We start from the raw sequence: 273,582 nt of genomic DNA, 5'->3' as shown, positions 1-273,582 counted from the left end.
GATGACATGATGACTTAGATTTTAAAAGATTGAGGCGGGAGGCGAATTAGTGACGTCGGCCCTCTCTCGACAACTTAGTGTCTCAAGTAGCTTAGTTGAATGACCGATGCATTTAGTGATTTTAGAGCTTATCATTAGCACAGATAACCAAAAAAGGATTTCACCTTGAACACAATAGGTGGAGTATGACGATAAACAGTACATACGTATATTCAACACGAGGTGGGCATTTCAAGGTCATCTACAGGTAAACAGACCTGTGAAGATCCGGGGTAGACTAGCTGTTCAGCATCCCATGCTTACCGTAGAAGCCGACTATGCTTGTCGTAGGAGGCAACGGACTGGATCGGGTGGTCAGGCTCGCTGACTTGGTTGATGCATGTCATCGTATCCCAATTGCGTGGATCGATGCTCATGATATCAGTCACTGGAATGTCTGGTCCAGACTCGATTTTTGACAGACCGCCGTCATATAGCTGGAATATTGTTGAGTGCGGCGTTAAACAATAAATATACAAACAAATACTTGGCAATCACCAAATTGGGTGTAAATTTTAAAATGGTCTCACTATTTGTCCATAGAAGTGCTGGACAAATTCAGTCATGAAATTAAATATACTGAACAACAAAAGTTCCTGTGACATTGAATAAGATTTAATGCAAAGTAATATTTTTATCCAAATCTGAAACAATTTCGGTTTGCAACAGACACAATACTCATGAAGTGTTTAAATGGTTTAATTTGCCATACTGACTTCAGAAAATGCGTGATTTCATAAAAAAAACCATGAACATGCCAAAATGTCAATTTACAAATCAATAGCGTGTGTGTCCACCTCTGGTTGCGATGCAAGCAACACATCTTCGTCTAATGGAATGGACCAGGCGTCGCACAAAGTCCTGTGGGATATCTGTCCATATCTGCTGGAGCATGTTTCGAAGTTTCTGGAGTGTCTGTGGAACACGTGGTTGACGTCGAAGGCGCCGATCCATCTCATCCCACATGTGCTCGATTGGTGAGAGATCAGGGGAGCGAGCCGGCCAGGGGATGACATTCACGTTGTTTTGTCGAGCAATATGAGGCCGGGCGTATATTGTCATGTTGAAAGGTAATGCCTGGGCCATGACGACGCAAAAACGGTAGAACAACAGGGCCGATGATCTCGTTGCGGTAGCACTGTCCATTGAGATTTCACTCTACCACTATCAAACGGGTCCTCTGTCTTGCTGTAATCCCTCCCCATACCATAACGCTGCCGCCGCCGAAACGATCTTCTTCCATGACGCAATGATTGACGTAACGTTCACCTCGACGTCGGTACACTCGAATCCGTCCATCGCTGTGGCTGAGGTGAAAACGAGACTCGTCAGTGAATAGAACTTGTACCCACTGTATGGCCGTCCAGCGTAGACGCTGTCGTAATGTTGAATAATTGCGTAATTTTGTTGTTTTTCTGAGTGGTGATGCTAATCAATGCATATGGAATCCCGTTAATGCACATGTTTTTATAGCCATTCTTGGAGAGTGAAATGCATGGGGCTTGCATAAAAGTCAACTTTTGCATGGAATGCATGCTTTTCTGTAGCAGTTGCGTTTTTGTCACTTGATTCCATACATGTACTACAATATTAAAAACCAAACTTTACTTGTTTGAAAAATACACTAAAATATTGGTGTCACAGGAACTTTTGTTGTTGAGTATAGTTTCTTCATCTGATTTTATTTCCTTTTTGTAAGAATTAACAATTTGCAAATAGAAGATGAACAGCTGAGAATAAATTTTTGAATTGCTTGCCAAATAGAAATTTGTATAAAATTGAGTAGAATAAAAGTTGTCGTTCTTGTTTGAATCGGTTCTCGTGTTCATATGCCAATTTGGAAACCTTCGAGAGGTGCACGAGTTTCCATCGGCCTTGTCCCGGAATGGCACGAGTTGGTAAAAAAATGATGTGGACATACGGCTGCTATCTCTCCCACGATGACACACATATTAGCATGCCCCACCACCTGTATTTACTCTCGGGAATGTAGGCTGTTTGATAGTACTTCAGAACAGCTTATCTACAAAACAAATTCAGAGCGCCAAGGTGCTCGTGACTTTGGTATCATGTGAGTGTAGCGTGCGTTGACCTCTGTATCGCTTGTCCGAGCATGACGTATCAGGCTTGGTATAAATGCATGCCGGCGTCACTAGTGAACGGCATATCTTTGACGAGATTCGTCACAGCAGGAACATGGCTTGCTTCCCCGTCATACTTTTTTTCGTCTCTGTGGTGGTGACTTTAGAATCGTGTAAGTAAGCATGCATCTATGTATTTTGTTGTACTCCCAACGATCCGTTAAGATCCGGGGTAGAATAGGTCTTCAGCAACCCATGCTTGCCGTAAAAGGCGAGTATGCTTGTCTTAAGAGGCAACTAACGAATTCGGGTGGTCAGACTCGCTGACTTGGTTGATGCATGTTATCACATCCCAATTGCTTGGATCGATGCTCATGACATCAATCACTGGATTGTATGGTTCAGACTCGATTATTTACAGACCGCCGTCTTGTAGCTGGAATATTGCTGATTGTGGCGTTTAACAACAAACAAACAAACAAATTGCTCTCCCAACTTAGTTCTGATAGTGTTAATAACGTGCCTGTATCGCTGACTTCTTCACACTGTGTTGGACAGTTTGGGCATTATGTTATTGTCATCGTGTTGCTCTTTGTCTGTAGATCTGGTGTAGTCAAGGTATTTAAAATATGAAATCCTGAAATGCTAATGTTCAAATACACACACACACACACACACACACACACACACACACACACGTTGAATTTTATTGAAAGGAAACTATGTCCACGTTTGTTCAAAATGTTTGTTTGTTTGTTTGTTGTTTAACGCCGCACTCAGCAATATTCCAGCTATATGACGGCGGTCTGTAAATAATCGAGTCTGGAACAGACAATCCAGTGATTGATATCATTAGCATCGATCCACGCAATTTGGATCGATGACATGTATGAACCAAGTCAGCGAGCCTGACCAACCGATCCCGTTAGTCGCCTTTTACGACAAGCATAGTCGCCTTTTACGGCAAGCATGGGTTGCTGAAGACCTATTCTTCCCCGGATCTTCATGGGTCGTTCAAAATGTGAACATGATCGATGTGTTCTTGCATATGTGTGTGTTCTAAATACTGAAGGGTTATAGATAGTGGCAGGATCAACGGATGATTTGCAGTTGGGATCAAAATGTCCCCAAAATACACACACAAGCGCAAGCAAACGCTCGCATACGCATATTTCCTTTAAGCTGAATATTGCCAAGGACATGAAACAATATTTATTCACTTTTCCTCTCTCACCCACTTCAACTCTCATGTTCTCTCTCATTAATCTGGCCCAGTCGTCAAAGGCGCCGCGATTCGCTGTACAGAGTTGCGTCCCTTGGGCACGCCAGAAACCTATGATTGTGCGTTCGAATCCCGGTTCGCCCCGAATATGTTTCTAGGTTTGTCAGCACCATAGCCGTGCTAGTGGGTTTCAGCGAAGTGGTAAACGTCTGAGACCTGCATCACTTCGGGCTTTCCTCCCACATTAAGCTGACACGCCATGATATAACTGGAATAATGTTAAAAGCGGCGTTAAACCCAACTCACTCACTCCTTCTCATCAATCTCTAATTCTCTCTCTTTCATTTTCTCATACGATTAACCCCAACAAAGTGCAGTGCTATTCATGTCAACAGTTCAAATATGAAGTGTATAATTTAGCCATGCTCAGCTTTAGCCGACGGGTAGTATACCTGTCACTGTCGTTGTAGCATTTGCCGAGACCACGTGTCAAAGCCTGGGGGGCACCTGCAAAGGTCCGCTCTGGTCAAACGTCCAATGTGAGGGCCAGTCCAGGTTTCCAATGGCCGGATGTGGTGGGACCATTGTATGCTGCCTTCCGAAGCAAACCGTCCCACAAGGTAACAGTGAAAACATTTCTGTACACCTTGTAAAATAATCAATCGCTGCTTACAATACAGTTTCAATAGCTGGGCTTTTTTCAAGTGTATTCTGTATCGTTTTTCAAACGGAACACATTTCAAATTAGCATCGTGATACTGAGATACAGACGCCGAAATAAAATGTCTGTGTAACTGATACTTGACAATTTTTGTCTACCTGTTTGGTGCTTCCCCTGCTTCTTGGGGCGGTGGGTTAGTCTAGTGGTTAAAGCGTTCGTTCGTCACGCCGAAGGCCCGGGTTCGATTCCCAACATGGATACAATTTGTTAAGCTCGCCCCGCCGTGATATTGCTGGATATTGCTCAAAGCGGCATAAAACATGAAGCATTTTCAGCGAACTTTTTTGTCTGGATGTAGTCGGCCCCTCAGTTTTTATATCTGTTCCATTGTCAGGGAAAACGTGTTCTGCCTCGTGTGGAACCTGCCAGACCCTCTGCACTGGTTTCAAGGTCACCGGCACCACCGACTGCAACGAAATCTGCTGTGTCCCGTACTGGGCGGGTCCATGTAAGAATTAATTACCTCTTCATTTCTGGGAATTTGTAATGTATGAGGGGCGGTCGGGTAGCCTAGTGGTTAAAGCGTTAGCTCGTCACGCCGAAGACCCGGGTTCGATTCCCGACATGGTTACAATGTGTGAAGCCCATTTCTGGTGACCCCCGCCGTGATATTGCTGGAATATTGCTAAAAGCGGCGTAAAATCAGACTCACTCACTCACTGTAATGTATGAAATCTATCTTGCAAAACAGAATTCCAAAGATAACACCCATTTAACACGCTGGAGTTGTCTCCCTTAGGCGTAGCAGGATACCCTGCTCTTGGGTTCGAGTCCAAGATTCACCCATATTATAATGGTTGGTTTGTCAGCAACATGCCCCTTTTCATGGGTTTCACGGGGTTAACGTCTCTAAGACGTTCATCAAGGGGTGAGAGGGGGGTCAGTCGTCTAAGGCGCCGTGATTCGCTGTACAGAGTTGCGGCCCTTGGGCACGCCAGGAACCTATGATTGTGGGTTCGAATCCCGGTTCGCCCCAACTATGTTTCTAGGTTTGTCAGCACCACACCCGTGCTCGTGGGTTTCACCGAAGTGGTAAACGTTTGAGACCTGCATCACTTCGGGCTTTCCTCCCACATTAAGCTGACACGCCGCGATATAACTGGAATACTGTTAAAAGCGGCGTTAAACCCAACTCACTCACTAATTAAGGGCTTTCCTCCTCTATTATGTTTCTGTGCTTGGAAATGGCTGAAAAACTGTCTGTGTGCGGCTAAACCAAACTCATTCACTGTGCTGTGATGTAATGACTCTCAGGGATACCTTTATTAATACATCCTCATATTGCTTGCAAATTGTCCATTGGTGTTGCATAACACTATCAGTCTTGTTTCTTTATAATTATAGGTCCTTCCGGGAAATGAAGATGAGGATGGTCAATGGGGCCACATGTATCGTAGTAAATAAAATTTCCATTCCGATTGAGTTTTGTTTGTGTGTTTTTTTTTGTTTTTTTGTTATTGTTATTTTGTTTTTTTTGTTAAAATGATGTCCACATAGAGGTAATCATCACCCGCCCTCGCCCCCAACGAAACCTTCAACTCCCCACTCAACATCCTAACTTCCACACATATCAGAGATCTCCCCACTATTTACACAGGGAATTGTAGACTGTTTGATAGTACTTCAGACCAGCTTACTTACAGATAATCTTCTGAGCGCCAAGGTGCTCGTGACGTGGTGTCACATGGGCGTAGCCTGCATTGACCCCCATGTTTGCCTCCCTACCAGCAGGACGTCCCAGACATGTAGTGAATGAATAGCGGTGTCACTGACTTCTTCAGAATATTAATAACATACTGCGTCGTTCTTAGTGTTTATTCTGCCTGCGACCAGAAACAATGGGAAATATTTGCCCAATACTACTATGTCCTAAATAAATGTAACTTTACATATTGGACATCTTCCCGAGGCAAGGGCATTAACTGACTGTAAAAGTCCAGTTTCCACCCTTGCCGAACTCGGCTGGACAGTCTGGGCTCGATCGTAGCGCCATCAGTGGTTATTTTGTTAGTTTTTTGTTTAACGCCGCACTCAGCAATATTCCAGCTATATGACGGCGGTTTGTAAATAATCGAGTCTGGGCCAGGCTACAAACAAACAAAAAAACAAACATCTGTTTCATTGTTGACAAATCTACACATTTTGATCAACACCTGTCATAGAATGGTTAACTTTCATGGATTATATATCCTAACATGTGAAGAACTCTTTCCATTGGCGTAATTATTCTTCAAGTACATTGGTTGTACGGCTCCAAGTGCTGTCATCGAAGCCCTACAGAGAGCTAGCGATAAGTCACTTTGATGTGTAAAGATATATTGTCATGCACCTCGCTGTCGCAGTTGTAGTAGTATTTCTATATAATTATGCAAAACAATATGTAAAGCACACTGAAAGGCTTGCATATAAAGGCCAGTATGTTCTGATTTCAGAATAAGCGTGTTTATTTACTAACAAAAGACAAGTCAATCCGCGTGCCACTTAACCTGCGGCAGTGGTATAATACTAAGATATCACTGCGCTGGAGTGTGAGCGATAATATTGCGTGAAGCTCATGGTCGAGTCTAATATTCTGAGTGGGTTGTCGATCTGAATTAAGGAGTGAGTGATAGAGTATGGTTTTACGCCGCTTTTAGCAATATTCCACTACTATCACGGCGGGGGACACCAGAAATGGGCTTCACACATTGCACCCATGTCGGGAATCGAACCCGGGTTTTCGGCGTGACGAGCGAACGCTTTAACCACTAGGCTATCCAACCTCACTCTGAATTACGGAAACATCCATAGTAGCCTTAAACAAAGTATATTGTTGTACATATCCAGTTCCTGTTTTCACACCAATGTACTTTCATCTTGTATACGACAGGCATTGAAAGAGTATAGAACAACAACTTTATATGGAAGCATGACGCGATCACCCCTGCAGATAAAAAGCGAGCTACGAAAAATTCAGAATCTACACCGCACGTCACTCTTATGACGTCATGTTGCATAATGTGACGCAAAGATATGACGTATCAGGTCGGATTTATAGAAAAGCTCCAAATGTTAAGTTTTCCCTGTTGTCCCCCGTATCAAAAACTTAGATAAAAAAACTTGACCAAGAGAAAAAAAGTTTTCTTGGTCCAAGTTGGCCTGTTTACACACATCAAAGTTTTTGACAGGCCGTCAAAGTTTTGGCGGGAATTATCTAGCCAAGATGGATGCTTCTGACGAAGAATGTTTTGCTGTTGTCGTATGTATTTTGTGTATTGCCATGTTGAAAAGACGGAGTCGGGATAGGCAAAGGCATATTTGGTGACGAGAATGACTTCTCGTTATTGAACCAAACTGATTAATTCTTCCAACATCTCGTCAGTCCAAAATAGTTTGCTCATTTTAATCGTGTTTTCTGCCCCTTATTTGACGCTGCACATGCTTTGAGAAATTGTTGTAACCGCAACTAATGTCCTTGTTTTAAGATGATTACCGAAAATACTTGAGAAAGATGTACCAAGTACTTCCCTATAAATATCAGAGCGGCTGTGAAATCAGCTGTTCCAATAAGAGGGGGATTACAAACCTCTGATTCATCCAATCAGAATCAAGTATTTTTCAAATTCATTCTAGAATCCGTGAAAGGTGACTATGCTTGTCTTAAAAGGCGACAAACGGGATCGGGTGGTCAGGCTCGCTGACCTGGTTGATACATGTCATCGATCCAAATTGCGTGGATCGATGCTCATGGTGTCAATCACTGGATTGTGTGGTCCAGATTCGATTATTTACAGACCGCCGTCATATAGCTGGAATATTGCTGAGTGTGGCGTTAAAAAACCAACAAAACAAAACAAAAATCATTCTAGAATCCAGAATCAGAAATCTTTCAAATTCATCGTAGATTGGGTAATCAGAGGTTTCAAATTCACACAACCGCTGTTTTAACAGTTTCATATATAATAATAACTATTGACAAATATTACCGACGATGTCGTTGTAGCGCCTGCGCAGTCGACATGTCAAGATAAGGGAGGCACGTGCAAGGGCCCTATTTGGTCCGGCGTCCAATGTGATGGTCCGCTGGAGTATGGCATCCCCGGATGTGCAGCCAACGAGTGGTGTTGCGAGCCGGGGCCAGAACCGACCACTCCACAACCAAAAACGACCACCACAAAAGGTATGTTTCCTCGTCGTGAACATTTCACAATAGAGAATATCACTCCAGTGCAATCCGATGTATTATTTACTTCAGTGTGAAAGACTGAGTTTTCTGAAGTTGAGAAAAGTGATATTTTTAATGCAGTGAACATAACACTTGATATTTCACTGCAGTGAACATAACACTTGATAATTCACAGCAGTGAACATAATACTTTGAGGGAACTTTTGGCATACACGAGTTACCTCCCCTTCAATTGTCTTCCTTTATCGCCTAGCCCGTACGCAAACTGTAGACATCATTTTTACGTTGGGTCCCCATTGACAAGGCAAAATGATAACAGATTGTCATTTATTGAGTTAACATTGCTTCTTGCCGTTTGTTATTCTCTCGAAAATGTTTTCGTTATAAGCTGTAAATTTCTCATTTAACTCGTCAATCGAGATTGTTCGTTTCGCAAAGCGCCATTTTTGTTAGTTGAACAGCGTGTGTGTATTTTTCGCTTCCAACAGCAGTCTCCTAGTTTTCAAGAATTTTTTATTTTGTATATAATCATATCTAATGTATGATAAAAAAAATATTCGTGACCCTAGTACAGCTTCAGTGGCAAGGGGCATTAGTGATGTCATTTGATTGTGACGTCATAGTAACCGATGACGTCACAATTGCCTGCAAAGCATTGTGATGTGATTTTATTGTAGTGATATCTTCTTGGAGGTATAGCTGAATCTCACCAAAGTGATATCACCTGTGAAAGCCAGTTTTACGTAAATAAATACATGTTTATCATCCAAAACTGGCTCCCACAGGAGATATCGCTTGGAAGAGATCAAGCGATATCTACACTGTAGATATCGCTGCAATGACATTACATCACAATGCTTTGCAGACCATTGTGATGTCACTGGTTACCATGACGTCACAATCAAATGACATCACTAATGGCTCTGCTACTGAAGCTGTTTGCAGTTCATTTTACTCTGAAGACACTGCTAATTAATGTCTACAAATTGAAAAAGTTGAAAGAATGATGTTGGATGGCAAGCCTCGGAATTTTTCCACTTTTATCAACTCGTGTTGATATATTTGATATCAAAAGACACGAAGGTGAGATTCTCTATTTATTGTCCTGCAATTTGCTAAATGGGTTTAGACACCCGGACATCTTCTAGACTTTTCTCAAATTTGAAAACAACGCCGCACCTAGCATGGTGACAATAATACCTGATCCATGCGTTTGATTAAAGCTAAGTCTTTTAAATAAACTCCTCTATTCAGTTCTAATTTTCCTTGCATACTGCCAACAGTTGTCGTTGTCATTTTTTATGACGTAATGGTATTCCAGACTGACGTCATCTATGTCTCGGGCGGTCGGGTAGCCTAGTGGTTAAAGCGTTAGCTCGTCACGCCGAAGACCCGGGTTCGAATCCCGACATGGGTACAATGTGTGAAGCCCATTTGTGGTGTCCCCCGCCGTGATATTGCTGGAATATTGCTAAGAGCGGCGTAAAACCAAACTCACTCACTCATCTATGTCTCACAGTTGTATGAGTACGCGAAGAAAAGAGTGCGGACAATTATCGAACACCTAGTAACATCCGCAAATCTTCAAATACATTATGTTATCTTGTTATTTTAATTATAATTATTATTTATAAGGGCGGCAACGCGACAGTGTCCCTCCTAGGCTTCCATAGGTGTCTGTGTTACAGCTAGAAATGCTAGAATTGGTTGGTTTGTTGTTTAACGCCGCACTCAGCAATATTACAGCTATATGACGGCGGTCTGTAAATAATTGAGTCTGGACCACACAATCCAGTGATTGACATCATGAGCATCGATCCACGCATTTGGGATCGATGACATGCATCAACCAAGTCAGCGAGCCTGACCACCCGATCCCGTTAGTCGCCTCTTACGACAAGCAAAGTCGCCTTTTAGGGCAAGCATGGGTTGCTGACGACCTATTCTACCCCGGATATTCACGGATCGTTATAGCTAGAAATGCTTATATACCATAAAAATGTTCTGTCGGCAGAGAAAACGTGTGCCTCTGTCTGTGGGTCGTGCCAGAGCATCAAGATGGGTTGCCAGGGATACGGTGTGCCGGACACAACAGACTGTAACCTGCCTTCCCAGCGATGCTGTGTTCGAGCCTGGATTGGGCCGTGTAAGGGACACAATTAGACGTTGTTTCTAATTGTACACAGGTTTTCACAGGCCAATATATAAAGAAGAAAAATAAACTATTGATATTTTTCGTTTTCATTTATACAATATCCTTTTAAAAAATAGAGTCGTGGCGTCTGATATTCCAAAACCAACATGGATCATAATCATTGTGAATCTTGGATCCAGAACCACGACCCACGAATCCTGACACTGCAAAGGGGCGCAACCCTGCACAGCGCGTTACGGCGCCTAATATCACTGGGCTACCAAGGGATAATGTGTTTAACAATACCAAGTACTAAAGCGTTTTCTACTGCATACATTTTGTAATTGCCGTGTGTTTTAAAATTACAGGTCCTGGGAAATAGGGCGACAACATCAGAATTGTAACAGACGCTGAAGAGGACTGTGTATCTTTCGATAATGCATAATAAGAATCTTTTTCAATCATTTTATGTTTTGGTGATTTCTGGCATCGGTTACTTCTGTCTGACTTTGAATAAGATGGATAATTTTTATGCATCTAGACATGGCGGTACCCATATAACAGTGAAGATATGAAATGGCACCACTCCAGTGCTGACGGATTAACCCGAGGGGGTCTGAGTGGTTCCGAGAAACGCTAGTCAAGCCACAAGAAGCGATGTGCGCATGTCCGACCGTATCTTAAAAGGTCAAAAAGGTGACATGTGTCCTCCTAACAAAAGGGTGAAGCCAGTATTATAAAAAAAAGGATTATGATTGATTGGAGTTCATACATGTCATCGTATCCCAATTGCCTGGGTCGATGCTCATGATCTCAATCACTGGATTGTCTGGTCCAGACACGATTATTTATAGACCGCCGTCATATAGCTGGAATATTGCTGAGAGCGGCGTTAAACAACTAACAAACAAACAAACTAATCCCTATGACCTTACGTGCAGCGTTATAGAACAAACAAACAAAAAACGATAAAAGAAATGTATGTATGTATGTATGTATGTATGTATTGTTGTATGTATGGAGTATAGAGTATGGATGGATGGATGGATGGATGAATTCAAAGAAGCGCAAGTAAAATCCACCGTTCCTGCTTAACATTTACTTTGCTTTTAGCATCTTAGTTTTTTATTACGGTTCTTGGTTCTCTGATCCGCCGACTCCCCTATCGGGAATGTGGGGGAAATAAAGTTTGAAGTGGTGCGTCACAACTGGATCTGTAACAGGAGAGACTAGGGCTGGGACGAGTCCAAATTTACTACCCGGGTACCTAACCCCCTATTACCCGACCCTACCGGGGTACCCGCTGTAGGTCTTCAAGAGATAGGTACAAAATGTCCGATTGGGAAACGTTTGACCGTACTCCTGTCAAAATGTATTTAGATACAGGTATGAAATGATCTGGTCATGCATACACTGAAGTTGACTGAAGTTTTATCTTTAAACAAACACATAAAGTCAGAAGGAATGTGTGCATGGTGGGAAAGAAATGTGATCATTTGTCACTTATAGTGTCACCATAGCGTTCTAGATATTTTTGTGCCATTAAACAATATAATCACGTGACTAACCACGGTTCCGGGTAGTCCTGTGGGTACCCGGGTCCTACTCAGTACCCACCCGACCCGAGTACCCGAGTTACCCGTCCCAGCCCTACGAGAAGCCGACTCATATGAAGTGGTGTCATTATTTTTAGTAATTCATTAACATTTGTTAAGGTTAGTGCGCGATTAATAATGGTGCAACATTAGACAAATTACACCTGCACAATCAGGAGAATGTTGGAATCTAAGGACTAATTTATTAGTTAGATAGGGCTGTCAATTTCGCTATATTTCTTTTCTTATGAAGTACGATTTCATCATTTATTATGTTTTGGGTTTTTTTTTATACTTCAACGTATACAGTTTCAATATCGATATTTGTGTTGGGATTGTTGGTTCCTCGTGAACAAAACACCACGAAAATATATTGTCCTTATCCACAGCTAGTTCTCACCAAGTGACCCGAGTTAAAGTAAACTAGTGCTAAGCATACCGGAGTTATGCCCCCTTTTCTCTGTACGTGTGTAACCTCTCAGTCGCCTTTTGGCGTCATAGAGGAAAAACAGTTTTCGCCATTTACGGCAGGCTATTTTTTTTGCAATGAATGTGTATCGTTATACATACGCATATAACTCCATTTGATATATATTTATGTTGTTCAGATATAAGGCAGTATTGTGTTTGCTCATAGTTTCGGTAAAGCTTCTAAATAAAAAAAAAACGTCGCACAGTACTTTTATGGGTGTACGATAAAAAGCGGAGACTTTCCTGTTTTTCAACGCAGAATAAATTCTCGGACAACACTTATCAGCATCTATTTTTTCAAAAGGTTTAATATTTCCAGTTAGATTTTGACCATCAGTTAGGAATTTTAACATTCTACACCTCTACGTAATTTTATAGCCGGAGGTACATCCAGGGTCGCGTGAGCGCAATTCTCGCGCAACTTCACTTTTCAGATGTTAGGAAAATCTGCCTCAGAAAAAAATATGGCGCTGTATATGCTTGTGAAGTTTGCTCACAGCCTAAAACATCACTCGAACATATGACAGGCATTGAAAGCAAATAAGAATGGCATATAGAGGTGGGCACCCCTGAAGGAAACTAAGCCTGTTTTGCAAAGCTTTCGTTCTACACCGAACGTCACCATTATTATAAGGGTAACGCTATTTTTCAGGGCATTATCATTTGCAGAAGCCCGAGGTCTTCCATTAACTGCCCGACGAAGGAGGGCAGTTGAAAAGACCGAGGGCTTCTGCAAATGATAATGCCCAGAAATATAGCGTTACCGTTATTATAGCTAAAATGGATGGAATTTTTTAACAAATAAAAAGAAACAACAATATCGTGTTTGAAACATTTACTGCAATCAACATGAATGTCACTTACCCACTTTTATTACCCACGTGGTGAAGATACAGGTGGTAAGATACGAAATCCGTACGTCACACGTGTGTCGTACAAGGTTGACCTTGTTTTATTCGTTTTGATTGGATAACCGTGACCTCTGTCACACCGGGACTACTTTTTTCATTCATAAAAAATCGCGAGACGTCATTCATTTTGCGATTACAAGGCAGAACTGAAGAAATTCATGAGAACGAGAGATATTTACAAACACTTTATTAAACCAAACAAGATAGTCACACGCATCAAATTCGGTTTGCATTCAATATAAGTTATGCATAGAGCTCCTACAGACGTATAATCGAGCTAGATCTATAAATCGATTTACAATGTACGACTGCCGATCGAGCGCGTCCCTTGAGCGTGACGCACCCGACCATTTTCGCAACTTTCAATTTGATTTAACGTAAAAGGGTAAGCGTGGTGAAATGAAGTCTGTTTAAACTATCTGGACAGATATCTAGACTTACTTGGGATGATCCGGTTGTGCCATCGGTGTCCCCTTTGAAGCGTATTTTGTGGCGCTGTTTCGGTAGGTGTTGTTCATGAATGAACGAACACGACAGCACAACCACTTAAACTCGTGAACTTTCTATGGTATCTGACCTCGCTTTCGCTCGGTCAGATACCATAGAAAGTCCACTCGTTTCGTAAAAATGGTATCTAACGAGAATGAGTGTAGTATTCTCTATTTACTATATGGAAACGTCATAGAACTAATTAGATGACGTCACTATTGAACGTGACGTCACCGATCCTATCACTTGACGTCACCTAACAACGGGCGAGATAATGGCTCGTCGTCAAGTAATATGAGGGCATTATCAAGTTACAGTGGCCTGCTCATTTCTGATAACATGCGGGCGGTTTAATGATAATTCTATCCGTTTTAGCTATAAGATGTCATATCGCTCATTGTGACGCAAAAGATATGACGTCACAGACGTATTTCTAAAAGCGCCAAGTGACAAGGGGCGCGTTGCAAGCCATGAATCGCTTAGAGAAAGCAAATTCATCGCTCAACCCGGGGTCTGCAACAGTTCGAAGCGCTTGCGCACTCTTCCAAAATAGCGGCACAACTACCGCTTGGTTGCCTTGACGTTTGTTTGTTTGTTGTTAAACGCCGCACTCAGCAATCTTCCAGCTGTATGACGGGGGTTTGTAAATAATCGAGTATGGACAAGACAATCCAGTGATTGACATCATGAGCATCTATCCACGTAATTGGGATACGATGACATGCATCAACCATGTCAGCGAGCCTGACCATCCGCGTAATGAAGAACGTAAAAGAAGAGGCTCGATGACGAGCTGATGAAATTTATGACTACTTTGAAGATGTTGAGCAGACTGAGGATGATGGGGTGTCAGCTACCTTTGCTCATTTTCTCGTTGATCCAGTGAAGAATTCCTTGTTCCGCTGTCAAAGTAAGCCGCCATTTTGGTTTGAGAACGAAGCAACCTCAGTCAGCGATTGTTTCGCTTGCAAGCGGCTGAAAGTTAGCGCACTGTTGTAAGGCGAATCGCTGTACGTCTCTTACAAGCGATTGGCGCTTTGCAACGCACCCAAGCTCTCTGTTGTCTTTCAAAGTTAAGAGACATCCTCTTTGTAGATTTCTATCGTATTTTCCACAGATCCTTTGAATATTGTAGTAATATTTTTATTCAAGTATCTCTCATTCAAAATACCAGTGTACAGTAATTTGTACACATAAAATGTTACGTAAGATCATAAGGATTAGTTTGTTTGTTTGTTGTTTAACGTCGCACTCAGCAATAATCCAGCTATATGGAATGTCCGAACAATGATTCTATTTCTTATTCTATAAACTTACAGTTTCAATTTAATCATCCCAACATCCATATCCCTTTGTGTCCAATGGGGATTATTTGCGTCCATTCATAATTGTTATGCGTTCATGGCGCAATATTTGTCCCTGGTAAAACCCTGGTATATCTACAAATTTTGAGACCAGAATTCTGATCCGATTCCAAACACGGTTGCCATGTAAACCATACAGAACATTACATTATTTACTGTGACTTATTTTAGATTTTTTACTAATTATGTTTTAATGGATCATTATGACCTCAGAGTTTTTGCTTATAATACCAGTGTGGTTTCTCTGGAATATGCATGCTGTTTTGTTGTATTGAAACTTCTGTTAACAGGTTTTGCAGTTTCATGGTAATAATGTTTATAAATAGTTATATTATTTTGAAAATATTCCAGAAAAACAGATGAGCTACAGAGCTTTGTGCATGGGGCAGTATATTTGCATAGATCATTATAAAACTGAATATTAATCCTAGCACCTTTCCCTAATGTCAGCTTGTTTCCCCTTTTCGCCATATCTACTGAGTGAATTCGGTTTTACGCCGCTTTTAACAATATTCCAGCAATATCACGGCGCCAGACAGCAGAAATGGGCTTCAGACATTATACCCATGTGGGTTTGTTTGTTTGTTTGTTTGTTGTTTAACGCTGTACACAGCAATAGTCAGGTCGACTTACAGACAACATTGTATATGTCAGTTAAGTGAGGGAGTTGGTTTTAACGCCGCTTGAACAGTATTACGGTTATATCACGGCGTGTCAGCTTAGTGGAGGGATGAAAGCCCAAAGTGATGCAGGTCTCATACATTTACCACATTGGTAAAACCCACGTGCAGGGCGCTGAGAAACACCGGTCGGTGCGAAGAACCCACGATCATAGGTTTCTGGCATGCCTAAGGAACTCTGCGCAGCTAATTGCGGTGCCTTAGATGACTGGGCAATCCATGACCCTGTATGTGATAAAGATTGTTTGTTTGTTTGTTTGTTTAACGCCGCACCCCGCAATATTCCAGCTATATGACGGCTGTCTGTAAATTATCGAGTCTGAACCAGACAATCCAGTGATTGACATCATGAACATCGATCTACGCAATGGGGATACGATGACATGCAAACGCTTTAACCACCGCAAGGCTACCTAACCAACACACACACACACACCCTTATCCTCAATAGGATACTTGTAACTGAACTTGAATATAGCGATGAACCCAGCAATTTGGTCTCTTTAAAATTGGCTCACACTACATACTTTCTAAAGGACCGACTAAATAAATTTCGTTGATGGGTATCTTTGATATCTTATCTTGATAAGAAATTTGCCCAATATATTTTACACAAAATTACCCAGCCATAGATTACTTTTCACAAACTGTTGCAGGAATGAGTGATGGTGAAATAGACATAATCAAATTAAACAACAGTTCTTTCAATAATTTTCCATTACATAAAAAAAGCTCGGTATACTTTCCGTTGACCCTCAGTTTATACCCTTTTGGCTCTTGTGGTACTTTATACATATTGTTCACAATTCTTTGATAAGTTTTTATTCATAATCATTATTATGATGAAAATATATTAAAATGTTAAGACACTCGGCAACTCATGCTCAACTATCCATTGTATTATATCTCCATTCTGTTATGATAAATACCGCTACAAATTACCATTTATTACAAAATGCATGTGCGAAATTTGGAACTAACAAAAATCGGCTCTACATGGTGTACGAGTAAACTGGTGTGACGAGTCAACGCTTGAAGCCCATTTCTGGTGTCCCCCGCCGTGGTATTGCTGGAATATTGCTAAAAACGGCGTAAAACCATACTCACTCTCTCACTCACTTTCACCTCGCTGGACAAACCCCACCGCCTATGGCTTTGTCGGTTAAGATCGTCTATATAAACAAATGTCAAATCAGGTCAGAAGTGTTGTATATTTCATGCAGGTGTTCACCAGAATCGTCACGTGATGTCATGGTTACGAGTTTAGCCAATCGGGAAACACTTCCTTTGCACGAGTTTTTCATGCGCGTAATCCAGACTCAGTGGATCGAAGCAGACGGCGTTTACTTTATCAAATGCCCTGGTGCATGTGAAATTAATTTTCACAAGCTGTTAAGAATTCATTTAAAATCGAGATTACAATGGCCCCTGTTTCACATGTTTATATTATTCACGCGCTACATTCAACGCTGCTTTTTAAACTTTGGGATGTCATGTGCATTATGAAGACTTTTCACGAAGGAACAATTTACAGCGTGATTTCCTTGCCCTGTTTTCACTCTGGAGAGGACGTTGAACAAAACGAAAAGGTATGTGCAGCAATATGTAATTAAACAATCTGGTGAACATATAATTATGTAAAAGTATAATCGCTATGGCTGTAACGATTCAGAGATGATGTGATGTAATATTTGATACAAAAAGAGTGTACCATGTCGTCAATGAATTGAAAGCGTACAGCATGTACGTAAAACATATTGATTCTAAAATGTTATTGGCCAATATGTGGTGGAAGCGTCGGACAACATTCTCCTTGTGAAAATTTTTTGAAATTGAAAATTGGGCTGTGTGTGTGTGTGCGCGCGCGCAGGCACGCTATCACTAATTATCAAAGATGCGAATGGAACTGTATCCGAAATTAGGATTTTCATTATATTGATCTTACCCCAAAGAAACTGATAAATGATATACGACGTGTTCGTACGGGTGGATTTTAGAAATGGTATACTAACATTGCATAATTGTGTTGAGGAAGCACGAAACTGTTTTCTGTTGTTTACATCGCTGGTCTTGTTTTGAGAAACCATGTTAAATAGAAAATCTGGGTCCTGTACCCCGATTGGGTAAAATGTGTGAAACCCAACCTTGGGCTTCCCGTCGTAATGCGGCTGAAATATAATTATAATTGTGTAATTGGTTAAGTTGAAAACACCAACGACATAGGTGTAAAAACATAAATGGCCGTTTTAACCATTCACTGACGCTCTATCTTGTCCAGCTCCGCTATGACAGGTGTAATAACATCAATACATGTTGTTTTCTTTGTGAAACCTGCAAACTGTTAGTTTAATATCCATAAAACGTAGTATTAAATGCAATAGAAACGAGTTTTAGCTCCGCCGATTCAGCGGTCTTACTACGACGAGGGTAGTTGTTTGGTCCGCTGTAAGCAACCGCAAACTTCTTACCAGTGTCTAAATAGGGAGGGGTGAGGTTAGGTGTCACTTTTCCTTCGGAATTTTTTATCAACAAATCTTCACAAGGTGAGACTTTTCTAAACCCCTGCACCCATTGACCGACATCTACATTCATACAAAGGTTTTAGAAACCGTATTTATATTCAATTTATATATGGCAATTGGTTTGTTTGGAATTTTGTTTAATCAAAGATCAATCTAAAATGTTTGCTGTATATTATAACGAAATTTGCAATTGCCGGTTTATGGCCTCAGTAGTAAAGCTAGATTGTTTTCATATTTTGATGTAGCGCTCGGACAGAGGTTTGTTGGTGATCATGATATAAAGGACGTTTGTCAAGGTCCTCGCCATTGTTTTGCAGTTTGTACATTGATCATTATGGTGTTTAGTTGCAGAGTTTAGATCTGCAATGGCTCTCTAAATTCTTGAACTTATTTTGTCAAAATGGGTCGAGTTAGAAAAAATTGTGCCATTTAGAAATACTTTTTGTGTGAAGGGATTTATGTCCATATAGATTTACATTTTGGAATATAAATTTTGAAATTAGATGCTATTGTATATTAATGCTTTGATCATCATTCTAAGTTTAAGAGTTTTAGAGTTGGCGATGGCAGATAATAGGTCAGATAATATAAGTAATGTGTTGAGGGAGGTTCCAGTTCTTGCCCTCACGGCTACCTTTAGATATTACTTAAGAATGGACTTTCACTTTGTGTGAGTTCATTGAAGTATGAACCGTCATAGAGTGTGGTCCAAAATGAATGAACGTCGGGGCTCGACTGGCGCCAGCAATGGCAGCGAGTATGGTGGCTGCATGGGGTATGTTCCCGTGTTGTTTCAGGTGAACAATTAACTTGCCTTTGCATGTGTTTGTGACGGGTGCCACCTGTGGTGCAGGATACGCTCTCCTTTTAGCGAACACCTGGTATCGTCACTATTCTCGAATGATTCATAAACACATGCTCATGACATAGTCGGAATCGTACAATCGACTCTGCTTTAGCAGAGATTTCTATTGAATGTGGTAAGGGTTTTGTCGCTTTTATTTATTTGAAGAAGAATGGGGCAGAACTTTGTTGGGTTGTCGTAGGGTCTGAGGCTCTAGATGGAAACTTTAGTGGTGGAGGTTGAAAGCTGTTGGCGAGTCGGAAGTTTTGCTTATGTTGATGACGGTATATGTTACTGTCGCTGATAGTACATGCTACGGCTGATTATACCATGAAATAATGTGAATGAACGAATCATAATGAGTGCATCCTTCAATGTTTTGGCCCCAGCTCAGATGCGCGAAACCCTATCATGATCAGTTCGTGTCGTATGTTTTAGCTTCAGTTGTATTCCACTTCCTAAAATAACGAGTTAGACTTTTAATGTATTAGTACCTTTTATTAAAATGAGTTGTACTTTTAATGTTTTAGCTCAAGTTGAGATTCAATTTTATGGTTATTGAAATTAATTGGTCTTTTAATGTGTCAGTATCAGTTGAGGCGCCCCATTCTTTCTTTAGATGAGTGTATCTTTTTCAGCTCCTAAAATTATCGTAAAGGTATCATAAGGAAATCGTAGGCTATCGTAGCCTATTTTCGAAACTATCGTAGCCCTAAGATATAGTAAGATTGTCATAAATCTAAGATAGCTCCATACCTGTCGTATGTTTTGGTTATCTTCATCAAAGATGGCGGCATACTTTGCCATAGATAATCTGCTTTACGTTCAAACATTGACATTTCATTTTGCTAAACTGTGTGATTCAAACTGACACTTAAAAAAAACACGTTTTCACGTCAGAAATGTTCTTGATCGCGACAGCGATCCGCATGACTATGGAGTCGATAGCTTACGATATAGTTCTATCCGTGTCCATGCTGAAGAAGTGTGAAACAACTTACTTTGTCGATAATTTGAGTAGGATACCAGAAATGGGCTCCACACATTGTACCCATGTCGGGAATTGAATCCGGGTCTTCGGCGTGACGAGCGAACGCTTTAACCACTAGGCTACCCGACCGCCCCTCATACTCACATGAGTAATTTTGCACATGTGTAACTATAGATACGTGTGTATATGTAAAAGTTCTATGAGTTCACATGAAAATCAGCTTAGGTGTGTAAAAAAAGTATGTAAATGGTGTAAGGCGCACATATTCATGAGTTTTTTCACCATTTTAAACATAAAACAGGATCTATATCAATCAAAGTTGAATGAGAAAGAGTTACTTTACCGAAATCTTCACATGAAGCAACATGTATTTGATTTAATTTGTACACAAAGTTTTGAAACCCAAAGAAAACACCGTCCACCCGGGTCTGGATGTCCACTGAATAGCCTCAACTTCAGAATACAGAATTGTTGACAATTTGTTTGGTGTTGGCAAATCAACAGATATATTAATTAGATCATCCTCTGACGTTAGCATAAACGTTCACATTACAACATATATACATAGTGCAAATTTACATTTACATTTGCACCTGCTCCAGACATGAAGTAAAGGTGCTCCTGGAGTAAATATACACTCATGAGTAAACGCGTTCACATGACAAATATACCCACGTATGTATATTTACACATATATGCAAATATACAAACATATGTATAGAGGTGCATGTGAACGGGGTATATATTACTGAAAGACAAATGTTTGACAAGTGATGAAATATTGTCTATTGAATATCTGCATTCTTTAAAAACAAGCAATTAACGACATAGATGTATTCCATTAGATGTAGCAATTTATTGATATTTGAGAATGGCGATTTGAAAAATCAAGTAAAATATGGGTTCACATGCTCATTTGGGTTTAAAATGTCGTTGAAAAGTAATATATTTTGAACATTGTCCAAAATTCACATTCCAATATATTTTCGCAGAAAATAATTATTGAATGAAATTTACTGATCAGACATTTTCACCACAATAATCTTTGAATTTTGCATTCAGTGGACCGATTTTAAAATATTAATTGATGTTGGCCGTAATTTAAGTGTACATTTATCCGTCTTATATTAACAAAATATAGGTACTTGAGACCATTCAAACAATAATATCATTGTAAAGGATAGGGTCATCGGACAAATACTATTAATTGACCCCCAGCAATGCCGTTAGACAATCCAAGCTCATCGAACGGGAATAGACTTCACTCATTAACAATGTAGATATTTCGCTCCTCAGCCAGATTTAAATCAAATCAGACAAATCAGCTTATTAGCTCTACTTAATTTCAAAGGATAGAAAAGGACTACATAATATGTATGTTCACGTTAACTTGTGGCTGTTCCATGAGACAACATAACTTGACAATTCCTAAATTATCTCCCTTTGTGAACGAAAGTGTCACTTTCAAATTTTGATCAGAATTATGGATCTAGATTAAGAAAAAATACACATCAAAATACAAATAGCTTGATATTGTATTTGAGTCCTTTGTTTATTCGTCAAATATATTGCATGTGTAAATAACGAAAGAAACTTACATTGTCATTATATCTCGCTCGTGGGTGCGCTGCGTCCTCAACATTTTTTGTTTCGAGTGTTTCCAGGTATAATGTTGGCGATTTCTCTATAAACTTGACTTTTAACATAAACACAAAAACAAGCAGTATTGTGAAACTGATCTAGTATACATCACGTAACATCAGACCTGAACACGCATCTTAAATATGAACGCCTGCTATTCGATCATAGGTGTCGTCATTGTCATTTAGAATAACGTCTCTTAATTACTTTGGTGTGCGATGTGTTTACATAAAGCTCTGCTTTCTTGAGAGAGGATCATCAGAAGGGAAAATAGTAAAGTTTCTTTTTGCACATTATTTCAATTCTAATAACTATAATGTGGTAACACTACACTTATTGATTATAACATTTATTAGGTTTGAAAAATGCCTTTGCATGGCACACGAATGCTATTTGTGTTAGTAGTCATGGTAGTCGTGGTATCATTTATCATAAGAACAAAACGTCTGCATATAGGACATATGCAGCATTGAACGGACTGTCACTCAAAAAGTTGTGTGTTAGACAGTTTGACCTGACAATGTGATCATTAATTCCGTGTCCCTTCTCCATGTTGTTGTTATTGTCAGCAGCTGGGACATACCCGTGACATCACTGGAAAACACCCCGCTTTTTCAATCTCTAACACAAATGAGTTCTCTGATAGGGATCGTAACTGTATACGCTCTGCGACATATTTAAGATAGTTTCGAAAATGTATCTGATATTAAACTTGAGATATCTTTGAACGTAAGTTGTTAAGATTAATCGTATCTAAGATCGCTTCGAAAATCTCTAATGTTTCAGCTCCTGTGGTGACGCCTCACTTCATATAATGTAATTTGGCAATATTTAGCTAAATGGTGTTATTGGCCCGCCTGATAAATCTACCTTAACTTATGATCTTAATTTTAATTCCAAGCATATCAAAGTATCCTTTGTACATCATGTGTTCACTTTCATCCATTCATACACACACAGGCATTCAACTTTACATAGTCACGCTAAGCTACAATCATAATATTAATCATGCACTCTGTGACTAATAATTGAACACCCTTAACTTTATGATACGCAACAAACATAACAACACGTGGCCTTGTTGTCAAACAAATTCTTCGCTTGTTATCGTCTTTGTTTTGTTTCTCAGACCGCCTCTGTGGTCTAATGGTAGAGCGTCCGCTGGTCGGACTTGTCGGCACGGAGTCGGTATACCGTGTCCGAGTGGGGTATTCATGTTTAACTGCGGCATGGTATCTCAGTGTGCTAGCACTATAAATCGGCATCAGTCCGAACTAGTACAAGCAGCCACACACACACATACACGTGCATGCACGTCGCTATATAAGTGTAATAATCTTGGACGCGACGTTAAACCCCATTTCACCTCACCTGTTTTGTTTCTCAAGTGAAGTCATATATATTTTACGTCATTTCAGAAACACATTCCTGACCTACTCATGTTATTTCGGGACAAGCCGAATAAGTGTCCGTCACCTATATATTCGACCCTTTTCGTTCAGTTCCGTAACGTCGTAGGCATGACTGGGAAATTTGCACTTCGTTTCACAGTGTGGACGTAGCTCAGTTGGTTAGATGTCGGGCTAACAATTTACGAAGGTTACGGGTAGGCATGGTGTCTACGGACACTTACGAATGATCCCGATGCCATTTGGCACACTCGTCCCATTAAAAGGCGACTATGCTTGTCATAAAAGGCGACTAACACGGGATCGTGTGGTCAGGCTCGCTCACTTGGTTGATGCGTGTCATCGATCCCAATTGCGTGGATCGATGCTCATGATGTCAATCACTGGATTGTCAGGTCCAGATTCTATTATTTAAAGACCGCCGCTGGAATATTGCTGAGTGCGGCGTTAAACAACAAACAAACAAATCTTACGACCAGCATAGTCGCCTTTTACGGCAAGCTTGGGTTGCTGAAGACCTATTCTACCCCGGATCTTCACGGGTCCTGTGGTAAGTATCCATCTAGGTTGTTTCATATTTAATCCTTACCTAAAATTGTGTAATATGTCGGCGATAAAATCATGCTGATCACATACGAAGTAAAATCTGCCCTATGCGAAACGCATAACATAATCAGCATGCATCGAAATCAGCAGAGTAGTGTAAGTATGTAATGAACAAAAAGAACTAAACCTACACAGGACATGCTTTTTGCTATTTCATGTGAAATAGTTTGGAGAAACAGTCTCACTTTGTTGTTTTTATTCCCCGCCCCAACGAAGTGGGCAGGGGATATAGAAATAGGTTCCGTCCGTGTGTGTGTGCGTGTGTGTGTGTATGCGTGTGTGCGTCCCGAAATCGTTTCCGGAGCATAACGCAGAAACCGTTAAATATTTCTCTACGAAACTTTGCATGTCTATCAGACTCATGCTCTACTGGCGCCTTTTGCTATTTAGGAATTTAAATTTTTTTTATTTTTTACGTTTCCATGGCAACAAGTTGGACTTAGGTTCTATAAGGGTGGTGTTCGTTTCCGGAGCGTAACTCAAAAACCGTTAAATAATTTCTTACAAAACTTTGCATGTTTACCAGACACATACTGAACTGGTGCCTTTTGCTATTTAGGAGTTTTATAATTTTTTATGTTTTACGTTTCCATGGCAACAAGTTGGACTTAAGTTCTATAGGGTAGAGTTTGTTTCCGGAGCATAACTCAAAACCCATTCAATACTTTCCAACAAAAACTGTGCATGTTTACCAGACACATACTGAACTGGTGCCTCTTGCTATTAAGGAATTTTATAAATTTTTATTTTTCACGTTTCCATGGCAATAAGCTGGACTTAAGTTCTACAGGGGTGGTGTTCGTTTCCAGAGTGTAACTCAAAAACCGTTAAATACTTTCTTACAAAACTTTGCATGTCTACCAGGCACATACTGAACTGGTGCCTTTTGATATATAGCACTTTTAGAATTTTTTATTGTTTATGTTTTCATGACAACAAGTTGGATTTAAGTTTTGATATAGGCTTGGTTTACTTAAGTAGTATAACAAATAAACTGTTAAATATTTCCTTGCCAAACATTGCATGTCTATATATAAAGCGCATACTGAACTAGTGCCATTTGATATTAAGGAGTTTTAGAAATGTTTATTTTAGAATTTCCATTGCAGCTATTTTGACATGTGATAAGAGAAATGTTGGGTCAGTTACCTGGTTTGGGACCATAACGTGTTAAAATGGGCGGGGTATATAGATGACTTTGTCAACTAGACGCTTGTTTGTTTCTATAACAGGGTTCTTGGCAGATAATCAGTTCAATGGAAATTATTGAACACAGCCTACGTCTACGCAATCACTGGATTGTCTGGTCCAGACTCGATTATTTACCCCCGTCATATAGCAGGAATATTGCTGAGTGCGGCGTTAAACAACAAAACCAAAAACCAACCCTGTTACGAACATCGTCCTTGCGGAGATTTACCCACTAGAAAAATCTGCGAAGTATATGCTCTCAATGAAAACATGAAATTTAAGTATGGATCGGCTGCTTCACAATGCTATACGACAGCTTGCAATGTTTCATGAAGAACTCTGACACACATATTTATGTGACTTGAATATCCACATGATCATGACAAATAAAGATAATAAAGAATTCATGGTAACCGTTCTGAGTTTCGTCCTTGTGATTTTATGCAAGAGAATGTGTGCATGGGTGTGTGGCTATGGTTTGAATTCTACCCCTTGAAACCCATGGTTATTCGACACGCACGATGATTTGTCATTTCAGTACTGTGGAAGTGTCTGAGAAGCTGTAGAGTTCTGAATCTCGGTCAAACACACTTTACATGCGTTCTAACAGTGTTACATCGTCAGAACACGTTGAAACGTTTCTGTTCTGTTATGAGAACATCAACGTTCAGAATATTTTCAAAACACATGGACGCGTTTTAATAGTCTTACATCCATGTGATCTGTCTAGCGTAAGTAGAACACTTAGGTTTATATAGCACAGGACATGGTGCCCGTACCTGCACTTCTTTTTGCCCAAGACAGTCAGCAGACAGCCAAGTAAACGGCAGCAGAAACAATGCAACGCCAGGTAAGAACACTAGCAAACCTTCCAATAAAGTTTGGAAATATCTTACTTTGGCTCAAGCGTTACTCTTTTTCTCACCCAAAACTTACTCATCGATCCCAATTGCGTGGATCGATGCCCATGATGTCGATCACTGGATTGTCTGGTCCAGACTCGCTTATTTACAGACCGCCGTTATATAGCTGAAATATTGCTGAGTGACGCGTTTAACAACAAACAAACAAACACTTCATATGATGAGTTGGTCTCATATGTTTCAGACCCAGTTGTGATGCACCACTTCATAAAATGTATTGTTCTCTAATGTTTCAGCTACAATTGTGATGTGCCACTTCATATAATGAGATGGTGTCTTGTGTTTCATCTGCAGTTGTGATGCACCATTTCATATAATTAGTTGGTCTCTAAAGTTTCAGTTACATTTGCGAGCACAACTTCATATAATGAGTTGGTCTCTAATGTTTCACGTCTAGGTGTGACGTGCCACTTCATATCATGAGGTGGTCTCTAGTGTTTCAGCTCCTGTTGTGACGTGCCACTTCATATGAGTTGGTCTCTAATGTTTCAGCTACAGTTGTGATGTGCCATTCATATTATGAGTTGGTATCTTATGTTTCAGTTAGTTGTGATACACCATTTCATATAATGTATTGGTCTCTAATCCAGTTAGGACATCCCACTTCATATAATGAGTTGGTGTCATATGTTTCAGATCCAGTTCAGACACGTCACTTAGACGAAGCAGATTTTTTCCACACAGAATAAGTTTTTCAATATTTTGGTTTAAACTCGGCGCTACTTTAACTCCAAATTGTATCTATAGTCACAGTAACTTTTATTGAATGTAAACATGTCCTTCCACAATTGTAGGTTATACCCAGACGACCAAGGTGCCTGGACATGGGTTACACACTGCAACTGTCCGTGGTCACGTGGGCTCCATTCTGAGAAAGTCATGCTATGCTGGACTTTCTCTGTGAAGAATGTGGTCAGTAGATATAGGGGTGTATTTTGCTGGTCCGAATGTTCCGAGTAGTGGAGAAAGTATAACCTTCCGCATTCATGGTGAAGTGTAAGAATGAGTTGCGGGTGCTGTCCACACCCAATGATACCCCAGTTACCGTAGAAAGGCAGTTGTAGTGTCAGCTGAGGTCGTCTGGAAGTCTGATCTCTAGAGCACATATACTGATAGATATTAAAAAGCTCCAAGCTGCAGGTTAAAATGAAGAGATACGCTGTTTAACACAATAGTCAGTGCACAGATTTGGAGTTACAGACCTCTGTGGTGTGTATCTTTTGTAGAGGTTTATAACGATTTGCATATCACTACCAAAGGACCATTGTGAAAACAAAATCAAGACTCTATAGTCTATATTGAAATGTACCACCTCCAGTAACGATGATTTAGTCTTTTAATGTTTTAGATCCAGTTCAGACGTGCAAAATCCTATTTGAATGAGTTGGTCTTTCAATGTTTCAGCTCCAATTGTGACGCGCCACTTCATATAATGAGATGGTTTCAAGTGTTTCAGCTACAGTTGTGACGTGCCACTTCATATAATGAGATGGTTTCAAGTGTTTCAGTTACATTTGTGAGCACAACTTCATATAATGAGTTGGTTTCAGCTACAGTTGTGACGTGCCACTTCATATAATGTATTGGTCTCTAATGTTTCAGCTACAGTTGTGACATGCCAGTACATTTAATCAATTGGTCTCTAATGTTTCAGCTACAGTTGTGACGTGCCACTTCATATAATGAGTTAAACTCTAATGTTTCAGCTACAGTTGTGACGCGCCACTTCATATAATGTATTGGTCTCTAATGTTTCAGCTACAGTTGTGACGTGCCAGTACATTTAATCAATTGGTCTCTAATGTTTCAGCTACAGTTGTGACGTGCCACTTAATATAATGTATTGGTCTCTAATGTTTCAGCTACAGTTGTGACGTGCCAGTACATTTAATCAATTGGTCTCTAATGTTTCAGCTACAGTTGTGACGTGCCACTTCATTTAATGTATTGGTCTCTAATGTTTCAGCTACAGTTGTGATGTGCCACTTCATATAATGAGTTCATCTCTAATGTTTCAGCTACAGTTGTGACGTGCCACTTCATATAATGAGATGGTTTCAAGCGTTTCAGTTACATTTGTGAGCACAACTTCATATAATGAGTTGGTTTCAGCTACAGTTGTGACGTGCCACTTCATATAATGTATTGGTCTCAAATGTTTCAGCTACAGTTGTGACATGCCAGTACATTTAATCAATTGGTCTCTAATGTTTCAGCTACAGTTGTGACGTGCCACTTCATATAATGTATTGGTCTCTAATGTTTCAGCTACAGTTGTGACATGCCAGTACATTTAATCAATTGGTCTCTAATGTTTCAGCTACAGTTGTGACGTGCCACTTCATATAATGTATTGGTCTCTAATGTTTCAGCTACAGTTGTGACGCGCCACTTCATATAATGTATTGGTCTCTAATGTTTCAGCTACAGTTGTGACGTGCCACTTCGTATAATGAGATGGTTTCAAGTGTTTCAGCTACAGTTGTGATGTGCCACTTCATATAATGAGTTCATCTCTAATGTTTCAGCTACAGTTGTGACGTGCCACTTCATATAATGAGATGGTTTCAAGTGTTTCAGTTACATTTGTGAGCACAACTTCATATAATGAGTTGGTTTCAGCTACAGTTGTGACGTGCCACTTCATATAATGTATTGGTCTCTAATGTTTCAGCTACAGTTGTGACATGCCAGTACATTTAATCAATTGGTCTCTAATGTTTCAGCTACAGTTGTGACGTGCCACTTCATATAATGAGTTAAACTCTAATGTTTCAGCTACAGTTGTGACGCGCCACTTCATATAATGTATTGGTCTCTAATGTTTCAGCTACAGTTGTGACGTGCCAGTACATTTAATCAATTGGTCTCTAATGTTTCAGCTACATTTGTGACGTGCCACTTCATATAATGTATTGGTCTCTAATGTTTCAGCTACAGTTGTGACGTGCCAGTACATTTAATCAATTGGTCTCTAATGTTTCAGCTACAGTTGTGACGTGCCACTTCATTTAATGTATTGGTCTCTAATGTTTCAGCTACAGTTGTGATGTGCCACTTCATATAATGAGTTCATCTCTAATGTTTCAGCTACAGTTGTGACGTGCCACTTCATATAATGAGATGGTTTCAAGCGTTTCAGTTACATTTGTGAGCACAACTTCATATAATGAGTTGGTTTCAGCTACAGTTGTGACGTGCCACTTCATATAATGTATTGGTCTCTAATGTTTCAGCTACAGTTGTGACATGCCAGTACATTTAATCAATTGGTCTCTAATGTTTCAGCTACAGTTGTGACGTGCCACTTCATATAATGTATTGGTCTCTAATGTTTCAGCTACAGTTGTGACGCGCCACTTCATATAATGTATTGGTCTCTAATGTTTCAGCTACAGTTGTGACGTGCCACTTCGTATAATGAGATGGTTTCAAGTGTTTCAGCTACAGTTGTGATGTGCCACTTCATATAATGAGTTCATCTCTAATGTTTCAGCTACAGTTGTGACGTGCCACTTCATATAATGAGATGGTTTCAAGTGTTTCAGCTACAGTTGTGACGTGCCACTTCATTTAATCAGTTGGTCTCTAATGTTTCAGTTAGTTGTGATACACCATTTCATATAATGTATTGGTCTCTAATGTTTCAGATCCAGTTAGGACACCCCACTTCATATAATGAGTTGGTGTCATATGTTTCAGATCCAGTTCAGACACGTCACTTAGACGAAGCAGATTTTTTCCACACAGAATAAGTTTTTCAATATTATAGTTTAAACTCGGCGCTACTTTAACTTCAAATTGTTTCTATAGTCACAGTAACTTTTATTGAATGTAAACATGTCCTTCCACAATTGTAGGTTATACCCAGACGACCAAGGTGCCTGGACATGGGTTACACACTGCAACTGTCCGTGGTCACGTGGGCTCCATTCTGAGAAAGTCATGCTATGCTGGACTTTCTCTGTGAAGAATGTGGTCAGTAGATATAGGGGTGTATTTTGCTGGTCCGAATGTTCCGAGTAGTGGAGAAAGTATAACCTTCCGCATTCATGGTGAAGTGTAAGAATGAGTTGCGGGTGCTGTCCACACCCAATGATACCCCAGTTACCGTAGAAAGGCAGTTGTAGTGTCAGCTGAGGTCGTCTGGAAGTCTGATCTCTAGAGCACATATACTGATAGATATTAAAAAGCTCCAAGCTGCAGGTTAAAATGAAGAGATACGCTGTTTAGCACAATAGTCAGTGCACAGATTTGGAGTTACAGACCTCTGTGGTGTGTATCTTTTGTAGAGGTGTATAACGATTTGCGTATCACTACCAAAGGATCATTGTGAAAACAAAATCAAGACTCTATAGTCTATATTGAAATGTACCACCTCCAGTAACGATGATTTAGCCTTTTAATGTTTTAGATCCAGTTCAGACGTGCAAAATCCTATTTGAATGAGTTGGTCTTTCAATGTTTCAGCTCCAATTGTGACGCGCCACTTCATATAATGAGATGGTTTCAAGTGTTTCAGCTACAGTTGTGACGTGCCACTTCATATAATGAGATGGTTTCAAGCGTTTCAGTTACATTTGTGAGCACAACTTCATATAATGAGTTGGTTTCAGCTACAGTTGTGACGTGCCACTACATATAATTAGTTGGTCTCTTATGTTTCAGTTACAGTTGTGATGCACCACTTCATATAATGTATTGGTCTCTAATGTTTCAGCTACAGTTGTGACGTGCCAGTACATTTAATCAATTGGTCTCTAATGTTTCAGCTACAGTTGTGACGTGCCACTTCATTTAATGTTTTGGTCTCTAATGTTTCAGCTACAGTTGAGATGCACCACTTCATATAATGAGTTGGTCTCTTATGTTTCAGTTACAGTTGAGATGCACCACTTCATATAATGTATTGGTCTCTAATGTTTCAGCTCCAATTGTGACGCGCCAGTTCATATAATGAGATGGTTTCAAGCGTTTCAGTTACATTTGTGAGCACAACTTCATATAATGAGTTGGTTTCAGCTACAGTTGTGACGTGCCACTACATATAATTAGTTGGTCTCTTATGTTTCAGTTACAGTTGTGATGCACCACTTCATATAATGTATTGGTCTCTAATGTTTCAGCTACAGTTGTGATGCACCACTTCATATAATGAGTTGGTGTCATATGTTTCAGATCCAGTTAAGATGCGTCAATTAGACGAAGCAGATTTTTTCAACACAGAATAATTTGTTCAATATTATAGTTTAAACTCGGCGCTACTTTAACTTCAAATTGTTTCTATAGTCACAGTAACTTTTATTGAATGTAAACATGTCCTTCCACAATTGTAGGTTATACCCAGACGACCAAGGTGCCTGGACATGGGTTACACACTGCAACTGTCCGTGGTCACGTGGGCTCCATTCTGAGAAAGTCATGCTATGCTGGACTTTCTCTGTGAAGAATGTGGTCAGTAGATATAGAGGTGTATTTTGCTGGTCCGAATGTTCCGAGTAGTGGAGAAAGTATAACCTTCCGCATTCATGGTGAAGTGTAAGAATGAGTTGCGGGTGCTGTCCACACCCAATGATACCCCAGTTACCGTAGAAAGGCAGTTGTAGTGTCAGCTGAGGTCGTCTGGAAGTCTGATCTCTAGAGCACATATACTGATAGATATTAAAAAGCTCTAAGCTGCAGGTTAAAATGAAGAGATATGCTGTTTAGCACAATAGTCAGTGCACAGATTTGGAGTTACAGACCTCTGTGGTGTGTATCTTTTGTAGAGGTTTATAACGATTTGCGTATCACTACCAAAGGATCATTGTGAAAACAAAATCAAGACTCTATAGTCTATATTGAAATGTACCACCTCCAGTAACGATGATTTAGTCTTTTAATGTTTTAGATCCAGTTCAGACGTGCAAAATCCTATTTGAATGAGCTGGTCTTTCAATGTTTCAGCTCCAATTGTGACGCGCCACTTCATATAATGAGATGGTTTCAAGTGTTTCAGCTACAGTTGTGACGTGCCACTTCATATAATGAGATGGTTTCAAGCGTTTCAGTTACATTTGTGAGCACAACTTCATATAATGTTTTGGTTTCAGCTACAGTTGTGACGTGCCACTACATATAATTAGTTGGTCACTTATGTTTCAGCTACAGTTGTGATGCACCACTTCATATAATGTATTGGTCTCTAATGTTTCAGCTACAGTTGTGACGTGCCAGTACATTTAATCAATTGGTCTCTAATGTTTCAGCTACAGTTGTGACGTGCCACTTCATTAATGTATTGGTCTCTAATGTTTCAGCTACAGTTGTGATGCACCACTTCATATAATGAGTTGGTCTCATATGTTTCAGATCCAGTTCAGATGCGTCACTTAGACGAAGCAGATTTTTTCCACACGGAATAATTTGTTCAGTATTATAGTTTAAACTCGGCGCTACTTTAACTCCAAATTGTTTCTATAGTCACAGTAACTTTTATTGAATGTAAACATGTCCTTCTACAATTGTAGGTTATACCCAGACGACCAAGGTGCCTGGACATGGGTTACACACTGCAACTGTCCGTGGTCACGTGGGCTCCATTCTGAGAAAGTCATGCTATGCTGGACTTTCTCTGTGAAGAATGTGGTCAGTAGATATAGGGGTGTATTTTGCTGGTCCGAATGTTCCGAGTAGTGGAGAAAGTATAACCTTCCGCATTCATGGTGAAGTGTAAGAATGAGTTGCGGGTGCTGTCCACACCCAATGATACCCCAGTTACCGTAGAAAGGCAGGTGTAGTGTCAGCTGAGGTCGTCTGGAAGTCTGATCTCTAGAGCACATATACTGATAGATATTAAAAAGCTCTAAGCTGCAGGTTAAAATGAAGAGATATGCTGTTTAGCACAATAGTCAGTGCACAGATTTGGAGTTACAGACCTCTGTGGTGTGTAACTTTTGTAGAGGTTTATAACGATTTGCGTATCACTACCAAAGGATCATTGTGAAAACAAAATCAAGACTCTATAGTCTATATTGAAATGCACCTCCTCCAGTAACGATTATTTAGTCTTTTAATGTTTTAGATCCAGTTCAGACGTGTAAAATCCTATCTTAATGAGCTGGTCTTTCAATGTTTCAGCTCCAATTGTGACGCGCCATTTCATATAATGAGATGGTTTCAAGTGTTTCAGCTACAGTTGTAATGCACCACTTCATATGAGTTGGTGTCTTATGTTTCAGGTCCAGTTGTGACGTGCCATTTCATGTGATGAGTTGGTCTCTATTGTTTCAGGTCCAGTTGTGACGTGCCACTTCATGTGATGAGTTGGTCTCTAATGTTTCAGGTCCAGTTGTGACGTGCCACTTCATGTGATGAGTTGGTCTCGAATGTTTCAGGTCCAGTTGTGACGTGCCACTTCATGTGATGAGTTGGTCTCTAATGTTTCAGGTCCAGTTGTGACGTGCCACTTCATGTGATGAGTTGGTCTCGAATGTTTCAGGCCCAGTTGTGACGTGCCACTTCATGTGATGAGTTGGTCTCTAATGTTTCAGGTCCAGTTGTGATGTGCCACTTCATGTGATGAGATCGTGTCTAGTGTTTTCGCTACAATTGTGACGCGCCACTTCATATAATGAGTTCATCTCTAATGTTTCAGCTACAGTTGTGACGAGCCACTTCATGTGATGAGTTGGTCTCTTATGTTTCAGGTCCAGTTGTAACGTGTAACTTCATATAATGAGATTGTGTCTAGTGTTTCAGCTACAGTTGTGATGCACCATTTCATTTAATTAGTTGGTCTCAAGTGTTTAATCTCCAGTTGTAACGCACCACTTCATTGCCATAAAAGGGGACTATGCTTGTCGTAAGAGGCGACTAACGGGATCGGGTGGTCAAGCTAGGTGGCTTGGTTGATGCATGCCATCGATCCCAACAGCGCCGGACCTCTGAAGATTCCGGGGTAGAATAGGTCTTCAGCAACCCATGCTTGCCGTAAAAGGTGACTATGCTTGTCGTAAGAGGCGACTAACGGGATCGGGTGGTCACGCTCGCTGACTTGGTTGATGCATGTCATCGATCCCAATGACGTGGATCGATACTCATGATATTAATCACTGGATTGTCTGGTCCTGACTTGATTATTTACAGACCGCCGTCATATAGTTGAAATATTGCTGAGTGCGGCGTTAAACAACAAACCAAACCAAACCAATTGCGAGGATCGATGGTCATGATGTCAATCAGTGGATTGTCTGGTCAAGACTCGATTATTTACAGACCGCCGTCATATAGCTGGAATATTGCTGAGTGAGGTGTTAAACAACAAACATAACAATTTAAAAAGAACTACCCAAAGATCAAACTACTTATCATGGGAATCATAGTAGGAGAGAAGGCTTCTGGAATTTACATTTCATTACATTTTTGGTAACTTTTGTTTTGAGTGTATCTGTACAAAATAATATTGTCGTTTAGTTTTCAGGTTTTGATTGTGGGAACATCGACGCGAACATACATAATATTCCAGGATAGGCTTCCACTATAGCTAGATCAAATAATAGTTAACGTGTAAATATCTTATTTAAGATGGCCCAGAGTGGAGAAGTGAAATAAAAACGCATAACTGAATTCAATAGAAAGCACTGGGACATGTATGCTTAAACAGAAAAGGGTACTTTAAATATAGGTGTCGAGAGGGGGTTGTGGTGGGGAAATTACAAGAAAATAATTCAGGAGTTCGGGCCTGTTTGGAGAAGATTTGAAAAGAGTTCAATTTAACTATAACCCCCACTGAAAAGACTTTCTTGGCCTTACCGTAAGGTTCACTTTCGAAACAACAGTATTATATGAATGGACATGGTGATATATACCAGCTAGTGTGTGCTAGACAAATAATATAACATGTGAATAAGTATAAAATTTGTGAATAAGTTCAATAATGAGAAAAAAAAAAATGTTGCCAATGCTTTGGGAAAAAGCCTGTGTAAGTCTATGTCTCCTGACCCTAGATTCTATCAGATAAAGGACAGTCTCGCCACAACACAGCTGCTGCTGAAAGGGGATATGAACAACAACACAGTGATGTGGATCAGCTCACTGACACTTTTAACGGGGGCGGTCGGGTAGCCTAGTGGTTAAAGCGTTCGCTCGTCACACCGAAGACCCGGGTTCGATTCCCGACATGGGTACAATGTGTGAAGCCCATTTCTGGTGTCCCCCGCCGTGATATTGCTGGAATATTGCTAAAAGCGGCTTAAAGCATACTGACTGACTCACTCACTAAAATCCGTTTCCTCGTTAGATAATGTATATATCTTAGTTAACATATGGCCATCTCATTGGTACCGCCTCCGTGGTCTAGTGGTAGAGTGTCCGCGCGGAGAGCAGAAGGTCCGGGTTTAGATACCCGGCTGCGTCATACCGAAAGACGTTAAAAGATGATACTTGTTGTTACCCTGTCTGTCTGTCTCACTCACTCACTCACTCACACTTTTAACGACACGTGTGGCGATCAGTGGTACGAGCCTACCCTATATGCTGGACAGTCGATAGCAGTAACGCAGTTTCACTTTCCAGTGTGGGTACAAGTGAACCAATAGTGCTCCTGTGCCATTTATCTATGATATGACAAAAGCGGAGTAAACCAACACTGATTTAAATAATCAATAGAGAGTGCAGTGACAAAACTATAGGAGGCTTAAACTATAGATGGCAACAGCGGAGTAAATCAACACCGATTTACATAATCAATAGTGAGTGCGGTGACAAAACTATAGGAGGCTTAAACTATAGATGGCAACAGCGGAGTAAACAAACACCGATTTACATAATCAATAGTGAGTGTGGTGACAAAACTATAGGAGGCTTAAACTATAGATGGAAACAGCGGAGTAAACCAACACCGATTTACATAATCAATAGTGAGTGCGGTGACAAAACTATAGGAGGCTTAAACTATAGATGGCAACAGCGGAGTAAACCAACACTGATTTACATAATCAATAGTGAGTGCTGTGACAAAACTATAGGAGGCTTAAACTATAGATGGAAACAGCGGAGTAAACAAACACCGATTTACATAATCAATAGTGAGTGCGGTGACAAAACTATAGGAGGCTTAAACTATAGATGGCAACAGCGGAGTAAATCAACACCGATTTACATAATCAATAGTGAGTGCGGTGACAAAACTATAGGAGACTTAAACTATAGATGGCAACAGCGGAGTAAACAAACACCGATTTACATAATCAATAGTGAGTGCGGTGACAAAACTATAGGAGACTTAAACTATAGATGGCAACAGCGGAGTAAATCAACACCGATTTACATAATCAATAGTGAGTGCTGTGACAAAACTATAGGAGGCTTAAACTATAGATGGAAACAGCGGAGTAAACAAACACCGATTTACATAATCAATAGTGAGTGCTGTGACAAAACTATAGGAGGCTTAAACTATAGATGGAAACAGCGGAGTAAACAAACACCGATTTACATAATCAATAGTGAGTGCGGTGACAAAACTATAGGAGGCTTAAACTATAGATGGCAACAGCGGAGTAAATCAACACCGATTTACATAATCAATAGTGAGTGCGGTGACAAAACTATAGGAGACTTAAACTATAGATGGCAACAGCGGAGTAAATCAACACCGATTTACATAATCAATAGTGAGTGCGGTGACAAAACTATAGGAGGCTTAAACTATAGATGGAAACAGCGGAGTAAACCAACACTGATTTACATAATCAATAGAGAGTGCGGTGACAAAACTATAGGAGACTTAAACTATAGATGGAAACAGCGGAGTAAACCAACACTGATTTACATAATCAATAGAGAGTGCTGTGACAAAACTATAGGAGGCTTAAACTATAGATGGAAACAGCGGAGTAAACCAACACCGATTTACATAATCAATAGTGAGTGCTGTGACAAAACTATAGGAGACTTAAACTATAGATGGAAACAGCGGAGTAAACCAACACCGATTTACATAATCAATAGTGAGTGCGGTGACAAAACTATAGGAGACTTAAACTATAGATGGCAACAGCGGAGTAAACCAACACTGATTTACATAATCAATAGAGAGTGCAGTTTGTTCAATGCTGATTTGAACAGTATTCCAGTTATATCAGGTGTGTCAACATAAAGTGGGTGAAAAGCCTGAAGTGATGCACGTCTCAGACGTTTACCACGTTGGTGAAACCAACGAGCACGGGTATGGTGCTGTCAAACACAAAAACATGAGCAGAATAAATCTGAGATTTGAATCCATGGTCATAGGGCTCTTGCCAAGCTCCTTCCCAGCGCGTGACACCTTCGTTACACTCTCGGTAACATCGCTGCCATCATGGGCGCGGCTATTACAAGAATCTTGAAATTTGCCCTCTTACCCCTAACGTAGTAACGTTGATACTTTTGTTTATGTCTTTGGGAATGCCATCATATTTCATTTTGAAAAAGTTTACGACTGACCATGTTTTCCAGATAAATTTACTTTGTTGTTTTAATAATTAGATTGGTTCGAGATTGCAGACTAACGGAAAATCAACCAAGTTCTCCCTTACATTCTTACTATATCAATAACACGATATTTTTAATGAAACGGAAATTCAAATTGACAAACGGAGAAAGTAATTTAGCAGCGAAAATTGTGTTCGGAGTCACGACAATCGTCGCTTGTTTGTAAACATAACGGTCTTTCGGTTGCGAGTTCAACTCCAAGCATGGTTGTGGCCACCTATCACAGTGGGGAGTTATGATAGTTTAGAGAGATAGTATAGAGAGCTCCGGGAACGTGCTATCGCTGTGAGGAGCTTGGGCTCTTGCACGCAGACGGGACGCAATTCTGCCTTAGACGACTGTGCCACCCGGGCCCTAGGTCCATGAATAAAACCTTATTACATTACATTTTTCTTTTAAAAGGAAAGCGTAGCCACACAGAGGTGCCAGTAAGCGTGAACCCAGGGGAGAGTTAAGTTACATAGACTGGCGGCAAGTCTCCCTCGCCAGATCCCTTATTACGAGGCTGTAGAAATACGGGACGCCCCCAGCTCACCATCTGTCTCCAGAACTCTCACGCCGACTTCTTGAGACTTTTTCAATGTTCTGTACTTTTTAATATCAAAATACATTCAGTGTTTGTCAGAAGAGTTAGTTACATACTTAATCAATTCTAAGTCGATTAAATGGTTTGTGTACGGTAGACGAAATTACATGACCATAGTGTCATTGCCAAACCCTTTAGTTCAATTCTAATTGATCCAGACTGCACAATATCGGGGGAAATCATCATTACATCTCTAGTTTTTTGGTACCGTTAACGAAGGCGAAAATATTGCATTAGTGTCTCACATCATGTATGACGAACAATACCCAATACATTACTAAAAATACAACATCTGGCCGATTCAAATGACGGGGATTGCTAATTGTAACAACCTGTAAATACCTCCTATGGTCGTTGAGACGCCAATTATGCATTTCAGATCGAAGTGCGGCGAGGGGGTTAAGAACAGTAGAACTTGACATTAAATTAATGTACAAGCTTTTCAACTACTACGTATATAAAATTAGATCTAGGGAAGCTACATCTTTCCCAAAATCTAAGACCATAGTAAGATTGAAAATGAACTTCATCTTCAACAGTACCACAATAACAGAATTTACAAAAATCGTTTTTTAAGTGGACATTTTAATGATATTTTTGTTTAAGTATTTTTAACAATCCTATTTCGTAAAAATGATTTCTTAGCTATGCTTTTTTTAAACCTACATTTGTAGGTTTCAATGGGTAGGTAGGCTGTCAGATGAAGACAGTGCCTTCTCACGTGAGCAAATTCCGACCCTCTTTGATGTTATTGTTAGACATCGGGGAATTCGTAATTCGAATTGATAACGCAATCACGCGGCATACGGACGTTCATTAGGAAATGAAGGACTATTGGCTTGGTGGTGTTCATACAGGGGTGGTCACCCGCTACTAACAATATTAACCCGTGAAGCGCCGTGTTAGAATTGGTCGTCAGCAACCCATGCAAGTCGTAAAAGGCGACTAACGGGATCGGGTTTTCGGCTCGCTGACTTAGTTGATGCATGTCATCGTATCCCAATTGTGCAGATCGATTCTCATGATGTTAATCACTGGATTGTCTGGTGCAGGTTCGATTATTTACAGACGCCGTCATATAGCTAGAATACTGGTGAGTCTGGCGTTAATCAACAAACAAACAAAATAATGTAGATCTCCAATCATTTGGTGTAGCCTACCGTGAGGACGAGCGCAGAATTCTCTGGAATGCAGAGAACACCGCAATCTATAAGTACAAAGCTTTGAAATTCATTTTGCCTCCAACATTTGAGAGATTACCCTATCGCATCCGCATTGCGCATTCATGCAAGGGGCTCTTGACGTTCATTGTGTATTGTGTAGTACAGTGGAATATCTGCTTTAGACTTCATTAAGTCATTGTTTTGACATCCAGGCGAAATGAACGTTTTACTTTTTGTGGGGTCAAAAGTTAGTCTGATTTAGACATAGGTCCGTATTAGGAATATTATAACAGATGAAAACACATATGCATGTAAATGGAAACAAAGTTCAAAGAAGTGTTATTATTAATCGGAGTACATTCGGCACAACTGATATCGCCTTGTATTTCAATGCTGATTAGTTAAAGTCCTGTCTCGACAGATTCCAGTGTGCGCGGTAATATTTGTAAATGTAATATGTGTGAAGAAAATATGTCCATATTAGCGATAAGGTAGCTCAGTGTCTCAATCAAGTTTTGGCACGTCACGCCGAAACTGCCAAGCTGGATTCCTTTCATCGGGGTAATGTTTCGAATGAAGCCCATTCCTGCAGCCACCCGACGCCGTGATATAGCCGTTGAAGCGTATAACACCATACACGTGTATTAAGTGCACTTACAAACTGATTTGAAAAAATATTTTCACCTTCCTTAACTATTTAGGCATAAAATAACGTAAAAGGAATCGCTCTGTACCCCGTTTGGATAACTATATACCTTCCCTCAACTCCGGGGAGCTGTCTATGCAACCGTCTCTATTGAAAAAGCCTGAAAACTTTGTGGCACATCTGGGAGCCTCGCATTTTTCGCATCAAAATAGTTTAAAATACGGGTTTGAAATACTATTTTCTCCTTCCTTAACTATTTCGGTATAAAATGAGGTAAAATGAGTCGCTCAGTACCCCCTTTGGAGAACTATACAGCTTCCCTCTAACACCGGGGGGTGTCTATGCAAACGTCCCTATGGAAAAAGCCTGAAAACTTAGTGGCACATCTGGGAGCCTCGCATTTTTCGCATCAAATTACTTTAAAATACGGATTTGAAATATTATTTTCTCCTTCCTTGACTGTTTATGTATAACATAACGTAAAAGGAGTCGTTCTTTACCCCCGTTTTTTACACGGGGGAGGTGATCTATACAACATACCTTTGGAAATAGCCTGAAAACTTAGTGGCACATCGGGGAGCATGGAAAGAGTTTAAAATATGGGTATGAAACATTATCTCCTCCCTTCCATAAGATAATTTAATGACATCAGATAACATAACATAGCATGAGAAAATGTAATATTCAAATAAATTATTATTTATAACTTATCTTAACCTACAATGATGTATTTTACATACAAAGAACAATAGATACTCATTTCCACTGCGCATATGATAAAGACTAAACCGAAACGCCCTTCACCCCACCGTCATTCAGTACGTATTGTCCCCGACATTAAAGATACGTGGAGTACTCTTCTTTATGAAATTTTAATATTTTCCGTTTCCCATTTGAGCACATACTAATCGAAAACCATTTGAAACCCATTTTAAACAAAACCCTGGACACATTATATCCTCGAACATGACGAAAAGAAACGCCTCTATTTTAATAAATTACTACAAACTATCACGTGACAATGTACATGTTTCCCAAAGTGGCCTTTTGAAAGCAAATCCTGCTTCCTATCAACTTTGCACGAAAATATAAAAAATAGTACGTACCTTGCAAGAAATATCTTTTTGGACATAATCTAGTCTTGAAAGTTACATAGCCCTGTTTGTGAGTTCACAGCGCTCTGTAAATACCTGAGTCTTATTGAGAGTCTATTGTGATATGCCCTGAGTATGTAGAAGTTGGACGATATCACAACATTATCAAAGATCTTAGATACTGTGATTATTGTCAAGCTAGAAGTGTTAACGTACTTGAAGATGAATATCATTTTCTATTAATATGTCCCAAATATAAAGATATCAGAGTAAAATATATACATAAATACTATTGGGAAAGGCCATCTGAATTAAAACTAGTTAGCCTGCTACAAACAAGTTGTAAAACACAGCTGTTATACATTTCTAAATATATTAAATCCTTCTTACAGTAAGTATGAAATCGTGTCCTGCCTCCATTGTCAATATATATATTTTTGTTGTATCTGTTAGACGAGGGGCTGAAGTCCAAGTCATTTTCATGAATAAATATATGGTCTGTTCTGTTAAAGGCTGACCACTGTCTAAGTTTCCAACATCTGTAGCTAGCTGGTGTTAGCACTCTTATCATGCAGCAGGATGCTCCTTGTTTATAGTATCAGTTAGCCCTGTCAACTCCAGGAACTTCACTCTTACATAATGTCTACTGCTGGCCCCATTCCGGGTTTCAGGTAGTATAGTACCAGGCCAAATGCAAGAAATGTGCTTATCTTTTAGGATCTCACAGAAGCACTAAATGTGTCATCCAGTTATTGTTGTGACATCTCTAACTCCCTGGAAACTCCTCTAGGATCTGGAACTTGCCACGGAAAGTATCGTGTTACAATAAACAAACAAGTCCCCTAACAGACCCTATAAAGAAAGGGTCTAAAAAGTCTAGACTTTTTGTTTCTAAAAATGAAGATATTCATTCTGGATTAAGAAAGGGCTACCGAACATCAAGTAATGTATTTGTTCATAAAATATTTATTTAATAGTTTCAACAAAAAGTAAAAAGAAAAAAGTAAACACTTGCTTTGTAGACTTTCAAAAGGCCTTTGATTCAGTTGACAGAGCACTACCCCTAACAAGTCTATTTCAAATAAAAAGTCAGGAAATAGCTCTTATAAAGTGAAAATTGACGGGGGCATTTCACAATCCTTTAAATCCAACATCGGCATAAGACATGGGTGAATTTTGTCTTCCACATTATTTAATATATTCCACAATGATCGTCCACCACATATCAAACAGGAAAATAAAAAAATAACACTTAATGTTTTAAACATTTGTCATTTGTTGTTTGCCGATGACTTCGTACTATTTGCCACTTCCAAAAAATCTGCACGAGTTATTTGATGGTCTAAGAGTATTTCGTGTAACAAATAACCAAAAGATTAAAGGTGAAAAAACAAATGTTGCAGTTAGAGCGACTGTTTTGAAGGTATTGTATGCCTAATTGGTTCAGGAAAGAGATAATTATAATAATATTTCAAACCCGTATTTTAAACTATTTCCATGCGAAAATGCGAGGCTCCCAGATGTGCTACTAAGTTTTCAGGCTATTTCCATAGGGACGCTTATATAGACAACCCCCTGTGGTAAAGGGAACCGATATAGTTTCCAAAAGGGGATATAGAGCGACTGTTTTAAAGTTATTGTATGCCTAAATGGTTCAGGAAAGAGATAATACTATTTCAAACCCGTATTTTCAACTATTTCCATGCGAAACATGCGAGGCTCCCAGATGTGCCACTAAGTTTTCAAGCTATTTCCATAGGGACGTTTGCATACAAAGCCTCCCGTGTTTGAGGGAAGCTTTATAGTTTCCAGGAGGGGGTATAGAGCGACTCCTTGTAAGTAATATGCCCAAATGGTTAAGGAATGAGATAATAATATTTCAAACCCGTATTTTAAACTATTTCCATTCTAAAAATGCGAGGCTCCCAGATGTGCCACAAAGCTTTCAGGCTTTTTCCATAGGGACGTTTGTAAAGACGACCCCCTGTGTTAAAGGGAAGCTATTTAGTTTCCGAGACAGGATATAGAGCTACACCTTTTACTTCATTTTATGCCTAAATGGTTAAGTAAAGAGATAATAATATTTCAAACACGTATTTTAAGTAAAATCAATGTGAAAAATGATGGGGCTCCCAGATGTGCCACTAAGTTTTAGCCTATTTCCATAGGGACGTTTGTATAGATATCCTCCCGTGTTTGAGGGAAGCTATATAATTTCCAAGAGGGGGTATAGAGGGACTCCTTTTAAGTAATGTTATGCCTAAACGGTTAAGTAAAGAGATAATAATATTTCAAACACGTATTTTAAACTATTTCCATGCGAAACATGCGAGGCTCCCAGATGTGCCACTAAGTTTTCAAGCTATTTCCATTCGGACGTTTGCATGCACAATCCCCCGTGTTAAAGGGAAGCTATATAGTTTCCATTAGCGACTGTTTTAAAGTTATTTTATGCCTAAATGGTTGAGGAAAGAAATAATAATATTTCAAACCCGTATTTTAAACTATTTCCGTGCGAAACATGCGAGGCTCCCAGATGTGCCACTAAGTTTTCAGGCTATTTCCATAGGCACGTTTGTTTAGATAACCTCCGGTGTTTGAGGGAAGCTATATAGTTTCCAAAATGGGGTATAGAGCGACTGTTTTAAGGTTGTTTTATGCCTAAATGGTTCAGGAAAGAGATCATAATATTTCAAACCCGTATTTTCAACTATTTCCATGCGAAAAATGCGAGGCTCCCAGATGTGCCACTAAGTTTTCAGGCTATTTCCATTCGGACGTTTGCATAGACAACCTCCCGTGTTAAAGGGAAGCTATATAGTTTCCAAAACGGAGTAAAGAGAGACTATTTTAAAGTTATTGTATGCCTAAATGGTTCAGGAAAGAGATAACAATATTTCAAACCCGTATTTTAAACTATTTCCATGCGAAACATGCGAGGCTCCCAGATGTGCCACAGGCTATTTTCAGGCTATTTCCATAGTGACGTTTGGATAGAGAAAACCCCGTGTTAAAGGAAAGACATATAGTTTCCGAGAGAGGTTATAGATCGAAATGATTAACAACATGCTGATCAATTTTACAGTTTGGGAGTTATGCAGATGAAGCATATGACGTGACTAATTGTAACTGTAGAAGTAACTGTAAGATAATCGTGTTTACCCTTGGAAATATATTTCTTTACCACTGTATTGTATTTAACTTAGATTTTATGGTAATGTTGCAACCATGTTTCATGTGTTGTTTCCAATGAAACTTTGATGATTGGTCACATTACATAACATTTGTAAAAGAACTACACAAAGGTCAAACTACTGATCCTTTAAATCCTATAGTAGCTTCACACGATGTTATGCTCAGTTGGTTTATAAGATTATTTGATGAGAAACAAATTCATTATAACACAAGAACACACTGATATATATCTTTACTATCTATATGGCTACTTTACCTGTTTCATTTGGCACGCTTGGTGATATAATAGGTGGAACTAATTGAAGATCATATTGTATAATGTAAATGCATTCCCAGTCGGAAGTAAAGAAAGTAAAGACAGCTTCCAGATTAATTATCCTGCTGTCCTTGTCTTAATGAGTTAGGAGGTGGGAGATTTGTTCATGTGGACTTTCACTGAAGGAATTTCTTCTTCTTACAGACCCTGATACAAATATATATCAAATACAGCCCATGCAAGTCTATAATGTTTGGCAAGTCTAGATCACTGCAGTATCAGGGCCTGTACAAATCTGCTGAATTCACAAGCGAGCACAGAACTTGTAATTCTCAGTCAATCTCTAGCTGTCATTAGGGTTTAGTATTAGGATGTGGCGAACCTCACCCCCCACTCCCCAAGACCCCACACTGAGACAAGACCTCTCGCTCCCGCTCCGGCCCTGCCAACTCACTCTGGCTAGAGAACCTGTGGGATTATATTGGAGACTTAGTGACATATATAAATTCTAGTTTCTTAACTTGTTTCATTGTTACCCTGGTGCGGAGAGAGAGGAGGATTTCTAAAGGTTTCACATTGCTGTGTAAGAATTGCTTTTATTCTTTTCTGCTTTTAAGAATGAATAGGAACATGGATGAGCTTATTGCTTCATCACTGATGAAACCAAACAGAGCATACATCCAAATCAAAAGACAGTCATTGAAGGTATGTACATGGTAAAGATGTGTTGTTTAGCTCTCCAACCGGGAGTGGTAAATCGTTGACATTTGAACTTTCTCCCTATTTATACAAGGCAGTAGAAAACACAAGCCATGCTACTGTCATTGTTGTGTCACTCTTGATCCCACTTGTGAAGTAACAAACTGAGAAATGTGTGTCAAAAGGACTCATACTGTGTACCTGAATGATGTCGCACAGAAGGCAACACTGACGAATGATGACAGTCTGGTATCTACCATAGAGAAATTGACTGTCGATGACATACGGGATGGATAAGGTCAAGTTGTTTAGCCATGGGAATCACACTAAATGCTGCCCCTAAGCTGGTACCCAAGCTTGCTCTCAAAATAGATTTCTGGACATTTGATACTCACTGCCCCCTAAACTGACCCCCTGCTTCCACTGGGAGGGTTGTGTGTTTGGGGGCAATAAAATTTCCTGTCACACACACTTTCAATGGCACGCCAGTGATGGGTGATAGGATCATTTACACGTGTCGTAAAATTCCAAGAAATTATAGCTCTACAGATTTGTTTAGTCACTGAAAATGAAGAGAGTCACTGGGCTCCTTTTTATTATATTTTTATTAAGATAATTGAACCACTTTTTTGTGTACGATATGTTCATTTCAGAGACTATATGTTAGTCTAGTTCCGGGACCGCGCTGCAGTTTATTTGGAGATGTGGTATCAGATTACAAAAGTGCTGTCATCATTTGGCCTTGACGTGTCGACGGGAGACTGGCGTTGAACAGCCGGCGGGGGTAGGGGTGGTGTGTGTGTGTGTGTGTGTGTGTGTGTGACCCAGAGGGAAGAAATAAAATAAAAACGCATAATTGAATTCAAAAGAAAAACACTGGAACATGCATGCTGAAACAGAGCAGTGAACTAAAATGTAAAACTCTAGGTGTCTAGAGGGGTTGGTGGTGGGGAAATTAAAGGAAACATTATTCAGGAGCTCTCAACTGTTTGGAGAATATTTTTAAAAGAGTTCAATTTAACTATATACCCTATATATATTCTATTTATAGGATTTCTTTGTCAAACCCCTCTCACGGCAGCATTAGAAATTGGCACTAGTCCTATAGTCCTTGCTAAATTGCCCAATGGTAAAGGTATCATAAGGACTAGTAGAAGTTGGCCTTTTTAAGGGTTTTGTTATATGCTATCATCATAAGGACTAGTGGAGGAAAACTGATAGTTTCTAACCATGCACGGTATTTACTTTCGAAACAAGAATATTATATGAACAGGGTGTTATATACTACCTAAATAATGTAACATATGAATAAGTATAATATATGTGAATAAGTATTATAATAAGACACAAAAATGTTATCAATGCTTTGGGAAAAGCCTGTGTAAGTCTATGTCTCCTGACCCTAGGTTCTATCAGATAAAGGACAGTCTCGCCACAACACAGCTGTTGCTGAAAGGGGATATGAACAACAACACAGTGATGTGGGTCAGCTCACTGGCACTTTTTACTGGCACATGTGCCGATCAGTGGCATGAGCCTTCCCCATATGGTATATGGGTAGGATTTGGTTTCCTGTGGGAAGAACATTTCCAGGTTAACACTACGCCACAGAAACTCGATGATAACGTGTATAGCATTATATATTCGAATAGAAAAACGTTCCTGTGGACTACGCATCAAACAAACGTGAATATCCTGCCGACGCTGTGGAAGAATATTAATGGGATGCAATAATTCACTGCACAGCCTATCCGTGGTATGCATTTATATATAAATTAATTGTTAGCATTCTTCTCATACGGTTAGCAGAATATTCATGACTTACGCTCGTGACTTGTTTTGTGAACGCACAACTCATGCCTGGCACACATGTGAGCCCAGTTTGAAAAGGGGGCTGTGGGGTAGCCTAGTGGTTAAAGCGTTCGCTCTTCACGCCGAAGACCCGGGTTCGAATCCCGCCATGAGTACGATGTATGAAGCCCATTTGTGGTGTCCCACGCCGTGTAATTGCTGGAATATTGCTTAAAGCGGCGTGAAACCATTCTCACTCACTCACTCTAAAATTAAGTTGCTTTTGAAGAAGTCTGGATTTGGGTGTTTTTGAGAAAGTGAGGGCCGATTTACCTCAATTATATATTTCTGAATTTGTAACACATTTGAAATCGATCTACTAGCAGAACCAGAATTAAGCTAATATTAGTAGCACTAAGATGCATCATAATGTTGTTGTTTTTAAATCCAATTGCGCTGTTGATTATTATTTATCAGTTGTAAATTCAGATACATTTAACTACGTTTATAACGAATACGCTTATAACGAACTGACTGATATAACGAACATATTTTTAGTCCCGGGCATTTATTGTATATATGCTGTGTATATGCTTATAAAGAACTACGGTTATTACGAACTAAAATTAGTGGTCCCTTTGAGTTCGTTATAACCGTAGTTTACTGTACATTACGCCATTCCGCGGTAGTTCACATTCTTTACGTATGGAAACAGATCGATACGAAAATACTCCCAGAGACTAGAGGTTTTGTAAAATATGTGGAGGAAAAATTCAAATAATACCTCGTTACACTGTAATTTGTAACGCATATGGTAAACGTTTTGGATCATAGCTTCTGGTTTATTGCAGAAGCAACGTTTCGATGTAGATTCTTACACCGTTATCAAGCTGAAGTGATAACAGTGAGTGAGTATGATTTACGCCGCTTTTAGCAATATTCCAGCAATATCAAAGCCGGGGACACCAGAAATGGGCTTCACACATTGTACCCATGTCGGGAATCGAACCCGGGTCTTCGGCGTGACGAGCGAACGCTTTAACCACTAGGCTACCCGACCGCCCCGAAGTGATAACAACCAACGGATGGGAGGTATACATGCATGACATGTTGTGATAAGCAGCACACTGACATTGACAACAGGTATTAGATAACAAGTAGCATGCAGATAATTGGATGAAGCCAAATGTACAGTAAGAAAAACAAATAACACACCTGCATATGAAACTTTTCGTTTACTATCCCATCAACGCAAATATATAGTGACTGGAATTATCATAAATATACGTCAACTATAATAACTTCACAGATTGCTTACATTACAAAAACCTGTCGACAACAGTACGAAACAGACATCAAATTCTGTCAGCGCAATGATTAGCCCCGCCCATTCTGTTTTCAGCCAATCAGGATAGTTTGTTGTACCTATTGTATGCAAAAACAAATTGTTTGGTTAGCAAATCGAATGCCAGCGAATCACATGCAATTGATTTATTTATTATTAATAAACACCATTTATTTGAGTTACGAGTCGGGAAACCGGACCCCTTTTCCCCGTCATGTTTACCGGTTCATATTTTTCAACAAAATACAGTCAAGACGAAATTTCTGTTTTACTTCAAGGTAAATGTTTGGGGCCAATCGGGGTATAAAAGTATCAACGATGTTCTGTTATTTGCCTTGTGACTTGTGAAGGCTGCTGCAAAATCAGCATTGGACTTAAGTAGATCGTTCTGAATGCGTGAATCGTAGCTATCTATTAATTACTATTAAAACTTAGTGATCGTGGATGTCGGATAACTTCGGACCGATACAAATCACGGTGGACCATAAGGGACATGGAGTCTGCTTTTCAATATTTTGATATTTCCCTTACTTTCATCGTAACCTTTTGCAAATTAACACAATTTGTCATACAAATATGTGATAAATCATGTATATAAACAACCGAAAACATGGAAAATGTACTTTCAAGTAGCTATTGAATCGCTGAAATGTGAAGCGAAAATGTCAAAAACTAAAATGAAAATGTCAAAAACAAAAACGAAAAGGTCAAAAACAAAAGCGAAAAGGTCAAAAACTAAGATGAAAATACAGAAAACTATTTCCACCGCGGTGGAAATAGTGAAATATTGAAAAACAGAATCGTGCATGTCCCTTATGGGCCACCGTAACAAATAAGCCAATCTTATGGCCCGGTCCACAGTATTTTCATACTGTAAAATGAAACTTTAAACTGCTTGTTTATCGTTTATCTCTATGTAGTGAAACGCGATACCTCAAACTCGAAGTTGCTGATTGTGAAATGACAGAAGAATTTAGAGTTATGTCCCTTTGAAATAAGTACACGTGCACTGTGTAATCTGGAAACTGAAGAAACATAGCAGATCGCCAGGTTCGTATTTTTATTTCTCGTATTTATTTGAAACAACCCTTGAACACCTATGTGCTACTCTTGTAACTATCTTTAACCATCACGATGTGTCACCGGTAGATTTTACAGACGCTTCAGTTCATACCACCATTTATTACCCACGTGGTGAAATACAGCTGATAAGACACACGAGTGTCGTACAAGGTTGGTCTGGTTTTATTCGTTTTGATAAGATAACCATGATCTCTGTCACATCGTGACTACTTTTTTCATTCATAAAAAAATCGCGAGACGTCATCCAATTTTACAACTACAAGGCAGAGCTGAAGAAATCTCACGAAACCGAGAGACGTTTACACACACTTTATTAAACCAAACAATTCAATAATAAACAATATATAAAATACCACACTTTTGCTCGGTCAGATAACATAGAAAGTCCACTCGCTTCGTGAAAATGGTATCTGACGAGAATGAGTGTAGTATTCTCTATGTGCGAAGGTTTGTTTGTCAATCGTCACGTGACTTGGTCGATTATTAACTCTTTCTTTCTACCGTTTGACATTGGAAAACACAGGTGTTGAAGGATGATAGACCGCGGATTGTTTATTGCTCATTCTTTGGACACTCACTGTTTGTTTGACCCAGTCTCGTCACGCGGGTCACGCTGACATGACACAGGGGGGGTTATCTTGACCTGAACAATCTCTCAAGTGTTGACTCCATGAAAATATGTCCTTGAATCAGGAAAGGGTTGATTATGCCCTATTCATCCCTGGCTGCATATAAAGTACGAGTTTGTTACTTTTCGGTTATATATTTAAGGAGTCAGTAACTAAAGAAAACATTTATGTAATTTATTATTTAAGTAACTATCGATTGTGGAGACTTGAAATCGATCAACCTGGAGTTGAGTTGGAGGCAGGTTTGAGGTCAGCGCTACAAAACATTCATAGTTTTCTTTGAAAGGAAACAAACTATTATTTTACGAACGAACCAGTTATGTTTCAGGGCATCCAACCTGACCAATGAACGGTATTTGTTCACGAATTATTGTACTGTAGAGCTGTCATGAGACAGCGAAAGTACTATGTATGAAACTGATATAAAGAAGATGATGGACTAACGTGGACTTTATTATTGTATTATATATTACATGTACACCGAGTGAACATTTACCTCATTTTTGTATATATATATATATATATATTTATTTATTTATTTATATATTTTATTTTTGTAACTGATATATAATACCTCGATTTAAAATGTATACCCCACTCAGATACAGTACACTGACTCCGAGCTTGACGAATAACTCCATTTACGTTGAAATGGAGATCCAGTGAGATGGGAGATTGAACCTGAGGAACCTAGACTTGCTTCATTTAAGGCTTTTGCTTTACGGAAAGGGCTGGGAAGAAGGGGAAGTAATATGGTTCAAGGACTGTGATACAGACACACTTAGAGCCGACCAGTCCTTGTTATATCCCCTTAATGTGCCCCATCTTTTTACGTCGTTTGGCTTGACGCGGTCGGAGATCGAACCGTCGTCCTTCCGCTCTTGGTCAGACGCTCTGTCCACTAGACAACGAAGGCAGTGTTAGAAATGTGAACATGCATGTACACGGATGACCATGGGTTGCTAATATAGTCGGGTATAAATAATGCATTTAATAAGAAGTTAATAATAATAATGAATGAATGTTTTATACAATGAGATACAATCGGAGGTATGGAATCAATGTCTTATACAATGTGTTGATGTATAATTTAGTGTTTATGTATGATTTAGTGTCTTAACGTATAATTTATAGTGCTAATGTATAATTTAGTGTTTATGTATAAGTAGTGTGTTAATGTATACTTTAAGTAAGTTAATATATACTATAGTATGTTAGGGGACGGTGGGGTAGCCTAGTGGTTGAAGCGTCGGCTCGTCACGCTGAATACCCGGTTCGACTCCCCACATGGATACAATGTGTGAAGCCTATTTTCCGGTGTGTAATATTGCTGGAATATTGAAAAAAAAACCCGGGGTAAAACCATACTCACCCACTCACTCACTATAGTGTGTTATGTGTAGTGGTCGTAAGACATATGTGTGCCTTGTAATTATGGGACGACCATTTAATAGACGGAATATGTCGTAGGTCACTGCATCAGGGAATGATTTGTTTTCTTAGTGCATGGACACCGAGTGATTGAGTTCCAGGCCGCTGTCAACAAACAAACAAAATCACATTTACCACTGACACTGAAATGAACGACGTTGCTGAAGTAGCACTCTTTTCTCCACCACAGTGAATGCCATTTAACCCGTAAACAGACTTAATGGAAAATTCCTCCATTAAACAGAAGTAGAAGACACGAAACACGTACCACGAAATACGGGTTTGGTGTGGTATGCGTTACGACATAGTCCTTTACATTGCAGAATACGTGAATAGCAATCAATAACCTTAGCAACAAGACCACGTGCCAATAAACAATATAATGAGTGGGGGAAGGCTCCTATGTGCCGTGTGCCGGGAGCCACACAGAGGTGCCAGTAAGCGTGAACCCAGGGGAGAGTTAAGTTACATAGACTGGCGGCAAGTCTCCCTCGCCAGATCCCTTATTACGAGGCTGTGGAAATACGGGACGCCCCCAGCTCACCATCTGTATCCAGAACTCTCACGCCGACTTCTTGAGACTTTTTCAATGTTCTGTACTTTTTAATATCAAAATACATTTAGTGTTTGTCAGAAGAGTTAATCAATTCTAAGTCGATTAAATGGTTTGTTTACGGTAGACGAAATTACATGACCATAGTGTCATTGCCAAACCCTTCAGTTCAATTCTAATTGATCCAGACTGCACAATATCGGGGGAAATCATCATTACATCTCTAGTTTTTTGGTACCGTTAACGAAGGCGAAAATATTGCATTAGTGTGTCACATCATGTATGACGAACAATACCCAATACATTACTTAAAATACAACATCTGGCCGATTCAAATGACGGGGATTGCTAATTGTAACAACCTGTAAATACCTCCCATGGTCGATGAGACGCCTATTATGCATTTCAGATCGAAGTGCGGCGAGGGGGTTAAGAAAAGTAGAACTTGACATTAAATTAATGTACAAGCTTTTCAACTACTACGTATATAAAATTAGATCTAGGGAAAGTAAATCTTTCCCAAAATCTAAGACCATAGTAAGATTGAAAATGAACTTCATCTTCGACAGTATCACAATAACAGAATTTACAAAAATCGTTTTTTAAGTGGACATTTTAATGATATTTTTGTTTAAGTATTTTTGACAATCCTATTTCGTAAAAATGATTTCTTAGCTATGCTTTGTTAAAACCTACATTTGTAGGTTTCAATGGGTAGGTAGGCTGCCTGATGAAGACAGTGCCTTCTCACGTGAGCAAATTCCGACCTTCTTTGATGTTATTGTTAGACATCGGGGAATTCGTAATTCGAATTGATAACGCAATCACGCGGCATACGGACGTTCATCTGGAAATGAAGGACTATTGGCTTGGTGGTGTTCATACAGGCGTGGTCACCCGCTACTAACAATATTAACCCGTGAAGCGCCGTGTTAGAATTGGTCGTCAGCAACCCATGCATGTCGTAAAAGGCGACTAACGGGATCGGGTTTTCGGCTCGCTGACTTAGTTGATGTATGTCATCGTATCCCAATTGTGCAGATCGATTCTCATGATGTTAATCACTGGATTGTCTGGTGCAGGTTGGATTATTTACAGACGCCGTCATATAGCTAGAATACTGGTGAGTCTGGCGTTAAACAACAAACACACAAATGTAGATCTCCAGTCATTTGGTGTAGCCTACCGTGAGGACGAGCGCAGAATTCTCTGGAATGCAGAGAACATCGCAATCAATAAGTACAAAGCCTTGAAATTCATTTTGCCTCCCACATTTGAGAGATTTACCCTATCGCATCTGCATTGCGCATTCATGCAAGGGGCTCTTGACGTTCATTGTGTATTGTGTAGTGCAGTGGAATATCTGCTTTAGACTTCATTAAGTCATTGTTTTGACATCCAGGCGAAATGAACGTTTTACTTTTTGTGGGGTCAAAAGTTAGTCTGATTTAGACATAGGTCCGTATTAGGAATAGTATTACAGATGATAACACATGTAAATGGAAACAAAGTTCAAAGAAGTGTTATTATTAATCGGAGTACATTCGGCACAACTAATATCGCCTTGTATTACTATGCTGATTAGTTAAAGTCCTGACTCGACAGATTCCAGTGTGCGCGGTAATATTTGTAAATGTAATATGTGTGAAGAAAATATGTCCATATTAGCGATAAAGTAGCTCAGTGTCTCATTCAAGTCTTGGCACGTCACGCCCAAACTGCCAAGCTCGATTCCTTTCATCGGGGTAATGTTTCTAATGAAGCCCATTCCTGCAGCCACCCGACGCCGTGATAAAGCCGTTGAAGCGTATAACACCATACACCTGTATTAAGTGCACTTATAAACTGATTTGAAAAAAATATTTTCACATTCCTTAACTATTTACTCACAAAATAACGTTTAAAGGAATCGCTCTGTACCCCGTTTGGATAACTTTATAGCTTCCCTTTAAGACGGAGAGCTGTCTATGCAAACGTCTCTATGGAAAAAGCTTGAAAACTTTGTGGCACATCTGGGAGCCGCGCATTTTTCGCATCAAAATACTTTTAAATACGGATTTGAAATACTATTTTCTCCTTCCTTAATTATTTCGGTATAAAATGAGGTAAAATGAGTCGCTCAGTACCCCCTTTGCTGAACTATACAGCTTCCCTCTAACACCGGTGGGTGTCTATGCAACTGGGAGCCTCGCATTTTCGAATCAAATTACTTCAAAATACGGATTTGAAATACTATTTTCTCCTTCCTTAACTGTTTATGTGTAACATAACGGAAAAGGAATCGCTCTATACCCCCGTTTGAACACTATACAGCTTCCCTTTAACACGTACGCGGATCTATACAAGCGTCCTTCTGGAAATAGCCTGAAAACGTAGTGGCACATCTGGGAGCCTCGCATTTTTCGCATTCAAATACTTTAAAATATGGGTTTGAAATACTATGTTCACATTCCTTAACTATTTAGGTATAACATAACGTAAAAAGAGTCGCTCAATACCCCCAATGGAGAACTATACAGCTTCCCTTTAACACGCGGGGTTATCTATACAAACGTCCCTATGGAAATAGCCTGAAAACTTAGTGGCACATCTGGGAGCCTCGCATTTTCCGCATGGGAATAGTTTAAATACAGGTTCGAAATATTATTTGCTCCTTCCTTAACTCTTGAGGTATAACATAACGTAAACAGAATCGTTCTGTAATCCGTTTGGATAACTATATAGCTTCCCTTTAATTTAAGACGGGGGGCTGTCTATGGAAACGTTCCTGTGGAAATAGCCTGAAAACTAAGTGGCACATCTGGGAGCCCCGCATTTTCCTCATCAAAATACTTTAAAATACGGGTTTGAAATACCATTTTCTCCTTCCTTAACTAGTAAGGCATGAAATAAAATAAAAGGAATCTACCTCTGCCCCGTTTTGAAAACTAAAAAGCTTCCCTGTAAGACGGGGGCTGTCTATGCAAACGTTCCTGTGGAAATAGCCTGAAAACTTAATGGCACATCTGGGAGCCTCGCATTTTTCGCATGGAAATAGATTAAAATACGTGTTTGAAATATTATTATCTCTTTCCTGATCCATTTAGGCATATAATAACTCTAAAACAGACCCCCTATATCCCCTTTTGGAAACTCTATCGCTCCCCTTTAACACAGGGGGTTGTCAATGCAAAAGTCCCTATGGAAAATAGCCTAAAAATTTGGTGGCACATCTGGGAGCCTCGCATTTTTCGCATGGAAATAGTTTAATATACGGGTTTAAAATGTTATTATATCTTTACTTAACCATTTAGGCATAAAATGAAATAAAAGGTGTACCTCTAGATCCTGTCTCGCAAACTATATAGCTTCCCTTTAACACGAGTCGTCTATACAAACGTCCTTATGGAAAAAGCTTGAAAACTTAGTGGCACATCTGGGAGCCTCGCATGTTTCTCATGGAAATAGAGTAAAATACGTGTTTGAAATATTATTATCTCTTTCCTGAACCATTTAGGCATACAATAACTTTAAAACAGTCGCTCTATATCCCCATTTGGAAACTATACAGCTTCCCTTTACCACAGGGGGTTGTCTATGCAAACGTCCCTATGGAAATAGCCTGAAAACTTAGTGGCACATCTGGGAGCCTCGCATTTTTCGCATGGAAATAGTGTAATATACGTGTTTGAAATATTATTATATTTTTACTTAACCGTTTCGGCATAAAACGAAGTAAAAGGTGTAGCTCTATATCCTGTCTCGGAAACTATATAGCTTCCCTTTAACACAGGGGGTCGTCTATACAAACGTCCCTATGGAAAAAGCCTGAAAACTTAGTGGCACATCTGGGAGCCTCGCATGTTTCGCATGGAAATAGTTTGAAATACGGGTTTGAAATATTATTATCTCTTTCCTGAACCATTTAGGCATACAATAACTTTAAAACAGTCGCTCTATATCCTTTCTTGGAAACTATATCGGTTCCCTTTACTACAGAGGGTTGTCTATACAAAAGTCCCCATGGAAATAGCCTGAAAACTTAGTGGCACATCTGGGAGCCTGGCATTTTTCGCATGGAAATAGTTTAATATACGGGTTTACAATATTATTATATCTTTACTTAACCATTTAGGCATAAAATGAAGTAAAAGGTGTAGCTCTATATCCTGTCTAGGAAACTATATAGCTTCCCTTTAACACAGGGGTCGTCTATACAAACGTCCCTATGGAAAAAGGTTGAAAACTTAGTGGCACATCTCGGAGCCTCGCATGTTTCGCATGGAAATAGTTTAAAATTCGTTTTTGAAATATTATTATCTCTTTCCTGAACCATTTAGTCATACAATAACTTTAAAACAGTCGCTCTATATCCCCTTTCGAAAACTATATAGCTTCCCTTTAACACAGGGGTCGTCTATACAAATGTCCCTATGGAAAAAGCCTGAAAACTCAGTGGCACATCTGGGAGCCTTGCATGTTTCGCATGGAAATAGTTTAAAATACGTGTTTGAAACATTATTATCTCTTTCCTGAACCATTTAGGCATACAATAACTTTAAAACAGTCGCTCTATATCCTTTCTTGGAAACTATATCGCTTCCCTTTACTACAGGGGGTTGTCTATACAAACGTCCCTATGGAAATAGCCTGAAAACTTAGTGGCACATCTGGGAGCCTCGTATTTTCGCATGGAAATAGTTTAATATACGGGTTTACAATATTATTATATCTTTACTTAACCATTTAGGCATAAAATGAAATAAAAGGTGTACCTCTAGATCCTGTCTCGCAAACTATATAGCTTCCCTTTAACACGAGTCGTCTATACAAACGTCCTTATGGAAAAAGCTTGAAAACTTAGTGGCACATCTGGGAGCCTCGCATGTTTCTCATGGAAATAGAGTAAAATACGTGTTTGAAATATTATTATCTCTTTCCTGAACCATTTAGGCATACAATAACTTTAAAACAGTCGCTCTATATCCCCATTTGGAAACTATACAGCTTCCCTTTACCACAGGGGGTTGTCTATGCAAACGTCCCTATGGAAATAGCCTGAAAACTTAGTGGCACATCTGGGAGCCTGGCATTTTTCGCATGGAAATAGTGTAATATACGTGTTTGAAATATTATTATATTTTTACTTAACCGTTTCGGCATAAAACGAAGTAAAAGGTGTAGCTCTATATCCTGTCTCGGAAACTATATTGCTTCCCTTTAACACAGGGGGTCGTCTATACAAACGTCCCTATGGAAAAAGCCTGAAAACTTAGTGGCACATCTGGGAGCCTCGCATGTTTCGCATGGAAATAGTTTGAAATACATGTTTGAAATATTATTATCTCTCTCCTGAACCATTTAGGCATACAATAACTTTAAAACAGTCGCTCTATATCCTTTCTTGGAAACTATATCGCTTCCCTTTACTACAGAGGGTTGTCTATACAAAAGTCCCCATGGAAATAGCCTGAAAACTTAGTGGCACATCTGGGAGCCTGGCATTTTTCGCATAGAAATAGTTTAATATACGGGTTTACAATATTATTATATCTTTACTTAACCATTTAGGCATAAAATAAAGTAAAAGGTGTAGCTCTATATCCTGTCTAGGAAACTATATAGCTTCCCTTTAACACAGGGGTCGTCTATACAAACGTCCCTATGGAAAAAGGTTGAAAACTTAGTGGCACATCTGGGAGCCTCGCATGTTTCGCATGGAAATAGTTTAAAATTCGTTTTTGAAATATTATTATCTCTTTCCTGAACCATTTAGTCATACAATAACTTTAAAACAGTCGCTCTATATCCCCTTTCGGAAACTATATAGCTTCCCTTTAACACAGGGGTCGTCTATACAAACGTCCCTATGGAAAAAGCCTGAAAACTCAGTGGCACATCTGGGAGCCTTGCATGTTTCGCATGGAAATAGTTTAAAATACGTGTTTGAAACATTATTATCTCTTTCCTGAACCATTTAGGCATACAATAACTTTAAAACAGTCGCTCTATATCCTTTCTTGGAAACTATATCGCTTCCCTTTACTACAGGGGGTTGTCTATACAAACGTCCCTATGGAAATAGCCTGAAAACTTAGTGGCACATCTGGGAGCCTGGCAATTTTCGCATAGAAATAGTTTAATATACGTGTTTACAATATTATTATATCTTTACTTAACCATTTAGGCATAAAACGAAGTAAAAGGTGTAGCTTTATATCCTGTCTAGGAAACTATATAGCTTCCCTTTAACACAGGGGTCGTCTATACAAACGTCCCTATGGAAAAAGGTTGAAAACTTAGTGGCACATCTGGGAGCCTCGCATGTTTCGCATGGAAATAGTTTAAAATTCGTTTTTGAAATATCATTATCTCTTTCCTGAACCATTTAGGCATACAATAACTTTAAAACAGTCGCTCTATATCCTTTCTTGGAAACTATATCGCTTCCCTTTACTACAGGGGGTTGTCTATACAAACGTCCCTATGGAAATAGCCTGAAAACTTAGTGGCACATCTGGGAGCCAGGTATTTTCGCATGGAAATAGTTTAATATACGGGTTTACAATATTATTATATCTTTACTTAACCATTTAGGCATAAAATGAAGTAAAAGGTGTAGCTCTATATCCTGTCTCGGAAACTATATAGCTTCCCTTTACCACAAGGGGTCGTCTATACAAACGTCCCTTTGGAAAAAGGTTGAAAACTTAGTGGCACATCTGGGAGCCTCGCATGTTTCGCATGGAAATAGTTTGAAATACGGGTTTGAAATATTATTTTCTCTTTCCGAAACCACTGAGGCATAAAATAACTGTAAAACAGACCCTCTATATCCCCATTTGGAAACAATATTGCTTCCCTTTAACACAAGCTGTTGTCTATGCAAACGTCCCTATGGAAATAGGCTAAAAACTTAGTGGCACATCTGGGAGCCTCGCATTTTTCGCATGGAAATAGAGTAAAGTACATTTTTGAAATATTATTATCTCTTTCCTGAACCATTTAGGCATACAATAACTTTAAAACAGTCGCTCTATATCCCCTTTTGGAAACTTTATAGCTTCCCTTTAACACAGGGGTCGTCTATACAAACGTCCCTATGGAAAAAGCCTGAAAAACTTAGTGGCACATCTGGGAGCCTCGCATTTTCGCATCAAATTACTTTAAAATACGGATTTGAAATACTATTTTCTCCTTCCTTAACTGTTTATGTGTAACATAACGGAAAAGGAATCGCTCTATACCCCCGTTTGAGCACTATACAGCTTCCCTTTAATACGTACGCGGAAATAGCCTGAAAACTTAGTGGCACATCTAGTGCTCGCAGTTTTCGCATCCAAATACTTTAAAATATGGGTTTGAAATACTATGTTCACATTCCTTAACTATTTAGGTATAACATAACGTAAAAGGAGTCGCTCAATACCCCCTTTGGAGAACTATACAGCTTCCCTTTAATTTAACACGGGGGGTATCTGTACAAACGTCCCTGTGGAAATAGCCTATAAACTTAGTGGCACATCTGGGAGCCTCGCATTTTTCGCATCCAAATACTTTAAAATATGGGTTTAAAATACTATGTTCACCTTCCTTAACTATTTAGGTATAACATAATGTAAAAGGAGTCGCTCAATACCCCAAATGGAGAACTATACAGCTTCCCTTTAACACGGGGGGTTATCTATACAAACGTCCCTATGGAAATAACCTGAAAACTTAGTGGCACATCTGGGAGCCTCGCATTTTCGCATGGAAATAGTTTAATATACATGTTTGAAATATTATTTTCTCTTTCCTGAACCATTTAGGCATACAATAACTTTAAAACAGTCGCTCGATATCCTCTTTTGGATTTTTTATAGTTTCCCTTTAACACAGAGGGTCGTCTATACAAACGTCCCTATGGAAATAACCTGAAAACTTAGTGGCACATCTGGGAGCCTCGCATTTTTCGCATGGAAATAGTTTAATATACGGGTTTAAAATATTATTATATCTTTACTTAACCATTTAGACATAAAATGAAGTAAAAGTAGTAGCTCTATATCCTGTCTCGGAAACTATATAGCTTCCCTTTACCACAGGGGGTCGTCTATACAAACGTCCCTTTGGAAAAAGCCTGAAAACTTAGTGGCACATCTGGGAGCCTCGCATTTTTCGCATGGAAATAGTTTGAAATACGGGTTTGAAATATTATATATCTGAGTCTTATTGAGAGTATATTGTGATATGCCCTGAGTATGTAGAAGTTGGACGATATCACAACATTATGAAAGATCTTAGATACTGTGATTATTGTCAAGCTAGAAGTGTTAACATACTTGAAGATGAATATCATTTTCTATTAATATGTCCCAAATATAAAGATATCAGAGTAAAATGTATACATAAATACTATTGGGAAAGGCCGTCTGAATTAAAACTAGTTAGCCTGCTACAAACAAGTTGTAAAACACAACTGTTATACATTTCTAAATATATTAAATCCTTCTTACAGTAAATATGAAATCGTGTCCTTCCTCCATTGTCAATATATATTTTTGTTGTATCTGTTATACGAGTGGCTGAAGTCCAAGTCATTTTCATGAATAAATACATGGTCTGTTCTGTTAAAGGCTGACCACTGTCTAAGTTTCCAACATATGTAGCTAGCTGGTGTTAGCACTCTTATCATGCAGCAGGATGCTCCTTGTTTATACGTATCAGTTAGCCCTGTCAACTCCAGGAACTTCACTCTAACATAAGGTCAACTGCTGGCCCCATTCCGGGTTTCAGGTAGTATAGTACCAGGCCAAATGCAAGAAATGTGCTTATCGTTTGGGATCTCACAGAAGCACTAAATGTGTCATCCAGTTATTGCTATGACATCTCTAACTCCCTGGAAACTCCTCTAGGATCTGGAACTTGCCACGGAAAGTATCATGTTACAATAAACAAACAAGTCCCCTAACAGACCCTATCAAGAAAGGGTCTAGAAAGTCTAGACTTTTTGTTTCTAAAAATGAAGAAATTCATTCTGGATTAAGAAAGGGCTACCGAACATCAAGTAATGTATTTGTTCATAAAATATTTATTTAATAGTTTCAACAAAAAGTAAAAAGAAAAAAGTATACACTTGCTTTGTAGACTTTCAAAAGGCCTTTGATTCAGTTGACAGAGCACTACCCCTAACAAGTCTATTTCAAATAAAAAGTCAGGAAATAGCTCCTAAAAAGTGAAAATTGACGAGGGCATTTCACAATCCTTTAAATCCAACATCGGCATAAAACATGGGTGAATTTTGTCTTCCACATTATTTGATATATTCCTCAATGATCGTCCACCACATATCAAACAGGAAAATAAAAAAATAACACTTAATGTTTTAAACATTTGTCATTTGTTGTTTGCCGATGACTTCATACTATTTGCCACTTCCAAAAAATCTGCATGAGTTATTTGATGGTCTAAGAGTATTTCGTGTAACAAATAACCAAAAGATTAAAGGTGAAAAAACAAATGTTGCAGTGTTTGGCAAATCAAGTAAAATAGAAGAAACGAATACTTGGACCGTGGTTGGTGCAAAAATTCTAGTTATGGATAGATATAATTATTCATGAATAACATTTGAAGCAAATGGTAAACAAAATAATAGCGCCAAACATACCTTGGAAGAGGGCCTAGGTCCTACCATAAGCTTCAGTCTACCAATAAACTACTCTGGGGTATACAAGCAATCCCCCTAGTCTGAACAACTTTGATTAATTAATCCCCGAGAAACTGCTGCGCATATGTTGTAAATCCATGTTAGGTGTCAACAAAACAACACACAATTGGGTAAGGCGAGCAGAACTAGGATTCTATACTCTTATGTACACAGTACTAATATAAATTACGAAATGATATCACTATGTTGGTTCTTCAACATAGTGAAATTCTGGTTCTGGGATGGGAATACCAACTCAATCTATTCTCAGAAAAACAAAATATGTAAGTCTTTCAAAGAGACAATAAAGTCTAAATTCCACTCCCTCTTCAAGTGAGTTGGGTTCCACGCCGCTTTGAACAATATTCCAGTTATATCACGGTGTGTCAGTTCCATGTGAGAGTGAGTGAGTATGGTTTTACGCCGCTTTTAGTAATATTCCAGCAATATCACGGTGGGGGACACCAGAAATCGGCTTCACACATTGTGCCCATGTCGGGATTCGAACTAGGGTCTTCGGCGTGACGAACTAAGGCTTTAAAGACTAGGCTACCCGACCGCCTCGTTCGTTGTGAGAGGAAAGCCCGAAGTGATGCAGGTGTCAGACGTCAACCACTTCGGTGAAACCCACGAGCACAGTTGTCGTACTGACAAAATCTAGAAACATAATCGGGGCGAACCGGGATTCGAACCCACGATCATAGATTTCTGGCGTGCCCAAGGGACGCTCATTCCGGCACAGCGAATTGCTGCGCCTCGGACGACTCAGCCAACCATGCCCCAAAAGGCGCAAGAAAAAACTCAGGACATTCAGGACAGTTAAAAATGAAATAAAATTAGAATCCTATTTCAGTCACTGTAAAATAAGAAAATATCGAGTGCACTTTTCTAAACTAAGAGTAAGTAACCATAAATTAACTACAGAACTTGGAAGACATACAAAGCCACCCTACCCACAACATCAGAAACTTTGCCGTACATGTTCAACCATTGATGAGGAAAAACACTACCTACTTTATTGTACCAAACACACAAAAGAAAGAAATATACTATTTGGAAAAGTATCCACACAAAATGTAAATGTCCACAATAATGAAAACATATTATTTCACCACATCCTCTCAAATATTGAGCCATCAACATCAATTTCATATGTTTCAAATGGATGATGTCAAGCAATAGATTCCTGTTGATGAACCTATGACATTTTATGTATAATATCATCAAATCTGTACTGTTGATATTTTCTATACATTAAATCATTTCTTTGTGTTTTCAGGTATGTATGTCTGTCTGTATATGCGTATGTATGAATTATGATGTGTGTTTTTTTCGGGAAAGGAATGTTTTCTGCAATGAATATCCTTTCAGATACAAATAAATCAGATCATGAAACAAATATATCCATTACAGTCCCTTCCAAGTCTATGGTATTTAGCAAGTCTAGATTGCTGCAGTATCAGGGTTTGTACAAATCTGCTGAATTCACAGGCCTTGTAATCATCAGTTAATCTCCAGCTGGTATTAGTGACACCACACCAAGACCTCCTGCTCTTCCCCCTGCCACTCGAGCACTGGCCAGACATGTGTGATTTTGGAGACCTGGTGACATATACGATCTTTGTATTTTCTTTACTTTTTTAATTGGTTGGCATTTCCGGTTAAAATTAATAGGAACATTGATGACTTAATTGCTTTATCACCAAAGAAAGCAAATATACAGAGCAATCCGTCTTCGGTTCCATTTGATTGATATAAAAAAATAACAGTCTTTTCAAATGACTTCACAAGTTGGCTTAAAATATTGTCCACTCAGGTTGCCTCGCATAGACATGTTCGACACACGTTATGTGAAGAACATTCTCGATGTACTGCTCTTTGAAAACTTTGCAGTCAGAAGAAATGTCTCTGTCTTAGAACTTCCAATAAAAACGTATATTCTGTTCGATGCTACATCAATCAAACTGCCATACAACAATCAAGTCCCGTTAATCCGACAATCGGCTTAATCCGACACTAATGATGGGAACCGATTAAATCAGTGCTATTTAGACCCGTTAATCCGACAGTCTCGCATTCCGACTCCGACACACCTAATTTGCAACGAATCACCGAAATCACTCATTAATCAGTCTCGTTAATGCGACACAGTGATCAGCTTACTCCGTGGTCATCTGCCCTTTACTTCTATTTTAAGTGAAAGAATTAATAATTATCTAGAAAATAATAATTTGTTATCAGAATCACAAGGAGGATTACGATACGGATATTCTACTGTTGATAACATGTTCGTATTGCACTCCCTCATTGAATACCTCAGGACACACAAAAAGAAACTGTATTGTACATTTATAGATTTCTCTAAGGCCTTCGATAACGTTTGGTGCTTTGGACTCTGGCAAAAATTAATAAAAACAAATGTACAAGGTAAACGTTTCGAGATCATATTTAACATGTATCAAGACATAAAGTCGTATGAAAATTCATCGTTTTTCTCTAGTAATATCGGAGTTAGACAGGGGGAAAATCCATCGCCAATTCTCTTTGCCCTGTACCTAAATGACCTTGAAGAATATCTAAAACAGAAAATATGTAAAGGTATTGATGTCATATCGGAAGATGAAGTAGTTAGATGATACTATTATACTTGCAGATAACCCCTGTGACCTTAGAGAAAAATAATCAGAATGGTTTTTTTATGAATATTGAAAACAATGGAAGTTGAATATTAATAAAACTAAGGTGGTTGTATTCTGATCAAGAAAGAACAATAATGTGTTTAGGATAGGCGATAATGTTGTTGTAGTAGTAGATAAATATAAGTACTTGGGTCTGGTTTTTAAACGAAATGGAAATTTCCTAGCATCCAAAATGTCGTTAGTGGCTCAAGCTAGAAAAGCTATGCACTTATTATATATTAGAATACGTAATCTTGACTTGCCAATCGACTGCCAGCTATTATTATTTGATCAAACAATCGTACCTATATTAACATATGGTTCCGAAATTTGGGGATTTGGTAAACTAGATATGATAGAAAAGGTTCACACAGATTTCTTAATATATATACTAAGGGTAAAAAAAGCACACCCCACTATTTTTTATATGGTGAGCTGGGAATAACCCCTATAACTGATTTGATTAAACAAAGAATGGTGACACATTGGTCTATGATAACTTAGATAATAAACCAACGAAATTGTGTACTGTTATGTATAATGTATTATTTGCAGACTCCTGTAACCATAAATAAAGACTATTCGATGGATTAGGCCTTAGCTTTACACGGACCCAACAATTCATGCCAAATATAAACGGATTAAAATATGCTATTAAACAACTATCTTTGATCAGATTAGCCAGACGTGGACAAGTTATGTAAACGACTCTCCCAAGGCAGTATTTTACCGAATATTTAAACATAAACTCCAGTTAGAAAATCATCTGCTGTCGCTACCCTGAAGACTCAGTATCCCGATTACTAAAATAAGATCCACAAACCATAGATTACCAATAGAAAAGGGGCGATGGGAAAATATACCGCGGGAAGAATTTGTAGTCACTGTAATAAACATGACTTAGGTGACGAATATCACTATCTACTAATATGTCCTTTTCTGCATAACTTGCGTTAGTTATATCTTCAAAAGAAGTATTTTACAAGACCTAGTGCGATACTACTTGATATGTTACTCAATACTGAAAGTTTATCAGATCAAAGAAAACAAGCACAGTTTGTAAAAGAAATCCTCAAGATGCTTAATTAAATGTATGAGTGTGTTGCAGTTAAACGTAAAGTCCCTTGCCTCGTGTCACCATACATCTCCATTTGTACCTTCAATATGTCATAGCTATGACCTTGAAGCGAAATATACGTTTGTTGCTTGTTATTGTGTTGTTGTTGCCCCCGAGTACACAGCCTTGTGTTTTGATGCGAGACGAGTCCGCGAGTAGCTGCATATTTCAACGGCTGCAGAGATAAACTTGCTCAACAATAAACAATTACTGCTTTAAATAAACAAAACAGGATTAATCACATACCTAGATTACCTCAATCTCATAAAATCTGATACAAGTTCTCGCTACCACTGAGGACATCCCATTACAAGTATATATAGTGCAAACCGTAAATAACTTTGAAATCGTTGTCGGATTTTTCGAGAGATTTCTGGACATTAGACACTTAGCCTCTCTCAAACTGCCCACGACTGACAGTGAGAGTGTGTGTGTTTGGGGAGAGGCAGTAGCGTCAGTAAATATTCCTGTCAGACACACTTTCAGTGGCCTGTCAGTTATGGGTGATAGCATTCTTTACGTGTGTTTTGAATTTCCAGGCAATTATAGCTCTACAGATTTGTTTAGTCTCTGAAAATGAAGAGAGTATTTGTTATTAATATATTTCATAACTAATATTTAACAACTGGTTTTATCTATAAAATATGTTAATTTCAGAGACAAGATGTTCGTCTAAGACATGGCATGTCGTCATTGTTACGGTTTGTGGCTGCTTTAGTTTTGAGGCACACTCACCAAGAAAGGGTGATGACCAACAGTAACACCCCCCGAGACACCAACCAATTCCAGATGGGAAACGCAGAGATTGTATAAGAAGATATGAAGATAATATGGAGTAAAAGATATAGCAGAATCGCTGCAAACCCCCCTTCCCCACTCCTCACCCCAACCCCCCACGAGAGGGAAGCTATATAGTTTCCACCAGGTGGTATAAAGCGACTCCTTTTACGTTAATTTAAGCATGAATGGTTAAGGAATTAGAAAATATTATTTCCAAAACGTATTTCAAACTATTTCCATGCGAAACATGCGAGGCTCCCATATGTGCCACTAAGTTTTCAGGCTTTTTCCATAGGGACGTTTGCATAGACAACCCCATGTGTTAAAGGGAAGCTTTATAGTTTCCGAGACAGGATATAGAGCTACACCTTTTACTTCATTTTATGCCTAAATGGTTAAGTAAAGAGATGATAATATTTCAAACCCGTATTTTAAACTATTTTCATGCGAAAAATGCGAGGCTCCGAGATGTGCCACTAAGTTTTCAGGCTATTTCCATAGGGACATTTGCTTAGACAACCCCCTGTGTTAAAGGGAAGCTTTATAGTTTCCAGGAGGGGGTATAGAGCGACTCCTTGTAAGTAATGATATGCCTAAATGGTTCAGGAATGAGATGATGATATTTCAAACCCGTATTTTAAACTATTTCCATGCGAAAAATGCGAGGCTCCCAGATGTGCCACTAAGTTTTCAGGTTATTTCCATAGGGACGTTTGTATAGACAACACTCTGTGGTAAAGGGAAGCAATATAGTGTCCAAAAAAGGATATAGAGCGACTGTTTTAAAGTTATTGTATGCCTAAATGGTTCAGGAAAGAGATAATAATATTTCAAACACGTATTTTAAACTATTTCCATGCGAAACATGCGAGGCTCCGAGATGTGCCACTAAGTTTTCAGGCTATTTCCATAGGGACGTTTGCATAGACAACACCCTGTGTTAAAGGGAAGCGATATAGTTTCCAAAAGGGGATATAAAGGTTCTGTTATAGAGTTATTTTATGCCTCAGTGGTTCAGGAAAGAGAAAATAATATTTCAAACCCGTATTTCTAACTATTTCCATGCGAAAAATGCCAGGCTCCCAGATGTGCCACTAAGTTTTCAAGCTTTTTCCATAGGGACGTTTGCATAGACAACCCCATGTGTTAAAGGGAAGCTAAATAGTTTCCTAGACAGGATATAGAGCTACACCTTTTACTTCATTTTATGCCTAAATGGTTAAGTAAAGAGATGATAATATTTCAAACATGTATTTTAATCTATTTCCATGCGAAAAATGCGAGGCTCCCAGATGTGCCACTACGTTTTCAGGCTATTTCCATAGGGACGTTTGCATAGACAACCCCATGTGTTAAAGTGAAGCTTTATAGTTTCCAGGACGGGGTATAGAGCGACTCCTTGTAAGTAATGATATGCCTAAATGGTTAAGGAATGAGATAATAATATTTCAAACCCGTATTTTAAACTATTTTCATGCGAAAAATGCGAAGCTCCCAGATGTGCCACTAAGTTTTCAGGCTATTTCCATAGGGACGTTTGTATAGACGACCCCCTGTGTTAAAGGGAAGCAATATTGTTTCCAAATGGGGGTATAGAGGGTCTGTTAAAGAGTTATTTTATGCCTCAGTGGTTCAGGAAAGAGAAAATAATATTTCAAACCCGTATTTCAAACTATTTCCATGCGAAACATGCGAGGCTCCCAGATGTGCCACTAAGTTTTAAGGCTTTTTCCATAGGGACGTTTGTATGACAACCCCCTGTAGTAAAGGGAAGCGATATAGTTTCCAAATAGGGATATAGAGCGACTGTTTTAAAGTTATTGTATGCCTAAATGGTTCAGGAAAGAGATAATGATATTCCAAACATGTATTTTAATCTATTTCCATGCGAAACATGCGAGGCTCCCAGATGTGCCACTAAGTTTTCAAGCTTTTTCCAAAGGGACGTTTGTATAGACGACCCCCTGTGTTAAGGGGAAGCTATATAGTTTCCTAGACAGGATATAAAGCTACACCTTTTACTTCATTTTATGCCTAAATGGTAAAGTAAAGATATAATAATATTTTAAATCCGTATATTAAACTATTTCCATGCGAAAAATGCGAGGCTCCCAGATGTGCCACTAAGTTTTAAGGCTTTTTCCATAGGGACGTTTGTATAGACAACCCTCTGTAGTAAAGGGAAGCGATATAGTTTCCAAGAAAGGATATAGAGCGACTGTTTTAAAGTTATTGTATGCCTAAATGGTTCAGGAAAGAGATAATGATATTTCAAACACGTATTTTACTCTATTTCCATGCGAAAAATGCGAGGCTCCCAGATGTGCCACTAAGTTTTCAAGCTATTTCCAAAGGGACGTTTGTATAGACGACCCCTGTGTTAAAGGGAAGCTATATAGTTTGCGAGACAGGATCTAGAGGTACACCTTTTATTTCATTTTATGCCTAAATGGTTAAATAAAGATATAATATTATTTTAAACCCGTATATTAAACTATTTCCATGCGAAAAATGCGAGGCTCCCAGATGTGCCACCAAGTCTTTAGACTATTTCCCATAGGGACGTTTGCATAGACAACCCCCTGTGTTAAAGGGGAGCGATATAGTTTCCAAGAGGGGATATAGAGGGTCTGTTTTAGAGTTATTATATGCCTAAATGGTTCAGGAAAGTTATAATAATATTTCAAACACGTATTTTCATCTATTTCCATGAGAAAAATGCGAAGCTCGTTTGTTTAGATAACCTCCCGTGTTTGAGGGAAGCTATATAGTTTCCAAGAAGGTGTATAGAGCGACTCCTTTTAAGTAATGTTATGCCTAAATGGTTAAGGAATGCTATAATAATATTTCAAACCCGTATATTAAAATATTTCCATGCGAAAAATGCGAAGCTCCCAGATGTGCCACTAAGTTTCCAGGCTATTTCCATTCGGATGTTTGCACAGACAACCTCCCGTGTTAAAGGGAAGCTATATAGTTTCCAAAACGGAGTAAAGAGAGACTATTTTAAAGTTATTGTATGCCTAAATGGTTCAGGAAAGAGATAACAATATTTCAAACCCGTATTTTAAACTATTTCCATGCGAAACATGCGAGGCTCCCAGATGTGCTACGATGTTTTCAGGCTATTTCCATAGTGACGTTTGGATAGAGAAAACCCCGTGTTAAAGGAAAGACATATAGTTTCCGAGAGAGGTTATAGATCGAAATGAATAACAACATGCAGATCAATTTTACAGGTTGGGAGTTATGCAGATGAAGCATATGACGTGACTGTAATTGTAACTGTAGACGTAACTGTAAGATAATCGTGTTTACCCTTGGAAATATATTTTTTTACCACTGTGTTGTATTTAACTTAGATTTTATGGTAATGTTGCAACCATGTTTCATGTGTTGTTTCCAATGAAACTTTGATGATTGGTCACATTACATAACATTTGTAAAAGACGGGCATACAAAAGAACTACACAAAGGTCAAACTACTGATCCTTTAAATCCTATAGTAGCTTCACGCGATGTTATGCTCAGTTGGTTTATAAGATTATTTGATGAGAAACAAATTCATTATAACACAAGAACACACTGATATATATCTTTACTATCTATATGGCTACTTTACCTGTTTCATTTGGCACGCTTGGTGATATAATAGGTGGAACTAATTGAAGATCATATTGTATAATGTAAATGCATTCCCAGTCGGAAGTAAAGAAAGTAAAGACAGCTTCCAGATTAATTATCCTGCCGTCCTTGTCTTAATGAGTTAGGAGGTGGGAGATTTGTTCATGTGGACCTTCACTGCAGGAATTTCTTCTTCTTACTGACCCTGATACAAATATATATCAAATACAGCCCATGCAAGTCTATAATGTTTGGCAAGTCTAGATCACTGCAGTATCAGGGCCTGTACAAATCTGCTGAATTCACAAGCGAGCACAGAACTTGTAATTCTCAGTCAATCTCTAGCTGTCATTAGTGTTTAGTATTAGGATGTGGCGAACCTTCCCCCCCCCCCCCCTCACACACACACATACACACACACACACACACACTCCCCAAGACCACACACTGAAACAAGACCTCTCGCTCCCGCTCCGGCCCTGCCAACTCACTCTGGCTAGAGAACCTGTGGGATTATATTGGAGACTTAGTGACATATATAAATTCTAGTTTCTTAACTTGTTTCATTGTTACCCTGGTGTGTAGAGAGGAGGATTTCTAAAGGTTTTACATTGCTGTGTAAGAATTGCTTTTATTCTTTTCTGCTTGTAAGAATGAATAGGAACATGGATGAGCTTATTGCTTCATCACTGATGAAACCAAACAGAGCATACATCCAAATCAAAAGACAGTCATTGAAGGTATTAACATGGTAAAGATGTGTTGTTTAGCTCTCCAACCGGGAGTGGTAAATCGTTGACATTTGAACTTTCTCCCTATTTATACAAGGCAGTAGAAAACACAAGCCATGCTACTGTCATTGTTGTGTCACTCTTGATCGCACTTGTGAAGTAACAAACTGAGAAATGTGTGTCAAAAGGACTCATACTGTGTACCTGAATGATGTCGCACAGAAGGCAACACTGACGAATGATGACAGTCTTGTATCTACCATAGAGAAATTGACTGTCGATGACATAAGGGATGGATAAGGTCAAGTTGTTTAGCCATGGGAATCACACTAAATACTGCCCCTAAGCTGGTACCTAAGCTTGCTCTCAAAATAGATTTCTGAACATTTGATACTTTCTGCCCTCAAAACTGACCCCCTGCTTCCACTGGGAGGGTGTGTGTTGGGGGAGAGGTGGTGGGGGCAAAAAATTTTCCTGTCACACACACTTTCAATGGCATGCCAGTGATGGGTGATAGGATCCTTTACACTTGTTGTAAAATTCCAAGAAATTATAGCTCTACAGATTTGTCTAGTCACTGAAAATGAAGAGGGTCAATGGGCTCCTTTTTATTATATTTTTATTAAGATAATTGAACCACTTTTTTGTGTACGATATGCTCATTTCAGAGAGTATATGTTAGTCTAGTTCAGGGACCGCGCTGCAGTTTATTTGGAGATGTGGTATCAGATTACAAAAGTGCTGTCATCATTTGGCTTTGACGTGTCGACGGGAGACTGGCGTTGAGCAGCCGGCAGGGGTGGGGGTTGGGGTGGGGTGTGTGTGTGTGTGTGTGTGTGTGTGTGTGTGTGTGTGTGTGTGTGTGTGTGTGTGTGTGTGTGTGTGTGTGTGTGTGTGTGTGTGTGACCCAGAGGGGAGAAATAGAATAAAAACGCACAATAATTGAATTCAAAAGAAAAACACTGGAACATGCATGCTGAAACAGAGCAGTGAACTAAAATGTAAAACTCTAGGTGGCTAGAGGGGTTGGTGGTGGGGAAATTAAAGGAAACATTATTCAGGAGCTCTCAACTGTTTGGAGAATATTTTTAAAAGAGTTCAATTTAACTATATTGTCAAACTCCTCTCACGGCAGCATTAGAAATTGGCACTAGTCCTATAGTCCTTGCTAAATTGCCCAATGGTAAAGGTATCATAAGGACTAGTAGAAGTTGGCCTTTTTAAGGGTTTTGTTATATGCTATCATCATAAGACTAGTGGAGGAAAACTGATAGTTTCTAACCATGCACGGTATTTACTTTCGAAACAAGAATATTATATGAACAGGGTGTTATATACTACCTAAATAATGTAACATATGAATAAGTATAATATATGGGAATAAGTACTATAATAAGACACAAAAAATGTTATCAATGCTTTGGGAAAAGCCTGTGTAAGTCTATGTCTCCTGACCGCCGGTTCAATCACATAAGGGACAGTCTCGCCACAACACAGCTGTTGCTGAAAGGGGATATAAACAATAACACAGAGATGTGGGTCAGCTCACTGGCACTTTTTACTGGCACATGTGCCGATCAGTGGCATGAGCCTTCCCCATATGAATATAATTGCAATTATATCACGGGCCATATTCATGCAAGCGAGCAGTTTACGTGATTTAACAGGCGTACGGAAGGCTGAATAAGTATTTCCGCACCCAATAAGGGGTGGGGGTAGTATATTTGTAAAGAGGGATGTAAACATCTACAGTTTCGCTTATATCCGTTCTAAAATCGACAACATAGCATGCAGGCGAAACCGCACGTAGGATTCCCCATAATTACAAGGACGTTGTGACCTTGTGACGTCAGTGGGTGAACACAGCCAATCAGAGGTCAGGGAATTCCCCACGCAACCTCGTTTTAACATTGCAGCACAGCCTGTGTGGTATATATCATATTGCCTATGTAGTCCGGCATATTTCCTCTAAGGCAGTGTTTGGAACATACAAGCAGGACAAAGACGATCAAAATGACGGAAAAGCCGAAGATATATGTAACAAGAAGGGTTCCTTCCCCTGGGATTGAGCTTCTAGAGACTGAATGCAAGTTGACATTTTGGGACAGCGACGATGCTATTCCTAGGGAGGAATTACTGAAGAATATAACTGGAGGATACGACGCTTTGTTCTGTATGCTTACAGATATTATAGACAAGGAAGTTCTCGAGGCTGCAGGTGAGCTAATATTTTCTTCACTTTGAATATAATTTTAATTAATTAATTTGTTCCGATATATGATTTAAAGATATTATATTAATTTAGTTTTAAGAATGTCCGTGTTATAATCTTTTAATAATGGATATAAGTCAAAATGTTCATTTCATACAAAGACAGTATTTTTTATACTTAATACCGTATCATCTTTACATATAAAAGCACTTCGAAAATGACTTTTTATGTTGAACTGCTGTTTGCTTTGCAATATGCTGAATATGCATTCCAGGGCAATCTTGAATATGACAATTGGTGTCTTTGCATGGACGATAATGTGTTTATGCAATACATATATGCATACTTTTGCGTGACCTATAGGTCAATTCAAGGTTGCATGACGAAGGTTTTTTTCAATTCAATGGTTTTTGTCAGTGTGTCGTGAAGCCGACTCGAGTCGTTGAGCAACAATGAGAACGCTTTCTGGAGGACCGTGTATATATCAATGTCAGTTGTCATTTTGTACCTATCCTATATTTTTTAATATGGTTGACTGGCGTAGAGAGACACCACAGCATGTCTCTAAAAAACCTCTTGAGCGATTGAACTTCCATGTGCGTTTTGAAGAACATTTTACGTGTAGGTTTTCCAACATTGGTGCACATGTACTTACCCAACCCACTTTACCCCGACCTCAATAATGTGGACACTGCTGATGGAGATATAAAACATATGCATCCTGTGTGATCCATGTTTCCTTTCTCGAGAAACTCAAGGACGATTTGAAACTGCATAGTCCGGTATAACGGGGTTGCATTGTTCTGAGACCTAAAAATACCCACTACTCGTTTCAACCGTAACGTTTCAGCTCTGAGAATTTGCTAGAGTACTCTAGCCACCTCTTATTCTAAATGGGCGACAGTAAAATCCTTTGTTAGGCTATTTGTTAACAGGTCATTCGTTTATTTGGAGTAGGTGGTAAACGGTTGATAAGACCGCGTTCATAAATCAGAATATGAAGTCCCAGGACGATCTCTGTGCAGCGAGGTCAAGGCAGATAATTCACCAAACAGAAAATTCACCTTGAAGCAACGCAAGGTTACATTCAGGCATTGCAAGGACGGTCTTAATTATCCTTGGTTGGGGCCTATAGGAAAATCGATAAAGCCCGCAGCGCGCACGATTCATCGTGACATTTTTCACGCGGTTCAAGCATGTTTCGCTTCGCGTGTTCCTTCCTCAGTGTCAGACGAGATTAGACAGACACGATATAAGTGATCTTAAATACTGTCTCCGTGTTGTAACTTTCATCTGTAACAGCAGACCTACCTAAAAATTATTCATAACGAGTAAATTCAGACGCGGACTCAAAAAGTAGCGAGGTCATTGCTGCTACTCGCCGGCAAGTCAAATTTCAATCGATCATGCAGGGTTAGTTTGAACGTGTCAACATATAACGATCTGTATGTAGCCCCCTCACCCAATATTTATATTATGGAAGCCATCGAAGGCATATAAATAATATGAACATAACAACTTTCGGGAGGGAATACACACACTGAAATCAGTATTTATGCAAAATGCGATTCACGGTGAGAACTAGCCTTGCTCCCAGGCTGTACCATATTAAAAGACTATGGATGTGTAGTAGTTCTATCCTCCTAATATGCAAGTCTAGCTATAGGGACAACTTGTTCTTATTATTTACATAATCTAGAAATTATGATTAAAATAATATTTTATGCCTTAGAGACATGTGCAAGTCTAGGGGAGAACGTGTATATGCTCATACCGACTGTTATGGTAATTGTGTAGTTTCCTCAGTGTGAACCTGTGTATTATTATTAAACATATTTCATTGTCCAAAAAGACAAAGGGATTGGGCACAAGTTCAGCACTTATTACCGCCTTCTCCCTATATACATAATATTTCATAATGAAAATGAACAATTTACAGTTGAAGCTTCACATTGTGGAAACATAGTGCGCAATATATATACAGTGTTCAGATGAAGGATATGTACAATGTGCTGGAAAGTGAAGACAGTGTGCATCTCATGCATATCCTAATATTATGCATTTTAGTGTTGTATATAGATTTAACAATATTAATGATTAACAGTTTGGAAACAATAATATGCGAGCTACTGAATCTGTTACTCGTTTCTATAAATTTGTGTACAGGCAAGAATATTTTTGTATTCAGGAAAACATCTAAGTTTGGATCACCAAAAAGAATACTATGTAGAGTTTTTTGTCCTCCAAGATTATCGATAGCTGTCAGTAACGTCTCCCTAAACTCATCATATAAGGTACATTCGAAGAAGAAATGGAATGAATTTTCAGAAGGAGCTCTGCATTTACAGGAAATAGTATCAGATAAATTAACACGAAACAGGTCGGAATTTAGTGTGCTACAATTGTGTCTCAATCTAGTGTGCAATATGTTTGTAGATCTCTTACCGCACTTATAGTGCATAGGTGGTGATGTAGGCTGCTCAGATGCGACATCTTTAAAATAAGATATTGACGGACTATCCCTGATTCCTGATGATAGATTATTCCAAGGCCTAATGTATCTATAACATAAAACCTTTTAAAGGTAGTTGTCCGTGCAAATGGAACTACAAAATCATGGCGGTTTCTGAGATTATAATTGACGTTCTGTGACACAGCAGGTGGTATAGGATCAGTTACATATGAAGGACATTGCTTATTTATTATTTTACACATAGTTACAAGTTTGTTGACGTTTCTTCTATACGCTAAAGGCTGCCATCCAGATTCGTGATACAGGCTGCGACGGGAGGAAAATTTAGTTAATCCTGTTACTATTCAAGCTGCCTCAAGTTGTAGTAGTTCTAATTTATTAGCATTATACTACGAGCAACTGTCCCAAGCAACTGAGGCATATTCTAAAGTCGGTCTGATAAGAACTAGATATATTCTAGCCAAGTTTGATCTACTTAACCGATATTTAAGTTTTCTCATCGATGAAACCATTTTTGATGCACATGAAAGAATATTATTGATATGATCGTTCCATTTTTGGTCTTGTGATAATGTAACACCAAGGTGCTTGTGACAGTCTACCCTTTCTATACATGTGTTATTAAATTAAAGACTATTGATGGTATTTCATCTGGGATTTTATGCGCGAATAATATATACTTGGTTTTGTTGGGATTGAATTTTACTGACCACTTTTGTGCCCAGTTATGTGAGTGAGTTATAATTTTACATCGCATCGGCAATATTGCAGCCATATCGCGATCCCCAGTTATGTAGTTTGCATAGATCTTTATTTATGGAGTTTTCAATATGCTTAATATCTGGAGAAGAGATAACAGTGCTAGTATCATCTGCGAACAAACGTGTCATATTTCTCAATCATTACATATATTATTAATATAAATTAACAATATTAGTGGGCCAAGATCCACTTATGTACAAATAATACCCTCACCGCAGTGCTTGTCAAATTTTTGGATGACCCTCCCCATGTCCTTGTCCACGTTTATCATGACCCTCCCGGAAAAGACAAAATTCAAAATAACTATATATTTTATAATAAAATGTCTAATTTTTTAATTTGGCTTCCTAATTATTTGTGTGACGACTCTCCCCTAGAGACCTTCAGATTGTTTGGTGACCCTCCCGTTACCAGACACACACACACACACACACGCACGCACGCACACACACACACACACACACACACACACACACAAAATAATAAATTCTAAGCATCACGCCATATATCTTTTGTTTGTTTGTTGTTTAACGCCGCACTCATCAGTATTCCAGCTATATGACGGCGGTCTGTAAATAATCGAGTCTGGACCAGACAATCCAGTGATTTACATTATGAGCATCGATCTACGCATTTGGGATACCATGACATGCATCAACCAAGTCAGCGAGCCTGACCACCCGTTAGTCGCCTCTTACAAACAAGCATATAGTCGCCTTTTACGGCAGTCATGGGTTGCTGAAGACCTATTCTACCCCCCACATATCTGACACACTGTGTTTGACATATCGCCATACAACCATAGATCTACATACGCATGACCTCATTATTATTCTCGCCAGATAACTAAAACAACATGTTTGACATGTGTCTTTAATAAACATCCTTGTGTGTACAAAGTTTGGAGATATTACCGTGTTTCCTGTAATAACAAATGCGTGAGATAAGATTGGTTGTATTCATTATACTAGTATATGTTCTCCTTATTGGGTGATTCACCTTATGCACCCCATGCTTAGTGCATCCGCTTCATATTTCTAGGGATTTAATTGGCAGGAAGTAACACTGAATGTCAAGGTCACTGATAATGAAATAAACCTGACCATGTTTGTCGTCGCCATTTCCTGAATGCATGTAAGACAAATTGGACCGAACGTGACACACGTGATCTCGAGCGTTGCGTCTAAGTCAAGTAATTATGAATAATCTTGTTAGCTTTCGTCTGATGTATAGGTCATCAAAGATCAAATGAAATCGGGCGCAAACCCCAGGAATATTCGATTGTATTCCTTTGAAATATTTTTTTTCAATCAGTGATAATAAACCGTAAACACCTTCATCAATACCGATCAAATACCAAGATTTTGTCACATGTCAAGGTAAATATTTTTTATTGTAATAGGTTCATTGGCCGTATTTTTTTAGGCCTCGTACATGCAACAGGCAAAATGCCTCCTACTGTACATATTCCCGTGTATAATTCGTTTGACATGAAGGTCAAGGTCGGGTCACTCGGCGTTTCCTATAAACGTAGATACGTAAATAGGCTGCTATCGTCCAATTAGAATCGAGTATTCTTCAAAGTGAGGACTCTGATTACTTCTTCATCTTCTTTTTGGACAACTTTTTTTATCTCTCATTTTAACATTCTTTTCCTGATCGACATTTATTGTAAAGCGAGTCACTTAACATTTTCTCGTTATACATACAGGCTCTACCCTGAAGGTCGTAGCAACGATGTCCGTAGGCTACGAGCACATCGACCTGGACGAGTGTCGCCGCCGTGACATCGTCGTTGCCAACACCCCCAACGTCTCCACAGACAGCGTTGCCGAGCTGACAGTGTCCCTGCTTCTCTTGACGTCCCGTAGATTGTTAGAAGGTGAGCACTGCCAGAATATTACCACAGACCTGTACAATCACTAACGCATGCAAAATCAAGGAGACAAGGTAGGATGCTACAAAGGAATGCTGTGCTAGGCTGTACGACTGCATCTATTTCTGACTCAGGAACTAATCTGTTTTAAGCCTGTCAGTGTCATCTGTGCAGGTTGGGTGTAGAGATAACCCTTTAGAGAGTAGCGTGTAAGATATATTCTGGGGTTTTCTTTCAAGACAACTATTATTTTTGCCATATCTCCTGTACCTTTTTTATTCCTATATTAATCAGACTAGCTTTTTCCATAATACTGTGCAAATCGGGTTTAAAGAAGGAAGCCCGTTATTTTTTTTAAAGTGGATTAAACAAATTCATCCGTTATAAGGCAGAATTCGTTTTTATGAAATCCAGGACTCCCATATTTTGGTTCTCATGGGTTTTGTTAGTTTATCCCCAGTGGGTATTCCTGGTTTGATGGAATATGCTTCCAGCAACCTCTGCTTGTCATCCAAGGTCACGTCGTGGATAAGGGATCAGGATTCGTGACGTGGAGGATAGCTTTTCAACGTAGCCCGACGTCGTGGAGCGTTGTTCATAATATCAACCACTGGTGTATTTGATCCAGTCATGATTACTTACATACCGCCTTCATATACGTATAGATGGAATATTGTCGAGTGCGGTTGGTTTGTTGGTATATTTATTGTTTAACGCCGCAATCAGCATTACGGGTCTGTAAATGATCTGACAAGACAATCTAGTGATTGACATCATGAGCATTGACCTACACAATTTCGATACGATGATATGCATCAGCCACGTCAGCGAGCCTGACCACCAGATACCGTTAGTCGCCGCTTACAAGCATAGACGCCTTTTACTGCGAGCATGGGTTGCTGAAGACCTATTCTAAACGGGATCTTCACTGGTGTTGGTTGGTTGGTTGGTTGGTTGTTTAACGCCGCACTCAGCAATATTCCAGCTATATGACGGCGGTCTGTAAATAATCGAATCTGGACCAGACAATCCAGTGATTAATACCATGAGCATCGATCCACGCAATTGGGATCGATGACATGCATCAACCAAGTCAGCGAGCCTGACCACCCGATCCCGTTAGTCGCCTTTTATGACAAGCATAGTCGCCCTCTGGTGACCGAGTGCGGTATAAGTGTTAAACAACAAAGAAACATTGGTCAGTTATAGTGGACTGGTCGTTGTTTCAGGTATCCAGGCGGTCAAGTCGGGGGAATGGGGGCCCTGGAAACCCATGTGGCTATGTGGCACCGAGATGACCAATAAGACAATCGGGATCTATGGCCTTGGAAGAATAGGATACGGAGTCGCCCGACGTCTGAAACCATTCGGAGGCAAGAAAATCATCTACAATGACGTCGTAAAGGTGAGCTATGCCGACGACATCGGCGCTGAATACGTGTCCTTTGAAACCCTTTTGGAGGAAGCGGACTGTATCTGCATCTGCTGTAATCTGACGCCTCAGACCAAACACAAGTTCAACGCCGCCGCGTTCAAGAAGATGAAGCAGACGGCCATATTGGTCAATTCCGGAAGAGGTGGAGTTATCCAACACGACGACTTATATGACGCACTCGTCAACAAAGACATCACTGCTGCCGGCCTTGACGTCACAGAACCGGAACCTCTACCATCCAATCATAAGTTGGTATCCCTTAACAACTGCATAATTCTGCCGCACATGGGAAGTAATACATGGGAGTCGAGGAATAGCATGTCTCTGACGACCGCTAAAAATATTTTATCGGTGTTTCACAAAGAGAAGGTTTTTGGGGAGGTTTCGAATAAGTAATCAAACTGGTCGCCTGTCCCTTTTCAATCTGGCGTTGCGCAACAGTCAAGGCGTGCCAGTTTACTAAACAAATGATTTTTGTCTCACGCTCAAAATGGAGAAATGAATCTTTAAATCGTTAGTTTGATTTTCAATCTATTAACTCTCCTTGTATACTCTTATCGTGCAATGTTTATCTTCAGTGAAGCTGTTTGTTTTGCAAGTCTCAATCAAATCGAATCCTTTCTCCGTCTGTATAAAGTGAAGCCGAATCGTTTCAGAAAGCTGACATTTGATTGGCTACAAAAGTCCCATTTTTCATTTTAAATGGGCGTTCACTCATGGGTCACCTGAAGGAGAGTTTGTCAGTTTTTGACAGAGATACCCAATCGGAGCAAAGAACTGATTTTAATGAGATTGTTTGTTTTCGATGCTTCTGTTTGCATTTAGTGTGTGTATAAGTAAAGTATCATTACTTGCCATGGACAGAAATATTTATCAGCATCTTGTCTGTACGCAATGTTTCAATATTCGCTCAAATGTTCAGTGGATTGCCAGTGACGAACACCATGTTACGATCCGGTGACTCGAAGTACTGAGTACTGTATATATATCCTGGTGCTGTCTCATGTATTCTGCTATTCACAACAGCCAAGAGCAACACATTAAACGTGCGCTTTCACTCAAATTACTGTATGACTCTATTGACCTTGGAATTACTATTGCCGGATATTCCAGTAAGATCAGTTCCTTAGTCAAGCTGTCAAACAGGAACGAACTGTTGAATTACTATTAGAATGATTTCAAAATCAAGGTTGAGGGGATGATATTTGCAATATGCGACTTGTTACCTGCACGATTAACGCTATTATCCTTTATCAGGAAAACCGCCAATGTTCAAGGCCGATGAGGTCAAGAAATTTGATTTGATGTGTCACGGAATAACCCGAGTGGTCATGAATGATACGTAAACGTCTGTTTACGTCCAAATGAGTGTTATTTCCGCACATAATGTCAGTATTTGAAAGGGAATATTTATATGACCACTAGTTCGAATCTGAAGTTTTTGAAATGAGAAATCAGGAAGTGGTGTAGTGAGAATCTATAGTACGTTACTATGTTTGCAGATGTTTTCAGTTCACGACACCTATTAACATTCTCAATATGTTATTCCGGTGCAGTCTCCAAGTCGTTGTCTGTTTTCAGTATCTTACCCGCTGCCAAAGATGTTTATTATCGTTCACGAATATTTAGCCGGTAATAATTTGTTTCAACCGGTCCTCAAATGTCTATTTTTACGATTCTCCTATAAGCCTGTTATTGTCTGTGATAATCTCACCGAGTTACCCGACACTAAGTCAGAGAAATTGAAGGAAGTCCGGTTGGAAACAACCTCTGTTATTAAAGAAGGGGGCATTCAACTTCCAGGTAGTAATTTGATAACAAATAGTCCGACTATTTAACATTTTGCCAACAATTCCTGCCAGGTTCTTGTGTACACACGTCGCGAAGTACAAGGTCAACCAGCTTTCAGTCACTTAACTCCCTTGCGTCGGGAAGATTAAGGACAGCTTGACACATACAGGTAGACTAAATCTTCGAGTTTAAGTCAAGTTATATATTTTCGAAGAAAACTACTTGACTGTATCCGACTGTCGTTTACCGTATCATATGTAAAGAATGCAACACTGTTGACAGTTGTTGTGTCTGTTTCATAATTGTTAATGTTAAATTTCCAAAATATTTAAAACATGTGTTCCCTCCATATTAATGTATCCGAAATACATTGTGTAGATATGAATTATTATTACTAATTGTTATTTTTGTTGTTTATTTGTGTTACATTGACAATGAAACCCGGTTTAATTTTTAACTTTGGGAAATAGTAACCTGTGTATTTGATAGTTGTTTTTTGTTATCCAGACATTCCTGATCTTGTTTGGGAGGGGTGGGGAGGTATAGTGGTCAAAGCGTTAGCTCGTCAGGCCGAAGACCCCGGTTCGGTGACCAAGACTGGTACAATATGCGAGACCAAGTTTGGGTTTTCCCACGTTGAATTGTGACATTAAGCCCAAATCATTCGTTCACTGAATTTAGTTGTCCGACTGTCCGAAAGTTTATCTAAGGTTTTGGTGGACAAATATTTAGATTAGAAAATACAATCCCATTTGCGAAATTGATACCACGTTGATTTGACATGATTAGACAGGAAAGCTTTAAAACAAGGATTTTTGTAGTTTGGGATTTAGCTGTGTATTGTGAAAAAAGGGATTCATGAAACATTTTGTTTCAAAATAGTAACCTTGTTAGCCCAGTAACACGCTCATTTTATGATGAGGAAGTCCATTTCCGTGTCACGATATATTAATACGATTTAGATATCTGTACTTTCACATGTCTTATTTGTGTGTTATTCACGTTTGATTGTATTTAATGTGCCATATAGACTAGTCATTTCGTTGTAAAATAAAGTCTTAAAATAATATACAAGTAGTTTGTTTTGTTAAAGACTTCAAGTGTTTGTTTGCCGAGTTTGTAAATATTGTGGCCAATTTAGCTCACCTGGGCACCGTCGTCCGTCAGCCTCCAAGTTGAGATCTTTTACTCCAAAACGATACTTCTTTGCGTGGATATCTTGGGACACCTACACATCGAGGTATCTTATCGGAGTGACAGATCTGGTTAATGAGATTGGTCAGCGTCTGGAAGCTATATTTCTCAAGAAACAGTGTACCAATGAAGAGTATTGCACCAAATGACAACTTAATTTGAGTTCGAATCCCATTTTCAATATGGCCGCCATTTCTGCTGTTATTACATTCAAAACAGCCGGTTTGTCTGGCCCAGACTTGGTTATAGGATTTGTTTGTTTATTTGTTGTTTAACGCCGCACTCAGTAATATACCAGCTATATGACGGCGGTCTGTAAAAAAACGAGTCTGGACCAGACCATCCAGTGATTGACATCATGAGCATCGATCCACACAATTGGGATAGATGGCATGCATCAACCAAGTCACCAAGCCTGACCACCCGATCCCGTTAGTCGCCTCTTACGACAGGCATAGTCACCTTTTACGGCAAGCCTGGGATGCTGAAGACCTATTCTACCCCGGATCGTCACGGGGAGACAAGCATGGGTTGCTGAAAATCTATTCTACCCCGGATCTTCACGGGGAGACAAGCATGGATTGCTATAGATCTATTCTACCCCGGATCTTCACGGGGAGACAAGCATGGGTTGCTGAAGATCTCATCTACCCCGGATCGTCACGGGGAGACAAGCATGGGTTGCTGAAGATCTATTCTACCCCGGATCTTCACGGGGAGACAAGCATGGGTTGCTATAGATCTATTCTACCCCGGATCTTCACGGGGAGACAAGCATGGGTTGCTGAAGATTTCATCTACCCCGGATCTTCACGGGGAGACAAGCATGGGTTGCTGAAGATTTCATCTACCCCGGATCGTCACGGGAAGACAAGCATGGGTTGCTGAATATACATTCTACCCCAGATCTTCACGGGTCTGGTTATAAGAGCTGTGATGTGTCTACAAATGCGGCGTCAAGCATCATTCACTCACTCACAGCATGAACAAAATGAACATTTTATTCTCAAGAACCACAAGGCTTAGAAGGCTTAAATTTTAAAGGAATGATAACGGCTAGCTGCAGCTTGAAGTATGCACAAGGTATCAATGCGATATTCATTTTTTTCTACCATCTGTTACAGGTCAGTTCTGCCGTTCATGACGGTTATTTCGAAAAGTGGATGTTTTATTAATTTGCAGCTACAAACTAAGTAAGTATTCCTTCCATGCTGTGACTTGGAAGATGTGGCATTTTTAGGTTCTAGGTAAGGTCAAGGTCACATGACTCCTGAAAACGTCCTGTATACTACCTACCCATAAGGAGTTAAGAAACACCCGACTATTGTTAATCTGTCATGGCATGATTAACTTGATTGAGTATTATCTATATCATAATGTCACTGTGTAAGTCACACGCCACATTAGACCGCCTCCGTGGCCTAGAGGTAGAGCGTCCGCCCGGAGTGCGGAAGGTCCGGGGTTCGATCCCCGGCCGCGTCATACCAAAAGACGTTAAAAGATGGTACTTGTTGTTACCCTGTCTGGCGCTCGGCATTAAGGGGCTAAAACAAGGACTGGTCGGCTCGGAGTCAGTATACTGTGTCTGAGTGGGGTATTCATGTTAAACTGCGGCATGGTATCTCAGTGGGCTAGCACTATAAATCGGCATTAGTCCAAACTAGTACAAGCAGCCACACACACCTACACACGTGCATGCACGTCGCTAAATAAGTGCAATAATCTTGGATGCGACGTTAAACCCTATTTCACCTCACCTCACCTCACACGTCACATTACCAATAGCTTGTATCTGCAATATTCCAGCTATATATGACGGCGGTCTGTAAATAATCGGGTCTGGACCAGACAATCCAGTGCTTGACATCATGGGCATCGATCCACGCAGTTGGGATCAATGACATGCATCAACCAAGTCAGCGAGCCTGACCATCCTATCCCGAATAGCTTGTAAACTCTCGAGTTCGATGTTTGTGATCGTCATGCTTGATTGTTTGAATGTTCGTGGACGCCTCCGCTAGCCAGGCCTATTCCAGCTGTACCCTGGCGCTATCTAAAGTACACTCAGGCTAACGCTTGGTCGATAGTATGAGCAACGAGCCACGCCGTCGGTGTAAGATGAAACAAAACCAGCCAGGTCACATGGCCAGGACCAGGGCCCACTTGCACAAAGCGATCTTAGCGATAAGACTATCGTAAGCCTATGTTAAAGAATGGGAGTTACGATCATCTTAGTGCTAAGATCGCTTTGTGCAAGCGGGCCCAGGTCCAAACATACTGCCACGAGTAAGAGTGACTGAGTTTGGTTTAGCGCCGCTTTTAACAATTTTCCAGTTATATCACAGCGTGTCTGGTTATTGTGGGAGAAAAGCCCGAAGTGATGCAGGTCTTAGACGTTTACTACCTTGGTGAAACCCAGGAGCACTGGTATGATGCTGGCAAACCTAGAAACATAATCGGGGCGAACCGGGATTCGAACCACAATCATAGGGTTCTGGCGTAGCCAAGGGACGCAACTCTGCACAGCGAATTGCAGCGCCTTAGACGACTGCCCCCGCCACGGGTAAGAACAAATATTATAGTAAAATAAAAAGACTAATGAAACTACAATTTCATTAAAATCAGATCTGAGTTCTTCAGATTGAATGAAACTATTACTAACTAATGTTTTAAAAGGATGTGAAATGGGATTTAACACCACATAAATATATCGACGTGTATGGGTGCTTGCGTGCGTGCGTGCGTGCGTGCGTGCGTATCTGCTTGTACCCAAATCAAGACAATGCTGGTATTATAGGGCTAGCCTGTCATCATTTCAAGGACTATCCAATTTGTCATAACCCGCCTTGGCAAACCTTAATTCCCTCCCCCAAGGGCGTTGTCATGTTGGAGATGTTGACTTTTTGAGAAAAAAACCAATTAGGAATCACATGTTTATACAACAGCGCCTTATACGTTGTTTACTTTAGCTGACAACAGACAGATGTAGGCAAGGAGGTTACAGTTGCCGTATTTCAAACACAGGGTCAAGGCGTGGCATTCGCAGGACGACGACCGCCGGTACGGCTTTGATGTGTGGTATAGTTTTAGGAGGGGATTAACTCCTTGGTTAGTGTCAAAAACTGAAATATGTACACGAAAATTGAAATGTGTACACGAAAACTGAAATATGTACACGGAAACTGAAATATGTACACGGAAACTGAAATATGTTCACTGATTAGAATTCTAGGGGCTGAACAGCAGAAGACAGAGTGTAATCTGCTACAGTACCAGGCCGGCCAGCGTCTCCCACCAAAAAAGAAGAAGTTCTGTGATATACAACGCAGAATCGATCAACTGAAGACCAGACTGATCCAGAATGAAGTCAGCGTAATTTTCTTTGCTGACTCAGTTCCCATCTTCTCAAACTGTCTTAATTGCCCATGACTTTTGTGAATCTTATATGTACGTCATCTTGTATATATACATTCAAATTATTTGTAAATAAATCCATATTCCACCCTTATTGTCTTTCTTTCGTTCGTTTCAAATCCAGTTCCATTTTTTTACTTGCTCGAGTTGTTAAAATAACACTCGATACCCATTGTTTAACTAGATTGGCGGATTCAATTATTCGCAGGACGACGACCTCACTTTTTGCTAGTTTGTTTTCATACGACACAGGGGGTCGTCGTCCTGAGAATGAACCGTCAAGGCGACCCTATGTGAGGGTCAAAGTGACCTTAATGTCACTGACCCACTCTTGTACTGTTATCATGCATGTGACAAAATAAGGGGTGAACTTCTAGAATATCCAAATGGTAGATACAAATAAACACAAATGATGAAATGACTTCTTTGAGTGGCATTTAGAAGTTGGAATAGTAACTAAGACAAAATTGTTATGGATGAGCAACTTCTTTATTACAATTGGGCGACGTTTCGGTGTAGATTCTAACACCGTTATCATTTGCTTGATAACGCTGTTAGAATGGTGTCCTCCCATTAGTTAGACGTCCCAACACTTTAAACGGTTGAGTGCACACAGTAATCCTTACGCTTGTTACCTCAGACTTTGAAATGGAATAGTCCAGATAAGATCTGACAAACAAAGCAAAGCAGCTTTAAATAGATACTTTAATATTATACTTAACATTTAATGACACTTTACATTTGATAAATTTTATACAGTTTGTAACAACACTTTGTGACAGTTTTTGGTAATGTACACTTTACATTTAATAACTTTTACAGTATATTTATCCCAGACGAAGCAAGTTTGCTAGGTGACAGAGGTCTGTTGAGTCGCTCTTGAACTTCTGTCTTCAGTTGTCGAAAAAGCCAGCCATAGGTTGTTGCTTGGCGATCTGGCAAAAGGGCGAACACTATAGGGAAGGTGTTTGGACCAACTCTGACATGAATGATGTATACTTGATCCCATAAACCTGGACATGCTGTGAAGGTACCATCCACGTAAAGGGTGTCAGCTTCCTGGAGGGCTTGTATCTGTTCTGCAGTGGAGAAAGCCAGGATCTTGTCATCGTCGCCGTCGCTGAACAGTAGAAATGGACGTCAATCTGTTGTCTCTGACTATTTGTCTTCAATGTCTACTGCTGACCGCGACCTGGGTAACGCTGGAATGTAACGCCTGAACAAGAGCAAAGGAACAGTTACACATATGTTACATGAAATAATGATAATGATTTCATTAACTTGAAATGTTTAAGGGCAAAACAAGATATGTGGGACCTAAAAAAAGAGAGTAAATTCTAACCAAGTCAAAAATACGGGATGATATTTACCTGTAAAGTGCACTTTTCAAGCTCTGAAATGATGGCATCGCTGGCATGTTGGCTTCATCTACTTGAGTGACTTGCTCCGCGTACAATGCCTGCATCTGTGTGGTTTCTTCTCGCGCTTTTTTACGAAGATTCCTGACAAAGTTCACTCTGGTTTCATCTTCAGGCGGATGGTTATGTTCCGACTGATTGCGAAGAAAGTCACCGACAGTCGTACATATCCCATTGCACGTCTTGACGACACATCTCCAATGTGTGCAGGTTTGCCTCTCGCGGTTTCTGTTGTAAATATATCCATCTAATATCAACTGCTCACTTCCACGCCGAGAGGTGAGGTACTCTACTTTCCTTAAACCAGCCATATCGATACTGATAATGATACGTACCCCATGATCATTTTTATTTGTTTGATGAGTACGTAATCTAAACTCAACTCCTTCAACTGATCATACAGTAAGACAATTAAGCCACTCCATAGTTTACATAGGAAATCCCATGCCTATTGAACCTGTGCTGAGAGTAAGGTAATTTAGGTTAATTAAACGAAATTGTAACATATATACTCCCTAAACTGTGAGTCCCCTATCCCTACCCAGTACTTTAATCTAATTAGGACCGATCCATTACACCTGTAGGTAGATTCTATCTTTGCCCAAATAAACATGTCTAACAATTGGGACGTCTAACTAATGGGACGTCTAACTAATGGGATATAACCGTTAGAATCTACACCGAAACATCGCCCTAATGTAATAAAGAAGTTGCTCATCTATAACAATTTTGTCTTAGATATGAAATGATGTAGAATATCCGACTTAACAAAATACGCGACTAGACAATAACTTATTTTGGTTTTAGTCTTTGGAGCCCGAAACTATATTATGCTATTTTTTAAGGTGCTTGGCCGGTTGGTTGGTTGGTTTGTTGTTTAACGCCGCGCTCAGCAATATTCCAGCTATATGACGGCGGTCAGTAAATAATCGAGTCTGGACCAGACAATCCAGTGATTGACATCATGAGCATCGATCCAAGCAATTGGGATCGATGACATGCATCAACCAAGTCAGCGAGCCTGACCACCCGATCCCGTTAGTCGCCTTTTACAACAAGAATAGTCGCCTTTTAGGGCATGTATGGGTTGCTGAAGACCTATTCTACCCCGGATCTTCACGGGTAAGGTGATTGGCCGGATCGTGTCCCAGGAAACTTAGGTATTATTTTAATATTTATTTATAACCTATATAAATGTATGCGCAAATGTAAACATATAGACATTTCCATGCTCATCTGGACTATTTTTAATCATTGACAGAAGCAGAAGAGTCAATCATAATGGCCAAATTCCAGTACATTATTAACACCCCGGGCAAAGGATCAGTGAGCACTTGATTTTTCAGATCCCCGGGGAGTATACAACCCAAGCTGCCTCTGAGGCGCTAGAGGGTTAACAGCCACATCCTACCGGGTACCCATTCACTGCTGAGTGAACATATGCTTCAGTGTGGGGCAGGACCAAAGCCCTGAAAATTCTAAGGAGTCGAGCCATCCAACTGCTCTCCGCCACCACCGGGCTGTGCACCGGACCAGTGCTACCACATTATGACACACAGGAAGGTTCCGATTGCATGCATTCAGAACAAATGGTCTGTGTCGCCGTGGGGATGATCCTGATAACCAACGTCTTAAAAAGAAGGAAATAGTTTATTATAAAATATCTTTATTACCCTGTACGTGAGAAATAAAACAGTGAAAGGTGAAGGATGGAAATAATCCTGTCCCGTGAACAGCTCAATATCCGTCGGGAACCGACTTGTCATGGGTTCCCAGTGTTAAGGCTTGGACGCATGTCTTGAGATCTCGGATAGCAATGTCAATGTCACTTTTGGAGGTCTCCCTCCCAACCGAGAAACGTAAAGCATTTCTGGCAATGTCCTCCGGGATACCAATCGCCAGAAGAATAGGGGAGGCCCTGAAATAGAATTGGATGTGATCATTTCATGAATATGTAGCGGCCATAAAAGTTCCGAGTCCCGTGATGGGATTCGAACCACGGACCTTCTGATCCGAGATCGGACGTCTTGTCCACATGACCAAAGAGGTTAACCCCACCAGCAAGCTGACAAGGTAAGGATGTCATCTGTGGGACGACTCCACGCCCTGCTACAAGTAGGAACTATCTTGTTAGCTGTGATGGATCGACAGATGTCGAATATATTTCGAAGCTGTTCACAATTACTGAATATCAATTGACCAGTCTCATACTGGGCTTTTCCGCACAGTCATTAACCGATGTTATAGGCTCAGACTTAGATTTCATAATTAGCTCAGGTATGGAATATATTTGTGTAAAGGGAAGGGCTTGGATATTGTTTAAGACAGAATATATTTTCAGTCAAAGTTTCAACAACAAAAACATTTCTGAATAGTGCTGGTGTCCCAACGCGTTGTTTCAGAAGATCCTTCTGTCCAATCAACGATTTATTTACTTTTTAAGACCTGAGGACATTTTCTTGAACCCCCATCCTCAGAAAATGGAGGACAGAAAAGACAGAGAAATACACGGCAAATACATGGCCGCTATGCGTATCTAGTTCGGGCTGTATTGCAGTACTATCAAGTTATAATGAGGTTACTGAGACAACACCGCTTGCTCAAGTTTATCAAAATCAGTCTGTCTCATGACCCTAATTGACACAATGCTCCCCCCACCCACCCACCCCCCCCCCTCCCCCCGAGTGTCATACAGAGCGTCCATAACAGTGTCGAGACTAACGCTGACATAACCTCTGACCTTGGTACACCTCGCGGTAAGATAAACAACCTCATATTTCAGAGACACACTGATATTCTCAAACTGACATGGTATTCATTCCAAAACAGCTCTGAATAAATGAACAGAGAGAAATGGGATAGATCTTTGACTCAACTCATTATCAGCTTCATATAGAGTGTATTTCAATCAAATATTTCTTTTTCGATTTTCACAGCTGACCGAAAAAAGGACAACTAAAGTCAACATGGTAAAAAAAATTTACATCTCACAGATGTCACGCAAAATCCAAAACTATTGAATTTTATAAATATTGATGAAACTGAGGTTTCTGATAAAGAAAATATAATTGAGAATTTTCTTGATTCTTCTTGAAATAAGACAGTAGATCGAAGTATGCACTGGTGCTTATTTTTCATAGTGGTAACTGTCCGTGAAAGTTTGGTTACCCTGTCGGTATCATTTAGAATTGCATATGAAAAGATATACCATGGTTACGAATAGAAGGAATGCTATCAAGTTGGCTCACTGCAAGTGAACCACGCGTATAGATTGATGAAGGGAAGCTTGAACAGTTTCTTTATTTGTTGTTTAACGCCGCAATGTTCCAGCTATATGACGGCGGTCTGTAAATAATAAAGTCTGGACCAGACAATCCAGTTATTGATTGTCGTAATTCTGTGTTAAAGTATGGGAGTTGCGATCAGCTTAGCACTATGACTGTCGTAATTCTATGTTAAAGTATAGGAGTTGCGATCAGCTTAGCACTATGACTGTCGTAAGTCTACGTTAAATTATGGGAGTTGCGATCAGCTTAGCACTATCACTGTCGTAATTCTATGTTAAAGTATGGGTGTTGCGATCAGCTTAGCACTATGACTGTCGTAAGTCTATGTTAAAGTATGGGAGTTACGATCAGCTTAGCACTATGACTGTCTTAAGTCTACGTTAAAGTATGGGAGTTGCGATCAGCTTAGCACTATGACTGTCGTAATTCTATGTTAAAGTATGGGAGTTGCGATCAGCTTAGCACTATCACTGTCGTAAGTCTATGTTAAAGTATGGGAGTTACGATCAGCTTAGCACTATGACTGTCGTAAGTCTACGTTAAAGTATGGGAGTTGCGATCAGCTTAGCACTATGACTGTCGTAATTCTATGTTAAAGTATGGGAGTTGCGATCAGCTTAGCACTATGACTGTCGTAAGTCTATGTTAAAGAATGGGAGTTACGATCAGCTTAGCGCTACGATCGCCTTGTGGAACGGGGCCTGACACTATTATTTACAAGTGTCATATTCTGATACATAGGCTGGAATATTGCTCAGTTAAACAACGAACACACAACACATCACCCACCACATTATTGACCACAACACAACGCACACAACAACCAATAACATTAATTAATGGGCCATACTACAGGCGATACAGCTGCTATGGTAATGTGCTGCCAGCAACTCTATACTTGCCTGTTCTGAGCGTGACATGCTGCCCCAACACTGGCCTGAATACAGGAAGCCTTGTTCAGCACCTTGTGACCTTAAACACAAAATTGCAACATGGTGGAAAGGGCAGATCAACTCTTGACTCATCTTTATTTATGTTCAAGCCAAGTGTACCTTGTGACACCTGTTTGAGACATTTGGTTGGGAAACCTGTTTGGGACATCTGGTTGAGACACCTACCTGGAGTCCTACTTGGGGCCCCTGATGAGACATCTGGTTGAGACACCTACTTGGGGCACCTGTTGAGACACCTACTTGGGGCACCTGTTGAGACACTTGGCTGAGACACCTACTTGTGACACCTGCCTTGACACCTGTTTGAGACATTTGGTTGGGAAACCTACTTGGGGCACCTGTTGAGACACTTGGCTGAGACACCTACTTAGGGCACCTGTTGAGACATCTGGCTGAGACTCCTACTTGGGGCACCTGTTGAGACACTTGGCTGAGACCCCTACTTGGGGCACCTGTTGAGACATCTGGCTGAGACATCTACTAGAGACACCTAGTTGAGACACCTACGTTGACACCTGGGGTCCGTTCCACAATCGATCTTAGCCCAAGATGACTGTAACTACAAAGCGTACTTTAAGTGAGTGAGTGAGTTTGGTTTTACGCAGCTTTTATCAATATTCCAGCAATATCTCAGGAGGGACACCAGAACTGGGCTTCACACCCATACGTTAACTTTACAGAGCGCTTAGATCATGTTGTGGAACGGAGCCCGGTTCAGACACCTGGGTACACCTGCTATGTGGGAATTGTGACATTTTGAAAATAGCATCATAAAGCTTGAATATTTCTTATACTTGCTTCAAGACAGCAAAATGAATCTAAGTGGGAGCAAAACAATTAGTCAGAATAAATCCGAGACCTTGTAAAATTGTGTACTTTTGTAAAATCCATAAAAAACATACATCTTTTGTGTCTTAAAGGGGTATTAGCGGTAGGAACTAACGCACTCTGAGTGGGCACAGATTATATGAGTGATCTGACAGGTCAATATGATGTCATGATAACACACAAATTTCATTGGTTAATGCATAAACAGGTGACGACACGTAAACACCCACCAACGTGGGTCGTTTGACAACAAGGTCATAAGGCTTAATCATGTTTAATGGTAATAAATATCCATCAAACGATTCAAGATTCAAGACTTTTCAATAAACTCCTCTCAACACTTAGTTTTGTTTACACTGTCAGTCATGTATGAAACTGAAACGCCGCCACCTTGCAGACTGTTTATAGTCGGGGGGGGGGGGGGGGGGCTTTGAATTCGAAACACAGGCCTAATGATGTTTAAATGTTAGTGGAAAATCTTTTTCACATGATTACATTGGCTGAATGAAATACAGTCTTAATCATCACAGAAATGTAACCTTCACTTTATACACTGAAGCATACAGGAGTTATGTCCCTTTACTACCAGTTCTGTAGTTTGAATAAAAAATGCTTTGTCGAAAATTTTATAGGGTAGACAATTTAAACAATGAAATATTACCCATTGTCATATCACTGACCTCGGCCTGTTATTTAACTGGCCATTTTTCTGTCACTGCTTCAAACATGCAATTATATATAAGTAGGAGCCAAACAATTGTGAAGGAGACAATTTATGGATAACAACTTATTTATTTACTGTCAAAGGCGACATTTCAGTTTCGTTGATTGAGTAAGTGGGTATGGTTTATTGAGTGGGTATGATTGATTGAGTGAGTGGGTATGGTTGATTGAGTGGGTATGATTGATTAATTGAGTGGGTATGGTTGATTGAGTGGGTATGGTTGATTGAGTGAGTGGGTATGATTGAATGGGTGAGTGGGTATGGTTGATTGAGTGAGTGGGTATGGTTGATTGAGTGGGTATGATTGAATAATTGAGTGGGTATGGTTGATTGAGTGGGTATGGTTGATTGAGTGAGTGGGTATGATTGATTGGGTGAGTGGGTATGGTTGATTGAGTGAGTGGGTATGGTTGATTGAGTGGGTATGATTGATTAATTGAGTGGGTATGGTTGATTGAGTGGGTATGGTTGATTGAGTGGGTATGGTTGATTGAGTGGGTATGATTGATTGAGTGATTGGGTATGGTTGATTAAATGGGTATGGTTGATTGAGTGGGTATGATTGATTGAGTGAGTGGGTATGGTTGATTGGGTGAGTGGGTATGGTTGATTGGGTGAGTGGGTATGGTTGATTGAGTGGGTATGATTGATTGAGTGAGTGGGTATGGTTGATTGGGTAGGTATGTTGATTGAGTGAGTGGGTATGGTTGATTGGGTAGGTATGTCGATTGAGTGGGTATGATTGATTGCGTGAGTGGGTATGATTGATTGATTGAGTGGGTATGATTGATTGATTGAGTGGGTATGGTTGAGTGAGTGAGTGAGTGAGTGGGTATGATTGATTGAGTGAGTGGGTATGATTGATTGAGTGAGTGGGTATGGTTGAGTGAGTGAGTTGGTATGATTGATTGAGTGAATGGGTATGACTGATTAATTGAGTGGGTAAGGTTGATTGAGTGAGTGGGTATGATTGATTGAGTGAATGGGTATGATTGATTAATTGAGTGGGTATGGTTGAGTGAGTGAGTGGGTATGATTGATTGAGGGAATGGGTATGATTGATTGATTGATTGAGTGGGTATGATTGATTGAGTGAGTGGGTATGATTGATTGAGTGAATGGGTATGATTGATTGAGTGGGTATGATTGATTGATTGAGGGGGTATGATTGATTGAGTGAGTGGGTATGGCTGATTGAGTTAATCCTTATGGTTGACTGAATGTGTATGGTTGAGTGAGTGGGAATGACTGATTGAGAGAGTGTGCTTAAACATATAATAAAATGCCTTGGTGGTGTAATAGGTTTACACTTGGAAACCTGGTCCCCTATCAAACATACAAATATATAAATATTTAGCTTGCTTGAAATGGGTGAGGGTGTGAGGGTGGGGTACACCCCTTTAGTCTCCCTCTGGATCTACGTATGTCAGTCAGTAACAGGCGACTACGCTTGTCGTAAGAGGCAACTACGCTTGTCGTAAGAGGCGACTAAAAGGATCGGGTGGTCACACTTGCTGACTTGGTTGATGCATGTCATCACATCCTAATTGCATGGATCAATGTTCATGATATCAATGGCTGGAGTGTGGCCTTAAACAACAAACATTGCAGTGTTAAGCCCCACTCATTCACTCACTCACTCACTTACTCACTCACTCACCAGTGATGACTACAGTTACATTGCTTGACTGCTTGACTGCTAGCTGTGCTGATAATGCATGATTTTGTTTTTGCAAATAGTGGGTTTTTGCAAATGGACTCGATTATTTACAGACCGCCATCATATAGCTGGAATATTGCTGAGTGCTGCATTAAACAAACAAACAAACAAACAAACAAACAAACAAACAAACAAACAAACAAACAAACAAACAGTGTTATAAGGCCCCATCAGGGTTCATCTCTCACCTTCCAGACCTTTACCTTTGAAAGAAAAGTTGCAAGTGTTTGGAAGTCTCTGGCTAGTCTTGAATTTACCATTGATGTGGATCATGTCTCCAAATTCTCTCTGCAAACAATGTCAAAGTGTAGCTGGCAACAAGCGAGGTGTTTGTGAGTAACCTCAGTTAAAGAGAAACACGCTGTTATCAACACTGAACATATTGTTAAGCACCGCCAACTACAAAACACCAAGGGAGTTTCTAACTGCCACAACCTTTCCTGTAGGTTTTCTGGCTTCACCTATGATTGTGAAGATTATTATTTCAAGAGACAAAAATTAACAATAAAAAATGTGAGCTGTTATTTATTGAGTTAAACTGTCAAAAACCCTGAAAACATCATTCTGTAGGAAGATCCAGGGTAGAATAGGTCTTCAGCAACCCATGCTTGCTCGAAAAGATGACTGTGCTTGTCATAAGAGGCGACTTTGCTTGTAGTAAGAGGCGACTAACGGGATCAGGGGATCAGACTCGATGACTTGGTTGATGCATGTCATCGTATCAACAGTGCGTGGATCGTTGTTCATAATGTCAATCACTGGATTGTCTGGTCCAGACACGATTATTTACAGACAGCTGTCATTTAGCTGGAATATTGCTGAGTGTGGCATTAAACAACAAACAAACAAAACTGTAGGATGGAAACCTTGCAGCACTGGTTCATTGTAGTTCTACTGTCTCATGACTCCCTACACAAATATAGTACATTGCATGACTGTCATTACACAACAGACACCAGGTTAATCAGGAAAAGGTAATCCTTACAGATGTAGCGTTGCGTACCACTAGATAGTGAATCTTTCCATAAACCCCAATTTCTTCTCCAGATAACAGTCAAAATTTAAGGTACAAGATTAATATATTTAGAAATAAAGGAAAGATAATTCTTGCAGGTGTTAAGTTACTTACCACTAAAAAATTCAATCTTCCCACATACCTCTAACTCCTCCTCTAGGTAATCCCGGACATCCCTAAGGTGTTTCTCATAGGCGTCAATATTCCTCACCACTAGCTCTGCTGCCTGAAAGGAATAAACTTAAATGAGGAATAAACAGATAAAATACCTTGCTACAATAAAATATATCGCAAGTTCAATTATCGTAAATAATCTAAGTTTCATGTTTAGGGAATAGCCAATGAGCTATAGGGCATTTAATCTGTCAGAATGATGAGATCTGATTTGTTCACAGGATCTCATTAATTACTATGTATCCCACCTGGGAGGAAAATAAATTCTGAGCAGGAGAACAAATCCCTTGTACCCCGCCATGAAGAAGACACACTGCACATGGAGCGGGGAGCAGGGGAATAAATCCCTTAGCTTCAAAGCAAAAGCTGTGGGGTTTTTCCTAGTAAAACAAGTAAAACATGTCAGTAAGATAAATTCGGCATAGCAGTATCACTCGGGGTACACATATATGGTTTTATCCATCCCTTGTTCGGTTTTATACCAATCGCTTGTAAGTCTCAAGCTATAGATGTATGTTTGGGGAGGGACTTACAGTATTCATTCCCAAGGGAAGGAGAATCAATCATCGTAAGAGAATATTATTCTATAATAATAGCTACAATGGATAGAATTATCATTAAACCGCCTGCATGTTATCAGAAATGAGCGGGCCACTGTAACTTGATAATGCCCTCATTTCACTTTTCAAAACATTTCAGTTACAGCTTATTAGTGATGTGAAAAGAAGGAGTGAGTGAGTGAGTATGGTTTTATGCCTCTTTTAACAATATTTCATCAATATCACGGCAGGGGACACCAGAAATAGGCTTCACACGTTGTCCCCATGATGTAAACAGAGGATTTGCTAATGTCCTGCAAGTTTAGCAGGGCGTTGTGTCATTCCACTGTCATTGTGTCACCTCTTTTTAACCTCTTTTTAACCTCTTTTTTGGTCATGTGTACGAGATATCCAATCTCGGATCAAATCCAGTCACTGTACGGACATTTTCTGACCGTTACATTGACACACAATGTGGGGATAAGTATGTTCAAATTAAATTTCAGCAAAATAAATCTCATTACCTATTATGTGGCCTGGGACGTGCCTTCTGTTGACAGGGGGTATGTGGCAGGGCGTGGAGTCATCTTATAGATGACATCCTTACCTTGTCAGCTTGCTCTTGGTCATGTGGACAAGGTGTCCGACCTCGGATCAAAAGGTCCCTGGTTCGATTCCCAGGGGGGCACAGAAATGTTATGGCAGCTACACATGTCTAACGATTTCCTGTGTTCACACCTCCATTACAAAGAGGAGACACAGCGTCTGTCCCTTACCTTGCCAAGACCAGCAATCATGCCACCATTTTCTGTCCTAAAACAAAACAACAGGATTATACCAATGTATTAGATCATTCATCAACTTAATTTTAATTTTAAGTGAGTGAGTGAGTGAGTTTAACAGCACTCCAGTTATATCACAGCGTGTCAGCTTAATGTGGGAGGAAAGCTAGAAGTGATGCAGATCTAAGACGTTTACCACTTCGGTGAAACCCACGAGCACGGGTATGACAAACTCATGACGTATGACGTGCTGACAAACCTAGAAACATAATCGGGGCAAACCGGAATTCGAACCAACAATCATAGGTTTCTGGTGTGCCCAAGGGACGCAACTCTGCATAGTGAATTGCAGCACCAAAGACAACAGGGCCATCCATGCCCCCTTTAATTTTAAGTTATTTTGTATTTGCCCTGAAAATTCCTATGGACATATATAACAGGAGCTAACAAAGGGATCATTAATAGATTGTAATCAGAGATAAAATAAAAAAGACATTTTCAGCCTGTAGGAAGATACTTATCATTTCATCTACTTTGAATATGACTCATCATCCATATTTCAAAATGCTATTTGACTTATGATGGATGAAAGGGCATGGCAGAAACCTATGATTGTGAACTTGACTTCTGGTTCGACCTATGTTTCCAGGTTTTTCAGCACCAAACTCATTCTCATGGGCTTCACCAAAGTGGTAAATGTCTGACTGACATCTCTTTGGGCCTTCCTCCGACATGAAGCTGACACATCCTAATATAACTGGAATACTGTTGAATACATTAAATGTTCCAGGTTAGAATAAGTCTTCATGCTTGCCATAAAAGGCAGGTATGCTTGTCGTAAGAGGCGACTAATGGGATCGGGCGGTCAGACTCGCTGACTTGGTTGATGCATGTCATCGTATACCAATTGCATGGATCAATGCTCCTGATGTCAATCACTGGATTGTCTGGTCAAGACTTGATTATTTACAGACCGCTGTCATATAGCTGGAATATTGCTGAGTGCGGCGTTAAACAACAAACAAACAAACATTGTAGTGTTAAGCCTAACTCACTCGCTCGCTCACTCACTCACTCACTCACCCACTCACTCACCAGTGATGACTACAGTTACATTGCTTGACTGCTAGCTGTGCTGATAATGCATAATTTTGTTTTTGCAAATATTGGGGCAGGCTTAAACTGAAACACTGCATGGTCTGCAGAGTCTATGCATTATACGCACCCTGGTCGGAAATTCCTCTCCTGTCCTCCACCAAAGAATAAAGGGTAGAGTGGTGTCCCCTTGTCTATATCACGTACATAGATGGCGCCAACTCTTGGAGCATAGAACTGCATGAAATATAACAAGGTGTCAAACTAGAGGTATTTGTAAGTAGTTGCACAAACAGCCCCTTAACTGCCATTATCTCAAAGCTCCCCAAATCCAGTTCCACGCTGAAAACATCCATACCAGACAGCTGCCTACATTCGCTATTTTAAAGATGCAACAACTGCCAAGTGAAGACAGATTGACTCCTGTGTGTTTCTGGGGCTTCGGTCCTGCCCCACTCTGATGCACATGTAGCGCACATGGTGTCTGCCTGGGTAAGTGACTTTGTTCACCGAAGGGGGCACGGGTGGCCCAGTTGTCTAAGGCGCCGCGATTCGCTGAGCAGAGTTCTTTGGCACGCCAGAAACCTATGATTGTGGGTTTGAATCCCGGTTCGCCCTGATTATGTTTCAAGGTTTGTCAGCACCATACCCCCGCTCGTGGGTTTCACCGAAGTGGTAAACGTCTAAGACCTGCATAACTTCGGGCTTTCCTCCCACCCGTGCCCCTGGATGTCTTAGACGTTTACCACTTCGGTGAAACCCACGAGCACTGCTATGGTGCTGACAAACCTTGAAACATAATCGGGGCAAACCGGGATTCGAACCCACAATCATAGGTTTCTGGCGTACCCAAGGGACGCAACTCTGCACAGCGAAATGCAGCGCCTTAGACAACTGGGTCACTAGATCTAGATCTGAGACAATCTCATTAAAATTCAAATCTTAGTTCTATCTATGGCTTGACAAAGATCTGAGGACATCCCAGAACGACCTTTCATTCGACCAATCAAAGCGTCGCTTACCAGATCATGAAAGTGACAGTCGGAATGTGTTTTCTAATCATGCAACCTTGAAACTGTTAACACAGGGTATTCCGAACAACAGTTACAGACCTTAAGACTGATTTCGTCAAAATTATGGTCTATCTCTCGCTTCTGTGGGATAAACATTTCAACGGAGGAGGCTTTGCACAGTACGTGGGAGGCACTGCCATACAATTGCAACCATATATTAGACATTCCAGAATGTTCGTTTGTTCAGTTTTCAATATTTTAATCGAGAACTGTGTCAACATATTTTTCAAGCGTAGTCAAGCGAGTGCCATAAAGCTCAAGAAAGCTGCTTTCTAATTGGCTGATGTTGACTTCTTGTTATTCGTTTCAGTGGTCGATCAAAGTTTGCAAAACGTCGTTCTGACGTGTCCCATAATAGGATGTCCTCAGATCTTTGTTTAGCGGCAGTGAGAACTTAGATCTGATTTTAATGAGATTGGATCTGAGACAAAACAAATCTTAAATATGCACAGGGTCTTCAAATAGTCCCGAATTCATAAAATAAATTACAATCATCACTTTTTATCAACTGTATATGCTACAATATATGTATTAATGAATAGTAATATTTTTTATAGAACAACAATAGAACTAGTCTTAAAAAAAACTGATTAATTCTAAGGCAGACCATATGTTCAAAATAATCATTTACACAAGGATTACCTTCTGAACTCAGAATTGAAATGTGGTTGAGGCAATGGTTACCAAATGCATTCCAAATGGTAACATGGTCAAGACAAGGGTTACCATATGTTCGACAACAATAAGATAGTTTAATCAAGGGTTACCATGGTTACCTTATGCCCCACAATAGTAAGGTAGTCCACATGAATGTCACTGACATCGACCTTGACCTTGCCTAAAGCCTGTGCAGCATCAGTATGGAGCAGGATCTTCGAGGTCTCACCGGTCTGGCGCTTGAGACTCCGCACTTGAGAAAATATCTCTGAGATTGGCTGCAAAGAAGCAGTGAGGTGTAACCATGGTAACAGTGATGATGATTTTTACCAGATTGAAACATTTAATACTTGGACAATGTCACCTATGTGAGCTGAATTTAAAATTCATTGTGTGATAACTATCATGTTTAAAAAATACATATTGGACGTGTATGACAACCGGTTATTAATATCGCAACAACATGGATATGGATGGCAATCTCATTCAAATCAGATCTTAGTTCTCGTTATCACTAAACAAAGATCTGGGGACATCCCATTACGGTTCATGTCAGAACGACCTTTCATCCGAACAATCAATGCATCGCTTACCAGACGATCGGAATGTGTTTTCTAATCATGCAACCTCGTAAACGTTAAAACGGGGATTCCGAACGACAGTTACGTCCTGTACGACTGATTCCTTCAAAATTATGGTCTATCTCACGCTTCCGTGGAATAAACATTTGAACGAAGAAGGTGTTACACAGTACGTGGGAAGCACTGCCATACAATCGCAACCATATATTAGACATTCCAGAATGTTCATTTGTTCAGTTTTCAAAATTTTAATCGAGAACTGAGTCAACATATTTTTCAAGCGTAGTCTGAAATGGAAGTAGCCAAGTTGAAACAAGTGCCAAGAAAGCTCGAGAAAGCTACTTTCTCATTGGCTGATATCGACTTCTTGTTATTTGTTTCAGTGGTCAGTCCAAGTTCGCGATAGGTCGTTCTGACTTGACCTTTAATGGGATGTCCTCAGATCTTTGTTTAGCGGCAGTGAGTACTTAGATCTGATCTTAATGAGACTGTATGGATGGGAGACGATATTTGGGTAATATGTCACCTGTATGATACCTGTCTCGTCACAACTGTCACCATGATGGTGTGGGGATGCACCCCTAAAAGTCCAGTTTCCACCCTTGTCCAACTGGGTTGAAATTTCCAGGCTCAATCGTAGTACCACGAGTGTCAATTACAAGTTATGTTCCTTCTATGTCACTCCTATTGACCAATCAGATTCCATCTCTCATATCACTTGCATTTGCTTCAAACAAAATGGCAGTGCCCAGTCAAGACAATCTGATCGATCATCAAGATCAATATTGTAATAAAACGTGTCTTACTTCGTGAAGTGCCTCAAATCACGTGAGCACCTCAATTAGAAACATAAAAGGTTTTGGAAAATATCTGTTGATGCCGAGTTTGTGGTACACATGCTTTACAAATTGACCGAATATCTGCACGGCAGTTGGCGACCTGGATATTGATTACGTTACGCGATTTTGACTGGACGATGCATAGACTAGTCCAGCCAAAATATAACTCCATAATTCCAGCCTAGTTTGGTAAGGGTGGAAACTGGACTTATAAAGCCAGTTAGCTCCCTTGATCGGGAAGATGGGGCGCACAGCACTCAGGATATCCCTCGGATGATGGTCAACAGGGCTGACACCTGTATAACACCTGTCTCGTTGTTGACCAACATGACTGACTTACCTGTATAACACCTGTCTCGTTGTTGACCAACATGACTGACTTACCTGTATAACACCTGTCTCGTTGTTGACCAACGTTACTGACTTACCTGTATATCACCTGTCTTGTTGTTGGCCAACATGACTGACTTACCTGTATAACACCTGTCTCGTTATTGGCCAACATGACTGACTTACCTGTATAACACCTGTCTCGCTGTTGGCCAACATGACTGACTTACCTGTATAACACCTGTCTTGTTGTTGGCCAGCATGACTGACTTACCTGTATAACACCTGTCTTGTTGTTGGCCAACATGACTGACTTACCTGTATAACACCTGTCTTGTTGTTGGCCAACATGACTGACTTACCTGTATAACACCTGTCTCGCTATTGGCCAACATGACTGACTTACCTGTATAACACCTGTCTCGTTGTTGGCCAACATGACTGACTTACCTGTATAACACCTGTCTCATTGTTGGCCAACACAACTGACTTACCTGTATAACACCTGTCTCGTTGTTGACCAACATGACTGACTTACCTGTATAACACCTGTCTCGTTATTGGCCAACATAACTGACTTACCTGTATAACACCTGTCTCGTTATTGGCCAACATAACTGACTTACCTGTATAACACCTGTCTCGTTGTTGGCCAGCATGACTGTCACCATGACAGTGTTTGGGCGCACTGCACTCAGAACATCCTCGACCTCAACTCGCCCGCTCAGCTCTGAGGCCGACACAAAGGTACACTCTATAACACAGGAATAAACCCAAAATAAAACTTCAATGGAAACTTTCATCTGCCAAACCAAATTAAACATGATGAACGATACCCAACTTCAGTGAGTGCCAATATTCTCTTAGAGCTTGTATATTTTGGCTATCATTAAGATCCAAACATCCATTTTCATGTTATTCAGATTAAAAAGAAAAGACTTAGAGAAATATCATTCAGGATTAGAATCATAATTCTGGAACAGAAATGATTTATTTTACTTCCCTGTCGTTTTAACATGGACAATATACAGCTACATTCGTGCGTGCGTGCGTGCGTGCGGTGCGATGCGATGCGATGCGGTGTGGTGCGGTGCGGTCGGTGCGGTGCGGTGCAAACACTTCATCCACTTGGCTGCAGTGCCACCATGATATATTACAGAGTGGCAACAAGTACGGGGGCTTCAGATTCGCTCAAAATACCAGTACTCTCACACGTTCACATGAGTGTTTCTGAAGTTTTCTCATACATACAGGTAAGAAAAAGATATATTATTCATCTTCCCAAGGCAAGGGCGTTAACTGACCATAAAAGTCTAGACCATACAAGGCTGGACTTCCGGAGTTACATTTCTGCTGGGCTAACGAGTCTATGCATAGTCCAATCAAAATGGCGTAACAAACTAGACATCTGGTTCGTAAACAGCATTGATTTCAATGTGCAGACTTTGGTCGACTGAAGCATTTGCAAAGCATGTGTATCGTCGTCTGGGCTGTGACAAATCTTTTCATGTTTTTAACCAAGGTGCTCAAGTGATTTCATGCACTTTGCGAGGTAAGACATCTTTTATTACAATATAGATCTTGATTAGCGATCAGATCGTCTGTAGTGGGAGCCACCATTTTGTTTGACGCAATGCAAGTGATATGAGAGATGGAATCTGATTGTATAATGAGACTGGAGCTAAATTAAAGTTCTGCACCTAACTGCATATATATGAATGTATGTCTGTATGATTAGTTGAGTGATTAGAATATATATTTTAGAGTTATTGTATATACCTAAGGATGTAAACATATTGATGTAATATGTTACACTGTGATTATGTTATATATATATATTTATGTTCAGGTGTATCCCGGCAAGTCAAATGATGTCTGATGTTGTGACATCACAGGGAACAGTGCCATACACCTGGTGAGGATATATATATTTTGTATGTATTTATGGTGATATGTACTGAAATTGTGTGTTATGTATTAATGTATTTATCACCATTCTCCCATTATTGATAAGCTATGTTTGTCAATTTATTATATGATAAATCCCCTTTAATATTTAGAGCAATATAAGATAAAACTAATTATGACTGATCATAGCAATGTATATAAGATTCTAATATTTGTTAATAAGTTATAATGTAATGTTTTATTTGTATGTGTAGATATTGTGCATATTTTAACTCTGTGTATTTATTTTTACAGGGCCTCTTATTATTATGCCTCCAATTATACTACTGTATTAAACAACTGGCATCTACAAATCAACCTGCATTTGCGTGATTTACATGTCACATGTGACATCATAGATCCATGACTTGAGATGTACCAGTTGTCTCGTGCAGGATTAGTGTGTAAGGTTTCCAAATCACGTGCAGCATATCGTGATAAGAATAAAGACACTGTGGTAACAGTTGACTGCTGGCTAGTTTTGTCATTAAGTGGTTCACATTGGAACATCTCTTCTTAACGTACACACTTTTCTGTTTCTGGGGCAGTCGGGTAGCCTAGTGGTTAAAGCGATTGCTCGTCACACCAAAGACCCAGGCTCAATTCCCGACATGGGTACAATGTGTGAAGCCCATTTCTGGTGTCCCCCGACATGATATTGCTGGAATATTGCTTAAAAAGGTAAAACCATACTCACTCACTCACTCTATATGTTTCTATGGTTCATGTTTCTTTTGGCAGTGAGTATATATTTTAAATCATGGTAACATACTGTAATCTTGACACAACATAACTCCACTGGACACACCTGCTACACCTGCAGCCACCATGCTATGCCTGCAGCAGTGAGTGTATATTTTATTACTTGCCCGTGAAGAGATCACCTGTTTAATAAACATACAGCTGTATTACACATTGTGTAATACCAAAACGTACTTATGTACTCTCGGAACACGTTTCACGATCAAATATTGAAAGCTCTCAACATCCCTTGGCTTATTCAACGACATTGCGTGTGGAGTTGATAGATCGCTGAGAGGAGCTTATGCACACTCGATGACCCCAGCAACCTTGTTGCTAGGCTGACGTCACATGGCATTGTTTCGCCAATGGATCTTGCAACAAAATTCCACAAATGACGTCATCGGGTATTGTGACGTTATTGTAAACTTTGAGGTGCAAGGCCCGTTCCACAAGGCGATCGTATTGTAGCACAAAAGTCGTTAGTCTAAGTTAAAGTATGTGAGTTGCGATAGTCTTAGCCCTACAATAATTTTGTGAATTCTAAAGGTGGACCGTTGTATGGTATTAAATTCATACGTTTCAACTTTTGACACGTTTGAAGTATTACTCTGTTAAACTCAATTGGTCTATGCCGTGGATTGTGTAGGTGTCAGCCTATTCATGCTCAACAGTATAATTCTAAAAACGTTATAAATGGCAAGTAATAGATAAAATACTAAACTCGCTCCTGTGTAAAACCAATTTTATGAAACTCGTGAATAGATGTGGTATCTGACTCGCTTTCGCTCGTCAGATACCACAACTATTCACTCGTTTCATAAAATTGGTATTACACGGGAGCTCGTTTAGTATTCTATACTTAAATCATGGTAATATAGAGAAATCTTGACACAACATAACTCCACTGGACACACCTGCTACGCCTGCAGCCACCATGTGTTCCAGCACCAGTTTAATGGAGTCGTGTTCCAGGTTGGATGTGATGAAGTGTGGCAGCTGCTTCTTGGGGTCCCCTGTGTTTCCTTTACAATCTTGACTCCCGTCATCGTGGAAAAACTTGACGGCAGTGTCCAGGATCCAGTTATTACCCTTATTTAATAGAAATCAGTGTTCCCGTTTACCCGTTATTACCAGTTTTTTACCACCAAAATTAGGCTATATACTGGTAATTCATGTGACAGCCAGTCCCTGTGAACCAGCAAATAAAGTACCTTATACATCTTTTTCTTGAACAAAACATCCGCGATATTCATATAAGTATATTTTTCAAATAAAGACAGTAATAAGACGTGTAGATCTAACCAAGTTACTTCAGAGATGTCATTGCATTGAACCTGATGTTAAAAGAGTTAAAACCAGGTAATTTTTACGGTAACAATGTTTACAAGGGTGTCTTTCTCCAAGCACTGAAAACATAACTTTTAGCAAAAACGGGTATCCTAGGTAACTGCCTGGCTCACAAAATCTTAGTAAGCTAGTGTGTGCTTGCCTGCACAGCTTTATTTTATTGCATGTAGAACTTACTGATTATGTTCGTTTTCAAGACACAGAAATGAAATGAGTTTGTTTGATGAATGCTTTGCTCACTCATACAGAGAATTCAGAAGCTGATTGTCACTGAGAAGAAAGTTCACCTGACGCAACCTACGATGGAAGTCCGTCCTCACATCTCCAAAGTGAGAAGTATTGTATCCGAGATGTTAATGAGATTGTGAAGTCAATAAACTTGTTTGAATGCAACTAGTTGTTTCTTTGTTTGTTGCTTAACGCTGCACTCGTCTATATTCTAGCGATATGTAAATAATCAAGTCTGGACCTGACAATCCTGCGATACGTCAACATGAATTCAAGCCATCAGGGGACGATAATACACACTCAACCAAGTCACCAAGCCTGACCACCTGATACATTGAGTCACCTCTTACAAGCATAGGTTGCTGGGGATCAATTCTAACTCGGAATCCCTATAGCGGTTGAACTCAGGTAAGTGCCATTGTGAAGGAAACAGGTTGGTGTTCTCCTAACCGTTTGCCAACTTCTGTTTGGCACAAATATGTGTAGTTGTTGCTTAGTTCCTCTTCAGTCCTTTAATATGCCAACGCCTTTTCATAGCAGATGTTTCAGTCCTTTAATATGCCAACGCCTTTTCATAGCAGATGTTTCAGTCCTTTAATATGCCAACACCTTTCCATAGCAGATGTTTCAGTCCTTTAATATGCCAATGCCTTTTCATAGCAGATGTTTCAGTCCTTTAATATGAAAATGCCTTTTCATAGCAGATGTTTCAGTCCTTTAATATGAAAATGCCTTTTCATAGCAGATGTTTCAGTCCTTTAATATGAAAACGCCTTTTCATAGCAGATGTTTCAGTCCTTTAATATGCCAACGCCTTTTCATAGCAGATGTTTCAGTCCTTCAATATGCCAACGCCTTTTTCATAGCAGATGTTTCAGTCCTTTAATATGAAAACGCCTTTCTGTAGTAGATGTTTCAGTCCTTCAATATGCCAACGCATTTTCGTAGCAGATGTTTCGGTCCTTTAATATGTTAACGCCTTTTTGTAGCAGATGTTTCGGTCCTTTAATATGTCAACGCCTTTTTGTAGCAGATGTATCAGTCCTTTAATATGCCAACGCCTTTTTGTAGCAGATGTATCAGTCCCTTAATATGCCAACGCCTTTTCGTAGCAGATGTTTCAGTCCTTTAATATGCCAACGCCTTTTTGTAGCAGATGTTTCAGTCCTTTAATATGCCAACGCCTTTTTGTAGCAGATGTTTCAGTCCTTTAATATGCCAACACCTTTCAGTAGCAGATATTTCAGTCCTTAATATGCCAACGCCTTTTCATAGCAGATGTTAGTTAAAAGTATGTGATATCTACGCAGTTTCTGATTTGATGAAAGCGACCAACATATATTTGACAACCATTTACACATCAAATTCGAGTTTGAAAACATTACAATGTAGGCCAAAATATTCCTGAAAATAGTGACTAATTTTATTTTCAGTTTGGAAAAACAATTTGCAAACTGGTTTGGAAACATTAATCAGCAAACTTACCTCTGTCCCTCCTGATGTGAAGATGATGTCTGAAAGACAAATTAAACCTGATCAGCCACACAGTGTTGCCATGGTAATGTTTCAGTGATATCACTGGCTGTGGAAACTAGGGCTGGGACGAGTCCAGATTTAATACCCGGGTTCCCACCCCCTTATTACCCGTTCCTACCCAGGTACCCGCTGTAGGTCTCAAGAGATAGAACACACTGTCTGATTAGGAAAAGTGTGACTGTAGCCCATAAAAAAGTATTTAGATACATGTATAAAACAATCTGGTCACGCATACCCTAAAGTTAACTGCATGAAGTTGTGGCAGCCAATGATTGAAGTGACAGGAAACTTTTGAGTGTGGTCGCCGACAGCAAGGAAATTAGAATTATCCGCCCCTGATTGTTTACAAACATGACAGGTTTGACGGTTCAAGAAACACTTCCTTTTCTGACATAGTTGCAAAATGTGGAATAACAGACAAAAGATTACATTTGACAACTTACAAACATGACAGGTTTGATCATTCAAGAAACACTTGAAAGACACCACAAGAGCAACAAATTTAGGCAAAATTAGCCTCAATACCCTACAATGTGGCGGGACTCACAGGACTTGGAAATTTTACGGCCGCTACATATGCATCAGTTTCCGTATTCCATGCAGTTTTCACTGACAATTTCTACTGGGCAAGGGGGGTCACTCTACACAGTCTGGCATTGCAACATGTCTTTCTAAATCTGGCGCTGTCTTGTGAACCATTATCAATCTCATTAAAACCAGATCTTAGTTCTCGCTACCGCTATTTCAAATTGGCGACTACGCTTAGAAATATATTTTGACAAATTCTCAATGACAAATTTGAAACCTGAACAAAAATATATTCTGGAAGGCTAATAGATGGTCTAGATTGTAAGGATTCAGTCGTTAAACCCGTAACTATCGTTCGGAAAACCCCATGTTAAAGTTTTCGAGATTGCATGATTAGAAATAACATTCCGACTGTCAATTTCATAATCTGGTAAGCGACGCACTGATTGGTCGGATGAAAGGTCGTTCTGACCTGACCCCTAATGTCTACAAATCTTTGTTTTGTGGTAGCGAGAACTAAGGTCTGATTTTAATGAGATTGGAACCATTATGTACATTCAATGTTCTCTTCGCTTTCTACTTGTCCAAGTCACTAAAGCACCATTGCATCATGTTTCATAAAACATGTAGAAATAAATTAAATAAATATTAACAAATTTGGATAGATAATAATCGAGTCTGGACCAAACGATCCAGTCATTGACATCATGTGCATCTATCCATGCAGTTGGGATATGATGACATGCATCAACCAAGTCAGTGAGTCTCATCATCCGATCCTATTAGTCGTCTCTTACGACAAGCACTTTCCCCCTTTTTGGCAAACATGGGTTGCTGAAGACCTATTCTACCCCGGATCTTCACGGGGAGACAAACATGGGTTGCTGAAGACCAATTCTATCCTGGATCTTCACGGGGAGACAAACATGGGTTGCTGAAGACCTATTCTACCCCGGATCTTCACGGGGAGACAAACATGGGTTGCTGAAGACCTAATCTACCCCGGATCTTCAAGGGGAGACAAACATGGGTTGCTGAAGACCTATTCTACCCCGGATCTTCACGGGGAGACAAACATGGGTTGCTGAAGACCTAATCTACCCCGGATCTTCACGGGGAGACAAGCATGGGTTGCTGAAGACCTATTCTACCCCGGATCTTCACGGGGAGACAAACATGGGTTGCTGAAGCCCTATTCTACCCCGGATCTTCATGGGGAGACAAGCATGGGTTGCTGAAGACCTATTCTACCCCGGATCTTCACGGGGAGACAAACATGGGTTGCTGAAGCCCTATTCTACCCCGGATCTTCATGGGGAGACAAGCATGGGTTGCTGAAGACCTATTCTAACCCGGATCTTCAGGGGTAACTGCCATTGAGACAGATGAACATGTGCAGCACATTTTGAAGATGTTGAATACGAACCTGAAGGCTTTGCTCCGATCATGGATGCCACGTTTCCCCTGGCTTCATGAATTATGGCCTTAGCCCTCTGTCCTGTAACAATAAGAGTGAGTGAGTGAGTGAGTGAGTGTGTGAGTGTGTGAGTGAGTGAGTGAATGACTGAGTGAGTGTGTGAGTGAGTGAGTGAGTGAGTGAGTGAGTGAGTGAGTGAGTGAGTATGGTTCACCGCTTTTAGCAATATTCCAGCAATATCACGGCGGGGGACACCAGTAATGGGCTTCACACACTGTTCCCATGTGGGCAATCGAACCCGGGTCTTCGGCGTGACGAGCAAACGCTGTAACCACTAGGCTACCCCGCTGCCCTGGAAAAACTAGTAAGGTATACTACAGTGTATACAGTCTTCATTAATACAAGTGAATTTTGAAATATTAATAAATGTGAATGAAATCAGTAGATTCTCAATAACGCCTTTAAGACTTTAACTCAACTCCTCCAAATTAGTGAGTCAGCAATATTCCAGTAATTACTTGATAGGGGACACAGAGAATTGAAGCCCCTGAGCATGACTTGTGAACTATTCAATCACTTAGGCTGAACAAAATAAGTCTTGGTTCTCAGGCACTGCCCGCATCATCATAACGTCTGCCGTATGTTAAGTTTTTATTTCCATTTAAAAAAAAAAAATTAAATCCTGACACTTAAAAACAATGTGATCAAGTTAGCATGCAGTTACTTCCCTTTACGTGTGCACTGCTTTACTTCACATCTCTAGTTATGGTCATGGCGGCAATAGGAGATTGTATGTTTGTTTATGTAGGGAGGCCCTTTCCCAGGTTGATGATACGACTGTTTATTTGTTTACATACTAGTTTGAACAAGCAAAAAACAAAAAACAACCGCCTGCCCGCACTTTATTTTCATAGGTCATTGCCTGAGAACCAATTTATTTATTTTTTTTAGCCCTTAAATGCCTGTTTGTTGTTTGTTTGTTTAACGCTGCACTCAGCAATATTCAATCCATGAACAGTCAATCCAGTGACTGCCATCAGACAAATCAATTCACACCATTGGAATATGACGACAACCAATCGACCAAGTCACTGAGCCTGACAACCTGATCCATTTAGTGACCTCTTACTGCAGGCATAGGTTACTGGAGATTGTCACTAAGGTACCACACTGCTCCCTTCAAAAACACATGGGTCACAAAAGCAGGTGAAACTAAGCTTCATGACATGCCGTGTCTTCTCCGGCAACTGACTTTGTTCGAAATGTGCCTCTGTTCATCCAGCAGGATGAGAGAGCAGTGTGGCTGTTCACCTTCTTGCGCCTAACTGGCAGCTTAGGTTGTATACTCCCCAGGGAGCTGAGAATGATTGTCAAGTGCACACTGATCCAGTGGCCGGGGTAATAATAGAGCTTTGTGCATGCCTCTGTGTGGTATGGAAATATGTGCAACATAAATGGCCCATTATTATCATCATCATCATTATTATCATTATAATCATTATTATTATCATTATCCACCTTGTGTGTATGAGCTTGAAGGGTTCCCCCATGCATCACGCAGGGTGTCGTGGATAGCTGTCAACACGTCCGGCTCCAGGGGAGTTGTGGCATTGTAGTCAAGGTACACACTATATCATAGACAGTGACAAGAATGTATGCAAGAGTTGATATTCAATAATAGTTTTGAAATAAGAATATATCTGCAATAATAAGGTTACTGAAATAATTTCACATTAGGAAGAGCAAGGAGATTTATACAGCAGGGTACGAATAACAAAAGGAAATACAAATTGGAAAACTGAATAAAATTCAATTTTCTGGCTAAGCATGTTCAGCCACTACTCTGAATTGTCAAGTCAAGTAAATTTCTTTCTGTCTTGTAAACTAGATTTGCTCATAATAGCTCATATATTATTTTTTTAAAAAGGTTGTCATTAAATGTGTTTTTGCGTACACTCCTGAAATAGTTTCTTAAAGGGTGATATTTTAACCATCAACCATTATGGACATCTTGATAGCCTCAGTGCTTGTATCACAACAGCACCTTAATTGTTATACCAACACCTCCAGATTACTTAATTGAATCCTCTCCTGTTAACCCCATTGGCTTCGCCATTGTATTGTTATCTTTGTACATTCGTCCCACCTTGTGTTGTGTAAACACCAAAAGTGTCATGTATTCATTTCAAATTGTCATTGGTGAATTCATATTTTCAAAATAAGTTATATTCGGAAAATTTACAGAATCTGTTTTAACATCGATAACCTACCTGGCCTTACTTGTCATGATTTACGTCCCTCTGTCGTTATCTTCACACATGCACTTCTAATTATATATTCCTTAATAAACACTACAGAACACCCAGTCACGTTTTGCCACGACATTTACTCGTCTAATAGCTATTTCGCTTCACAACCCATTCCATATTTTATATTTTCTGATAATCTTTTAAACCTAACAACATTAAACGAATTCTTTATTTTTGTTTGATTTTGTCGCACTTGAAACTTTGCAAAAACTTCGTTGAAACAAAAATTAATTGTGTAAATGTTTCAGTATTTTCGCTTGAGACCCCATGACCATTGGCCCGGAAGTTAGGACCGACGGTGTGTGCGCATGCCCAAGCAGGTGCTTGTTTTGTTTACTTCGTCAGCTGGCAGAAGGATGACGCCTTAAGAACAAGTCTGTACTTTCGGTTTGTTGTCATTAAGTGAAAAACAGAGCGTCGATGACAGTTTAGTTCCCGTTTGTTCTCTCTATAATAAGGTAAACTATTAACTGAATTCAGCTTTATTTGAAAATGAAAATCGGTTGGTGTGTTTTGTCGGGACAGTTGCCATCAGCTGGTCATGTTTGTGGCACTGTCAGTTGTGAGAGTCTGTAAGCGATTTGCTCGCCGTCATTGTCTATTCTGATAAAATTAATTCAGTCATAAAGGCAATACAAACTTATAATGATCACACCCTTCTGTGTCTCATAATCATATTCATAATATACGCAAAATATGTACGTGTACGTGTTCAATTAAGAATTGACTTTCACTTTGTGTGAGTTCATTGGAGTATGAACCTTCATCATGTTCATAGAGGGAGGGCCAAACTTGACAGAACTTGTGTATTCGTGGGGAATTCCCAGGGGTTTCTGCAGGAATGTGGAACTGTAAGATGTCTGTCAGTGTTTGTAAACATCATTTCAAGAACACGGTCTTGTGAAAAACGTATGAACGTCAAATTGTGTCATTTATACACTTATGAACGACAATTTTGCGGTCATGTGACCAACCACTTGTCCAATAGAAAAGCTGTATATCGTGTAAACTTCAAGTTAAACAATTACCACATATAAATTATTTACATAGTATGTAGTGTTGTATGAACCATACCAATCACAACCAGAATACAATTCTTCCAATTTACCATGAGTTACCTAACATATTAAGTAATCATGACGATATGTATTGAAAGTTTTCATGCCTTTTCCAAAATATTTCATTGCCCCGACATCTTGTTTCCATAATCTGCAATGTCTAAATGAGTAAGGATAAGGTATATGGATGAACAACTTCTTTATTACAATTAAGCGCAACGTTACTGTGTTGGTTCTAACACTGTTATCAAGCAAGTGATGTACAGAGTATGGTTGACAAGTATATATACAGGTAGGAGGCAGTGTTTACAGTTAAGTAGATTGGGATGTAGTTTCACTGGAGTGGAGAAGCCTGTTATGTACACAGAAGAGGTGATATACGGTAATCATCTTAACAGGTATATGCCCTGTAGATGCCCTCACTGTAACCAAATAGAAACACCGGAACACGCACTATTACACGGCACACACCACCAACAACACAGAAGGGGTGATATAAGCATGATAAGGTGAGCATATTAACAGATATATACAGTAGAACATGGATATAATGAACTACAAGATCCGGAGAAATCAGTTCGTTGTATACGTTTTGCTCGGAAACAGCTGTCATCTTGGCTAAAACAAGACAAAATACACATACACGTTTATACACGTTTCCTCTCGCATCTACGTGATTCCATTAAAAAGTACCCAATGATGCAATAGTCCGAAGAAATTGTGTGTGAAATTATTACTTTTTATAGCTAAAATGGATAGAATTATCATTAAACCGACCGCATGTTATCAGAAATGAGCAGGCCACTGTAACTTGATACAGCATATTGCTTGACAACGGGCCATTATCACGCCTGTTGTTAGGTGAAGTCACAGGGATAGGGGAAGGTGATGTCATGTTCAATAGTGACGTTCTCTGGCTTGTTCTATGACGTTTCCATTAACGCAAAAGTGGGTCAGTGAAATTTGTGTTGATTGCAGTAAATGTTTCAAAACCGATATTATTGTTTTAATTTTTAGTTGATAACAAATTCTATCCATTTTAGCTATAATAAGGGTAACGCTATTTTTCAGGGCATTATCATTTGCAGAAGTCTGAGGTCTTTTCAACTGCCCTCCTTCGTTGGGCAGTTAATGGAAGACCTCGGGCTTCTGCAAATTATAATGCCCTGAAAAATAGCGTTACCCTTATAATCAGGATAATAATATAGAATGATTAGCTGATAATGTTTTTTGAGATGGGGAAGAAATCATGTCATTGGAAATCTTAGGTTTATTAAAAATGTAAGTAAATTTTGGGAGCCATGCTTTACGGCATTGCCTTGTATAAGCAATGTTTGTTTTACAGAGAAGATTAATCCAATTACATGGACAGGAATGATTAACAAGTTTAACAAGGTTGAATCGGCACCACTGATTGTGTTGATTCGCTGCTGATTGCATACAGCCAATTGTCAGTGACATTTGACACTGAGCGAGATTTCTCATTTCGCTATACACATCACTAACTAGTGGTATTTGGGCTTGTCGGGAATCAGATATCCATTCGCTATATACGTTAGTTCGCTATAGAGAGTTTGTTATGTACGTAAATTTTATATGATGGTATATAGGAGATAAATTGGGGATTTTTTAACAGTTTGTTGTATCCGTTTGTTCTCTCTGTTCGTTATATCCGTGTTCTACTCTATCATGTGTATACTACTTCGCTCCTAGTTGTAATAAAGAAGTTGTTTATTCATATATCTTATCCTTACTTAGTACTCCAAGTAAGGATAAGATATTTGGATGAACAACTTCTTTATTACAATTAGGAGCGACGTTTTGGTGTAGGTTCTAACACCGTTATCCAGCAAGTGACGATATTAGAACCTACACCGAAACGCCGCTCCTAATTGTAATAAAGAAGTTGTTCATCCATATATCTTATCCTTACTTAGTACTCCAACTTCTAAATGTATCTCAAAAAAGTTATTAGCACTCCAACTTATCAATGCCTCTGAAAGAACTCTTTAACAAATGTTTGTTGTTGTTGTTTATGATGTGAATGACATGTTTATTGATTTCTCCTAGGTTTCTTGTGGCAAACAGTCATAATGGGTCAGCAAACATCTCGACAGGAACTTATCAGCCAGGAGCTTGATGATCAGCGAACACGAGACTGGTTTACTCTGAATGTTGCTCTGCGAGAAGCTACTAAGGCTTTGGCTATCAGTCTCCATCACAAGATATCAGTGATCCACAAGAATGTCAAAACATCGTGCAGAGGTTTGGGGCAATGTAACGAAAACTGCAGTGCCACAAAAACAAACTCAACTCAGTGGTGTCGACCATGCTCCTTGTGGCAGAATGAGATTCTTTCTTTGTGTGAACCGGCATATCAACACAAAATATCCTGGGAAAGATATCACTCTGCTCAATGGCCTTCTAATCCTTACGAGTTTGCTCGAGTTTTCATCCCTCGTGCTCACAGATTCTACTATAAGTCAAATGAATTTCATGAAGATATTAGGTATACCTTGAGCTTCATTGAAAACTGTGTTGAATTTGAGGTTCCTAGAGAAACGATCCAAAAGGCTTGGGTTGTCAGGAACAGTTTCAAAAGGAAAGGAAAAATGAGGGTGCGAAAGAATTATCTCCATGATGCAATGACTGTTTTGCTGGCGTTGTTGGAGTCACCAAGCATTTCAGATCATGGAGCGATTACACCTGCTGTGAAGAAACTAAGGGCTCTTAATGGAGAGCTTGAAGAGAGCAGTTGTTGTATTTCATAGAACTAGGACAAATGTTTGGTGCTCTTGAATCAATGAACCTTCACTTTTTTACATATGCCTATGAATAAATAGCTGGTATTACGTATGCCAATGAATAAATAGTTGGTATAACATATGCCAATAAATAGATTGTTGGTATAACATATGCCGATGAATAAATAGTTGGTATAACATATGCCGATGAATAAATAGTTGGTATAACATATGCCGATGAATGAATAGTTGGTATAACATATGCCAATGAATAAATAGTTGGTATTGATAAGTAACCATGGTGACCATGACAAGAAATTCATGAGCCAATGTTTAATCATGATTGATCATCATTTTTCCACTCAATCATTTGGCAGCAAATGTTGTTTGTTTTTTGTTGAAGAATTTGATAATTCAAACTGTTGTACAGTAGATATATGGTTAAATACCAGTGTATACATCATGTACAGGGTACACTGTTGAACAGTTTACTTGAAATATTGTTTGTCATTTGCTTTGTGATGGTAGTTCCTGATCTTCTTTGATTTCAGTTGATTTGTTTATGACTTGTGTCGCTGCTTGTCCAATTATGTATGTAGTTTACAGATTACTGTTCATCTTGAAATTAATGCGTCTCCAAATTAATACGACTGCTGACCCCTAGCAGAAATGCGACCCCAAATCAATGCGACTCACTCCCCCCATCCCCAGTGGAATGATACATATCCTTACCTTAATCCAATCAAACACAAATAGCACTGCTTATTAGCACTGAGTAAAACACTTCTGTAATATCAATAAACAGTGTTTTCCTAAAATCAACACACAGTTTATATGTTTATTCTGTTGACTGGCATTGAGGAAGTTCAAAGGCAATAAAATAATTGAACCAACAACAGTTCACTGATTGAAGTGGTCAATGATGCCTAAATTGAAACGAGTGGGTGGAACTCTTGACCCCAGCAGTGATAACTCACCGGATGCCCATTGTGTAATTCCTATTCTTTAAATGACACTGAGGCTGTCTTATTGTTCATAATCATTTTGGAGACATAAATGCGAAGTTTCATTAATGCGAACTAAGACCACTCACATTTTTCGCATTTAATTCACACTCGCGTTAATTTCAAGATTTACAGTATCTTGGGTTAAGATGCAGGAGGCAACTGCTTAGCATGCAACCTGTATGGATTTGATTTTGATTAGGGATAACTTGCTTTATAGCCATTGGCTACCTTCAACCAATCAGACTGCATGTTTCTTGAGTCAATTGCTGAATAGCAGTCGGCGGCTGTGTCTATTCGCACGATATCATGTACATAAAGGGTACATATTCCACAATGTACACGATATCGTGTAAATAACAGACAATTTATCACAATATGCACGATATCGTGTAAATAACAGACAATTTATCACAATATGCACGACATCGTGTAAATAACAGACAATTTATCACAATATGCACGATATCGTGTAAATAACAGACAATTTATCACAATGTACACGATATCGTGTAAATAACAGACAATTTATCACAATATGCACGATATCGTGTAAATAACAGACAATTTATCACAATATGCACGACATCGTGTAAATAACAGACAATTTATCACAATATGCACGGCACAGTTTGACCAGAAGATCAAAAATCAAGTTGATTTCATACATTTTGATAGTTCACTTTCCCATTTCTACTTACATTATGTCAAGGTCTTTAGTGTAACAATTGTTGAAGACATGTGAGGATCCAGGGTAGAATAGGTCTTCAGCATCCCATGCTTGCTGTAAAAGGCCACTATGCTTGTCGTAAGAGGCGACTAACGGGATCGGGTGGTCAGGCTCGCTGACGTGGTTGATGCATGTCATTGTATCCCTATTTCGTGGACCAATGCTCATATCAATCACTGGATTGTCTGGTCCAGACTCGATTATTTACAGACCCCTGTTATATGGCTGGAATATTGCGGCCACAATTGTGGCAGGTCCTTCAACCTTGTCAAAGAGTACAACTGCCATGACTGACGATAACTCTGTAGGCCACCTGTCTCACTGTGCTATCGACAAAGCGAACATCAACAATGTTCGGATAATAATAGTTTCTGTATCTAAAGAAAACCATGAACCATCTTACTTGAAACATAAACATGTGATAAACATGAATTTTTACTTAATTCCTTCACACCATGCCAGAAACATGGTCATGGATTCCAATCCTGTTCACTGTTGTTTTTAGGTTTGTCTGTACCATACCTGTGCTCGTGGGTTTCACCGAAGTGGTAAACGTCTGAGACCTGCATCACTTCGGGCTTTCCTCCCACATTAAGCTGACACGCTGTGATATAACTGGAATACTGTTAAAAGCGGCGTTAAACCCAACTCATTCATTCATTCAGAAATTATATCGGGGCGAACCAGGATTCGAATCCATAATCATACATTTGTGGCATGCCAAAAGTAATTGAAGAAAGGAAAGGAATGTATATTTATACATATTATCAGTGTCAGTTTTTCAGGTTCCGTGATTTGTTTGTTTTTTAAAACAAGTAGATGTTTCTTGTAGAGTTTAGCTTGGTGAAGACATATGTTGTGTTTTATTGTTTTCTTTTGTTGATTAAGTTTGTCGTGTTTGTTGTTTTATTAGTGATAAGGATGTCTGCTGCAGTTGTGCCTCATTTGCATATGGTAGGAGCACTCCTTATATGGACTGTTGTTCGTTACCCTCAGACATGTTATAGAATTCCATACACAGGAGTACAATTGTTTGACCGATCCACGTTGTGTTTTGTATGTCAGAAGACCTTTGAGTATAGTTTAAAAGTTAAATACCGTATTCGACGTAATAAGCGCCCCGCTCTAATAAGCGCCCACGGTGATATTTCCTAATATATTGGCTAGTGAACAATTCCAATCAGCACCCCTTCCGATTGATCAATGTACAAAAGACTTGTTTATTCGCGTATAATACACACTCATGTGTTAAATGCATACTTATTTATGGGCAATTAAATTCTGGAAAAATATATATGTCGTATATAAACATTTCAGACTGTCAGCATAAACCACGAAATTTATCTTTCAACTCTTTTATTTTCACCAATATATTATTCTAATAAGAGCCCCCTACTTCTAATTTTTAGAGCACCCTGGGCGCTTATTACGTCGAATACAGTACCATTAATTTAACTTTTATGCAAGACACTGAGTGTCTGCATTGTGAATAGGGCTGGGATGGGCAACTTGGGTACTCAGGCATTCAGGTCGGGTGGGTACTGATTAGGACCCGTGTACCCACAGGACTACCCAGACCCGTGGTTAGTCACGTGATATATTGTTTAATGACAAAAACTCACTTTAGCTCAGTGGTTACACTACAAGTCGCTAATGTTCGCAATTCTTTCTGAAAATGCACACATTTCTTTACTTGTATATGTTTGAATAAAGATAAAGCTTCAGTCAGCTTCAGTGTGTGCCTGATCTGATCATTTAATACATGTATCTAAATACTTTTGCCAGGGCTATGGTAAAACAATACCGAATCAGTCATCTTGTTCCCAATGTTTAAGACCTTCAGTGGGTACCCGGGCAGGGTCGGGTGATAGGGGGTGGATACCCGGTAGTAAATTTGGACTCGTCCCAGTCCTAATAGTAAAGTATAAATATGTCACAGTAGTTGATAGCTCAATAGAATTAGCCTTTTTTGATTGGAAAATTAAATTACTACATCTAGATTTTAAAAATACTTATTCTCTCAGTTCAAACCAGCGGACTTCCTCAACATGAAGTGAAGTTTTCTGTTCAGTCATCATATTAACAAAAGGCAGCAAATCAACTTGATGAATGCATTTAAGCAATGTCAACGTCACTTCTTGTGTGGATGCTGGTTTGATACAGAACTGAGGAAAGTTCCCTCCTTTCCTAATATCATGTATCCCTGATGCGTTACCATGGTAACTGTTATCAATATATAATTATTTATAACCATTATTTACTGGGATTATGCAAGTGTTCGTTGTTGCCTTGTTTGTTTTCTTATTCCTTTTGTTTGCTTGTTTCATGTGTATGACGTAGAATATTTTATAATATCAAATTTCACATTAACATGATTAACTCATTTGTCGATAAAAAATAATTCATAATATTCACTGAAAGTATTTAAGTGTCCAAGTGGAAATGCTGAAATCACTGTAACCATGGTAACAGGATTAACATAGTTGTTTGGGGACATGGCCTTAATGGCGGTGAATCAGTTCTTGACAGATGTTTCCTTAGGTTGATTTATAGACTTGGTTGCAGTCGCTATCTACAATATCTATCTGGTGATACTTAGCAGCTATACAAATACACCTGGAGGCAGTCAATCAATAGTAGATCTAAAAGAGCATGTAGATGTCAGTAACTACCTTTTTAGGACGAACATCCTGTTTGAGTACACTAGACCAGCCCACAACGAATGCCTGTCAGGGATTAATCCCCTGAGTAGAAATCTGAAGACATTGTCGTTGTTGTCCTGTTAAGGCATAATTTGTGGACATGGTAGTCAAACGGATGTGTGAGTGAGTGAGTGAGTGAGTTTGGTTTTACGCCGCTTGTGGCAATATTCCAGCAATATCATGGCGAGGGACATCAGGAAATGGGCTTCACACATTGTACCCATGCCGGGAATCGAACCGGCATGTCAAGTGAATGCTTTAACCACAAGGCTACCCGACCGCCATCTAATAAGTGAGAAGACCGAAAATAACCTGCAGCTAACTATTTGTCGTGCAGTCACCTGCAGCAGAGACCACATATGGAGTGTCTATATAAAGTCTCTGCCTCGACTGAATTTTCGTTTCAGCCTTTGAAATTGATAGACAGGACTAAATTGAAAATTATTCTTATTTATGTTCTGCTTTCTATGTTTTGAATACAATGTTTGCATTAATGATGTTACGATCTCACCAATTCTGCAAACTTGGCCCAACCTATAATACATGAACTTTATGTAATACCTCCATTGCAGAAAGTATCTGGTTTTTATTGTCCCCTGTTTGTTGAGATGATATTTTGTTTATATTAGAAGTCAAGTTTCTGTTGGCGTGTACATGAGCTTCTTTTCATGATCTTTTACCTTCCAAATAATTTGTGGTGTTCGAACTGCTCCCAGGGCGGGTATAATGTATGAAACCCATTTCTGTGTGATATTGCAGGAATATTGCTAAAAGCGGCATAAAAACATACTCACTTTCAATGTTCTCTCTCTAATTGGAGTGAGCGAGCGGGTATGGTTTTAGGCCGCTTTTAGCAATATTCCAGCAATATCACGGCGGGGACACGAGAAATGGGCTTCACACATTGTACCCATGTCGGGAATCGAACCCGGGTCTTTGGCATGACAGCTTAACGCTTTAACCACTGGGCTACATGTGGTAAAAGAATATATTTTTTCCCCTACTAATTCTAACAAACTATTTTTTGACTCAGCACCATCAAATAATCCAATCATGCTAATCATTTCTATTTTTAACACAACAAACTAAAATTGATAATCCAGACAATTAATTATCATCACCACCCCCATCAAACTATTCAGTTTGGACATGTTTGTGATGAAGCTATCCTTCTAATAAATCTCCATCTCTTCCAATCAAATAGATGCACCCTTTAATGTAATGAAGTTCTCACAACTATCACCAAATGAAGTTTTATTGAACATTTTTGTAGTTTCTGAATGTTTCTGAATGAATTCATCTGGTCGCCTGTGTAATTTTAATTTTGCTAAATCCATGTGAATTTCAAATTTTAATTATATGCTCAAAAGTAACCTAATTTTACAATGTTTTTCACTTGAAATCATAAATCTTTGAAAATATCGGTCTATTTCTCGTAAAAAGTTTAAAATCAGGTACAGAAGGTCCAAAAAGATTTCGTTTAGAAATTTCACTTTCTGATATACATTTATTAAATAAATCAATCAAAATAAATACAACAGGAATTTTACATAAAAAAAGACGTGCATGTACTTAGGTTCCTGATACTGTCATTTTTTTTACATGATGCACCATTTTTTTGTTTTCGTGCCTGTTTGATAATCTTTTTTCCAATAGTCCTGTAACTATAAACACGATTCTGTTGATGGACTCTGGCAACTGATCCTGCTACTAAGTGACTGAGACAAGGGAACGCGGATATATTTTTTTCTTAGATCTCTAGGGGCAATAACTATTTGTGAGGCGGGGTGTCTGGTATTGAGGCGATTGTGGATGAAAATTTAAAAATTACGTTATCATTGCCTTATTTCATGATGCCACAGTTATTTTATATATTTTTTAACAGTTTCATGTATACCATCTCCGTGTTTTTTACTTCAACCTATCCTGTTATTATGTATGAATACCATCCACGTGTTGGATTGAACAAACCAAAATATTTTATCATCTGGTTTGAATAAATGTTTTCAGATTTATTTTTGTTTAGTTTTATTGGATGTGTGTTTGTTTGTTTGTTGTTTAACGCTGCACTTAGCAGTATTCCAGCTATGTGATGGTGGTCTGTAAATAATCAAGTCTGGAACAGACAATCCAGTGATAGACAGCATGAGCATTGATCTACGCAATTGGGATCGATGACATGCATCAACCAATTCAGCAAGCCTGACCACCCGATCCCGTGCCTCTTACGACAAGCATAGTCACCTTTTACAGCAAGCATGGGTTAATATGTTAACGCCCTTGCCTCAAGAAGATGGGCGGCTTGTAGACGTTTACCACTGATGGGCATGGTGCTGACAAACCAAGCATCAGAACCAGTGTCAGTTTGGGTCATCGATTTCATGGCATATGCTGGATGTCAATGTGTTTGTTGTTTAACTTCACACTCAGCAGTATTCCAGCTGTTTGACAGTGACCTGTAAACAATAAAGTCTGGACTAGACAATCCAGTGATTGATATTATGAACAACAGTGTCAGAGAAAATTGTTTTACAAGTACATGAAAATACAAGTACAAGAAAATTGTTTTATCAGTCCAGTATGTGATCTGATTGTTTTGGATTGTTTGCCTGGCTCAGACCTGATTGCCGTAAGGTAATTGGCACTCATGAAGATCGGGGGTAGAATAGGTCTTCATCAACCCATGCTTGCTGTAAAAGGCGACTATACTATACTTATGGGATTGGGTGGTCAGACTCGCTGACTTGGTTGATGCATGTCATCATATCCCAATTGCGTGTATCAATGCTTGTGATGTCAATCAATGGATTGTCTGGTCCAGACTCGACTTATTTACAGATTGCCGTTGGATAGCTTGAATATTGCAGAGGGCAGCGTTAAACAACAAACAAACAAACAAACAAGCTGATTATTTACATAGTCATGCCCACGTGAAGATTTTGGTTAAAACTGGTCATCAGCCACCCGTGCTTGTCGTAAGAGGCGACTAATGGGATCAGTTGGTCAAGCTCGCTAATTTGGTTGAATCATGTCATCATATCCCAATTGTGTTTACCAATGATCATGATCTCAATCACTGGATTGTCTTGTCCAGACTCGACTATTTACAGACCATCGTCATTTAGCTGGGATATTGTCGAGTCCAGCGTTACACAATGAGAGAGTGAGTATGGTTTTACGCCGCTTTAAGCAGTATTCCGGCAATATCACGAGGGGGGGTGGCGGCGGGGGACACCAGAAATAGGCTTCACACATTGTACCCTTGTCGGGAATCGAACCCGGGTCTTCGGCGTGACAAACGAACGCTTAAACCACTAGGCTACCCGACTGCCCTGTTAAACAATCAACAAACATACTGCCATGGCAGCTGGAGTATTGCTGACATCAGCATTAAACAACATTCAATCTCTCACACCGAGAAGAGTTCTCATGCTCCACAAAAACAAAGCCACATGTTTATTTCATCTTGTTTATTCCTTATCCTACAACAATAGAAACATGTTCTTCAATAGATACATATATATATTTTCTCGTCCTATCTACATGCACTGGTTAAATGTTGAGATCTTTGCTACCAAGCGACAGACTTTCCACAAACCAGTGGAAAGGACAAACATGGTACATGTGCTTCCATGGACCAACTTGAGGACACAATCAAGATTGAATCAGTGTCAAATAATATGTGGCAATATGGCCAATTATTGCTGCATAACAATTACTTACAGCTCATGTCATTAAATATATAATCATTATTATATTGTGCATAATCTTTTAATTAATGTGCAATGGATAGCATTTTAATAAAACCATGCTCTTTTGAGTAAGATAGATATTGCTGTAGATTAAAAGCTTCTAAGTTGACTTCTCAGAGTCCTATTTTCTATTCCACACACTTGTTTGCTACAAAATTCAAAAAGAATAATCTAAAAATGTCATTTAGACATAAGATTCCTCTGTCCTTCTTGTTTCAGGAATGATAATTAAACACTCCTGAATTTAAATAGATAGTAAAAATAATTAAATTTGAAGAATATTTCACTTATTTTATTGCATCATTTCACATGAAAATGTTTCAATAAATGTTAGATTGTGTCTCAAAATTGAAACAGTAATATTAGAATAAATATCCATAAAAATATTGTTAAAAAGGAATTGCTGTACAGGTAAAAAAGCTGAAATTAAAAGTAACAGATAAAGTATATTCTATTTACAACTCTTACTATGTACTACATGTGAATATAGTAACTAATCACCATAATTATAACAAATAAATTAACGGTATACATACTATAACATGGTCAAGTCATTGTACAGTTTATACACTATATTATAAAGGCACTTGTTACCTAGAATGCACTTGAGATGTCTGCTTCAGATCTATAACAATTATTAAATGAAAATAAAACACAAAGAGATATTATTTGATGCCATGAGAGAGATTTTCTGCAGTGGAGCAGTATTGGAGTGTCATCTACTGTAAGCAACAGGCTCTTTGTAGTCATTTTATTTGTGGACTAAACTCTTGTGCTTAAAACTATTTTTGCAACTAAATAAACACACAAAGCAATTCTAGCTTACATCTGAACTCTTTTTGCAGTCTAATATCACAGATTAAGAATATCAAACTAATGACTATTTGAAATGTTACATCACATGAATACGTAATATGAAACAAATGTGTCTCAAAATATTGTCCATATATGTACTTTATGTTTGTGAAACCATAACACAAAAGACCAAATATGGCATCAAAGTTTGACATTAAAGGGTTCTAAAGATCTCAAATACTAATGATCCATCTTTTTACATTGTGACAACTTTGAAATTGTTTTCGTATTCAGATCAGCACTTCCTGGCATATGCAAGGGACACAACTCTGTGTAACAAATTGTAGTGCACTGACCGTTTCAATCGGTTTGAACCTTAATTGGACTCAGAACAGCACATCCTGGCCCATTTAAGGGACACAACTCTGTATAACAGCTTGTTGTATATTCGGGACAAAGACGTATAATGACTTGTCTCATGATGTCATTCCCAGGATGTCATGTACACATGGCGTCATGCCCGCTTTGATGTCATGCTGACATGACATCATGGGGTTCTGCCCATCAATTGTTGCAGAAATGATGACATCACATCAACATGACATCGTTCCCGCTATGACGTCATGCTGACATGACATCATGGGGTTCTGCCCATCTATTGTTGCAGAAATGATGACATCACATCAACATGACATCGTTCCCGCTACGACGTCATGCTGACATGACATCATGGGGTTCTGCCCATAAATTGTTGCAGAAATGATGACATCACATCAACATGACATCGTTCCCGCTACGACGTCATGATGATGTGATGACATCAAGACATGCTGTCTGTTTTGTTTCATTGTTCATCCTTGCTTCCAGTCTAACACTGACTGGAAATATGCCACAAATCTGAGAAAAATATGATCAAAATCTGTCATGTGGCCACGCCAAAGTAAGAATCTACCATAGGTAGGGAAAATATAATCTGAAAATCCACTTAAGGAGTTATTTTGTTATATATCATATATTTTGAAATTTGAAATATGAACAGTTTCAGGGACCATCTCTCCTGGAGGATAAGAATTTGGTTTGTCTTGATATTCCCAGAAGACTCCATCACACACAGTTGACTGCAAACGCGTAACTTGAAAATGATATGTAGTTCATATCCAAAATGGATAGCTCATGTTAATTATACAATTCTAAGAATCTTCTCAACTGTGTTACATTTTGACAATACAAATTAAGAAAAAACAAGCATTTACTCTTTGTTGTCGTTTACAATAATGCTGTAGATTGGACTGGTATGTGTAAGAGTTGTGTGTTATGGTGTCAGTGTATTCGAAACTGAAGTCAGCAGAATGAGAAATGTTGGATGATAGTAAGGCATACTTATCTCTTATAACATCACAAATGTAGAAGAAAATTCAACAATAATCTTATTTTATGCAACTGAATCCATAGACTGATTTCAAAGTGGATCAGTATGGGAAGGGAGACAACTCTGTGTTGAAACCCCCACAGTTCTATTAATTTCACAAGACTTATTTAAATCTGGATCTAATTTCATTACAATTCCTTTTCAGGTTAAATTAAATACTTAAAAAGGACTTAAAAGAAATAAAAAAATAATTTCATTTTCATAGAACATCTAGAAGTGATATTTCTATTGATATGTACCCAGATAATTAAAAAAGGACTTCAATGAAAAGAAAAAAATAATTCCATTTTCATAGAACATCTAGAAGTGATATTTCTAATGATATATATTTTATGATAATATTTTCAGTGATGTCAGTTACAGGTCATTCACTGTGGAGTACCCTTATCCACAGCTGTTGATTCCATGTTGTCAACATCCTACAATTAACATCCCATTCAGACTGACGAAGTAATGCACTACACTGGTGTAGGATGACATCAATCAGTGGATGCAATCTGTCACTTCAACTGGACTCTCAATTCCCTGTGAAACAAACATACAATGTTATAATAAATGTTATATTTAGCATGTTTAGTGAACGAAAAATGGTTGTTTTTTTCAAGAAACTTTTACTATTACAACAGACTGCAACTTAACTAAATGGTGAGTCAAGTGTAAAAACTACAGCTTCATCAGTTATGATGTGTCGTGTTCAATGAAAATGCATAAACAAAACAGATCTGAGTTAGTAAATCAAATCCATGGCTTCTCTCACTCCAAGCTTCTAACAGTAACTACTAAAGTTCCTCTTTTCTCAGCAAGACGCTGTAGACGCCTATTTCGGTTGTCTGTTTTAAGACAAGATGCTGATTCTCTCTATGTTTGAAAATGTCAGTAATAAATGTGGGAATTTTGGTTCATTCGTCCATGTATAACGAAGCTTCGACTGTTTGAAAGCACCCATCCTCTTTAGAGCGCCATATGCTAGAATTAGTGAGTGAGTATGGCTTTACGCCACTTTTGGGAATATTCCAGCAATATCACGGCGGGGGACACCAGAAATGGGCTTCACACATTGTACCCATGTCGGGAATCGAACCCGGGTCTTCGGCACACCCTGAGTGAGTGAGTGAGTGAGTGAGTGAGTGAGTGGGTAGAGTGAGTGAGTGAGTGAGTGAGTGGAGTGAGTGGAGTGGGTAGAGTGAGTGAGTGAGTGAGTGAGTGAGTGGAGTGAGTGGAGTGGGTAGAGTGAGTGAGTGAGTGAGTGAGTGGAGTGAGTGGAGTGGGTAGAGTGAGTGAGTGAGTGAGTGAGTGAGTGAGTGAAGACACACGCTCAAGGTTAAGCCACAACCCACCAGACTTGATTCTATAGAGTACATCCGCCTGTCTTTCTCCACCATCTCTCGGTCCTTGTGGTTTAGTTCTTGCTTTAACATGGAGATCTCGTAGTTCTTGCGATGAAGGAGATCTTTCTGGGCTCGTTTTCGAACCTGAGCCTGAAAAAAATATAAGGATGTACCTCCACATGACAAGAAGTGTTTGTTGTTTTCTTGTTTAACGCCGCACTCAGCATGTTCCAGCTATATGACGGCGGTCTGTAAATAATCGAGTCTGGACCAGACAATCCAGTGATTGACATCATGAGCATAGATCCACGCAATTGGGTTCAATGACATGCATCAACAAAGTTAGTGAACCTGACCACCCGATCCCGTTAGTCGCCTCTTATGACAAGCAGGGGTTATTGAAGACCTATTCTACCCAGGATCTTCACGGGTCGACAAGAAGTGAATGTATTTGAACACTAATACTGTTATATCCTGTATGAGACTTTGAATAACGTAGGAAAGACTAAAGTCACGCAGGTCACAGACAAGTATAACTTCGTAAACCCCACACAGACCAAGGAAATAACTAGCAGCACATATGGGGGAATAAAACCCACGAAAAGCGGATCCTGATACTGTCAAGGGACGCAACTCCCACATGACAATACTTGGCAATACTGCATGTTATAACAAGAGGGTCATGAGTGGCCCAGTCGTCTAAGGCTGAGCAGAGTTGCCTCCCTTGGATATGCCAGGAACCTGTGATTTCAATTCCGATATTTGAATAGCTGTGAGTGAGTATGGTTTTATGCCGCTTTTAGCAATATTCCAGCAATATCACGGCGGGGGACACCAGAAATGGGCTTCACACTTTGTACCCATGTCGGGAATCGATCCCGGGTCTTTGGCGTGACGAGCGAAGAATAGCTAGGAAGGGATGCTCACCCGTTGCAACTTAAAACAAGCATCAGGCCCTTTGGGTCTTCCCCTGAATCCCTACCACCTGGGTCAGTATCAAACGGTAAACATTTACCAGCACCTCCAAAAACCAGAAGCTGACAATCCGTTTCAAGGGTAAATATTTACCTTGTGATCCTCCGTTTTCCTCGCTGAGCCGGGCCGAGGCATGAGGTGGGCCCTCTCATTCTCCAGATGGAATGTCTGGAACATTAATCAGTTTTCACTTTAGTGAAATACTTCAAGTCAAACTTATTATATTTTTTTTAAATCAACTGATCTACCTTTCCTCAAACATTCCTTGTTATTCAACCTCAATCATCATCAATACTTTCAGTTTTGTTCCTCCATCACCTGGAAGATACGGCCACTCTGCAGTATCGCTGCCATTTGTACCCAACAACTCAAGCCACAGCCTGGTTCCAGCAAGTTCAATGTATGTCAGCAATAGTCTGTGTCTGTGTGTTTGTGTGTGTCTGTGTCTGTTTCTGTGTGTTTGTGTTTGTGTGTGTCTGTGTGTGTGTGTCTGTGTGTGTGTCTGTCTGTGTGTGTCTGTGTGTGTGTGTCTCTGTGTCTGTGTGTGTGTCTGTTTCTGTGTGTATGTGTGTCTGTGTGTGTGTTTCTCTGTGTATGTGTGTGTGTCTGTTTCTGTGTGTCTGTGTGTGTGTGTGTCTGTGTCTGTCTGTTTCTGTGTGTATGTGTGTGTGTGTCTCTGTGTATGTGTGTGTGTCTGTTTCTGTGTGTGTGTGTGTGTGTCTGTGTGTGTGTCTGTTTGTGTGTGTCTGTGTCTGTGTGTCTGTGTGTGTGTCTGTTTCTGTGTGTTTGGGTCTGTGTGTGTGTCCGTTTCTGTGTGTCTCTGTGACTGTGTGTGTGTCTGTGTCTGTGTCTGTGTGTGTGTCTGTTTCTGTGTGTGTCTGTTTCTGTGTGTCTGTTTCTCTGTGTGTGTGTGTGTGTGTGTGTGTGTGTGTGTGTGTGTGTGTGTGTGTGTGTGTGTGTGTGTGAGTGTCTGTCTGTTTCTGTGTGTGTGGCGTGTGTGTGTGTGTTTGTGTGTGCGCACGCGCATGCGTGTCTGTGTGTGTCTCCGTGTCTGTCTGTTTCTGTGTGTGTGTGTCTGTCCGTGTGTCTGTGTGTGCTTGTATTAGTCACACTTTAACATCAAAACCCCACTCAGACACATAAGATCGACCAGTCCTTGTTGTATTCCCTTACAGCTGAACATCAGGCAGGGTAACAACAAGTACATCTATTGACATCTTTTGGTATGACGTGGCCGGGGATTGAACCAAGACCTGCTGTTATCTATGCACATGCTGTATCCACTCGACCACAGACTACGCTCTAAGGCCATGCAGGGGTAATGAGACCCATTCTGCCAATTTAACGTCACATGTTTTAATTAAAAGGAATAGTTTTCAATAATATAAACAGGTTTCAATGTTGGTGTTTTTTGTGAAAATACCTTTTTCTGTTTTATAGCTGTATTCAGTCGTTTTTCTTGGTTGAGTCTGTCTCGTGTTCGATTGAGAGACTCACGTAGTAGCTCGGATTCCTGGGAGTGCATTCGCATATCATTCTGAAAAATGACATAGCATTTGAAAAATATTAATTACATAGCTGAGTTTAAATAGAAGCATGACTCAGCATGTTTTAAGTGTTTGTTATGTTGTTTACACCATACTCAAATATATTATTAGAGTCTTTTAAATAATCTATTCTGGACCACAAACCACAATCTCATTAAAATCAGATCTTAGTTCTTGTTATCGCTAAACAAAGATCTGAGGACATCCCATTACGTGTCATGTCAGAACGACCTTTCATCCGACCAATCAAAGTGTCGCTTACCAGATCATGAAAGTGATAGTCGAAAGGTGTTTTCCAATCATGCAACCTCGAAAACCTTAACACGCTGTATTCCGACGACAGTAACGGTCTGTATGACTGATTCCGTCAAAATCATCATCTATCTCTCGCTTCCGTGAGATAAACATTTGAACAGAAGAGGCATTGCACAGAAGGTGGGAAGCACTGCTATACAATATCAACCATATATAAGACATTCCGAAACGTTTATTTGTTCTGTTTTCAAAATTTTAATAGAGAACTGTATCAACATATTTCTCAAGCGTAGTCTGAAGTTGCCAGGTTGAAATGAGTGTCATAACACTCGAGAAAGCAGCTCTCTAATTGGCTGATGTCGACTTCTTGTTGGTCATTTCATTGGTCGGTCAAAGTTCGTGAAAGGTCATTCTGACGTGACCTGTAATGGGATGTCCTCAGATATTTGTTTAGCGGCAGCGAGAACTTAGATCTGATTTTAATGAGATTGAGACAAACCAGTGATTGACATTACGAGCAAGAATCCAGGACATCACGGTACAATGACACACAATCAACCAAGTCTGACCACCTGCTTGTCTGTTGTCGATTAGAAGGAGGGGGGCATCCTGTGACAAAATAGTTTTTCAAGCAATTTCTGGAAAACAAAACCACAGACTCTCTATTAAAAGAGTTCTGTTTGGGATGATGACGGTGTACATTTAACATTCGACCGTGAGGTAGGGCTGTGATGAGTCCACATTTACTACCCGGTACCCACCCTCCTATTAGCCGACCCTACCCGGTACCCACCCTCCTATTAGCCGACCCTACCCGGTACCCACCCTCCTATTAGCCAACCCTACCCGGTACCCACCCCCCTATTAGCCAACCCTACCCGGTACCCACCCTCCTATTAGCCGACCCTACCCGGTACCCACCCTCCTATTAGCCGACCCTACCCGGTACCCACCCCCCTATTAGCCGACCCTACCCGGTACCCACCCCCCTATTAGCCAACCCTACCCGGTACCCACCCTCCTATTAGCCAACCCTACCCGGTACCCACCCCCCTATTAGCCGACCCTACCCGGTACCCACCCCCCTATTAGCCAACCCTAGCCGGTACCCACCCCCCTATTAGCCAACCCTACCCGGTACCCACCCTCCTATTAGCCGACCCTACCCGGTACCCACCCTCCTATTAGCCGACCCTACCCGGTACCCACCCTCCTATTAGCCAACCCTACCCGGTACCCACCCCCCTATTAGCCGACCCTACCCGGTACCCACCCCCCTATTAGCCAACCCTACCCGGTACCCACCCCCCTATTAGCCAACCCTACCCGGTACCCACCCCCCTATTAGCCGACCCTACCCGGTACCCACCCCCCTATTAGCCGACCCTACCCGGTACCCACCCTCCTATTAGCCGACCCTACCCGGTACCCACCCCCCTATTAGCCAACCCTACCCGGTACCCACCCCCCTATTAGCCAACCCTACCCGGTACCCACCCCCCTATTAGCCGACCCTACCCGGTACCCACCCTCCTATTAGCCGACCCTACCCGGTACCCACCCCCCTATTAGCCAACCCTACCCGGTACCCACCCTCCTATTAGCCAACCCTACCCGGTACCCACCCTCCTATTAGCCGACCCTACCCGGTACCCACCCCCCTATTAGCCGACCCTACCCGGTACCCACCCTCCTATTAGCCAACCCTACCCGGTACCCACCCTCCTATTAGCCGACCCTACCCGGTACCCACCCTCCTATTAGCCGACCCTACCCGGTACCCACCCTCCTATTAGCCGACCCTACCCGGTACCCACCCTCCTATTAGCCAACCCTACCCGGTACCCACCCTCCTATTAGCCAACCCTACCCGGTACCCACCCCCCTATTAGCCAACCCTACCCGGTACCCACCCTCCTATTAGCCAACCCTACCCGGTACCCACCCTCCTATTAGCTGACCCTACCCGGTACCCACCCTCCTATTAGCCAACCCTACCCGGTACCCACCCTCCTATTAGCCGACCCTACCCGGTACCCACCCTCCTATTAGCCAACCCTACCTGGTACCCACCCTCCTATTAGCCAACCCTACCCGGTACCCACCCCCCTATTAGCCAACCCTACCCGGTACCCACCCTCCTATTAGCCAACCCTACCCGGTACCCACCCTCCTATTAGCCAACCCTACCCGGTACCCACCCTCCTATTAGCCGACCCTACCCGGTACCCACCCCCCTATTACCCGACCCTACCCAGATACCTGCTGTAGGTCTCAATGGTAGATACAAACTGTCCGATTGAGAAAAGTTTGACCATAGCTCTGGTAAAATGTGTTTAGATACATGTATGAAGCCATCTGGTGTATACACTGAAGTTTACTGGTTTTATTTTTATTCAAACATATAAAAGTCAGAAGGAATGGGCGTAGTAGTCAGAAAGAAATTCGTGACTTATAGTGTAACCATAGAGTTCTAGATAATTGCTGTCTTTTAAAACTATATCATATGACTAACCACGGGTACGGGTAGTCCTGTGGGTACCCGGGTCCTACTCAGTACCCACCCGACCCGAGTTCCTGAGTACCCGAGCTACCCGTCCCAGCCCTACCATGAGGTACCTGAGTGAGTGAGTGAGTATGGTTTTACGCCGCTTTTAGCAATACACTAGCAATATCACGGCGGGGGACACCAGAAATGGGCTTCACACATTGTACCCATGTCAGGAATCGAACCCGGGTCTTCGGCGTGAAGAGCAAACGCTTTAACCACAAGGCTACCTGACTGCCCTCAGGTACCTGAATGTGAAGTTATGGCATATGGTTTACCCTTCAGTTACTACCCAGCAACCCCTACCCAGGGAGCAGCTTGGAAGGGAGCAATCATTAGTACACCACACATGGCAGCAAAATTAAATATCAAACAAACCACTCACCTCCATTGCATGTACTTGCTGGGTCTTTTTGGAGGCTGTTTCCTGAGCTTGCCTGGAAAAATAAGAAAATGCTTAAAAAATTCTTGTTATTTCATTCATTTAGTTGTGTCAATATTGTTAAGATCCATGGTAACAGTAATATTATGATGACAGTGTATTCATTGAATGATACACCATTTTCCAAGATGGGAGTTGATTACTTGATGGGACAAACCTGACTACATACAGACAGGCAAGACTTTTCATGCTATCCGTTTTGCTCCAAATGAGAATGATGAATCGCAAAACCAAAGTGAACTTAACAAAAGTCTGATTAACTCGTTTTGCACGTGCCATGTCATACTTTTGTTTTCTCTGCGAAGCAAGATGCGTTCCAGCTATCTGTTCCAGCTTACCATGTCTTAAAGCCAAGGAGGAACAGCACAAACACGCACTGCACATGCCATATAGAACAGTCTTGTTGACTGAAAAGCTGAAGTGAAACAGTTGATGTTTAAAGTGTATGATTTCTTTCAGCGTGAAGAAATCAATGTGAAGTTATGAACATCATCAGTGAATGTCGACAATCCCACCCACCTGAGTTTGGCGAGGTCTCGCTCGTAACCTTGCAGGAGGTCGTCCTTCCGAGCTGTCCTTTCCTTCAAGAGATTTATTTTCTGTGCCAGGATCTCACAGGACGACTCCCGCTGCATCGTCAGACGTTCGCGTTCATCCCTCGGGATGTGCGCCATCGGCCGGAGGCCGTCGATGGCTTCCATCTCCAGACAGCTCGCCATCGCCCTCAGCAACGTCATGTACTGCAACAGTGGAGTCAACACTGTTGTAATATCCAAGAGTCCTGGGCCCACTTGCACAAAGCCATCTTAGTGTTAAGATTATCTTAAGCCTATGTTAAAGTATAGGAGTTACGATCATGGGTCCTGGGCCCACTTGCACAAAGCCATCTTAGTGTTAAGATTATCCTAAGCCTATGTTAAAGTATGGGAGTTACGATCATCTTAGCACTAAGATCTCTTTGTGCAAATTGGCCCAGAAGGGCGGGCCAAAACTAAGGCAGTAGTCGGTAATATTTGGGGTTTTTAGTCAGAAGGGATTTATTTTCAGGTTAGTCACTAAAAAATTATGCAAAAAGAGGGCAAGCTGTCAGTTTGAATCTAAAATGCGAAATCATCAGTATGCATGGATGCAAATGTGGATCTTCAGTCTGTAGGGGAAAAATGGGAACACCTAGTTCCGCTTTTGTTTCATAACTGCAATCGTGTTTTGCAAATACCAAACACTGACTCTTTTCGTTGTCACAAGATCTAGTCATATACGACTTTTTCAAGATTTTAGCATGATTACGATAAACAGGTAAGTTTTTGTAATTATGACAAGCATTTTTGTAATGGACATTTTACATAAATCTTTTACGGTATAATTTCACCCATTTATGTTTACGATACTGTTTTTGGTTGTTATACGCTAAACTGTATGTCCCATCAGGGCCCTCATTCAAGGCATATCACACTGGGGAACACCTGAATTGAGGAACACCCAAATTGAGGAACACCCCACCAAAATCAGGATTCAAACTCATGCCAATTTAAGCCATCATTTTAACCACTGAGCCATGAGCCTCACACTAAAGAGTGAGTGAGTGAGTATGGTTTTACGACGCCTTTAGCAATATTCCAGCAATATCACGGCTTGGGGCACCAGAAATGGGCTTCACACATTGTACCCATGTCGGGTATCGAACCCGGGTCTTCGGCGTGACGAGCGAACGCTTTAACCACTAGGCTACCCGGCCCCCCTCACACTAAAGAAGCTACATATCTAACAACTTACTGTCGTCTCACTGCACTCCAGAGCATCCATGGTCTCCCTGTGGGCACTTCTCTCCATATCTGCCTCAACGTTGGCAGGGGTGATGAGACCCCGAGCCTTGCCGATCTCGCGGTCCAGTGAGGTCACGCTCTGCAAGACACGGTCCTCGGATATTGCCTGGTTGACCCTCATCTCGGCCAACTCCTTCTTGAGTGAGATGACTTGTTGGAGAGCCTGGTCCTGGGAAGGCACTGGACAAACACACAACACCAGCTCTTACACTTGTCCAGCTCAAGGAGTGAGGAACAAAATTTAGACAGACCTTCATTTTTTATTCATAACTGAATTTACATGGATGCCATTTTTTGTATGAAATAAATCTCATTTGAATGTTCCTGTCAATCTCATTAAAATCAGATCGTGTTTCTTGCTATTACTAAACAAAGATTTGAGGATATCCAATTACGGTCACGTCAGAACGACCTTTCATCCGACCAATGAAAGCGTGGCTTACCAGATCATGAAAGTGACAGTCGGAATGTGTTTTCTAATCATGCAACCTCGAAAATGTTAACACAGGGTATTCTGAACAACAGTTATGGCCCGTACGGCTGATTCAGTTAAAATTATGGTCTACCTCTCGCTTCCGTGGGATAAACATTTGAACGGAGAAGGTGTTGCACAGTACGCACGAAGCACTGCCATACAATCTCAACAATATATTAGACATTCAAGAATGTTCGTTTGTTCAGATTTCAAAATTTTTATCGAGAACTGTGTCTACATATCTTTCAAGCGTAGTCTGAAATGGAAGTCGCCAGATTGAAACGAATGCCGTAAAAGTCGAGAAAGATGTTTTCTAATAGGGTGATGTCGACTTCTTGTTAGTCATATCAGTGATCGGTTAAAGTTCGCAAAAGGTCGTTCGACGTGACCCTTAAGGGGATGTCATCAGATCTCGGTAGCGAGAACTTAGATCTGATTTTAATGAGATTGATGTTCCTGATTGATGTTCCTGTTAAACTAACATTGAGTCTCTGAAATAAAAATATTTTGTTCAAGATTTGTTTAAATTGTCTATTAAAATAATATAAAGAAGCCTAGTGAGTGAGTGAGTGAGTTTGATTTTACACCGCTCTTAGCAATATTCCAGTAATATCATATTTGGAGCCATGCTTTACCCAAACCATACCCGAGGTAGCACTATATTGAAGCGCGCAATAGCGAGGAAACACTGTAACTTGTTTCTTTCTCTATTCCTCCTACTTTCATACTTTCATTTTACTTAATATTTTGAGGAAAAAGAGAGACAGGAATTTTTATTTATTTCACCGATCGATGTCAATAATCTGGCCCAAATTTTGAACAGAAAACCTAATTCAGGCCTAAGTCTGGCAAACCATTGGTTGATAGCGTAAACAGTGAGTGAGAGAGTGAGTGAGTGAGTTGGGTTTAACGCCGCCTTTAACAGCATTCCAGTCATATTGCCGCGTGTCAGCTTAATTTCGGAGGAAAGCCCCAAGTGATGCAGGTCTCAGACGTTTACCACTTCGGTGAAACCCACGAGCACGGGTATGGTGCTGACAAACCTAGGAACGTAATCGGGGCTAACAGTGATTCGAACCCACAATCATAGGTTTCTGGCGAGCCCAAGGGATGCAATTCTGCACAGCGAATCGCGGCGCCTTAGATGACTGGGCCACCCATGCCCCCTGATAGCGTGAACAGCTTCCATGTAGTTGGGGTACACTGACACACAATCAATAGCTTCATCTCAATTTTAGTCAACTGTTGCGACAAGAATAAGGTGCTGGCAACCCAATCTGACACGTATTCTAACATACTCAGATTGATGGAACTCACATGGTGGTCGCACGCTCTCAAGGACCTTGACTCTTTGCCTGAGTTCCGCCAGAGCTTCCCTCTGCCTCGTGATGACCTGCTCGTGTCGCTCTCCGCGGCATTGGGAACCAAGAGCAGACAACTCTGAAGTGATGCGACCCTGAAGAAAAGATATTTGAACACGATAATTATCAAATATTCAGTATCCAGTATCTGGATCCAAGTATTCACTAACCAATACCCAGTACCCAGTATTGACCCCAGTACACAGTATTGACACCAATATCCAGTACACAGTACTCAGTATCGACCCTAGTACCCAGTATTGACCACAGTACTAAGTATAGACCATAGTACCCAGTATCCAGTATCGACCCCAGTACTCAGTATCCAGTATCGACCCCAGTACCCAGTATCGACCCCAGTACCCAGTATCCACCCCAGTACCCAGTACTCAATACCCAGTATCCACCCCAGTACCCAGTCCTCAATATCCAGTATCCACCCCAGTACTCAGTACTCAATATCCAGTATCCACCCCAGTACCCAGTACTCAATACCCAGTATCCACCCCAGTACTCAGTACTCAATATCCAGTATCCACCCCAGTACCCAGTACTCAATATCCAGTATCCACCCCAGTACCCAGTACTCAATATCCAGTATCCACCCCAGTACCCAGTACTCAATATCCAGTATCCACCCCAGTACCCAGTACTCAATATCCAGTATCCACCCCAGTACCCAGTACTCAATATCCAGTATCCACCCCAGTACTCAGTACTCAATATCCAGTATCCACCCCAGTACTCAGTACTCAATATCCAGTATCCACCCCAGTACTCAGTACTCAATATCCAGTATCCACCCCAGTACTCAGTACTCAATATCCAGTATCCACCCCAGTACCCAGTACTCAATATCCAGTATCCACCCCAGTACCCAGTACTCAATACCCAGTATCCACCCCAGTACTCAGTACTCAATATCCAGTATCCACCCCAGTACCCAGTACTCAATATCCAGTATCCACCCCAGTACCCAGTACTCAATATCCAGTATCCACCCCAGTACCCAGTACTCAATATCCAGTATCCACCCCAGTACTAAGTACTCAATATCCAGTATCCACCCCAGTACCCAGTACTCAATATCAAGTATCCACCCCAGTACCCAGTACTCAATATCAAGTATCCACCCCAGTACCCAGTACTCAATATCAAGTATCCACCCCAGTACCCAGTACTCAATATCCAGTATCCACCCCAGTACCCAGTACTCAATATCCAGTATCCACCCCAGTACTCAGTATTCAATATCCAGTATCCACCCCAGTACCCAGTACTCAATATCAAGTATCCACCCCAGTACTCAGTACTCAATATCCAGTATCCACCCCAGTACCCAGTACTCAATACCCAGTATCCACCCCAGTTCCCAGTACTCAGTACCCAGTATCCACCCCAGTTCCCAGTACTCAATATCCACCCCAGTTCCCAGTACTCAATATCCAGTATCCACCCCAGTACTCAGTACTCAATATCCAGTATCCACCCCAGTACTCAGTACTCAATATCCAGTATCCACCCCAGTACCCAGTACTCAATACCCAGTATCCACCCCAGTACTAAGTACTCAATATCAAGTATCCACCCCAGTACCCAGTACTCAATATCCAGTATCCACCCCAGTACCCAGTACTCAATATCCAGTATCCACCCCAGTACCCAGTATTCAATATCCAGTATCCACCCCAGTACCCAGTACTCAATATCCAGTATCCACCCCAGTACTCAGTACTCAATATCCAGTATCCACCCCAGTACTCAGTACTCAATATCCAGTATCCACCCCAGTACCCAGTACTCAATATCCAGTATCCACCCCAGTACTCAGTACTCAATATCCAGTATCCACCCAGTACCCAGTACTCAATACCCAGTATCCACCCCAGTTCCCAGTACTCAATACCCAGTATCCACCCCAGTTCCCAGTACTCAATATCCACCCCAGTTCCCAGTACTCAATATCCAGTATCCACCCCAGTACCCAGTACTCAATATCCAGTATCCACCCCAGTACCCAGTACTCAATATCCACCCCAGTTCCCAGTACTCAATACCCAGTATCCACCCCAGTACTCAATATCCAGTATCCACCCCAGTACCCAGTACTCAATATCCAGTATCCACCCCAGTACTCAGTACTCAATATCCAGTATCCACCCCAGTACTCAATATCCAGTATCCACCCCAGTACCCAGTACTCAATATCAAGTATCCACCCCAGTACCCAGTACTCAATATCCAGTATCCACCCCAGTACCCAGTACTCAATATCAAGTATCCACCCCAGTACCCAGTACTCAATATCCAGTATCCACCCCAGTACTCAGTACTCAATATCCAGTATCCACCCCAGTACCCAGTACTCAATACCCAGTATCCACCCCAGTACCCAGTACTCAATATCCAGTATCCACCCCAGTACCCAGTACTCAATATCCAGTATCCACCCCAGTACCCAGTACCCACACCAGTACCCAGTACTCAATACCCAGTATCCACACCAGTACCCAGTACTCAATATCAAGTATCCACCCCAGTACCCAGTACTCAATATCCAGTATCCACCCCAGTACCCAGTACTCAATATCCAGTATCCACCCCAGTACCCAGTATTCAATATCCAGTATCCACCCCAGTACCCAGTACTCAATATCCAGTATCCACCCCAGTACCCAGTACTCAATATCCAGTATCCACCCCAGTACCCAGTACTCAATATCCAGTATCCACCCCAGTACCCAGTACTCAATATCCAGTATCCACCCCAGTACTCAGTACTCAATATCCAGTATCCACCCCAGTACCCAGTACTCAATACCCAGTATCCACCCCAGTACCCAGTACTCAATATCCAGTATCCACCCCAGTACCCAGTACTCAATATCCAGTATCCACCCCAGTACCCAGTACCCACACCAGTACCCAGTACTCACTACCCAGTATCCACCCCAGTACCCAGTACTCACTACCCAGTATCCACCCCAGTACCCAGTACTCAGTACCCAGTATCCACCCCAGTACCCAGTACTCAATATCTAGTATCCACCCCAGTACCCTGTACCCAGTATCGACCCAGTATTACCTCCTGGTCGAGGAGCTCCAGCTGCTTCTTCTGTTCCTCCTTCTCTTCGCTCAGCCGAGTCTCAAGCTGCTTCAGTCTCTCCGTCCTCTCCTCCAGCCCCGCCCGCAACTTGGAGGACACCGACTGCTCCTTGCTGCAGACACATGGACAGAGCATTACACCTGTGATGTCGGCAGGTTATGGCATGAGGGTGAGTCAGTGTGTCATGTCTGTATGAAGACATCTTCCCCAAGCAAGGGAGTTAACTCACTATAAAAGTCCAGTTTCCACCCTTGCCGAATTCGGCTGGAATTTTCGTAGCACCACCAGAGGCTTTTATTAGTTATGCCCCTTCTGTGTCTGACCTATCGACCAATCAGATTCTACCCCTCATATCACATGCATTTGCTTCAAAGAAAATGGCGGCCCCCAGTCAAGACAATCTGATCAAGTTAAATGAAGAAAACTTTCACAATCCCTGGCTCACGGACACCCAAAACATAACACTTGAGATTCAGAAAATATCTGTCGACGATCAGTGGACTGAACACACAAATCCTGCAATAGATTGAAATCCAGCCAAAGTATAACTCACAAATTCCAGCCTAGTTCGACAAGGGTGGAAACTGGACGTTTGTAGTGTTAACTCTAAGATAAACTAAGATGACATACATGTTTCCTGATGAAAGCATGTATCTGCGACCATGTTGCTTTGGTAGTCATGGTATTTATGTTGCAAAAATATTATCACGTTAGATTGGTGTTATACATCGACTCTTGAACAGCCATTCACCTAGAAAACTTCTAAATATATAACAAAGATCCACAGAATATCACAAGGGTGGGTTCAGAATTTTTAAAGGAGGTTCAAAATATCAAAATCCTCTCTCAGATAATTTTACTGCCCGCAACATACTACATTTTGTTTTCAAAAGGAAGGGGTGGGTGGGGGGGGGGTAGGTGGAGGTGGGGGTTGGTGGTGGTCCGTACTCCCTGGACCCCAGTCTGGTTCCACCAAGTCTGGATCCACCACGTCTGGATCCATCTATGAACAAACATTCATCTCACCTCAACTCCTCTTCAATCTTTTTAATTTCCTCCTTCTGTTTGTCGACAATCTGCGACAGTTTGGCGAGCTGCTGCCGCGACTCAGTCAGGTCCTTCTCCTTCTTCACCAGCAGCTCCTTCTTGTACTCCATCTCTTGTTTCTGCGACTCGCTCAGCTCCCCGGTGATGTCGGACAGACGGGCTGACGCCCCCGCCAGGTCGCGCCGAAGACCCATGATCACGTCCTGAGATTCCGTGAACTGCTTCTTGAGATCACTGTTTTCCCTCCTGGAAAGCGAAAAGAATTTAATGAGTGGTAAGTGAACTTTTAACAATATTCAACCTCATTAGGGCTGGGATGAGTCAAAATTTACTACCCGGGGACCCACCCCCCTATTACCCGACCCTACCCGGGTACCCACGGCAGGTCTCAGGAGATGTCTCAAAATGTCTGATTGAGAACTTTTTTAGCATAGCCCTGGCAAAAAGTATTTAAATACATGTATTAAACAATCTGGTCATTCATACACTGAACTTGACTTAAGTTATATCTTTATTCAACCATATGAAAAATCAGAAGGAATGGGTGCATAGTCAGAAAGAAATGCGAACATTATTGACTTGTAGTCTAACCATAAAGTTCTAGATAATTTTTGTCATTAAACAATATATTACGTAACTAACCACGGGTCCAGGTAGTCCTGTGGGTACCCAGGTCTTACTTAGTACCCATCCGACCCGGGTACCTGAGTTAACCGTCCCAGCCCTAACCCACCTCACAGCACCGAGAATGACCCTTGCACATTGCACTTTACCCATGGTAAGCATTCTTGAATGAGTGAGTGAAAAGAATGTAACTTAACATCAATTTATTTTGAAGAAAAAAAAATGGAGCTTCCGCGCCTAAAAAATCCTCCTAATCCCAAACAAAATTAAAATCAAATAGTCATTTCCTAATACCTAAATAGTTGTGTGTACATGCTTTTATTACACACAAAATTAATAAGCGCTCCCCAGTAAATTGGATGTTGGGTGGTAAAACATTCAAATGGCGGCAAGTTTGCAAGGCGGCAAGTTTGCAATCGTCATCATTAATGTCACCCCTCCCAAAAACGGTATTGTCCAGTACCTGAGGACAGATATAAGGTGTTCCATTGCTGCAAGTTCTTCCGTGTTTCTCTGGATAACAACCTTAGGCTTTGGAGGAAGACTTGGTTTGTGCTGAGAGATCCTGTGTTCAATTTCTGGAAAATAATATTGCTGACTTTACAAAAATATACCACACACAAGTTTTCACTCATTGGCACCGAGCAGTGCATCATAAATGTCGAGCATTTGTTATCCAACCAGTGGATCCGTTTCCGTTCCAGTTAACATTCTCAACTCCCTGGGGAGTATACAACCCAAGCTGCCTACCTGTTATTACTTTCTTGAGTTGTTCTACCTCGTCCTGGTAATCTTTATTCTTCTTGGTCAGCTTCACGATCCTCTCCTCCATCGTGCATATGGTGACCGCATGCTGTTTAACTTGTTCCTTGAACGATTCCGCCTCGTTCTGCCCTCTCTGCCTCGTCTCCTCCTTCTCCTCCTCCAACCTGACAGCCTGCTCCGTCTTCTCCTGGTCCAGCTTGGCGATCTGTTCCCGGAGCTCGGACTCCAGCGCCCTGAGGGAGGCCATCTCGGCCAGCGCCTGTGCCGCCTGTTCCAGTTTATCCTTGTCCTCTTCCTGTTTCGAGGTCAAAGACTGGGAACAAGAGTTGTTGTGGAATCAAAATGTGGAATAAATTGAATTCTAAAACAATTTATTTTTCTTCTTGAGGAGTCTGTTGAAATATTTCAGGTTGGTTTGTTATTTAACGCGGCGCCTAAGACAACTCGACCGACTGGGCCCACCCATCTACTAGGAAAGATCTTTAATGTTTTCAATGCCAAAATACCATGGTCTAGCTGCTGTCAGCTTAATGTGTGAGTAAAGCCTGAATCTTTTACTATAACATTCAGTTTTATAGAAACAGACCTTCTTTGAAAAGACATGACATAGTGGGTCCACATGCAGGAGCTGTTACTACCATATACAGGTTGATGACGAGAGTTATCTCCCTTAACTAACTCTCCAACAATAGAACCAAGGAAACAAACTATTTGTTCAGCTCTGACATTTTGTCGAATAAAGCTAGGAAATCAGAACTTTGTAGTGAGTTTGGTTTTACGCCGCTTTTAGCAATATTCCAGCAATATCACGGCGGGGGACACCAGAAATGGGCATCACACATTGTACCCATGTCGGGAACCGAACCCAGGTCTTCGGCGTGGCGAGCAAATGCTTTAACCACTAGGCTACCCGACCGCCCCAGAATTTTGACAGGTAAATGTATCGTACAGGTATTTATCATAAAATCACAGTAACTCAATGACACCAAAAGTCCCAACTAGAAATATCTTGGTACTTTACAAGCATACCACATCAGTCTGCCCCTCACCTGTCTCATGGACTCCAGGCTGGCCTCCAGCTCCTCCACCTTCTTCTTCTCCGTGCCAACAGCAATTTCTCTTTTCTCGGTTTCCACGGCAGTGATACTATCGATTGCACGGTTAAATTTCTCTTCCTCTGCAAAATGATGAATATTTGCCAAATTATTCATGGATGTCTTAAGAAAAGTTGCAGTCCTATCAGATCAAATATGATCATTTAAAGATTATGGGGGGTGTAGTATTGAAATTGATTAAAGACTTAAAAAAATAAAATTATTGGCTCTGATGCAACTACTTTTAAAAATTAAGCAGACGGGCAGGCTTTTTTTTCCTCAGTTGTTCAAACTATTATCAACATAATAAACAGTTGTGTACAATTAACCTGGGAAAGGGCCTCCTTACATAAATGTATTTCTTGATGAGTAAAATACTGGAATACAGTATTTAACTACTGTTGGACTACCAGTGTTTGCATAACACACACATACAATGAGCTTTGGTTTTATTTGACGCTGAGAAAACGTTATCGTGGGCACACAACACCTGAAGAAGCATGGCAACAAATCCGTACTGTTTGTAAGCTATTATATTACTCTTCTCCAAGATTTCATTCAATTTTGTTTACATTAATTTCAGAGAAATCATGTATGATCTGATTGGCAAATCACATCAATTCACCATGAACGTGCCTTGAAATGAACATTAGTCATTAGAGATACAAAGTCTCGGTCGTCCTATCAATTCCTATGAAATTTCTTTTCAGTTATGATGTTATGGTCATAACATGGCCATAACATTAAATTTTTTTAAACTAACTCACCCATCGATTGGGGAAAAAATGGGTAAAGCGCTGATTGCTTTTCCCGGGACAAATACACATGTAAATCTTAACCTCTGAGTATGAAACACTGTCCCGCATACAGTACACAAATACCATTGAATTTGTAAATCATCATGCAAAGTGATGTTTCTTCATAAATTTCATGTTTTCATTGACAACGCCAAAACAAGCACACAAATTTGGGTGATTTGTAAATGAACAGTTTTTGCAGAAATATGCTCAAAATGAATTGTTTCTTGGCAGTGCTGAAATATCTTAATAGTTTGTTTTAAGGAAAACATGGTGTGTAAATAGTAAAAATGAATAGATTGTTTGAGGTTGCTCAGACAACGGGTCCACCTGTGCACCAGGTTTATTTTAAACTTCACGACTGATGCATCACCGTTCTTCCCCTCCTCACCCTCGAGTCTCGCTTTCTCCACGGCATCCACCAGCTTGTTGCCCATCTCCTCCTTGAGGGCGTCCAGCTTCTGCTTCAACTCCTCCTTGTGGCTCTGCTCCATCTCCGCTAGCTGCGTCCCAAGGCGCTCCTTCTCATCAATGGCCGATTCCCACTTGGCAAACAGCATCTGGATGTGTGATCCCGGAGCTGGACAGACATGTACGCGTCAAATAACCATATTGATGTATTCTGTGAGTTTGGTTTATTACTGAACAGTATTTCAGTTATATCATGGCATCAAACAGGATCTCAGTTATATCATGGCATCAAACAGCATTTCCATTATATCATGGCATCAAACAGTATTTCAGTTATGTCATGGCATCAAACAGTATTTCAGTTATATCATGGCATCAAACAGTATTTCAGTTACACATGGCATCAAACAGTATTTCAGTTATGTCATGACATCGAAAAGTATTTCAGGTATATCACAGCATCAAACAGTATATCAGTTATATAACAGCATCGAACAGTATTTCAGTTATATCACCGCATCAAACAGTATTTCAGTTATGTCATGGCATCAAACAGTATTTCAGTTATATCTCGGCATCAAACAGTATTTCAGTTATGTCATGGCATCAAACAGTATTTCAGTTATATCACAGCATCAAACAGTATATCAGTTATATAACAGCATCGAACAGTATTTCAGTTATATCACCGCATCAAACAGTATTTCAGTTATGTCATGGCATCAAACTGTATTGCAGTTATATCACAGCATCGAACATTATTTCAGGTATATCACAGCATCAAACAGTATTTCAGGTATATCACAGCATCAAACAGTATTTCAGTTATATCATGGCATCAAACAGTATCTGTTATATCATGGCATCAAACAGTATTTCATTTATATCACGACATCAAACAGTATTTCAGTTATATCACAGCATCAAACAGTATTTCAGTTATATCATGGCATCAAACAGTATTTCAGTTATATCATGGCATCAAACAGTATTTCAGTTATATCACAGCAACTGCAACCATCTGGATATGACAAACAAGTGGTTGATATCAAGAGCAAAAACCATCTAATCACGTTATAATAACATGCACCATTCATTGTCATCCACGGAAACAACAGATCCAGATTGGCTACACTGACACAGGAACAAACTCTGTCCCCACCCAATTCAGGCTCCCTCATAGTTTTACATAATCTTACCATCATTCGTCAGTTTGACGTTAGCTCCACACTTCTCCAGCGCCTCCTCTATGTCTGTCGCCCACGTCTGTTCGTCCGTCATGACACGGACAAGCAGATCACGGACCCAGAGAAGTGCCTCCTCGGTCGACAGGGACTGGATCACCGTCAGCTCCTGCCGTAACGACACGGACAGGCGGCCATCTGTCTTCAGGCGATCCTGAAAGACAGGAGTCAGTTAATTTCAGAAGCAGTGAGGCTATGTCAGCTATGTCATGGCAGGGAGAGTGAGTGAGTTTGGTTTTACGCAATATTCCAGCAATATCATGACAGGGGACACCAGAAATGGGCTTCACACATTGTACCCATGTCGGGAATCAAACCCTGGTCTTCGGCGTTACGAGCGAATGCTTTAACCACTAGGCTACCCCACCGCCCGTTAAGGCAGTGAGAACCAGATCCTTAAGTGTGATGAGTATTATTGTCAGAATTAAGTGTGACATCATACTAAAAGGTGAGGTGAGGTGGAATGGGGTTAAACGTCACGTCCAAGATTAATGCACTTATATAGCGACGTTCATGCACGTGTGTACTAGACCGGGCTGATGCCGATTTATAGTGCTAGCACACTGAGATACCATGCTGCAGTTTAACATGAATACCCCACTCAGACACAGTATACTGACTCCGAGCCGACCAGTCCTTGTTTTAGCCCCTTAATGCCGAGCGCCAGACAGGGTAACAGCAAGTACCATTTTTTAACGTCTTCTGGTATGACATGGCCAGGGATCGAACCTCGGGCCTTCCGCTCTCTGGGCGGATGCTCTACCACTAGGCCACAGAGGCGGTCACATCATACAAATGAAAGTTGCTCCAGATATTAATGTGCATATAACAAAACTATTTTAAAATCTCATCCTATGTTAGTGTTAGTGTTAGTGTGTGTGTTCTGGTGTGTGTGTTCTGGTGTGCATGTGTGGGGTGCGTGTGTGCGTAAATGTGTGTTTGTCTGTGTGGGGCGGAACATTTCTATAAATACAACAACACATACCACTGAAGCCATCAACTTTTCCTTAAGCTTGTTGCCATTGGCGATCAGTTCACTTGAACCAATCCTCGCCACTCGAACCTGCTCCTTGAGATCTTTAATCTTATTGGTCAGACTTGTGCGTTCATCGATGAGTTTCTTCATTGTCTCAATCAGCTCATCGTCAGTGATCTCAGTTTCTGGCGCCTTGATTCCAGGTGTGGAGAACGTAACCTGTATCACACGGTTCCGGAACCTCTCCAACTAAAAGCGAAAACCCATATAAGCGATATAATTATCATGTTCAGTCATATAACCCAGTTGGAGAAGACGTTTCTTACTGGGAAGCTTGTATACTCCCCAGGGAGCTGAGAATGTGAACCGAATGTGAGACTTAATTGTATTGCAAAGACCAATGTGTGGACTGCACTGTACGGCTATACATATTTTGAATATTATTTGTTATTACACATCTTATCGCATTTGTTAGGATGAGGGGGCATCTATATTAGAGTAAAAATGTATTTTTTAGAGTAAAAATATCATTTATTCTTATCCTGACTCACACACATGAGCAATAAGCATGAATCAGGATAAGACAGAATATATTATTTGCAAAGTCCATTCTGACCAATTTTCCAAAGTGGGAGCATGAAAAAGTGTTAGATGAAATTGGGAAGGGGGAGGGTAGGCACAGTCAGAGGAACTATCCCACCTACACCCCCTTTAATACATGACCAGTCCCTTGTACTGCAGGACACTTGGACATGTGTATGCCTGTTCTGTTCATCACACAATCTATCCTTCTGACAGTGAGTAAGTGAGTGAGTTGGGGTTAACACCGCTTCTAACAATATTCCAGTTATTCCACGGCGTGTCAGCTTAATGTAGGAGGAAAGCCCGAAATAATGCAGGTCTCAGACGTCTACCACTTTGGTAAAACCAATGAACACGGTATGATGCTGACGATCCTAGAAACGGGCCAAACTGGGATTTGAACCCACAATCATAGGGATTGTGTGCCCAAGGGATGCAAGTTTTCATAACAAGTTGCGGCGCCTTGGACGGCTGGGTACCAAGTACCAGGAGAAGACTAGTGATGGCATAACAATTCATCAGTTTATAATCCCATCCACACTGTAATCAATGGGACTGACCCAGTCCCTTGAACAAATGAAAATTTCTAAGCCTGTTTTTTGTTTAACACACATTCTATCCTTCTGACAAGTACCCGGAGAAGATATACGGTGGCATAACAAATCACCAGTGACTTGACAATCCTGTATATGTGAAAGAAGCAGAAACTCTAACAATTTTCCGAGACATTCCTGTTCAGACTCTTTTACCAAATCTAAAATCAACACCAACTGCCACATCTATTTGTCGTGTATCTATGACCTTGTTGTATCAGCCAAGTTTTCACCAATTTTTATGTAGCACTGTGAGTATTCACCCAGTGTATGGAGTTAAGCACAAAATGAAGGTAATTATTTTTATTATTAATATTATAATATATTTTAATCTTGCAGAGTTTTCCCCTATCTAATGTAGCGCTATGAGCATTCACCCAGTTTATAGAGTTATGCCCTTATACAAATGTACTTCTTTCTTTTTTTAAATTATTGTTTTTTAATTATTATTATTATTTTTTTTATTTTTTTTTTTATTTATTTATTTTTTTTTTTTTATATATTATTATTATATCTTATATCATAATCGATGTTACTGTGGCACTGACCCTCTTGGAAGACTGTTCCATGTCCACCCTGACCACTCTCTCCGTCCGCTGCATGTCCACGAACTGGGATTTAGCCGCGTCCACTTCCCCTTGAAGTTTACGATGGACGTCCTTGGACTCAAACAGCATCTGTTTCGTCTTGTCCAGCTCCTCTCGGAGAGAACCAATCAGGTTGAGTTGTTCTGACACCTTGTTCTCAGAGGCCTTGAATTTCTGAAGGAATAATACATTATTTGTACATTTAATGTGTTGTCATTTCATGCATATGAGAAAGAATGCATCTTTTAGATCAGTTGGTTTTTTCCAGCTCGATCCCAACTTGTATCCTTGAAGGACCTTTTTTTGTACTTCGAATGTTATGAAATTAATTTTCTACATAAATCCAGTTGCCAGGGAACCAGTATGACGAAGCCATTATTGACTTACAGCATCAGCAGCAGAGGTGTTACGATACGGTGGGGTGGCGATACGATACATATCCCGATACTATTGGTGCAATACGATCCCTATCGCATTACAGTACTTTTATGTCACAAGCTGATATTCTCTCTCAAAGCTGGTGATTCACATCCCTGAATCATTTGTTATTAAATTTCAAAGATCAAAGATACAGAAACAGATTGCTAGAGGACATTGTGAATGTTATGTCATTTGTGTCCAACCATGAAAAAAGACAGAATCTGCCATAGCTGCTGGTTGAATAGTTTCTGTTACTATTCACAGGTTTTCACACCAGTATAACTTGTAATGTAATGTTTCATATGTATCACGGGTTGAAAATCGATTAGGGCTGGGGCGGGTAGCTCGGGTACTCGAATGTGTGGGTCCTGAGTTGGACCCGGGTACCCACAGGACTACCTGGACCCGTGGTTAGTCCTATGATATATTGTTTCATGACAAAAAATCACTATATAACTACATGGTTACACGACAATTTTAAGTCTTTAATGTTCGCATTTCTTCATGACTATGAACATGTGCATACATAAGTCACGCCCACTCATGAATATTGTAGACTTAAGACCATTGTGGGTTTAATGGCACAACACACATTCCTTCTGACTTTTATATGTTTGAATAAAGCTTCCGTGCATGCATGGCCACATTGTTTAATAAGTGTATCTAAATACATTTTCCCAGGGCTACTGTCAAACTATTCCCAATCGGACATCTTGTACTATCTCTTGACACCAACAGCGAGTAGTACCAGGGTAGGGTCAGGTAATAGGGGTGTGGGTACCTGGGTAGTAAATTTGGACTTGTCCCAGCCCTAAAATCGATATATTTCATCCAGGGCCTCGTATCACAACACAATACTGTATCGCTGTATCGTTACATCACTAATCAGTAACAGGAGAAGGTTCGGAGCCATGTTCAGGTATATCTTTTATTATTTGCTCAAAAGATCTACTGATAAAAGTTTTCACACAAGTCAAATGAAATTAACATTTTTTCTTCCTCCCAAAGTCAATCACTGTTCATAAGATTTAGTTTTTCCCTAACGGAGAGCACTGTTATAAGGGAAGTTACTCTTGGACTTGTCATTCAAATATACATTCCAGGCTGAATTTCATAATGTCATTCTGCAATTACCCAAGCAACTGTTATAGTAATTATCATTTTGAAAAGAGACAATGGTTTGGACAATAAATTTCCATAAACAAATTATTATTATTATTATTATTATTATTATTATTATTATTATTATTATTATTATTATTATTGAGGAGGAGATGACACGGTGGTAACAACACTGACCTGTCTGAGGCTGACCAGCTCCTTCTCCCTGACATCCGATCTGTCCTCACCCGGCCGGCTGACCGGCGTCGATGTGTCCTTCAACTTGGACACCTACAACAAATGAAATATTCAAATTGATATGCTACATTGTTAGTGGAATATGTTTTCTAATCATGCAACCTCTAAAGCTTGACACAAAACAACTGTTACAGACTGTATGACTTATTAAAAATACTTTAAAATGCATAGTCTGAAATGGAAGTCACCAGTTTGAAATGGGTACGGCAAAGCTCAAGAAAGCAGCTTTCTTAGTGGCCAATGTCGACTTCCTGTTAATCATTTCATTGGTCTGTCATACACGTGACCTGTAATGGGGTCTCCTCAGCGGTAGCAAGAACTTGTATCTGATTTTAATGAGATTGAGATAATCTGAACACCTTGGTTTAGGCATGTTTACACTTAATGCGTTTACACTTAGGATGTTTACAGTTAGGATCGAAAGAAGAATGAGTGGGTAATAGGGCTGGGACGGGTAACTCGGGTATCCGGGTCAGGTGGGTACTGAGTAGGACCCGGGTACCCACAGGACTACCCGGACCCGTGGTTAGTCATGTGATATATTGTTTAATGACTAAAATTATCTAGAACTCTATGGTTACACTACAAGTCACTAATGCTCGCATTTCTTTCTGACTATGCACCCATTCTTTCTGATTTTCTTCCATATGGTTGAATAAAGATATAACTTAAGTCAACTTCAGTGTATGAATGACCAGATTGTTTAATATACGTGTATCTCAATACGCGTATATCCTGGTCTATCCTAAAAATGTTCCCAATCGGACATTTTGAGACATCTCCTGAGACCTACAGTGGGTACCCGGGTAGGGTCGGGTAGTAGTGGGGTGGGCCCACGGGTATAAAATTTGGACTCGTCCCAGCCCTAGTGGGTAAGTTGAAATTTAATGTTGCCTCAGCATTAAATCAGTCATATAGCGTCGAGAACAAGTTGATGCATAGTGTGTGTTTATGTCCGGCGCCACCTACCCTGTTGTTGAGCGTGGTCACTTGGACGTCTCGGTCGCGGAGCTCCTTTTTCAACATCTCAATTTCTCGGGTGAGTTTGCTGATCGATGAATCCTGCAATATGATGACATTATGATAACTCATCACGAACATATCAGTAATACGAGAGAGTGTGTCAAATATCACGGAACATCATGGAACATCAACCCACATTTCAGTAAAATAAGACATCTTTGTTCTATGATCATAATGATTTTCAAGAAACAAAATTTCAAAAAAAATTCTTTCATTTTGTAAAAGGGGTTTTTTTGAAGGAAGAGAATTTATGGATGTCAACTTCTTTATTATGAGGAACACAACGTTTCGGAGTATATACTTACTCCTTTATCAGGTGTATTCTCTTCATTAGATATTTTTTTACCTTTTAAAAATATTTTCACAATTAGAACATAAAACCTTAGCATCCTTTTAGGGTATAATTTCACACTATGTCAGTGGACTTAATGATTGTGTTCACTCATGTTTTATGAACAGAAACAATATGCCAACTTTATCATATTTTTATCAATAACTAGAAACACTGATAAGATAATGATATTCAAATATTCGTAAAACATGCTTTTTCTACTGATCATACTTTTCTTCTTAACATTTACTGTATTTGTATCAATAATTGAAAAAACATACCTAAATATAACTAATATACATTAAATTTGTTTTTCATGATCATAACATTTTTGTCATTTTCTTTCAGAATGAAAAATTGATGTTTATCTTTTTCCTGTTTTTTTTATCAATTTGACAAAAGTTTGAGTGAGTGAGTGAGTGAGTGAATGTTCTGTTACCCAGGTGCAGTCAGCGATATTCCAGTTATATCATAGAGGCCTGTACATAATCAAGTCTTGGCTTGGAAATCCACTTGTTGGAAGCATGTGCAATGGCCTCTCCCGTCCTTGTAGTCCCTTTAATGCCCGAGTGCAAGGCAGGGTAACAACAAGTACCATCACTAACGTATCAAACCCACGACCTTTCTCTCTCCGGGCAGACGCTCTATCCACTAGACCACACCAGCAGTCCAACTCAGTGAGTGGTTCTAACACCACTTTGAACATCACGCTTGATGTGGGAGGAAATCCCCAAGTGATGCAGATCTAGGACGTTTACCATTTTGGCGAAACCCCTGAGCATAACTACGTTGCTGACAAACCTTGAAACATAATCTCGGCAACACAGGATTCGAACCCACGATCATACGTGGTATATAAACTTAAGGGACACAACTCTGCACAGCAAATTGTTGCACCGACATGCTTGAAGAGCTGTAAGCTATTCATAGCACAAGGACACACCCAGTCAGTCAGTGAGACAAATCAGCTGACAGTGAAATAGGCAAGTGACAGACAGTGAAATGTGCATGAAATTGACGAGAGTTCTCAAGCAGGTAGATGTCTTGAATACGCATTCAGAGTGTAACACACCAAATCTCATGTGAAATTATTTCTTCAAACTAACTCTATACATCAGTTATATAAACACACATGCCAATGACAGTATATCTTATATTGCACCAAGTTTAATTTGGGGGTTAATAAATACATTGTCATACTGATTGCGTTGTGATAATTGCATGTTAACTATCACATATACAGGTGACGTGACAAAGATAAGAAGCTAGCACCAGGTTATATGTGATAAAAAGTTTTAAAAAATAAATCCAAAGAATAAAAAGAAGCTTGTCCACCAATATTTAATTCCTTCCCAAAAATCTAAAAATTCCCGATCATAAAATATTATTAGCATTTGAAATAACCCTTCATATTTTTATCAAAGTGAAATCGAAAAAATGTTAATAAACTGTGGACATAAATGTTTAAGGTCAACATGTTAAAAAAGACTTTTCCCTTCAAATATAATTCTGGGTAACAATTGTTTTGAATTTAATAAAATCATATAGATGTTTCTTCATATTTTAACATCAAGCATTATTTTTTTAAAATTGAGGAATATTCATGTAAATAATTTTGCTCAATTTGAAAGATGATTTAAGGTTAAAAAAACAACCACCCTTTTAATGTCAATTTACCTTCACAATTAATTCACATCCCTACGAGTCTGAACTCATAACACGAAAAAACCTTCCATGTTACTATTTTCAAATTCTATTCCAAATAAATTGTAATTTTAACCAAATATTTTTTACATTTTTTTTGGCCTATTTCCAGGACAAACAAAAATGTTGGAAGTATAGCAAGACATATAACCAGGAATGTATGAAAGAATTAGATGTGAAAACCATTGCATGTGCCGCACAGACTCTCACACTTACCTGCTCCTCATCCTCCTCTTGCTTTACAATAGAACAGAAACACATTAGCCCTACCACCACAGCACGCAGGCTAATCACATGGGGGTCTACACTACTTGGGGGGATTACAAGACAACTCGGACCATTAAAAACTGAAATATTGCACAAATTGTCTAGGTAACTCATTATTAATCTATCATGCAGAAAAGGTGAGGAATTTGTATTAAAAAATTATATTTGGAAAAAATTACTTATATTCATCTTTTTTTACATTATAATACTACAAGCGAGCATGCATTTGCCAAGCATAGGCTGTGAGAATGATGAAAAATTTTATTTGAAAAAAAAAGAGAAAGATATAATGACCTATCTGATTTGCATATTCAAATGTGCTTGTACAGAATGGAGAAATGGCTGAAGCTGTGAGGAGATTCATTAATGCAAGCTACAGTCTGACGTCACTCTTACGTTACACTTAAAGTATATGTCTATTTTTCTAAAGCATAATCACGAGACCTGTCTTAGTCTTTAATCTATGATTTTAAGTCAATTATTTTTTGTTTAAAGTTCAGTTTTGTCGTCAGCAGGCTTTTTCTCAGAAAGAGTAATTAGAAGTTAACAAGAACTTACACAAAAGACTCTCTGTAGTGAATAAAGAAAACGAATTAACAACAAATGTATTAAATGTTTACTGGTATTCTGAACAGACTTAACTCCGACAGAATAACACAACTGAAAACTTATGCGCATATGTAACCACAGCAACAAACAGTTAAAAATCGTTTTACAAAAAGTCATGAAGCAGTAGGTAGGTGACAAACGAAAAACAATTAAAAAATCAAAACAACAAAAATCATTAAGCAGTAGGTGGGTAAATAATAAATGGGATGTTCGAATGACAGACAATGACGGGTTAGTCATAGACAGGAACATACTATTCTGTTAGTGTAATAAACATGGTTGTTAGGGTAACATTGTGAATTCACTTACTTTACTCGACATGTCGCGTTGCATCTGTGTAACTAAACCCGAAGTGATGTTTTTGTCTTTCTTAACCCTCTCCAACTCATTGCGGACATTGTTCAGTTCCCGCACCTTCTCGTTGAGCTCTTGTCTAAGATGGTAGTGACTATCACCGGAATCACCTTTCATGTTATTTAGCTACAAATGCAAACAGTCGCCTTGTCAGTGGATTTCAATTTCATTTTGGACATATCCTTCAGAGAGATTGCTATCTCATTAAAATCAGATCTAAGTTCTCGCTGCCGGTAAACATAGATCGGAGGACATCCCATTACGAGTCTCGTCAGAATGACCTTTCGCGAACTTTGACCAACCAATGAAATGACTAACAAGATGTCGACACCAGCTCAAGAAAGCAGCTTTCTTGAGCTTCACGGCCCTCGTTTCAAACTGCAACTTCCATATCAGACGCTTGAAAAATATGTTGACACAGTTCTCAATTAAAATTTTGAGCTGAACAAACGAACATTCCGGAATGTCTAATATATGGTTGCGATTGTATGGCAGTGCTTCCCACGTACTGTGCAAGGGATCCTCCATTCAAATGTTTATCCCACGGAAGCGAGGGATAGACGATTATTTTGCCAAAATTAGTCGTACAGGCCATAACTGTCGTTCGGAATACAGCGTATTAACGTTTTCAAGGTTGCATGATTAGAAAACACATTCCGACTGTCACTTTCATGATCTGGTAAGCGACACTCTGATTGGTCGGATGAAAGGTTGTTCTGACGTGACCCCTAATGGGATGTCCTTAGATCTTTATTTAGCGATAGCGAGAACTAAGATCTGATTTTGATGCTTTTTGGTGTTAGAAAAGTGAGCATGGTTTTACACCATCTTAGCAATATTCCAGGAACACATGGAAAAGGACACCAGAAATTAGCTTCACACATTGTAACCATGTTGGAAATCGAACCCAGACCTTCAGCCAACAAGCAAACACTTAACCCCTGGGCTACCCAACACGCCATTATCCGAAAGAGGTTCAAGGATAAAGATTTGTTGCCATGAAATTAGGAATGATTTATTCTTGTGGAATATCCTAACTGATCACACTACTGTCTTTACAAACAACTAGACACAGATCACTGACTACCAAAATTTGATTAGGCAACAATAAATATATTGTTGGATGTTAGATCAAATTTATCAAAAAAGTGAGAAGAGAGGTGAACTATTTCTTCTATATTCTTCTTCTTTTAAAAATAAACTATATCTTCTTTTGTGTTCATTCCCATCATTCCCATAGGGGAATTCAAATAAATACATAAATATACCCAGTCAAGTTTTCGGCCTCCCAGTTTTCATCAGACAACTCTTTGTTGGTTTTGTAACAACATGACTAGAGATCCTTTTTCAACCATTGCTGTAACTGACTTGAGCTACAACGTCATGCACAGTTAGTAATAATGTCATAGCTCAAGTGGTTACAGCAATGGTTGGAAAAGGATCTCGAAAGTTGTAGTATAAAAACTAAACAGAGTGTGTCAGATGAAGGCCAGGGCCCACTTGCACAAAGCGATCTTAGCGCTAAGAGGATCATAACTCCCATAATTTAACATAGGCTTACGATAGTCTTAGCGCTAAGATCACTTTGTGCAACAGGGCCCAGGAGTCTAAAAGCTTGACTGTATACTGTAAATCGTGAAATTAATGCGTCTCCATAAGAATGCGACCGCTGGCCCCTAGCCAAAAATGCAACTCAATATGAACGTGATGAATGCGACACCCCCTCCTCTCAAGCATCAGTGGATTTATATAAAGGAAATGTCCTCTGTCAGAATCCTCACCTTAATCCAACCTTACATTAATCCAATCACATGCCAAATAGCACCGCTTATTAGCGCTGAGTAGAGTACTTCCGCTAAAACAATACATGCACGCTGGCCTGTGTCGGCCAAGAACCAAGACACTATGTCTGTCTGGACTTGCATGTCATATACAGTATATATTCTTGAAGGAACGTTTGAAAGTAATGACAAGAATGGTTTCAAATATATGGGACATATTCATTGGAACAATAGACTACTACTGTTAATGTAGTTCATCTCCATGGTCAGAAAAACTAATCAAGTCTTTGAATGGCATTTAGAAGTGATGGACACCCCAACATGTGGTTGATTAAAACACCAATCTCTCCGAACAGGACATGGTAAAGGCAACATTTTCCCTAAAGACCAATTCAACTATTACGAATTTATTGTGGGCGTCACAATATATCATAGAATTGATGCATTGCGATATTAGTGGTCAGAAATCAATGCAAGATATTTCCCAGTATTCATAATAGAAACCGGAAATTATTTAAGGAATAAGTACACAGAACAAAGGAAATTTGTGTTACTTTATTTACCCCCAAAATTTCTTAAAAGTGTCCCCAATATTTTTCTAACTGGGACTATAAATCCCTTATACCCCACCATGAAGAAAACAAGCTGCACATGGATTTCTGAGTGGGACAACAAATCCCTTATACCCCACCATGAAGAAAACAAGCTGCACACGGATTTCTGAGTGGCACAATAAATCCCTTATACCCCACCATGAAGAAAACAACCTACACATGAATTTCTGAGTGGGACAATAAATCCCTTATACCCTACCGTGAAGAAAACAACCTACACATGGATTTCTGAGTGGGACAATAAATCCCTTATACCCCACCATGAAGAAAACAACCTACACATGGATTTCTGAGTGGGACAATAAATCCCTTATACCCCACCATGAAGAAAACAAGCTACACATGGATTTCTGAGTGGCACAATAAATCCCTTATACCCCACAATGAAGAAAACAAGCTACACATGGATTTCTGAGTGGTACAATAAATCCCTTATACCCCACCATGAAGAAAACAAGCTACACATGGATTTCTGAGTGGCACAATAAATCCCTTATACCCCACCATGAAGAAAACAAGCTACACATGGATTTCTGAGTGGCACAATAAATCCCTTATACCCCACCATGAAGCAAACAAGCTACACATGGATTTCTGAGTGGCACAATAAATCCCTTATACCCCACCATGAAGCAAACAAGCTGCACATGAATTTCTGAGCAGGACAATAAATCCCTTATACCCCACCATGAAGAAAACATGGATTTCTGAGTACTACAAAGCAAAAAGTTGCATGTTGTTTACGATCAATAGCGATGATGGATATCGATGATGCCTGATTATGTATTATGTTGTCCTGCTACCATCAAAATATATGTCATTTTATGAGGTAAGTGAACTGTGACAGCCTGTTTCCATGACAACATAATTAGTATCTGACACATTCCACCACACCACACAAAATAATACCCTCTACAAATCATTAGTACATGCTAAACAATCAGTTGTCTCTGTGCTCATAACAAATTATACATGAAATAACCACATGCTATCCATGTTAGGCAAGGAAAATCAATTTCTTGTTTAATGGATTTTATTGAAGAAATATGCCAAATAGGTTACAGTAGATGATAATTAGCCTCAATCATTTTCATATTCAAGTCTTACTGTTTAACATGTTTAAGGAAAACTTGTATGAAAAACAAAAAAATATACTGGACTATATATCAATAACATTTATTTTTAAATTTATTAACTAAAAAAAACCTTTGTGACAATATACAAACTAACCCATAATACCATTTCTACTTTGTATTTCTTGCAAATTAATACCCAAACCACAGACAAATATGTAGTAAGATATATGAAACACACATATGGAACCTGGACAAGAGCTAAGCACCAACTACTGTATATCTCCATAAAAAATAATCAGTTTTTTAATGGAACCCTTTCCTTTTTAAATGACAAAACAAAACTTTTCATTTACAAAGTTACATACTCATATTGAAATACAGAAACCGAATTGATTATCTAATGATATGTTTTGTAAATGTTCTCAGTTGCTACCATTTCAGTTGCCTTAGTTACCAATATACACGAAAGTTCGAAAAATATGGAAGTATGAAGGGGTGGTGCTTAATAATTTTCCAGGGGTATACACTGAACATAATATGAAAGAACACCTGTGACACCTACCTGTTCCTTGAGTGACGCGACCTCGTCCTTTCGGGCGTTCACCTCCGCCTCTAGCACCAGTAGCTTCGAAGTGACGTCTACGTCTCCGCCCATGATGACGGACGGCTCTTGATGAAGTTTATTCTGCAGCTGTCCATTCTCCTGTTGCAGCTGTTGAATCAGCTGTTCTTTACGGTAGGCGTCAAATTCACCTACACGCAGTCGGCTGTTTTCTTCTGTCAACTGTAGAATTTTTTGCTCCTGGAAGAAATTATGAAACGGAATTTGGTTAGAGTTAGTGGACAGTTTATAGGATATGTGTCATGGTTTGGGGACATCAAGCATGGGAATCAAACCCAGACCTTCTCCATGACAAGTGAACACACTAACCCACTGGACCACCCAACATAGGATGTTTCCACTTTGTAGACACGAGTGAGTGAGTGAGGTTTTACGCCGCTTTGAGCAATATTCGAGCAATATCACAGCAGGGGACACCAGATATGGGCTTCACACATTGTACCCATGTCGGGAATCGAACCCGGGTCTTCGATGTGACAAATGAACGCTTCAACCACTTGGCTACCCTACTGCCCCGGGTAGACACGAAGAACCATAAAGATAGTGTATCAATGTTGGGAATCAAACCTAGACGTTCAGCTCATATCGCTTTTATAGCGACGTGCATGCATGTGTGTGTCTTTGTGTGTGTGCCAGTGCTTGTATTAGTCCAGACTACTTCTGTTCCTACGGTGCTTACCCACTGAGATACCAAGCCTAATTTTTAACGTGGATACCCCACAATGCAGTGACTCTCAGCCGACCAGTCCTTGGTTCAGCCCCTCATGCTGAACGCCAGGCAGGGAAACAACAAGTACCAGCTTTTCACACTTTTTGGTACGATGAGGCCAGGGATTGAACAACCGACCATCCTTTCTCCAGGCAGATGCTCTCGCTCTATCCACTGGGCTACAGAGGTGGGCTCAAATACTGGTGTTATCATAATATTTATAATATTAGCTATTATTAGCATTATGCCATTCAAACAATACTCAAAATGAGGCTATGGTTTCGAAAGGGTCAAGCGTATTTATTAGGACTGGGACGAGTCTAAATTTACTACCCAGGTACCCAACCACTTAATTCCCTACCCCGCTATGGGTCTCAAGATCAGGTACAAAATGTCAGATGGGGAATAGTTTGACCGTAGACTTAGCAAAATGTATTTACATACACATTTGAAATGATCTTGTCATGTATACACTGAAATTGACTGAAACTTTATCTTTATTCAAACATATGAAAGTCAGAACGAATGCGTGCATAGTCAGAAAGAAATGCGAACATTACTGACTTGTAGTGTAACCATAGAGTTCTGGATAATTTTAGTCATTAAACAATATATCACGTGACTAACTACAGGTCTGGGAAGTCCTGTGGGTACCCTGGTCCTCCTCGGTACCCACCCGACCCCAGTACCCGAGTTAGCTGTCACAGCCCTAGTAACAAAATACTAGCTCATCAAGGATGCTTGTAACCATGGCGAACCAATAATGAGTGAGTGAGTATGGTTTTACGCCGCTTTTAGCAATATTCTAGCAATATCAGGGCGGGGGACACCAGAAATGGGCTTCAGACATTGTACCCATGTTGGGATTCGAACCCGGGTCTTTGGCGTGTCGAGCGAACGCTTTAACCACTAGGCTACCCGACCGCCCCTCGAACCAATAGAACCTGGAACCTAAGTGTCATGTGACCTACCTTCTCCTGCATCAGCTGCAGTAGATCAGGACAGGGTGCTTGCTGCGGCGTTGGTGGCGGCGCTTGCTGCATCCTCTGTGTGTTGATAGATGATTGTGTGGACCCCATCCATCCCACTGTGTCACAGATAAAAACACTAACATTGAACACTGGCCAGCATGGCGCACAGAGAAACCTTCTCCCAGAGAAACCTCTTCTCAGAGAAACCTCCTCACAGAGAAACCTCCCCACAAGACACATTACATTCAAATCCATGAAAGACTTAAAAGACATAATAATTGCAATTACTTTTGAAATAAAAAGCACTATTCATGAACTAATAATAAAACACGCCCGAGGGTGTGTGTGGCTCAGCTGTCTGGTGTACACACAGAGGTCGTATCTACTTGTTTGGAGCTCATTTCAGACGAGTGGATTATGAAAAAATAGCTAGATTTTGTTACAAACAACTAGTCCCTCTGGATTTTCACTTGTCTCAGACTAACTGACCAGTGGTCTTTTCTAACCCTGGCTGTATAGCAGTCGAGGCCGGAGGGCCGCAATTAGCCACGTGTTTGTACAGCCACTTCCTGTCTAGTTGTTCGACAGATGTTTGTTTGTTTGTTTGTTTGTTGTTTAACGCCACACTTAGCAATATTCCAGCTATATGATGGCGATCTGTAAATAATCCAGTCTGGACCAGACAATCCAGTGATTGACATCATGAGCATCGATCCACATAATTTGGATATGATGACATGCATCCACCAAGGCATCAAGCCTGACCACCCGATCCCGTTAGTCGCCTCTTACGACAAGCATAGTTTCCTGTTACGGCAAGCTTGGGTTGCTGAAGATCTATTCTACCCCGGATCTTCATGGGGAGACAAGCTTGGGTTGCTGAAGACCTATTCTACCCCGGATCTTCACGGGGAGAAAAGCTTGGGTTGCTGAAGACCTATTCTAACCCTGATCTTCACGGGTCCTGACAGAAGAAGGAAATTACAACGTTGTCTGTCAAGTATTCATTTTTTTAGGAAACAACAGTGACAAAAATGCCTTTTTTCATCACATACAGGGTACATAAGACTCATAAACACTGCCTTTGGAATTGTGTGCCAAGAAGACAATATGCTTGTTCCATCTTCAAACTTGGCACCATGACCCAGATAATCATAAGGCACTTGTAAAATTGAGATAGAGAGTCAGCTGCCTTCCTTTTCATTGTACCCTTATACACCCTGGGCAGTCCGATCCTGGCCAGTTAGACCCTGAGACAGTTAGATCCTGAGGCAGTTGAAACCTGAGGCAGTTGGATCATGGGGCAGTTAGACCCAGAGGCAGTTAGACCCTTAGGCAGTCAGATCCTGGGCAGTTAGATCCTGGGCAGTTAGATCCTGAGGCAGTTAGATCCTGGGCAGTTAGATCCTGGGGCAGTTAGATCCTGTGGCAGTTAGATCATGAGGCAGTTAGATCATGAGCCAGTTAGATCCTGTGGCAGTTAGACCCTGAGGCAGTTAGATCCTGGGCAGTTAGATCCTGTGGCAGTTATATCCTGGGCAGTTAGATCCTGTGGCAGTTAGATCCTGGGCAGTTAGATCCTGAGGCAGTTAGATCCTGTGGCAGTTAGATCCTGGGCAGTTAGATCCTGGGGCAGTTAGACCCTGAGGCAGTTAGATCCTGGGCAGTTGGATCATGAGACAGTTGGATCATGAGGCAGTTAGATCATGATGCAGTTAGATCCTGTGGCAGTTAGACCCTGAGGCAGTTAGACCCTGAGGCAGTTAGAACCTGAGGCAGTTAGACCCTGAGGCAGTTAGATCCTGTGGCATTTAGACCCTGTGGCATTTAGACCCTGAGGCAGTTGGACCCTGAGGCAGTTGGACCGTGAGGCAGTTAGACCCTGAGGCAGTTAGATCTGATTATGACAGTTCCGTATTAGAGTAGGAACACTTAAGAAAAAAAATTGTGAAATGTGTGTCTTTTATGTGTCTTCAACAATTAACAAATCAAATCTTACCCCCTGAATTGCTCCTTGGCAACGGACCCCCAACAGGTGGCCCGGTCACGCCCGCAAACCTCATGTCACATGGTCCTCGTCTTACAGCCGACGCCCCCGCTGACAGTGGGCGTGACCTGAGTGGGGGGCGGGGCAGTGGCCCCTGGGTCGTCCCTGTCCAGGTGACAGAGGCTGGAGGTGCTGTGGATGTTGCAAGGTACGGCAGGTTGGTGGTGCTGTGCAGCTGTTGCTGATGTTGCTGCTGCTGGTCGTAGATGGTGATTGGCTGGGGCCAGGCCGACCCTGGGCGGGGCTGCACGGGGGGATACAGCACCTAGAGGGGGCAGACAAGGACATGAGGTTGACCAGGAAACAACATACCACTCCAGGGCCCCAAAACTCAAATCGTCCGCCCGTACTGACGAGTGGCAGCATGTGCCGGACGAGTACAAACATTTCAATCGTATCAATTCATCTCTTATCGTTTCAAGATCATTTTGAACCTAAATTTCAGTTTCATCTCTCACACAATCAAAGTAATAACAACTAAATACTTGTCGCTCATATCACAAAGAATGAGTGAGTGAGTGAGTATGGTTTTACGCCCCTTTTAGCAATATTCCAGCAATATCACGGCGGGGGACAGCAGAAATGGGCTTCACACATGTCCCATGTCAGGAACATATCACAAATAGATGACACACTTGACAACTGTCTGTTACAGAAACAGGAAGAAGTGTGTTTGCGCAACAGGTAACAAAACTAGTTTTTAAAGGGAGATAATTAGTTTTAAATTTATTTTTTTGGGTGACTCATTACTGACGCTCAAATGTCAAAGCGAAAGCGAACAGCTGATGATTGATTTGTGAGGGAAAGGCTGATATATGGATGAGGATGGTGGATCTAAAAGCGAAAAACATGATCTAATTAACAAACAGTCCAAAAAAAGGAACATTTCTTTAAAAATCTGCCAAACTGGCGAATATGCTTCGAAACATATATTGACATATTCTCGATTAAAAAAATTAAAACTGACAAGAAGAACATTCTGGAATGGCTTATAGATGGCCTAGATTGTATGGATATAATCATAAAACCCGTAACTGTCGTTCGGAATACCCCGTGTTAAGTATTTCATGGTTGCATGATTAGAAAACACATTCCAACTGTCACTTTCATGCTCTGGTAAGCGACGCTCTGATTGGTTGGATGAAAGGTCGTTCTGACGTGACCCGTAATGGGATGTCCTCAGATCTTTGTTTAGCATAGTGAGAACTTAGATCTGATTTTAGTGAGATTTTGTTTTTGCTGAAGGACTACAATCGAAAGACTCCTAAATCTTTAATTGTATTATTCATAAGGGTTATGCCTAGGGTACATTGACATTCAAACTTATTTTAAAACATTGTACATGTGTAGCCATTTTCCAGTACCACAGCTCAAAATCAAAATATCTTCTGAGTGAGAGAACTCTACAGGTAAACAACATGCCAGCCCACGGCGTATTTCAATCTTTCAAAGCCTCGTATCAGGTGCTAGAGAGAATCCCTGAATAAAGGATTACGGAGATTTGTATCTCAGCTTCAGATAAAACGCTCCCAATGCATCATTTGTTAATCTCCTTCAAATTGAAAGCAAAAGGTTCTCTTAAAGTCACAAGTATGCTTCAGTCTTCCAGCTGTTGTACAGGGCAGTTTAATGTTGAATATATATTGAAAAATAAGAGGTATCTAAATCTGCAGTGAGACTACCTCAAATTTCATAACACACTTTGTCATCTACATTGTAGATATTCACAAGTTTCAAAACAATTGTATTGTAATATGTTACGATATGTACTTCAATATACCCGTCTTCCCAAGGCAAAGGCGCAATCTCATTAAAATCAGACCTCAGTTCTTGCTACCGCTAAACAAAGATCTGAGGACATCCCATTAGGCGTCATGTCAGAACGACCTTTCATCCCACCAGTCAGAGCATCGCTTACCAGATTATGAAAGTGACAGTCGGAATGTGATTTCTAATCATGCAACCTCGAAAACTTTAACTCCGAACGATAGTTATGGGTTTAACGACCGAATCCATACAATCTAGACTATCTATTAGCCATTCCAGAATGTTCTTTTGTTTAGGTTTCAAATTTGTAATCGAGAATTTGTCAAAATATGTTTCGAAGCGTAGTTACCATTTTGAAATTAGTGCTGTAAAGCACGATAAAGCTGCCTTCTGATTGGTCATTTCATTGGTCGGTCAAAGTTCGCGCAAGGTCGGTCTGACGTCCTCAGATCTTTGTTTAGCGGTAGCAAGAACTGAGGTCTGATTTTAAAGAAGTGAGTTCACTGACTATGAAAGTCCAGTTTCCACCCTTGACGAACTAGGCTGGAATCTCCAACCTGTGACGTTATTGTGCCCACTGTTCATAAACTTAACATTCAAAAGGATACAAATTGTTTTAGATTTAATACAGATTTAATACAAATTAAATACTCAATTAAATACTCAAATGAATTTCATTTAAATAATCTAAAAATATTTTAAATTTCAAACAATGAAAACATCAACAGAAAGTATCTGTCTTTACCTTTCGCCATTAAACATAAGTCCATGAATAACAAACAACATCCAGCATTAAACCATCGCAGGGAGACCATGTCAGTCTGAGGCCGACAGGCTAATTAGATATAGCCCCTATGTTTTTTTCATGGGATCTGTCAGGTGTATCACGTCGCTCCCTCGTCAAACAGACAGGTGAGTAATTAGATCATGTTCATGTCACAGGCCAGTACTCTATTGCATGTCTGTCGACAACAGCTGCAGCCAACACAACGATTGTACAATAGCCATGATGAGGCACAACACACGACTTCACTGAACGCAGTTATTACAAAAAATGTCTTCTGTTTTCTACATCATCATGACCATAACAACTGACGACTACTTCATCGTGTGATTTATTTTTAATGTTTGTTTGTTTGTTTGTTGTTTATCACCACACTCAGCAATATTCCAGCTATATGACGGCGGTCTGTAGATAATCGAGTCTGGACCAGACAATCCAGTGATTTACATCATGATCACTGATCTACGCAATTGGGATACGATGACATACATCAACCAAGTCAGCAAGTCTGACCACCCGATCCCATAAGTCGCCTCTTACGACAAGCAATGTCGCTTTTTATGGCAAGCATGGGTTGCTGAAGACCTATTCTACCCCAGGTCTTCATGGGTCTTATTTTAATTGAAGCATAGATTAATAAACATCCCTATCACATCTTCAAATGCAAATACAACAGACTAAAAATAAACTGGATCTAATCATGTTTTTTTCATTTAGACCACCGATCATACATTTTTAAAGACGACAGATAACAGTTAACATTAAATAAGTTAAAAAATGAATATCATATTGTGAAAACAAAAGACATCAAACGCTGTTACAGAAAAGTGTGTGGAAAGGCTGTTAGTTCAGACCATACAAAAAGACATGCATATTCCTCTATGCTACATATAACTGTTTATAGTTGAATATAACGTCATAATCGGATTATATAGAGAATGATACACATGTAGTGTTAAATGTTAAATCAGAGGGGATATATCATTATATCAGATAGGGATATATCATGATATACAAGAGGTAGATATATCAAAATGTCAGAGGTAAATACATGGTTATCAACATGAGAGGAAATATATAAATCAGAAGTAGATACATCATGATATATCAGAAGATGTCTCATATTAGGGGTAGATATATCATATATATCAGAAGTAGATATATCATGATATACCGGAAGATGGCATATCAAAACAGAGGTAGAACTATATATCAGATATATGTCAGGTCCTGGGTAAGTCTCATATCCATGTTGTATTCTCCTATATGTTGTATATATCACATGTGAATCTTACACAAGCAAGCTCACAAATTTAAGGAATAAAGACGTTATATCTTGTATTAGTATTACCTCATTAACAATAGAGTATAAAACGTCCTAAAGGGGTCAGTACTTCACAATTTGGGATACACTATTTTCCTCCAAGATATGGATAACATCATGTGTCATACACAAAGGTGACATAATAACGTCATGTGTACGTGATTCTCGTGATGTTTAATAACGTCATGTGTATGTGATTCTTGTGATGTATAATAACGTCATGTGTATGTGATTCTCGTGATGTTTAATAACGTCATTTGTACGTGATTCTCATTGTGATGTATAATAACGTCATGTGTATGTGATTCTCGTGATGTTTAATAACGTCATGTGTACGTGATTCTCGTGATGTTTAATAACGTCATGTGTATGTGATTCTCGTGATGTTTAATAACGTCATGTGTATGTGATTCTCGTGATGTATAATAACATCACGTGTATGTCATTCTCATTATGATGTATAATAACGTCATGTATACGTGATTATCATTGTGATGTATAACGTCATGTATACGTGATTCTCATCGTGATATATAATAACGTCATGTATACGTGATTCTCATCGTGATGTATAATAACGTCATGTGTACGTGATTCTCATCGTGATATATAATAACGTCATGTGTATGTCATTCTCATCGTGATATATAATAACGTCATGTGTATGTCATTCTCATCGTGATATATAATAACGTCATGTGTGTGTCATTCTCATCGTGATATATAATAACGTCATGTGTATATCATTGGAGACTTGATTCATCCTTTCTGCAAGTAACTCTACAATATGCCACAGATGAGAGACCTCGGTGTATAATACAGGTGTATATGATGTTATATGTTATATATCACACAGCATGTCATGTGACCTCACACAATCTCACCCCAGCAAAATGCTGCACTGGATCAGATTTTAAATCTGGACATTCCTGCGAATTGTGAACAAAAGGGGTACTTTTGAGAGAAATGTTAATCAGCCAAATTCTGAAAGAAATATGTATCTTAAGGAGCATGGCTCTTTCTTCTGCTCTGCCTGGAACAAAATAACAAAATTAACTTTGATCATCTATGTTCCTGTTTACCCTGTCTACAGCTCATAAATCAAAACTCCTTACTAAATTACGTTTGGAGATTTAAAATGCACTTGTATAGAAGTTGCCGCCATAGCCTCTCTAATGATTCTTACTTTCATTAAAACTACCAAGCAACATGAGCGATCTTTTGATGCCTTTACACTGGTTAATACAAAATGTCGGTATATCATTCACCATTAGAGACATAGCAGATTAAAATAAAACAGTGCGTTAAGCTTAACATTGCTTTGAACAGTATTTCAGCTATGTGAGTTGACAACGTCTTAGAACTTTGTTGAAACCCACGAGCACAAGTATAATACTGATAAAGCAATGCTGGTGGACCAGGAATCGAACACACGATAATACATCCCTGGCAAACCTTAGAGACGCAACATACTTGGCCACCCATGACACCATAGATTGGTGGTGATTCCGTTTAGGAATATACATCCCCAGCAATCCCCAATTGTTGTAAGATTTGTTTGTTGGTTTGTTGTTTAATGCCGCAGCAATATTTCAGCTATATGACGGCGGTCTGTAAATAATAGAGTCTGTACCAGACAATCCAGTGATTGACATCATGAACATCGATCCACGCAATTGGGATCGATGACATGCATCAGTCAAGTCAGCGAGCCTGACCACCCGATCCCGTAAGTCACCTTTTACGGCAAGCATAGTCGCCTTTTACGGCAAGCATGGGTTGCTGAAGACCTATTCTAACACCGATCTTCACGGGTCAATTGTTGTAAGAGGTCAGTATATGGTTCGGGTGGTCAGGTTCAGTGACTTGGTTGATACATGTCATCGTATCCCAATTGTGTGGACTGTCGCTCATGATGTCAATCACTGGATTATCTGGTCCAGACTTTATTTATTACAAACTGCCGTCATATAGCTGGAATAATGCTGAGAGCTGCGTTAAACAACAAACAAACAAACACAAATAGAAACTAACTCAATTTTATATTGTAATATCAACTTCAGTTTCTTCCAGTGTGATAAATATAATCAGCAAAAAAAAAGTCTGAGCCAAAATATATCATTCTACAAATGAATGATCGAGGTCACTGACACTGAGGTCACTGACACTGACGTCACTGACACTGAGGTCACTGACATATTGACAACTATGAAAAATATTGTCGAAATAGAAAGATTTCAGATGAGAAACTTTTAAGATTCCATGCAAAGTTTAATGACATTGAAAAGGGCATATAACATCTAAAGGAGAAGCTAAGAGATTTACGCAGTAAGAGTTTGACTATATTCATAATCATACCAAAGGGCCTCTCAATCGATAAAGCAACTAAAACAAAGCAAAATTAAAAATGCAAAATGAAAACATGTAAAAACTTTAAGTTTTAATTCATTTAAGTCAATTCAAATCAACATTATTTACATAAGTGAAAGAAATATAAACTACCGATGATGTCATTCTCAGCCTGTTTCAATTATTCACATAAGTGAAATACTGCTGAGTGCAGAGTTAAACAACAAACAAACAAACAAACCGTATTCAACATAATAAGTGCCCAGGGCGCTCTCAAAATTAGAAATAGGGGGCTCTTATTAGAATATTATTTTGGTGAAAAAAACAGAGTTGAAAGAAAAACTTCGTGGTTTATGCAAACAGCCTGAAATGTTTATATACGACAGACATATTTTTCCAGAATTTAATTGCCCATAATTAAGGGTGCATATAACACACGAGTGCGTATTATAAGCAAATAAATAAGTCTTGTGTACATTGTCAATCAGAAGGGTGCAAATTCGGATTGCTCACTAGCAAATATAATAGCAAATATCGCCGTGGGCGCTTATTGGAGCGGGGCACTTATTACGTTGAATACGGTAAGTGAAATAATTATCCCATTTGCATCACTGTTGTCATTGTCAAGTTTATCGTCAATGTCATATTTCTTACACTTTCTACTATACTTGTTCAAACATGTCATACAACTTGCACCAAGATTTTATAACCTCTGTGTCCTCTGGTATGTTTGGTGATAAATTCATGCACCCGGTTAAAGTTGGAACGATAACACAAAGCCTGGTATCAAATCCTACAGGACAACATTTACAATGGATTGCAATAGATTTCTATCATGAACATTCTCAGCTGTAATATAGAATGTGAAAATAATGACAGGGAATGCCAGAGCTCCCGATAACTTTTTGAGCAATTGAGTTTTTCTATTTTAATTGGGTTATAACATTTTTCATTGGGTAACAATATTTTTTCACTCATCCATTCATCACTCTATTGGGTTTTTCAGAAATAAGTGAACATTTTAAGACTTAAAATAATGAAATAATGTTTTAGATGTATAAAACTGTTCTAAATATATAGGCTTGACTCAGAAAGTAAATTAGTTCATAACTGTGTTTCAGAAATAAGCTCCGTTGTACGCATGCTGAAAAAGCTTCATTGGGTATTTATGTGTGCTGTTTTTTAAGTTTTTCATTAAAAACATGCGTTTCAGTACGTAAGATAACTGGTAGTAAGTGGGTTTTGAATATATCTGGGGAGTATTTTACTCAAATACACAGCTTATCTGTAGCTCTGTAGCGCCTCATTGTCTTTATTTGGTTTCTCAGTTTAAATCTGATATGATATTATCATTTATTCCCTAGTACTGTGAATGGCAGCTGGGGTTTAACACCAGGCCTTTTTTGGAGGGGATATGGATTTTTGACCCAAAAATCAATTTGGTAGGTTAAAAAATAAAAATAATAATTCTGTTTTCAAATATTATATTTTATTACCTCAAAATGTTAAGTAGATAGAAGGTGTAGAGAAACAACAAATGTTTAGGCTGAATCAGCTGTTTCATGCAATAGATCATTGAATCTACACTTTCCAATCTGTCTCAATGAATCATCATTCAGTGTGTTTTGAACATTTTAAGTTTGATGTTCAACAGGTTTTAATTATAGTGTCTTAAATCATTTATTTTTAATGATAGCGACAGTATATGAATTCTTTTAAACATTTTACATGGTTCTGATCTAGTCCACATTCCATTTTTTTTGTCAGCAGACTTGTAAACCAAGTTTAAAAAAAGGTTTGTTTGTTATCATCAACAGATGTACTTTGTAACTTGCATGTATTTAAGATTGTATGTGAACTATCTTCTGTAAACTTATTGTTTGTGTACTACAAAAGAAAAGAAAAGAAATCTAAAAAAGTTTTTTGAAAAAATCCAGCCTAATGCTATTTTGAATGCTATCAAAGGTGAGATGAAATTATCACAGGATTCCAAAAGTTATGATTATAATAATGAAAGTTTGCGTCTTTTTACTCTCACACACCCCACACCATAAGCATAAAAACACCAGGAGTGGTACCACCACAAAAAAGTATGCCGCCAACTCGCATCTATTGTATCGTATTTCAAAGAAAAAATCAATGCCAGCTGGTACCACACTTTCAGGCAGTCTTGTCGTGAGTGTCACTTAGCAACCGCTACTATAACCACACTCCATCATTGTCCTTTCCTTCTGTGTCTTTATAGCACAACGTCATTTTGATGTATGTTTTTAGCAGTGTCAAGACAAAATAAGTTAAATAAAAGCTTTGGTGAAGTATATATTTACTTTCCTTCACCATAATGGAAAGTGGTGACTGCTTAAAAAAATATTATTAGAATGTCAATTAAAACAATCGCAGTTTTGAGGCCTGAATGTAGCGTTGCCACGGAGACTGTTGTTAAGTGTGTTGGCTTTTGTGCCTTTCACAGTATTCCAGCCATAACATAGCAAGGGTACCCATTGTACCAAGGTGGAGAATCAAACTCAGCTTTTAGGCATGGTGGGCGAACGCTTTCACCACTACACCACCCTGTTGTTAAGAGAAAGTTTAGTGTATGCAAGTTTGTCTCTCCGACAACACCTCTGTACACACTTGACACGGCTTAATCCCCGCTACATGACACAACCCGGCTCCTATGTTATATGTTCAATGTCTGCCTTTGTCCGGGCCTGATAAGCACAATCAATACTTTCATAACTGTGTAAATACCTACAATGTAAACCCTTGTAAGTATAGCAATACCTCCATGCTATAAAAACTACAACGTTTCTAAAGGGGGTCTACACCGGGACAAACTGGCAGACCCAGGACGTTGTGCTCCGCCTCCCACGCCAGGCATTCCAGTTTACTTGCATGGCCAAATTTTCTTCTAATATTCCACAGTAACCCTGACGATGTATCAGTGGAACAGCCTTTGTTTGTTTGTTTGTTTTAAACAGGGTTGTTCTTTTAACATGTTACATGGCTGGTTTATTTAAAAGTGGAACAAATGTTGGATTGTTCTTTTACGCCACACTCAGCAATTTTCCAGTTTTATGACAGTGGTCTGTGAATGATCAAGTCTGGACCAGACAATCCAGTGATTGATATCATGAACATCGTTCCATGCAGTTGGGATACAATGACATGCATCAACGAAGTCAGCAGGCCTGACCACCTGATCCCGTTAGTCGTCTCTTACCACAAGCAAAATCGGCTTTTACGGCAAGCATGGGTTGCTGAAGACCTATTCTACTCTGGATCTTCACGGGTCACAACAAATGTATGCTAGTGGCATAATATACGGACAATACACTGTTGATGATAACAGCTATGGTGCTAGGGTCAGTGGCTTCAGGTTATAGTCTGTTAATCACTAGTAATAAGTTGTTCCATTGAAATAATACGCATCTTGGAATCCTATTGAACATTTTAATGAAATGCTCATTTAGCATTATGATGAAATATAACAAAAAGCCATAGAAGCAATAGGCATTGAAACACTAACAATCTCATTAATTGCTTGTTTTTACAAATTTCACTCAAAAAGACAATAATAAATACATGAAATAAGTAAAATTTACTGAATTGTGCTGTGAATATTTAAATGACAAAAATTTGACAATTTTTTCCTTTGCACATATTGTAATTGATGATTTATTATAATTTTTTTATAAGCATTTCTTAGAAATTTACAGATGACAAAGTGGACAAAAATGATGAATTGTTTGTCTACTTTGAAGATTTATTTACTTTTTTAAATTTAAGTCTTGGGAAAATAATGGTATTAAGTGAGACAACAGAGTACACATGCTAATGAATTATATTTTTTACCCCTCCACTGAGAAGAATCAGAAGGCTATGTATTACCATGGCAACTATAAGGGCATGACACAACAGCTCCACGACAGTCACACAATAAAGGATAAATCACCAGTCTTGCACCTGACATAGTCAATACAACTCTGTCTTTAATTTCAGGCCTAACAATGTGCACATTGTGCCGGGGTCGTTACTGACCCAGCCGTGTGCTGGAATGGCTTGTCATGGATATTCTATACAACTTGTTGAGGTCATTTACTCTGGTCTTAAAGATATACAATGAGAACATTGGGAAAATAGGATACAGAATAAAATTGTAAAAGGGAGTACGGTCTTTTCCCCTGTTACTTAAAGTGCAAAATATGACCTTCATGTGCAGCATTATAGCCCCGTTTTGTTTCATATTCTAAAAATATTTGGTCAACGTAAATCTAAAAGTTTGTAGTGATATATCAGTCATTCTTTCAGGGGTATGAAATATGTGTCATTTACTGCAAGAAAGTCCCACGAGGTGAGATGGGTTTTAACGTCGCGTCCAAGATTATTGCACTTATATAGCGACATGCATGCACGTGTGTGTGTTTGTGTGGCCTCTTGTATTAGTCCGGACTGATGCCGATTTATAGTGCTAGCCCACCATGCTACCATGCCCCAGTTTAACATGAATACCCCACTCAGACACAGTATACTGACTCCCAGCCGACCAGTCCTTGTTTTAGCCCCTTAATGCCGAGCACCAGACAGGGTAACAACAAGTACCATCTTTTTGTATGATGCAGCCAGGGATCGAACCCTGGACCTTCCGCTCTCCGGGCGGACACTCTACCATTAGAAGGTGACTGTGCTTGTCGTAAGAGGCGACTAACACAATAGGGTGGTCAGGCTCGCTGACTTGGTTGATGCATGTAATCGATCCCAACTGTGTGGATTGATGCTCATGATATTAATTAATCACTGGATTGTCTGGTCCAGACTCGATTATTTACAGATCGCATATAGCTGGAATATTGCTGAGTGCGGCGATAAACAACAAACCAACCAACCAAACAACTCTACCACAGAGGCGGTCTTAAAGCCCTATGAATACAGACTGGTTAATGACAGTCTTTGTGCTGTGTCAGCTTGGAATGTATGTGTCCTAACATTAGTGAATACATATTGAGTTGAGAGTACACTTTGGTTTAGCTTTTGTTTAAATCCAGTATGTTTGCTGAATGAAATACTTTGTTTTGCCAATAGATGAAACATCACTGAGGTTTCATAAATCACTTTTCACAAGTAGCATTCTTCAGCTAGACATGCTAAAGACGTCAGGTAAATTTTTCAGATTTTGCAAAAAACATATTTCAGACTAGATCATTATCTTTTTCACCATTCCAGAATCTACCCCACTGTTTGCGAATGTTTCTTTTAATATATCAGTTACAGCCTCATTCTTCATCTATTTAACAAGAAAATATGTAAAAAGTAAATATCTTATTAACAAAGAAAAGTAAAACGGAAGATAAATTAATTCAATCTTTACCTATATCTTTAAGGACTGACTCTGTGTGATGTATTTATCATATTTTTTTTTTACCGGATAAAGAACATATAAATTTGTGGTTTCCATCTCTCCATGGATTATTGATTAAGGTTTTTGCATACACACACACAAAAAAGCATCCAAGTCTGATTCTAGTGTTCACACAGAAAATACATAATTCAATATTTTTCAAGTCACTGCTGAAAAAACAAACACATTTGATGTTTGAGTCTAAAGGTGTCTTAAAGAACAAATGACTGCAACATAGTTAACGGCATATTGCTGCTGTTAATGATTAATAAAATGATGATACTGATATTCAGAAGTACTTACTGTATTCGTGTTTTCATGCTGAAATTCATATGGAGTGCCATTGTAACCGAATCGGATAATATCGCCGGTCTGTACCCGCACCGTGGCGTTCTGTATCCGACAGTCATTCACATATGTACCCTGTGCTGTGTTTAAGTCCTGGATTACCCAGCAATCCTCCTGATCGTGAAATTCTATAACAGCGTGCTGAGCGTCCACTCCGGGCATCTGGAAATATGAACATGTTGTGTCAGAGCAGCGAAAAATGCTTGGAATCGGAGCGAGGAGGTTATAACGCCACTTTGAACTGTATTTCAGATATGCCACGACATGTGGAAGTAACAGTAGACATTTAATACTGTAAAACCACACTTGTATCAGGGTTTGGTGGAGACACACCAGTAATCATTATCAAGGGGAATCGGGGATTCGAACCCATGACCAGCAGATAGGACAGTTTCACTTAAGCAACTCTGCATGGTAACTTTTTGGGATCTTATAATTATAATCGTCATCATCATCTTTGAAAAATGAGAGCTGAATGAAAGATGAAAATGGTGTAAGACTAGCAGCATCCTATATTTAACGGGGCATGTCTAAGGCACTGCAATTTGCTGTGCAGAGTTGCGTCCCTCGGGCATGCCAGAAACCTATGATTGTGGGTTTGAATCCCGGTTTGCCCCAATTATGTTTCTAGATTTGTCAGCACCATACCCGTGCTCGTGGGTTTCACTGTAGTGGTAAACGTCTAAGACTTGCATCACTTGGGTCTTTCCTTCCTCATTAAGCTGACACACCGTGATATAAGTGGAATACTGTTAAAAACAGCTTTAAACCCAGTACAATAAATTCAAGTAATGATTTATATATACCACAAAATATTAAAAAAGTATCACAATTGTTTGCATTCAGGGATGACCATAACATTAGAATTTATAAGATTTTGAACAGATATTGTCAGTTTGTGGCAGAAACCAAACAAATATTTTGACATATGACAGATAATGCTCTAAACATTAGCAGTATCGACATGATATGATATATCGGCATTGTGTATGGTTGATAAATTCAAATTATTGAGTAAGGAATTCAAATCATGGGGGAATTTCAATAACAATTATGCGTGTAATGCATTGTTTACATAAATTATCAGCTGATTACAATAGCATAGAAATTGGTTTACATTAATGACACTGTTTAAACTGATATCAAGGAAGAGGTAAATATATTAAATAAACCATATTAGTTTTAACCTAGAAAACTCTCTCCACCCTGATTGTTAATGTTTGTTTACCCGGTCACTATGATCAATTTCACATTATCAAACCTGTTGAGCTATATCTTGTCAGGGAGCCTACACCAGTTAAATGCCATATCATGATAATAATCACACAGGTATGAAATAATATTTCAACACAATATCGATATTAGAGTTATGATAAACATAATCTAAAAGATAACTAGTTGTCACAGTGTTGTATGAATTGTACAAAATTATCAATTTGTCGGATTTGTTGTACAAGTTTACACAAGAATATATCCAATATTACACGAAACGTTGACAAGCTGTGAGATCTCATATCCATTATGAACACACCTGAATGATAATATCACATCCTTCTCTTCCTATAGTTGTCACTTTAGGTCCCATCGGGCATAACATGCCCTCACCTCCTTTTAAAAATGCTTTCATTTTCGGCGATTTCCAACACAGTAATGCCGATATTTGGTCCCTTGCAAACTGAGGGCGTGTATATAGTCAGCAGGTGCCCGTGCGGTGATATGATTCCAAGAGTGCAAGGTTGCGGTCTGACTTTCTTCTTTTCCGCTGATTAATTATCTATTGTTTTGTCCGACCCATCCTCTATAATTCATCGCCTCTCAGCGTCCATTTATTTAGAAGATATATCTCCCTCCATCAACTTGAAATCAACACGCATGTCATTCATTGCCATCGTGACAACCAAACAGTTTTACTCTCGAACCTAGAAACTGTAAACAACTTTACATAGAGACGTATTTTTTGGTCTTAGAAAGTAGCTTTCTCAAAACAAAGTTATGTACTTATGTATGTTTAGTGTTGTAACGTTAGGAGCGTTGTTAATTAGGTATGTTGAACGAATTCTCTTTATATTTGGTTAAAAATATAACACTATGGTTTGAGGTTATTTTATGTAAATTTACTCGCGTTGTACAGGACCGTTATTCGGATACTATTTGGCAAACGACTTATTCAGTCAAGTGCTTATTGGGAAGCCCATACCGTTTTTTATTAATCAGAAGACGCAAAAATAATAATATTAGAGCACATTTACAATTTATTTTAACCTCGATAAACAATTTATTGCTATCATATTAAGAATGTTCAACATTCTAATGGGTTTCAAACACAAGAAAAATGTATAAAAGAATTATTTTTAGGGAATAAATAAATGTGTGCCTACATACGTTTCAATATGTGCTAAGTTTGTCAGATTCAATTGTACAAAGGCCAATTGGCCCATTGTACTACATTTGCATCAGACATATTTATATAGGAGTTACCTAATTAATACTTTCTTTTGTTGTCAACACGTACGCATATGAAATGTTGCAAACTTTATCATGGTATCATTTTTTTATAAGTGACAGAGCCTTTCTATACAAAATTAATGATGGTTAACTGTCTTTGGGAATAACATTCCCCGCATGAAGAGAACAAATATAACACCTAACTTTCATCCTCAATTATTAGACAGTATTATCCTCAATATTAGCAACACCCATACGGTCAAGTTGAAGACCAAGAGTATTTTGTCCACATCTAAATATATTTATTTATTTATTTTCTGTTTTGACTCATTTGCATTGTCACGCAAGCCAATATTTAATGCATTTCACATGGTAAATGTTATGAAATGGATACATGCCTCATTCACCATTGGCCACTGCATATACAGTTCGGTAGCCTGTATGAAGTGCAAATTATACAAAGTCTGCGATGTTCTATTTCAATACCATTCTATGTTTTGGTATTCCAAAGATCTTAGCTCCATACATTAGCATCGGAACAATTTTCTTTTCAAATATAAGAAATGCTTCCTCAATTAAATTACGTTTTATCAACGATTTAACTGACCCAAGTGCTTTGCTTGCTTTGCCTGCCTGCTTGCCTTGCCTTGCCTTGCCTTGCCTTGCCTTGCTTGCTTGCTTGCTTGCTTGCTTGCTTGCTTGCTTGCTTGCTTTGCTTTGCTTTGCTTTGCTTTGCTTTGCTTGCTTGCTCACGTTTTACAGGCCTTGGTTCTAATTAATGTGGGAGTGTAAAATAGTCACAAATGTTTATATTTTCTCGTGTTTTGATAAAGGGCCTGCCATTTTAAAGACAATCAATTTACTCTTCTCAGTATTTATATCCATACCCCACTTGTGTGAGTATAAATATACTAGTAATTCATCAAGACGTTGTTGTTTTTTCGTAATTTTAAAACACTATCTGCAACAAATTTCAATTCGTCGGCAAACGATAAGGCAATTATATTCAACATTTCTTCAGAAATAAAAACACCATCATGAAATTTATTTTCCAAAGGTATAACTATTTCGTTAATAAACAAAGGAAAAAGTACATGACTAAGAGTACAACCTTGTCTTACCCCAAATGAGCTATTAAAATACTCAGTCAAATTCGTACCATAATCGTATGTTACCATAGCTTTCACATCGTTATACATAATCTGGATAATACAAAAGAACCTGCTGCACTAAAATATACATTAACATACACCTATTAATCCTTTCAAATGCCTTTCGAAAATCAATAAAAGCACATATTTTTTTGCGAGGGATATACTTTTGCATAATAGTTTGTAAAATGAAAATGCTATCAATAGTGCAGGGATCTTTCTCAAGATTTCTTTGAGACCTTTACTCTAATAAAATGCTGCATTTAAAATGATACTATTTATGAATTATATTTTTAGGGGGTCATCGTTTGGCCTATTTGAGTTCTCTATTGATGGTGATGTAAATTAGTTCTGACATGACTGTAACAATGTACATTACATATGTAAATGTGATTTAGACTATTTTCTTTGGGACATTCATCTATTTTTTTTTCTTTTTGGCTCTGACATCCATGAATGTTTTGTGCCTTGACCATTCTGTACTCTGTATGTCGTTGGTGCTGCTGTGCACGTAGTAACGAGTTGTTACACTTATATTGAATAATCCTAGACTTCAGGGAGTTTCAGTGTCAGAATAGGTCCCCAGCTCACAGATCTTTTCATACGAGCTGACTCACATGTGGAGTGGGCGTGGCCACAAGAATGACGTCGCAATGAGAGATAATCTCATCATAAAAGCACATCTTGTAAAAAGGGGACCATTTTGATGAAATACTAAAATACGCGTAGTATGTTTCTACTGGGAACGAATTGCCAAACATGATACAGGATAATGGCGTGACAGAATTGTTTTGTCATTGCTTGTATCACATCTTTAATCAAATCTTGAAATGGTATTACACATAAGGGATGCCAAGTTCTTCACGCACGCACGCACGCACGCACGCACGCACGCACGCACGCATGCATGCACGCACATACATCTTTACTATTTTCTGCTTCCACCATCAGACACCCGATTCTTTCGTAGAAATAGTTGTGGGGGAAATCATATTCGCGCCACACACGCTACAACAGCGACACTTCCGTTATACAGAAACGTGAACGAGTCAACATTAACGTCATATATAGACGTCAATTGCAGCCTTACAAACATGCCGTCAGCAATTGTACTGTTAGCCGAAGGAGCAGAGGAGATGGAGACTGTCATCACGGTGGACGTCTTGCGCAGGGGCGGGGTAAAAATGGCTGTCACTTTGTGTTTGCGTCAATGTAACTTTAAAACTTCAACATTATAGACCTAGTGCTGCAGTGCAATAAAAATACAAACATGGTCTCTATTTTAATAAATCTGTATATGGATAGGCTCCATGGAAAAACAAACAATACATTGGGATTTGATTTTTAATATTTTTATTTATTTTTTAAACTGGCAGTTTGATGGAAGCATATATAGGTTATCACGCGAGTGTTTGGGGCTGGTAAATATCCTGTATTAGGAATACCGGATATTTAGTATTATTTACCATCCCCAAACACAAAAGCTTGATAACCTCTTTATCATATAATGTCATTCTTTATTTCTGTGCTTGAAAATCACTTTCCCTCTCTCACAAACATTACCTGAACATAGCGAGTTTTCCTTGAATGCACGCATTAATATTTATTATGTCAGAGGGTAAGTGATGTGTCAGTTGGTCAGTGACAGTTGCCAATATAGTCCCAACTGAAATCTGTTTCTTATACAGTGGCGAAGCAACATATATGCAAAACAACAATTGTTTTTACTTGCATTTCGCTGCAAGCCATCGGTCTGTCCGCTAGAGTAACTGCCCTAGCTACTCTAACCCTAGTCTATGAGATGTCATGGCCACGGTCAGACATTGTTGACAGTCGGACTGTCCTGTCATAACGTTAAGTGCAGTCAGATGTACACACAGCGACAAAACCAAACAAGGTAACAATTCAAGGTTTCAAGCCACAGAGGTCTACAAGCACAGATATGGCTACTGATCCCGCTTGGCTAGGCCTAATTCCCCTGCAAAATTGTTTTGAAATTAATGTCTCCAAAGTTGCGAAAACTTATAAAATGCCTTATGCTACTATTCCACATGGACCACGAATCCCACGAATCGCCACGATTTGTAAAGTTTAGGATTCGTGAGGATTCGTGGAATTTAGCAAATTTTCTGGTTCAATTAGTGACGCTATACGATCTAGTTACGATACAGGTACGATAGAGTTACGAATATTCGTGGGATTCAGCTGGATTCGTATGAATATTCTCAAGAATTCACTACGATTTACAAGAAGCTATTACAAATACTGCACAAAAGTTAGGAATCAGTGAAGAATCAGTGAAGGATACGCCGAATGCATGTACAAATCAGGTACGAATAAAAATGAATTTGTGACTATTTTTGACAATTTTGGGGGTTTTCCCTCAAGATAGCTTCGGCACGTTTTCGTGTGATTCGTAGCCAATTCGACGTAAAGCCACGAATTCCTGAATGAGTTAAGAATACCTATGAAAAGCCTACGAATCGATTACGATTCAGTTACGATGCCTAAGAATGCATTACAAATTTGTAACGAAATAACTACGATATTTTTTAATCGGGAGTTCATGGCCAAAACTTTGAGCAGCTCAAAACTTTTGCCACGAATTCCCGATAGCTCAAGAATTTGTAAGAACTAACTACGAATATATGCGAGTCAGTTAAGAATTTCATGAACTGATTAGGCTTCAACTACGAATCCTTAAAATTTATCAATTCGTGGGATTCGTGGTCTGTGTGGAATACTATTATAAGCGACGTCACAGTTAGGCACTGATTTTCAGTATATTAGACTGTTCTTTTGATAATGATAGCAATTATCCCTTTAGTTTATCCAGATTCCCGATGGTTAATTCTGACTCGATTGCCGAATGACAAGGACAACGCCATGTTTATTTGTAAACACTGAAAGTAGTCCCTACTTGACCTTTGATATTTGCATCTCTGTCTGCATATGACCCCAACAGATATCGTTTTTATCCATTGTCTTTATCCTGCCGAGAAACCTACCCATTATATGATAAACAGTTTTATTTGATAGTTGGATCAATTGGTAAACAATGTTTGACAAACATTTTAGATTTGAAATTGAAAGAATGGTATAAAATGAAGTTGCTCTTGAAGCAAAAATATTAAGAGTGCTTCCACAGTTCAAGTTTTGGAGTCTGGAATACATATTTGACAAAACAATAGGAAGTTATTAATTGTCACCTCCCTCATGATACCTGACTTAGGTGAACTACAGAGCTCTACGGGCTGTATTTGCATTTCCAGATGAAATACAAACAAAATGATCTCAGTGAAAATCCGGGGTAGAATAGGTCTTTAGCAACCCAAGCTTGCCGTAAAAGGCGACTATGCTTGTCGTAGAAGGCGACTAACGGGATCGGGTGGTCAGGCTCGCTGACTTGGTTGATGCATGTCATCGATCCCAATTGCGTGGATCGATGCTCATGTTGTCAATCACTGGATTGTCTGGTCCAGACTCAATTATTTACAGACAGCCGTCATATAGCTGGAATATTGCACAATCTAGGCCATCTGACTTATTCTTACATCAGTTTAGGCAAAGGAGCGTAGACATTGAAAATCAAGTGTTTCACAGTAATTGTGAATCTTGTTCTAAGCTTGAATTGTTCTCTGCAGTAAGGGATAAATTTTCATATAATAACTGGATTTGATTAATTGATGTAACATAATTTCGAAATAATATCTTGAATTTTCTTGGATCCAATCATCGTCTTATGGTTGAAACAGGCAGATACCATAATATACCAAGACATGAACGTTTCTGTCCCCTCTGTGTTGTAAGTGCTATCGAAGACGAGTTCCATTTTTGTATGGTGTGTCCGTTCTATCTTGATCTGCGGTCTAATCTCATACCCAATTATTATCACATGTTTCCAAGTCGTAAGAAAATGTCCTTATTATTCAGCTCGACTAATCAAAGTATTTGCAACAGTTTAGCAAAATATGTATTACTTTCTGGTAAGAAACGTAATTCCATTTTCAAGGGAATACCTGTGTCATATAATTAACTCCAATAGTAACAGTTTGAATACTGCATTGTAAATCTTATAATTCAGCGCTCTGTCATATTTGTATGCCATCATACTCTGCACATGTATAATGGGCCGGTGGCCTCATTACCTGAATAAAAGCATCATTCATTCATTCGTCTAGGCCATCTATAAGCCAATCCAGAATGTTCTCCTTGTCAGTTTTAATTTTTTTAATCGAGAATACTTCAAAATATGTTTCGAAGCGTAGTCGCCAGTTTGAAACTTGGTCGGTCAAAATTCGCGAAAGGTCATTCTGACGTGACCCGTAATGGGATGTCCTCAGATCTTTGTTTGCGGTAGGGAAAACTAAGATCTGATTTGAATGAGATTGCTATTTTACATAATACTCCGACAATTTCTGTCTTGTTTTGTTCACTGTTTGATAGGGGCGGTCGGGTAGCCTAGCGGTTAAAGCGTTCGCTCGTCACGCCGAAGACCCGGGTTCGATTCCCGACATGGGTACAATGTGTGAAGCCCCTTTCTGGTGTCCCCCGCCGTGATATTGCTGGAATATTGCTAAAAGCACGTAAAACCATACTCACCATAACCATAATCATCAAGACTACATTTTTAACACTATTATCATCAGAATATCTATTTATGGAAGTGGACTAACGACAACGAAGGGGAGATAACTCCCTATTTGTGACAATGAGGGAAATTTGAATTCTGCATTCATTTGTGCAGTAGAAATTATTCAGTGAGGATGTTTGAAAGAAGACTGTTTGGAAGTAAAAAGGATTATGTTAATCAAGTTCCTGTGCTACAAGGAGGTGCAGGGACCCGTGAAGATTCCGGGGTAGAATAGGTCTTCAGCAACCCATGCTTGCCGTAAAAGGTGACTATGCTTGTCGTAAAAGGCGACTTACGGGATCGGACGGTCAGGCTCGCTGACTTGGTTGATGCTTGTCATCAATCCCAATTGCGTGGATTGATGCTCATGATATTAATCACTGGATTGTCTGGTCCAGACTTGATTATTTTACAGACTGCCATCATATAGCTGGAATATTGCTGAGTGCGGCGTTAAACAACAAACAAACAACAAGGCGGTGCAGGAGGTCACCTTGCATGACCTTGCTGACTGTGTGTCATCGAACCATGTTGGGTTTGATCATTACTGATACTATCAACCTTCAGTTTGCTTTTCAAACTTGATTACCGTATTTGCCATAATAAGCATCCCAGGCGCTAAGAAAATTGATAGAGGGGGCACTTTAACCTCACATAAACAGGTTGAACTTGTTTTTAACACACTAAGTTCAAACATCGGTGTTCGATTCCCAACATGGGTACAATGTGTGAAGCCCATTTCTGGTGTCCCCCGCTGTGATATTGCTGGAATATTGCTAAAAGCGGCGTAAAACCATACTCACTCAGTCAAACATCGGTGAAACTGTTCCTCTTTAGATTATAGTAATAAGTCGATTATATACCCATTCTGCACTGCTGTTTTCTGTATAAAAGTCTAATGTTTAATAGAAATGTGGACTGACATGTAACATTTCGGTGTTAGTACATGTAGTAGGGGGGCTTACAACGGTTACTTACAGACTGGTCTAAAAGTTGGCCAAGGGTGGTTTTGGAGCAGGGTGCTTAAATTGGCAAATACAGAGGTGTATTCAGGAGGGCGGGCGGGTGATCGCAATATTACATGTGCCCACGTGTACTCGCGATCAAGCCCAGGAGGTAGTCGTCTAGTTGTCCAAGATGGCGTCGCACATTGTACAAATGTTTGTCATTGACCAGATTTGAACTGATGTCTGAAAAATAATGTTTCAGACAAGATCTGCCATTCAAAAGCTTCATTGCCTTCTCGTATATTGATATATATTGATAACATATTGAGATAAAACACCAAGTCGTTCATCCCATCTCATGAGTCATCATCATATTACGGGGAGGTCGGGTAGCCTTGTAGTTAAAGTTTTCGCTCGTCATGCTGAAGACCCGGGTTCGATTCCCAACATGGGTACAATGTGTGAAGCCCATTTCTGGTGTCCCCTGCCGTGATATTGCTGGAATATTGCTGAGTGTGGCATAAAACAACAAACAATCAATTAAACATATATTAACAATATTAAAAATAAACACTTTGTTGTCCTGACCATCAAAGTATGAACCCATCATACTTGTGATGATACAAGATGCTATTTTGATCCCTGGGGATGCCATTTTGGATGCAGTGTCGTGAGAGCGAGTAGGCGCCTTTCTTTCATATAGGAGTCATATTGCCTCGATAAATGCTCGCATGATCGCTGTCCCTCCTGAATACACCTCAGGTTGTTATACAGTCATGCCCCGCTTATACGGACTTCAGATATCCGGAAACCTCGGTTCCCGGACGATTTTCATTCAAAACGAAATAATTGCTATATAAATTTACCCATATAGACAGAAATTCAGTTTCCGGAACCGGATGGTCATTTTCATACACAAAACACTGAAATGCACACAAAATTGTCTCACTTACCCGGACAATACACTTCCCCTGGTGGTAATCCTTTGATTCGGGAGACACGGGTGGCCCAGTCGTCTAAGGCGCCGCAATTCGCTGTGCAGTGTTGCGTCCCTTGGGCACACCAGAAACCTATGATTGTGGGTTTGAATCCCGGTTCGCCCCGATTATGTTTCTAGGTTTGTCAGCACCATACCCGTGCTCGTGGGTTTCACCGAAGTGGTAAATGTCTGAGACCTGCATCACTTGGGGCTTTCCTTCCACATTAAGCTGACATGCCGCGATATAACTGTAATACTGTTAAAAGCAGAGTTAAACCAAACTCACTCACTCACTCACTCACTCCTTTGATTCTTGAGAAGTCAATTAACCAGGTCACATGGAGTTGTGACTTCAAACTGTGAGTATGGCCTGTCAACCAGCGAAACGTAAGCGACACGCAGTTACAGCACGCGAAAAAAGGGAAATTTGTCTGTTTAAGGAAAAACACCCGTCAGCAAGTTTGGAAACGTGGTAAAGTTCAAACTTCCATGACAGAGTTTTGAAACGTGTATGTCTTGAATAAAGATTGAGTGGATGTATCTGTTTGCTCTGTCATCTGTCATGAGTTGCATAATTGAAGGGCAGAAACTCTTCCAGTAAGAAGCTGGTTTCAGTTATTCGAAATTCGTTTATACAGACAAATTGCGAATTGACGCAAGTGTCCGTATAAACGAGGCACGAGTGTAATATGAGACATCAATCATTCACTCCCTAATTTCAGATTGACGTGACGGTAGCTGGGCTGGCTGGCTCGGACCCTGTATTGTGTAGTCGCCAGGTCAAGGTCGTGCCTGACAAAAGTCTTGATGACGCCTTGAAGTCGGCGCCATATGATGTTGTTGTTTTGCCAGGAGGCGGTACTGGTGCCAAGAATCTCTGTGAGGTAAGCACCCGATGGGGATTCAGGTTTAGAATAAGTCTGGTCGTAAGAGGTGACTTTATGGGAATTCCTGGTTAGAATAGGTCCCCAGCAACCGATGCTGGTCGTAAGAGAAAACTTATGGATCAGGCCTCTATGGGAATTCCTTGTTAGAATAAGTCCCCATCTTTGTAGCGAGGTTTAAACATATATGTAGCGAGCTTAACATCAATGTAGCGAGTTATTAACAGCTATGTAGTGAGATCATCATCTACTTAACGATTTTGCCATCTACATAATGAGTTTATCACCTACGTAGAGAGTTTAACACCTATGAGGTGAGTTTAACAACTCTGTATTGAGTTAACATCTTTGTAGCGAGTTTATCATTAACGTAATGAGTTTATCACCCATGTAGAGAGTTTATCACCCATGTAGAGAGTTTATCACCTTTGTAGAGAGTTTATCACCTTTGTATCAAGTTTATCACCCATGTAGAGAGTTTATCACCCATGTAGAGAGTTTATCATCTATGTAGAGAGTTTATCATCTTTGTATCAAGTTTATCACCCATGTAGAGAGTTTATCACCTATGTAGAGAGTTTATCACCTTTGTATCAAGTTTATCACCCATGTAGAGTTTATCACCCATGTAGAGAGTTTATCATCTATGTAGAGAGTTTATCACCTTTGTATCAAGTTTATCACCCATGTAGAGAGTTTATCACCCATGTAGAGAGTTTATCATCTATGTAGAGAGTTTATCACCTTTGTATCAAGTTTATCACCCATGTAGAGAGTTTATCACCTATGTAGAGAGTTTATCACCTTTGTATCAAGTTTATCACCCATGTAGAGAGTTTATCATCTATGTAGAGAGTTTATCACCTATGTAGAGAGTTTATCACCCATGTAGAGAGTTTATCATCTATGTAGAGAGTTCATCACCTTTGTATCAAGTTTATCACCCATGTAGAGAGTTTATCACCTATGTAGAGAGTTTATCACCTTTGTATCAAGTTTATCACCCATGTAGAGAGTTTATCATCTATGTAGAGAGTTTATCACCTATGTAGAGAGTTTATCACCCATGTAGAGAGTTTATCACCTTTGTAGAGTTTATCATCTATTTAGAGAGTTTATCACCCATGTAGTTTATCACCTATGTAGAGAGTTTATCACCTATGTAGAGAGTTTATCACCCATGTAGAGAGTTTATCACCTTTGTAGAGAGTTTATCACCCATGTAGAGAGTTTATAACCCTTGTAGAGAGTTTATCACCTTTGTATCAAGTTTATCACCAATGTAGAGAGTTTATCACCTATGTAGAGAGTTTATCACCCATGTAGAGAGTTTATCACCTATGTAGAGAGTTTATCACCTTTGTAGCGAGTTTATCATCTACGTAACAAGTTTATCACCTATGTAGAGAGTTTATCACCCATGTAGAGAGTTTATCACCTTTGTAGCGAGTTTATCATCTACGTAACAAGTTTATCACCTATGTAGAGAGTTTATCACCTTTGTAGAGAGTTTATCATCTACGTAACAGGTTTATCGTCTATGTAGAGAGTTTATCACCCATGTAGAGAGTTTATCACCTTTGTAGCGAGTTTATCATCTACGTAACAAGTTTATCACCTATGTAGAGAGTTTATCACCCATGTAGAGAGTTTATCACCTTTGTAGCGAGTTTATCATCTACGTATCAAGTCTATCACCCATGTAGAGAGTTTATCACCTATGTAGAGAGTTTATCACCTTTGTATCAAGTTTATCACCCATGTAGAGAGTTTATCACATTGTATCAAGTCTATCACCTGTATGTTTGTCCAGTCTGCTGCTGTGGGCAAGCTGCTGCAGGAACAGGAAGGACGGGATGCCCTGGTGGCTGCTGTGTGTGCAGGTAATGGCTCCACCATGTAGAGCTGTACGTTTAACCATGTTAACTGAATTTGGTGAGGTTGCCATCAAACCAGCTCTTTCGAATCAGAGATGTGTGATTGTGGTTTGAAACCTCCCACTGACCAATCAGAATTGAATATTTTCCCATATTCATGGTAGAATATGCAAAGTTACTGGTAAAAGGAAGACCATCTGGATTATCACTCATCTTAGGACTAATTGACTGATGGCTCTGTCTTGACCCTGCAAAGCAGAATTTTGACACCAAATGTCGGCTTCGTGTACACGTGGTTGACAATGCTGTTTTGATCAGCATTTTGAGTTGAGTAAAACTACATTGGTATCTCAGGTGTAATGTGTTTTTGATGAGGTGTGTAGGATAACCTTTGTGCAGAGTTATTTCCCATTTTCATCCAGCACCGACAGCGCTGCTGGCACATGGCGTCGGTAAGGGGAAGTCCGTGACGTCACATCCTGGAGTTGCCGACAAGATTAAGGAAGGTACAATCAGACATGGATGTTAATTAGGTGTATACACCACTTATAAGTGACTAACACTCCCACCCTGAACAGAGAGGCCAATGATATCTGTTACTCAGCTATGATTCTCCTCTGTATGAGATCTAGAGGTAGAACATCTGCCCAGAGAGCGGAAGGTCTGGGGTTCGATCCCAGGCCGCATCATACCAAAAGACATTAAAAGATGGTACTTCATGTTACCCTGTCTGGCGCTCGTCATAAAGGGGCTAAAACAAGGACTGGTTGGCTCGGAGTCAGTATACTGTGTCTGAGTGGGGTATTCATGTTAAACTGCAGCATGGTATCTCATTGTGCTAGCACTATAAATCGGATCTGTCCGGTACAAGCAGCCACACACACACACATGCATGCATGTCACTATATAAGTGCAATAATTTTGGACGCGACGTTAAACCCCATTTCACCTCGGTACCTTCTCATATTCCCCGCCGTGATGTTGCTGGAATATTACCAAAGCGGCTTAAAACCATACTCACTCACTCACTCACTCACTCACTCACTCACTCACTCACTCACTCACTCACTCACTCACTCACTCACTCACTCACTCACTCAGGTCGTGTGTCTGATTTTTCATGTTGGTGAGTTCTCTAAGTAATTATTTGTATCTGCCATACGAAGCAGACCTATACACCATATTCTTGTTTATGCCTGGAAAATAGTGAAGCACAGCTGACTATGTATTTCTATATAAAACAAAGATCGTCTCCTGTATTTATCTTCTAATGAAACATATACACCATGGCCCTTACCTTTTTGTGGCATCGATCCTTACAGCTTTTGGCTCTTCTCCTCTCCTCTTTTCCTCTCTTCTACTCTTCTATTCTTCTAATCTCCTCTCCTCTTCTCCACTCCTCTTCTCTTCTACTCTTTTCCTCTTCTACTCTTCTCTTCTGCTCTCCTACTCTCTTCTACTCTTCTCTTCTGCTCTCCTACTATTCTCTCCTCTTCTCTTCTACTCTTTTCGTCTTCTACTCTTCTCTTCTCCTCTCCTACTCTTCTCTCTCTTCTACTCTTCTCTTCTCCTCTCCTACTATTCTCTTCTCTTCTACTCTTTTCGTCTTCTACTCTTCTCTCCTACTCTTCTCTCTCTTCTACTCTTCTCTTCTGCTCTCCTACTATTCTCTCCTCTTCTCTTCTACTCTTTTCGTCTTCTACTCTTCTCTTCTCCTCTCCTACTCTTCTCTCTCTTCTACTCTTCTCTTCTCCTCTCCTACTCTTCTCTCTCTTCTACTCTTCTCTTCTGCTCTCCTACTATTCTCTCCTCTTCTCTTCTACTCTTTTCGTCTTCTACTCTTCTCTTCTCCTCTCCTACTCTTCTCTCTCTTCTACTCTTCTCTTCTGCTCTCCTACTATTCTCTCCTCTTCTCTTCTACTCTTTTCGTCTTCTACTCTTCTCTTCTCCTCTCCTACTCTTCTCTCTCTTCTACTCTTCTCTTCTCCTCTCCTACTATTCTCTTCTCTTCTACTCTTTTCGTCTTCTACTCTTCTCTTCTTCTCTCCTACTCTTCTCTCTCTTCTACTCTTCTCTTCTCCTCTCCTACTATTCTCTCCTCTTCTCTTCTACTCTTTTCGTCTTCTACTCTTCTCTTCTTCTCTCCTACTCTTCTCTCTCTTCTACTCTTCTCTTCTCCTCTCCTACTCTTCTCTCTCTTCTACTCTTCTCTTCTGCTCTCCTACTATTCTCTCCTCTTCTCTTCTACTCTTTTCGTCTTCTACTCTTCTCTTCTTCTCTCCTACTCTTCTCTCTCTTCTACTCTTCTCTTCTCCTCTCCTACTCTTCTCTCTCTTCTACTCTTCTCTTCTGCTCTCCTACTATTCTCTCCTCTCCTCTTCTACTCTTTTCGTCTTCTACTCTTCTCTTCTCCTCTCCTACTCTTCTCTCTCTTCTACTCTTCTCTTCTCCTCTCCTACTCTTCTCTCTCTTCTACTCTTCTCTTCTGCTCTCCTACTATTCTCTCCTCTTCTCTTGTACTCTTTTCGTCTTCTACTCTTCTCTTCTCCTCTCCTACTCTTCTCTCTCTTCTACTCTTCTCTTCTGCTCTCCTACTCTCTTCTACTCTTCTCTTCTGCTCTCCTACTATTCTCTCCTCTTCTCTTCTACTCTTTTCGTCTTCTACTCTTCTCTTCTCCTCTCCTACTCTTCTCTCTCTTCTACTCTTCTCTTCTCCTCTCCTACTATTCTCTTCTCTTCTACTCTTCTCTTTTCGTCTTCTACTCTTCTCTTCTCCTCTCCTACTCTTCTCTCTCTTCTACTCTTCTCTTCTCCTCTCCTACTCTTCTCTCTCTTCTACTCTTCTCTTCTGCTCTCCTACTATTCTCTCCTCTTCTCTTCTACTCTTTTCGTCTTCTACTCTTCTCTTCTTCTCTCCTACTCTTCTCTCTCTTCTACTCTTCTCTTCTCCTCTCCTACTATTCTCTTCTCTTCTACTCTTTTCGTCTTCTACTCTTCTCTTCTCCTCTCCTACTCTTCTCTCTCTTCTACTCTTCTCTTCTCCTCTCCTACTATTCTCTTCTCTTCTACTCTTTTCGTCTTCTACTCTTCTCTTCTCCTCTCCTACTCTTCTCTCTCTTCTACTCTTCTCTTCTCCTCTCCTACTATTCTCTTCTCTTCTACTCTTTTCGTCTTCTACTCTTCTCTTCTTCTCTCCTACTCTTCTCTCTCTTCTACTCTTCTCTTCTGCTCTCCTACTATTCTCTCCTCTTCTCTTCTACTCTTTTCGTCTTCTACTCTTCTCTTCTCCTCTCCTACTCTTCTCTCTCTTCTACTCTTCTCTTCTTCTCTCCTACTCTTCTCTCTCTTCTACTCTTCTCTTCTCCTCTCCTACTCTTCTCTCTCTTCTACTCTTCTCTTCTCCTCTCCTACTATTCTCTCTCTTCTACTCTTCTCTTCTCCTCTCCTACTATTCTCTTCTCTTCTACTCTTTTCGTCTTCTACTCTTCTCTTCTTCTCTCCTACTCTTCTCTCTCTTCTACTCTTCTCTTCTCCTCTCCTACTATTCTCTCCTCTTCTACTCTTTTCGTCTTCTACTCTTCTCTTCTCCTCTCCTACTCTTCTCTCTCTTCTACTCTTCTCTTCTCCTCTCCTACTATTCTCTTCTCTTCTACTCTTTTCGTCTTCTACTCTTCTCTTCTTCTCTCCTACTCTTCTCTCTCTTCTATTCTTCTCTTCTGCTCTCCTACTATTCTCTCCTCTTCTCTTCTACTCTTTTCGTCTTCTACTCTTCTCTTCTCCTCTCCTACTCTTCTCTCTCTTCTACTCTTCTCTTCTTCTCTCCTACTCTTCTCTCTCTTCTACTCTTCTCTTCTCCTCTCCTACTCTTCTCTCTCTTCTACTCTTCTCTTCTGCTCTCCTACTATTCTCTCCTCTTCTCTTCTACTCTTTTCGTCTTCTACTCTTCTCTTCTCCTCTCCTACTCTTCTCTCTCTTCTACTCTTCTCTTCTCCTCTCCTACTCTTCTCTCTCTTCTACTCTTCTCTTCTGCTCTCCTACTATTCTCTCCTCTTCTCTTCTACTCTTTTCGTCTTCTACTCTTCTCTTCTCCTCTCCTACTATTCTCTCTCTTCTACTCTTCTCTTCTCCTCTCCTACTCTTCTCTCTCTTCTACTCTTCTCTTCTGCTCTCCTACTATTCTCTCCTCTTCTCTTCTACTCTTTTCGTCTTCTACTCTTCTCTTCTCCTCTCCTACTCTTCTCTCTCTTCTACTCTTCTCTTCTCCTCTCCTACTCTTCTCCTTTTCTACTCTTCTCCTCTTCTCCAGGTGACTACAAGTATTCCGAAGACCGAGTTGTCCAGGACGGCAAGCTGATCACAAGCCGAGGGCCAGGAACCTGTTTTGAGTTTGCCCTGAAGATTGTGGAGGCTATTCAGGGTGCTGAGAAGGCCAGCTCTCTGGTCGCCCCAATGTTGGTCAAGATGTAGATCACATGTGAACCGCTACCAAACCTTCCAGAGATTTACAGTTCCCTTCATTGTCCATACTTCGCGTGTTTGGATCCACTACAACCTCCATCACCTGTGACTACATACGGCCCCCATGCAGTGTACTCGTGACTCTAACCCCCTCGAGGCCAACCCATGGGTCGGGGGGTGGGGGGTGAGTGGGGTGGGGTGGGGGGGTCAGGCTTGGTGACATGGTTCATTGCTTTTCATCGTACCCCGACAACATGGGTTGTCTGGAATAGAGACTTGGAATAGAGACCATGCTTGCCATAAGAGGCGACTATGGTTCTCGTTATAGGCGATTAATGGGGGTCAGGTGGTCAGGCTCGCTTACTTGGTTGATGCATGTCATCGTATCCCAAATGCGATGCTCGTGAAGTCAATCACTAGATTGTCTGGTCCAGACTAAATTTTTTACAGACCGCCGTCATATAGCTGGAATATTGCTGAGCACGGCATTAAACAACAAACAAAAGAAAAAAACATTGTCTGACGTATTAGCCATGTGTAAGTCAGCCAGCTTCAAGGCCATGGCACATGTTGCAGACGTCCAGCTAGAAACATATCGCCATTTGTGCATGTTAAGGAAAAACCAGTGTGCCATTGTACAAAACAACTGTGGCGCTACGATGATCGTAAGCCTTCCTTAAAGTATGGGAGTTGGGATCACCTTAGCGCTAAGATCCCTTTGAACAATGGCACCATGCAGGCCTGTGCTTGTTTTTTGGTTATCATGATTACACTGTATGGTAGGGCTGGGACGAGTCCGAATGTATTACCTGGGTACCCAACCCCCTATTCCCCAACCCTGCCTGAATACCCGCTGTAGGTCTCAAGTTGGCTACAAAATGTCAGATTGAGAATTGTTTGACTAGAGCCCTGGCAAAAACTACTTAGATATGCATGACCAGTTCATCTTGGGCATGCATATCTAAGTAGTTTTTGCTGAAGTTGACTGGGGGCATGGATGGCCCAGAACCTGAAGCGACGTGTAGTGTAATAGTGATTGTTATTGTCATTAAACAATATATCACATGACTTTCCACGGGTCAGGGCAGTTCTATGGTACCCAGGTTCTACTCAGGACCAACCAACCAAAAGTACCTTAGTCACCCAACCCAGCCCTACTCAAGTCTCAGGGGATGGTGGAACACAATCTCATTAAAATAAGATCTTAGTTCTCGCTACCGCTAAACAAAGATCTGAGGACATCCCATTACGGGTGACGTCAGACCGACCTTGCGACAACTTTGACCGTCCAATAGAATGACCAATCAGAAGGCAGCTTTCTCGTGCTTTACGGCACTAATTTCAAATTGGCGACTACGCATCGAAACATATTTTGACAAATTGTCGATTACAAATTTGAAATCTGAAGTTTAAAGAACATTCTGGAATGGCTAATAGATGGTCTAGATTGTATGGATTCAGTCGTTAAACCTCTCATTGGTCGGATGAAAGGTCATTCTGACATGATCCCTAATGGGATGTCTTCAGATCTTTGTTTAGCAGTAGCGAGAACTAAGGTCTGATTTTAATGAGATTGGGTGGAACATAGACTATACAAGCCCATGAAGTAAAGACAATGAACTACCTTTGACTTGAGTTGGTAATCGTGCCTCGAGAATGTAGCAGCCATTTTGTTGCAGTGATTATCAAATTGCGTGGAATGGCATTAAAACAAATGTTCTGAGTTGAAACATGAGAGAAAGGTGGTGTCTAGAAATAGTGAAATTTCATGGTTAGTTGTTAATCTAAAAGGGCTTATGTTTATATAAGGGCAATTTTTGTTTTTGTTAAGGCTGTGTCTGTGTTTTGAATTTGTTTTGTTTTAATGTACAATAAGCAAGATCAAGGTGAAACCGACCCTTAGGTTTTGCAACAAGTCTGTATACTGTAAATCATGAAATTAATTTGAGTATTGATCCCTGGCCTGAAATGTGTCACGAACTTAATGCGTGTTGCCGTACTTTTGAACTTTGAGAACTGATCAGCAATCAATAAAACCAAAATGTAGACTTGGAATCCAAGATGTAGTGCGGGTGGATAGCAGTTTGATTGAATAATGTCATCATAAATTTCAACTGCTTGATGTGTGGTCTAACTCCCATGAAATCAAGAGAAGCCATTTCTAAATAAGGCATATGCAAATGAGTTAGTTCAGGTCACCGATGAGTATTGTCCAGGGTGCTGATGTACAAAGCGATCTTAGCGCTAAGGTGATCGTAACTCTCAAACCATAACATAGACTTTCGACAGTCATGGCACTAAGGTTGTTTCATACAACGGCACCCAGGTTCCAAACAACGATCTGAGGAGATTTATGTAGATCAATGTCAATCACTGGATTGTCTGGTCCAGACTCAGTTATTTACAGATCGCCATCATATAGCTGGAATATTGCTGAGTGCGGTGTCAAACAACAAACAAAAAACAAAAAACACTGTGAACTTTGTTTCCATCTATGTGCAGTAAACTTGACGTGACAATATATCAAGATATAATTTTTCACTTCATACAGACAAGGGGCACTCGCATTTTTCACATTAATTTCATGATTTACAGAATACTGGCAAACAAGCATGACGAGAAGTCTTTTTTGCACAAAAGAAAAGTGGTGTTAAATTCCTCTGTTGATGAAAATGTTGATTAACACCTTGGTACTTATTTATTGGCCATGCTGCTTATTGTGGGGCGGGGGGGGGGGGTTGTGCACGGATGGCTAAGTCATGTCATGTAAGGCACCGTGATTCGCTGTGCAGAGTTGCATCCCTTTGACACGCCAGAAACCAATGATCGTGGGTTCGAATCCCAGTTCGCCCCGATTATGTTTCTAGGTTTGTCAGCACCATACCCGTTCACATGGGTTTTACCGAAGTGGTAAACGTCTGAGATCTGCATCACTTCGGGCTTTCCTCCCACATTCAGCTGACACGCCATGATATAACTGGAATACTGTTAAAAGCGGCGTTAAACCCAACTCACTCACTCACTCACTCACTATTGTAGCTATGGAAACTTACGAAGTGTTTAGTTCCTTGTCAAACTGATGTACACAAGGCTTTTATATGAATCAGTTTGCATTTTAATTTGTGGTCATATTCTGTATGGCAATATATGCCAGAAGTGGCGATTAGTGCTACGATTGTTTTACTTTAGTTTATTTCAGTCGTCCAATGTGTTATATGTTCTGTTTCAATTCCCGGTGCATTGACGTGTACATTTGCAATTAAAAACTTTTTTGGTATTCATACGCCATGTTTGTCTTCACTGCCTTCAATGTATGGAGACTGCCTCCGTGGTCTAGAGGTAGAGGGTCTGCTCGGAGAGCGGAAGGTCAAGGGTTTATAACAAGACCCGAGAAGATCCGGGGTAGAATAGGTCTTCAGCAACCCATGCTTGTCGTAAAAGGTGACTAACGGGATCAGGTGGTCAAGCTCCCTGACTTGGTTGATGCATGTGATTGTATCCCAATTGCATGGATTGATGCTCATGATATCAATCACTGGACTGTCTGGTCCAGACTCGATTATTTTCAGACCACCGTCTTTAGCTGGAATATTGCTGAATGTGGCGTTAAACAACAAACAAAACATAAACAATGATCCTCCTCCTCCTCATCGTCCACATGGTCATCGCCGTCACAGAGAACAAAACACAGAACTAGTTTCTCATGTATATTTCATCATCTCTACATGATCTCAGATTGTATAAGTATGGCATCTCAAGGTTCTGAATCTGAAAATAGTCATTGTGCCATAGAATCACATCACACAGGGCACTATCTCAACAACTCCCTACAGCTACAATGGACACTTGTTGGTGTATACTACTCAACAGTTGACAGGGGTATCTGATTATCCCTGTTAAAGGTTGAGTGGTATATGAACACAATATACAATAACCCAACATAAGAGGCATAATCAGATGTATACTACTCCAGTTGACAGGGGTGGTTTTATCTGCTGTCCGATTATCCCTGTCAAAGGTTGAGTGGTATACACAGTGAACAATAACCCACATGGGATCCAAACAGGAGGCATAATCAGATGTACACATAATTTCATCAATTATAATCACAGAACAGGTATTATATCCTGTACAGTGTTCGAAATGAAGCAATGAAGTAAGGGGGTCCATGTACCCTATGTAGGATATCCCAACACTCAAATATACTACTCAACTTTTGATTGGGATATTTTATCTTTCCATGATACTTGGGATATTTATATTTTTCATCATACACAAAAACGACTATAACATGTCCAGTGTATATATAAATAGAATGTCATATCTGATTGTCCCTAAGAAAAGTTGAGTAGTATACTATGGGAGCACCCAAATGACCCCAGGACCCCCTTAATTTTGAACACAGGTGTGAATATCACACTGGGATACACAGACATACACCTAAAACAGCATACATTAAGGTATTACCCTCTGTAGATATGGGTTTAACAGTATTTATTGCATGGAAATGAATCAAAGAATATGGCAACCCAAAACTTCAAAATCCAGCCTTGGTGCTACATAACTGATATTGAGTTCATGATTATTTAGGAAACCTGATTCCTGGTCTTTATGCCACCTAGAACAGTATTGTACGTAGTTCGAACTCATGATCCTGTAACAGCTAAGGGAGGCAACTGCACAGTGCGCTGCAGCGCTTTCGACTAAAGGCAGCGTTTGCTCTTGAAATGTGCTACATCACATTGGCATTAGGAATATTTGTGAAGCATGATGCTGGCTTCATGGAGTCTGGTAACCATGGTAACTGATATAAGATCTGCAATAGGTGTAATTGTAATTGAACAAATGAAACACATAATGTTATAGCATTTGCTAAGGCTGTGACAGGTATGGGCTTGAATCTGATGCCAATCCTTAAAACAATATATCCAAAGATGAACACAAATATTACAATAAAATTAAACATCTTTCTGACAAAACATAATAGCACTATAAGGATGTCATATTATGCATCATTTTACAGGAAACAATATGGATAGAACCCGGTAACACTCTGCTTAACACATTGACACAATAAATAACGGATACTCCTCAGTAATACTTTTAACTATCTTCCCGACTGCATGGACAGATGCTCATGATATCAATCACTGGATTGTCTGGTCCAGACTCGATTTTTTACAGACTGCCATCATATAGCTGGAATATTGCTGAGTGTGGCGTTAAACAAACAAACATTTAAACAAACAAACATATAACTATTTTCCAGAATTCACCATCAGCATGCCAGCAAACAAAATATTTTAGACATCGCATAACATACAGCACTCTAGCATGTATTCACATGTTTAAAACATACAAACAGAATTTGTTGATCCTTCACAAACCACATCGTCAATACTTCCCGAGTTTGTATACAACATGTTCCCCCATCACCTGTGAACACCATGCCGCAGTTTAACATAAATACCCCCTGAGACACAGTATACTGACTCTGAGCCGACCAGTCCTTGTTTTAGTCCCTTAATGCCGAGCACCAGGCAGGGTAACAACAAGTACCATCTTTTAACGTCTAATGGTATGACGCAGCCTGGGATCGAACCACCACCTTCCACTCTCAGGGCAGACGCTCTATCTACCTGACCACAGGGGTACAAACTTCAATATAGAGAAAGGCTTGGTGACTTTTTAACAGCCACATTCAACAGCTTACAAAAAACCCTGACACGATGATGCTATACCGTATATATTAACAGGTGATTGAGGAACATCGTCGTGCATACAAACGTGGGAAGCATTAACAATCCAAGAAGTACATATCATCATGATTTTATCTCTTCGACTCGTATTACATAGTTCCTCATCTCCACCCAAGTAAATACGTATTGTCCGAGGACAATGCATGTTCAACATGCTGCCTCAATATCACTTGGAGAGTGAGTGAGTGAGTTGGGTTTAACGCCGCTTATAACAGTATTCCAGTTATATCACGGCATGTCAGCTTCATGTGGGAGGAAAGCCCGAAGTGATGTAGGTCTCAGACGTTTACCACTTCGGTGAAACCTACGAGCACGGGTATGGTGCAATAAAATATTGGGAAAATATCTGTCAAAATCCAGTTGACGGTAAACATGATTTGCAAATCCTGCAGTCATCCAATTCTGCACGTTGAAATCCATGTTGTTTACAAACTGGATGTCCATTTCATTTGCGATTTTGATTCGACTACGCATAGACTCAGTCCAGCCAAAAAATAAAACCAGACCAATTCGGCAAGGGTGGAAACTGGACTTTTATAGTCAGTTAATGCCCTTGCCTCAGGAAGATGCAAGTCTTCATGTTCTTCAACTTCTAAGTGCCTATCAAAGACTCAATATCACCAGGATCTTAATCTCCGGGACTTCCAACACTATATATCTACACCAGTCTGCTTCATTCAATCAAACACAAAACACACACAACAAACTGGGACGTCAAAGTGAATTATTACTCGTTGATTCGAACATCTAATCCCTTTGTAATTGCATGGTTATTTATATTCAGCTTGTGGGTGGAAAGGTCACATTGACACCACATTACCACTTCTTGGACGACGGTATAAGCATCTATACCAAAACGTGGCCTTCACAGTGATTAAAGAAGTTGTAATCCATAAATTGTGTCACTTTGGGGATACGAAAGAGCAATGGTTGGTGCCGACAAACCAAGGTTAATTATCCAGGATTCAAACCGTGATGTATGGGAATTTAATCCTAAGAAAAAAGTCAAGAGAAACATTTCTCGTAAAATGCCACAATATGTCCATATAAATTCTTGCAAATGTCAACAATGTTACAACCAACAAAAACGTTTTTTTATGATCATCATCTTTCACCTCTAAAATAACGTTTCAACAATATTCTCACACATTCCACGGAAATCAAGAGAATACCAAATATTCCCTTTTCTAAAATCCCTAAAATAACCACTTTTTGTGATAAAATCAAAAGAATTTCAAAGGTGTTCCTATTTGAAACAAAACATGAAATAAACCGACATTTTCATAAATATGATCAAGCTTCTTTGTCTACTGACCATGAATCCAAATTAAATGGAAACTTTTGTTCATAAATTATTTGTACCAGGTCGAACGTGTTGAGCAATTTATAGCCACTGCTACACCTTGATACAAAAGGCTATCAGATACGACCCAATCGTGAGAGAGTTGGATTTACTACTCCTTCAAAAGTACTTCAGCTATATCACGGCATGCCTGCTTGATATTCGAGGAAAGTTGAATGTCATGCAGGTCTTAGACGTTTACCACTGTGTCAAACACCACAAAAACAGGCATGGTGCTGACAAACCCAGAAATGTAATCAGAGCAAACCAGGATTCAAACCCACAATCCTGATACAGTGTTTTAGGCGACTAAGCCACCCACCCCCCTCAACCTGATCATGACACGGAGTGAGTGAGGGAGTTTGGTTGAATGACGCTTTTAACAGTATTCCAGTTATATCACGGCGTGTCAGCTTAATGTGGGAGGAAAGCCAAGAGTGATGCAGGTCTCAGACGTTTACCACTCGGTGAAACCCACAAGCACAGGTATGGTGCTGACAAACCTAGAAACATAATGGGGGCGAACTGGGATTCAAACCCACTATCATAGGTTTCTGGCGTGCCCAAGGGACGCAACTCTGCACAGCGAATCGCGGCGCCTTAGACGACACGGCCACCCGTGCTTCCCCATGACACGCAGACCTCAAACAAGACACACCTACGGACTGTTATCTACATGTACTTTGGTGACCCGATTCAAGAGTGCTTTTTTTTTTAACAGTCATTATAATTCAAACTAATCCTGAATATTTATACCACAAGACATAACAAACAATTGAAATTCAAGGAGGATAAAATACATCCCAAAATGTCAGTACTGTTAATCCATCTCTAAAATATTTCAACAAAAATATTTCATGGAACACATACTGTGTTCTGCAGAAATTGTTAACAAACATAAACTGAGCTCTCATCCTGCTACCCTATCACATGTACGTAACCATGGTAACAACATAGGTTGTTGGTGATATATAAGGGGCTAAACTCACACACACTTCTATAATCCTCCTGAAGCCCGCATGTCTCCTAGAACATATTTGCCGTAAGCCTTGTTCATCTGTTCTAAGAATATAAACGTGAGGACTGTGTGGGGGCCGAGTCGCGCGTAGTACGGCGTGAAGCCCTTCCATAAACTGAAGAAACCCTCATTCCGGATAACTCTGGTCAGCACATCCTGAAAGGAAATACAATAATCGTAATAGGGTGAGGTGAAACAGGGTTTAATTTGTTTGTTGTTTAACGCCGCACTCAGCAATATTCCAGCTATATGACCGTGGTCTGTAAGTAATCCAGTCTGGACCAGACAATCCAGTGAGTGACATCATGACCATCAATCCACGCAATTGGGATCGATGACATGCATCAACGAAGTCAGCGAACCTGACCACCCGATCCCGTTAGTTGCCTTTTACGACAAGCATGGGTTGATGAAGACCTATTCTACCCCGGTTGGTTGTTTGTTTGTTTGTTTTTTGTTTAACGCTGCACTCATCAATATTCCAGCTATATGACGGCAGTCTGTAAATAATCGCGTCTGGACCACACAATCCAGTGATTGACATCATGAGCAATGATCCACACAATTGGGATACGATGACATGCATCAACCAAGTCAGCGAGCCTGACCACCCGATCCTGTTAATCGCCTTTTACGACAAGCATAGTCGCCTTTTACAGCAAGCATGGGTTGCTGAAGACCTATTCTACCCCGGATCTTCACAGGTCGAAATGGGGTTTAACGTCATGGGGTTTAATGTCGCGTCCAAGATTATTGCACTTATTATAATTAAATTCTTGAAAAATATATCTGTTGTGTATAATACGCACAGACTTTGTATCATTTCTGGCTGTCAGCATAAACCACAAAAATTTATGATCTTTCAACCCTTTCACCCAAATTATATTCTAATAAGAGCCCCCCTATTTCTAATTTTGAGTGCGCCCTGGGCGCTTATTACGTCGAATACGGTATCCAGGACTGCCAAATTGACAAGCCTAGAGTGGAGTTCACCCTGGATGTGTGGTGGTATGTGGGGTGGTATGTGGGGTGATACGTGTGGTGGTACGTGTGGTGGTGCGTGTGGTGGTGCGTGTGGTGGTATGTGTGGTGGTATGTGTGGTGGTACGTGTGGTGGTGCGTGTGGTGGTACGTGTGGTGGTATGTGTGGTGGTACGTGTGGTGGTACGTGTGGTGGTATGTGTGGCGGTACGTGTGGTGGTACGTGTGGTGGTATGTGTGGTGGTATGTGTGGTGGTATGTGTGGTGGTATGTGTGGTGGTATGTGTGGTGGTATATGTGGTGGTACGTGTGGTGGTACGTGTGGTGGTGTGTGTGGTGGTATGTGTGGCGGTATGTGTGGTGTGTGTGGTGGTATGTGGTGGTACGTGTGGTGTGTGTGGTGGTATGTGGTGGTACGTGTGGTGGTGCGTGTGGTGGTACGTGTGGTGGTATGTGTGGTGGTACGTGTGGTGGTACGTGTGGTGGTACGTGTGGTGGTATATGTGGTGGTACGTGTGGTGGTATGTGTGGTGGTATGTGTGGTGGTATATGTGGTGGTACGTGTGGTGGTACGTGTGGTGGTGTGTGTGGTGGTATGTGTGGTGTGTGTGGTGGTATGTGGTGGTACGTGTGGTGGTGCGTGTGGTGGTACGTGTGGTGGTATGTGTGGTGGTACGTGTGGTGGTACGTGTGGTGGTATGTGTGGCGGTACGTGTGGTGGTATGTGTGGTGGTATGTGTGGTGGTGTGTGTGGTGCTGTGTGTGGTGGTATGTGTGGTGTGTGTGGTGGTATGTGGTGGTACGTGTGGTGGTGCGTGTGGTGGTACGTGTGGTGGTATGTGTGGTGGTACGTGTGGTGGTATGTGTGGTGGTACGTGTGGTGGTATGTGTGGTGGTGTGTGTGGTGGTATGTGTGGTGGTATGTATGGTGGTGTGTGTGGTGGTATGTGTGGTGGTACGTATGGTGGTATGTGTGGTGGTACGTGTGGTGGTGTGTGTGGTGGTATGTGTGGTGGTATGTGTGGTGGTGTGTGTGGTGGTATGTGTGGTGGTACGTATGGTGGTATGTGTGGTGGTACGTATGGTGGTATGTGTGGTGGTATGTGGTGGTACGTGTGGTGGTATGTGGTGGTACGTGTGGTGGTATGTGTGGCGGTACGTGTGGTGGTACGTGTGGTGGTATGTGTGGTGGTACGTGTGGTGGTATGTGTGGTGGTATGTATGGTGGTATGTGTGGTGGTATGTGTGGTGGTATGTGTGGTGGTATGTGTGGTGGTGTGTGTGGTGGTGTGTGTGGTGGTATGTGTGGTGTGTGTGGTGGTATGTGGTGGTACGTGTGGTGGTGCGTGTGGTGGTACGTGTGGTGGTATGTGTGGTGGTACGTGTGGTGGTACGTGTGGTGGTATGTGTGGTGGTATGTGTGGTGGTACGTGTGGTGGTACGTGTGGTGGTATGTGTGGTGGTACGTGTGGTGGTACGTGTGGTGGTGTGTGTGGTGGTATGTGGTGGTACGTGTGGTGGTGCGTGTGGTGGTACGTGTGGTGGTATGTGTGGTGGTACGTGTGGTGGTATGTATGGTGGTATGTGTGGTGGTATGTATGGTGGTGCGTGTGGTGGTACGTGTGGTGGTATGTGTGGTGGTATGTGTGGTGGTGTGTGTGGTGGTATGTGTGGTGGTATGTGTGGTGGTGTGTGTGGTGGTGTGTGTGGTGGTATGTGTGGTGTGTGTGGTGGTATGTGGTGGTACGTGTGGTGGTGCGTGTGGTGGTACGTGTGGTGGTATGTGTGGTGGTACGTGTGGTGGTACGTGTGGTGGTATGTGTGGCGGTACGTGTGGTGGTATGTGTGGTGGTATGTGTGGTGGTGTGTGTGGTGGTGTGTGTGGTGGTATGTGTGGTGTGTGTGGTGGTATGTGGTGGTACGTGTGGTGGTACGTGTGGTGGTACATGTGGTGGTATGTGTGGTGGTATGTGTGGCGGTACGTGTGGTGGTATGTGTGGTGGTATGTGTGGTGGTGTGTGTGGTGGTGTGTGTGGTGGTATGTGTGGTGTGTGTGGTGGTATGTGGTGGTACGTGTGGTGGTACGTGTGGTGGTACATGTGGTGGTATGTGTGGTGGTATGTGTGGTATGTGTGGTGGTACGTGTGGTGGTATGTGTGGCGGTACGTGTGGTGGTATGTGTGGTAGTACGTGTGGTGGTATGTGTGGTGGTATGTGTGGTGGTACGTGTGGTGGTGCGTGTGGTGGTACGTGTGGTGGTATGTGTGGTGGTATGTGTGGTGGTATGTGTGGTGGTATGTGTGGTGGTACGTATGGTGGTATGTGTGGTGGTACGTGTGGTGGTATGTGTGGTGGTGTGTGTGGTGGTATGTGTGGTGGTATGTATGGTGGTGTGTGTGGTGGTATGTGTGGTGGTATGTGTGGTGGTATGTGTGGTGGTGTGTGTGGTGGTATGTGTGGTGGTACGTGTGGTGGTATGTGTGGTGGTGTGTGTGGTGGTATGTGTGGTGGTACGTGTGGTGGTATGTGTGGTGGTGTGTGTGGTGGTATGTGTGGTGGTATGTGTGGTGGTATGTGTGGTGGTATGTGTGGTGGTATGTGTGGTGGTATGTGTGGTGGTACGTATGGTGGTGTGTGTGGTGGTGTGTGTGGTGGTATGTGTGGTGGTATGTGTGGTGGTGTGTGTGGTGGTATGTGTGGTGGTGTGTGTGGTGGTATGTGTGGTGGTATGTATGGTGGTGTGTGTGGTGGTATGTGTGGTGGTACGTGTGGTGGTATGTGTGGTGGTGTGTGTGGTGGTATGTGTGGTGGTACGTGTGGTGGTATGTGTGGTGGTGTGTGTGGTGGTATGTGTGGTGGTATGTGTGGTGGTGTGTGTGGTGGTATGTGTGGTGGTACGTATGGTGGTATGTGTGGTGGTACGTATGGTGGTATGTGTGGTGGTATGTGTGGTGGTATGTGTGGTGGTGTGTGTGGTGGTATGTGTGGTGGTATGTGTGGTGGTATGTGTGGTGGTGTGTGTGGTGGTATGTGTGGTGGTACGTGTGGTGGTATGTGTGGTGGTATGTGTGGTGGTATGTGTGGTGGTACGTGTGGTGGTGTGTGTGGTGGTATGTATGGTGGTGTGTGTGGTGGTACGTGTGGTGGTATGTGTGGTGGTACGTGTGGTGGTATGTATGGTGGTATGTGTGGTGGTATGTGTGGTGGTACGTGTGGTGGTATGTGTGGTGGTATGTGTGGTGGTATGTATGGTGGTATGTGTGGTGGTATGTGTGGTGGTACGTGTGGTGGTATGTGTGGTGGTGTGTGTGGTGGTATGTGTGGTGGTATGTGTGGTGGTGTGTGTGGTGGTATGTGTGGTGGTACGTGTGGTGGTATGTGTGGTGGTGTGTGTGGTGGTATGTATGGTGGTGTGTGTGGTGGTGTGTGTGGTGGTGTGTGTGGTGGTATGTGTGGTGGTACGTGTGGTGGTATGTGTGGTGGTGTGTGTGGTGGTATGTGTGGTGGTACGTGTGGTGGTGTGTGTGGTAGTACGTGTGGTGGTATGTGTGGTGGTATGTGTGGTGGTGCGTGTGGTGGTATGTGTGGTGGTATGTGTGGTGGTACGTGTGGTGTGTTTGGTGGTACGTGTGGTGTGTGTGGTGGTATGTATGGTGGTATGTATGGTGGTATGTGTGGTGGTACGTGTGGTGGTATGTGTGGTGGTATGTGTGGTGGTATGTGTGGTGGTATGTGTGGTGGTACCTGTGGTGGTGCGTGTGGTGGTATGTATGGTGGTATGTATGGTGGTATGTGGGGTGGTACGTGTGGTGGTATGTGTGGTGGTATGTGTGGTGGTGTGTGTGGTGGTATGTGTGGTGGTACCTGTGGTGGTGCGTGTGGTGGTATGTATGGTGGTATGTATGGTGGTATGTGGGGTGGTACGTGGTGTGGTGTGTGTGGTGGTATGTGTGGTGGTAAGTGGTGTGGTGTGTGTGGTGGTGTGTGTGGTGGTATGTGTGGTGGTACGTGTGGTGGTATGTGTGGTGGTACGTGTGGTGTGGTTTGTGTGGTGGTGTGTGTGGTGGTACGTGTGGTGGTATGTGTGGTGGTACGTGTGGTGGTGCGTGTGGTGGTATGTATGGTGGTATGTATGGTGGTATGTGTGGTGGTGTGTGTGGTGGTAGGTGTGGTGGTACGTGTGGTATGTGTGGTGGTACGTGTGGTGGTACGTGTGGTGGTGTGTGTGGTGGTACGTGTGGTGGTACGTGTGGTGGTATGTGTGGTGGTACGTGTGGTGGTACGTGTGGTGGTACGTGTGGTGGTACCTGTGGTGGTGCGTGTGGTGGTATGTATGGTGGTATGTATGGTGGTATGTGGGGTGGTACGTGGTGTGGTGTGTGTGGTGGTATGTGTGGTGGTAAGTGGTGTGGTGTGTGTGGTGGTGTGTGTGGTGGTATGTGTGGTGGTACGTGTGGTGGTATGTGTGGTGGTACGTGTGGTGTGGTGTGTGTGGTGGTGTGTGTGGTGGTACGTGTGGTGGTATGTGTGGTGGTACGTGTGGTGGTGCGTGTGGTGGTATGTATGGTGGTATGTATGGTGGTATGTGTGGTGGTGTGTGTGGTGGTAGGTGTGGTGGTACGTGTGGTATGTGTGGTGGTACGTGTGGTGGTACGTGTGGTGGTGTGTGTGGTGGTACGTGTGGTGGTACGTGTGGTGGTATGTGTGGTGGTACGTGTGGTGGTACGTGTGGTGGTATGTGTGGTGGTACGTGTGGTGGTATGTGTGGTGGTACGTGTGGTGGTTTGTGTGGTGGTACGTGTGGTGGTATGTGTGGTGGTATGTGTGGTGGTATGTGTGGTGGTGTGTGTGGTGGTACGTGTGGTGGTACGTGTGGTGGTATGTGTGGTGGTACGTGTGGTGGTATGTGTGGTGGTGTGTGTGGTGGTATGTATGGTGGTGTGTGTGGTGGTGTGTGTGGTGGTATGTGTGGTGGTGTGTGTGGTGGTGTGTGTGGTGGTATGTATGGTGGTATGTGTGGTGGTGTGTGTGGTGGTATGTGTGGTGGTATGTGTGGTGGTATGTGTGGTGGTGTGTGTGGTGGTGTGTGTGGTGGTATGTGTGGTGGTGAGTGTGGTGGTGTGTGTGGTGGTGTGTGTGGTGGTATGTGTGGTGGTATGTGTGGTGGTATGTGTGGTGGTATGTGTGGTGGTACGTGTGGTGGTACGTGTGGTGGTATGTGTGGTGGTATGTGTGGTGGTATGTGTGGTGGTGTGTGTGGTGGTATGTGTGGTGGTACGTGTGGTGGTACGTGTGGTGGTATGTGTGGTGGTATGTGTGGTGGTATGTGTGGTGGTGTGTGTGGTGGTGTGTGTGGTGGTATGTGTGGTGGTGAGTGTGGTGGTGTGTGTGGTGGTGTGTGTGGTGGTATGTGTGGTGGTATGTGTGGTGGTATGTGTGGTGGTATGTGTGGTGGTACGTGTGGTGGTACGTGTGGTGGTATGTGTGGTGGTATGTGTGGTGGTATGTGTGGTGGTGTGTGTGGTGGTATGTGTGGTGGTACGTGTGGTGGTACGTGTGGTGGTATGTGTGGTGGTATGTGTGGTGGTACGTGTGGTGGTGTGTGTGGTGGTGTGTGTGGTGGTATGTGTGGTGGTGTGTGTGGTGGTATGTGTGGTGGTACGTGTGGTGGTATGTGTGGTGGTATGTGTGGTGGTATGTGTGGTGGTGTGTGTGGTGGTGTGTGTGGTGGTGTGTGTGGTGGTATGAATGGTGGTATGTGTGGTGGTATGTATGGTGGTATGTATGGTGGTATGTGTGGTGGTATGTGTGGTGGTATGTGTGGTGGTGTGTGTGGTGGTACGTGTGGTGGTATGTGTGGTGGTATGTGTGGTGGTATGTGTGGTGGTACGTGTGGTGGTACGTATGGTGGTACGTGTGGTTAGTGTGGTGGTACGTGTGGTGGTACGTGTGGTGGTACGTGTGGTGGTATGTGTGGTGGTATGTGTGGTGGTACGTGTGGTGGTATGTGTGGTGGTATGTGTGGTGGTATGTGTGGTGGTATGTGTGGTGGTACGTGTGGTGGTACGTGTGGTATGTGTGGTGGTATGTGTGGTGGTATGTATGGTGGTATGTGTGGTGGTACGTGTGGTGGTGTGTATGGTGGTACGTGTGGTGGTATGTGTGGTGGTATGTGTGGTGGTACGTGTGGTGGTACGTGTGGTATGTGTGGTGGTATGTATGGTGGTGTGTGTGGTGGTACGTGTGGTGGTACGTGTGGTGGTATGTATGGTGGTATGTGTGGTGGTACGTGTGGTGGTATGTATGGTGGTACGTGTGGTATGTGTGGTGGTATGTGGGGTGGTATGTGTGGTGGTATGTGTGGTGGTATGTGTGGTATGTGTGGTGGTATGTGTGGTGGTACGTATGGTGGTATGTGTGGTGGTATGTGTGGTGGTACGTGTGGTGGTACGTGTGGTGGTATGTATGGTGGTATGTGTGGTGGTACGTGTGGTGGTACGTGTGGTATGTGTGGTGGTATGTGTGGTGGTATGTATGGTGGTATGTGTGGTGGTATGTGTGGTGGTACGTGTGGTGGTACGTGTGGTGGTATGTATGATGGTATGTGTGGTGGTACGTGTGGTGGTATGTATGGTGGTACGTGTGGTATGTGTGGTGGTATGTGGGGTGGTATGTGTGGTGGTATGTGTGGTGGTACGTGTGGTATGTGTGGTGGTATGTGTGGTGATACGTGTGGTGGTATGTGTGGTGGTACGTGTGGTGGTACGTGTGGTGGTATGTGTGGTGGTATGTGTGGTGGTACGTGTGGTGGTACGTGTGGTGGTATGTATGGTGGTATGTGTGGTGGTATGTGTGGTGGTATGTGTGGTGGTACGTGTGGTGGTATGTATGGTGCTATGTATGGTGGTATGTGTGGTGGTATGTGTGGTGGTATGTGTGGTGGTACGTGTGGTGGTACGTGTGGTGGTACGTGTGGTGGTATGTGTGGTGGTATGTGTGGTGGTATGTGTGGTGGTATGTGTGGTGGTATGTGTGGTGGTATGTGTGGTGGTATGTGTGGTGGTATGTATGGTGGTATGTGTGGTGGTACGTGTGGTGGTGTGTGTGGTGGTACGTGTGGTGGTACGTGTGGTGGTATGTGTGGTGGTACGTGTGGTGGTACGTGTGGTGGTATGTGTGGTGGTACGTGTGGTGGTATGTGTGGTGGTACGTGTGGTGGTTTGTGTGGTGGTACGTGTGGTGGTATGTGTGGTGGTATGTGTGGTGGTATGTGTGGTGGTATGTGTGGTGGTATGTGTGGTGGTACGTGTGGTGGTAGGTGTGGTGGTACGTGTGGTGGTGTGTGTGGTGGTACGTGTGGTGGTATGTGTGGTGGTAGGTGTGGTGGTGTGTGTGGTGGTATGTGTGGTGGTATGTATGGTGGTATGTGTGGTGGTATGTGTGGTGGTGTGTGTGGTGGTGCGTGTGGTGGTACGTGTGGTGGTGTGTGTGGTGGTACGTGTGGTGGTATGTGTGGTATGTGTGGTGGTAGGTATGGTGGTATGTGTGGTGGTATGTATGGTGGTATGTGTGGTGGTATGTGTGGTGGTAGGTGTGGTGGTGTGTGTGGTGGTGTGTGTGGTGGTATGTGTGGTGGTATGTGTGGTGGTACGTGTGGTGGTATGTGTGGTGGTGTGTGGGGTGGTGCGTGTGGTGGTACGTGTGGTGGTGTGTGTGGTGGTATGTGTGGTGGTACGTGTGGTATGTGTGGTGGTAGGTATGGTGGTATGTGTGGTGGTATGTATGGTGGTATGTATGGTGGTATGTGTGGTGGTAGGTGTGGTGGTGTGTGTGGTGGTATGTGTGGTGGTATGTGTGGTGGTACGTGTGGTGGTATGTGTGGTGGTGTGTGGGGTGGTACGTGTGGTGGTATGTGTGGTGGTGTGTGTGGTGGTATGTATGGTGGTACGTGTGGTGGTACGTGTGGTGGTAGGTGTGGTGGTATGTGTGGTGGTATGTGTGGTGGTATGTATGGTGGTATGTGTGGTGGTACGTGTGGTGGTACGTGTGGTGGTATGTGTGGTGGTATGTGTGGTGGTATGTGTGGTGGTACGTGTGGTGGTATGTGTGGTGGTACGTGTGGTGGTATGTGTGGTGGTATGTGTGGTGGTATGTGTGGTGGTACGTGTGGTGGTACGTGTGGTGGTATGTGTGGTGGTGTGTGTGGTGGTATGTGTGGTGGTATGTGTGGTGGTACGTGTGGTATGTGTGGTGGTACGTGTGGTGGTACGTGTGGTGGTATGTGTGGTGGTATGTGTGGTGGTATGTGTGGTGGTATGTGTGGTGGTGTGTGTGGTGGTACGTGTGGTGGTATGTGTGGTGGTACGTGTGGTGGTGTGTGTGGTGGTATGTATGGTGGTAGGTGTGGTGGTATGTATGGTGGTATGTGTGGTGGTATGTATGGTGGTATGTGTGGTGGTGTGTGTGGTGGTACGTGTGGTGGTGTGTGTGGTGGTATGTATGGTGGTGTGTGTGGTGGTATGTGTGGTGGTGTGTGTGGTGGTACGTGTGGTGGTATGTGTGGTGGTATGTGTGGTGGTATGTGTGGTGGTATGTGTGGTGGTACGTGTGGTGGTATGTGTGGTGGTATGTGTGGTGGTACGTGTGGTGGTACGTGTGGTGGTGTGTGTGGTGGTATGTGTGGTGTGTATGGTGGTAGGTGTGGTGGTATGTATGGTGGTATGTGTGGTGGTATGTATGGTGGTATGTGTGGTGGTATGTATGGTGGTATGTGTGGTGGTATGTGTGGTGGTATGTGTGGTGGTACGTGTGGTGGTACGTGTGGTGGTATGTGGTGGGACGTGTGGTACGTGGTGGTGTGTGTGGTGGTACGTGTGGTGGTATGTGTGGTGGTATGTGTGGTGGTATGTGTGGTGGTATGTGTGGTGGTACGTGTGGTGGTATGTGTGGTGGTACGTGTGGTATGTGTGGTGGTACGTGTGGTGGTACGTGTGGTGGTATGTGTGGTGGTATGTGTGGTGGTACGTGTGGTGGTAGGTGTGGTGGTACGTGTGGTAGGTGTGGTGGTACGTGGGGTGGTACGTGTGGTAGGTGTGGTGGTACGTGTGGTGGTAGGTGTGGTGGTACGTGTGGTAGGTGTGGTGGTACGTGCGGTGGTACGTGTGGTAGGTGTGGTGGTACGTGGGGTGGTACGTGTGGTGGTACGTGTGGTGGTATGTGGTGGTATGTGGGGTGGTGTCTGACAAAGGGTACTACCCCGTGGGACTTACCAATCCACCCCTGTACTCGGGCTTGCCATCTATCATCTTCATGTTCTGGATTCTGGAATGAGTAAAATATCATCATCTTTTTGTTCTTCCCAAACAGGCTGCCTGTTTAAATTGTCTGCTTAATGACAATATTTGAACTGAAGTACTGGTCCATGTTCGCATCCAAACACCCCTTTTGTGAAGAATGACAGGAAACAAGGTTAGTGAGTGAGTATTGTTTTACGCCGCTTTTAGCAATATTCCAGCAATATCACGGCGGGGACACCAGAAATGGGTTTCACACATTGTACCCATGTCGGGAATCGAACCCTGGTCTTCGGCGTGACGAGCGAACGCTTTAACCACTAGGCTACCCCACTGCCCCGGAACAAGGTAAGACTATCACTGTAATGTCGTAAAAGACAAAAACAATAGGGTAAACAGGGTTGTGTATTATTTACAAATAACAAGCATATCTTTCAAAGAATCCTGCAATTTGTAAATCATTGGCATGGTAACCAGTTGACCGAGTTTATGCAGTTTACATTTAGTTCAATATTGGGTAAAATAGGAGTTTCAATTTAATGTAAAAACTTATATATTTTAAAAGAATATGAAAAAATGCCACAAAAACCTTATCACAATTACATGTGTACATGTAAAAAATGTCACATAATAATAAAACAATACGAAGAGACATGACATGACATGACATGACCCTACAATAAATGACCAGTCCCTTATCTGATTTCAGTGTTGGTGGCCCACTGACCTGGTTTTTGCAATGTCTACTGGCATGGACGCAGCTGTTGTCACCAGGCCACTGATCATACTCGCACAGAAATGTAGAAATAAGTTGTCCCCAAAGTACCCTGGAAATACAAAAACATTAAAACATTCATGTTGTCGTCAACACAATAGTCAACATGGTGGTCAAAACCATTTTCCCCAAATTTGTTTCAATGGTGACAGAATATTTCGTGAGAAGTACATTAATGATGCTCAACAGCAAGTGTCAACCAAAATTATAACATTATATCTATTCTCTTTGATTTGTTAGTTTAACACCACGCACAGCAATATTCCAGCCATATGATGGCAGCCTCAAAATAATCGAGTCTGGACCAGACAATCCAGTGATTGACCTCATGAGCATCAATCTACAAAAAATGGTACCTGTACTCTTTCAAAGTGAAACAAGGGAACATAGTGAGTGAGTGAGTGAGTGAGTTGGGTGTAACGCCGCTTTTAACAGTGTTCCAGTTATATCGTGGCGTGTTGGATAAGGGCTTTTTTAGGACCACTGGAAACTTTGAAATATTTATGAAATTATCATTCCAGTTAGCTGACAACAAGCCTTAGTTCTTTCTTACACTTGCAAATGTGCAAGGTTTTAATTCTGATATGGTGTTGTACATAAGCAGGCCTAAAATGAGTGAACAAGGCTGATTTGTGGAAAGTAAGATTATTTTACTATTTGTTTGTATTAGTAGCGTCAGTCAGCTTGCTTCAAAGACTTCCATCAATTCAAATATGAAAAAACTCTTCCTAACATCCTCTAAATCATCCAGTTCTACAAATTCAAACCTCAACTCTCCACTTAGTGCTGCTGTTAGTCCAAAATTTGCAACTTTTGAAAAAAAGTCATATTCTCATTTGTATAAACAAATCCATTGAATTTGCGTTACGATTTCTAAAAGTAGTGATACATAAATTATGCCAATCTTGTGGAGCTAAAATATGACCTTATCCACTGCCGCACTCAGCAATATTCCAGCTATATGACAGCTGCCTGTAAACAATCAAGTAGGACGAAAAATCCAGTGATTGATATTGTGAACAAAGATGACACGCCCTTTACGAAGTCACTGATCCTGACCCCCGAACCATTCGGTTGCCTTTTGCATCCAGCACAGGTACCTAGGGACCTACCATTTTCGACGTAATAAGCGCCCAGGGGGCTCTCAAAATTAGAAATTGGGGGCTCTTATTAGAATATTATTTTGGTGAGTTTAAAGAAAAATTTCATGGTTTATGCTGACAGCCTGAATGTTCATATACGACAGATATATTTTTCCAGAATTTAATTGCCCATAATTAAGGTTGCATATAATACACGAGTGCGTATCATATGCGAATAAATAAGTCTTGTGTACATTGATCAATCGGAAGGGGTGCTAATTGGGATTGTTCACTAGCCAACATATTAGCAAATATAGCCGTGGGAGCTTATTCGAGCAGGGCGCTGATTACGTCGAATACGGTAATCTAACTTGATGTCCGCAGTGGGGTTATGGTGGAGGGGTTCTTTCATCCACTGTCCCGTGTTACCAACTCACCTGTAGACATGAGCCCTTGTTTAGCCTGTGAGTAGGACGCCAACTGAGCGGCGTTGACAACCATAGCACGTCCGACTGTAGGTAAACAACCCTAGAAATACAAAACTTACATCAATAATATGACATAAAATCAGCTTAATCAAGTAGAGTGAGTGAGTTGGGTTTAACGCCGCTTTTAACTGTATTCCAGTTAGAGGAAAGCTGAACGTCATGCAGGTCTTAGACGTTTACCACTGTGTCAAACACCACAAGCATGGGGATGGTGCTGACAAACCCAGATATGTAATCAGAGCAAACCAGGATTCAAACCCACAATCCTGATTACGGTGCTTTAGGCGACTAAGCCACCCACCCCCCTCAACCTGATCATGACACGGAGTGAGTGAGTGAGTGGGTTGGGTTGAATGCCGCTTTTAACATTATTCCAGTTATATTGTGGCGTGTCAGCTTAATGTGGGAGGAAAGCCCGAAGTGATGCAGGTCTCAGACGTTTACCACTTCGGTGAAACCCACGAACACGGGTATGGTGCTGACAAACCTAGAAACATAATCGGGGCGAACCGGTATTTGAACCCACAATCATAGGTTTCTGGCATGCCCAAGGGACGCAACTCCCACAGCAAATCGCGGTGCCTTAGGCGACTGGGCCACCCATGCCCCCTTAATCAAGTAGACCATGCTAAGATGGTACACGTCTTCATAATGGCAGTCCCTGCAAATATCAATTTTGTTTGTTGGTTGTTGTTTAATCCCACACTATGCAATATTCCAGCCATATCACGGAAGTCTGTCTGTCTTCAAATCTTGACCAGATAATCCAGTATTTGATATTGTGAACAACAACCCACATCGTCAGGGTATGATGACATGCCATCGATCAAGTCACTGGGGGCGACCACCTGATTCATAAAGTCATCTCTATGACCAGCGTCATTCTAACCCGGAATCCCCACAGTGAGAGCAGCGTAGGTCAATGGGACCTATTCTGACCCGGAATTCGAACAGTGAAACCAGCATTGGTCAATGGGACCTATTCTGACCCGGAATTCCCACAGTGAAACCAGCATAGGTCAATGGGACCTATTCTATCCCGGAATCTCCATGCTCAGCACATATCAGAGATTAGCCATGGTTTAAGCATGTTAAGTCAGATCAATTCGTCTTAAAAAATGGAGACCCTTAAATTCTAAAAACAAATATGGTCTTGTTTCAATGAACCCCTTCTTGTAGTAAGATTTTGAAGCTTTTCCATTTCTTAGTCAAAAGAACCATAATTAGCAGCATTCATCTTCTTGATAATAACCTACATACTAACATCATGTATTTCCTAATTAAACATGACATGTTAGTCAGGGCCAGTTCAAATCATTGCTAACAGTATCATGCAAGCAGATTTAGCATGTTGCTGTGTGACAGGGACGGTAACATGTGTGCAAGTAATAATTTTAGTAAAATCTAAATATTTTTTACATTTGTATACTTATCCTGCATTACTCCGTATTGCATTTACTGCTGTCTTTGACAGAGTGACGAACTGTGTGAGATCCAGCTGCTGAAGAAAGTTGTCCCAACCAGCTCAGGAGGCAGCGCCCTCTCACAGTCGGCACGTGACCCGGAAGTCATGACGTCACACAAAAACACATAACTGCTTTAAACATAACATCTGAAACTTTGTGGGGAGGTAGCGTAGCGAAAGGGAGGGCACTTAGACTTCGTAATGCAGGATAAGTATACAAATGTAAAAAATATTTAGATTTTACTAAATTTTTTAACTTATCCTGCATTACTCCGTATTGCATCTTTATCAGACGGCATGGCCGGTGGGCATACCTGCAGATGTGAACCATATTAAACCCTCGTCAAGGTCCGATGAATCCGCACCGCATACAAGTGATGACCGGAACATCTACGACCATTCCTGTCTTCAGGAAACAAGAGTCGATGCAAAAACGAAACGCCCGAATAGGTAACCGAAATACAATGAGGCGTGTTGCCAAAATATATAACTTACCGAAGAGCGAAAGCGAAACGCAGTAGAGCCCTCTAATCTGAGGCGATAAACACCAGAGAGTTCGACGGGCCCCGCTCGGGGAATCGAAGAATCAGCGGCGTCGGCGGCAAAATCTACGACCAATCCCAAGAGCGAATGCGAAACGCAGGATAGCCCTCTAGGCTGGAGGCAAGGAACACCGGTGAGGTCGACGGGCACCGCTCAGGTATCAGAGAAGCAGCGGCGTTGGCGTTGGCGCCGGTGTCCACATCTACTACCATTCCTGTCGTCAGGAAACGAGAGTTGATGCAAAAAGTAAAACCCGGATAGGTGACAGCAATAGAATGAGTCGGGTAACCCAAAACTAAAACTGACCTAAGAGCGAATGCGGAACGCAAGAGATCCGTCTCGTCTGGGGTGATAAACACCAGAGAGGTCGACGGGCCCCGCTCAGGGTATCGGAGAATCAGTGGCGTCGGAGATAGATGACCTGTTGGGCTACAACCAGGGACCAAAACTGTGAACGCCGGCGACAACTTTCAAGGCTACATCACGGAAGTAGTGGTTGGTGAAGGCGGTGTCCGATCGCCACGAACAGGCTTCCCTGAACGACTGGATGGAACAGTATACCGTGAAGAACCAGTGTAAATACAATCGCCCTGATCTCATTTTATTTCAGGTGATAGCCTTTGGGGGGCTCATAAGCTTTAAGGATGACCGTCCGGAGCCACAGGGAAAAGTATTCCGGCTGACCAACGACTGCGACGAAGGGGAGACCGGCAGAAAAAGGTGTTTCCTAGACTTGCGGCAGTCTTTAGATCGTAGAATAACCTTCAGTGCCCTTACTGGGCATAATGACGCTCATCCTCATCCTCGGCACCCACACTGGACGAGGGGGGAGGGGACAAGGAATGATCTATCAGGCTGTCCTGGGAGTTGAGTCTTTACGCTGACGTCCCAGTACGGTCCATGATGAACGGCGCCCTGGGTACCGCATTCGAACCGGGCATGGGAGACGTCGAGGGCGTGCTGTACATGGACTCGAGCGGCAGTAGTCAAAACCAGTAGAAACACCCGTCTTCTACTTAAGGTCGTAGAAGGAAGACGAGGGGAGTGGTTCGAAGGGCGTTGAAGACCACATTCAGATCCAACGCAGGCGGTCCGAACTTGGCCTTCAGGTCTTCAAGACTGAACGAGCGCAGCCAGGCCCGTAGGTCGGGAATTTTCGTCTTTCTCCGATCGTCCGGGATGGCCAGAACGGAGTAGATGGCGACCAGGTGTGTGGGGGTGGTAAGCCCTTCAACCGACGGGTGCTACGCAAGTACAGAAGGAACTGATCCAGGATCTGCGGTGACGCTGTCATCGGATCCTGGTGTTTGTCAGAACAAAATGCCTGGAACAAGCATCATTTATCAGCATACAGTCCCCCTGTAGATGGACGGTGGGCTGAAGCAATAGCCTTGGTCGCTCTAGCCGAATAGCCCTTGGCTTTCTGCAGGTGTGTCAGGCGTGCAGACGATAACATGCGGGTATGAGGGTGTGGCAACAGACCGTGTGGATGGAGCAGAAGGTTCGACCACACCGGAAGTTCCAGGGGTTGTCTCTGGGTATGTTTCGGAGGTCGATAACCCAACTTCTGGCTGACCAATAAGGCGAGACCAAAGTCAATGGCAGGGGTCGAGTGGCCTGGATCTCTGAAGAACCATGGGAGGGAGAACCGGAGTCGGAAAAGCGTACACGCGTAATCCTTCTCAGGAACGATGGAAGGCTTCGTCTGCCACAGCGGTCGTATCCGGCACAGGTGGAATGGAAGACGACAGCTGGCCACATTCAGATATGAGGCAAACAGATCTAGGGTTGGGGTGTCGACCGTTTGACATATTCTGGCCCGAGGCGCCGGAGAGCGTGAGGCGTCGGAGAGCTTGAGGCGCCTGGAACGCCGAAGATGGTGATTCTCGGGGGCGCCGGTGGAGTTTGTAGCGCCGGGAGAGGGGCGAGTACTCTGGGTCCGCAAACACCACACTACGGTGACGTCGGCAGTGGACACGATCAACAGGGCGTGACCGAGAAAGCACTGTCAGCAAGCGACGTCCTGGATAAGCCTTTATCTCGAGGCTGTTGCTGTGCCAATGGTGTTGATCTCTGGATCACAGGTGGTCACAATGTGGGCTGGTGTGGGCCACTAGCCACTGACAAGGTGGCAGGGGAGGTAGTCAGCAACAGGGGTCTGCGATTGCGTACCGTCGGTACGATTCCGAAAAAGGTGTGATCGCCTGCGAGCCAACCTCAAGTAGACGAAGTAAACCAGCTTCACAATCGACCGCCGGGGCATCGACGTAACCGGGTAGTAGGAAGTCGAGGCAATATGGCCATTGCACGAAGTAATTAGATCGTTTTCATCCCTGAAGCGGCGTATAAGTACTCCTGTTCTTATATCGAGGTGACGATGGAGGACGACAACACGATACGAGGCAGGTATGCAACAGGGGTCAGTGGGACGGCCGAGGGACTTTAAGTATCAAATCGACACTGTGTCCGGTAGTCAAGGCGGAAGATAGGAAGGTGTCGTAGTCGAAAAGATCAAACCGGACGAAGGAAGGCAATCTTTTCCATCCCTTGAACGCCTATAGGCGCTATCGTTCTTACAGCGAAGGGTTGATGAAACAAGGTTCCTCGTGACAGCCGTGTTGGTAGAGGAGGTGTATTGTTTCCAACATCCGTGCATGGATGGACTGCGACAGGCGCCTGGTTGAGTGGTAGCACCAAGCGTACAGGTAGACATGGAAACCAATCTGTAGAAATACATGGCACCCCTTGCCATGGTAAGTTGACCTAATTCCGGTCGGAGTTGTTGACAGTCTGAGTACTTGACACGTGACATGTAAATCACACTGCGCAGTAGCCGAGAAAACCGCCTTGGAGTCGGAACTGAGGTGCAAACTCCACACAATGACAATCCTCAATGAACTGCGTGAGAGACGATCAAGTGGTGTACCCGAGTTTTGCGATAAAACACGGAACCCCATGGGCGTCGTGGAAAACCCGGTGAGCGCCGAGGAAGAGTCTCTTTCAGGAACGCTGGCGCTAGGGTAGGGTAGAACAGCGTTGGTGTCGGCGATGTCGACGAAGTAAACTCTTTGTAAGTGGATGTCGTCGTCGAATCTGATACAGACGCTGTTCACATGACGCTCTGTTTCGATGGAAACCCGCAGGTCATCTCTTCGGAATCATAGCGCTTTAAACGACGGGATTATGGATAACGTCTCAGTGGGCAAGTTGAATCAGACCAACTGTCTATTGGTTGAAAAGATTCCACCCAGGAACGAAGTAGAACGATAGTCACGATCCCGAAGACCGACGGGAGAGTAGCGACAGGAGTGGCGACAGTTGTTTCACCATGCTTCTCCGTGTGACGAGTTATGAGACGGCAGCAAGAGAAGAGGGAGAGAAGAGAAGAGAAGAGGGCAGCAAGAGGGCAGTGGCGCCGGGGAGGCGATTGCCGATGGTGCCCCTTAAGCCGCAGTAGAAGATCGGATAGTCGGCTCGTTGATCTGAGCTTGATAAAGCTTGTTGATCTGGGCGCCGGAGGTCATCTTAGGCGCCGGATATATCATAGGCGCTTCTTCCGTAACTCTTGAGGCGCCGGAGTAGTCAGAGGCGCCAGAGACATTAGAGACGTCGAAGATCATGAGATCAAAGGCCTTAGAGGCGCCGGGAGCGCCGAAGACATCAGAGGATGCGGAGGCGCCGGAGCGCGGAGACATCAGAGGCGCCGGGAATGCACGAGGCGCCGAGACATCAGAGGCGCCGGAGGTGCCGGGAGCGCCGGGACATCCGAGGCGCCGGAGGCGCCAAGACATCGGAGGCGCCGGGAGCGCACGAGGCGCCGAGACATCGGAGGCGCCGGGAGCGCCGAGAGCGCACGAGGCGCCGAGACATCAGAGGCGCCGGGAGCGTCGGGAGCGCCGAGACATCGGAGGCGCCGGGAGCGCACGAGGCGCCGAGACATCAGAGGCGCCGGGAGCGCACGAGGCGCCGAGACATCAGAGGCGCCGGGAGCGCACGAGGCGCCGGGAGCGCACGAGGCGCCGGGACATCAGAGGCGCCGGGAGCGCACGAGGCGCCGGGACATCAGAGGCGCCGGGAGCGCACGAGGCGCCGAGACATCAGAGGCGCCGGGAGCGCACGAGGCGCCGGGAGCGCACGAGGCGCCGAGACATCGGCGGCGCCGGGAGCGCACGAGGCGCCGAGACATCGGAGGCGCCGGGAGCGCCGGGAGCGCCGGGAGCGCCGGGACATCAGCGTTGATGTGGTGGTGTTGGAGACCGTGAACGGTCGTATGTCGTGCCAGGGGAGGCAGACTCTACGTTGGGAGCGCTGGAGCCGCCGGTGGAGTAGGAGACCGTGAACGGTCGTATGTCGTGCCATGGGAGGCAGACTCTACGTTGGGAGCCGCCGTTGGTGCTGGGAGCACTGCGAAGCTCCGCTGAGCGCTGCTGCCGTCAACGTAGGTGGGGGTCGACGTGTGTCCTGGATACTCGCATGAGCTGAAGGATCACAGCGACGAAGGATCACAGCGACTGCAACATCGGCACTGCCTTGTGAAAGTACAGGGCGTCTTTCAATCACGGCAGAAAGGGGCGGCCCCGACCAGATTTGTTCCCGCGGCAACAAGTGCAGCGAGGCAGAAAATCTGGAATTTAAGCAAAACATAACTATGTGGCAAAGCCACAAAGTGCGGGAAGCATAATGTGATTCAGAAACTTTGTATTTCGATGAAGTTTATGAGATCAAACAATGACGCTAAAAGGTAGCGAAAAAGCATAGCTTTAAGCAAACACATAACCATGTGGCCAATCACAAAGTATGGGAAGCATAATGTGATTCAGAAACTTTGTATTTCAATGAAGTTTATGAGATCAAACAATGACGCTAAAAGGTAGCGAAAAAGCATAGCTTTAAGCAAACACATAACCATGTGCAAACACGTAACCATGTGGCAAAACCACAGAGTACGGGAGACATAATGTAACTCAAAAACTTCGTATTATATTGAAGTTTATGAGAAGAAACAATTACGCTGAGAGGTAGCGAAAAGGCAAGGCTTTAAGCACACCAAAACAACATACATAAATGTAATGTATTACCCAAGCCAAAGAGAGAATTCAAAACGCAGAACACGACATTACGTGGCCACGTGGTGAATGGCCAAAATGGCGGGAAAGAAAACAAAATGGCGGGAACAACATTGCGCCCGTAAATTACTGTGACGTGAGCCACAGACGAGCGATAAACGTTACAATTTACGAATGGGAAGACCCTAAGGTCACGGCCCATAACAGGTAACAATGTAGCAGCATGTAATGAATGTAGAAACACGCAAAATATAAAAAACAAATAATAAGCTTTAATTTCCACAAGGGATACACAGTACGTCCGTCCGTGGAGGTGACAAAGCAGTTATGTGTTTTTGTGTGACGTCATGACTTCCGGGTCACGTGCCGACTGTGAGAGGGCGCTGCCTCCTGAGCTGGTTGGGACAACTTTCTTCAGCAGCTGGATCTCACACAGTTCGTCAATCTGTCAAAGACAGCAGTAAATGCAATACGGAGTAATGCAGGGTAAGTTAAAAAATATACCAATTTACATGACCCATGAAGACCCGGGGGTCTTCAGCAACCTATGCTTGCCCTAAAAGGCGACTATGCTTGTCACAACGGGCGACTAACGGGATCGGGTGGTCAGGCTCGCTGACTTGGTTGATGCATGTCATCGTATCCCAGTTGCGTGGATTGATGCTCATGATGTCAATCACTGGATTGTCTGGTCCAGACTTGATTCTTTACAGAGCGCCGTCATATAGCTGGAATATTGCTGAGTGTGGAGTTAAACAGTAAATGATCTTACAAACAATTTATTGCAAGAGTTGGTTAATATCACTTTTTGAGGTGAGGTGAAATGGAGTTTAACGTTGCGTCCAAGATTATTGCACTTATATAGCGATGTGCATGCACATGTGTGTGTGTGTGGCTGCTTGTACTAGTCCAGACTGATGCAAATTTATAGTGCTAGCTCACTGAGATACCATGCCGCAGTTTAACATGAATACCCCACTCGGACACAGTATACTGACTCCGAGCCGACCAGTCCTTGTTTTAGCCCCAATATGCCGAGCGCCAGACAGGGTAACAACAAGTACCATCTTTTACCGTCTTTTGGAATGACGCGGCCAGGGATTAAACCCCCGACCTTCCGCTCTCCGGGCGGACGCTCTACCACTAGACCACAGAGGTGGTCTTATCACTCTTTGAAAAAATGACACAGAGATATACATGAATCAATACAGGGTAGGCACTTCGATCGTATTGTGAGGTGTACATTTGTGGTGCACAGATACGTCAGTGAACATTGTCAGCCTCTCCGTAGATGTCCCTCGTGGTCAACAGACTGACCCCAGCAGCAAGTAATGAATGCTCCACGTACCCGCCATAGAGTGACCACGCCCTCTTCTGTGACGATCCTGGACAGCGCATTGAACACATTCTTATAACCCCTCTGCTGGTCAGCTGGTAGTCTGAAAAGAGAGAGTGAATGGGTGAGTAAGAGAGTAGGTGGGTATGACAAAGAGGGTGGGTTGGTGTCTGGTGGGTCTATGTGTTCAGGTTGAACACAGCTTTCAACAGTATTTCAGTTATATGGCATCATGTCAATTTGATGTGGGACGAAAACCCAAAGTTTGCCGGTCTCTGGTGAATCCCATGAGCAGGCACATGGAGCTGACAGACCAGTGATCATAATCAGCACAAAGTCATGCTGGTCTTAGACATTTCCGATTTGGCGATCTGCAGCTTTCTCAAAGCCATCTAAACCCAGCTGCAGCTTTCTCAAGAACGTCTCACCCCAGCTGCAGTTTTTCTCAAAACCATCTGAACCCAAGTGAAGTTTTTCTCAAGACCATCTGAACCCAGCTGCAGCTTTCTCACAACCATCTGAACCAAGCTGCAGTTTTCCTAAAAAAAAGTCTGAACCCAGCTGCAGCTTTCTCAAGACCGTCTCACCCCAGCTGCAGTTTTTTTCAAAACCATCTGAACCCAGCTGCAGTTTTTCTCACAACCATCTGAACCCAGCTGCAGTTTTTCTCACAACCATCTGAACCCCGCTGAAGTTTTTCTCACAACCATCTGAACCCAGCTGCAGTTTTTCTCACAACCATCTGAACACAGCTGCAACTTTCTCACAACCATCTGAACCAAGCTGCAGTTTTCCTAAAAAAAATCTGAACCCAGCTGCAGCTTTCTCAAGACCGTCTCAACCCAGCTGCAGTTTTTCTCAAAACCATCTGAACCCAGCTGCAGCTTCCTCGAGACCATCTCATCGCAGCTGCAGTTTTATCAAAACCGCCTTGTGACCACAGTGTCACCTCAAGGCTACGTCACCACCCCCAAAAATAGTTCAGGGAAGCAAGAGTTCCACCACCAACCTGCCATCTGCCGTCATCCTGATGAGAGCCACTTCGGCTGGCGTTCCTACAAAAGCTCCAATAGCACCGGCCGTGATTCCTATACCAGCCTTTGCTAGAAAGTTGGGAGGCTTGCCGTCTCTGAAAGTAGTGTCAACACAGTGAGTGAGTGAGTGAGTGAGTGAGTGAGTGAGTGTGGTTTTACGCCGCTTTTAGCAATATTCCAGCAATATCACGGCGGGGGACACCAGAAATGAGCTTCACACATTGTACCTATGTCGGGAATCGAACCCGGGTCTTCGGCGTGACGAGCGCACGCTTTAACCACTAGGCTACCCGACCGCCCCTCAACACAGTGAGTGAATCATGTTTAATGCTGCAGTCCACAATGTCTGCCTCAAACGATCCTCATCCTCTGGGTACAATGTCACCGAGTCTGACCATCCATTCCACTGTAGCTGCTTTTTACACCCAATTCATTGTAGTTGCAGATTATACTCAAACCAATAGTTTTTCACTCATCAATTCATCACTCAATTGTCTTTTTCCCCAAATCAGTGAACATTTTAAGACTTAAAAAAATGAAATAATGTTTTAAATGTATATTACTGTTCTAAATATATAGGCTTGTTTTGGAAAGTAAATTAGCTCGTAATTGTGTCTCAGGAATTAGCTCATTTGTACGCATGCTGAAAAAGTTTCATTGGGTATTTACGCATGTTGTTAATATACAGTCAAGTTTTTCATTTAATGCATGTGTTTCTGTAAGCATGTTAAATGAAAGTAATTGGGTTTTGAATATTTGGGGGGGGTATTTTACGCAATACGCAGCTTATCTGTAGCCCTGCGACTATATGTAAACCGGTACAATTTTCAAAACTAAAGGGTTTCTTTTATATCCCATTTATTATAGAAAGCATGCCATTTCAAAACAATAAGTATTGTGAGGAGAAACAATCAGGGAGTGCCACACCTTAATACATGTCAGGACTAAGTGAAAATATTATATACTGTATTCGACCAGGGCGCTCTCAAAAGAAGAAATAGGGAGCTCTTATTAGGATATTATTTTGAGTTGAAAGATCGTAAATTTCGTGGTTTATGCAGACAGCCTGAAATGTTTATATACAACAGATATATTTTTCCAGGATTTAATTAAGGGTGCATATGACATACGAGTGCGTATTATACACAAGTAAATAAGTCTTGTCTACATTAATCAATTGGAAGGGGTGCTAACTGAGATTTTTCACTAGCCAATATATTAGCAAATATCGCCGTGGGCATTTATTAGAGCAGGGCGCTTATTACGTCGAATAGGGTAATAATATTTATATGTATTATTTATTACAGTTATTGGAATTTGTGAAAATATCAATTATTTTCTTAATGTGTACTCGCCAACAACAACTATACAAATAAGTGTGTCGCTACAATCGTGACAATCAAAAGGCTTACCAAGGGAGGTAATTTTACATAGCTATTTTTGTTGATATAAGCAACTGGTTACTGATGCTAACTGACCGCCATCAGAAAGTTTCTTGTGGTTGGAGGGGCATATACAGTCGGATTGTTGGGCAAGTAGAAACACATCTTCCTGAGGCAAGAAAGTTAACTGACTTTAAAAGTCCAGTTTCCATCCTTGCCGAACTAGGCTGGAATTCCTAGGCTCAATCCTAGCGCCCCCAGTTGCTCTTACGAGTTATGTCCCTTCTATGCCTCTCCTATGGACCAATCAGATTCCATCTCTTGTATCACTTGCATTTGCTTTAAAAAAAATGGTGGCGCCCAGTCAAGACGATCTGATCGATAATCAAGATCCATATTGTGATAAAACGGGTCTTACATCGCGAAGTGCATCAAAACATGTGAGCACCTTGATTAAAAACATGAAAAGATTTGGAGAATATCTGTTGACGAGTTGGCAGTGCAAATGCTTTGCAATTCCTGCAATTGACCGAAATCTTCATGACAGTTTATGAACCGGATTTCGATTTCGCTGCGCGAAATTGATTGGCCTATGCATAGACTCGTTAGTCCAGCCAAAATGTAACTCCATAATACCAGCCTAGTTCGGCAAGGGGGGAAACTGGACTTTATTAGTCAGTTAACTCACTTGCCTCGGGACAAGTTGGTTTAAAAACAACTGTAAGGTGCTGCTTACTTTGAAACCATCTCAAAGAGTGTCGTGTAGATGCCGAGCCTCGTTGTGGTGTAGGTTGCTTGGCGCAGGAGACCGGCTGACAGCCCCGTGTAGATCCCACTGATCCCTTCTGTCTTCAGGATGTGACGCAGAGCGTGAAAACTTGTCTTGTGTTCTCTGGCCTTGCCACCCTCACCTGGAAGATACATCCTCATACAGCCCAAATCATTGTTATATTTTGCTACAAACATAATATCTATAGTTTTACAATAAATTGAATAAATATATACATATAGCAATATTCCAGCTAAAGGACGGCGGTCTGTAAATAATCAAGTCTTGACCAGACAATCCAGTGATTGATATCATGAGCATTGATCCACGCAACTGGGATCGATGACATGCATCAATCAAGTCAGCGAGCCTGACCACCCGATCCCGTTAGTCGCCTTTAACGACAAGCATAGTCGCCTTTTACGGCAAGCATGGGTTGCTGAAGACCTATTCTACCCCCGAATCTTCACGGGTCTAATGCTGTATACTGAACAAAATAGCTCGATACATATTAATTAAAATATATCTTGGTGCATCTATTACCATAACTACTTAAAAAAAATACTCTCATCATATACAGAACATAATATTACAACATACTGTATCAAGTGTATCATTTTAATTGCTTAATTGTGAATAAGTGAGTGAGTTGGGTTTAACACCGCTTTTAACTATATTCCAGTTATGTCACGTCGTGTCAGCTTAATGTGGGAGGAAAGCCCGAAGTGATGCAGGTCTCAGATGTTTACTACTTCGGTGAAACCCACGAGCACGGTATGGTGCTGACAAACCTAGAAAGTCAAACATAATCGGGGCGAACCGAAATTCGAACCCAAAATCATAGGTTTCTGGCGTGCCCAAGGGACGCAACACTGCACAGCAAATCGCGGCGCCTTAGACGACTGGGCCACCCGTGCCCCCGCTTAATTGTGAAATAGTTGAGGACATTGTTTAGTAAATAATACAGCAAGTCAACCTACCACTGAGCTGCATGCGATTCTTGACCAGGTCCAGGGGCTGGACGAAAACGGTGGCCCCCATCCTGAATACAGACAAATGGGGGACATACTTAATGTACTGATTCACCAAGTAATCCTCGACATTCAACTGAAAAGGTATTTCAACAAAACGAAATGATCAAACTAGTCCATGGTGGAATGAGTGAGTGAGTAAGTGAGTTGGGTTTAACGCCGCTTTTAACAGTATTACAGTTATATCGCGGCGTGTCAGCTTAATGTGGGAGGAAAGCCCGAAATGATACAGGTCTCAGACGTTTACCACTTGGTGAAACCCACGAGCAGGGGTATGGTGCTGACAAACCTAGAAACATAATTGGGGTGAACTCGGATTCGAACCCACTATCATAGGTTTCTGGCGTGCCCAAGGGACGCAACTCTGCACAGCGAATTGCGGCACCTTAGACGACTGGGCCACCCAGGTCTCTCCCCTCCACACACACACACTCCTACAACCCCCCCCCCCCGGTGAAATGACATGAATATGTATCAATAGTATTGTTGTTGCTGGCAAACAGACTGGGTGAGTGAGTTTGATTTTACGCCACTTTTAGCAATATTCCAGCAATATCACGGCGGGGTGACACCAGAAATGGGCTTCACACATTGTACCCATGACGGGAATTGAACCCGGGTCTTAGGCGTGACGCTTTAACCACTAGGCTACTTGACCGCCCCCCTGGCAAACTGAGTTTGTAAGAAAGACCTATAGGTATTTACTCTGTAGAACATATGCAAAAGCATAGCTACAGATAAGCAGTGTATTTGCGTAAAATACCCCCAAAATATTCCAAACCCAATTACTTTCAATTAACCTGTGTACAGAAATGCATTCATTAAATGAAATACTGTAAATCGTGAAATTAATGCGTCTCCAAAAGAATGCGTTTGCTGGCCCCGAGCCAAAAATGCGACTCAATATGAATGCGACATCCCCCTCCTCTCAAGCATCAGTGGATTGATAGATACTGTATCTAAAGAAAATACAGGAGAATCCTCACTTTAATCCAAACTTACATAAATCCAATCACACACCAAATAGCACCTCTTTTTAGTGCTGAGTAGAGTACTTCCGCTAAAACAATACATGCACGCTGACTCGTGTCGGCCTTTGATGCAGTCGCAGGTGTGATCAGTGATGACATAAGTGAGTAGAACTCTTGTCTTGACCCCAGCAGTGACAATTCACAGGATGTAATTAGTGTTTGGAATGACATTGTTTATATACTTGTTACAAGTGCTGCTCAATAAACAGTGGTATGGACTACATAGTTGTTTGTTTTCAGTGTATGTCTAAGTTGGTATTGCTGCTACCAAAAATGTCTTATTGTTGATAGAAATATAATGTTTAATAATGCTAGCAAAGACCACTCGCTTTTTTCGCATTTAATTCATGCTCTTGTTAATTTTAAGATTTACAGTACTCAAATATAGAAAAACAGCATGCAAAAATATCCAATGGAGCTTTTTCAGCATGTGTATAATGGAGATAATTTCCGAAACACAATTACAAGGTAATTTACTTTTCAAGTCAAGTCTAAATTTAGAAATGTTATATACATCTAAAACATCATTTTTATTATTTTCTTAAATCTCAAAATGTTAGCTCATTTTGGGAAAAACCCAATAGAGTGATGAATAGATGAGTGAAAAAATATTGGTTACCCAATGAAAAATGTAATAACCCAATAAAAATAGAAACCTTCAAGTAAAAATCAATTGCTCAAAAAGTTATCTGGAGCTCTGCAAATGAGAATAAAGAAGTGTTGACCACCATTCCCATGCCTCTTAAAGTGATGTGAGGTGAAATGTGGCTTAACGTTGTGTTCAAGGTTATTGCTCGAGTATAGTTACATGTTTGTATGTGTGCGTGTGTCAGTTGTTCTAGTCCAGGAAATGACATGTGCCAACACCCTGTGTTCTGAAGCGTCCGGGAACAGTGTCCTGGAACAGTGTCCTGGAACAGTGTCCGGGAACAAGTCTCATGTTCCTGGACACAGTGGTTGATTCATGGGTACACAACATCTTCGCGGAAAGCGTTAAAGTTGGCATGCAGCACGTGCTTCTTGCTGGATGAGCGCAAAATGCGCATGCTCTGCAAACACTGTATACAGTTGGCTTCTTGCGTTCATATGTGCAAGTAGATTACAAGGGGATTTCACATATAGTTGATTACAAGGGGATTTCACGTTTAGTTGATTGCAAGGTAAGTTCATGTTTAGTTCATTGCAAGGTAAGTTCATGTTTAGTTGATTGCAAGGTAAGTTAATGTTTAGTTGATTGCAAGGTAAGTTAATGTTTAGTTGATTGCAAGGTAAGTTAATGTTCAGTTGATTGCAAGGGGATTTCACGTATAGTTGATTACAAGGGGATTTCACGCATAGTTGATTACAAGGGGATTTCACGTATAGTTGATTACAAGGGGATTTCACGTTTAGTTGATTGCAAGGTAAGTTCATGTTTCGTTGATTGCAAGGTAAGTTCATGTTTAGTTGATTACAAGGGGATTTCACGTATAGTTGATTACAAGGGGATTTCACGTTTAGTTGATTGCAAGGTAAGTTCATGTTTAGTTCATTGCAAGGTAAGTTCATGTTTAGTTGATCACAAGGGGATTTCACGTTTAGTTGATTGCAAGGTAAGTTCATGTTTAGTTCATTGCAAGGTAAGTTCATGTTTAGTTGATTGCAAGGTAAGTTAATGTTTAGTTGATTGCAAGGTAAGTTCATGTTTAGTTGATTACAAGGGGATTTCACGTATAGTGGATTACAAGGGGATTTCACCTTTAGTTGATTGCAAGGTAAGTTCATGTTTAGTTCATTGCAAGGTAAGTTCATGTTTAGTTGATTACAAGGGGATTTCACATATAGTTGATTACAAGCAGATTTCACGTTTAGTTGATTGCAAGGTAAATTCATTTTTAGTTGATTGCAAGGTAAGTTAATGTTTAGTTGATTGCAAGGTAAGTTCATGTTTAGTTGATTGCAAGGTAAGTTCATGTTTAGTTGATTACAAGGGGATTTCACGTTTAGTTGATTACAAGGGGATTTCACGTTTAGTTGATTACAAGGGGATTTCATGTTTAGTTGATTGCAAGCGGATTTAACGTTTAGTTGATTACAAGGGGATTTCACGTTCAGTTGATTCCAAGCGGATTTCACGTTTAGTTGATTACAAGCGGATTTCACGTTTAGTTGATTACTAGGTAAGTTCATGTTTAGTTGATTGCAAGGTAAGTTCATGTTTAGTTGATTGCAAGGTAAGTTCATGTTTAGTTGATTACAAGGGGATTTCACGTTTAGTTGATTACAAGGGGATTTCACGTTTAGTTGATTGCAAGGTAAGTTCATGTTTAGTTGATTACAAGGGGATTTCACGTATAGTTGATTACAAGGGGATTTCACGTTTAGTTGATTGCAAGGTAAGTTCATGTTTAGTTGATTGCAAGGTAAGTACATGTTTAGTTGATTACAAGGAGATTTCACGTTTAGTTGATTACAAGGAGATTTCACGTTTAGTTGCTTGCAAGGTAAGTTCATGTTTAGTTGATTGCAAGCGGATTTTACATTTAGTTGATTACAAGGGGATTTCACGTTTAGTTGATTACAAGGGGATTTCACGTTTAGTTGATTGCAAGGTAAGTTCATGTTTAGTTGATTGCAAGGTAAGTTCATATTTAGTAGATTACAAGGAGATTTCACGTTTAGTTGATTACAAGGGGATTTCACGTTGAGTTGATTGCAAGGTAAGTTCATGTTTAGTTGATTGCAAGGTAAGTTCATGTTTAGTTGATTGCAAGCGTATTTTACATTTAGTTGATTACAAGGGGATTTCACGTTGAGTTGATTGCAAGGTAAGTTCATGTTTAGTTGATTGCAAGGTAAGTTCATGTTAAGTTGATTGCAAGGTAAGTTCATGTTTAGTTGATTGCAAGCGGATTTTACATTTAGTTGATTACAAGGGGATTTCACGTTGAGTTGATTGCAAGGTAAGTTCATGTTTAGTTGATTGCAAGGTAAGTTCATGTTTAGTTGATTGCAAGCGTATTTTACATTTAGTTGATTACAAGGAGATTTCACGTTGAGTTGATTGCAAGGTAAGTTAATGTTTAGTTGATTGCAAGGTAAGTTCATGTTTAGTTGATTGCAAGGTAAGTTTATGTTTAGTTGATTGCAAGGTAAATTCATGTTTAGTTGATTACAAGGATATTTCACGTATAGTTGATTACAAGGGGATTTCACGTTTAGTTGATTGCAAGGTAAGTTCATGTTTAGTTGATTGCAAGCGGATTTCACATTTAGTTGATTACAAGGAGATTTCACGTTTAGTTGATTACAAGCAGATTTCACATTTAGTTGATTGCAAGGTAAGTTCATGTTTAGTTAATTGCAAGGTAAGTTCATGTTTAGATGATTGCAAGGTAAGTTCATGTTTAGTTGATTGCAAGGTAAGTTCATGTTAAGTTGATTAGTAGTAGATTTCAAGTATAGTTGATTACAAGGGGATTTCATGTTTAGTTGATTGCAAGATAAGTTCATGTTTAGTTAATCTGAGTTTAGTCTTCCACTGTGACCACCCTGGATCAGGCCTAATGGAGAATGCAGGGCTCGATTAAAGCAACTTGATTTAACTTGCACCATGTGCATATTGCCATGAAAGTCCAGTTGCATCAGACCAAACCAGGCTGCACCCTCGTCCCATAAACTTATGAAAGTTGAAACATAGATGCATTAACTAGTCTAAGTACCGGTAAAGTGGTTTGTTGGTTTGTTAATAACGCCACATTCAGCAATATTCCAGCTGTATGATGGCGGTATGTAAATAATCGAGTCTGGACCAGACAATCCATTGATTGACATCATGAGCATCGATCCACACAATTTGGATACGATGACATGCATCAACCAAGTCAGCGAGCCTGGCCACCCAATTCCGTTAGTCGCCTCTTACGGCAAGCATAGTTGTCTTTTACGGCAAGCATGAGTTGCTGAAGACCTATTCTACCCCGGAATCTTCACGGGTCATACCGATAAGTAAAATCACAGATGACAGTGTCATGTGTCTTGAATTACACACTGACAGGTATTTAGTGTGTTCACAGATTGTTGTTGTGTGGACAAATAACCGTTGGTTAGACAAACACCTGATTTTTGTTGCATGTAAATATAAATATTAAGATGCATTTTCAATTATAGGTTGCACTGGTGCATGTTTTATGTGGCAAAATCGAGCCCTGGTGAAATGACTTGATAAATCCTTGTGAAAATAAAACGACTGGTTTGGATGACATTTAACGGGCATTAATTTTCTGGTGAGGCATACATTACTCCACCTTGGATAATGCACATCCTCTGTTGATGTACTGGTCCAGAAGGTGTGATATACCGTATTCGACGCAATAAGCGCCCAGGGCCCTCTCAAAATTAGTAATAGGGGGCTCATATTAGAATATTATTTTGGTGGAAAAATCAGAGTTGAAAGATAAATTTTGTGGTTTATGCTGACAGCCTGAAATGTTTATGTACGACAGATATATATTTTTCCAGAATTTCATTGCCCATAATTAAGGGTGCATATAACACACGATTGTGTATTATATGCGAATAAATAAGTCTTGTGTACCTTGATCAATCGGAAGGAGTGCTAATTGGGATTGTTCACAAGTCAATATGTTAGCAATTATCGCCGTGGGCGCTTATTACGTTGAATACGGTATTATACAGTTACAGTCAGCTCACAGCATAGACACCACCTGGTAGACCCATTATTTCATGATGAAATGACATGTTTATAATAACTGAAACCAAATATTACATGCAATGAATAACACCGACCTACACCCATATAGTTTATGATATAAATGTCCAATAACCAGGTGCCAGCACATATCTTTTTTAAAAATATTTTCATTCAAGATAGAAACAAACAAAACATTCATGTCAAACACCTGTCAATACCAAGGTGCGAAAACCCATTACACTGTTCCACAGGTAGCACACACTGTGAGGAGGTTACGCCCGGAGCCGGGCTAAGGCAGGGTCTGCACACAACACTTGTCTCTTGTATTTGAACAAGGAATGGTTGGATGCAACATTGTGTCTGAGGTGGCTCAAAACTTGAAAATAAAAACAGAGCTCCAGATAAGCTGCGTATTTGCGTAAAATACGCATCAGAAATGCAGAAATATGCAGTAAAAAAAAAATCCAAGCGTATCAAATACGCAATGAACATTACAGATACGCTACAAAAATAAAACTTGTGCGTATCATCAAAATATTGTGAAGTAACCCTGCGTATTTGATTAGCAAATCAGCAACTTATTTCAAAATTATAAACGGACATTCCATCAACCTTTCCAAATTCCACGATGACAGTTACATCATGATCATTTGCCATCACACTTTCTTGTGGAAGTATCGTGGTATTGTTTAGTCCTATAACGCTCTCGTACCCACACAACACCAGTTTGCAGAGACTAGATGAATAGAGTTTTTAAATATTTAACTTAAATACCCACATGTGTAAAAACTAGTGGGTAACAGAAATTTGAATACCCAGATACCCAATGATTTTAAAATGCATGGGTAAAATACCCACAACACCAAAAGCTTATCTGGAGCTCTGAAAAACCTTACAGAAAGGTTTTGAAACCAACATTTTTAGAAGCAGCATTCGAAGTGCCTTGATGCACAATATATCTTGATATATTCAGAAATGTTTGTCATAGATTCAGGAACACTAGAGAATTGACCATGTGTACCAGGCAGACAAAATGATGATATAAATGAATAAATATGTCAGTTTATACATTCCTTGAAAAGGCCTCTCAAATATTAGATCACGGATACAAGTGTATGTATAATGTATGCAGATGTAGTGTTTACTGTATTCAACATATTAAGCGCCCAGTGCGCTCTCAAAATTAGAGATAGGGGGCTCTTATTAGAATATTATTTGGGTGAAAAACAACAGTGTTGAAGATCGTAAATTTTGTGGTTTAATCTGACAGGCTGAAATGTTTATATTCGACAGATATATTTTTCCAGAATTTAATTCCCTATAAATAAGGATGCATATAACACGCATATTATACAAGAATAAATAAGTCCTGTGTACACTTATCAATTGGAAGGGGTGCCAATTGGGACCGTTCACACGCCAATATATTAGCAAATATCGCCGTGGGCGCTTATTAGAGCGGACGCTTAATACGTCGAATACTGTATTTTGATATCATACAAGCCCCAAACAGACTTAACTACATGGATGTATTAAATTAGAAGTGGTAATTTTCTAAAAACTTAATCATGGTGTTGGGATTTTTGGGTGGTCTCAATTTATAATCATGGTCCTACTTGAGCTTTGTCTTTGCCAAACATCTCTGTCCTTAACCTAACGAAGGACTCCGAAAAATTCATTTCATGATTATGGCGAGGGGCCTTTTATTCTTGATTTTAACAGGTAACATTAAATGACCTCAGTTATTAAATATGTTAAATTAAATGTTTGACAGAAATATAAATCCACTGTTGTGATTGAATTTGAGAATACCCTACAACCTGACGAAAATTATAGAATTTTATATAGAGTCTAATTAATTCTGTTCTGACAATATATAACAGTGTGAAGCAAAATGATATGTTTCAGTGAGGATTTTAAAAATATTTTCTCCATATGTGTGTATAGTTTTTAACGCTGCAGTGAGCAATATTCCAGCTATATGGTAGCGGTCTGTAAATAATCAAGTCTGGACCAGCCAGTCAAGTGATTGGCAACATGAGCATCGATTTATGGAATTGGGATGCGATGACATGCATCAACCAGGTCAGCACAATGAGAGGCAGTTCTAAGCCCCAACACCCTACCCCTATTATAAACTACCAGCCCCTTGCATCAATCATATTCGGTTTCTAACAAACCATTTCAGTCACACTCTAATGTTCAAATGGCAAATTCTACATGTATTAATGTAGAACAAATGACCTAAGACTGGTCAGAAGATCAGTATCAACAATGTACCCACAGGACTACCCGGACCCTTGGTTAGTCATGTGATATATTGTTTAATGAGACAAATTATCTGGAACTCTATGGTTACACTACAAGTCACTAATGTTCGCATTTCTTTCTTACTATGCACCCATTCCTTCTGATTTTTTATATGGTTGAATAACTTAATTCAACTTCAGTGTATGAATGACCAGATTGTTTAATACATGTGTCTAAATAAATTTTGCCAGGGCTATGCTAAAAATGTTCCAAATCGGACATTTTGAGGCATCTCCGGAGACCTACAGTGGGTATCTGGGTCGGGTAATAGGGGGATGGGTACCCGGGTAGTAAATTTGGACTCGTCACTGCCCTAGTCTCCTTGAAAGACTAAATCTGCCCCAAAGTCGTTCTAACATAGAGCATCGCTAATAGCCAATACGTCGGCACACAAGCGAGAATGCAACAGACAATAAATTTTCAATCTAATATATATAAATAGAATTTTCATTCATTATATTTTGCACTGAATGTGGATGACGGGTGTTCGGTTAGAAACTTAAAATCACTACTGACACAGAGAAACACACATGAATTGAGTAATCTGTTAAAGTGTTCATGCGACTACCAGTCTGTGAACTTGCACGACACGCGAACAGTTAATGAATGTGCACTAGTGAAGGTGCGCTGTTGACAAATACATAACTTTAGTAACAGACGCTGTGTTCACGACTCGTTCTCGCTTTACTTATACATACCCTGCCACGCCCCCGAATAAGAACTTAATCCCTTTCGGGATTTTAGCCGCTGGTTTCGACTGTGCACTGGAAGCAGACATCTTGTCAATGTGCTTTTTGACCTTGACCTCTATACCACCTTGAACTTCATGCCGACACGGAACTTACCCGTGCGTGCGGTGTTACGTCTGGATTCAAATGAAAAATCTATCATGCATGAATATAAATTAAGAATATTATATGCGAATATCATTTATTCAACATTTGGATTTATTGCATGGCAAGACCTTTGATTTTGATACTAGCTCGGTATTTTTGGAACACTAAATTATTGTGTGTATTTTTTCAGTGCACATAGATCTACATGTGCATTAATATATTTAACAACACGTAACAATATTTGTGGCTTTTGTGTGTATACTTTAACTGGTGTATAACTAACTGTTTTTGTGTACTTAAAGTATATTATTCCACCTACAATTAAGCTTAGATCTATATATGCTTTATTGTTGTCACAATTTAAGCAATCGTTTGCTCATCTTCTGGTAAGCAAAACTAGCAATTCGACCAGTGAGACAGCTATTATACCTGTCTGGGTGAAAACAGGTGTAATTATTTAAAAAGTCCTACCGACAATGACTGAAAAAAGTACTATTCTATGAATATCAGCTTCCGCGGTGATGCGGTCGTCAAACCAGCTGTTTCAATCAGAGGGGGTTTATTGTGATTTAATTGCCTCTGATTGACCAATCAGAATCGAGTAACTTCCAAATTCATGGTAGAATATTAATTAAATTGCATGTAACACCAAAACAGATCGCTGCTTGCGTCTGTAACATTGTTACAGAGCGGTGTGGTAGCGTACTGGTAGAAGGGTTCGCTCGTCACGCTGAAGGTCCGATCGTTCGATTCCCCGCAAGGAATGTAGAAGACAATTTCTGGTGACTCCGGATCCCGCCGTGATGTTACTGTGACATTTTTGCTAAAAGCTGCGTGAAACCAGACTACTCGTTCACTGTCGCGGCAACAACATAGCATGTGCAGTATAAACATGACAGAATAAATTAGCATGGTTTTCATTGGTTCATGGTATATGTTGATTGGCCCTTGAATATTGACGCCAATCAAGTTCAGTTGATAACTGTTAGCATTGAGTGAGTGAGTGAGTTGGGTTTAACGCCGCCTTAACAGTTTTCTAGTTATATCGCGGCGTGTCAGCTTAATGTGGGAGGAAAGCCCGAAGTGATGCAGGTCCCAGACGTTTACCACTTCGGTGAAACCCACGAGCACGGTTATGGTGCTGACAAACCTAGAAACATAATCGGGGCGAATCGGGATTCGAACCAACATTCATAGGTTTCTGGCGTGCCCAAGGGACGCAACTCTGCACAGCGAATCACGGCGCCTTAGAAGGCTGGGCCAATCGTGCCCCCTTGTTAGCATTGATGAATCGGTAATAAATTAAACATTATATAGAGAATCTCACCCGAGTGTCTTTTGATATCAAATATATCAACACCAGTTGATAAAAGTTTGAAAACTCCGAGGCCTGTCGAGGATTTTTTTTTATCCACTTTTATCAACGAGTGTTCATATATTTGATAGCAAAAGACACGAGGGTGAGATTTTATTTATCATCCAACATCATTCTTCCAACTTTTTCAGTTTGTAGAAAGTAATAAGCAGTGTCTTAAGTGTAAAAAGTGCAGGCATGGGTTGCTGAAGACCTATTCTACCCCGGATCTTCACGGGTCCCCCTTTAAGTGTTCAGATGTATATTTATCGATAATCCCCTGTGAAAACATTCCGCCTTTCCCGTTCGTCTGTATTACCCAATAGTCAGGGATACAAAAATGCAAAACCTATAAATATATTAAAAGAAACATGTGTTAAAGATGTTTCAAAGATGTTTTACAAAGACTGACTAAATGTAAAAATATATCCTCTCTTCAAAAAAGAACTTAAGACTTAGCGAAAAGTTTTTATGGTCAAATATCAGTTATAAAATATCCTTTCTGATTGTAATTGCTTTTGTTAGTTTATGTATACCAGATAAGAACTCTTTCGACCAAGCAGAGGTTTAAGATTCTGAAAAGTCATCTTACACAACGGACAGGCAGTTTTACTCACACCCACTTTTTAACAGGATCTGACTGATGAAAAGATAGCCCGGGGCTAAAATAAACCCGTTAATGATCAGGAATTGGCAAGTGAAGGTGTGTTGCTGGCACAACGTGACAGGAAAAGTCCATAACATATACAGTTTTAACAGGAACTGACAGATAAAGTGACAGCTCGGGGTTAAACTAAACCCGTTAAAGATCAGGAATTGGAAGGTGAAGATGTGTCTCTGGTACAAAGTTGGTCAGTTTTGATGTAGTTAGTTTATATTCAAACATTCCCCATGATCCCGGCATAGAAGCTATTGAATACTGGATAAATAAACACCGTTCGGAAATCCGAGAAGACATTACCTCGGAATTCATTATCGATAGTATTTAATTTATTCTAAACAATAATACTTTTAATTTTTTGATAGTTCTCATTACAAACAAGTTAAAGGCACAGCAATGGGGACAAAAATGTTCCCTACATATGCAACCCTTGTGCTTGGTTATTTGGAGGAAAAACTGTGCTCAAAAATTGAAGAAAAATTCGGCATTGAATTTGGACAGGGATTTCAAGATTAATGGAAAAGATTTTTAGATGATTATTTTGTTCTGTGGAATCGGAATGAAAACGATCTACAGTGTTTGATAGATATTTTTCAGACACACCATCCAAGTTTAATCTTTACTTTAGAGATGAGCGATAACAATCTATCGTTTCTAGATGTAATGGTTACAATTTCAAACAATAACATTAAAACAGATGTATATTACAAACCAACTGATTCCGATTCTCAGTGAGCTAGCACTATAAATCGGCATCAGTCCGGACTAGTACAAGCAGCCACACAAACACACACACGTGCATGCACGTCGCTATATAAGTGCAATAATCTTGGACGCGACGTTAAACCCCATGTCACCTCACCTCACCTAAAAACAGTGTCCCTTACTCATTAGCACGTAGAATCTGCGCGATAGTATCTAATTCAGATCCTGCACAATACAAAATCGATGAATTGAGGGAGTCACTATTAGAAAGATACTACCCTAGAAAAATACTGGAACACGCAATAAACAAGGCTAAATCACAAAACCGTTGTGATCTTTTAAAACCTAAAGATAAACCTAACGAGAGTGCTCTCCCTTTTGTTACAACCTTTAAACCCCCAAACCCGGAAATATTTGGACGTGTTCGGGAAACACTGTATTCCTTAAATAAGTGTAAAGAACTAAAATAACAAATATCACAAAATAAACTTATTAAAAGTAAAAGACAGAGCCAAAATCTGAAACAGATTCTTACTAGGGCTTCTTTCTCAAATGGAAAACAAGAATGTAAAACAGTTCAAAAGTGTAACAGACCAAATTGTGGTACTTGCCCTCATGTTTTACAATGTTGTTCTTTTACATTCAAAGACGGAAAAGCTTTCTATGTCTGAAAATATGAATTGTGCTTAAAAAAACTTGATTTATGTCATACAATTTTCTGGATGCAAGGCCGAATACATTGGACAGACAGGGGACACCCTGAGAGCGAGAGTGAGGGTCCACCGACAACAAATAAGGGACCCCTCTTGCCGGTGTATCCCACTCAGTGTGCCGGGAATAAAACACCAAATTTTGTGTTATTCCCCTTTTACAAATGTGACAATGATGCACTGAGAAAGATAAAAGAAAGTTATTTTATTAATACTTTCAAACCAAAATTAAATGGCCTGAAATAATTGAATTATTTTATATAATTACATGTATTGTACATTTTACTGCCACTACAATACAATATTTCTGTATGTGCCGTACGCCTGTCTTATTGTGACGTCACAAAGTTAAATTGCACTATGACGTCATACTATGTTAGAGTGCACTGTGACGTCAAAACAGCGTAACGGTATAACTGTACTCTTGAAAATCACATGCGTGAAACCGGTTGAGTAAATAATAATAATATGAGAATATACTAAAAATAGACCTGGGTGCCGGAGACGTCTCCTGAATGTATACATAGTGAAACTCGGGGGAATATATTGAATGTATAGACCTGGGTGCCGGAGACGTTTCCGAATATGTACAATAAAACTAGGGGGAATATACTGAATATATAGACCTGGGTGCCGGAGACGTCTTCTGAATATATATAGTGAAACTCGGGGGAATATATTGAATATATAGACCTGGGTGCCGGAAACGTCTCCTGAATATATATAGTGAAACTCGGGGGAATATATTGAATATATAGACCTTGGTGCCGGAGACGTCTCCTGAATATATATAGTGAAACTCGGGGGAATATATTGAATATATAGACCTAGGTGCCGGAGACGTCATCTGAATATACACAGTGAAACTCGGGGGAATATATTGAATATATAGACCTGGGTGCCGGAATCGTCTCCTGAATATATATAGTGAAACTCGGGGGAATATATTGAATATATAGACCTGGGTGCCGGAGACGTCATCTGAATATACACAGTGAAACTCGGGGGAATATATTGAATATATAGACCTAGGTGCCGGAGACGTCTCCCGAATATATATAATGAAACTAGGGGGAATATATTGAATATATAGACCTGGGTGCCGGAGACGTCTCCTGAATATATATAATGAAACTAGGGGGAATATATTGAATATATAGACCTGGGTGCCGGAGACGTCTCCTGAATATATATAATGAAACTAGGGGAATTATACTGAATATATAGACCTGGGTGCCGGAGACGTCTCCTGAATATATATAGTTGAACTGGGGGTGTGGATTGGGTGTTATTTATTGTATGTTTCGTGAATATGGAGAGTGGAACTAGTGGGTTTCTTTTGAACACATGTCTATAGACCTGGATGCCGAGAATGTCTATCGAATATAATGGACCTACAGCTTGTGTAATGACGTTTTATAGACCAGTTCCGCAAATGTGGAACGACGTGGGATACATTGAATAATTACAGACCTGACTGCCGAGGATGTCCCCTGAATATATTTAAGTGGAGTCTACGTGGAATTTATTGAGGACTGGGTGTCGAAGATATGTCTTGAACAGGTTCATAGTACATCTACATGGCATGTTTTGCATACACCAACGTGATTATCGTTGTTTGACAGCAACGGGTGTTCAAGCTCGGTTCCAGCATCCCCGAGCATGGTTACCCAGAGCTCTGTGACGATGTTATTATTGCGATGAACCATCAGTTCGCCACCAGTTCCTCTGCCTCATCTAAACGACCACCGCATCTGCTCCGTGCCCCCTCCCCCCCTCTACCTCCCGCCCCACCCCATCCTCCCCCGCAACAGAAGCAACGGCATCCTTGCACAGTGGCTGCAACAGAAGCCAGTCGGTGGAAGCTCAGATCACGTGACCGTCGAGGGGGGTCTGATAAGTAAACTGGAGGAACTTTGTGTACCATCCGCGTTAGTTTAGACACAACATTCCACCATGGCGATCATATTCTATTACACGTCGTGTCCATTCAACAAAAAGGTAAGAATTTGCTCACTTTCGAACTCTTCTGATCAAACTGACAATTTGGCCCAGTTCTGCTTGTAGCATTGGAATAGGGGGTAGACTGAGAAAAACATGGCGTCTCAAGACAGCTGCTTTGGCCGTGGCCTTGAGTCGGGTCCTGTCATGATCCAGACTTTGTTTGGTCTGTATAATGTCTGTTGATTTCAAAACGTTTTCTTCACGTGCATGGGATCAATTTCATTTTGATACACTTTGGTATTCTACTTATTTATAACTTTCGTTATTAGTCATTTGTTCGCCCAACACTTCTTAGTCAAATGTAAACATAATAGTCACCGAATGTAATGAAAACATGGAATTAAATAAATTAGGCTCGTACTGAAGAGTTATTTTTAGGGAATAAATAAATGTGTGACGACATACGTTTGATACCTGACAGACAGTCAAATATCTTTGTACAAGGGCCTATTGACCCATTGTACAAAATACATTTACATCATAAACATTCTATGTAGGAGTTACCTAAGCAACACATCCTTTTGTTGGAAACACGAGAGAGAGAGAGAGAGAGAGAGAGAGAGAGAGAGAGAGAGAGAGAGAGAGAGAGAGAATTGGTTTCTTTCATTTCGTTTATATATATATTTCAAAACATCTTTTCGTTAAGAACACACAGATTAAACCACAATAGATTCATCCTAAAAGTGGATCTTGTAACTTTCGGGAAGCACCGACACTTGTGGTCACTGTTAGGTCACGCTGACCACATGTCCAGGTCACGCGCTGAGGTCATCTGGCATATGACGTACCACATCTGGTTCCCATACAAGACCTATCACTTCCGGGTTATGTACAGTTTCAAGGAGTTCTGATTTCGGTAACTATGATATTGTTGATGTTTGGCGATTCGACTTCCCGTTTCTATTTTACTGTTACTACTTTGCTGTTTTCCCTGTTGTATGGCGTTATCTGTTGCTAGGTAACAGCTATATTATTAGTGTATATCTAGCGGTGGAGATATAATAGAAGATGTTTTATCTGTTCATTTTATGCCGGGACTACTTTCAGTCTGCATCAATGACACAAATTCTCTTCCTTATGTGTCGGGGCGGTCGGGTAGCCTAGTGGTTAAAGCGTTCGCTCGTCACGCTGAAGACCCGGGTTCGATTCCCGACATGGGTACAATGTGTGAAGCCCATTGCTAGTGTCCCCCGCCGTGATATTGCTGGAATATTGCTAAAAGCGGCGTAAAACCATACTCACCTTATCACTCCTTATGCGTCCTTCTAAAGACTTGATTCACACAATGGTTTTCTGTGTGAGATCAGTAGGATAACATATAGAGAGTCAGCGTGAGTCATCGTGATATTGCGACTAGTAACTGTGTCTTTCGTGATCATGGTAGACTAACATTTAGTCTCTGAAATCTTATATTGCACAATATCCTTCTTGACTCTAAAAATTAAAAAAATCCCTATGCTGATAGCTTGAGCTGGCTAGACTTGCTTTTGTATGCATTTCTAGATTATTATTTTTTCATAAAATAAATATATTCCACGGTCATGGTGCAGGACTATGATCATGGAAATATCAACTTTGTCGGGACACGAGATTAGTTAGTCGAACATCCAGGGTAGAATAGGTCTTCAGCAACCCATGCTTGCCATAAAAGGTGACTATGCTTGTCGTAAGAGGCGACTAACGGGATCGGTTGGACAACGGATGGTGATTTTGGAGTATCGTTCAGAAAAAAATCCATGTAAACAAAGACGTTCTAAAAATAGCTACACGTCATTCCTATAAATATGGAGGCTTGTACGCATCAAGTGTCAGGATTTGAGTAACCGTGACTCACACTTTGGCAGAGACGAGAACACGTCCACGTTTGGGGCTCCCACTTGGTAACTTTGTGCCCTGATTAAGCATTACATGATAGGCTATCTGTTGAATTTGTTATCGAATGCCGCACACGTCAAGCTATATGGCATCTTTTTCTGTTGAAGCATTTAGCCCTCTGCATATGCTGGACGTGTGTCAATATGTCTCACATATGTCACACCTCTTGTTGGGCTATGCTATGCAATGCTTTGTTTGCTTCTATACATGGTCATGTGACATTTTATACATAGTACATACATGACATGTATTATATGGCAGTGTTAGTAACACCAGTCACAGATACGATACTCAAAGAATAATAGCCCACCACTCAAACTTTCAAAGGGGGGCCCGGGTGGCCCAGTCGTCTAAGGCGCCGCGATTTGCTGTGCAGAGTTGCGGCCCTTGGGCACGCCAGAAACCTATGATTGTGGGTTCGAATCCCGGTTCGCCCCGATTATGTTTCTAGGTTTGTCAGCACCATAACCGTGCTCGTGGGTTTCACCGAAGTGGTAAACGTCTGAGACCTGCATCACTTCGGGCTTTCCTCCAACATTAAGCTGACACGCCGTGATATAACTGGAATACTGTTAAAAGCGGCGTTAAACCCAACTCACTCACTCACTCAAACTTTCAAATATACTGCCGGGGAAAAGAAACTATACACCCATGTTTGATGGTGGCTGTGAAACAAACAAGAAATGGTTATTCGATGGTGATGTATTTAATACGGGGATCATAGTTGTGTTTGGGGCCTTAGTTTGCAGTGTTTTCAACCTAGTAACGTTTTTATATCGTATGTGGTTTTTTGGTCTAATCTAATTTTTATACTCACTCATTCCCAAACCTATACGTATTTGAAGGGTTCAGTGAAACCCTTTTGGTTTGAAATGTTTGGGACACAAGAACTCTTTTCGATCTCGCGACAGTTCGAGTCAAGCGGAGAAGCGATATAAGCCACTGTGCATGTGTAGCGATCGTATCACGTCGATTGTATAACCCATAGCATAACACAGATATATAGCAGTCGTAGCGTAGGACTTTGTGGAACCGGCCTATAGACCATAAATTTGTATCGTCTTAACAGAGACATTGTCATAACAGTGTTCGAGTTAACGAGTTTTAGATGTACTTAGATATATGTGCATTGGGTTTTGAAATCTCATCATGCGGATTCCATCACTGTAAATGCTTCAGCGTTTTCCTTAATATTTGGTTTGGCGCTCTGCAGATCCAAAATTAAATATGTATATAAACTACAACTCTTAGAACGCAATTCTATCTTCCTTTAGAACCTGATGACTTAGTAATAGGTAGTCTGTCTTACAGACCCTGATACAAATATACAGCCCTTGCAAGTCTATAATGTTTGGCAAGTCTAGATTACTGCAGTATCTGAAAATGAAGAGAGTCTCTGGGCTCCCTTTTATTGTATTTATATTAAGATAATTGAACAACTGTGTTTTTTCTGTACGATATGTTCATTTCAGAGACTAGATGTCACTCTAAGTAATAGGGGGAAAAAATAGTTGACGTGGGAAGGGAAGTAACTCTTCGGCACGTCACACGCACGGCGTTGCCTAGTGGTTAAAGCTCTCCACTAATCACGCCTGAGGTCCGGGTTCGACTTCCCACGTGGATACAATGGGTGGAGGCCATTTCTGGTGTGTCACTGTCTTGATATTGCTGGAATATTAATAAAAGCGAATCATACACAAGCAACTCACCTATTGCGTGGATCGATGCTCATGATGTCAATCTCCCCGTGAAGATTCCGGGGTAACATAGGTCTTCAGCAACCCATGCTTGCCGTAAAAGGCGACTATGCTTGTTGTAAAAGGCGACTAACGGGATCGGGTGGTCAGGCTCGCTGACTTGGTTGATGCATGTCATCGATCCCATTTGCGTGGATCGATGCTCATGATATCAATCACTGGATTGTCTGGTCCAGACTCGATTATTTACAGACAGCCGTCATATAGCTGGAATATTGCTGAGTGCGGCGTTAAACAACCAACCAACCAACCAACCAATCATGATGTCAATCACTAGATTGTCTGGTCCAGACTCGATTATTTACAGACCGCCGTCATATAGCTGGAATATTGCTGAGTGCGGCGTTAAGCAACAAACACACAAACAAACACATGATGCAAATTGTATTTTACCCAACCGACCACAACGAAGTTTCATATGCTCTGTCAAAGTTGCGTATACCACTCGCGCTGTTGTTTTGGAAACAAAATGGCAACTCTGATAAAAAATGGATTGTGTTATTTGTGTCAGAGCAGTCAGTGTAAGTAAACTCGCATTCACAAGGCAATCGACATATCCTATTTGGTTTTTATTATAGCGACGACATAATCCCGTTGCAACAAATATATGCCGACCCCATTTCAGTATCTTGACATTACAAAGAACGCCAGTGAGTACCCCATGGTGCACTCAATTCCATAGCATATTTATCAACGAAGATATCCTTTGATAATATATGAATTCCGTACTGGCTTGCCCTCAGCCACACGAAGACCCCATGCCATGTTGGCTGATTGACTGTCTAGTTTATGTTTACGTTTAAATAAAAAACAACAACATTCCTCTTGCGTATACTGCAACTTTAACTATATTACAGGTGCGTCTGTGCTCTCGTCTTGATGTGTATGTTGGCACTGATGGATATTTCCACCGTATGAACTTTGGCATCCAAAAAGTGTTTGCTAGCGTCAGTGTTAAAATGACTTTATAATATGGTTAAGACGTTTCATAATTATTACACAATTTAATACTTTAACAGTTATTTATTTTATGTGCCACGAGACAGTCGAAAAGAGCAGATTGTTTTTGAGAGTGAGTGAAGAGTGTTTTACGCCGCAACAGCCATTTTGAACTATTTCTACGAATTCTTGTCAGAGATCTGAATGAAAATACAAGATATGACACTCGTGACAACTGACCGCATTTGTTTATATTAAGTTTACTAATTGACGATGTTTTACAAATGGGTAAATGACAAATTTAGAAAAAACTGAACTCTTTAAATGTGACGGTAAATCTTGTCGTCCAATCGAATAACTCGTTAGATGAAGTTGGTGACGAGGATATGGTAGCGAATGGGTCCAAGGCATTAGCATAATATTAAGCCCTCTCATTGACATCTTTTATTCCGATACGAAAGCTCTGATTCTCTGAGGATGCCTCTGCAGAAGGTCGCGCCAGGCAAACCTTGATCAAACTCATTCGTCACCACTCGCCCATTTCCGTAACCGGCTTGTCCCGGAATAACACGAGTTGGTCACGAATGGATCAAACTATGACCGCATAATCTGAATGAAGGATGCTTGGTATAAATTTGAGGCGGTCAGATGTTAGCTTTCCTATACGAATCGGCTTCATTGTTTAACCACCAATTTCGATCTTCGCTGAAGGGAAGTGCAGAACACGAATATACTCACGATAGTACATCCTTTTATCGATCCCAAGTGTGTGGATCGATGCTCAAGATATTAATTACTGAATTGTCTGGTCCAGACTCGATTATTTACAGACCGCCGTCATGTAGCTGGAATATTGCTGAGTGCGGCGTTAAACAACAAACCAACCAACCTCTTGGGCATGGCGCTCAGAAACGACAGGTGCATACCATATCCACAGCATTACAATAGCGTTGATATATGAGATTTCATTCGGAATTGCTCGATTACATTCGTTACCGCGATACAGAAATCAGATATGCTTGTTAGAATGCTTGGTTCACCAGCACCAAGAGTATAGAGCTTTCAAACTGGCCGACTAATTAGAAAATTTACCTGGTGTGACCTCCTGTGTCCTCAGATCTTCACTCCGAGAGGGACCCGTGAAGTTCCGGTTTGAGAGTAAGTCTGCTTGCCATAAAAGGCGACTTTGCTTGTCGTAAGATGCGACTAACAGGATCGGGTGGTCAGGCTCAGGATCCATGTCATTTTATCCAAATTGCGTAGAACGATGCTCATGTTGTCAATCACTGGATTGTCTCGTCCAGACTCGATTATTTACAGCCCTCCTTCACATAGCTGGAATATTGCCGAGTGCGGCGTTAGACAACAAAAAACAAACAAAAACATCACACGGAGAGGTATCGTATCGCAGTTAAAAATCTGATTTTAATGAGAGTGAATTGAAACGACATTTAATACACAGTCATTTCTATTTCATTGACAAATTGTTGTATCGAACTAATAACTAGTTCAGTTTGTCATAAGTTATTTTACAATGAATTTTAGTTCAAATAATTAATAGCGTCAGTATTTAAATGTTAAATTTTACCCTCAAAATTGTACAGAACGCCAAACCAAGGGAAGTAACTCTGACCAGATTACAGCGCATTTTGTTGCGAAGATTTGGGGAATGATTTTACTGCGCTTCTAGATTATAAAGAAAACAATTCTAGCTACAGAAGAGATGAATGAACTGTAATAAGTGAGATTTTATTACCTATATGTTAATAAATCTACAGAAATAATTGACTAATATTTGATTTTAAAGAAAGCAGGGCATGGTATACTTAAACCATTGCACTTTAACATCGCAAATTCTCTTTCATAATATATCTGAATATTACTTAACTATAGGAATATTTCTTTTAATTAGTATGTGTGTTGGGTGGCGGTGGCATAAGTGAACAATCAATGATGTAGGACGAGTTAAGTTGAGCTCAGGATCACACTTGACAGGTAACAATGTTCAGGAAAGTTATCGGACGTGTTTCATGACTGACCACCATTGGGACAAATACAGTGGTCAAGCATAGGGGTATTGCTAAAGTAGTGAAAATGTAGAAATATGGATGACGTGGTTCGCCTGCAGAATATTTAAGTATGAACAATATTGCAGAATCAGCTGGAGCCAACACCTTGCCCGAGTTCATGTTCACATGCGAGGAGAACTCTTCCCTAAGATATATAAACTTAGCTTTAATGACACTTGATATCCTCATGTCTACATTGTTTCGTACATGCACACGTTGACATATATTTATATATACTCACACGCAAAAGAAACGCAAGTCGAGTATGCAGTAGACGTGTTATTTATTTTCAACAGTAAAGACAAGAAATACTAATAGGGCAAGATTGACAAAAAATTGACTGAAGACAGTTTAATGGATTAAAAGGCAGATGACATAATTGTTTTAAATGTTAAGGGCTTACAGTGTTTCGGGGCAATAGCCAAAATGTCAGTCAAAACCTGGTGTGACCACCATTAGCATTGATCACTGCCACACATCTCCTGTACATTGAGTGGATCAGACGATTGGTGAAGGCCCTAGGGATCCTCCTGCACACATCCAGAGCAGCTGTGCGTAGTTCATCGGCAGTTGTAGGGACTGGGCTCACATTGTGCAGACGCCTTTGAATCTCATCCCACAAGTGTTCGATGGGGTTCAGATCAGGGCTGAGGGCTGGCCACGGTAGAAAACGGATGTTGTGTTGTTGCAGAAAGGCCATGGTAGCTCTGGCAACATGGGGACGAGCGTTGTCCTGCTGGAAAATGTGTTGTTGATGTTGTGCAAAAAATGGAACAACGTGGGGTCTGATCACTTGGTCGATATACCGCTGAGCAGTGACGCCGTGTCCCCGACCTTGACCAACATTCAGAAAGCACATGGGTCCAAGACTCGCATTAAGTTCAATCCCTGCCCATATCATGACGCTAGGTCCACCCCATGGATCCCTTTCCACAACGTTTCTGTCAGCGAAACGATCACCTCGACGCTGCCAAATTCTGACTCTTCCGTCTGCATGGGAGACAAAAGCGACTTTCATCAGAGAAGATGACACGCCTCCATTCACGATGATGCCAATTGTGATGACCTTGTGCCCATTGAAGTCGTGCTTGTCGACGCCGTGGTTGGCGAACAGGACGACGTGCTGGTCGGCGACATCTGTGGTTGTTGGAACGGAGACGTTGGATCACAGTGTCCCGGCTAATGTGTCGATTATGTGTTCCTATGGTCTGTCGAGCACTTTCACTTGGAGTTAGGAACGGATGTTGCTGGTGTTGGCGGGTAATCTGCCGATCTTGTCGAGGTGTGGTGACCCTAGGACGACCGCTCCGAGGAAGGTCATCTGTGGTCTGTGTAGCATTGTATCGATGCAGGGGACGGTAAATTGTGTTAATGTTAACGTTGAAATGACGGGCAACATCTTGGACTGACTCTCCAGCTTCCAAACGTCCGAAAGCCTGGTTTCTCTGAATTTGAGTTAGGCGTTGCATTGTTGACCAAGGAGTGGTAGGTCCAAGAAGTTTGTGACAGTTCGTGCATTTTCGATTTCGCGAGAAATGGGTGCATGATACCCACGTATTCATTGAAATTGTGCGTTTTGGCGATTCGTTTTTTATGTTGCGTTTTTACTCAGGGCTTCCAAAATGCAACCATAAATATTGACAACACCATCAGGCTTCACTACATGCTAAAACTCCCCGGCCTTCTGGCCGACTGAATCAATCATCGACATATACATTCCAGTTGTATATCTACATAGTCATACCCAGGCATAACTAACCACGTATGTAGGTCAGCCTAAGGGGCTGGTATCTCAGGTATGTTGGTATGCCATATTCAGAAAGACAGTTTATTCAGTATGGGGCATTTAATATTTTGAATCCATCGAGAAAGTTCACACTTTGTATTTTAAGCAGTTTTTATGCATGGGTAAATATGTTTCAAATAGGCAGTACTTGGTGAAACTGGTCGCTGTACTATAAACGTACATAGCCAGCTGTGCGGAGTTAAATATTGGATATAATTATTAAAAATGGAAGCTCACATACAGGTACCCATTTCAATGTTAGAAAATGCGAAAACAATTAGATGGTGAAGGGAAAACGAATTGGGTGTCTGGTGTAAGAAGCATATTATTTAATATTTAATATTTTTACCTTTATATGGATCTTACACGACATTGGTAATGAAAAACTATTTTTACATAAATTTGAACAAAGAGTATTAGATATATTTCAGCAAAACTGACACCAACAAGTTTGCTCTTCACACTTTCTCAAGCATTATGCCTGTATGAAATCATTGTTACAACCAGAAAAATATTTAAGCATATCACAAGATAAACTCTATTGAGAGCTCTTTGTAAATTTAGAATGTCTCTCAATAACTTCCTTGTCAATAAATATCGTAGAACCAAGGATAGTGATTTTGAAAATTGTAAATGTTCTTACTGTACCAACCAGGAGATTGAAGACGGGTTTCATGTTCTTTTTATATGGGAAAAATATAGAACGTTGAGATTAAAGTTTCTACCTAATTTAGATATTATACACAAAGACAATCAATTAATTATCAACTTGTTGAATTCAACCAATGAAGTTATCAAATCTTTAGCAGTGTATTTGAAACATGTATTTAGACTCAGGTGAATATATTATACTATGTTCAAGATCATGTTGATTTTTATGTATCTGTTAAAGTGAGTGACTGAGTGTGGTTTTACGCCGCTTTTAGCAATATTCCAGCAATATCACGGCGGGAGACACCAGAAATGGGCTTCACACATTGTACCCATGTCGGGAATCGAACCAGGGTCTTCGCCGTGACGAGCGAACGCTTTAACCACTAGGCTACCCGACCGCCCCGTATCTGTTAAAACTGAACTGCACTATGGGCCATATGGCCTTGCATCCTGAATAAACTGTCTGTCTGTCTGTCTGTCTGTATGTCACGTTCCTCTTCTGGGGCACTGTTGGCCCTGTCGTCTAAGGCGCTCTCTTAGGCGACTGCTTTAGGTGTCCCTTGATACTGGGTTCGATTCTCGACCCCACCTGTTTATGTTTCGTGGTTTCTCGGGGCCATAACCGTGTTTATTAGTTCCACCAAAGAGCTAAACGTTTAAAACCTGCATCATTTCGGGGTGTCTTCCCACATCAAGTTGTCACGTCGAGACTAAAAATACAGCTCTAAGGGACCCGTGAAGATCCGGGGTAGAATAGGTCTTCAGCAACCCATGCTTGCCGTGACCCGTGAAGATCCGGGGTAGAATAGGTCTTCAGCAACCCATGCTTGTCTTAAAAGGCGACAATGCTTGTCGTAAGAGGCGACTAACGGGATCGGGTGGTCGGGCTCGCTGACTTGGTAGATTCAGCCAATATTGATGAGTGCGGCGTTAAACAACAAACAAACCTTAGATGTATAGCGGCTATAAAATGTCCGAGTCCCGTGATGGGATTCGAACCACTGACTTTCTGATCCGAGGCTGTTTAACTTTAACTTTAAATAACACCCTTTTCGCAATGCTTTTGAGATTTGTGTAAAGTAATATTCGGGATTCGGGGGTTAGCAATGAGACTCAGAGTGAAAAATAAGATGATAATCGGGATTCAGGGGAGCGAGGGTCGGTACCTTCGAAAATCTGGCCCAAATCTGCTAAAAATCAGCGATTCTTTACATGAACTGAAGGTAGTAGCATGTCTTTATGTAGTCAGAAAGTCGACTATTTTGCTTATGTCAACCCCGACCTTAGCATACACTGTGATTTATTTCGACATCAAAACGAACAAGTTGTTTTTTTCTGTGTCAGTAACGTGCAACACGCGACTTACTCGCTCGTCCATGTGTATTACGTAAGGGGCAATGTATTCGTCGTAAGTCAATCTTAATTAATCATACTTATTTAATGATCATTGATTAAATGGCTAAATTAGAGCCATACCTGTTGAATACCTCCAGTTTGAAACAATTGGTACAATTTCAGTGTAAAGTAAAAACTTCAAGCATTAATATTTAATAACACAACCTGCATCCCCCTAAACAGAATAAACCGGCCCGTTTATCCTTTCCAGTGGTAATAGAATGAGATTTCCTCAAAACACCAAACCAGTTGTCTCCCTTTTAACAATAGATATCACTACGATCGATAATGTTGTAACGGCGGATGTTATCTAGGTCGTCTGTCAGGCGTGAGGGGACACTGGGCCTTTGTTGACATCGATAGACGGCGAATATTGTCGACGGACGTTGTGGATAATTCTGTACCATCTCAAATTGAAAATGTCGAACGGAGACGCACAGATAAAGGTTTATGTGAGTTCCATGTCTCCGAATGCGAATGTGAGTACATCCGTTTATCATAATTAGCCTAAACTGAACATGTTAAAATCCATTCTGTTTCAAACCACAGGACGACACCCATATATACAAGGATGTGAATTCGGAACAGTTTCCTCCCGAGTTTTTCCTCTTTGTCACCAACATATCATATTAATAATTTATATCATAATTCTAATTTCTGAATCGTAATTGTTGAACAGTGACTCACACGTGTGCCACCGCTGATGAAATAGAATTTAAATCGACAGACGGCGTTTGACAGAAACGGGGTCAATGCTAACTGTTGGTGACCCGAGGGTGAACGCTTGTGGTATTATTATCCATGGGAACATGCTGGGCGGGGAGGGGTATTGTCTCCGACATTCTCACCGACGTGACAGACTGAACCGCATAGTTCCGTCTGCCCCCAAACCTGTTATGGCCAGATGCACCCCGTTATAGCGCGACGCTATCAACGCTAACGGGAGACGCGTGTCTCTTTTCCTCAGCCACACCGGGAGCTATTATATATGTGTATATTTTTTTGTGTTCTAAGATAACATTGTGTTTCTTACATGACAAGGCCGACAAACTGCAATTTCATCTACTGTCAATTCCTTATCGTCTATCTCAAGGAGGGGTTGTGTGTGTGTCATTATCCTGTGATCGTTCATAAACGCTATCATTAACAAACGCTGTTGAAAGCTTCAATTGATAATGCCACCAATTTATGATTTTTAATAACCATCATTGTCATAAATATATTACTATTATTGGCGTTATTACTGCTATTAACAAGCTCCATGTGCCCAGTTCGTAAAAGACTCGTTGCCAGTTTTATATCTTTGAAATTTCATCCATCTGCACGCGGCTGTGGGTCGTCTCTTTGTCAGAAGAATTCCACGTTCAACATGCTTGTCACGAGAAACAACGGACTGTTTGTTTGTTGTTTAACTCAGCAATATTTCAGCTATGTGACGGCAACATGTAAATTAGATTGGGTCTAGACCAGACAATCCAGTGACATCGAGTTAAGACGTCAATCAATCAAGCAGGTCACCGAGCCTGACGTCCGGTGCAGCAACTTGCCTCAGGACAAGCGACAATTACTGGTGACTTCTTTTAACCCAGAATCCCTCTGCACGGTTGAACGGAATTTAATGAGATGGTGATATATGCTAAAGTAGACACAATTTATGGATATCAAATTTTTCAATTACTGTAAAGACGACGTTTCGGTATAGACCCTTATGCCGTTGTCAAGTTTTGCTTGTCATCCATAAATTTTCTACTTTGTCATCCGCCAACTTCTAAGTAATACCCCTCAAACAATTCGTTGATATATACAACTGTGTAATCTTCAATGTAGTAGACGGCCGTAGGTGATTGCGACTGTACCTCGTAAATTAACGTCACTTTCTAAAGCAATATTAAAGCAAAATCATAGACTAATATTTAGTCCCAGAAATATTATTTAAAGAAATATATTTACAAAATAGGAAAATAAAATCCAAATGGAGTCCAGAACAATGCCTATTTCAGGAGCGGAGGCAATCTAGACTTGCCAAATCTTATTTAATGTATTCTCTAGGATCTTGAAGACAGCCTAGCACAATCACAACAGGGGACTAACAAGCATCACAAACTGTGCCCGTCTGGAGATTCGAAACCGGGTATTAAGTTAACCAGTAAGAACCACTATAATACCCTCTGGGGTAAAATAAGAGGCGACTATGCTTGTCGTAAGAGGCGACTATGCTGGTCGTAAGAGGCGACTATGCTGGTCGTAAGAGGCGACTATGTTTGTCGTAAGAGGCGACTAACGGGATCGGCCTGTTTATGTATAGTCGAAGCCCGATTATTGTAATTTCTTGTGATAAGGTTGTTATATTACTCAGTTTAAAACGTCAACCACGTACTGATATTTCCTCATATTTATGCTTCCTCTTGACTGGTTTCCGTGTCGAGAACGGAAGCTATCTCCACTCGTGATCCATACATACTACCTCCCGAGCTATCCCACCAACAGCGTCGTCACGTTTACTTGAATTAAATGGTTTATAGTTAGTCTGCATTCACTGGAAAATAGGATTTAATTGATTTACTTTTTGGCCAAACAAGGTCATCCGCTAATACTTGAGGAAAGCATGCTCGCTGACAGGGCATGGGATGATTTATTAAAAAAAACACCTTACCACATGAATAGTTGCATCACCTGTGAATAAACACCTTGACGTATGAATACTTGCATCACCTTTGAAGAAACACCTTGACGTATGAATACTTGCATCACCTTTGAAGAAACACCTTGACGTATGAATACTTGCATCACCTGTGAAGAAACACCTTGACGTATGAATACTTGTCTCAACTGTGAAGAAAGACCTTGACGTATGAATACTTGCATCACCTGTGAAGAAACACAATGACGTATGAATACTTGTCTCAACTGTGAAGAAACACCTTGCCGTATGAATACTTGCATCACCTGTGAAGAGAAACCTTGACGTATGAATACTTGTCTCAACTGTGAAGAAAGACCTTGCCGTATGAATACTTGTCTCACCTGTGAATAAACACCTTGACGTAGTAATACTTGTCTCAACTGTGAAGAAAGACTTTGCCGTATGAATACTTGCATCACCTGTGAAGAAAGACCTTGACATATGAATACTTGTCTCAACTGTGAAGAAAGACCTTGACGTATGAATACTTGCATCACCTGTGAAGAAACACAATGACGTATGAATACTTGTCTCAACTGTGAAGAAACACCTTGCCGTATGAATACTTGCATCACCTGTGAAGAGAAACCTTGACGTATGAATACTTGTCTCAACTGTGAAGAAAGACCTTGCCGTATGAATACTTGTCTCACCTGTGAATAAACACCTTGCCGTATGAATACTTGCATCACCTGTGAAGAAAGACCTTGACGTATGAATACTTGTCTCAACTGTGAAGAAAGACCTTGACGTATGAATACTTGCATCACCTGTGAAGAAAGACCTTGACGTATGAATACTTGTCTCAACTGTGAAGAAAGACCTTGACGTATGAATACTTGCATCACCTGTGAAGAAACACATTGACGTATGAATACTTGTCTCAACTGTGAAGAAACACCTTGCCGTATGAATACTTGCATCACCTGTGAAGAGAAACCTTGACGTATGAATACTTGTCTCAACTGTGAAGAAAGACCTTGCCGTATGAATACTTGTCTCACCTGTGAATAAACACCTTGACGTAGTAATACTTGTCTCAACTGTGAAGAAAGACTTTGCCGTATGAATACTTGCATCACCTGTGAAGAAAGACCTTGACATATGAATACTTGTCTCAACTGTGAAGAAAGACCTTGACGTATGAATACTTGCATCACCTGTGAAGAAACACATTGACGTATGAATACTTGTCTCAACTGTGAACAAACACCTTGCCGTATGAATACTTGCATCACCTGTGAAGAAAAACTTTGACGTATGAATACTTGTCTCACCTGTGAAGAAAGACCTTGACGTATGAATACTTGTCTCACCTGTGAAGAAAGACCTTGACGGATGAATACTTGTCTAATCAGGGAAGAAACACCTTATCGTATGAATTTTGCAGCATATGTGAAGATCGACACTGACGAATAAATCCTCGTAGCTTTTACGAGGCCATATATGCCGGGACATCTAAAGGCTTTCAGCGACTATTAGATTTAGATACATGAATATTGAAGTATCTTTTGGGGAATAAAGGCTTTACAGATAGTTGGATATAAGATTTCAGATTGTATATGCCCCAGTTGGTAGAACGTTTCAAACTATAATTATCCTGGTAAAACATGTTCTTTTCAAACACGCTCTAATACCCGCACGTCTCTCGAGACAGGTAGTTATTATTCTCCAGTTCGCAGAGCGCTCGTGGTTTTGAACCAGTAATACCAACAGCATCTACCCGAGGCAAGAGAGTTAACTGACTTAAAAAGTCCAGTTTCCACTCTTGCCGAACTAGGCTGGAATTCCTGGGCTCGACCGTAGCGCCACCAGTGGCTATTACGAGTTATATCCCTTCTATGCCTCTCCTATGGACCAATTAGATTCCACCTCTCGTATCACTTGCATTTGCTTCAAACAAAATGCCGGCGCCCAGTCAAGACGATATGATCGATAATCAAGATCATTATCGTGATAAAACGGGTACATCAAATCACGTGAGCACCTTGATTAAAAACATGGAAAGATTTGGAAAATGTATGTTGACAACGAATTGACGGTGCAAATGCTTTGTAAATACTGCAATCGACCGAAATCTACATGACGTTTACGAACCGGATTTGGATTTCGTTGCGTGATTGTGATTGGACTATGCATAGACTCGGTAGTCCAGTCAAAATGTAACTTCATAATACCAGCCTATAGTTCGGGAAGAGTGGAAACTGGACTTTTATAGTCAGTTAACTCACTTGCCACGGGAAGATGTACCAACAGCAACACTAGTTAGTACACGACCGACTGTCGCACATCCATTCCTGAGAGTTTCTTGGTTGCCGGTTCGGCCCCACACGGAGGCACAATTAATGTGGTGTCCCCCTTAGACATGTGACTTTGCTAGACATATAGAGAATCTCACCCGAGTGTCTTTTGATATCAAATATATCAACACGAGTTGATAAAACGGGAAAAAATCCGAGGCTTGCCGAGGATTTTTCCCACTTTTATGAACGAGTGTTTTTTTCAATTTGTAGACAGTAATTAGCAGTGTCTTCAGTGTAAAAAGTACTGCTATCAGCTTCAGTAGCAGAGCCATTAGTGATGTCATTTGATTGTGACGTCATGGTAACCAGTGACGTCACAATGGTCTGCAAAGCATTGTGATGTAATTTCATTGCAGCTATGATCTAATCCAAGCGATATCTCCTGTGGGAGCCAGTTTGGGATGATAAATACCTCTGTACACCCGGCAATGAATGGGTACCCGGTTAGATGAGATGGTAGTGTGACCACCTTCTAACGCCTCAGAGGCGCCTTGGGTTGTATACTCACCAGGGAGCTGAGAATGGAAATCGAGTGCACACTGATCCAGTGGCCAATAATAATACTATCTATCGTTGTGTATACGTAATCGCATTTCATCAGTTATACAAAATGGAAAGTGCGCTTTACAAATTCGTAATGTTACATATAAAAATATAATATATGCAGCCCTATTTCTTGATAAGGTGAAGAAGATACGAGTGAGGGAGTCTGGAAGACCAGTTCTCCATTGATCCACTAGGTCGTAGTGCTCTAATATTGTTGACAGTGTTCCTCTTTCATCTGAAGTTGACGGATGGCCCGATGTGCGGTCTTCCGCTATACTAGGGATCAGTTCAAAAGTTACATGTCGGATAAAAATATTAATTCCCGGAATCTGGGGGTTAAACAGGTCTGCGAGTTTTCTATCCGACAACTTGAGCCTTTCGTGTCGGGGATATTGTTATACAAGAAAAATACGTCTTTGTCGTAGGTAAAACGGTGTGAAATAATACAAGAAAGATTATGCCGTTTCAGCATTTTTACTGGGAGCGGATACATTGATGTGCAATATGCTTTGGCAATTGTTTAATACAATTGTTCTATGATAAAAACGCATTATCGCTCGTCACGCTGAAGACCCGGGTTCGATTCCCGACATGGGTACAATGTGTGAAGCCCATTTCTGTTGATGTTGCTGAAATATTGCTAAAAGCGGCGAAAAATCAAACTCACTCACTCATTCACTCACTCCAAGGAATTTAGTTTTTCACCCGACGTGGAGGTTTTGAACTTCTCCCTGACACTTGCCATGGCAATGATAGGTTTCTGTGAAAGGCTCTTTGCTCAATGTCACCAAGGCTCATTATTTTAGGAGTGCCGTGGTAGCCTAGTGGTTAAAGCGTTCGCTTGTCGCGCCGAAGGTCCGAGTTCGATACCCCACATGGATACAGTGACTGTGTAAAGCCCATTTTTGCTTCTCCGGGCTTGTACTAATGCTCATTTGTGTAAGAGAACAAAACACAATTAATATTTGGTTATATTGAAGTTGGTAACTCCTCCAAGAGAACTGTCCACCTCCATTTAAACCAATCAACCAGCTACTCTGCCACTATCGCACAAGGAGCGGTCGGGTAGCCTAGTGGTTAAACCGTTCGCTCGTCACGCCGAAAACCCGGGTTCGATTCCCGACATGGGTACAATGTGTGAAGCCCATTTCTGATGTCCCCCGCCGTGATATTGCTGGAATATTGCTAAAAGCGGAGTAAAACCATACTCACTCACTCACACTATCGCCCAATGACGTGGATCGTTGCTCATGCTTTACATCCTTGATTGCCAAGTCTTGGCATGGATTATTTAAAGGTGGCATGGTATGGGTGGAAAAGAGCTGACAACATTTACTCACTCTCTCGAGTGTCGACTGCAGAGTAATGGTGATCCAACAACGGAGGGAACCATTCGGCACCTCTCGCACGTTTCCGTAACCTACATGTACAAGTAGGCTCGGAATGACACGAGTTGGCCGCGAAAGGGGCCAGCGAAGAATGTCAACAAACCTAGCGTGACATTGACCTCACGCTAAGCAGCTGTCTTTTGTACACGTTGCTGCTCTTGAATAGTGTAGTCTCATCTACATGTCGTAGTAACAACGAGATAAGTAGGGCCATAGATCTATTGTCAGGTTGACATAACAGCTGTGTAAACGCTCGTCATTTACGGGTGGCAGTTTTTTACTGTTTTCGGTAATTTTCTCTTTGTGTGCCATCATATGTTTGATACACGTTTATCTTTATTGATTGAAATACCTAGGCTCGTCGAGATGTAAAATAATGACACACTGTCCGTGAGACATCTTTAATATGACGGGCCATGGCTGACACAGTCGACTAACTAACTTAGATTCAAAGGTGCTGCAATTCGCTGTAGGAATTTAATTCTCTTATGTTTATGGTCGTGGGTTCGAATCCGAGAGCGGCGGTCGGGTAGCCTAGTGGTTCAAGCTTTCGCTCGTCACGCCGAAGACCCGGGTTCGATTCCCGACATGTGTGAAGCCCACTTCTAGTGTCCCCCACCGTGATATTGCTGGAATATTGCTAAAAGCAGCGTAAAACCAAACTCACTCACTCGAATCCAAGAATCGCCTTGATTATGTTTATAGGTTTCAAAAAGTCATTTCCAACATAATTCTGACCCGCCGACGTGTAATAGAAATACTGGTTGTAAAAGCGACGTTGAACCAAACTCACCCCTGTCACAAACAAGTCGATTCAGTGATTATGTATACTGACCTTTTATTGCACCCCCAGCACAGTGGGTCGCCCCTTTTACCCCGAAACAAACATTTGACCTCCATGTTTTATGATAAATATCCCCCAGGCAAAATATATATCTGATCCCTGCCCTTCATTTTCGTATGTGTCTTGACCCATATGTGTAATGTCTATCACACACCACGCCTTCTACTGGGAATACCCAATGACGCGTGAACACTTTAAAGGGATACTCTGCTCTACTCTCTGGTGTCCATTTCCGTTATTTAGTGAGTGAGTGAGTATGGTTTTACGCCGCTTTTAGCAATATTCAAGCAATATCACGGCGGGGGACCCCGGAAATGGGCTTCACACATTGTACCCATGTCGGGAATCGAACCCGGGTTTTCGGCGTGACGAGCGAACGCTTTAACCACTAGGCTACCCGACTGCCACCGTTATTTAGTGCTTTCAGTAATCTGTGTGTTGTGCCATCGTGGATTTTGTTTTATGTTTGATTACATTTGTCGATTTATCGATGGAGACCCAAAGGCTTGTCGAATAGGGAAATATTTCAAACAAATTCAAATGCCCAAGGTGATCCCACATGTAGAATGTGTAGCAGGTGTTTCAGTGTGTGGGCAGGCCTGAAGCTGCCCGTCAACCCTCCACGACCAGCAGCGCTTAACTTGTCCTGATTTATGGCCTGTGCGGTGTACATTCATTAACAATACTTTCTGACAAAGATAATAATTTCCACACGACATATTATCTATGAGCATTTGTTTGAAAGCGCACAGAAACATGTAGGCCTTGGGCCGTATACTAGTATCTGAGATGTATGACATTAAAAATTCGCTGTGCCCTACATGAAAAAGCTGGTAGGTGTTGTTCAAGTGTTGACATTGCTTGAGGCGTGTATGCTATGTATATATATTAAAGTACTCTTGGCGTTGAGGAATGCCTTAGCAAATATTGAAACACACTTATTTTCTTTAGCTTGAGACGTATATGTGTATTTCATAGGAGGACTTGTGAATTAGAAAGAACCAAGGGATATGACTTTATGATTTCAACGCATTGTTAGTTCAGAGTTTATAACGGTTTCCTGTTCGTCTTGATTTCCACTTCCTCCTTCCCCTGTCTAAAGGTCGTTGTAATATAATAGGTTTTTTTCAGCAACCCGTGCTTGCCGTAAAAGGCGACTATGCTTGCCGTAAAAGGCGACTAACGGGATCGGGTGGTCAGGCTCGCTGACTTGGTTGATCCATGTAATCGGATCCCAATTGCGTAGATGATGTTAATCACTGGATTGTCTGGTCCTGACTGGATTATTTACAGACCTCCGTCATATAGCTGGAATATTGCGGCGTTGAACAAGAAACAACAGCAACATTAAGCTGACACGCCGTGATATAACTTGAATACTGTTCAAAGCGGTGTTAAACCCAGCTTATTCATGCACTCATAGTCGACTCGTACGTCGAGCTTAACATCCCGGGGGCCTAGTCCGCCTGTATGTAACCACGTGGTTTTGTGATCTCGATTTAGACTGAGATCTAGTCTCTGAACTATAATGATGAAAAAATACAGTTGTTAAATCATAGTTATACAATGTAATAGAAAGGGGCTTTCTGATACTGCAGTAATCTAGACTTGCCAACTATTGACAAAATAGACACAACAACTTCTTTAATACTGCGAAGGTGACGTTTCGGTATAGATCCTTATACCGTTGTCAAGCAAGGCTGAATGAGGAACATTGTACAGAATATATAAAGTAGGTGGAGGATTAACAGTTACAACAATGGCATACATGAGTGGGTTCTGTTGTTATTTATACTTACTCATGTTATCCCGCTCATGTATGCCATTGTTGTTACTGTTACTGAATTAACGGGTTCTTCATATATGGTTTGGCACGTTTGTTTTGTTCATTGCATTTGGAGCATATTGAAATAGATGTACTCAGTCAAGAATGCATAAACATATTTGCTAAAATGTACAGGAATAGAGGGGCACGGGTGGCCCAGTCGTCTTAGGCGCCGCGATTCGCTGTGCAGAGTTGGTGTCCCTTGGGCACGCCAGGAATCTGTGATTATAGGTTCGAATCCCGGTTCGCCCTGATTATGTTTCTAGGTATGTCAGCACCATACCCGTGCTCGTGGGTTTCACCGAAGTGGTGAACGTCTGAGACCTGCATCACTTCGGGCTTTCCTCCCATATTAAGCTGACGCGCCGTGATATAACTGGAATACTGTTAAAAGCGGCGTTAAACCCAACTCACTCACTCACTCACTACAGGAATAGAAAGTTACAATACCAGGAACAAACTATGAAGAGTTTTTCTTGCACTGCCACATATATATTTGAAAACAAAATAAAACTTTAAAAAACCCTGTTATCATGGTTATTAGCATTTCTGATATTGGCAGATATGAAACAGTTTAATGGCCAATAATCAACAGGCGTTTTCGAAATAGTCTCCAGTATTTTGAAATTCACACTGACTTTTTGTAAGATTATATAATATTGCAAACAAGATAAAAAAGATTGGTCAACATGAATATGTTTCAAATCACGATACTAACTGCCCTTTAAATGTCGCAAAGCTGCATTTCAGTTTTAACATGCGGCGACCACAAATGTGCCGAGCCAGGACCGAGATGAATCATACTAGGTGTTTATGGGTGACTATGATTTCAGCAAAAAAATTTATCAAACAGTATTTAAAACAGCTCATAAACCACGCACATACCATAACAATGACAACACTTGTATACAACGCAGCAACACATTGAGAACATATTATGTAGTTAAATAGATATGTAAAATTTCCCCAGGTTTATTTCAAGAGAAGTTCATTCGTTTTAAGACCTGCTTTCATTGCAGATATGTATGAAGGTCACGGTGACCTAGGGGTCCGTCAGCTGTGTCCTTGAATTACACTGCGCCCTGGAGGAACCGGTGTAAACGTTTTTTTGTGTCCCGTCAAAATAATGACTCATTCTTCGATCTGTGTGTGTTAGCTTTTGCGTCTGCATACTGGGGATGCTTGTCACTCCTAAAGCCTGAAAATAGGATACCTCTTTAAACTCGGATCTGTTTCCCACGAGGTCCTTCTAAGCGTTTGGTATCTGTTGAGTATCATGTGTTGTCTTCATGACGTATATTCGGGGCGGTCGGGTAGCCTAGTGGTTAAGGCGTACGCTCGTAACGCAACGCCGAAGACCCGGGTTCGATTCCCGACATGGTTCAATGTGTGAAGCCCATTTCTGGTGTCCCACACCGTGATATTGCTAGAATATTGTTAAAAGCGGTGTAAAACCATGCTCAATCACTCACTCACTCATGACGTATTCCCATTAAGCCAGTGCTTTTAGCATTCGGATCACGTACCTCTGCTTGTCGTATAAGGCGATCAAATGGATCAGGTTTGGTCTGACCAGGTGACTTGGTTGACGACGTGTCATCTTCTCCCAGACGCGGCGAGGATCGTTGTTCACAATATCAATCATTGGATCGTATGGCCCAGACTAGATTATGTACATGCCACCGGAATACTATTGCTGAGTGTGGCGTTAAACAACAAACAAACTTAACATCAGAAGAGAAAGTACCAGGAAATTGTTCTCAGTGTCTAGAAAAGAGGCATTGCGAACAAACTCAGATGCTGTTCTACAATACAACAGGTCTTCAGCAACCCATGCTTGCCGTAGAAGGCGACTATGCTTGTCTTAAGAGGCAACTAACGGGATCAGGTTCGCTGACTTTGTTGAAGCATGTCATCGTGTTCCAATTGCGTGGATCGATGATCATGACATCAATCACTGGACTGTCTAGTCCAGACTCGATTATTTACAGATCGCCGTCATATAGCTGGAATATTGGTGAGGGCGGCGTAAAACAACAAACAAACTACAATACACACTTCCATGTAGGCTCTGCACTGTTTGCTATATTGCCGCACCTAGGTCTTGTTCATTGAGGGACCTCAGTGCTAAAACTCCCACACCGTAACATAGACTTGTTTGTTGAGTTGAGTTGCATTGACTTTAATGAGGCCATAGGCTCGGTTTTACAAATCGTTACAGCATTATGCTTATTCAAAGTCTGTTTACGATATGTGGCCGGGTGGTCGCTGTTTTGAGTGGCGTCCTTTCCTTGACAGGATCCGCTGATCCCAGGTTCGCATCCCAGATGCTCCCTGATTGTGATAATTGGTTTGCCTGCACCAAAATGTTTGTTTTTCCTCCCACATTAGCTGATCGGCTGTGATAAACTGAAAATAGTGTTCGAGACAGACTAAAACCCGAGTCACTAACTATGGTAAAGAATGTGAGTGTTGTACCAACAGATCCTTGTCCTTTAACAGACCAGAGTATGCTAATCCGTGATCCAGAGAATAACAGTTTGGCCTTAGACATAATTTGCTTTTTTTTCTTCTCATGCATTCTCACTGCAAATAGCGTTGACGTCTTGATCATACAGAAATACCTCACACTTATATAGTTGCTCTCTCGTACTGTTGATCACACCAACTACTCCACATTGAGGCGCTCTCGTACTGTTGATGGCTTTGTATTTCTGAGATAAGAATTACTGCAAAATGGCGGAAGTGTTGCTTCCGGTGACTCAGAGTGTTGAATGAGTCCCTTCCGGTTTCTGGAAATGCCAGGCGACTTAAGATAAATTCAACTATCTTACCGCCAGGTCAGAATGTTGAGGTCTGATCTTGATAAAATACTTCAATGCAATCACGTCAACGTTGTTGATCTCGAGAACAGTTAAAGGTGCAAGCTCGCACTGACAGTGCACTGTGGTCAGTCTACACGCTTACACGTGTTGTTTTTTGCCTATACTTTGTACGTTTAATTAAAGACTGAACGATGGGGTAGCCTTGTGGTTAACGCCTTTGCTCCTCACCCCGAAGACCCGGGTTCGATTCCCGACATGGGTACAATGTGTGGAGGCCATTTCTGGTGTCCCCCGCCGTGATATTGCTGGAATATTGCTAACAGCTCACTCATCGACTTGATTTAATGCTGAGCACTTGTTTTCTGTCCTCTCCACTCCTGTGGGGAAGCATGTTCAAGTTTTCTTTTTGGAAAAAACTTCCCCAAGTTGCCCTGTACAAAGTCTATACTATAAGTATAACACATTTAACATAACTCAACATAGCAGGACACACAGAGTAGATAAAAGGGATTAATAACAACATTTATAGGAATTATGTAACAACATTAGGAATAAATGGACGATATCAGCTAGAAGACATATCATAAATATTTATAGAGAACATGTCGCCAGAAGGTAAGGTGAGGTGAAATGGGGTTTAACGTCGCGTCCAAGATTATTGCACTTATATAGCGACGTGCAGGCACGTGTGTGTGTGTGTGTGTGTGTGTGTGTGTGTGTGTGTGTGTGTGTGTGGCTGCTTGTACTTGTCCGGACTGATGCCGATTAATAGAGCTAGTTCACTGAGATACCATGCCGCAGTTTAAAAATGAATACCCCACTCAGACACAGTGTACTGACTCCGAGCCGACCAGTCCTTGTTTTAGCCCCTTAATGCCGAGCGCCAGACAGGGTAACAACAAGTACCATCTTTTAACGTCTTTTGGTATGACGCAGACGGGGATTGAAACCCGAACCACCCGCTCTCCGGGCAGACGCTCTACCACTAGACCACGGAGGCGGTCTGTCTGTCTGTCTTATGCTCATAGTAAGAAGAGATTAGATCGAATGGTCAGACTCGGTGTCTAGATTGAAGGAGTTGCTCGTAATATCAACCACTGGTTTGTCTGGTCCAGACTCGATTATATACAGGCATCTGTGAAATAGAGGGAATACTATCCCCAACTCCATAAACTCCACGCTTAATCAATATTGTATTAGTATTAAAGATATAAACGGCTTGGTCTTGGAACCAATTTTCTTTTGTGAAATTTATTCGTAATGTGCAATATGTTCATGGTATACACAGTGTGCCAGCAGATGGCGAAGGTCCTCTATGACTGTACGTGGTGTCAGTTTACCAGCTGTGCCACCAGCTTGATAATCAATGGCATATTTGCCAGTGTAGGGCATTGTATACCGTTATTATACACCAGACATATGAAAGTAATGACCCAGCATATTGGATACCTCAATCTGTGTATCTCTGCATGCGAGACGTTTGAATCGGCTGAAGCTATACCACTCAAAAGAAGTTAAGGTCCACCTGATACTTTCATATCACAGTAAACTACGGTTATAACGAACTCAAGGGGACTACTAATTTTAGTTCGTTATAACCGTAGTTCGTTATAAGCATATATACAGCACAACTACAGCAAATAGTCGGGACCAAAAAAGTAAGTTCGTTATATCCGTCAGTTCGTTTTAAGCGTGTTCGTTATAACCGTAGTTTACTGTACTATAGTTAATCTGTCATTCCGTAACAGATAAATAGAATACGAAAGAATATAGTGATTCTTAACTTCTTATGAGTAGTATATTTGTCACCAGAGGGCGTTATGCACGGCTAGTTGCCTCTCCATCAACGCTTGCCCCGTCAGAGAATTTCTGTCAATGACTAGTATATATGGGAATATAGTGTCTCATCTCTCTATTAAACCGAACGTGTTTTCGGTTACAGTGGGAGTATGGTTTTACGCCGCTTTTAGCAATATCCCACTAATATCACGGCGGGGGACACCAGAAATGAGCTTCACACAGTTTGCCCATGTGGAAAATCGAACCCGGGTCTTCGGCGTGACGAGCGAACGCTTGAACCACTAGGCAACCCGCACGCACGCACGCACGCACGCACGCACGCACACACACACACACCTTATAAAAGTCCAATAATCTTGAACGCGACGTTAAACCCCATTTCACCTCACCATAAGAGCTGATTCCAATGACATCGGATTTTACCATGTTTGACCTTGACATCTTACCGACGACGGATTGTCTGACGTCGATTTGAATATTTACAGGTCGCCATAATATGGTCATCTTCCCGAGGCAAGAGAGTTAACTGACTTTAAAAGTCCAGTTTCCACCCTTGCCGAACTAGGTTGGAATTACTGGGGTCGATCGTAGCGCTACCAGTGGCTATTGCCAATTTTGTCCCTTCTAAACCTCCCATAAGGACCAATCAGCTTCCACCTCTCGTATCACTTGCGTTTGCTTCACACAAAATGGTTGAGCCCGGTCAGGACGATCTGATCGATAATCAATATCTGTATTGTGATAAAACGGGTCTTACATCGCGAAATGCATCAAATCACGTGAGCATCTTGATTACATGAGAAGATTTGGAAAATATCTGCTGACAACGATTTGGTGGTGCACATGCTTCGCAAATCCTGCAATCGACCGAAATCTGCTCGACAGTTTACGAACCGGATTTCAATTTCGGTGCGCGATTTTGATTGGACTATGCATAGACTCGTTAGTCCAGCCAAAATGTAACTCCATAATACCAGCCTAGTTCGGCAAGGGTGGAAACTAGACTTTTATAGTCAGTTAACTCTCTTGCCTCGGGAAGATGTAATATGGTTGGAATGCTGCTGACTGCGTCGTAAAACAACATTCATTCATTCAAGATAATGCCTGTTCTTGCTGCGAATAGCTTCTAGATGAACGCCCTCGCTGATGGACTTTGACAACTGTAGATCGGGTTCTGGACTCGGACGGCGTCGACGGACAGGGACGTGTGTTGCAGACTGTCACGTCGCTGTGCCAAGACTGCAAGAATTAGCGGGGGATTAGCGCCCTTCCGTAGGGATTTGATGCCCCGTGCAACCCAAACTAGCCGCATGCAGGCGGCTCCTTGCAGAGAAATATTTCGGCCAAGTTTCCATGTTTGTTCCTTGTTGCCGTGTTTACGAATGAAACGCAGTGTAGCCTTCATTGCATGTTTACTCAAGTGCATATATGAATACGCGGTATCACAAAGTGCGGAGTCCTGGGCCCCATTCCTCAAAGCGATCTTAGCACTAAGGTGATCGTAAGTCCCATACTTTAACATAGGCTTAAGATCATCGCCGCGCTAAGATCGCTTTGAGGAACGGGGCCCAGGTGAGGATATGTCCCTATCAACCTACACAGCTGGCTCTTGGGGATTGATCATTTGATATTCGTTGGATGAGGGGTGGGGGCATTTTATATTGATACTTCTTGCCAAAAATAATTACATTATTGCAAGGTATTATCTGGTTTTGTAGCTGTAGCTGACAAAATATCTGATCTCTATACAAAATCACAATACATCGACCTGCGTTACGTGTCGGTATTAAAACAGATGTTAATCACGGTTCTGTATCATATTGGCAACAATATTAGAAAATAAGAAAGGGAATGTTTATGACAATCCTATCCTCTTTTCAAATGAATCTCGGAAAGTAAAAGACAACATAACCATTTATGGCGTGAACGTTTCTGGCTAAGGCCACTTGTACACGTCCCATGGCAGGTCAGATGTGTATTTTGCGCATCTCTGCTAAGGTGGGGCTCGGATGTTTAGTTTTTGTTGACAAAAATGATAGACATTGTTTAAGCCTCCGCGTGAACACATCACAAGCCTGTCACACTGCTGCTGGCATTGCGTCACGTACGGGGGATGTGCCAGCGTTGGCTGGTATCTTTACAAAACAAATGTTTGGCGTCTTACGTGGAGTTTGGGGCATTAGGGGCTATAAGCTGAGTCCGGTCTCATTCCCATCCTCGAGTATCCGGCGTATTAAGTCTGTATGTATTGAATAGACTAGAAATATAATTTCCTGGATCATCGAGGGTGATTCAAACCCTCTTATGAATGAGGACTTAAGTTATGTCACATGAACACTTCATGGGTATCAGTTCCTTCACTATGTTCTTAGTCGGAAACTCATCCGATTCTTAACACTTTTCATGACCTTGAGACTTTGACCTCTTTCCTTTAACACTTTACATGACCTTGACCTCTTTCCTTTAACACTTTACATGACTTTGACCTCTTTCCTTAACACTTTACATGACTTTGACCTCTTTCCTTTAACATTTTACCAGACTTTGACCCCTTTCCTTTAACACTTTGTATGACCTTGACCTCTTTCCTTTAACACTTTACATGACTTTGACCTCTTTCCTTTAACACTTTTTATGACCTTGACCTTGACTACTGTTCTTAATTTTCCTTCCATTACAATTTGTGAAGCCCGTTACTGGAGTACCATGTCCTGATATAGCTGGAATTATACACACTTCGGCGTAAAATATCTCATTTGCTCACTCACTCACTCACTCATTCATTTGTCGCTGTGTTTCCTTTAACACTTTTCATGACCTTGACCTTGACTACTGTTCTTAATTCTCCTTCCATTACAATTTGTGAAGCCCGTTACAGGAGTACTATGTCCTGATATAGCTGGATTTATACAAACTTCGGCCTAAAATCTCTCACTCACACACTCATTCACTTATCTATGTGTGTTTCCTTTCAGACGGTATGCCAGCAAAACAAGATCGAGCAGGTGCTCGAGGCGAAGAGAGTGAGCTTTATTAAGATCGACATTGCTTCCAATCCTGATTACAAGGATGAGATGAGGGCAATCATGGGAGACGAACGTGGACTTGCTCCTCAAATCTGTAACGGAAACGAGTATTGTGGAGTAAGTATTAAGTAGAAGTGTAGTGACGCCATGCTCTGATTACATTCTTTTGATTCATCCCGTGGGGGTTCCAGGGTAGAATAGGTCCCCAGCAACCTTTCCTGTTTGTAAGATTGTTTGCTGTTTAACGCCGCACTCAGCAATATTCCAGCTATGGGAAGGCCGTCTGTAAATTAATCGAGTCTCGACCAGATAATCCAGTGATTGACATCATGGGCATCGATCCACGCAGTTTGGATACGATGACATGCATCAACCAAGTAAGCGAGCCTGACCGCCTTATCCCGTTAGTCGTCTCTTACGACAAGCATAGTCGCCTTTTACGCAAGCATGGGTTGCTGAAGGCTGCATTAAGAGGCTACTAAATGGAACGGGTGGCCAGGCTCGGTGACTTGGTTGATCGCGTGTCCTTGTACCCTGACGGTGGGGATCGTTGCTCATGATATCGCCCATTTCATTGTCAGGTCCAGATTCATATAGCTGGACTATTTCTTAGTGCGACGTTTAACCATTAAAAAATTAAAGAAAATAATGGATTGGGTGGTTACGCTTGGTTGATATAACAAGAGTCACTGGATTGTCTGGTCCAGACTCGATTATGTACTCATACCCCAGGAATGTTGCTTCATGCGATCAACAACAAAACAATCCCAGGGGAACAGTCAGTTTATAGTGGTGGAAGTTATTACGTTTCAGCAGAGTTGCGTCCCTTGGGCACGCCAGAAACCTATGATTGTGGGTTCGAATCCCGGTTCGCCCCGATTATGTTTCTAGGTTTGTCAGCACCATACCCGTGCTCGTGGGTTTCACCGAAGTGGTAAACGTCTGAGACCTGCATCACTTCGGGCTTTCCTCCCACATTAAGCTGACACGTCGTGATATAACTGGAATATTGTTAAAAGCGGCGTTAAACCCAACTCACTCACTCACTATGACGTTTCATTATTTAATTCAACCTACCCTTTTGCATATTTATGCTATATGAACTATATTAACACATACGTTTTCATCTTTATCAATACGTTGTAACGGGGCCATTATTATGAATAATGCTGATGTAATTATGCACCTAAAATCACCGGCTTTTGTTTACAATAACGACATAGCATATGGAGCGTACACACTCGGTATTCTATGACTGGCCCGGAACATGGGTAAGGTAGCAACAGTTTATATGGAGGACAACAGTGTGAGTGAAGAAGTTGACATTCATACAAAATTGCTACTTCATTTAATCACTAAACCTAAATTCATACAGTTCTCAGAAATCTTCCTTCGACGTTGGTGGTGTGGCTTTCGAGTCATCATTAGGGCGAAATATAGAATCCTCATGCAAGCGGTGTAGGGGAAACAACTCTTGCAGACTTATCTGTTGTCCATGCTCCTGTTGTGGCACTTTGTCTTCAGGTTAAAGGTCAAGCAAGGCGATTTTATTTACCACCAGGAAATGGCGGCAAAACATTACCACGAGAAAACATTTGGATTTAATTATGCCACACCAAATTCACTTTTTTTTGTTTAATATTTTATTTTTCTAGGGTGTTCCTCTAATTGTTACTGTGTGGGTGTGTATCTGATTGTTACAGTGTTTGATGTGTTTGATCGTTACAGTGTTTGGTGTGTCTGATTGTTACAGTGTTTGGTGTGTCTGATTGTTACAGTGTTTGGTGTGTCTGATTGTTACAGTGTTGGGTGTGTATCTGATTGTTACAGTGTTTGGTGTGTCTGATTGTTACAGTATCGGGTGTGTATCTGATTGTTACAGTAATGTGTGTTTATCTGATTGTTCCAGTACTGGGTGTTTATCTGATTGTTACTGTGTTGGGTGTTTATCTAATTGTTACAGCGATAGGTGTTTATTTGATTGTTACAGTGTTAGGTGTTTTTTATTGTTACAGTGTTGAGTATTTATCTTATTGTTACGGTTTTGAATGTTTATATGATTGTCACAGTGTTGGGTGTTTATCTGATTGTTACAGCATTGGGTGTTTATTTGATTGTCACAGCGTTGGGTGTTTATCTAATTGTTACATAATTAGGGGGCACAGGAGTCCCAGTCGTCTAAGGCGCATTCTCTGTACCGAGTTCGATTCCTGGCTCGGTCTGATATTGTTTCCATGTTTGTCACAACACAGACACTTGCTCGTCTGTAAACGTCTAAGGCCTGTATCACTCTAACACTTTATGATGTTACCGAAATGTTGTTCAACAGGGCATTAACTCACTTACTCACTCTGTTACAGAATTATGAAACGTTTGCTGACGCAATTGAATTAGGCACGCTGTTTGAATTCTTGAAACTCCCGAGCCCAGTCCAAGAACAAAGCTAAGGAACAAGTCAAGCTACTGAGGTAACGCTGTCTGTTTACAAAGGCACTGATACTGTTTGCAGGTAGCACAGTAGTTGCTGCTTCCACTCGTTTATTCATGGTTTATTCAGTGGGTGACGATTCTTGTGGGTGCGAAATGGCCTGTTAAAACATGAGTAAATCAGGTCCAACTCGGTCAGGTCATCCAGCGAACACTGATTTATGTTTTTGGACAGCCTGAGAAATGCAAGTGCTATGTAAATGAGAGCTGTATGGGACCCTGAAGATCCCGGTTAGAATAGGTCTTCAGCAACCCATGCTTGCCTTAAAAGGCGACTATGCTTGTCGTAAGAGGCGACTAACGGGATCGGATGGTCAGGCGCGCTGACTTGCTTGATGCATGTCATCGTATCCTAACTGCGTGGATCGGTGTTCATGATGTCAATCACTGGATTGTCTGGTCCAGACTCGGTTATTTACAGACCTCCGTCATATAGCTTGAATATTGCTGAGTGCGGCGTTAAGCACGAGAGCTGTGTGGGTCGATCTAGACTTGCAATAGGCGTCTTTTCAAATAATTTTGCACCGTATGTATCCTACAAATGGGCGTGTTGGTGTGACAGCCGTACTGCTATGGCAATGCAATTAACGTATGCGAAATGCTGACACGTTGAAAATCTAACTTAAATCCCTGTTTCTTATTTCAGATTTTTATTATCCGGATTTGATGCAATATTGAATTCAATACAGATCCAGTTGAAACAACAGGCGAGAGAGGCGACCTCCACAACGGAAGTGCTTGGACATGCATTCTTCACCACGGAGATGTCACGCGACGCGCTTGTACATGTACATATACTTTCCTCTTTACTAGTAAAGGGTATTTTCTGTCGTATCTTGTATTGTCAGATGTGAAGCCTATTTTGTTACAACTTTCAAACGTCATTTATTGTCCATAAGAATATATTTATATTTGTACATGTTCTGAGTTTCATCACGCCAAAATGTATAGAGATGTAAATTGTAGAATAGCTTTGAATGATCAAAATAGCAGATCGGTAGTACAAGGTATTCAATAAGCCAGTGATAAACCTGTTCATTATTATGTAATGAGGTATGTTGATCGACCAAAGACATGCTGTTTAGATGTGGTTATCTCCCCTTGTTCACTCGTACATTCTCGGCTTATTCCGGTAGTTGATGCAAAACTCATTGGACTTCCATTCGTGACCTGCCTTCGGTACCTTGGTACCTTTTATTGTAGTTGATGGAGTGTACGTCGTGCATGTACACGCCCCAACTCAAACATTGCCACAACCAATTACATGGCCGTTAAGAGGAGCAAGGGAGGTAACCACAATCTATAACAATTATACTTCATAAGAAGCATCAGTAAAAATTGGAATAAAACTTTTATCATACTAAGAAAAAAATGTGAGCTTACAAAAAGTATATCAACTTTTGATGTGTTAAAAAAAAGTACAGCAATATATTTCTCGGCTCAGGGTGAGATACAAACCAGAATCGTAGGTATTCGGGACCACCTCGTATCATTCCGGGACTTGCCGAATGAGGACGTTAAGTTGTGAATGAAATCGAACTGCGTGTCACGGAATGATACGAATGGCGAGGAATAGTATTTCAAACTGTAACGTTTATTCGGGGCGGTCGGGTAGCCTAGTGGTTAAGCGTTCGCTCGCCACACCGAAGACCCGGGTTCGATTCCCCACATGGTTGCACTTGTGTGAAGCCCATTTCTGGTGTCCCTCTCCGTATTGTTACTTGAATATTGCTAAAAGCGTCGTAAAACTATTCTCACTCACTGTAATGTTTACGAACAGGTGTCGCCAACATTTGCCTCAAACTAACATTTCTCTGCAGGATAATAGACCTCATTCCAAAGCTTTAACCCATCTCTCCTCCCAAAGGTTTTATAAGTGCGAATATTTGTATGTTCATACTGGGCCCCTGTTTTGCAGTAGAAACGTAATGTCTGTAATGCTTTGCTTTCTTTTACGAGTAACACCTTTCTGTGGAATTGCAGTTGTTTTGAATTTAGACACATGTACATACAGTACAAGATTAAGGGAATGTGCAGTCTACAATCTAATTGTTACCGATCCATGTCAGTCTTTGTTGTATGCTTGATGCGAGGGGGTGGCCGAATGGTTAAGGCGTTGTCCAATCACGCCTGAAACCGGGTCGACTCCTTCCCTGGGTGCAATGTGTAAAGCCCCCATCGTGGTATTCCTGTAATATTGCTAAAAGCGGAGTAAAATTATACTCACTCATGTATGCTTTGATGGAGGTGCCTCTTGCTTAATCGTCAACGTTAATCACGCTCAGTCATTCTTGTCAGTATTTCATTTTTTTCGTTATCAAATTCGTGAAGTATTGCATTTATAAATATGTTAGTCCATTCATAAAATCTTAACAATCTTTTGTTGTAGAGTGTGCGTTTGTATTAGCTGTAGAAAGAAAGAATTTTGTTGGACAGATTTTCATCTGGAAATACGTTGTGAGTCTACATCATTATCTCTTAAAGAATCGTTATCTCCTACATGGAGATATTTCGGAATAAAAACCGTTTTTACATCAGCATGTTATTGAACGGCAGATCAGGTCAACGTGGCTGTCATGGTTTCGTAGCCTTAGTATACAAACATGGAGCGGGAAACTCCATTGGTGGTTTAGTGGTCAATGCGCCTTCTGTGTAAAAATCAACTCGGTTCGAATTTCCACGGTAACTACTGTCCTTTGCCAATATATGGCTTCTGCTACTGGTAATTTCTCACTCATTCCCGTTACGGAATGGAAGTCTTGAACTAACACGTTTAAGAAAGTTATCACGTACCAATTTATTTCCCGTGGTGGTTGTAAAGTGATTGAAGAGTGTTCTCGTGTACCGTATTCTACATAATAAGCGCCCAGGGCGCTTTCAAAATTTGAAATAGGGGGCTCTTATTAGAATATTATTTTGGTGGGAAAAAAGAGAGTTGAAAGATCGTTAATTTCGTGGTTTATGCTGACAGCCTGAAATGTTTATATACGACATATATTTTTCCAGAATTTAATTGCCCATAATTAAGGGTGCACATAACACATGATTGAGTGCGTATGATACGCGAATAAATAACTCTTTTGTACATTGATCACTCGGAAGGGGTGCTAATTGGGATTGTTCACTTGCCAATATATTAGCAAATATCGCCGTGGGCGCTTATTGGAGCGGGGCGCTTATTACGTCGACTACGGTATTTGTTTCAAGAAACACATGAATATATCGGCAACTTTGCTACATGTACACCTATGTACATCTGAATTGTTAGGGGCGGTCGGGTAGCCTCGTGGTTAAAGCGTTCGCTCGTCACGCCCAAGACCCGGGTTCGATGCCCGACATGGGTACAATGTGTGAAGCCCATTTCTGGTGTCCCCCGCCGTGATATTGATGGAATATTGCTAAAAGCGGTGTAAAACTCACTCACTCACTCTGAATTGTTACGTTACAGTGTACCGTATTAGCCTGGTTAGGGAGGAACCCAATTGACCCACAGTAACCAGTCCTTTGTTTCCAGTGGGACAGTGTGTGTATTATGTTGAGGACATGCATTTACATGGTTTTTAACGACTTTTCAATAAAACAATACATGTTTATCTCAATACAAGAGTCTGTTATGTGTCCTGGATGTCCTAACATCTGATATCGTGTGTCACATGTAAAGGGAAGCAACTCGCCTTCCCTTGGAATATCTCCATGTGTCGAAACAATCTTCTGGGTCTGTGTGGAAGCATTTTCCCGAAGCAAGGGCGTGAACTGACCATTAAAGTCCAGTTTCCATCCTTGCCGAACTGGGCTGGATTAACGAGTCTATGCATAGTCCAATCATAATTGCGTAACGAACTACACATCCGGTTCGTTTTTTTGTTTGTTTGTTGTTT

At 41.0% G+C, this 273,582-nt stretch overlaps 8 protein-coding genes and 1 pseudogene across 10 annotated transcripts; 4 read left to right on the top strand and 5 right to left on the bottom strand.

The window, feature by feature from the left end:
- The first annotated feature begins 2,163 nt into the window (after positions 1 to 2,163).
- LOC139471379 (uncharacterized) lies at positions 2,164 to 10,412 on the top strand. The gene is made up of 4 exons (XM_071253726.1): positions 2,164 to 2,293; positions 3,813 to 3,962; positions 8,046 to 8,222; positions 10,243 to 10,412. The coding sequence occupies exons 1-4, from the start codon at positions 2,176 to 2,178 to the stop codon at positions 10,389 to 10,391; spliced, it is 594 nt and encodes a 197-aa protein (XP_071109827.1). The 5' UTR covers positions 2,164 to 2,175; the 3' UTR covers positions 10,392 to 10,412.
- Positions 10,413 to 72,485: 62,073 nt separating this feature from the next.
- LOC139471139 (glyoxylate reductase/hydroxypyruvate reductase-like) lies at positions 72,486 to 82,171 on the top strand. Its single transcript, XM_071253397.1, has 3 exons — positions 72,486 to 72,799; positions 77,740 to 77,910; positions 79,134 to 82,171. Exons 1-3 carry the CDS (start codon positions 72,595 to 72,597, stop codon positions 79,733 to 79,735), a joined length of 978 nt encoding a protein of 325 aa, XP_071109498.1. The 5' UTR covers positions 72,486 to 72,594; the 3' UTR covers positions 79,736 to 82,171.
- Positions 82,172 to 86,554: 4,383 nt separating this feature from the next.
- LOC139471371 (uncharacterized) lies at positions 86,555 to 87,502 on the bottom strand (annotated as a pseudogene).
- Positions 87,503 to 88,893: 1,391 nt separating this feature from the next.
- On the bottom strand, positions 88,894 to 111,914 carry LOC139471449 (selenocysteine lyase-like). Its single transcript, XM_071253812.1, has 13 exons — positions 111,771 to 111,914; positions 111,019 to 111,128; positions 109,510 to 109,581; positions 107,505 to 107,533; positions 105,359 to 105,533; positions 102,380 to 102,507; positions 100,123 to 100,281; positions 98,404 to 98,510; positions 97,173 to 97,209; positions 95,826 to 95,909; positions 94,857 to 94,956; positions 91,346 to 91,415; positions 88,894 to 89,074 (listed from the first exon to the last, which is right to left on the bottom strand). Exons 1-13 carry the CDS (start codon positions 111,785 to 111,787, stop codon positions 88,894 to 88,896), a joined length of 1,269 nt encoding a protein of 422 aa, XP_071109913.1. The 5' UTR covers positions 111,788 to 111,914.
- Positions 111,915 to 126,237: 14,323 nt separating this feature from the next.
- Positions 126,238 to 176,347, bottom strand: LOC139471279 (forkhead-associated domain-containing protein 1-like). 2 transcript variants are annotated; one of them, XM_071253578.1, is made up of 26 exons: positions 175,992 to 176,347; positions 174,416 to 174,622; positions 162,443 to 162,755; positions 160,444 to 160,559; positions 158,704 to 158,943; positions 154,626 to 154,796; positions 153,657 to 153,677; positions 151,352 to 151,444; positions 150,323 to 150,415; positions 148,565 to 148,777; positions 146,851 to 147,090; positions 145,821 to 146,019; positions 144,602 to 144,790; positions 143,369 to 143,496; positions 142,305 to 142,632; positions 142,018 to 142,132; positions 140,910 to 141,176; positions 139,863 to 139,995; positions 136,734 to 136,872; positions 134,892 to 135,121; positions 133,638 to 133,858; positions 133,062 to 133,113; positions 129,750 to 129,863; positions 128,420 to 128,494; positions 127,361 to 127,501; positions 126,238 to 126,548 (listed from the first exon to the last, which is right to left on the bottom strand). In XM_071253578.1, exons 1-26 carry the CDS (start codon positions 176,085 to 176,087, stop codon positions 126,507 to 126,509), a joined length of 4,176 nt encoding a protein of 1,391 aa, XP_071109679.1. In that variant the 5' UTR covers positions 176,088 to 176,347; the 3' UTR covers positions 126,238 to 126,506. The 2 variants fall into 2 exon arrangements, with proteins under 2 accessions (XP_071109679.1, XP_071109680.1); XM_071253579.1 differs by lacking the exon at positions 153,657 to 153,677.
- A 2,726-nt stretch (positions 176,348 to 179,073) lies between these two features.
- On the top strand, positions 179,074 to 191,997 carry LOC139471314 (Parkinson disease protein 7 homolog). The gene is made up of 5 exons (XM_071253620.1): positions 179,074 to 179,234; positions 185,338 to 185,499; positions 187,313 to 187,382; positions 187,799 to 187,882; positions 191,683 to 191,997. Exons 1-5 carry the CDS (start codon positions 179,151 to 179,153, stop codon positions 191,841 to 191,843), a joined length of 561 nt encoding a protein of 186 aa, XP_071109721.1. The 5' UTR covers positions 179,074 to 179,150; the 3' UTR covers positions 191,844 to 191,997.
- Positions 189,233 to 190,551, bottom strand: LOC139471396 (uncharacterized; the record flags this gene model as incomplete). The annotated part of the gene is made up of 3 exons (XM_071253765.1): positions 189,233 to 189,484; positions 189,853 to 190,156; positions 190,199 to 190,551. Coding segments are annotated over 3 exons (909 nt in total), but the record flags the coding sequence as incomplete, so codon positions are not given.
- Positions 191,998 to 199,405: 7,408 nt separating the features above from the next.
- LOC139471195 (mitochondrial 2-oxoglutarate/malate carrier protein-like) lies at positions 199,406 to 234,014 on the bottom strand. The gene is made up of 9 exons (XM_071253481.1): positions 233,931 to 234,014; positions 225,148 to 225,209; positions 224,135 to 224,309; positions 221,992 to 222,111; positions 220,995 to 221,085; positions 212,522 to 212,612; positions 210,955 to 211,054; positions 210,204 to 210,255; positions 199,406 to 200,109 (listed from the first exon to the last, which is right to left on the bottom strand). The coding sequence occupies exons 1-9, from the start codon at positions 234,008 to 234,010 to the stop codon at positions 199,933 to 199,935; spliced, it is 948 nt and encodes a 315-aa protein (XP_071109582.1). The 5' UTR covers positions 234,011 to 234,014; the 3' UTR covers positions 199,406 to 199,932.
- A 5,354-nt stretch (positions 234,015 to 239,368) lies between these two features.
- LOC139471237 (SH3 domain-binding glutamic acid-rich-like protein 3) lies at positions 239,369 to 273,297 on the top strand. Of its 2 annotated transcripts, none has more exons than XM_071253535.1 (4): positions 239,369 to 239,499; positions 267,167 to 267,334; positions 269,578 to 269,685; positions 270,351 to 273,297. In XM_071253535.1, exons 1-3 carry the CDS (start codon positions 239,455 to 239,457, stop codon positions 269,662 to 269,664), a joined length of 300 nt encoding a protein of 99 aa, XP_071109636.1. In that variant the 5' UTR covers positions 239,369 to 239,454; the 3' UTR covers positions 269,665 to 269,685; positions 270,351 to 273,297. The 2 variants fall into 2 exon arrangements, with proteins under 2 accessions (XP_071109636.1, XP_071109635.1); XM_071253534.1 differs by lacking the exon at positions 239,369 to 239,499 and adding an exon at positions 250,288 to 250,456.
- The last annotated feature ends 285 nt before the right edge of the window (positions 273,298 to 273,582 follow it).

The sequence above is a fragment of the Haliotis cracherodii genome, unplaced genomic scaffold, assembly GCF_022045235.1.
Source record: "Haliotis cracherodii isolate W230 unplaced genomic scaffold, xgHalCrac1.p SCAF_22, whole genome shotgun sequence".
Classification (NCBI taxonomy): Eukaryota; Metazoa; Mollusca; class Gastropoda; order Lepetellida; family Haliotidae; genus Haliotis; species Haliotis cracherodii.
This window is presented reverse-complemented; position numbering and strand designations above follow the sequence as displayed.

Excerpts from the sequence above, each read along its gene's own strand:
- LOC139471379 (XM_071253726.1), top strand. The coding sequence starts at position 2,176 with ATGCATGCCGGCGTCACTAGTGAACGGCATATCTTTGACGAGATTCGT. Across the intron at positions 2,294-3,812 it reads GGTGGTGACTTTAGAATCGT|CATTTGCCGAGACCACGTGT; the intron begins GTAAGTAAGCAT and ends CTGTCGTTGTAG. Across the intron at positions 3,963-8,045 it reads GAAGCAAACCGTCCCACAAG|CGCCTGCGCAGTCGACATGT; the intron begins GTAACAGTGAAA and ends ATGTCGTTGTAG.
- LOC139471139 (XM_071253397.1), top strand. The coding sequence starts at position 72,595 with ATGACGGAAAAGCCGAAGATATATGTAACAAGAAGGGTTCCTTCCCCT. Across the intron at positions 72,800-77,739 it reads GGAAGTTCTCGAGGCTGCAG|GCTCTACCCTGAAGGTCGTA; the intron begins GTGAGCTAATAT and ends TTATACATACAG. Across the intron at positions 77,911-79,133 it reads GTCCCGTAGATTGTTAGAAG|GTATCCAGGCGGTCAAGTCG; the intron begins GTGAGCACTGCC and ends TCGTTGTTTCAG.
- LOC139471449 (XM_071253812.1), bottom strand. Across the intron at positions 109,582-111,018 it reads TTCAAGCTCATACACACAAG|GACAGAGGGCTAAGGCCATA; the intron begins GTGGATAATGAT and ends TTATTGTTACAG. Across the intron at positions 97,210-98,403 it reads GAGAGGAATTTCCGACCAGG|GACAGAAAATGGTGGCATGA; the intron begins GTGCGTATAATG and ends GTTTTGTTTTAG.
- LOC139471279 (XM_071253578.1), bottom strand. The coding sequence starts at position 176,087 with ATGAAAGCATTTTTAAAAGGAGGTGAGGGCATGTTATGCCCGATGGGA. Across the intron at positions 150,416-151,351 it reads TGACCACGCTCAACAACAGG|GTGTCCAAGTTGAAGGACAC; the intron begins GTAGGTGGCGCC and ends CATTTGTTGTAG. Across the intron at positions 135,122-136,733 it reads TGAGAGCGTGCGACCACCAT|TGCCTTCCCAGGACCAGGCT; the intron begins GTGAGTTCCATC and ends GTGTTTGTCCAG.
- LOC139471314 (XM_071253620.1), top strand. The coding sequence starts at position 179,151 with ATGCCGTCAGCAATTGTACTGTTAGCCGAAGGAGCAGAGGAGATGGAG. Across the intron at positions 179,235-185,337 it reads ACGTCTTGCGCAGGGGCGGG|ATTGACGTGACGGTAGCTGG; the intron begins GTAAAAATGGCT and ends CCCTAATTTCAG. Across the intron at positions 187,883-191,682 it reads TGCCGACAAGATTAAGGAAG|GTGACTACAAGTATTCCGAA; the intron begins GTACAATCAGAC and ends CCTCTTCTCCAG.
- LOC139471195 (XM_071253481.1), bottom strand. The coding sequence starts at position 234,010 with ATGTCTGCTTCCAGTGCACAGTCGAAACCAGCGGCTAAAATCCCGAAA. Across the intron at positions 224,310-225,147 it reads GAATCGCATGCAGCTCAGTG|GTGAGGGTGGCAAGGCCAGA; the intron begins GTAGGTTGACTT and ends TGTATCTTCCAG. Across the intron at positions 211,055-212,521 it reads ACAAGGGCTCATGTCTACAG|GGTACTTTGGGGACAACTTA; the intron begins GTGAGTTGGTAA and ends TTGTATTTCCAG.
- LOC139471237 (XM_071253534.1), top strand. The coding sequence starts at position 250,397 with ATGTCGAACGGAGACGCACAGATAAAGGTTTATGTGAGTTCCATGTCT. Across the intron at positions 250,457-267,166 it reads CCATGTCTCCGAATGCGAAT|ACGGTATGCCAGCAAAACAA; the intron begins GTGAGTACATCC and ends GTTTCCTTTCAG. Across the intron at positions 267,335-269,577 it reads ACGGAAACGAGTATTGTGGA|AATTATGAAACGTTTGCTGA; the intron begins GTAAGTATTAAG and ends ACTCTGTTACAG.